At 42.6% G+C, this 235,092-nt stretch overlaps 3 protein-coding genes and 1 pseudogene across 3 annotated transcripts; 2 read left to right on the forward strand and 2 right to left on the reverse strand.

Annotated features, from left to right (window-relative positions):
- The first annotated feature begins 560 nt into the window (after positions 1-560).
- LOC132589645 (glycerol-3-phosphate dehydrogenase 1-like protein) lies at positions 561-56,408 on the forward strand. Its single transcript, XM_060262384.1, has 8 exons — positions 561-927; positions 8,747-8,924; positions 9,947-10,087; positions 22,679-22,817; positions 34,461-34,573; positions 43,962-44,195; positions 52,447-52,553; positions 56,229-56,408. Exons 1-8 carry the CDS (start codon positions 887-889, stop codon positions 56,323-56,325), a joined length of 1,050 nt encoding a protein of 349 aa, XP_060118367.1. The 5' UTR covers positions 561-886; the 3' UTR covers positions 56,326-56,408.
- Positions 56,409-86,389: 29,981 nt separating this feature from the next.
- Positions 86,390-143,979, reverse strand: LMLN (leishmanolysin like peptidase). The gene is made up of 17 exons (XM_060262514.1): positions 143,827-143,979; positions 129,811-129,908; positions 128,854-128,884; positions 128,142-128,224; positions 127,374-127,491; positions 123,492-123,670; positions 108,759-108,864; positions 108,493-108,587; positions 108,116-108,233; positions 104,207-104,314; positions 103,196-103,272; positions 98,212-98,322; positions 97,913-98,045; positions 97,196-97,355; positions 90,843-90,973; positions 88,454-88,667; positions 86,390-86,988 (listed from the first exon to the last, which is right to left on the reverse strand). Exons 1-17 carry the CDS (start codon positions 143,947-143,949, stop codon positions 86,888-86,890), a joined length of 1,986 nt encoding a protein of 661 aa, XP_060118497.1. The 5' UTR covers positions 143,950-143,979; the 3' UTR covers positions 86,390-86,887.
- On the reverse strand, positions 115,030-115,687 carry LOC132588894 (heterogeneous nuclear ribonucleoprotein A3-like; annotated as a pseudogene).
- A 7,009-nt stretch (positions 143,980-150,988) lies between the features above and the next one.
- PARP14 (poly(ADP-ribose) polymerase family member 14) lies at positions 150,989-223,348 on the forward strand. The gene is made up of 17 exons (XM_060261420.1): positions 150,989-151,358; positions 153,859-153,998; positions 154,820-154,853; positions 158,391-158,651; positions 165,175-165,411; positions 170,734-172,991; positions 182,415-182,654; positions 190,277-190,498; positions 190,846-190,921; positions 191,452-191,601; positions 193,307-193,369; positions 197,385-197,552; positions 206,050-206,256; positions 206,350-206,958; positions 209,348-209,493; positions 219,405-219,579; positions 221,479-223,348. Exons 1-17 carry the CDS (start codon positions 151,175-151,177, stop codon positions 221,763-221,765), a joined length of 5,457 nt encoding a protein of 1,818 aa, XP_060117403.1. The 5' UTR covers positions 150,989-151,174; the 3' UTR covers positions 221,766-223,348.
- The last annotated feature ends 11,744 nt before the right edge of the window (positions 223,349-235,092 follow it).

Here is a 235,092-nt window from a genome sequence, read left to right on the forward strand (position 1 = left end):
CTGTAGCAAAATTTTGTGTATTAGCTCTTAGAAAGCACAACTGTCTGACTAAGGAAAATGTTAAATCCTGAAATATGAATTTCCTTTTATCTGTGATCTTACATTTATATACCCATTTTAAAAACTGCCTTTTTATCTGTTTTTAACCTTGCTGATCTTTTGACCGTAATAAACCTGATTTTACTGTTTTACTGTTATATTTATGTTGTGACCTGCCCTCAGCCCACTTGCGTGGGGGTGGGTGGGATGGCAATAAAATTAACTAAACAATATTGTTAAAGCTCTCTAGATTCCTGGCCATCACTCCTTTTTTTGTGCAGACTCTAGTTTTAACCTCCCTCCCAATATCCTTGGTTTCTTCTTCTGCAGGCTGTGAGCCAATTCCATCTTACCTCCATATGACTGCTCCTGGACAAGAGCCCTGGCTGGTGTCCTAGCAACTGAACATTGCCTGTTCAAAGAGTTCACATCACAGAGCCCTGTGTGAATAGTAGATGTACAGTTTCAGTATAAACAAATGTTGACTTTGCACTGGACATTGGACACTTCTTGTTTCCTCTGCTTGTTTGCTTTTTCATCCCTGAATCCTAACCTAAGAGCACCTCTTCTTCATTTTTCTTTGCACAAATCTCCCCCCAGGGCAGGCAGAGTCCCCAGATCCTAAGCCACTTGGATCCCTTAACATGATTGCCTCTGCTTGGTCTTTAGGGACTTGAATGCTCCTACTGACGGGATCGGAGGCAGGCAGCGCTTGCAGATTGGGGTGTGTCAACCCTCTTCCCATAACGCACAAAATAAAGCAGCAAAGAACTTGCCAGCACCTGTGGCAGAGTTTGAAGGGAGCCGAGGAGCCGTCATTGCAGCTTCAGGGGGATCAGGAGCCACCATGCCACCTATGAAAGTCTGCATCATCGGATCTGGGAACTGGTGAGTCCAGGCTGGGAAGCCACAGAAGAGAGACCTATTGCCAGATTCTGGATTTCCTAGCACAGGAAAGTCTTGATCTGCAGCAAGTAGACAGAACCATTGGTGTGCCCAGAAAACTCTGCCTTTTCAGAAAAAAAAGGGCAAAGGAGAGAGCGCAGGCTTTTTAAAGGAGTGAGTCAGGATTTTTAAAGTGGGGGGTATGTATAATGGTTGGGAGCACTTGGTGACTCCCTTCCTCCCCCCCCCGCCACCACTGCAACTCAGGGAGTGCAACTCAGGGCCCCCGACCTTCCCTCCCACTGCCCCCTCTCTCCCCTGTGATTTAAAGCACAGGGGAGGGGCACCCAGGAGCAGCCGCTGCCTCTCCCACACCATTAAAGGGCTTGCCTATCAGCTGATTGGTGGGCCCTTTAAATTATGCAGGAGGTTGGTGGCTGCTCCTGCTGCCTCTCCCACATCTGGGAGAACCGGGTTTGATTCCCCACTCCTCCATTTGCACCTGCTGGAAAGGCCTTGGGTCAGCCATAGCTTTCGTAGGAGTTGTCCTTGAAAGTGCAGCTGCTGTAAGAGCTCTCTCAGCCCCACCTACCTCACAAGGTGTTTGTTGTGGAGGGGGGGGGGAGATAAAGGAGATTGTGACCACTCTGAGACGCTGAGATTCAGAGTATATGGTGGGATATAGATCCAGTATCTTCTTCTTCTTCTAAATTGTGGGTAGGGAGGTGGCAGCCCTGCCCTCTCAGCTTTCACCCCCATGGTGGCAGGGGGAGGGAGGGCTCTTTAAATATTGCAGGAGTGGCAGGAGCAACTGATCAGTGGGTCTTTTCAATGGCATGGGAGGGGGAGTGGCTGTCAAGTCGGCAGATTCAATAACGAGTCGTTGTTGATACAAAGAGACTACTTTATTGATACTGATACTTGTGGCTTGAGCCAGGGATTGAAAAGACTAAAGACCATACTATAGATACATTGCATATAAGGGTCACTTCAAAAGGATTCCTTAGGGAGGGGGGACTATGCAGGGAGCATTCACACATAGATGTTACAGAGCCGTTCTCATGTTGATTAGGCCTAGTGGCCTTGATCATTTCGACTCCTGACTGGGCTGAGAAGGCACAGATAAGACTTTCACATATTTCCATTTCAAAGCAATTCTACTCTCTACAGGAAAGGAGGGGGTTATGGAGAGGGTGAGCTAGCAGCATTTGGTTATTTATTTATTTATTTATTTATTTATTTATTATTACTTCGCATTTATATCCCGCCCTCTCCGCGAACGGACTCAGGGCGGCTCACAACATTATAAAAACAATCAATCCAATAAAACATATAAAACCATAATTTACATATAACAACTTTAAAACCATTCTATAGCGCTATTTTAGTCCAGTATAGGCGGAGTGACTTCTCGACACTTTGATTATACCCAGATTATACACTTTGATTATACCCAGAACGCTCAGGGGTTGAGCCAGAGTTATAGACAGACTTGACAGTGGCTGCCCCTGGAAACCCCTCCTGCATTATATTGTGTGAGAATAGTTTGTAGCCACTGAATTGCCTCAGCCATTCCTCACTGGAGGGAACACGCGGACAAAATCACTTGGTCCAGATTAATTACTTCTTCACCCCCTGTAAGCCACCCCATGCAAACCTGGGTAGGTAATGGGGTTTTTATCAAACACTGACATGAATACTGCAGGGCAAAATGAGAATTTTTGTGTCTGCTTGTAAGGCTGGATAATAGAATAATTATGTAAATATATTAAGTAGCCCGTAAACAAGGGTCTTGTGTAAGTGACTTAGAAGTTTGGTCAAGCTCATCTTTCTAAATGGGAGAGCCACTGTACAGCTTCCAGCAGGCCTCGGATTCAGTGGGAGCTCACAGGAGCACAGCTCCTGAACCTTTCTGAGACAGCAAAGACAGCTCCCAATGCAGACCACCTGCGACTGCTCCATGGGGAAATTGCGCGCCCACACGCCGAGGTGGCCTCACACCTACACTATAAAGTAGGCGAGCTCCAAAGGGTCCCCATCAAACCTTGCTTCACTGATCTGCCCGCCTGGCATCGGGACAGGTTCTTCTGGTCCAGGTTGGGACTGTGGTCTCAGATCACCCTCGGCAGGCAGTTCTCCTCCCTCTGGCGGCTATCCCCCCACTGGAAGTACTGGCTGGTCACCCCCCCATCTGGGCTTGAAGGGGGTGTGTGGCCACAGCCCACTCCACTACCGTCTGTAGTTGCCAGGCTAGGTTGCACATCTCTTGGATTAAGAATATGCGCATGGCTTGCATCTCCTTGCGCAGTTGGCTGCTCTGGCTGGCAAGGGCTTCTTGCACCCACTTGGTGGCACCGTTCCCTGTGCCGCTCACCTTGGGGTATTCTCCTCCACTCTTGTCACCCTGGAACCCCCATGGGTGGTAGGACCTCTGTAGCCCCAAGAGTCAGTGGTGCTGGAGGGGATCCTCTCTCAGATCTCCGATAATATTCTCCCAGAAATCCATGGAACCCCACTCTTTTCTCTGTCACTGTGGCAGGAGTGACCTTCGGCCCCTCAGGCTTGGGTTCTTCCTCAGTGGTTTTGGTTGTCCCCGTAGCCTGGTCCTGATTGCCAGCCATCATTAGTCTGGGTTTAGGCTAGTCAGGGGTGGGTAGGAGTTTCAACAAAATGTCAAACCCAGAGGCAAGGAAAAGACAAGTAATGTTCAAGATCTATATTCCAGCATCATAGACAGATACAGGCATTGTCGGAACTGGCTCTCTTGCCAGTCTCTTGCTCTTATAAACCCTTGCCCTGACTGTTATAATTCAACCAAGCATGCCAAGCTGAAGCAGGAATTTTGCGCGGGTTCACTATTAGTCTCTTATCACCCCAGATGCTCGTTATCACCCTTTTGGTTACATCTCCTCCAGCTCTCCTGACCTTGGTTGCATAGTAACTTGCAAGTTCCCAGACATGCCACCCTCCCTCCAGATAAGCAAGCTTCAAAGCAAGCATAGCAAAGCACGCGTTAGCATTGTATAATTGGCTGAAATCATATGGCAAGAGGAACAAGATGGAGTGACTTGTGACACCCGCCACACAAAATCACATAAGAAGTGGAGAAAGGGTGTCGTGGGCTACTCCAGGGGTTAATGAGGGCTGCTGGGAGCATGGCAAAGCTCCTGGTGGCTGGCTGGCTGCCTGCTCTCCTAATCCAGGGATTTTTATGCAGCTGCACCTACTATTCAATGGACAAGGTCAGTGGGGAGGAAGAGGCGGAACCCTCAGAAAGGTTCAGAAGCTGCACTTCTGTGAGCTCCTGCTGAATCTGAGGTCTGAAAATCTGTCTCAAAAAGTTGAAATCTTTCCTTTTCTATAAGACACTTGTTGCTAAATTCTGAAAGATCTGCCCTCCCACCCTGAGTGGTTCTTTAGTAGTGCATCTTGCGTTTTCTTGTAGGTGGATCAAACCAGTATATTTCAAGATAGCTTATTCTTGAACACAAATCTTGAATTTAATCTAAAATTTGGCCAATATTAGGAAAATCTTCTTCCTTCTTCTTCCTTGAAGTCAATCACAAAAGCTTTTTTTCTAAATTTGGCTTACCAAAATACTCTGAAATTCTTCTAAAATACAGATTATTGGATCAGCATTAAGATTCAAACCCTTTGTTCTGCCTTTTCAGTCCAAAGATCCTGCCTTTCTAAATGTGTGTCACTATCTTTTTGCTTCCCTTTGATTTTTATAATTTCGTCTTTGTTCTGGAATTTTAAATTAGTTTTTGATAGTCCAGTTGACTATAATAATAATAATAAATTTTAATTTATATCCTGCCCTCCCCGCCGAAGCAGGCCAGGGCGGCTTACAAGACATAGTACATCGTACAATGATACTGTCAAGCATTAGATTTCAAAATAACCAGTCCTTGGATTTTTGAAACAAAGTTTGGTTTATTGATAATCCATGTGGCTCAGCCGAGCTGGGTATTGGAACTGATACAGTGTAACAGTAAGATGCATACTTAAAGATGGCACATCAAAGGCTTCTATAAACAATTCTACATTCTCTAAACCATTCTACATTCAAGTGTGAAACTTCACACTGTAACTTTCTTATCTCTATTATGGCTGGCACTTCCTGGGTCCAAGCCTAGCTGGCCTGGGAATTGGTCCCAGGAGGTTTTATCTTCAAAGAGTACATTCCTGCATTTGTTAGTAAAAGGGAAAGAGTTCTCTACTTTGATGTGCCTGAGCTTTATTCATGGTTAGTAACATTTCTATATTTTGATAACTACCATCAGAAAGAAAGAAAGAAACAATGCTTGACAGATACAACAATAAAATTCAAAGCAATTAGCAATTAAAATCTTGACACACTTCTTGAATGTTCTTCTGGGTTCTTTCCTCTGTCTTGAATATTTCTCAGAATACTCTGAATATTCTTTAAGGTCATTTTTTCTGAATCTTGAATGGCCTTTTGAGTTCTTTCTTCAAATTGTTGCAATTTGAAGAAATCACAATAAATTTCTTCCATTCCTGATATGCTGATTTATCTAACATCTTCAGGGAAACTCCCTCCCAATGTTTTCTTGTTCTTCGTTTTGGGGGATTTCAAAGAAAGTGTCCAAGTAGAAAAATATATAAGAGAAGAAAATAAATCTTGGCTTTCTGAGAAGCAAACTGGCAAAATGAAGTTTTAAAAAAACCCACTGCATCGTATCACAAATGAAACACTACACTTCAAACAAATGTCTTTCATCAAAAATAGGGGAGAAATAAAAAAATAAAACAGTAAAAGTAAAAATGAAAATAACCAATTATATATTCCGCAGAGTAGATAATTTTTTTAAAAAAAGAGCTTCACTTCATGAAAAAAAGAACCAAGTGCTGTTCAGCCAAACTAAAGTTATTTAAACTGGTTACATAAATCTCTTGCTGAGTAGCTGTAGTTAAAGATCAAAGTTTATCAGAAGCCTTGCTCCAAAAGTAAGACTCTGAATAGCAAGGCTCTATTGCTTTGAATACATACCACTGATTACACAGGTAAAAATAGGACAAACAAGAGCAGGCAATGCATTCTCTCTGATATCAGTTATTTAAAGGATGTATGGAACAATGTGGGCACAAAAAGGGGACCAATAGCATGTGACTCCATGCTTTATATGTTGATCAGTCTAATGATTTGAAAGACCATAACCCCAGAGCATATTTCCTGTTCTCCTGTTAATAAGCTGATTTAATGATGGCAAAGCTGTCTGCCACGGTACTATGCTCAAGACAAACTTCACAAAGCTATGTGGAAATGATCTGATAAGGATCTTACCTCAGATGTAATCAAGAAAGTTAGAATAAGATATGTATGTCTAGTGAGCAAGTTCACTGTGGATTTCTCAAGATCGTTAATTGGAGCACGTCTCTCTCGGCTTGACTTCGCGAACTAAGATTTAAGAAGGATGCAGTAGTCCACGTCTGCTGCAGGCTCGCTGGTGGCTGACAAGACCAATGCGGGACAGGCAGATCCGGCCACAGTGGCTGCAGGGAAAAGTCTGATTTGGGGTTGGTGCTGTAGCAGTGCGATTCTTCCTCAATCTCCTTTTGTCCTCAAGACCAGCTATGCGTGCGTTCTCAAAGGAAGAGACAGCCTGGTGGATGGTGTGCCTCCATGCTTTGCGATCTGAGGCTAGGTCAGACCACTGGTGATGGTTGATGCGACAGGTGCCAAGGGATTTCTTCAAGGAGTCCTTGTACCTCTTCTTCGGTGCCCCTCTATTTCGAGGGCCGGTGGAAAGTTCGCCATACAGAGCAATCTTGGGAAGGCGGTGGTTTTCCATCCTAGAAATATACCCTGCCCAGCGCATCTGCGTCTTCAACAGCAGTGCCTCGATGCTGGTAACCTCCACCCGCTTGAGGACTTCAGTGTTGGTCACAAAGTCACTCCAGTGGATGTTGAGGATGGTGCGAAGGCAGCGCTGATGAAAGCGCTCAAGGAGTCGCAGGTGATGATGGTATAAAACCCACGATTTGGAGCCGCAGATGAGGGTTGTCATCACAACCGCTTTATAAACATTGATCTTTGTGCCTTTTTTCAGATGCTTGTTGCTCCACACTCTTTTGTGCAGTCGGCCAAATGCACAGTTTGCCTTTGCCAGCCTGTTGTCAATCTCCTTGTCAATCTTGGCATCTGAGGAGATGATGCACCCCAGGTAGCTGAACTGCTGGACTGTCTTCAGAACTGATTCACCCACAGTGATGCAGGGAGGGTGATAATCTTCCTGGGGTGCAGGCTGGTGGAGAACTTCTGTCTTCTTCAGACTAACTTCTAGGCCGAATAGCTTGGCAGCCTCTGCAAAGCAGGACGTCATATGCTGCAGAGCTGATACCGAGTGGGAGACGAGTGCAGCATCATCAGCAAGTAGTAGCTCTCGGATAAGTTTTTCCATTGTCTTAGAGTGAGCCTTTAGTCGCCTCAGGTTGAACAGGCTGCCATCGGTGCGATAGCGGATGTAGACATCATCATCATCATCTAGATCTACTGCGGCTCTTTGAAGCATCATGCTAAAGAAGATCGTAAAGAGAGTTGGCGCGAGAACGCAGCCTTGCTTTACACCTGTGCCTATTGGGAAGGGCTCTGAGAGGTCGTTGCAGTGTCTGACTTGGCCTCGCTGGTCTTCATGTAGCTGGATGATCATGCTGAGGAACCTTGGGGGACATCCTAAACGTTCCAAGATTTGCCACAGGCCTTTCCTGCTAACGGTATCGAAAGCTTTGGTAAGGTCGACAAAAGTCACATATAGACCCTTGTTCTGTTCCCTGCATTTCTCTTGGAGCTGCCTGAGAACAAATACCATGTCGGTGGTGCTCCTGTTAGCTCTGAAGCCGCACTGGCTCTCTAGGAGGAGTTCTTCTGCAATGGTGGGCACCAGTCTGTTCAGGAGTATTCTGGCAAGGATTTTGCCTGCGATGGAGAGCAGGGTTATCCCCCGGTAGTTGGAGCAGTCTGACTTTTCCCCTTTGTTCTTGTGTAGAGTGATGATGGTTGCATCGTGAAAGTCCTGTGGTAGTTTGCCTTGTTCCCAGCAGGTGACAAGTACTTTGTGAAGTGTGCTATGTAGTACTGTGCCCCCATGCTTCCAGATCTCTGGTGGGATTCCATCAACTCCCGCTGCCTTGCCACTTTTCAGTTGCTTGATGGCTTTAACAGTCTCTTCTAGGGTGGGGATCTCATCCAACTCTGTTTTCACTGGTTGAAGTGGGGTGAGGTGGATTGCTGAATCTTGAACTACGCGGTTGGCACTGAAGAGAACCTGAAAATACTTGGAGCACGTGCAGTGTTGTGAAAGGCATCTCTCAGTAAAATTAGTATATATTTGTTTTTGATCTCACCTTTGTTCCAAAGAGCTCAGGATAATGCAGATGGTTCATTCATTTTACCTAACAACAATCCTGGGATGTTGGTTGGGCAGAGAGATAGGGGACTCTTATACTGGTTCTACTAATGGCTGTGCCTTCCTTCAGCATAGAAAACCTTGCCCTGACACAAAAGCCTCTTCTGCTAGCAAGGAAGGTGCCGCTGCTAAGGAAACTAGTTGGTGTAATCCAGCCCAGAGACTGGCCCACATTTTCCTAATGAGTTTCATTGCAGAGTGTGGAGTTGAATCCATGTCTCCCCAGACATAGTCCAGCACCCTGACTACTTAACCAACATGTGACTACTACAGGTGATAAAGAATAGTAAATTTTATTACACTCAGGTAACTTGAATCCTACTTGTGTAATAGTTCCTGATTTATAGCACTTACACAAACAGGCACTCAAATTCTTTTGCATTTTTTAAAAGGGGAACTGCTATTGCAAAAATCATAGGCAAAAACACCCAGAACTCCAACAGATTTGAGCCAATCATAAAGATGTGGGTGTTTGAAGAATTAATCAATGGGAGAAAACTTACAGAGATAATTAACCAAGATCATGAAAATGTGAAGTATCTTCCAGGTCATAAGCTACCTCCTAACGTGGTAAGTTGAATAAAAGCACTTTAGTTTCAAGTTTTGGCTGTATTTCTTCCTTCAATGGAAGATTACATTCTTAGCCAAAAAGAAATGTTGCAACTACAAGAAATTTAGAAATTAGGCAGGTAACCCACAAAAAGAAGAGAAATTCCACTCACATGTATCAATGGATCAGCATAATGCAAAAGAAATTGTCAAAAATGAATACATTCGAACTGTACATTAATTGAACTAATTTAGCAATCACATGAAATCCTAGCTCCATTATAGGAACAAAGGAAAATGTAATTGTAGATTAGGGAAGCAGATTTTTCCACCTCATCGGCTATTGTGGTTATCCTGCTGTGATTTTGACGGCCCAAACTAGCCTGATCTCATCAGATCTTGGAAGCTGAGCAGGGTCAGCCCTAGTTAGTACATGGATGGGAGACCACTATGGAGGTCTAGGGTAGCTATGCAAAGGTTGGCAATGGCAAACCAGCTCTGTTTGTCTATTGCCTTGAAAACCCTATGGGATCACTATGAGCTGGCTTGAACTTGACAGCACTTTCCACCACCATTGTGCAATCCTAAGTACTCTTTCCTGGGAGGAAATTCCATTGAATATCCTCGAGTAGGATTCTGAATAGACCTGTTTTGTATTGCTTTCTGAAGTTGTCCATTTTTGCTCCTAAAACTTAAATCTAATTTTGCTTAAAGCAACTATGAGCTTTAACAGCAATAGTTCATTGATGCCTTTCATAACTAACATGCTTTCCACAAGAATTCAGTAATTTAAAGAGTGTTCCTTAATATTCTTGTGTATAATTTTTGTAAAGGCTTGATATAGGATAGCTTCATAGATTATTGCTGTTGAAAACCCTTGAGGTACACTTGTATCTGCCACAGCAAGTTCACACAGTTTACACATCTCTTTAAATACTTGTGTTCATGTGTTTGGAAAGTCTGATTTGGCCAAGGTTCCTAGATGCAACTCTCAGTTACCATGCTATGGATAAGTTTAGTAACTTTCTTCATTTTTGTCTTAGGTTGCTGTACCAGATCCAGTAGAAGCAGCAGTCGAGGCAAATATTCTAATATTTGTTATACCCCATCAATTCATTCGTAAAATATGTGACCAACTTGTTGGAAAAGTAAAAACAGGAACCATTGGGATCTCATTAATAAAGGTAATTCAAGCCCCTTTCCAAAGGCACAAAACCAAAACAGTTGCACGACAGACCATATGGCAAAGCTCATGCTTGCTTGTGGGGTTGCCAGCTCTTTTAATGGCCCTGCTCCTGTGCCTTTAACAAAGTCCAACACATAAAATTTAATAGGTGAAACTTCTATAAGGATAATGTGCAAAACCAGATTGGAAAGGAATAACAGTGTAGCTGGAGGAGGGTAAGATTGATCCGGCTTGTTTGACCAAAACCTGGTTGGGGGGAAATGGGATGTTTCTGTCTGAATTACACCAGCCTGGTTATAGTGTCCTTCATCAATCTCAAATGGAGACTGGAAGGCCATTTTATAAAGGGAATAGGATTGTAGTTAGTTACATAGTGTTGTCAGCCTCCAGGTACTGTTGTAAGAAAAGGGGGAAAGTGTATAGAAGTAACTATTGTTAATTCTGGAAGATCTCTAGCCAGCATCTAGAGCAGGGGTGGCCAAACTTGCTTACTGTAGAAGCCACATAAAATAAACATCAGATGTTTGAGAGCTGCAAGATGTGAACAAATACTACACACACACCTTTATTAAAACTCTTAATACTTTCTTTGCACAGAACAATAAAATACGTATATATGCACTTGACAACACAACCATGCTAGAAGAATTTTTAAAAAACAAAATGTGGGAAGAACAGTCCCCATAAGACTAGCATAGGGAAAGGTTAAGGAATTATTTTTTGGCACCACTGGGAGAAGGAAACACACATGTACCGTATACCATAGCAGACAGTCTCAGGAACAATATGGATATTACAATTAAAGAGGCAGACAAAGGGGGAGCTGTTGTCATCATGAACACATCAGACTACATCAAGGAGGCCCAAAGACAACTCTCAAATACTTCATTTTACAAACCACTGGACTCAGACCCCATACATGAATATAAAAAAGAACTAAACAAGATTACAAAGGAATTACCACTGAGCATTCGGGAACAGATCCTGTCAGACACATCACAGGAACCTCGACCAGGTACTTTTTATCTTCAAAATACACCAACCAAGATGTCCCCTTGTGTTGGGGATAGGCACTATCACTGAGGGGGAATCTGGATATACGGACTCTATTCTAAGACCTTATGCCACTAGTGTCCCCAGTTATGTTCGTGATACTACAGATTTTCTGGGGGAAATCTTTGAACAACCTTCCAGAGAATACCATCTTAGCCACCATGGATGTGGAATCTTTATATACCAGCCTCCAACACCAAGATGGATTACAAACTGTAAGTAATATAATCTCTGACAAGCTGTAAGTAATATAAAACACAGCTGACTTTGCCACCAAACTGTGCCATTTTGTTCTCACCCATAACTACTTCAGGTTTGACAATGAACTTTTCCTACAGATCAATGGTACAGCCATGGGCACCTGCATGGCCTCACAATATGCTAACATCTTTATGGCTGACTTGGAGCAACGCTTCCTAAACTCCCACCCACTCATACCTGTGTTATATTGATGACATCTTTATGGTCTGGACACATGGTAAAGAAGTCCTGGATGCATTCCACCAGGCATTCAATGACTTTCACCCTACCAGCAACCTGACAATGAACCAGTCTATGCAAGGAATACATTTTCTGGACACCACTGTAAAAATACACAATGGACACATAGACACTACCTTATACAGGAAACCTACTGACCGACAAACATACCTGCATGCCTCCAGCTACCATCCCAAACATACCAAACAATCCATTGTGTACAGCCAGGCTCTACGCTACAGCCACATTTGCTCCAATCCTACTGACAGAGATTCTCACCTGAGGAATCTACAACAAACCTTTTTGGAACTAAAGTACCCACCTGATGAAGTCAAGAAATATTAACAAAGCCAGATTGATACTCAGAGAAAACCTGTTACAAGACAAATCCCAAAGGGACAATAACAGAACACCACTAGTGGTCACACACAATTCTCAACTGAAAATAATTCAATGTATCATAAACATCTTACAACCTGTATTGGACAGTGACAACTCTCTTTCAAAAGTACTGGGGGATAAACCTTTTCTTGCACACAGACAGCCCCGCAATCTCAAACAACTCCTCACCCACAACAATACAACATCACATCTGAGCATGAACACCATAAAGATGCAATAAACCCAAGTGCCAACTTTGCTGCCACATACACCCAGATAACACAGTCACTGGACCCAACAACATTAACTACAGCATCTCAGGCTCATTCACTTGTTCATCTTCCAACACTATATATGCCATTAAATGCCAACAATGCCATATAGTTCTCTACATAGGGCAAACCCTCCGCCAAAGGATAAATGGACACAAATCTGACATCTGGAATTACAGAACTGAGAAACCTGTTGGAGAACACTTAACCTTCCTGAGCATTCCATGGGTGACCTCAAAGTAGCTGTTTTACTGCAAAGGAACTTCAAGAACAGAATGGAGAGAGAAATTGCTGAATTACAAATTATTATGCAATTTGGGACAAACACCTCCCCAGAACTGAACAGGGATATTGGTTTTTTAATCTCTGTGGTGGAACCGGCCCGATTCTGCCTTCAGACCCGGTCCCGTCAACTCCCTATTGAGTCGCCAACTCCTGGAGGGAGCTATTTCTCCTCCGGCCACTTGGGCTCGCTGCCACCACCTGCTCAGTCTAGGGGTTCAGATTGAGAGGAACAGGACTCCCAATCCCCCTCTCCAGCTATGAGGCCAGGCCTCAAGGTCCTCTGCCACCCTGTACTTGGGTATCACAGAGACCAAAGCACTTCTTCGGGGAACCCCTGGAGGATTGGCACCTTATCCAACTGCATGCCTTCCCCCTTCCCCAGGGCCCCCTTCATAAAGCAGCGTGGTCTAAGCGGTTGGGGATCTATGTGGTACAGAGTTTGACTGCCAGCATTCAAAACAGTAAAAATGTTTAATAAAAAGAGAAAGGAAAAAAAAAACAGTTACATGTAAAAGTTTAGCACAGCACCTGAACAGCAACAAGAAGGACAAATAAAAGGTGGATTTAAACGCATCCTCTCGTCCCTGGTGTAAACTAGCCCTACCTTGTGAATGACTGCCTGGGGGCCACTCCACCTCTCCCACGGGCAGGAGCCCACAGGCTGGCAACCTCTCTCCCTGAGCGCCAGCTGAGAACTGCCCTTTTCCTGCCTAACTCAAATAAAAAGAACAAAAGAACTTCCTGCCCCTCTAGGAGGCTTTCCCCCTAGAGTTGCTGGTTTAACTCCAGAAGGGAGGAGGGAATGAGGGGAAGGCTAAAGAACTTCCTGCCCCTCTAGGAGGCTTTCCCCCTAGAGGCGCTGGTTTAACTCTGGAAGGGAGGGGGCGGATGTAAGGAAGGCTAGGCCCCAAAACCTGCTTTAGTAGCTTCATGTTCCCCTCCAACCAAGCACCAACATTAACTCAGATGGCGTTTCTCCACAATCTCATTACAGATGCTAAACCAACTCTCACTGAGTATAGCTATACATCCACAGTATTCCAACGTATTTCACTTTTAGAGCGGTGTATCAGAACAATGTTGCTTTTTTTTTTTTTTGTATTGATATACCAAAATAAGGGATATGGGCTTTTTATCTCATTACACATACTAACCCATCTCTCCCTATATTTTAAGGTACCCTTTTTTTCTAATGGCAAACTAGAATATATTTCTCTTTTAGAACAGTGTATCAGAATATTTTGGTTTTTTGCACTCAAATAGGGATATAGGCTGCTTATCTTATTACATATACTAACCCATCTTCCACTATATTTGAATGTATTCTTTTTTCTAATGGCAAACTACAATGATGTTATAACCTCTTGAGATACTAATGCCCTCCATTTAAACCCAGAATTAACAAAGCCAGAATGACACCCAGATTTATGGCACTTCACACCTATGACATGTCTGCTTTTTATCACCCTCCTGCTGTTGTTACAGCCCAGTCAACAATACTAACAAACAAACACAGACCCCAATTTGCGACTCTTTTAATCTGCTAAAAACATTCCCATGACTCTACATACCAACTTACTGCCACTTTCTCTATATTTAAAGATGGCTTGCCATTCCAATTTTTTGCCCCCCAAGGTCGGAATAAAGAGTCAGACACAATGCATTGGAATAAAATTGGGCCACTTTATTAACTAACAGCATAAACAGCAAGGATACCCCACCAGCGGCCTGGTCAGGGCTAGGGGTCACCGCGACTGCTCCCCTGCCATTAACGGGTGAGAGACCCAGCCCCCTAGCCAGAGCTGAGCAACTCAGCTCCCTCCAGGCAGGCCCAGCAGGGAGGCACGCACCAGAGGGCCCCAAACCCAGACACACGTCTTGCAAGAAAGGCACCCTCTAGCCGAGCCTCCTGGACAGTCTGCAATCTCCAAACACGGGTCTCCAAACCCCAGGTTGTTCATGCCAGACCCCAAATTCCCCAAAAGGGGGATGCTTCACAGTCCTCCCCTAGCCGCATAGTGTCCTAAACCCCCAAAACTTGCCACTACTAAGGCCAAGTCTCTACTTAGGGCTTAGCGTCCACCGGGAGGCCCAAAGCCACCCGCAACCCTTGCTGCAAATCTCTCAGGAAAAGCATATTGCCCTTTTCCAAGAGATGGACCCCATCCCCTCTGTAGAGGCCAGGACATTTTATCAAAATATCTGGATGGGGCAAATAGTGGCCCAACCCCCCTTCCAGCACCTTTTTAATCTCCTTGTTAGCCTTATACCTGGCCCTTTCTATAACTGCGGGATCCAAAGCACAACGCCATACCAGGCGAGGCAGCATGGCTGACCACACTATGATGGTCCCCGGCCATCGCTCCCGAATGTGCTGGAAATTATCACAGGCTTGCCACACCAAGGCCTTGCCCTTCAACAACCCCAGATCATTACCTCCCAGGTGAACAATTAAGATCTGAGGAGGAGGACCTCAGCATGCTGGCTGAGTCCCAGCTGAGAGCCAACCGTAGTTCTCCGTGCCTGAAGAGCAGCCCAAAACACGTGTCTATGGCCGCAGATGAGAACTCGGCTCCGGCTCCTCTGACCAGGAACAGCAGCATCTAAAGAGAAAAGCAGTTAACACAAACAGAACCAATAACATTCCAACAACCCAGTGCCTTGCTGGCAAAAGCCAACGCAGACAGGCGTCCCCTAATGGATCGCACTGCCAACCCCTTACCTCTCAGCAAAACACAGTAATGGAGTAATTCCTCCACCGGAAGGGGCCACACCCTGCGGTACCCTACCTCAGCCCTAAAGTCTTCAAACTGCCGCACAGCCCGTTCGTAAGACTTCCGCATGCTAGGCGCAATGGCTAGACCTATCACTCTGCAGGCTTTGGCTCTCCAATCAGCCATAGCTCCTAGGGCATTGGCACCTGTCTGCCTCTGGGGCCAGCTGATGAAATCTCTCCATCTGTTCACAAGATAGAGCGTCAGCCACCCTATTACTTACCCCAGGAACATGTTTGGCTAAAAACAGAATATTAAGCCGCAAACAATGCAGAGTGAAGGCCCTCACCAATCTCATAACCCACCCAGATTTGGATGAGAGGAAATTAATGACGTGGACCACTGCCATATTATCACACCAAAAATGAACGGTGTGATTGGCCATATCCTTCCCCCACAGCCAAACTGCATCTAAGATGGGAAAGAACTCGAGAAACGTGAGATCCCTGTTCACCCCTACCCTTGCCCACGAATCAGGCCAGCTAGCCGCGCACCAGTGTCCACGGAAATAAACCCCAAAACCCAAGGAACCAGCAGCCTCAGACATGACTTGGAGCTCAGCCTCAATTCCTCCCCCCAAAAGGAGACTCCATTAAAAGACTCCAAAAATTCCTGCCAAACCCTCACATCATCCTTCATGCTGCAGGTAACCCTAGTTCTGTGCTGAGGCAGGCGCAACCCTGCCATAGCATCACACAGTCTCTTAAGAAAAGCCCTTCCAGGAGCGACAACTTTGCAGGCAAAGTTGAGGTGCCCCACAAGCTACTGCAATTCCAACAGAGTAACCTTCTTCTTAAGAAGAAAGGTACAAATCCTAACCCTCAACTCCGCTATCTTCTAAAGCGGCACACTAAACAACTGTGCTATAGTGTCGAACTCTATCCTCAAAAAGCTCATCTCAGGAGCTAAGGGAACCCCAAGCTCAGCTACCAGCTCAGCAAAACCAGCCAGCAGCTGCCCACTCAACCAGCTCCTTAGCAATCTTGTCCCTAATGACCTGCTCCAAACCTTGAACTGACTTAAGGTTTCCAGACATAAACTGAACTCGAAACCCCTGGAAAGGGATCCTAAAACCGAACTTAAAACCCTCCAACAAATACAAACTATCAACCCTCCAAGGATACCTTGCAAGCTGCCGCTCAAGAGGTCCCACCCTTATCGGGCTGGGGCCCTATCTTGGCCGGAAAGCTTCCTCCATTCCCCCCAGGCTTCTATGCATTCCGATGCTCCCGGGTTTTAGGGCAGTCATCAAAAGAGCGGGATCCCCCACATATGGGACACTCGTGCTTAAACTGGCACGCTTTCCTTTTGCATACCCCAAGGGCTCCGAATTCCCAGCAGAGCAAGTGGGGTTGAACTGCCTGCCCCACTGTACCGCGGGGAGAGTTTGATGCAGCAGAGACAGAGGTGGACGACCTATTTACCAAGTGACCGCTATCTGAGCGATCACCCAGATTAGGCCTAGCCGGGGGCATCACCTGCAGCCAAAGCTGCTGATGGATCCAATCCCACTGCAGAGATGGATACAGGGCGGCCCTCATTCTAAATTCCTGGTCATATTGCAACCAGGTTGGACCGCTAAAGGCCGTATAGCCTTTATAAATTATGTCCAGATACTGGAACAAGGCCGCTGCCCGCCACGGCTGGGCCCTGGCAATCACCCCAGCATAAATACAGAACCCAGGAAGCCAATTAGCCCAGGTCCTGTCTACCTTTCGCTTTTTAACTCCTCTTTCTCCTTTTCGTCTAAATCTTCCTTGTCCTTCTTTTCTAACTCACGATAGAGAAGAGAAAAAATGTCCACATATTCTCCCTTTAAAAATTTTTGCCTGGTGGCCGGTAGCAAATGATCCCCGAGCGGCAAAGCAACCTCCCCAAAGGGCAAAGCTGCAAAAGGCACCATCCCATACGGAGAAGGTGCCCCCATAACAGGACCCGCCAAGTTCATCTGCCCTGCAGCAGGACACGCCCAAGGTATACCCTGCCCACCTGGCCATGCCCAATTTTGCGGTAATCCCACCCCAGAAGAAGCAGGCACCCCTGAGTGCACCCCTGACGTACCCTGCCCGGCTGCCGAAGCAGGCCCCCATGTTCCCCATGGCCAAACCTGCCCGGACCCAAATTGCCAGGTATTGCCAAACCTACCTCCAAATCCAGCAGGCACCAATGGCAAACCGCCGCCACCACCGAACCCGCATCAGGACCACAGGGACCACCATCCCTGCCAGGCACAACTCCACCAGACCTGCCCTCAAGAATAGGCAGTCTGGTGAGAATATTAGCCTACCTCGCCTTTTTTGATTGCTTTCCGCTTCCCTCCCCACTTAGAGAAGGGACACCCGACGCCTGCTCCAGCGCCTTCAACCTGCTTAAAATATTAGAATCCACCGCTGCTTCACCCTCCTCACCCGAAGAAGATGACGGGGGAGGTGGCCTCCTAGCTAGGGTTGCCAAGTCCAATTCAAGAAATATCTGGGGACTTTGGGGGTGGTGCCAGGAGACATTAGGGGTGGAGCCAAGATCAAGGCTGTGACAAGCATAATTGAACTCCAAAGGGAACTCTGGCCATCACATTTAAAGGGGTGGCACACCTTTTCAATGCCTTCCTTCCATAGGAAATAATGAAGGATAGAGGCACCTTCTTTTAGGGCTCATAGAATTGGACCTCTTGGTCCAATCTTTTTGAAACTTGGGGGGTATTTTGGGGAGAGGCACTAGATGCTATACTGAAAATTTGGTGCCTCTACCCCAAAAAACAGCCCCCCCAGAGCCCCGGATACTCACAGATCAAGTCTCCATGATTTTCTATGGGAATAAATCTCCATAGGGAATAACAGAGTTCCCAGCAGACATTTCCCTCCCCTCCCCCCCCCCCGCTTTCTGATGACCCTGAAGCGGGGGGAGGGTCTCCAAATCGGGGGATCCCCTGCCCCCACCTGGGGATTGGCAACCCTACTCCTAGCAGGTACAGTAGATGGCCTAGGCGCAGGCTTCTTGCCTTTATGCTTACCTGAGCCCTTACCCCCAGCCATCTTTTACAGGATTAACTACACCAATGCCTAAAAACACTTCTAAAATGGGCGCCACCCTCCTGCAATCAGAAGGGACTTAAAATGTCTGCCCAACTGCCTCTCTCACTTATCCTTCCCCTTCCAGGGACCTAAAATGGCCACCACTCAAGCAGCAACTCCAACTACAAACTGTAATAAAAAGAAGACCCCACTGCAGCCTCCCAAAATGGCTGCTGCTCTTTCAGCAAGAAAGAGCCACAAGATGGCCGCCATCCAATGCCTTCAATGGCTCATTCACCTCAAAGCAGGGGCATAAAATGGATGCCACCCCCTTTCTCCCCAGAGACAAAATTACCAGGAAACAGCAATGGCCCCCTATCAGCCCACTAATACTGGCAGCAGCTCTTCAGAGTCTCAGGCTGATGCCTTCACACTACTCGCCTGAACCCTTTTCTAGCTGGAGATGCCAGGGACTGAACCTGAGACAATCTGCCTACCAAGCAGATGCTCTACAAGCAGATGCTCTACCACTGAGCCTGTCTCTCCCAGGCCGTCAGTTTCCTGATAAAATGGGGGGGGGGGGGAACAGACCACCCCCACTCCCAAGTAAAGCCCCCCCAGCCTTTCTTAGCTGGAGATGCCAGGGATTGAACCTGAGACAATCTGCCTACCAAGCAGATGCTCTACCACTGAGCCCCTGTCTCTCCCAGGCCGTCTGTTTCCTGATAAAATAGGGGGGGGGGGGGACAGACCACCCCCACTCCCAAGTAAAGCCCCCCCAGTCAAAACCCAGCACAGACACCTATCTAAAGGAAGGCCAGCACGTACAGAAGGCCAGAGCTGCAATAAAAGGGGGGGGGGACGCAAACGGAAAAAACAAACAAACAAACAAACTCCCTGGCTAAAACAATGCTGCCCAACGCTCCTCAGCATGACTGGGAAGCCCTCGACGCTGTGCCAAGCCCCAACCACGAGGACGCTCCAAAGATGAAGCCGATCAACGACGGAATGAACTGAGGGGAACGTGGAGCTAGCCATTAAAGCGGCTAGCCCCGCCCCTCACATTGCACGCCCAAATGGGCGACTTCTGACTCCCCCTCCCAGGAGGTGGTGGCGGCCACAAGTATAGCCACCTTCAAGAGGGGTTTAGATAAAAATATGGAGCACAGGTCCATCAGTGGCTATTAGCCACAGTGTGTGTGTATATATAAATTTTTTTGCCACTGTGTGACACAGAGTGTTGGACTGGATGGGCCGTTGGCCTGATCCAACATGGCTTCTCTTATGTTCTTATGAGGCAAACAGTGCAGAAGCAGCCTAGCAGCTACGCTGCAGGCTGCAAGCTTCCGAGTCTGATGAAGTCTGCTTAGAGCATACGAAAGCTTACATTTTGAATAAAACTTAGTTGGTCTTAAAGGTGCATCTTGTCTACTGCTTTTTTCATATAAATCACTGCTTGCATCATTATGCACCTCTCTTTGCCTTGACACCAAGGTTAGTAAATGCAGCTCCTACAAGAGCTATCAAACTAGGGGAGAACCCTGCACCTCCCTCTTTAATTCCATCCCTCCTTCCACTGGCTCCCTCAGCTCTTGCACTCTCTTTCCCCACTTTAGGTCTCCAGGTGACCTCTGTGGTGGGAAGAACTTGCAAGTCTGCCTATTTCCTCCTCCTCCTCTGCTTCACACACAATGAAAATAGTCACCTATCTATGGTCAGTGCTCAGAGGCTGACCAAGGTCCCAATTCTATCCACACTTACTTGAGAGTAAGCCTACATTAAGTTCCTCCATTACCTCTAGGAGCCACACAATATGTGTGAAAGAGCCACGTGTGGCTCCTGAGCCACAGTTTGGCCAACACTCACCTAGAGATTAAACAGAAAAAGATGGCTATACAGAAAAGTGACATTGTAACAGAAAAAAACAGTATAGAAATAGCAACTGTTAATAAAAGTCTGGGTTGCTACTCTATTTTTGAAACAAACAATTTAATATCAATATTATTAAAAAAAACACTAGATGCCAGAATTTAACAATTGGCAAAATTACAATAGAGGGGAGACTGTTTTTTTAGATAGAGGCAACAAATTTGCAGCATGGCATCCTGTGCCTCTCCCCCAAATACCCTCCAAGTTAAAAAAAAAAATTGGACTAGGGAGTCCAATCTATGAACCCCAAAAGAAGGTGCCCATATTCTTCATTATTTCCAATGGAGGGAAGGTATTTAAAAGGTGTGCTGTCCCTTTAAATGTTATGGCCAGAACTCCCTTTGGAGTTCAATTATGTTTGTCACAACCTTGCTCCCGGCTCCACCTCCAATGTCTCCCGGCTCCACCTCCAATGTCTCCCATCTCCACCTCCAAAGTCTCCTGGCTCCACCCTCAAAGTCCCTAGATGTTTCTTGAATTGGACCTGGCAACCCTACAGCAAACAAACAAAAGAAATGGTCAAGGAACCCAAGGGCTAAGCCAAGCCCCCCGGTTACTGAATCCATACCCCCCCCCCCAGCAAAACTCTTCAGCTTCGTTGCCCTCTCCCTCAAACTGCAAAGGGATGGTGTGAAATAATATGGGGGGAAAGGAAGGGATCAAGGGAACTGCTGGAAAATGAGGGGACAAACCTTTTCCCCTTTCACTGCAAATAAATGGACAACAACATCAAAAAAAGACAAATGGCCAAAGAACTCAGGGCAAAACAAAGCCCACTGAATGAGTGCAATGAATCCCCGCCCCAAGCAAAGCTCTTCATTCAACTTTGTCGCTAAAGCCCCTCTACACGAGGGCTTAAGTTGCAAGTGATGTTGTGAAATGAAATGGGGGGGAAAGGAAGGGAACCTCCATTAAAATTAGAGAACAATTCCTATTCTTTCCCACTTCACAACAAGCAAACAAACAAGAGATGAATGGTCAATGAACTCAGGAGAAAGTCAAGCCCCTTGGTGCTATTGAGTGCAATCCTTCCCCACTCTCAGCAAAGCTCTTTGTTCAATGCTCTCTCCCTCACTCTCCAATTAAAACCCAACACTGGACATGTGCACTTCTCTTGGAAATATAGCTCATTCACTGTAATGAATGGTAGCTGTGTTATGGGCAGGCAGCACTGCCCATCAAGCTTTGGAGAGGCCATGTTGGTGTTTCCAAGGCTTGTAAACACCACCTTCATAGTTGCCTTACATTTTCCTGCCAGTTGTCTTTGGATAGGTTTTGTTTTCCTGAGCTGCCCTAAGCTGCTCCCAAAAAATCAGACAATATGATTGCCGAATGTTGCATTCTGAGACCCAATCAAGCCTAAATTTGACCAGATTTTGGCTTGTGAACTGGTTCATGCCCATCCCTAATTATACTCTGCTGAGATCCCTTTAGGGTTGCCAAGTCCGTGTTGGAAAATATCTGGAGACTTTGGGGGTGGATACGAGAGAGGGCAGGATTTAGGGAGGGGAGGGGTCTCAGCATGGTGTGGTGCAATAGAGCCAAACAGCCATTTTTTCAAGGGGAGCTGATCTCTGCCATCTGGAGATTAGTTGTAAAAACGGGAGGCAGGGCCCACCTGGAGGCTGAAAACCCTAGATCCCTTCCCTCTCAAACCCCACATCCACCCCCAAAATCTTCAAGAATTTCCCAACTTTGAGCTGGCAACCATAAGTTAATATCTGTGAGATTTTAGGGTGTTTTAATTGTATTGTTCATTGTGTTTATTATTTTCTTCTTGTCACACTGTTCTCTAGTCTATGAGTTTTACATGCGTCATGGTATGTATTAGCCAGTTCTATTGCATTGTTGATTGTGTGTATTATGCTATTCCTAGTGCCTTTTTAAAAACTGTATCATCCATCCGTGAAAAAGGCAGACTATAAATGAAGCGAATAACTAAATTCTCATTGTTTTATCTCCATGCCTCAAAAAGCGTTGTCAGGTATTTTTCTGTGCTATCAGGCTGTTACTAACAACTTGGAGCAGGACCAATTAAAAAGTTGGAACCTCATATGCTATAATCTTTTTGTTATGTATGTACCATGCCTAGCATGTGATTTGGATCACTTGCAACATCCTGAGAAATTTAATTCCTTTTAAATAACAAGAGCTTGCTATTGTAGAGAGAATTTCTCCCTGTCCCCTGATGAAAATAATCCTCAATATGAGTAACTGAACTAAGCACAAATTCTTCCCTTGTTTATCCCAACTTCTACCTTCCTTCCCTCTTTTTATTGTCACTCTTGTGGCAACTTTTAGAATGTAAACTTCTTGGGGTAGGATGCCAACTGTTTCTTACCTACTAAATGGTATAAAACTATAAAAAAAACACAGCTTTCATCACTTTTTTCCTGTTAACTAGGGAGTAGATGAGGGTCCCGAAGGCTTGAAACTCATCTCAGACATCATTCGAGAAAAACTGAAAATTGAAGTCAGTGTGCTCATGGGAGCCAACATAGCTAATGAAGTGGCAGATGAAAAGTTCTGTGAAACTACCATTGGTAATTAATTATATTACAGTAGATTGTAATAGCTAATGACTCTTGGTGTATAAATAGCCTTTCATGGTGGGGAGAGAAAGTCTCCACCTGCAAGGAGACATAAAGTTACCTCCTTGTGCAAATCTGTTATTCATGTCTTGTATGATATCACAGAATTCCAACTTATGATTCTACAGCCAAGATTGTCAGCCCTCTTACAAGTTAGGTTGGTAGTTGCCAATCACCTAGAGAAAAAGAAATATCCTGTCTTTTTAATAAAGGCTTAGAAGGGTGTTATTTACCAGGTGATGTTGGCCCTTTACACTTGCACAACTTACTGCAGAGAATCAGAGCAGTCAAACCTTTAAGCTTGACTTCAGATTCTGTTCCTGCAGTACACACCATCCCTTTTTCCCTGGTGTATTTTTTCTGTAACCCAGCTGTGGATCAATTCCCCATTATTCCCTATGGGAATCATTCTTCATAGGGAATAATAGAGTGCCCTCCCCCCCTGCTTTCGAAAGCGGGGGGAGGGCCTCCAAACCGGGGAATCCCCTGCCTCCTCCCTCTCTCTCTGTCTCTCTCTCACACACACTTACTGGGTCTGGTTCCTCCACAACTTTACTTGCTTTGAAATGAAAACAAAACAAACAGAGGGTCTGTGCTCTGACGAAACTGCTGCTGACACTTCCCCATGAAGCGCTTCCTGTTTCCTGCTCAACTTTAAAGGCACACATTTTAAAAATTGACCTGTTTGCAGGTTTCTAAACCTGCCGGAGCTCTAGAGGTACATGGTGACTGTGGGGGCGGGGCTTCCCCCTGCTGGCCAGCTGGCGGGGGGCGGGGGGAAGCCTGTAAAACTGGGGGATCCCTCACTGAGGCCTGGAGATTGGGAAGCCCAGTCTGGAGACTGCAGCCAGCTAAGGGTTTGAAGGGAAAGGAAGCTTGTCTTTGAATCTACAGCAGGAAGCAGCAATTTGAGGGAGGGGTGTGTGTGTGTGTTTGAGAGAAAGAGAAAGACAGATGGGAGGCTTGGCTTTGAATCTCTGGCAGGAAGCAGTGATTTGAGGGAGGTTTGTTTGTGTGTTTAAGAAAGAGAGAGAGAGGGAGAGAGGGAGAGAGGGAGAGGGAGGAAGGGAGAGAGAGAGAGATTTAGTTTTGAATCTCTGGTGTGAAGCAGGAAGAGGGTTTAACCTCTCCTTTGCCCATAGGGCAACCATTGGACTCCATCTGAGTGTAAAGCATGTCAAGTCGGCAGATTCAATAACAAGTCTTTGTTGAAACAAAATAACTAGTTTATTGATATCGTTGTTCTCGACTACGTTGATATTGAAAGACTAAAGATCAGGCAGTAGAATACAATCATATAAGGTATACTTCAAAGGGATTCTTGAGGGAGGGGTACTATGCAGGGTACATTCACACATTGATGTTACTATTTCGTTCTCAGGCCCGTTTTGGCCTTGAGCATCTCTGGCTCCAACCTCCCCCGGTGCCAGGCCTGAGAAGGCTCAGATAAACCGTTCACATATTCCCATTTCAAAGCAGTACTACATAACAAAGAGAAGGAGGGGGGGTAGGGAGAGTTCAAGCTAGCAGCAACAGAATACAGTTTGGCTTTACTCAGGATGCTTCTCTCCTGAGCCAATGTTGGGTACAGACTTGACCAGAGTTTTAAGCAGACTTGACAAAGCATTCAGTACCTTGGAAGTTATGTTTCCTCTGACTGCTGCTCCCTCCCAATGGTTAATTTATAGGGGAAGGGAGCACCTGCAGGGTTTTCAAGCCAGGCAAAAGCCCCAGCCTGGATGTAAGTTCAGGCAAGGTACATTTGGCTCAGTCCCACCTCATCCTGGTTCACTTTAAGTGTAAAATATTTCCCTCTATGAACCTACAGGCTAGCTGTATACTTGATCTGAAGGTTAAAGAGAAAATTATGTATATTAAAGATACCTTTGAGATTATAGTAATTCTCTGAGCAGAGATACATCCCATAGCTCGCCTTCCATATGGATCATTCTCATGACTGCCATTCCCTCCCTCCCTCCCTCCCTCCCTCCCTCCCTCCCTCCCTCCCTCCCTCCCTTCCTTCCTTCCTTCCTTCCTTCCTTCCTTCCTTTCTTTCTTTCTTTCTTTCTTTCTTTCTTTCTTTCTTTCTTTCTTTCTTTCTTTCTTTCTTTCTTTCTTTCTTTCTTTCTTTCTTTCTTTCTGGAGTAACTTTCAGCTTGTAATTAAATTGGCCAAAGCCTGGTTAAAATTTAAATTAATTTTAATGCAAGTTATTAGCATACATAGAGGGGTAGTGTTCCCATTCTGAAAACTCAGAACAAACTGGATAATGCAACAATTACTTCTAAATGAACATGCATGTTTTGACAAGGTGGTGTCAGCTAAAGATATCAGTGATATGATCTGCAATACAAATAGTAGTTTATATTTCATGTTTGTATGTTTGTGAAATGAATTTTTATGTGTGTGTGTGTGCGCACATACACACACACAGTTTTAAGTAGGGTTGCCAAGTCCCCCATGTCTACCTGTGGGGGACTTTTTTTGTGAAAATGCAGTATATGCAGCGTGATGACATCCCCTGGCAGTGATGTATAGCGCCAGGCACATTGTGTGGGGATGCTCTAGCAATTTTGGGGAAAACGTTTGGTACCATATTATTTACTATATGGTAAATAATACCATAGAGTTTGGTACTATAGAGTTTTTTCTCCAAATTGCTAGAGTGTCCCTACACAAAACCATAGAGTTTCCCATGAATTCCTGGAGCATCCCTGGATGACATGCCTGGCATGATACGTCACTTCCAGGTGCCGCACACACAACGCGGCATGTGGACTCTTTGGAGGTGGGGATCTCTGCTAGCTGGTTGAGGCCTGCCAAACCTTCATGTTTTTTACATTTCCAACATCTATCTGGCAACGCCACTGAGGATGTTCTCCGCAGCTGAGAATGAAACGTCTGGAAGGAAAACTTTCTCCAGTAGAACACGGCACTTGATCCCGAAAGATTCTACAAACCCTAATGATGTTACCAGCCGTGAAAACCTGAATTCTTTGATAAATCCTTTTATTTTTAATCCTTCCATTTCTTTGTCTTCTTGAATCTCATCAGTAATATTTCAAGAGTCATTATAAACAACAATGCGGAAAGCGGACAACCTTGTCTTGTGCCTTTGCTAATTATCATATCTTCTGTAAGGTCTGCGTTTATACATAGCCTTGCACATTTTTCAGTGTATATTGCTTTTATCATTCTAATAAAGCTTTCTCCCAACTCCATCTTCTCCATTACTGCAAACATAAAGTCCCAGTTTAAATTGTCATATGCTTTCTCTGCATCTGCAAAGAATAATGCTACTTCCTTTTCTGGATGTCTTTCATAATATTCTACAATATTTACAACAGTTCTGATATTGTCTCTTATTTGCCTTTTGGGAAGAAACCCTGCTTGATCCTCTTTTATGAAATTTATCAAATGTTGTTTAAGCCGTTCTGCCAAGATTCTTGCATATATTTTATAGTCATTATTTAATAACGAAATTGGTCTATAATTTTTTACATTCGTGACATCTCTATCTTCCTTTGGTATCAACAAAATAACAGCTTCCTTCCATGTGTTTGGTATTTTCCCTTTTATTCTTACCCTGTTCATCAACTTCTGCAATTTCAGTGTTAACTCATCTTTAAAGGTTTTAAAAAATTTAGCTGTATATCCATCTGGCCCAGGTGCCTTTCCAATTTTCATTGCATTAATTGCAGCCTCGATTTCAATTTTTTCAATTGGATCATTCAAAACTTTTTGCATATTTTCTGTTAAGGGTTCTATTTTTATCTTTTGTAAATACTCATACATCTTTTCTTTATTTATTTTAACACCTTTAAACAACTTGGTATAATACTTAAAAATTCTCTTTTTATTCCCTCTTGACTAACCACCTCTCTTCCATCTACCACAATTTTATTAATAATTTTATTTTCTCTTTTTTTCTTCAGTTGCAAAGCCAAATACTTTCCAGGTTTATTTGCTCCCTCAAAAGATTTCTGCTGCAGTCTTTTCAAATTCCATTCCAATTCTTTATTTAACAAATGTCTCATTTGAGTTTGTAATATTGTAATTTCCCTTATAATTTTCTTTTTCCCTGGCCTTTTCCCCAACTCTCCTTCTTTTTTCTTTATTTCATTCTGAATGTCCAACAGCTGTTTTTCTTTTGCTCTTATCTTTATTATTCGAAGTAATCAATAATCCTCTCATTACTGCTTTATAGGCATCCCAGACTGTCTGAAATTCCATATCCTCTTTATCATTCACTTGAAAGAAAGCTTTAGTTTCATTTTCTAGGTATGTCACTATTTCTTTATTCTGTAGTAAATCTTCATTCAATCTCCATCTTCTCAACTTCTTGGACAATTTTGTAATCCACATTATTGGGTTATGATCAGCCCCAATTTTGGGTAAAATCTCTATTTTTCTTGTTATAAGACCTAAATCTTTAGTGCCCCACAACATGTCAATTCTGGAAAAAGTTTTATGTCTTGCTGAAAAAAAGGTATAATCCCGCACCTCAGGGTTAAATCTCCTCCATATATCCTCCAAATTTTCTTGTTTGACCAGTTCAAAAAAAGACTTTGGCAATTTTCCTTCTTTGTTATTATCCACCCTCCCCCCAGACCTATCCAGAGAGTTCTTAATTGTTCCATTAAAATCTCCCATTATCAAAACTTGGTCATACATCAGTTCATCAAATTGTTGTATAATGTCTTTGTAAAAAAGCATCCTTTGCACCATTAGGCGCATACAATCCCAATAACAACATTTTCTTTGCATTTAATATTATTTCTACTGCTACAAATCTTCCATCTTTATCTTTAAACACTAATTTTGGCTCCAGTTTCTGTTTGATATAAAAAATCACTCCCCTTTCATTCTGTTCAGCCAATGAAAAAAATTCTAACCCCAATTGTTTATTCCATAAAAATTTGTAATCCTTTTGTTTAATATGCACTTCTTGTAAACAAACTATGTTACAATTTTGTTTTTTAATCCAATGAAACGTTGCCCTTTTTTGTGGTGAATTTAGTCCATTTACATTCCAAGACAATAATTTGTAATCCATCATGGTGCAAATATGTTCGTCATAAAAACTACGCAGTTCCTGTGCATTTGTGATTGTGATTCTTTTCCCCTGAAGTTCAAAACTCAAACCTTCAGGTATTATCCACCTAAACCTCATTCCATTGTCCCGTAATTTTTCTGTCAGTTTTTTATATGTTCTTCTGTCATTTATCACTTGCCTTGGCAACTCCTTCATGATTCTTACTCTGCTGCCTCCCACTATCAATGTCTTTTCAAAGTTTTTACTAATGATCTTTCCCACCATTTCTTTTGTCATGTATCTTATAACAACATCTCTTGGTAGATTATTTTTCTTGACATAAAGTGAGTTCACTCTATACATATAGTCATACATGTTTTTAGTCTCTTCAGGATCTTCCTCTAAAAATTCTGCAATTATTTTTATTATATATTCTTTTAGGTCACCATCTTCCTTTTCAGGTACTCCTCTCAGACGTATCTGAGTCTCCATCCATTTGCAATCATGGATTGTCACTTTTTCTTGCATTTTCAACAAGGTGGAATCATATACTTTCATTCTGCCTTCTACCTCCTGCACTTTCTTAGATGTTTCCTCTGTTTCCTTTCTGAGATCTTCCATATCTTTTTTAATCTCTTCAATAATTTCTTTTTTGGATTCATTTGTCATCTCTCTCATACCTCTCATCATTCTGGCCTCCATTGCTTCTAACTGGTCCTGCATTTTTTCCAATGAAGTAGCCCTTGTATGGGGTTGCTTGTGTTCTGACATTTAAAAAACAGCGAAAATTTGGACCTCACCAATTTCAAATTCAACTATCAGATTCAAAAGAATAGGACTTGCCCTTTATAACAAGCCTAATTTCACCATCCTCAGAGCTCCCAAAGCCAAGATATTTATTTTTAAAGTTTTTAAAACTTTCAAAATGTGGTCGCGACTTTTTGCTGCTCCTTACATTTTTTTCCCTTTTAAAATGCCTAAAGTCCACACAAATAATATGTCCAATAGTACTTATCTTCTTGTCCTCTTCTCAATTAATTCCAACAATTTTTAATGTCCCAAACACTTTAAAAACTTTATTTTAATTTTGACCTCCAAGCAATGGCTGCCGCTGTTGGTATTATATTCCTAGAGTAGGTTTTCTCAATGGTGTTATATTCCTAGAGTAGGTTTTCCACCCGCTACTTCCTGCTTTACTTGCCACAAAGTCTCATTCACACTGGAAAGGAGATCTCACGATACTTGACGTGCTTCCTGTGTTGCTTGAATATGCTGCAGGTTTGTGACGATGGTGCTCTTTTTTCGATTATAAACAATTTTTATTAGTAACATATGGTAGCAAAACTATATCTATATCTTACAACTTAAAAAAGAAAAATTTATCTACCCATATCTTACTTTTCCCCCACCCCTCCCCCCGTTACTTGACACCCGGCAGTGTTATTTACTTAAGGAAAAACAAATATTAAAGGTACACATAACTATTAAAAAACCAAAAGTTATACTCTTATTTTAAAAACTTAATCATTATCAAAGATTGTCCAGTGTGTGTCCCTTTATTTTCCACTCTTTTTCTACGTATCTTCTGAACTTCTTCCACTCCAACTTAAAAAGCTCTAAATCATAGTCTCTTAATATTCTTGTTAATTTGTCCATTTCACTCCATGACATAACTTTTATAATCCAGTCCCATTTCTCTGATGTTTTTTCTTGCTTCCACAACTGCGCATACAATGTCCTAGCAGCTGAGAGCAAGTACCAAATTAAAGTTCTATCTTCTTTTGAAAATTTTTCCATTTGTAATCCCAACAGAAAAGTCTCTGCAACGTTGTTAAACTCATATCCCAAGATATTAGAAATCTCTTGTTGAATCATCTGCCAAAACGTTTTCGCTCTTTCACAAGTCCACCACATATGGTAGAAAGAACCTTCATGCTTTTTACATTTCCAACACCTGTCTGGCATCTTGTTATTCATCTCTGCTAATTTTTTAGGAGTCATATACCATCTATACATCATCTTAAAACAGTTTTCTTTAATACTTTGACATGTTGCGAGTTTCATAGAGTTCTTCCACAAATATTCCCAAGATTCCATCTTTATTTCTTTATTTACATTGATTGTCCATTTTATCATTTGAGATTTCACTACTTCATCTTCTGTAGACCATTGTAAAAGTAATTTGTATACTTTTGAAATTAGTTTCTCATTGTCTCCAAGCAGAACTTTTTTCATTTCTGTTTGTTCTTTCCTTATTCCTTCAGTTTTGATGTCATTCTCCACCAAGCTTTTTATTTGTTGCATTTGAAACCAATCATATTTATGATTCAATTCTTCAGCAGTCTTCAGTTCTATTTTCCCACTTTGTATTTTTAATAATTGATTATATGACAGCCACTTTTCTTCGCCTGTCTTATCCGTTATCTTTATCACTTCAGCTGGCACAATCCATAAAGGTCTTCTCTCATCTCCATATTTCTTATATTTTATCCATGTATTTAATAAATTGCTCCTTATATAATGGTGAAAGAAAAAACCATCCATCCTCTTTTTTCCATAATACAAATATGCATGCCAGCCAAATTTATTTTTGTGGCCTTCCAACACTAAAAGTTTTTTGTTTAACAGCGTTATTCATTCTTTCATCCATACTAAACAAACTGCTTCATGATATAATTTTAAATTTGGTAGTTGAAATCCGCCTCTCTCTTTTGCATCTGAAAGAATTTTCATTTTAATCCTTGGCTTCTTCCCGGCCCACACAAATTCTGAAATTTTCCTACACCATTTATCAAATTGTTTGGCATCCTTCACAATAGGAATAGTTTGAAACAAATACATTATCCTTGGTAGAATATTTATTTTTATTGCAGCTATTCTACCCAGCAATGACAAATTAAGCATGTTCTATTTTAGCATATCTTCATCCATTTTATGCCATAACTTCTCATAATTATTTTTAAACAGATCAATGTTTTTCATTGTTATCTCCACCCCCAGGTACTTTACCTTAGAGGTAACTTTACAGCTCGTTAATCTTTGTAATTCTTGTTGTCTATTCAACTGCATATTCTTACACAAAATTTTTGATTTTTCTCTATTTATAGAAAGTCCCGCCAACTCCCCATATTCTTGTATTTTCATTAACAACAAAGGTGTAACTTGTATGGGGTTTTCATTTATAAACATTATATCATCAGCCAATGCTCTATATTTGTAAGTACATCCTTTTATTCGGAAACCATCTATATCTTTTTCTTCTTGAATTTGCATCAATAAAATTTCAAGAGTCATTATAAACAACAATGGTGAAAGCGGACAACCTTGTCTAGTACCTTTGCTAATTTTCATTTCTTCTGTGAGGTCTACATTAACACACAATCTTGCCCTTTGTTCAGAGTATATTGCTTTTGTCATTCTTATAAAGCTTTCTCCCAACTCCATCTTTTCCATTACCGCAAACATAAAGTCCCAGCTTAAATTGTCAAATGCTTTCTCTGCATCTGCAAAGAATAATGCTACTTCTTTTTCTGGATGTCTTTCATAATATTCTACAATATTTACAACAGTCCTAATATTGTCTCTTATTTGTCTTTTGGGAAGAAACCCTGCTTGATCTTCCTTTACAAAATTTATCAAATGTTGTTTAAGCCGTTCTGCCAAGAGTCTTGTAAATATTTTATAATCATTATTTAATAACAGAATTAGTCTGTAGTTCTTTACATTCGTGGCATCTCTATCTTCTTTAGGTATCAAGAAAATAACAGCTTCTTTCCATGTATTTGGTACATTCCCTTTTATTCTTATATTCATCAGCTTGTGCAATTTTGATATTAATTCATCCTTAAGAGTTTTAAAATATTTAGCTGTATATCCATCTGGCCCAGGAGCTCTTTCATTTTTCATTGTGTTGATTGCTGCTTCAATTTCCATCTTTTCTATTGGATCATTCAAAACTTTTCTCATATTTTCAGTTAGAGGTTCTATTTTTAACTTTTGTAAATATTCATCCATCTTCTCTTTCTTTATTTTAACACCTTTAAACAATTTGGCATAGTACTTAAAAATTCTCTCTTTATTCCCCTCTTGAGTAACCACTTCTCTTCCATCTACCACAATTCTGTTAATAATTCTGTTTTCTCTCTTTTTCTTCAATTGCCAAGCCAAATATTTTCCTGGCTTGCTTGCTCCCTCAAAGGATTTCTGCTGAAGTCTTTTCAAATTCCATTCCACTTCTTTATTCAACAAATGTTTCAATTGAGATTTTCTTTTTCCTTGGTCTTTTTTTCAGCTCCCCTTCCTTTTTCTTTATTTCATTTTGAATGTCCATTAACTGTTTTTCTTTTCTTCTTTTGTCCTTATTATTCAAAGTAATCAGCACTCCTCTCATTACTGCTTTATAAGCATCCCAGACCGTCTGAAAATCAATATCTTCTTTATCATTCACTTGGGAAAAAGCTTTAGTTTCCTTTTCTAGGAATGTCACTGTTTCTTTATTCTGTAGCAAATCTTCATTCAATCTGCCGCCCTGAGCCACTTGTGGGAAGGGCGGGATATAAATCCCAAATAAATAAAATAAAATAAAAAAATCTCCATCTTCTCAATTACGACGGTGCTCTGTTTTCAAAACCACAAGTAGACCAAGCAATAAATTCCTTTCCACTTTTTAGCACTGTCTTTTGTATTTACAAAGTCCAAATTTCACCTCTTCCTCCCTTCTTCTTCCAAACTTTCTAAATTTTCATTTCCCACCTTTGAAATTTACTTCATTAAACTGTAAATAGTCCCGGAGTGAAAGATAGTAATCTGTACCTTCTCTTCCAATTATCCAAGTTCCCACCAGTCTTGTGTAGCTTTAGATGTTTAGCAATGTCCAAGAAGGTTAGGATTCTGTCAAGCTTATGTCAAATAAATGACTCTGAAAACTTCTGCAGATGATGAAAATGCAACTCTTCCCGGAGACCCCTCAAAGCCTCAAAGGAGCCCCCCTCCCCGGGACTCCCTTTTAGCCAAGGTAAATCTCCTCAAAGTTTCCTGTGCATATCTTGGACTAATCTCTGACTGAGAAAAGTAGGCAGTAGGCATTTATTTGCCTTCCACCACCCCGAACAGAAGTTCCAGTCTGCTCCCGTTATGAGAAGCAGCTCAGCTTGACATTTTCCTCCCCTAGAAGTCCAGGAGTCTTTTTTTTAAACAATGAATTGAGTCTAGCGTGAGTCTAGTGATAGTCTCATGCTGCTTGCAAAAAAATTAAATGTGGGTGGGGGAAGGGCTTAGGGTTGCCAAGTTCAATTCAAGAAATATTTGGGGACTTCGGGGGTGGAGCCAGGAGACTTTAAGGAGGGGCCAGGAGCAAGGTTGTGACAAGTACAATTGAAATTCAAAGGGAGTTCTGGCCATCACATTTTTGTAATCCACCTTGATTCTTCCATGAGAGAGGCAGACAATAAATAAAAGAATGTTTTTCCAACTGGAGGGGAAAATAGCTTGGACAGAAGAATTTGTTTAGAAAATGACAGTTAAAGGAAACAGATTAAGCAGCTACTATTCTTCTGTTCCATTTTGAGAAATTCCCATTCCATCAATCTTCTACTTCTATTTTGCTTCAGCTGATAGATCAGGGTTGAGGATCAGTGCTCAACAGCCCAGCTGCATTGAGTCAAGCTTTTGTAGGTATCCTTAGAATGCAATGAGAGCGTAAGTTGTGAGCCGCCCTGAGCCTGCCTCGGCGGGGAGGGCGGGATAGAAATAAAAATTATTATTATTATTATTATTATTATTATTATTATTATTATTATTATTATTATTATTATTATTATTATTATTATTATTATTATTATTATTATTATTATTGGCCATCTGTTATGTCTGTCACTTTTATAAATTTAGTCACATGTTGCTAAGCTACTTTTGAAAATCCATACTGTGCATTTTGACTTTATGTCACTATATGTCTCTGGAATGGGTGTGGATTAATACTGCCTACTTTCAGGTTGCCCTGCCATACATATCGAACATCACATCTTCACCATCGCTATACATTTAATAGCTCACTTCTCTAAAAACTGTTTCCGATCTTGTTTCTTATGTATGTATGTTGCAAGATGTATGCACATGCACATGTAATAGAGAATGGGTTACACGCTTCAGCATGTATCTTGTCTTGTCTTCCTCCTGCTGAAATCGCTGTTCTGTTGGAGGAAGAACCTCTTTAAGGCTCCTTGAGGTTAGGTGGTAGGCTTCAAACTTTGCTTAGTGTAGTGATAGGACACATGCCATCTAAGTGACAGAAAGACTTGCAGAGTTATACCTTTATCAGTCCATTGAAATCAGTAGCCTTAACAGGATGTGACTCTGCTTGGAAATGTATTGTAATGTTCAGATTGTTTGGGAATTTTGTTGAATGTACATTTCCATTGAGGAATAGCTATCTAAATAAACCATTCTACATGATAATTGCATAATGCTAACAACATAGGTGTGAGGGGGGGCGGTTTGTCTCCAAACAAACAAAATACTTTATTGGGTTCAATCCTAATCTATTTCACTTTTTCCCCAAGGTTGCAAAAACGCAGATCATGGGAAGATTTTTAAAGAATTAATGCAGACCCCAAATTTCAGAATTACTGTGGTGGATGACTGTGATACCGTGGAGATATGTGGAGCCTTAAAAGTTAGTAATCCCAAAAAATGTTAGACTATCTGTAGTTCTGTAGATTATTGCAGTTGGTTTAGCTACTAAAACATTACAAAGAACGTTTATGCTATAATGACTGACTTTATAATCTGACAACATTTGGAAATGAGAGACTCATAAATTTTCATAACATGTGATAAAAACCAAGTATTAAGAATGGCGTATCCTTGGACTTTGTAATTTTTAAAAAAAGGTGTCTTTCAAACAGATGTTCTGCTTGCATTTTGTCAGAATTCACTAGACCAGGTAATGAAGGCAGGTAGCTGCCACTGGAACATCCTCAAACCTTGATAACTTTAATCCGTTCTTGGGACTCAGTCCTTTCTTATAGCTGAAACAAAGAGTGTTTCAAAAATGTACAGAGCAATAGCCTGACTTAATCCAGTAATCTAATCACCATCATAGAAGCCTAGGAAAGCTGCATCAGTTGTCATAGCAGATCATACATAATTCAGGGGGGAGGATTAATGGTCCAGCATTTGGCCAGGAGATAGGGTGTCATTATGCATGACATATATGGAAGGAAAATGGAACCTTGCACACTTCCTTAGCCTAAATGCTGCTGGCAATGCACATGAACATATGAAGCTGCCTTATACTGAATCAGACCCTTGGTCCATCAAAGTCAGTATTGTCTTCTCAGACTGGCAGCGGCTCTCCAGGGTCTCAAGCTGAGGTTTTTCGCACCTATTTGCCTGGACCCTTTTTTTTGGGGGGGGGGGGAGATGCCAGGGATTGAACCTGGGACCTTCTGCTTCCCAAGCCGATGCTCTACCACTGAGCCACCATCCCTTCCAAAATCAAAATCAAAATCCCATGCATCAAAATCTCTTAATGCTCAGGAAAAAGCTTCCTTTTTTTTTTAGGAGGATGCTTATAATTTGTATGCAAATTATGCTACTTAAAATTATTTCTTTACAATATTTATAACTCATCTTTCTTTCCTCATAAGGGCCACCAAAGCAGCTTCGATTAAAAACATGCGTAATAAACACTTCTCAAAAACCATTAAGACCAAACAAGAACGCATCATAAATAGTAAGCTAAAATATATATACAAAAATATAAAAAAGCACAAAACACAGGGCAGGAAGGAGAGATCACTAATGGAACTCCAGATGAAATAAATGAGTCTTCATCTCCTGGCAGACAACAACAGAAGAGGACAGATGAGTCTCTCTGAGAAGAGAGCTTCAGTGCCACAACCGAGAAGGCCTCCTCCCCAGGTTGCCACTTGCCAAATCTCAGAAAGCAGGGCAGTTGGAGCAGGGCCTCAGAAACGGCTATGGCAGCTGGGTAGGTTTGTACAAAGATTGTTTTCTGATCATTTGACTGCTTTCTTCACAGTCAGCATTGGGTTCTGTGCACTTCTGGAAATTGCTGCAATTACAAACATCACTTATTTATATACCAGTGAAGCACATTACAGATCACAATTATATAAATTTGTTTGTCTGTTTATGGGCATCAAGGAGCAATTATGTGAAGAGATACAGCTGCTGGGATACATCTGTAAATAACTCTTTATGCTAAATATGTTTAGCCATATAGTCCCCAATCCCCATATATAAAAAGGGGAACACCAGTGCAAGAATGTATCAACATCCAAATATGTGACTTGAAAATTACAGAGCTTAGACATACAATTTTTTCAACTACTAAACCATTCAGTTTTCAAGTGTGTTAATGGCAGTGCACAAAAACGCAATGATATTCCTCCCAATGGATTTTATGACTACATAGTCCGTTTCGTGCCTTCATCAGGGGAATATGAATTCATATTTCTTTCGTCTTGTTGAGAATCTGGTGTCTTTGTAGGTTTTCTCTTTGCTGCCCCACTTTGTTCTCAGCCCTAGCCAGTTCCAATTAGAATGAATCAAGCTCTTTCAATAGTTATCCATTGAAATCATACAATATCAGTGGTTCATCCTGTATTATATAATTTCAATGGATAAATAAATGACTACAGGCTATGTAGTCATAAAGATCTGTTGGGAGGAATATAATTGGGGTTTTGTGCACTGCCATTAACACATTTGAAAACTGAATGGTTTAGTAGTTGAAAAAATTGTATGTCTAAGCTCTGTAATTTTCAAGTCACATATTTAGAAGTTGATACATTCTTGCACTGGTGTCTATGAATAAATACCTATGAATATGATATAAATTTGTATGAGATTTATATAAAGACAATATTGATAAATTTCTACATATTTGTAATAATATTCAAGATAGAGAGTTTTGCTATAAGCTAAAATTGGCCTAAAGTGTTCTATAAAAAATTTAGTGACCAATATGACATTGAACTTCTAACAATAAACTATTCAAAATCTTAAATTAGCGACTTCAGTAGACACTTCAAGAAAACTAACTTGGAAATGAATGGGAACATCAAGTTAAGAATTTTCAATATTTAGGCGTCATTTTCAAACACAATGCTAACTTCAAAGCTAATGCTATTTCCTCAGAAAATGTTGCAGAAGAGTGCTAATGCCATTCTTAGGTTTTTCAGGGGAAAAGGTGCAGGTTTTGTACCTGCGGCCTTGAAACTTTTCCAAATAAAATTTTTAATTTGCCTCTTAAATGGATCTCAAATGGGGCTGACCTCAAGATCCTTGAATTTGTTCAGTCCAGATGTACTTCTAATGTTATCCTCAGACAAGAAGCTGGTCTGCCCAAAGCTGCCTTAAAAATAAGGGAATGTGCAATACACACATTCTAAGAATTCATTCTGAACCAAAAGGTCTAATTCCCTTGTTGTTAGCTTCTGATCCTTATCCTAAATGGTCTTCAAAGATAATCAACAAAATTAAACTGATCAGCTTGGAACCAGAAGTCCTGTTTGATATGGGACCAAACAAAGTGAAAGTTCTAATTTCTCAAAGATTAACTGATATAGAGTTCCAAAATGACGAGGCAATATTTTCTTTACATTATAGGAGTTAGAAAAAAGGACCAAGTTATACAGTACCCTCATACCTTTCAGATATCACTTATGAGAGATATAGATGGGCTTTTTCAAGAGCACGCTTTGACACATTTCCTTCCACAGTTCTACATGGTAGATTTTCTCAGCTGCCTATGCAGCAGCACTGTTGTCCAAGTTCAAGTAATGTGGTTGAGTGTATCACACATATACTCTTACACTATGAATATTATCAAGAAGAAAGATTTGAGATACTTACCCCTTACTCTCCAGATTTAAGCCATTACAATATTATATTGACTTCAACCCTGAAATTCTTTGGATATTCCTTTTAGAAGACAGTCAAAAATTTGTTTCTTACACAGTAGCAAAATTTTGTATATTAGCCCTTAGAAAGCAAAACTGACTAAGGAAAATGCTGAAATATGAATTTCCTTTCATCTCTGATCCTACATTTTTGTATCAACTTTTTAAAAACTGCCTTTTTATCTGTTTTTAACTTTGCTGGTTTTTTGACCGTAATAAACCTGATTGATTGCTAAATACGTTAAAGCGATCTTATTGTTGATGATCTGTAATCTGCCTCATGTCCTTGCAACCAGCACAGGCAACCTAATACTTCAATAGAATCATAGAGTTGGAAAGGACTGCTAGGGTCATCTAGTTCAAACCCCTGCACAATGCAGGAAATTCAAAAATACACCCCCACACACGCGCAGAGAGAAAAGATGGCTGCAATTACTAAAAGCCAGCATGGGTTTCTCAAGAACAAGTCATGTCAGACTAATTTTATTGCTTTTTTTTTTTAAGTTACCACCTTGCTGAATCAGGGGAATGCTGTAGACATAGTTTATCTTGATTTCAGTAAGGCTTTTAGTAAGGTTCCACATTATATTCTTGTTGACAAGTTGGTAAAATGTAGTTTGGATCCTATTGCTGTTAGGTGGATCTGTAACTGGTTGACAGATCACACACAAAGAGGGCTTGTTAATGGTCTCTCATCCTCTTGGAGAAGAATGACAAGTAGAGTGCTTCAAGGATCTCTCCTGGGACCTGGCCAATATCTTTATAAATGATGTGAATGAATGAATGCTTATTAAATTTGCAGATGATACTAAATTGGAAGGGGTAGCAAATACAGTAGAAGACAGAGTCAGGATACAGAATGATCTTGACAGCTAGAAAACTGGGCTAAAACAAATAAAATTAATTTTAACGGGGATAAATGTAAAGGTCTGCATTTAGGTAGGGAAAAATCAAATATATCATTAAAGGACTTGTCTTGGCAGCAGTATGTGCAAAATGGGGGTCTTACTGGACCATACATTGAACATACATCAGCAGTGTAAAGCGGTACCTACAAATGCAAACCTGATTTTGGGTTATACAAACAGAAGTATATTGTGTAGGAGAGATAAGGGGGCCTTCCTGAAAGAACTATGCAAAGCAATAGAGGAAAATAATAGAATGGAAAGGACAAGAGATCTCTTCAAGAAAATTGGAGAAATCAAGGGAATGTTTCGTGCAAAGATGGCCATGATAAAGGACAAAAATGGTAGGGAACTAACAGAAGCAGAAGAGATTAGGAAGAGGTGGCAAGAATACACAGAAGAATTATACAAGAAGGATCTCAATGTCCTTGACAACCATGACAGTGAAATCGCTGACCTTGAGCCAGACATCCTGGAGTGTGAAGTCAAATGGGCCTAGAAAACATTACTAACAACAAAGCTAGCAGAGATGATGGTATCACAGTTGAACTATTCGAAGTCCTAAAAGATGATGCTGTTAAAGTGATGCACACATTATGTCTACAAATCTGGATAACGCAACAGTGGCCACAGGTTTGGAAAAGGTCAGCTTATATCCCATTCCCAAAGAAGGGTAATGGCAAAGAATGTTCAAACTATCGCACCATTGCACTCATTTCACATGCCAGCAAGGTCATGTTAAAGATCCTACAAGCGAGGCTTCAGCAGTACGTAGATCGGGAACTACCAGAAGTTCAAGCTGGGTTTTGGAGAGGTAGAGGAACTAGAGATCAAATTGCCAACATTTGCTGGATTATGGAGAAAGCACGGGAGAATCAGAAAAACGTCTATTTCTGTTTCATTGGCTATAATAAAGCTTTTGGTTATGTGGATCACAACAAACTGTGGCAAGTCCTTAAAGAGATGGGAGTACCAGACCACTTACATGTCTCCTGAGAAACCTGTATAAGGGTCAAGAAGCAACGGTCAGAATGGGATATGGAAAAAGTAGAGACATCACCCTGCCAACAAAAATCAAAGCAATGGTATTCCCAGTAGTAATGTATAGCTGTGAGAGCTGGACCATAAGGAAGGCTGAGTGCAGAAGAATAGAGGCTTTTGAGCTGTGGTGCTGGAGAAGAATCTTGAGAGTCCCTTGGACTGCAAGAAGATCAAATCAGTCAGTCCTAAGGGAAATCAACCCAGACTGTTCCTTCGAAGGTCAGATGCTGAAGCTGAAGCTCAAATACTTTGGCCACCAAATGAGAAGGGAACACTCATTGGAGAAGATCCTGATGCTGGGAAAGACAGAAGGCAAACGAAAAAGGGGACAGCGAAAGATGAGATGGCTGGACAGCATTACTGATGCAACAAACACGAATTTGAGCAGACTTCGGAGGATGGTGGAAGACAGGAGGGCCTGGCGTGACTTTGTCCATGGGGTCGCAAAGAGTCGGACTTGATTGTGCGACTGAACAACAACAAAATATTGTCTAGATTATGTGAGGTGATGGCATTAAGAACATAAGAGAAGCCATGTTGGATCAGGCCAACGGCCCATCCAGTCCAACACTCTGTATCACACAGTGGCCAATTTATATATATATATACACACACACACACACACTGTGGCTAATAGCCACTGATGGACCTCTGCTCCATATTTTTATCTAACCCCCTCTTGAAGCTGGCTATGCTTGTAGCCGCCACCACATCCTGTGGCAGTGAATTCCACATGTTAATCACCCTTTGGGTGAAGAAGTACCTCCTTTTATACGTTCTAACCCGACTGCTCAGGAATTTCATTGAATGCCCACGAGTTCTTGTATTGTGAGAAAGGGAGAAAAGTACTTCTTTCTCTATCTTCTCCATCCCATGCATAATCTTGTAAACCTCTATCATGTCACCCCGTAGTCGACGTTTCTCCAAGCTAAAGAGCCCCAAGCGTTTTAACCTTTCTTCACAGGGAAAGTGTTCCAAGCCTGTAATCATTCTAGTTGCCCTTTTCTGCACTTTTTCTAATGCTATAATATCCTTTTTGAGGTGCGGTGACCAGAATTGCACACAGTACTGCAAATGAGACCGCACCATCAATTTATACAGGGGCATTATGATTCTGGCTGATTTGTTTTCAATTCCCTTCCTAATAATACTCAGCATGGCGTTGGCCTTTTTTATTGCAATCGCACACTGACTTGACATTTTCAGTGAGTTATCTACCACGACCCCAAGATCTCTCTCTTGGTCAGTCTCTGCCAGTTCACACCCCATCAGCATTGCTTTACTCTGTTCTGGTTAGACCTCACCTAGAGTATTGTGTTCAGCCTTGGGCACTAGAATTTAAGAAGGATATAGACAAGCTGGAATGTGTTCAGAGGAGGGCAACGAATATGGTGAGGGGTCTGGAGACCAAGTTCTATGAGGAAAAACTGAAGGAGCCAGGTATGTTTAGCCTGGAGAGGAGACAACTGAGAGGTGATATCATCACCATCTTCAAGTACTTGAAGGGCTGTCATATAGAGGATGGTGCAGAGTTGTTTTCTGTTGTTCTAGAAGGTCAAGCCAGAACCAACGGGTTGAAATTAAATCAAAATACTTTTGGGCTAAATATTAGGAAGAATTTCCTGACAGTGAGAGCGGTTCCCCAGTGGAACATGCTTCCTTGGGAGGTGGTGGGCTCTCCTTCCTTTGAGGTCTTTAAACAGAGGCTAGATGGCCATCTGACAATGCTGATTCAACATAACTTTGTCAAAATATGCTTTCCTGAAGTCCCACCTATACATCTGACTTTTCTCTTTCCCAAGACTTTAAATTCCAAAATTACCTGGTCACTATTACTACTCAGGGTGCACACTACTTTCACCTCATCAAAGAGTTCTTCCCTGCTAATGAGAATCAAGTCCAAGATAGCAGATCCCCTTATTTCCCTCTCCATTTTTTGGAAAATGAAGTTTTCAGCAAGACAATTGTTGTGAAGATCAGGGTCTTTAAAATGATATTTATACAGAGTTAGCATAATGTAAAGCTACCAGTGTGATCTCTACCCACTAGGGTTGCCAACTTAGGGATGCCAGCCTCCAGGTGAGTGCTGGGGAGCCCCTGGAATTACAATTGACCTCCAGTCTATAGAGATCAGTTCCTCTGGAGAAAATGGATGCTTTCGAAGGTGGACTCTATGGCATTGTACCCCAATGAGGTCTCTGTCATCTTCAGGCTCTAACCCCAAATTTCCAGGAGTTTCCCAGCCTGAAGCTGGCAACCCTATTCCTCCACTCCCTGCTGTTGGCCAGGGGCGGGGCGGGGGGTGGGGTGGCAGTCTCATGCCAAGTTCAAGTTGGGAAATTGCTGGATATTCGGGGGTGGAGCTTGGGGAGGGCTGGGTTTGAGGAGGGGAAGGAACTCAGCAGAGTATAATGCCATAGACTTCAGCCCTTCAAGCATCAATTTTTTCTAGGGGAACTGATCCCTGTCTTGGCAACCCTAGGTCCCTAGCCCTCCACTTGACAGACTTAATAATAATAATAATAAAATTTTATTTATACCCCGCCCTCCCCGCCAAGGCAGGCTCAGGGTGGCTTACAGGTATGGCAAGGCCATTGAACAATAAAACAGATATACAATTCAATAAAATTACGCTTTACCGTTAAATTTTACATAATCTAAAACAATCTAAAAACAGTCTAAAATAATCTCTACACGCTGTTATCTCAGTTATTAGTATTAGTGATGGCATGATGTTTATTTCAAGCTCCATCTTGAAAGGCTAGCCGGAAGAGGGCGGTTTTGCATGCCCTACGGAGTTGGCTAAGGTCCCGTAGGGCCCGCACCTCTTCCGGCAGCTGGTTCCACCATTGGGGTACTTTTATAGAGAAGGCCTGTTCTCTAGTTGTTTTTAGTTTGGCCTCCCTTGGCCCAGGTACTTCTAGGAGATTTTGTGAGCTGGATCGTAGTGCTCTCTGGGGAACATATGGAGAGAGGCGGTCCCTAAGGTAGACAGGTCCTCGGCCATATAGGGCTTTAAAGGTAATAACCAGCACCTTGTAACGAACTCGGTAAACAATTGGCAGCCAATGCAGCTCCCGCAGCCTAGCCTGCACATGTTCCCACCGGGGTAGGCCCAATAGCAGTCTATTAATCTGAATGACTTCTGAATTTAGTAAGTACAGAGCCTTTGAAGGAAACAGAAAAAGAAAGTAACTTTTATTTACTTCCAAGGATAGGGGAATAAGGATTCATAAAAGAGGACAGAAACTATTTATGGGTGTTAACACAGTCGACAATTTAGGATCTGAGAGAACAGTTAGCAGCCAAATTTTTATTCTAGAGGTGAATGTTGACTTTCTCTCAACCTCAGGATTCCCTCAGTGTATATGTGAGCTTCTGTCGGTAAACACAAATCATTCACTAGTCTCCCTCAGAAACTGGGACTTCAAGACAGATGCAGTCTCTTCTTCAAGTTAGTCTGCTTTATCACCAAAGACAAGTTCTGAGAATTCCGAAGTGTGCTGAGACATGTTTTCTAAACTAAAACTGTGGAAACACAAACCCTGTTTCTGCACATTCACTAGTTTAGCCTGCTTATACAGAGAAGACAATTTTGGGTGGAATCAGACGAGGAATTTGCCTCTGCAGCCTCTCAGCTAAAAAAACAAACACTGATCCTAAAAGAGGCCTGCCATGGTGGTCACCATGTTCCCAGGATGACCAGGAACACATCATTGAAGTGTTCTGGAACCTTTGCCCCTGGGAAGTTCCTGGTGTTTCTTTAATGCCGCGGCAACTTGTCCTACAACAGGGTAAGGACAAGGCCACCGCAGAGGACACGTGCACACACATATTAAATCTGGGGGTGGGGATATCAAGGGTGAATCAAATCCATCATGTGATCAATTGCACCCTCTGAGACAGGATCCCTTCCAGTGTCTCTTTCTCTGATGATTTAGACCCTATCTGCCTGAACTGCCAGTATAACAGGTTTTTCTTGCTTCTCCCTCCCATTTGGCTCCTCCAGTCCTTCCAGGTATCCCAATTAGCTGCTACCTGCTCTGTTCTCACACCGAACAAGACTAAAGGGGATTAGGGATGTATTTCAGAAATGGGCAGCACAGGCTAGCTAATACCTTAATGGGCTGTCTTTCCTTGTTTTCATGAGTTTTCACTTTTTATCTCTCTTTTCTGCTGTATTCAGAATATCGTGGCAGTAGGTGCTGGATTTTGCGATGGACTTGGCTTTGGTGATAACACCAAAGCAGCTGTGATTCGTCTGGGCCTCATGGAAATGGTTGCCTTTGCAAAACTCTTCTGCAAAGGCTCTGTATCAGTAAATACATTTCTGGAAAGTTGTGGTGTTGCTGATCTGATCACCACATGTTACGGTGGACGCAACAGGAAGGTGGCAGAAGCCTTTGCACGAAGTGGAAAAGTAAGACTTGTTTTTTCGTTTTCAAAGACTTTGAGGCTGCTATTCGATGCACTGTTTTATGGGAGAAAGTTTAACTGAACTCCATGGAACCTACTATTGAAAAAAATGTTTCCAGCATTAGGCTATAATCCTTGCAAAAGGTCTTAATCCTGTAACTGGAGATTTTTACATCTATGATCTCTCTGTAAAAGCCCTCTGCATTTATTTATGATTACATGGCAAATCTATGTTTAATTTTGCATTAGTGAAACATTTGTGTAATATGGATAATGTTACGCCACTAGAAATGGAGATCACTTCTTGGTATTTGTTTATTAAAGATGCTTTCCCAACCAATTCAAAGTGGTTACCAAAAATGGTGAAGGGCTAGTGTGGCACAGAGGCTGCAATCTGTGGTTTAAGGTAGAGCAACTATACAAGACAAATGAACTGTGTTTGCTCTTCCACAGTTAATATGTTTACCATTTCCCCATTGTCAGAACTGGGAACTTCAAAAGAAACGCATCACTTTGTTTCAAAAGTTAATCCGTTTATTAGAGAACTCTGTCCATGGAAAAGGCAAGTTGACTCTGATGGCTTCCAAGGCCATCGGTACATTCTTATACATTGGTAACATAAAACAATAAACCCTTTCTCATACTCAGGGAGACATTATTGTTTTATGTTACCAATGTATAAGAATGTACCGATGGCCTTGGAAGCCATCAGAGTCAACTTGCCTTTTCCATGGACAGAGTTCTCTAATAAACGGATTAACTTTTGAAACAAAGTGATGCGTTTCTTTTGAAGTTCCCAGTTCTGACACCCATCTGCAGGGGGAGATGCCCATTGCAGAGAGTTGAGTGAAGGTTAAGCACCTTCTGAAACCCCACTGACCTTACCTTACAAATGCCTCCTGCCTGCCTCCCCATATCTATATGAGCATTTACTATGAAGCAAGTGTTTTGGGTGTAATAACATAGTTCTTTCCTGGATTTAGAAAAGCCAGGCCATTTCTTTGCCACTAACTTCAGAGAGTTCAAATCCTTGCTCAGCCTTCAAGCAAACTGAGTAAAACTGGACAAGACAATGGTTTGGATTCAGAGATGCCCATGGAAGGACTCCTCTGAGGAGTGGAAAGGCCCCTTTGGGTCCAACAACCCATCATCTCTCAGTGTGCCCTCAGGCAGAGGTTGCTTTGAGGAAATTAGTGAACAGAACAGCTTAAAATTGTACAATTATAAGAATGGCTACCTTCAGCTGTTTTAAAATTATGCTGTATGAAGTTGTATCATGTATAAGGGCTTATTAGTTGCCTTGGGACTGTTGGGCTTCTCTTTTAGATCTGTGCTTTACTGAACTGAAATTTAAAAGTATATAAACCAAATACACTTGATATTTTGACTGGAGATGCCTGACTAATAAAGAAATTCCAGTCCTATTTGTTGCAGTTAATCATAATTTTAAAATGTATGAAAATTATATTCTTTAATGTGTTCAAGCATATCTACACTGCACAGAAGTTGGTTCAGACGGGCATCTATGCATGCTGTGTCTTGGCATGAAGAAGGTCCCAGGTTAATTTCCTAACATGCAGACTTAAAGAATCTCAGCTATGTATCATGTAACCCATGGCGTGATGTGTCCCCCAACCCAAATAAGGAACATACGAGAAGTCCTGTGAGGAAGAGAAACGAAGAGGTTTATTAATAGACCTGGGAGAACAGGCCCCAAGAGATAAAGCCCTCAGGAAACCAGGAGTTCTCCAAAGAATACAGGCTTGACAAAGGATCTTATACCCTTGGTGATATTAGCAAATTATACAAAATATACATTATTGGATAAACAGGTAGCAAGTACATTTGACTTGGCGGGGTTTCATTGGACGATCTCAATTTTGGAACGGCCCACAAGAAATTAACAATTGTTTATGTTAAGAAAGAACAGATCCTTCTTGCTTGGCACTTCTAACCACAATTAAACACTTATTCACTGGAGATGTGCCCATCTCAAGGCCACTTTTTGTGTTTTACAGGCCTGCTATACATGCTTATCAAAACATTCCAAAATACCAAGTCCTATTGTAAATCTGTCTTTAGAATTGTATCGGAATTGGTCTTTCAAAGAGGTACTGTGTTCTCTTGGCCTATGAGCCCGGCCTTCCTCCTAACACGAAATTAAACCAAACCGCAGCCCACAGGCCTTTGAGGCCTAATAATGGCACTTTAGCAGAGCTATCGCAGCTATTAGCTAGAGAGGAATGCAACGCAACTCTCACCAGTTACTTTCAGTTTTCCAGGCAAACCAAGACTAATTTTACTGAATCAAACTAAGAATAAATGTGAATAAATGTTCCATTATGCTTCTAATCTTTAAATATAAGGATACTATATTGTTTGTTAAGGCTAATGTATTCTGCAACTAGCATGTACTAGGAACAGGGTTGCCAAGTCCAATTTAAGAAATATCCGGGGACTTTGGGGGTGGAACCAGGAGTCTTTGGGGGTGGAGCCAGGAGACATTGGGGCGGAGCCGAGAGCAAGGGTGTGACAAGCATAATTGAACTTCAAGGGAGTTCTGGCCATCACATTTAAAGGGACAGCACAATTTTTTAAATGCCTTCCTTCCATAGGAAATAATGAAGGATAGGGGCACCTTCTTTTGGGGCTCATAGAATTGGACCCCCTGGTCCAATCTTTTTGAAACTTGGGAGATATTTTGGGGAGAGGCACTAGATGCTATACTGAAAATTTGGTGCCTCTATCTCAAAAAACAGCCCCCCCAGAGCTCCCGATAGCCGCAGATCAATTCCCCATCATTCCCTATGGGAATCGTTCATAGAGGTGCATGATGGCTCTGGGGGCGGGGCCTCCCCCGCCGGCCAGCTGGCTGGGGGAGGGGGGAAGCCTGTAAAACCAGGGGATCCCCCTCTGGGACCTGGGGATTGGGAAGCCTAACTAGGAAAGGTCTTTCCCTGCACCAGCCCTTTTAAAACTACTGCCAGTCAAAGTCGGCATCAGCCCTGTTCAAAATTTACGGCGATGGCATGTGCATCCTTCATGTATGTGCATACAACTGTTTGTAAGAAAAAGGTGATGTGTGCACTTTAGAAATGAAATTGGTGAGCAGTACCTGGATAAATGTGTGGTTTAAATCACACATTGCGCTGTACATTCAGTGAAGAAAACTTTAGAATTACTCAACATGCATATAAAGAAGAATCAGGTGTACACTTTAAAAGACTGGGCATGAGTCACTGTAGGGATGAGCACAGACCTGAACCTGAGCAAAAGTATGGTCTGAACTTTGGCTGCTTCTCAACCCCCAGATGGATGTTTGTGGAAGGAGCCTTCCCTGAACGCTCAACAAGCTTCTGCTCAGTTTGGTTTGGGTGTCTGCTCTCCCCCACGCCCCAGGTGGTGTCAGGCACCACTCCAGTGCTCCTGCATCATATGGAAGTGACATGAGTGCATCACCCAACATGCTCGCCTCATTTCCAGGTAACACAAGCATGTCAGGGGCAGTGTTTGATGCAGCTCAGAAGTGATGTGTACGCGTCACCCGAGCCCCCCTGAACTGAACTGGTTTGCTCAGGTGTTCGTTTTGGGGGTTTGGTTCAGGACCCACGAACTGAACCAGTCTGTCCTAGTCTGTGCTCACTCCCAATTCACTGAAACTTGGAGTGCCCTAGGAAGTGAAAACGACCCTGACCACAGCCAGAACCACCGGACCACTCAGTTTGGTGGGACTTTACCCACTAGGGTTGCCAATCCCCAGGTGGGGGCAGGGGATCCCCCGGTTTGGACACCCTCCCCTCGCTTCAGGGTCATCAGAAAGCGGGGGGAGGGGAGGGAAATGTCTTCTGGGAACTCTATTATTCCCTATGGAGATTTATTCCCATAGAAAATCATGGAGAATTGATCCGCGGGTATCTGGGGCTCTGGGGGGCTGTTTTTTTGGGGTAGAGGCACCAAATTTTCAGTATAGCATCTAGAGACTCTCCCCAAAATATCCCCCAAGTTTCAAAAAGATTGGACCAGGGGGTCCAATTCTATGAGCCCCAAAAGGTGCCCCTATCCTACACTATGGAAGGAAGGAATTGAAAAGGTGTGCCGTCCCTTTCAATGTGATGGCCAGAACTCCCTTTGGAGTTCAATTATGCTTGTCACAGCCTTGCTTTTGGTTCCACCCCAATGTCTCCTGGCCCCACTCCCAAAGTCCCCAGATATTTCTTGAATTGGACTTGGCAACCCTATTACCCACTGCATCATCTCCCAGACTGGAAGCAGTGTAAGAAGAGATGGTTGGTGAGTTGACACCACCTGCCATTGCTAGATGAAGGCCTGAGCCAAGTGGCCCCTGAGGCATTGACAGAGTTACTGGGGCTTGGCTCTGCTTGCTGCAGGCAATCCAATGAGCACCTGGATAAAGGCTCATTTTGTCAAAAAACTTCCTCAGGGGTATTCCTATTTCCTTCGGGGTTATCAACCTCTTGTTGCAGTTCAGTATTAATGCTCTTAGTAACATCTTTATTTTCTTCAAAATCTGTCATCCTGGAATAAACCATGGTAATTACAATGAGATACAACACAACGCTGAATGGAAGTGGCTAATTCTTAAATATTTAAATTAATGCTTTCTAAAAATATCGTTAGTTAAGAACATAAGAACATAAGAGAAGCCATGTTAGATCAGGCCAATGGCCCATCCAGTCCAATATTCTGTGTCACACAGCGGCCAAATATATATATATTTATTTAATATAAATATATATTAAATATATATATCTTAACTAACGATTTTATCCGTTTTAACCTGTCTGCTCAGCGATTTTATCCGTTTTAACCTGTCTGCTCAGCAATTTCATCGAATGCCCACGAGTTCTCGTATTGTGAGAAAGGGAGAAAAGTACTTCTTTCTCTACTTTCTCCATCCCATGCATTATCTTGTAAACCTCTATCATGTCACCCCTCAGTCGACGTTTCTCCAAGCTAAAGAGCCCTAAGCGTTTCAACCTTTCTTCATAGGGAAGGTGTTCCAGCCCTTTAATCATTCTAGTTGCCCTTTTCTGAACTTTCTCCAATGCTATAATATCCTTTTTGAGGTGCGGCGACCAGAACTGCACACAGTACTCCAAATGAGACCGCACTATCGATTTATACAGGGGCATTATGATACTGGCTGATTTGTTTTCAATTCCCTTCCTAATAATTCCCAGCATGGCATTGGCCTTTTTTATTGCAAACGCACACTGTCTTGACATTTTCAGTGAATTATCTACCACGACCCCAAGATCTCTCTCTTGGTCAGTCTCTGCCAGTTCACACCCCATCAACTTGTATTTGTAGCTGGGATTCTTGGCCCCAATGTGCATTACTTTGCACTTGGCCACATTGAACTGCATCTGCCACGTTGACGCCCACTCACCCAGCCTCAACAGATCCCTTTGGAGTTCCTCACAATCCTCTCTGGTTCTCACCACCCTGAACAATTTAGTGTCATCCGCAAATTTGGCCACTTCACTGCTCACTCCCAACTCTAAATCATTTATGAACAAGTTAAAGAGCATGGGACCCAGTACCGAGCCCTGCGGCACCCCACTGTTTACCGTCCTCCACTGCGAAGACTGCCCATTTATACTCACTCTCTGCTTCCTATTACTCAGCCAGTTTTTGATCCACAAGAGGACCTGTCCTTTTACTCCATGACTCTCAAGCTTTCTAAGGAGTCTTTGATGAGTCTTTGAGTCTTTCTAAGGAGTCTTTGATGAGGAACTTTATCAAAAGCTTTCTGGAAGTCAAGGTAAACAACATCTATCGGGTCTCCTTTGTCCACAAGTTTGTCCACAATAGTTGTTATTAAGAACTTACCTCTCAGTATCACTTAAGTGTTTATATTTATATTAGCCGCTTGCAGAGAGCGTTTAGCCAGCAAAATCTAGAAGGCTTGCGCATCTGGTAAGAGAAGAGGTTCAGGACTGGCTCGCTCCTGTTAATATATGAATTGAGAGCATTTTGCCATCAAAAGGAACAGTTTGCTCCTAATATAAATATTGTAGAGAGCATTTTGCCAGCAAAATCCAGAAGGCTTTTGCATCTGGTTAGAGAAGACGTTTAGGACCAGCTTGCTCCTTATATAAATATAAACACTTTAGTCAGGGGTGTCAAACATATGGCCCGTGGGCTGGAGTTGTCCCCCAGAGGGCTCCAATCAGGTCCTTCAGCAGCTGGCTGTTGTCTGCTTCATTCTCCTTGCCTGCTTTCTTCAGTCACCATTTTGTGTTTCTCCCCTGATCCGCCAGCCAGGCAGCAAAGCAGCCTCTTCCTGCTCTTTCCCTCTTCCTCCTCCCTTTTTCCAATCACACTGCAGAGGTCCTGAGCCAAGCCTCTCTTCCTTGGTGGCTGAGGCTCCTCCCACTCCTTGTTCCCTGGGGAAGGAATGAAAGAGCTCCAGCTTCTTTTGCCCAGTCCCCACCATTAGGAGAAATACAAAGAAAATGCTTTTAATACTAGCAATGTTTCATTGAAGGTATAAGCTTTTTGCCTTGCTACGGGGAGGGGGAGAGAAAGAGAGAGAGAGAGTTTGGTTGGGCTTCTTATGGATGCAGCTGGTTTCTCCTCCTCTTTTTCCCAGGGCTTTTTTTGGAGCAGGAACTCCTTTGCATATCAGGCCATACACCCCTGATGTAGCCTGTAATAAGAGCCCTGCAAGCTCTTGGAGGATTGGCTACATCAGGGATGTGTGGCCTAATATGCAAATGACTTCCTGCTACAAAAAAAGCCCTACTTTTTCCTATATTCATGCTTTCTGTTCTTTCTCAATAGGAAAGCATGTGGGCTATTTAGAAGAGCAATAACAACAAGGCAGGGTTAGGCTGAGAGTGTGTGTCCAGCCCAGGTTTACCCAGCAAATTTCCATTGATTTTTCCTTCACATTTTCTTTGTATTGGTGATCTTGAACTTAGACTTCTGAGATAGTAGGCTGATAATGACCACTGTACGTCATACGTCCAGTCTCTCTGTTCTTGCACTGACACATAGGAGTTGCAGTTATTTTTCTGGGGAAGACTATAATTTTGTAGACAAGCACATAACCCTCAGTCCATGCCATGGTGCCTTCACATGTTTTTGACTAGCACATGAAGCAACTTCTGTAGAAAAGCTCACAGTGCCCAGCTGCTTCATGTTTCCCTCTGGGTCTTGAGCTCAAAGCATTGACCATGAGATCTCTTTAATGAATGTCAATAAATCAAACGTAGGTCTGCAGCTTACAGATGTGCACACCTGAACAGCACATATTCAAGCCTGGTACAGCACAGACATTGTCTGCAGGTGTTTTTGATGCAATAATTCATAGCAAGAGGTGACATTTATCAGAGACTGTAAAACAAAATATTGCAAGCGTGCTAATCTTTTAATCATGTTTTATTTGAAGTAAAAAAATTCTTTAATTGTGTTTGTGCCCTTTATAAAGTGTATATGTCTGCTACCTGGCATTGCGTTCTATGATACGCATGGCCCAGCCCGACAAGGTGTCATTTATGTCAAATCCGGCCCTCATAACAAATGAGTTCAACACCCCTGACTTAAGTGGTACTGAGAAGTAAGTTCCTAATAATAATTAACAATATCTTTAAAATCATTCATTTAAAAATTTAAGAATTAGCCACTTCCATTCAGCTTTGTGTTGTATCTCATTGTAATTGCCATGGTTTATTCCAGGATGAGAGATTGTGAAGAAAATAAAGATGTTACTGAGAGCATTAACACTTAATTGTAACAAGAAAACCCTGAAGGAAATAGAAATACTCCTGAGGAAGTTTTTTTGATTAAATGAACCAATATCCAGGTGCTCATTGGATGAACCTTTTTTGTAATATTGTAATGTTGTACTTCTTTATAACGTGTACAAAAGATTATATGACTCTTAGAAAGGTTTTACTAAACGTTATTAGCCAGTAGATCACAGTGTTTGGTTTTTGTTTTGCCTGTGATATGAACTGTGATCCCTGATGGTTGGTTCCTCCAGGGAAATGGCTCACTGGGAAATTTCCCCGTAAGTTATATTGTCAGTCCATCACTGACTAGTATTGAGATAAGTTGGCCAATGGTCTAACTCTATAAAAATTATTTTGAATAGTCAAGATCCTGAAGTTGCAGTTTAATCACTGACTGCAACACTTTTAAATTATTTTTCTAGCTTGAAATGGAGTACACTTGCATCATTTCCTTTAACTCTGAAGTCATTTGTCCCTACCTTTTGTTTATTCAAGACAATTGAGCAACTAGAGAAAGAGATGCTGAATGGACAGAAGCTTCAAGGACCTCAGACATCAGCTGAAGTTTTCAAGATCTTGACGCAGAAGAACTTAATTAACAAGTAATTTGACTTTCTTTAAAGCACACACCCTAGCACTTTATTGGCTTCTTTGGACATATATAATTCTGATTTTTCCTATCATGAGTTGTATTAATGCATTTCTAAATACTGAGTTTGCTATAATACGTGCAAAAGATAACTTGGGATCGGTTCAGATCATCACTTTCCTGAAAGCCGTGTATTGTACCTCAGGCTCAAACTACACATGCAGAAATTGTATATTATATAGTACTTTCAAATCTTCACCACTTCAGACTGTAGATGGGAGGCAGCCATGTTCAAACGCCTCCCCACATTAAAATCCTCTTTCCTGTGAAAGGCTATGAGGTCAGAAGTGAGCAGTTACTCAAGAAAACTCATATTGAAATAAATGTTTGAACAAAGTTTGAGTCCAGTGGCACTTTAAGACCAAAAAGTTTAATTCTGGGTATAAGCTTTACACAAAAGCTTATACCCAGAATTAAACTTTGTTTTGGTTTTAAAGCTACCACTGGACTCAAACTGTTCTGTTGCTTCAGACCAACATGGCTGCCCACCTGAAATAAATATTGTTAGCCTTCAAGAGAGCCAGTGCGGTTCAATGGTTGTGATGGACTCTAATCTGGAGAACCAGGTTGGATTCCCCATTCTTCCAGATGAAGCCTGCTGAGTGACCATGGCCAGTCAGTGTCCTCTCAGAATTCTCTCAGCCCCACCTACTTCACCAGGTGCCTGTTGTGAGGAGAGGAAGGGAAGGTAATTTGAGTAAGCCACTTTCACTCCTTTGGGTAGAGAAAAGCAGGGTATAAAAACCAACTCCTTTTCTTCTTCTAGCCTTCAGGGTGCCACAGAACTTTTGTTTTGTTTAGAAGAAATTGACCCAAGCCTTTACCCTGCTGCAGGCAGCTTTCTATATCCATAAAAATTTTGGAGAAAATATTCAGACATACAATACTGAGCAAGCACTTTGGAATGATACTGTGCCTGAAGGGCTCTTCCATTTCGGAAGTTTCACTCTCAGTTTCACATGATAGTTAAAAAATACCACAATGCAGTGTGGAGAACTGTCTAAATCCAGTCTTAAAAATAGCTGCCACTTGGGCCTAATAGCAGATGGTCTGCCAAATGCCTGGGGGTGGGGGGTGGGGACAAAGGCATCCCACTCAATATTTGTTTTTGGAAAGTAGTTGATCAACTGTCTCTTGAACACCTGATGGGACACAGACACAGCTCCCTTGGAAGGCTGAGACCAGACTAAGAACTTAGTAGTCATTGCATTAATGACACTGGAGATTAATTTGAGTTGACACCAGTACTGGAAGTTTTCACAATTGCAATACTGTCTGAATTAGGGTTGCCAAGTCCAATTCATGAAATATCTGGGGACTTTGGGGGCGAAGCCAGGAGACTTTGGGGGTGGAGTCAGGAGACACTGGGGTGGAGCCAGGAGCAAGGGCGTGACAAGCATAATTGAACTCCAAAGGGAGTTCTGGCCATCACATTTAAAGGGACAGCACACCTTTTAAATGCCTTCCTTCCATAGGAAATAATGAAGGATAGGGGCACCTTCTTTGGGGGCTCATAGAATTGGACCCCCTGGTCCAATCTTTTTGAAACTTAGGGAGTATATTGGAGAGAGCCACTGGATGCTGTACTGAAAATCTGGTGCCTCTACCTCAAAAAACAGCCCCCCCAGAGCCTCAGATACCCGCAGATCAATTCTCCATTATTTTCTATGGGAATAAGCCTCCATAGGGAATAATAGAGTTCCCAGCAGACATCCCCCCCCACACTTTCTGATTACCCTGAAGCAGGGGGAGGGCCTCCAAACCGGGGGATCCCCTGCCCCCACCTGGGGATTGGCAACCCTGGACTCTGAATCCAGTCTTAAAAGTAGCTGCCACTTGGCCCTGATGGCATCATTCCTTAGGGTTGCCAAATACCTGGGGAAAATCAGCCCAACCCATTCCAGTGCCTTTAAAAGAGGTATGATCTGCAGAAATCAGCTGGAGAAATGTTCATGGCAGGGAATAAAAGATTCTTTGTCAGCTGCTCTGTTCAAGATGTGAGCTGCATGGGCCAGTTCCAAAACTGGCAACAGTCATTATTCCTGTAACCAAATTACAAAACACAGTAATTGCGGGAACTTCCTCCAGTACTGTCAGTTCAGTAGCTGCTGATCTCTGCTTTTCATTCCTAATGAAATTGATACCAGCACTAACCAAACACAAAAGCCTTGTAATACCTTTTATTAAGTAGGGTTACCAAACTCCAAGTGGGAACTGGTATTACACAACTGACCTCCAGTCTCCAGACTAGAGCTTCATTCCCTTCCAGAAAACGTTGGAAGGTGGACTTTATGGTATCATATCCCGGCTAGAAAAGAGCCCCATGGCGCAGAGTGGTAAAGCTGCAGTACTGCAGTCGGAGCCCTCTGCTCACGACCTGAGTTCGATCTCAGTGGAAGCTGGTTCAAGTAGCCGGCTCCAGGTTGACTTAGCCTTCCATCCTTCTGAGGTCGGTAAAATGAGTATCCAGCTTGCTGGGGGGAAAGTGTAGATGACTGGGGAAAACAATGGCAAACCACCCCGTTAAAAGTCTGCCGTGAAAACATTGTGAAAGCAACGTCACCCCAGAGTCGAAAACGACTGGTGCTTGCACAGGGGACTACCTTTACCTTTTATCCTTTCTAGACTCCCTCCTTTTTCCAAATGCTGCCCTCCCCAGACCCAAATATCCAGGTGAAGTTGGCTACTCTCTTTATTAGGACAAACCCTCAATAACACAAAACAATGTGCAAGCTTTGAGTTCTCTATAACTCTTCATCAGGATAGATTATAAAACTAAAAGGAGGAGGAGGGAGAAGGAAAAAAGTCTCAGACCATTCTCCTGAAGCCTTGTCTTATAAACTTCCTTTGTGAAATGTGGTGTAGGTATGTGGATTTAAAGTGCTGTTTGTATTAGGTTGCACCCTTGGCCTTTTGTGCACTGAGCAGAAGAAACAAAAAACAGAGACATCCCACAATATTTTTTAAGCAGCTGATCAACTTCAAGAGAGCCTTCAAGACACACAGACACTTTAGAAGGCTGAGAATAGACTATTAGCCATTGCATTAACTAAAATGGAGATTAATTTGAGTTGATGCTAGTACTGGAAGTTTTCATAATTACTGTATGTACTAATGAAATAACCTCCGCAACGTATAAAATACAGGGCATAATGTCACAGGTTGAATTAGTAGGGGACTCAGATTCAATAGATAGGTTGGGTCCTGAGTTTTTAAAAAGCTGGATAGAAACAAGAGTTTCACCAGGTAAAGCTTCTCATGTCCCAGTACTGCAGAGATCAGGTGTTAATTTTGGTTCTCCTTTCCTGTGTGTCATTTTAAAGAGGATGTGGGATGAAATTTGGACTTTTACACCATAGTGCTGGATGATCAATATTAGAACTCTTCTTTGCCTGCTGCCAGAAGCTATTGCAAGTGGGGAGAAGTGTCTGTCTGATGTGGCCCATCCCCCTCCCCCAAGTTCTGAATTTCCCCAAAATCTAGCCTTCAGGGTGCCACAGGATCACATCCTGGAGACAGTATACAGCCTTAGTTAAGAATTATGGTTCCATGCATATTGGATGCGGGAACAATTTCACAAGGCTTTGGGTCCTTTGAACGTTTACTTCAGGAACTGCATTTCTCCTAGGTTTCCGTTATTTGTCAGTGTCTACCAGATCTGCTATGAGGGAAAATCTGTCAAAGAGTTCATCGCTCGTCTGCAGAATCATCCACAACACATGTAAGGCACTATAGCTCCTCATTCCAAGCATCTCCTCTACTCAAGGTTTCTGTCATCGTGAGCATGATGAATAAAAGCAAGCAAGGCGAGAGACTTCTAGTTAATGTTTATTGCCTTCATTCAAAAATTGTTTTTGTACCTGTCCCCCTTGGGCATGAAGCTCCTTGATGCCACAGTTCAGCATTAAGCTCAGGTGCAAGTCAGGTGGATGATGTAGCTTTATGTAAATTTGATGCAAGGTGTCATTTCAGAACCTCAGAATTCTCTCATAATGGATCAGCAGGAAGTCGACTTGGTAAAAAGCATTCTGAGATTCCTCTCTAGCCTTTTACTGTAAACCTACCCAGGAAATTCTACAGCTGTCTGAGACAGTGTATTTAATTAGATCCAAGTGGGCAGCTGTGTTGGTCTGAAGCAGTTGAACAAAGCAGGAGTCAAGTTTCACCTTTAAGACCAACCAAGTTTTATTCAGAATGTAAGCTTTTGTGTGCTCTCTAAGCACACTTCATCAGATGAGGGGATCAGGTATTGTGGGCTGAAATACTCAGCTGTTTTACTGCAAAGGAACTTGAAGAACAGAATGGAGAGAGAAATTCCTGAATTACAAATTATTACGCAACTTGGAACAAACACCTCCCCAGGACTGAACAGGGATATTGGTTTTTTATCTCATTACATATGCTAAACCCACTCTCATTTAGCTGTACATCCACAGTATTCCAATGTATTTATTTTATAATAGTGTATCAGAATAATGTTTTATATTGACATACTCAAATAAGGGATATTGGCTATTTATTACATATACTTAACCCATTTTCATCTTATGTATTCTTGTTTTCTAATGGCAGACTAGAATGATGTTTATAATGTATAGATCGATGTTGATAAGTAAATTAGGTGGACTACAACTAGGAAATACGTGTCCTTTTGTGATTTACCTAGATTTGCAGAAACACCAACTGGCAGGAAACTTTATTACCTTTTCTGGGTATCCAGACCAAATGGCCAAGCCACACTGTTTCACCATCTGATCACAGCCATTTTGCCCACTTAATCAACAAACTGCATGTATTTCAGCCCACAATACCTGATTCCCTCATCTAATGAAGTGTGCTTAGAGAGCACACAAAAGCTTACATTTTGAATAAAACTTGGTTGGTCTTAAAGGTACACTTGACTCCTGCTTTGTTCAGTATATTTAATTGTCAAAGTGCTCATGAAATCTACACATTTCCACTATGGTGACTGAAACTGGCAACCAAAAATGATTTGCTGGGTTAGTTCAAAGCAGTACGCAAAATTCAGTCTTCCCCTCTCTACTTCTTAGTCATCCCGTTGCCATTTCACAGTACTACATATGACTCTTCACATTACAGGAACCCAGCCAATAGAACAAAGCAGGAGTCCAGCAGCACCTCTAAGATCAACAAAGTTTTATTTGAGAATGGAAGCTTTCATGTGCTAAAAGCCCACTTCATCAGACAATAGCATGAGATGGAACTAGCAGTCTTACATATATAGAGAATAGGCAATGAATTGATATGCAAAATAGTAACAATGTTTTTAGCAGATTAAAAGAACAATAAATTGGGATTTAGTAATCATCAGTTTTGGTTAACTGGTCAGAAAAAATAGCAAAGGCAATTAACAACAGAATTGGAGATTGATATCTATGTCATTAGATTCTTAATTGTCAAGAGTGATAAATTAGCATCTGTTATAATGTTCCTTTGTTCTCCTCTAAAGTATGGGTTAAATAATGACATTTTTCTGTAGAATGAAGCTGGTGTCTACTCTGTTCAGATGCTAACACAAAAATGCATTAGAATATAGTGGGTGTATACTTCTCAAGTATAGGTTACAACATCCTTTTCTAAGAGTAGTTCTCTCAGAGAGATTTCCACTTTATTATATTGCATAATATCACATATATTATTCTGATGCGTTTGGAACTATAGGCAGGTGAGAGTACAAACTGTGGGGAAAAAAAGGGCTTCTGGTCAAGCATTGGAGGGAGGCAGACGTACAGCTCTAAGGCTCCGTAATGATAAGTCTATGATAAGCCTCTTTTAATTTTAAATTTTTGTTTTAACCCTGAGGATTTTACCTTTTCCATCTTAACTCTCTCAACTGTAAGCAGAGTTTTTGAGGAATGGAAACCTCCCCTGCTTAACTGGATAATTGGCTGGCGTCCTCACCATCTCTGACTCTGGAAGGCTACCAAGTGGGGGCTTTGCTTACTTAGGAACTTACTACTACTATTTCTCCACAGTTGCCCTGCAAGCTCTTCTTTTAATAACAGTGAATTTGAAGTCTTTTAAATGTGGGAGAGTTGCAGAGTTGTTTTTAATTACCCCATCCTTCTCTGGGCTTGCATCCAATACTCTGTCTACCAATTAACATGGGCGTTACCAAAAGACCAAGAGAAGCTGAAGATTCTCCATTACCAGCTAAACAACTGAAAATATATGACTTTTAATCAGCTCAAATGCTCACATCTAATTGTTTTGAGATTTTGGCTAATTTTGATAATGAGGATGTTATTGAGCAGCCCTCACTTACACAAAAGTCTACTGACCCTCACGACATGATTAATACAAATGCAAACTCTGAGGAAGCTGCAGACAAGATTAACTCTCTAAATTCTACTGACAGCAAAGTCTTGAAGTGGGTTGCAGAGAACTCTTTAATGTAACACATTTAATAGCTGTAACAATAGACTTCATCTGTAGCCAGTTGAAACTACTTCATAATAAAATGGACTACATTACTGAGCAGCTAACTTTTAAAAGAAGCACCTTGGAACAGGGCACCCCATCTCCCAATGAATTACAGCCAAAAGAATATGATAAGCCTTTTTCACCGAGTAAGAACTTAATAAAACCCTACAAATTGGTTCTCACCCCAAATAAAATTTGCCTAACTATTTGCAACTACAGAGGACGATGCCCTGCATGGAATATTATGCAACAAACTAGGAAACATTTGAAAACATTGTTTCCAAGGGAAATGAGCCAGATTGATCTACTAGAAGTGGATCTTGTGAGTGGCAATGCCCAGACTCAGAGGGTGATTTTAGCATTTAATTCAACACGTATACCTTAGCTTCTATTACGATCTAAAGGTTATCTGGCATCTAAGGGAGTCTTCCTATCCTGTGTTTTTAAGAATGAGATGATCTCTCCACTACTACCCACCAAGAAGTGTCCAGCTCAACAGAATTATCCCCTGACTACAAAGGTCGACAACAATAATTCAAATAGGGAAGAGCCAACTGATTCAACCAACTGCCCTTCCCTGCCTAATAATTTTGATGAAACTATGGACATAGTAGCAAGAAATAATATTCTGGAAGATAATATTACTTCCAGTTACTTCAAGCGCAAGAACAACAGGATATCCTAAAGAGACTGGATCTATTGAGGGAAAATCTCGTATTAAAACAGACTGAATTCCAAAAGAAAATCCAAGGGATTCCCAATAATCAAATAGAAATTTCACAGGACACCTTACCAACAAATTCAGATCAACAAGAAGAAGCCTGTACTCCTATAATCTCCAACCATTCTCTTCAGACCAACTTTAACTCTGACAATTTGGCCTCTGACTCTACACCATCCAGCTTTCTATCTACCAATGGGTGTATATATCAAGACTCTCAAAAACTACATGACCAAATTACACAGCTGGACTGACTGTCCGAAAAGTCTTCAACTAGAGATCTTCACCTCTTATCTTGGAATATTGCCAGCTGACTGAATAAATCATGTGACCCTGATTTTAACGATTACCCATTATGATTGTATTCTACTTCAAGAAACTTGGTCAGAATTAGAAATCAAAATCCCTGGATTTCTTCCATTCAACCTTGCTGCTCATAGAAATGCTTCCAGGGGCAGATTTAAAGCTGGATTAACAATTATGATTAAAGCAAATATATGTTCCGATGTAACTTTACTTGACTCTTCCCCTCCCCTAGCACAAGCTCTGTTAACTCACTTAACTAATTCTATGCTGATTCTGGTAAATGTTTGTCTTCCTCCACCTGATTTAATGCTTTTGAGCAATTGGAACAAACTATCTGATTTTATTATTTCTTTGCTTAAACGTTTCCCATGTACCCCACTCCTTATAATGGGTGATATGAATGCACGGATAGGACCAAGTAACCAAAATCTTATTTCCCCTTTAGGCTTTGAAGGATTTGACCAATTACCTCTACCCCTTGCCGACATACGAATTTCTAAAGATACATTATATAATAAGGCGGGTTTACAACTTATGGAATTTTGTATTACTTATGATCTTAATATCCTAAATGGGTCACCCAGGTTCCCAAATGCAAATGAATTTACCTACTCAACGAGAGGCAGTAGTGTTATCGATTATTGCCTTTGTTCCTCAGATCTATGCCCACTTGTTAGCTCTTTCTCCATCGGAATCCGCACTGAGAGTGACCATCTGCCCCTCCTGCTGACACTTCATGGCAACTCTCTTATACCTCATATGCCAGTATCTATGTCCCCTGATAGTGTTTCCCAGGGCTCTGTTAAAAGAAAAAAATGGACTACCCAAACTGACAAAGAGTTACTCTGCTTATTTCAATCAGACAGAATGTTGGAGTTTAGAACAATTATTGCCAAAACCTGTTCTATGGAGGAGGCCAATTTAGCCTATACTCAGATAATTGCTTCCTGTAATTCTGTAGCCAAACCAATTTGTCCTCCTAATCCCACCTGTAATCAATGGTTTGACTCAGAATGCAGGATTATGAAAAAACTTCTCAGGGACTCATTTAGAACTTTTAGGCAAGACAATAATTCCTGCAACCTAAAAATTTACTTTGCACACAAGGAGATATATCATAGCCTTATCGCCGGGGGGGGAAAACAGTTTTATAAACAAAAATGGGACCATTTGCTGAATACAATTAAAACCAAAGACTGTAAACTATTCTGGCAAACGGTCTCTGGTTACTTGAAAAATAATTCAGCTCCGGCTGTGGTTACACTTACTCTCCAAAAATGGGTTGATTATTATTTTGAAATATTTAATGACCAAGATATCGCAATAGAGTGCAGAGAAGAATTTACCTTTTCAACCAATCCAGAATGGCCTCCTGTGAGTCCCGAGGAAATAATTGATCTAATCTCTGAATTGAAGACTGGCAAGGCCCCTGGTTTAGATGGGATTCCAGCTGAACTCTTAAAGAAGTATGTGAACTGGTGGGCCATTCCACTGGCAAACTATTTACTCTTATCGATCAGAACAGAAACATCCCTGAGTCCTGGTTAAGATCGTTAATATGCCCAATATATAAAAAAGGTAATTTGGCTTCCCCTGGAAACTATTGCCCAATCAGTTTACTCTCCATCTCATGTAAGCTGTATTCTAAACATCTTGAACATCACCTCTTAAATTGGTTAACTAAAGAAAAGATCATGGCCCAGAACAAATTGGTTTCCTCAAAGGGAAATCTACAATTGATCATTGCTCCACCCTCGCCTTCTTGGCAGATAAATACATAAAGCCTAAAAAAGGGAAATTGTATACAGCCTTTATCGATTTAAAGGGCACTTTCGACTCAGTCACCAGAGATCTGCTATGGGAAAAACTTCAATTTTCAAAAGTTTTTATTAGTTTCAAAAAGTTGAGAATTAGGAAACTGAAAAGAAGGGAAGGGTAAAGACACCCTACATTCTGATATTATTTTACAAATACTTTCCAAAATCAAAGAGCTATTTCTACCATTTTTTCTTAACAGTATTTTCTCTCGTTATTATTTTAAACTAGACAATATATATCTATAAATTCCATTTAAAAACTGTATAATATACATCTTTAATTAAATTTGACAACTTCCCATTTTTCCCAGATTAGATTTAAAAGTTTGCTTATAGGTACATATTGTGTTATAAACACAGGAAAAAAGAGAGGGAAATAAATATCACACCAGAGAATTTTTAAAGTCTTGAGTGTCCAACCAGACATAAGATTTCATTCTAGCTACAGTGTTGAAGTGTGTCAACATGTGTCTCATTTCTTTAGAATAATCCTCAATTGCCCCTAATTGGATTTAAAGTTCGCTTATAATTGAATTTTATGTTATAAACACAGGACAAGAAAGAGAAATCAGATCACACCAGAGAATCTTATGAGTCTTGAGAATCCAACCAAACATAAAATTTCATCCAATTTTTTCTCGCATCTTCTTTAGATTTTCCAACTAACAATTGGGATAGAAAGTCGAGTTCTGCAGTCTCCATAATTTCCCCCACCAAGTCCATTTTCGAAGGAATTTCCTGACATTTCCATTTCTGCGCCAAAAGGATTCTAGCTGCTGTATTGAAGTGTGCCAGTATATGTCTCATTTCTACTATTTCTCTTTCCTCTGGAAATATGTTTAATTGGTTTGAAATGAATCTGTGTTTTCATAATCTTCTGCAACATTTTACGTACCATTTTCCAATACCCTTTCACCACTTCACACATCCACCACGTATGGTAAAAAGACCCAACTTGTTTGGTGCATTTCCAACATTTATTAGACATATTAGAATAAATCCTGCCCAGTTTCCATGGAGTCAAGTACCATCTGTAGAACATCTTATAAAGGTTTTCTTTGAAAGTCACCGACCTAGTTAGTTTTACATTACATTTCCACAGTCTTTCCCACTGTTCTAGTGTGATGTTATAACCAAAGTTTTTTGCCCATTGGACCATGCAATCCTTTACAACTTCATCTTGTGTCTTCATTTGGAGTAAATAGGTGTACAATTTAGAAAGATGGAAGAGAGATAGTAGATCAAGAAGGAATAAAAAGACATTTTTTTAAGTATTATGCTAATTTATTTAAGGGTGTGAAGATAAAAAAAGAAAAGATTGAAGCGTATTTGCAAAATATTAAAATAGCACCCTTAACTGAATAAATGAAGAAAAATTTGAATGATCCAATTGAAAAAATTGAAATTGAACCAGCAATTAATGCAATGAAAATGGGAAAGGCACCTGGGCCAGATGGATATACGGCTAAATTTTTCCAAAACCTTTAAAGAAGAATTAGTACCAAAACTGCAAAAATTGATGAATAAGAGTAAAAGGAAAAATACCAAACACTTGGAAAGAAGCTGTAATTTCGTTGATCCCCAAGGAAGATAGAGATGTTAGAAACGTACAGAACTACAGACCAATTTCATTATTAAATAATGATTATAAGATATACACAAGAATCTTGGTAGAATGACTTAAACAATATTTGATTAATTTCATAAAGGAAGATCAAGCAGGATTTCTCCCTAAAAGGCAAATAAGAGACAATATAAGAACAGTTGTAAATATTGTAGAATATTATGAAAAACATCCAGAAAAAGAAGTCGCATTATTTTTTGCGGATGCAGAGAAAGCCTTTGATAATTTGAACTGGGACTTTATGTTTGCAGTAATGGAAAAGATAGAACTTGGAGAACACTTCATAAGAATGATAAAAGCAATATATATGGAACAGCGAGCAAAGTTTTGTATAAATGCAGACCTCACAGAGGATATGATGATCAGTAAAGGTACAAGACAAGGTTGTCCGCTTTCACCATTGTTGTTTATAATGACTCTTGAAATTTTGCTGATGCAAATATTAGACGATAAAAAAATAGAAGGGCTGAAAATTAAAGGATTTACTTATAAATATAGAGCGTTTGCTGATGATATAATGTTTATAGCTGAAAATCCTATACAAGTAATACCTTTGCTGTTAGCCAAGATACAAGAATATGGAGAGTTGGCAAGACTTTATGTTAATAAAGAAAAATCAAAATTTTTATGTAAAAACATGCAAGTAAATAAGCAAAAGGAATTGCAGAGACTGACGGGATGTGAAGTTACTTCTAAAGTTAAGTATTTGGGCTTGGAGATAACAATGAGGAATATTGATTTGTTCAAAAATAACTATGAAAAGCTATGGCATAAGATGGATGAAGATATGGTGAAATGGAATAAACTTAATCTGTCATTGCTGGGCAGAATAGCTGCAATTAAGATGAATATTCTGCTGAGAATAATGTATTTGTTTCAAACCATTCCGATTGTGAAAGATAGCAAACAATTTAATAAATGGCAAAGGAAGATTTCAGAATTTGTATGGGCTGGGAAGAAACCAAGGATTAAAATGAAAATTTTAACAGATGCTAAAGAGAGAGGAGGATTCCAGCTGATGCAGTTTGCTTAGTATGGATAAAAGACTGGATGACGCTGTTGAATAAAAAACTTTTAATGTTGGAAGCTCATGGAAATAAATTTGGCTGGCATGCTTATATGTACTATGGGAAGAAAAAGATGGATGGGTTTTTTCTCACCATTATATCAGAAATAATTTGTTAAATACATGGATGAAGTACAAGAAATATGGTGATGAGAGAAAGCCATTATGGATAGTGCCAGCAGAAGTAATAAAAATAACAGCTGAAACCAGTGAAGAAAGAGGATTGTCATACAATCAATTACTAAAAATACAAAGTGGCAAAATAGAATTGAAAACTGCTGAGGAGTTGACTAAAAAATATGATTGGTTTCAAATGCAACAAATAAAAAGCCTGGTGGAGAATGATATTAAAACTGAAGGAATAAGATGTGAGCAAACAGAAATGGAAAAAGTTCTGCTTGGAGATAATGAAAAATTGATTTCAAAAATATATAAGTTACTGTTAAAATGGTCTACGGAAGATGAGATAGTAAAATCTCAAATGATTAAGTGGGCAATCAATGTAAATAAATACAGATGGATACATGGGAGTATCTTTGGAGGAACTCTATGAAATTATCAACATGCCAGAGTATAAAAGAAAATTGTTTTAAGTTGATGTATAGGTGGTATATGACTCCTAAAAAATTGGCAAAGATCAATAAAAAGATGCCAGACAGATGTTGGAAATGTAGAAGACATGAAGGCTCTTTTTACCATATGTGGTGGACTTGTGAAAGAGCAAAAAAGTATTGGCAGATGATTCAACAAGAAATTTCAAAGATTTTGGGATATGAATTCAAGAAAGTAGCAGAGACTTTTTTATGGGGATTACAAATGGAAAAATTTCCAAAAGAAGATAGAACTTCGATCTGGTACTTGCTTCCAGCGGCTAGGACATTGTATGAGCAGTTATGGAAGCAAGAAAAAATACCAGAAAAATGGGATTGGATTGTAAAAGTTATAACATGGAGTGAGATGGACAAACTAACAAGAATCTTAAGAGGCTATGATTTGGAAGTGTATGAAAAGGAGTGGAAAAAGTTTAGATGTTATGTAGAAGAAGAATGGAATATAAAAGGATATTGGACAATTTTTTGATAATGATAATACTAGAAAAAAGCAGAATATGAATATAGGTTCTTATGGTTTAAGGGTACCTTTAAATGTTAGTATTTTAAGTATATAACTTCGGCAGGAGTCAAGTAATGGGGGGGGGGACTAGAAAATAGCATATGGGATAGATAAAAAGAAGGTATTAATGGATATGGTTACCATATGTTATCAATAAACTGTGTTTGATGAATGCACTGTCCAAGTACTATTCCAAAATTGTCCTGGAGTGGATCACAATTTTGAAGAATTTCAAAGGAAAGGATGCTGCAGCCAAAACAAGAAGCTCAGAACCAGTTCAGTGCATACACCTTCTTCAACTTTTAGGCTCCACCTGCAGACATTACAGTCATGGAAGTCAGTACATTCTTCTACCAGGCACTACTGAATTGACAAAAGCCCCATGGCTCGGAGTGGTAAGCTGCAGTACTGCAGACCAAGCTCTGCTCACAATGAGTTCAATCCCAATAGAAGCTGAGTTCAGGTAGCTGGCTCAAGGTTGACTCAGCCTTCCATCCTTCTGAGGTTGGTAAAAAGAGGACCCAGCTTGCTGGGGTAAAGTGTAGATGACTGGGGAAGGCAAGGGCAAACCACCCCATAACAAAAAGTCTGTCAAGAGAATATCATGATGCGACATCACCCCATGGTTAGTCATGGGACTACCATTGCTTTTTTTTACTGGGTTGACAAGTTAGCCTCAGCAGAGGCAGCATTTGATAGAAGGGTTCTGCAGGGTGCCACTTAGGCTGGGAAGCTCCTGGTCCCACCCTGGGGGATTGCTTTGTTAAGTCCCAGTAGTCAGAACTGCCCCACTACCAGGACCACTGGAGAACGGAGGATTTGTATTCACTTACTGTAACACTTCCTTTTAAGTGGTCCTGGAGTGGAGCAGTCCCCCCCCCCCCCCTGAGCAGCAGTGGCTTCCCTGGTCTTCTTTGTGGGCGGGGTTACAGATCCTGATTGAATCTACATAAGGGGTAGACTGAGGGGGTTTTTCTCCCATCAGCTGTGTTGGGTTTTTTTGTTTTGTTTTGGCTTTTGTTAAAAAGAAAAAAGAAAAACTCACCAAAAGTTCACTAGAGGGAGTTTTTACTCCTTAGAGTTTGGAAAGGCTCTTGGTTTAAATGTTGATGTACCCAGTTGGGGGGGAAGCGCGTTTCTTATTTTTCAGCAGTTATGAAGAGGAGTTTATGGCTTGGCATGACTGGAGAAGCAGAGGACAAGCCCCTTTCCTCAGGGACTAAAAATAGTCAGCTGGCCCTATGTCCAGAGGAGCTGTGATCCCAATAGTCAGGACTGCCGCACTCCAGAACCACCGAAAAAGAAGCTTCATGGCAAGTGAATACTAATCTTCTGGGTTTTGCACCTGGATTGTTTAATAGCTTCTTTCAGTTTTTATACTGATCATTTATTTTGGTTTATGATTTTCCGGTATTGTTCTTTATTTGTAAGCCAACTCAAGAGGCCACATATAAATCCCTTAATTTCTTAAATAAATGAGAAGATAGGCTATTAAAGGAAACACATTTGTAGAATATCCTTAGCTTAAATCTTGCATTGGTACTGGGGAGTGCTGCATGGTACAGCCCCTTTCCTTGACGCTTAAGATTTATGTTGGGTTCCTGAATTAGTTTAGTCTGTCATCAATATATTGACGATACCCAATTTTAATATTTCATTAATGAAGCACTTATCTTTGTTTAGAGCACATACCTACCACACAGTCCTGAGTCCCAGCTGGAGTGATTCATCTGGATCTGCATCTAGTATTGTCACATATATATTTACTTAAGAGTGTCCAATATGATTTGCATAGGACAGTAGTCTCAAAACTCCGAAGACTCTGATTATCAAGTGAAGATGGAAGGCATTCTGCCTTACACAGAAAATGGTAAATTCTGCTCACAAGCACTGCAGTAAGGGCTGAGTTGATTTGTTGCGACGTAATTTTATCACTCAGGTGAACAAAAAACATCTGAATAAACCAACTCATGACCTATGTGAATGCCATGTCAGTTTGGCATCCCTCATATGAACTGCCGAGCATGGTGCAGTGGTTAAAGTTTCTGACTAGGATCTGGGAGACTCAGGTTTAAATTCTCACTCTGCCAGGGAAACTTGCTGGATAACCTTGGGCCAACCAGTCTCAGTCCATATCTCTCACCCATATAGACACACCCTAACCTATCTCAGTGTAGTTGTGAGGATAAAATGGAGGAGGGGGAAATATTGTAAGGTACTTTGGGACCCACCTTGCAAATGAAGCCAACAAAAACATAGCTTGTGCAAGCAGAGATAATTTGCTCTAGTATCTTTAGCACCTGTGGTGGCAGGGATGGGTAGCAGATCCATGTCTAAACATTGAAATAATATATAGCATATTGTTGCCATTTACAAGTAGTTTCTTTCTGAATTTTCAATACCCTTAAATTTCCAGCTTTAATATGCATACTGAAAACAGGTGCATGTACTTATGCATACTTCTGGCATATGAGAACTCAAGAACGCAATTCTATCATATGTTCATTGCAGAGCTTCTAGAGACTAAAATTTATGGAAGCTCTTTGCAGCTCCACATCCTGGTCACAGTGCTGATTTTACAAGTTCCATCAAGCTTTTAATTGTTCTTAAAACAAAATTTTCACATCCTGATAGTTAAAGCTTTGTAAATGACATCTGAACAAAAGGAAATGTTGCTTTTAAAAATGCAGCTCAGTTTTTTTTTTTTTTTAAATGCAGCTCAGAAATGTATTGTATCACCCACAAAACACCAAATCTACCATATTTGCATTTATGTTTTTTGAGTGTGCACACACTGTTTCAGCCAATCAAAGGGATGAGGATGATGTAAGCAGTTTCTGGCTCATGAACTTATAGTCCTCAATGAACACAGTGGTTAGACCATCAAGAAGACCCACATTCAAATCCCCACTCTGCCATGGAAGCCGGGTGACTTTTAGCCAGTCCCGAGTGCTTAATTCCACCTTAAAGAGTTGTTATGAGGATAAAATAGAGGGGAGAATGATGCTGGAAGCCACACTGGGTATCCATCTATCTATCCATCTATCTATGTCCTGACTGACTCTTCGATCCCAGCCCAAACCCCTGGACCTAGAAACCCAAAATTTGGGGAATGCTTTCCATCAAAGCACCCACTCTGAAGGGATTTTCAGAAATTTCACTCCTAATGGGGTGAAAAGTGTTTTTGCAAAGGGGTAAAGCTTTGCTGTATGCCTGGCAGGCTGCTGTCTGCTTGCACACCACCCGTCTGATTGGTCAGTCGTGAAACTCTGTGTTCTGAGGTTAAAATCAGATAATGGAGACTGCACAGTTGAACAGGTGTCCTGACTGATTCATCAATACCCAGCCCAAACCCCTGGACTTAGAAACCCAAATTTCAGGGAATTGGCTGTTTGGTAGTTGGCTGGACAGCAGATGGGGTTGCCAACTCCAGGGTGGGGGATTCCTGGATATTTGAGGAGTGGCGCATGGAAACGTTGTGGTTTGAGGAGGGGTGGGACCTCATACAGGTACAATGCCATAGACTCCATCCTCCAAACCAGCTACTTCTTCCTGGGGAACCGTTGTTGCCAATCTCAGTGTGAGGCCTGGAGATCATTCAGAATTATAACTGCTCTCCAGAACATTGTTACTGTTGATGGGAAGCAGATAGTGTTGCCAAGACTTGGGAAATTCCTGGAGATTTGAGAGGTGGAGCATGGAGAGGGTGGGCTTTTCCTAGGTAGAGGCTGTGGAGAGGGGGGAGATGAAAAGTGAAGTCAGATCAATTCCCCTACAGAAAACAGAAAATGCCTTGGGTGCGTGGGAAAATACCAAGGTTGGAGGGAGCGAATGCCTTCACTTGTGAGTGGGTGGGAAGACAGCAAGGGTAAGAAGGCAGGCAGCCAGGGCCTCTTTCTAGGGCTCATTGTATTTTCTCCCACATTGGGCCTTATTCCTACTGCTATTATGCTACTAAAACCAATCCTAAAAACAAAATAAAACACAGGGAAAGATTATATACCCAGAAGTATTATAACTGGATTAAAGGTAGTTAAACACCATAGTGTAGCATGGGTTTCATGCTAGTTAGGGTATAAGTACAAAAACCAAATACATTGATGTTGCAGAAGTAATAGCCTCACTGGACCAGCAGACAAGTGATTTAAGGGTAGAGGTATAACAGCATAAGTTTCAGGAGCTGCATTACCTTCTAAGAGTTGAACACACAAAGCTGCCTTATACTGAATCAGACCCTTGGTCCCTCACAGTAAATAGTGTGTACTTTGATTGGCAGTGGCTCTCCAGGATCTCAGGTAAGGGTCTTGCACATCACCTCACACTTGTTCCTTCCGACTGGAAGTAAGAGGGGTTGAATCTCGGACATTCTGCATGCAAAGCAGTTGCTGTACCTCTGAGCCATGGTCCCTCTCCCTTATGTTCATGTTGCTGACAAATACTCTTTCAAATATCTACACACCTAAATTGTAAATATATGAAGGGGAAAATATTATATAGGGTTAAAAAGAAGAACACATGGAAGCTTAAGTCAAATGAGACTGAGGCAATACTGATTAGCAAGGCTGGGGCCCTGAACTGTGTTGCCTAATGTTGTTTGACTCAGCGTACCTGGCTCTTCTGCTAAACAAATAGCAGACTGGGACAGTAGCAACAAGTGCCTTCCTTCAGTTCCATCCAGAAGTTGGCTCCATCCAGTTCAGAAGTTGGACATAGATATCGTAGCCCCACCAACAAATACAACAATAAACTCTCAACTCTGGATTATTGTACTAGACTGCAGTCTGAGCTCCCTGCTCACGACCTGAGTTCGATATCGATGGAGGCTGGTTTCAGGTAGCCGGCTCAGGTTGACTCAACCTTCCATCCTCCCGAGGTCGGTAAAATGAGTACCCAGCTTTCTGGGGGGAAAGTGTAGATGACTGGGGAAGGCAATGGCAAACCACCCCGTAAAAAGTCTGCCATGAAAACGTTGTGAAAGCAACGTCACCCCAGAGTCGGAAACAACTGGTGCTTGCACAGGGGACTACCTTTACGTTTACCTGAAGACAAATGCAGGATATGGTAGCCTGCCTGTGAGCTGGCTGTTATCCATATATAAGGTCCACTCACTTGAAAAAAATTACATTTGCTGCTGGTGTGTTTGAATTCAATTAGGTGAACTTTTAAAGCTATTTGTGATCATGTGCATGTATGTGCCATCAAGTCACACAATCACTTATGATGACCCTAGAAGCAGAGGTGGTTGGCCATTGCCTTCCTTCTCCAGAGTCCTCCCTTGTGGTCCCCTATCCAAATACTGATCTTGCTTAGCTTTAAGCTGTGGTCATATACCATTTGCAATTGCACATTCTGTCTGTAAACCTAGGGGTCACATATTGCAGGGCCAACTCTCCCACTTTCAACCTTTGTGACAATTTCATTCCTCAGACAAATGCTCCTTAGTTATCCCCTCACTGGTAGATCAGCTATAGCTAGAATGTTAGCATTCTCAGTGGCTTATAATTTGTGAAAGTCTTCCTGAGGATGTCAGGAAGACTTTGTCCATGCAGGCATTATTCAGGAGTGTTTTTGATACAGACACCTAAAGGTTCCCAAGATCTTGTATATCTATAATTAGCTGATACAGTTTCCAATTATTTGTTTTTGTTCATTGTTCTGCCTGCTCCCGGCTGGGACTGCTGCAGCATCGGCAATGCCCCCTGGACCGGCACGCCCCCCCGACGTGCCGACGCTTCCCCCAGGTCACTGCAGCCCCGGCCCGAGAAGCAGCAAACCAGGCGGGGTGTGACATTCATATTACCATTGTAACCTGCCTTGAGTTCAATTGTGGAAAAAGGTGGGCTAAGAATATCCTTATCAAATAAAATAAAAAAAATATGAAGTGCAGTATGAGAGACATAACTTTTTACAGTCAAGTCAAACTCTCTGAAAACCTCTAAAATGCTAACTATATATTTATACGATCGCATAATATTGTAGTACTGAATCTGCTTGTGGATCATAATTGCACAGGTATTTTACTCGAACATTTCAATTAAAAACACATTTCTACAGTTTTTAATACATAATTTTTTTATTGGGTAATTTGTTTTGTTTTAAGAGGAGTAAGATATGCTTCGAAATGATGGTTTTTAGTAGTCACAATAATGCTCCAGTAGTTTAGACTTGAAGAACTTCCTACATACTTAAAATATTTCCATTGTATATGTAGTCACTACATACATAACCTAGCCTCAGGTTCACTCACAAAAAGCAGTTCTGTATTTACATTCTGTAGGGATGGTATATTACATAATTAAACCTACTATGGGTAACAGGCTATTAATTTCTGGAAAGTAAAATTTACATATTAAAAAGTTGACATTTGTACTACAAAGGGACAGACAGAACATATACAGCAAATGTAATGCACCATCTAGTTCAAACAGAGTTCTAGCTCCCACATTATTTATGTATCTGCACACCCATTTTCCATGGCATATCTATGCAGGACCTTAAGCCATTTTTAGATACAATCTGCTTCATGTTTCAAGAGACTTGAGAGCACAATTCATTTTGTTAGAGTTTGTTCAGACAGCACAGCATTCAAATAAAATGGGCAAAGTCACCATCTTTGGCCCAGCTAAGCAAAAATGGAAGACAGAACAACATTTCCCCTACCCTTTAAACTGGCAACCTGTATCATATCAAGCTACATGAAATGAAGTACCAGATAAACCTTAATTAGGTATGTTCAGAGTTCTGCTCCAAGAGCTAAAAAAAGCAGAACACTTAAAGAACCAACCTGTGACTTACAAAAAGTGTCCAGTCAAGAATGATGAGCCCTCATTCTCATGACTCAGCTGGGCTGGGGGAAGGAGCTGGGACAGAACTGCTGGTGAGGTGAGTGTTAATGTTCATTTTCCTAAACTGCTGGGGAGCATTAACTGAGGTTGCTGTGTGAGAGAACTGTGTGAGAGTCCCTGTTGCTAAGAAATTGGTTCCAGGATCTCCCTGTAGGTATTGATTCTGGACCAAAGGAATAAGGGCAACTTCCCCAGCCTCCACAAAGATTGAAGGAAGTTCTCAGGCCCCCATGGATGAGAGGAATCAAGCTTCTGCTTCCCAATATACGTGAAGGCGTGTGCTGGTAATTGGGAATTCCCTACTCAGACTGGTAGAGGCTAAAGTGTGTCAATAGTTCTTGTCCTGGGAAAGGGAAAAGCTGTATATAGTCAGACATATAGGTTGGACTTCAGGAAAGCAAATTTTAACATATTTAAAGTAGAGTCCCATGGTCAGAAATACTTACGGAGATGGGAGTTCAAGAGGGGTGGGCATTTTCTTAAAAGCAAAAATATTGAAGGAACAATTAAAAATGACTCCTATTGGAAAGAAAGATAGGAGGAGCCTAAAGAAGTGGTCCATAAACAGCTTCCCAAAAACTTGAGAATAAAACAGACACATGTAGGCCTTATATCCACGGATGAATATAAACAATCAGTTCTCGTTGAGAGAAAGTTAGGAAAGGTGAAGCTCAATATGAGCCTAGGCTAGCAAGAGATGCTAAAAACAATGCAAAAAGTTTCTTATGTTCAAAGTAAAAAAAGAGCAAAAACATGCTAGGCACCTTAGGGGGACAGGAAAGTGAAATTGTAACAGGTGATGAAAAGAGGGCAAAACTGCTCAGTTCCTACTTTTCCTTAGTCTTCTCTTTTGAGGGAAAAGGTGCTCAGTGCTGCAAAAACAGAACATGATGAGGAAAGGGAGTTGCAGCCTAGAATCAACATGGGGGAGGAAGAAGAAGAAGATGATATTGGATTTATATCCTGTCCTATACTCTGAATTTCAGAGTCTCAGAGCGGTCACAATCTCCTTTACCTTCCCCCCGACACAACAGACACCCTGTGAGGTAGGTGGGGCTGAGAGAGCTCTTACAGCAGCTGCCCTTTCAAGGACAGCTCTGAAAGAGCTATGGCTGACTAAAGGTCATTCCAGCAGCTGCAAGTGGAGGAGTGGGGAATCAAACTCAGTTCTCCCAGATAAGAGTCCACGCACTTGACCACTACACCAAATCACTACACCAAGCACCTAGTTTCTTTAAATGAAAATAAGTCCTCGGAGCCAGAGAAACTGCATCCAAGGATACTAAAAATTTCTGCATATAATTTCCGAGTCTCTGACCATTATTTTTGAGAATTCTTGGACAAGTAAAGTGCCAGAATATTGGAGGGGGGGCAAATGTTGTCCACATCTTCAAGAAAGGGGAAAAAGAGGATCCGAGTAACTACCAACCCATCATCTTGACATCTATACTTGGAAATTTTTTAGAAAGTTTATTATATCGGAAGGATAGGGAGGGAAGGGTTGGAGGTAGAGTGCCTCTGTATGTCAGAGAGGGTATACAGTCCAGTAAGACTGAGAAGGTCAGAGAATTAGATTCCCTTCTAGAAACGCTTCGGGTCGAAATAGTGGGCCGAAGAGGAAGTTGGGAGTTTATCATTGCCCACCGGATCAAAAGACAGGATGATTATAATATGATGAAAGAATTAAAGATAGTGGCTAAATGTAAAAACTGTGTCATAATAGGTGATTTTAACTACCTGCAGATTGATTGGGTCAATATGTGTTCTGGTCGAGAGAAACATTGAGTTTCTAGACGCTCTTGGCTTGTGGCTCTTAGCCCAGGGGCTCTGTAAGGACCAGGAATGCAGATCCCTATTTTGCTTGTGTTTCTAATAAGGGAAGTAGACCCTCCAGAAGGAGAGCCACATAAACAAACAGGATTTAAAAGGGGACTGTATTTTTAAAAAAAGCTATCATGAAGGTAGAATGTCAGCAGGGGGGTGGGGGCTTTCCAGTGTTTTGCACTGAGTGTCACATTTATGACTATCTGCCTACAGGACAGAAGTCTTGGGTGTGTGCTCAATGCAAGGAGCTCCTGGTCCTCAGGGAACAAGTTCGTACCCTTGAGGCCAAGGTGACTGACCTGGAAAAGCAGAGACAGTCAGTTAGGCACTTGGAGAAGACTCTCGGGGACGTATTAGATGAGCCCCACTCTGAACGTCGCAGGTTGAGAGAAAGAGATTGAGTTTCTAGATGCTCTCAATGACTGTGCTATGGAGCAGATGGTCACAGAACCTACCAGGGGTGGGGCGATCCTGGATTTGGTCCTAAGTAATGCCCAAGACTTGGTGAGAGATGTAAAAGTGATCGCACTGCTTGGGATTGATTTCACCATTTGTATAAATAGGGAGTTGCCCCAAAAGACCTGCACAACCACGTTTAACTTTAAAAGGGGCAAATTCTCTGAGATGAGGAGGCATGTGAAGAGGAAACTGAAAGGAAAGGTAAATACAGTCAAAACCCTTGGGGAAGCTTGGAGGCTATTTAAAACTACAATCGTAGAAGCTCAGATAAAATATATACCGCAAGTTAGCAAAGGTACAAACAAGTATAAGAAAAGGCCTGCATGGTTAACAAACAAAGTAATGGAAGCTGTAAAAGGTAAGAAGGACTCCTTTAAGTGGTGGAAAGCTAGTCAAAGTGAGATTAATAAAAGGGAACACAGGCTGTGGCAAATCAAATGCAAGACTGTGATCAGGCAGGCAAAAAGGGACTATGAGGAGCATATTGCAAAAAAACATAAAGACCAACAATAAAAATTTCTTCAAATATATTAAAAGCAGGAAACCAGCCAGGGAGACAGGGGTAAAAGGATTACTGAAGGAAATGGCTGAGAAGCTGAATGCCTTTTTTGCCTCAGTCTTCACTGTGGAAGATGAGAAGTTTTTGCCCGCTCCAGAACCGCTAATTTTGGAAGGGCTGTTGAAGGACCTGAGTCAGATTGAGGTGACAAGAGAGGAGGTCCTACAACTGATTGATGAATTAAAAACTAATAAATCACCAGGTCTGGATGGCATACATCCAAGAGTTCTGAAAGAACTCAAAGTTGAACTTGTGGATCTCCTGACAAAAATATGTAATCTTTCATTGAAATCTGCCTCCGTTCCTGAGGACTGGAAGGTAGCAAATGTCACCCCCATCTTTAAAAAGGGTTCCAGAGGAGATCCGGGAAATTACAAGCCGGTCAGTCTGACTTCAATACCGGGAAAGTTGGTAGAAACCATTATCAAGGACAGAATGAGTAGGCACATTGATGAACACAAGTTATTGAGGAATATTCAGCATGGGTTTTGTAAGGGAAGATCTTGCCTCACTAACCTGTTACAGTTCTTTGAGGGGGTGAACAAACATGCGGACAAAGGGGACCCAGTATATGTTGTTTACCTTGACTTCCAGAAAGCTTTTGATAAAGTTCCTCATCAAAGGCTCCTTAGTAAGCTCGAGAGTCATGGAGTAAAAGGACAGGTCCTCTTGTGGTTTAAACCAATTTTATTATTCTGCAATATATTGTAATACTCATCATCTATTATTAAAAATACAAATACATTACATTTTTCTCCTCCCTCCCCCCTTTTCATGACCCCTGATGGTGTATTTTAATTAAATTGCTAAAAATAAAAGGTAATTTTATCAATTTAAGAATTTTCATTAAAAAAAATCTTAAAACCAGAAGAGAGAAAGAAAAGAAGAAACCATATGCTATAGTTATAATCCATCTTCATTATAATCCTTTAGTCCTTATCATAAAAAAGTTGAAAAAAATATGTTCATATAATCTCGCTTTTTGACTGCAGTCCATTTGTTATTCTTCTAAAATTCAACAACTGTCAAAAATCGCCAAGTATCCTTTTACCTTCCATTGTTTTTCAACATATTTTTGAAATTTCCCCCACTCATTTTTATACTTCTCTAGATCATATTCTTTTAAGATTCTTGTAAGCTTGTCCATTTCACTCCAATGCATAACTTTTAAAGTCCAGTCCCACTTTTCTGGTATTTTATCTTGCTTCCACATCTGCGCATATAATGTTCGTGCAGCTGAAAGCATGTACCAAATTATCGTTCTATCTTGTTTCAGAAATTTTTCCATTTGTAATCCCAACAAAAAGATGTCTGGTGCCTTCTTAATGTTATAACCCAAAAATTTTGAAATCTCTTGCTGAATCATTTGCCAAAATTGTTTTGCCTTTTCACAAGTCCACCACATATGGTAGAAAGATCCTTCATGTTTTTTACATTTCCAACATCTATCCGACACCTGATTGTTCATTTTTGCCAATATCTTAGATGTCATATACCACCTATATAGCATTTTGAAACAGTTTTCTTTGGTATTGTAACATGTCGATATCTTCATAGAGTTCTTCCATAAGTACTCCCATGACTCCATCTGTATTTCTTTATTTATATTTATTGCCCATTTTATCATTTGAGATTTAACTACTTCATCTTCCATAGACCATTTCAATAATAATTTATAAATTCTTGAAATCAGTTTTTCGTTATCGCCAAACAGCATTCTCTCCAATTCCGTTTGTTCTTGTCTTATTTCATCATTTTTGTCGTGTTCAAGCAAACTCTTAATTTGTTGCAATTGAAACCAGTTATATTTATATTGTAGTTCTTCGCCGATTTTAATTCCACCTTTCCTCCAAATATTTTTAACAATTGTTTATATGATAACCACTTCTCTTCATTAATATCTGAATATAACTTATTACTTCTGTTGGCACAATCCAGAGCGGTTTCCTCTCATCCCCATATCTTTTGTATTTTGACCAGGTATTTAACAAATTGCTTCTTATATAGTGATATAAGAAAAAACCATCCATCTTACTTTTCCGTAACACAAATAAGCATGCCAACCAAAAACATTTCCATGGCCTTCTAGTACTAGTAATTTTCTGTTTAGTAACGTCATCCATTCCTTGATCCACACCAGACATACTGCATCATGGTACAATTTTAAATCAGGCAGTTGGAAACCTCCCCTTTCTTTTGCATCAATCAAAATTTTCATTTTAATTCTTGTTTTTTTCCCGGCCCATACAAATTCTGAAATTTTCCTTTGCCATTTATTAAATTGTTTATTATCCTTCACTATTGGAATTGTTTGAGACAGGAACATAATTCTTGGTAAAACATTCATTCATAATTCTGCCCAGTATAGACGTTCAACTTGTTCCATTTTATCAGATCTCCATCAATCTTATGCCAAAGCTTCTTGTAATTATTTTTATACAAATTAATATTTTTTGTTGTGATTTCCACACCTAAATATTTTACTTTGGAGGTAACTTCACACACTGTTAAGCTTTGTAATTCTTTCTGTTTGCTCTTTGACATATTTTTGCACAAAATTTTCAATTTTTCTTTGTTTATATAAAAGCTTGACAGTTCTCCATATTCTTGTATCTTACGAAGCAACAATGGTGTTTCATGAGTGGGGTTTTCATTTATAAACATTACAACACTTGCAAACGCTCTGTATTTATAAGAAAAACCTCTCAATTTCAGTCCCTCTCTTTATCTTCTTGAATTTGCATAAGCAAAACCTCTAAAGTCATTATAAATATCAATGGAGATAGAGGGCAACCTTGTCTTGTTCCTCTATGAATTATCATTTTTTCCATCAAATTTGCATTTATACAGAGTCTTGCTTGTTGTCCAGTGTATATCACCTTCACCATTCTTATAGAATCTTCTCCCAATCTCAGTTTCTCCATCACTGCAAACATAAAATCCCAATGCACATTATCAAATGCTTTCTCTGTGTCTGCAAAAAATAATGCTACTTCTTTTTCAGGATGTTTCTCATAATATTCAATAATGTCTATAACTGTTCTGATATTATCTCTAATTTGCCTCCTGGGAAGAAATCCTGCTTGCTCTTCTTTAATAAAATTATTCAAATGCTGTTTAAGGCGCTCTGCTAAAATTCTAACACATATTTTATAGTCATTGTTAAGTAATTAAATTGGTCTGTAGTTTTTTACGTTCGTGACGTCTCTGTCTTCTTTCAGTATCAACAAAATTACTGCTTCTTTCCAAGTATTAGGTATTTCCCCATCTATTCTTATAATATTCATCAATTTCTGAAGTTTTGGTAGTAGCGCCTCCGCAAGGACTTTATAAAATTTTGCTGTAAAACCATCTAGACCGGGTGCCTTCCCTAATTTCATTGAATTAATTGCCTCCTCTATTTCTTCTTTTTCAATTGGTTCATTTAATATCTTCATATTTCCTGTTAAGGGGTTTACTTTAATTTTCTGTAAATATGCGTCAATTTTTCCCTTATCCACCTTTTGATATTTAAACAACTTGGCATAGTATTTATAAAATTCTCTTTTAATTCCTTCCTGGTCAACAATGTCCTTACCTCCCAATACAATTTTGTTAACTTTATTCTCCTCTTTTTTTTTTTCATTTGCCAGGCCAAGTATTTTCCAGGCTTATTCGTGCCTTCAAAAGATTTCTGTTGAAGTCTTTTAAAATTCCATTCCACTTCTTTAACAAATGTCTCAATTGACTTTGTAATTGTTTTTATTTCAAATAAGTCTTATTTTAGTCCCAGAGTTATAGATAAAGATCTTTTACCTTTAAAGCTGCTATCCTTTTGAACACCGTTCTCTTCAAAGATAGATGTTAATCAGTTCCAAAGAAGCTTTGAATCCTGGTGAATTTAAGTCAATTTAATGACTTGAGTCAATTTAATGATTTAAGTCAATTTAATGACGTTGGAATGCAATCCTTCTCCGGGGTCTTTTCAAAGCTAAAAAGGAACCCCATTGGGATTCCTCGTCAGCCAAAGTAAATCCCCTCAGAATTTAATATGCATGTCTTGGCCTTCTCCCTGCCTGGGAGAAGTAGGCAGCATGTGTTAAAATCACCTTCTCTGCCCAGAACAGAGGCTCTGGTCTGCTCCTCTACTGAGAAGCAGCTCAATCCTCCATGATCCAAACCCAGAAGTCAGGACAGGTCCTCTTGTGGATCAAAAACTGGCTAATTAATAGAAAGCAGAGAGTGAGTATAAATGGGCAGTCTTCATAGTGGAGGACGGTAAGCAGTGGGGTGCCATAGGCCTCAGTACTGGGTCCCATGCTCTTTAAATTGTTCATTAATGATCTGGAGTTGGGAGTAAGCAGTGAAGTGGCCAAGTTTGCGGATGACACTAAATTATTCAGGGTGGTGAGAACCAGAGAGGATTGTGAGGCACTCCAAAGGGATCTGTTGAGACTGGGTGAGTGGGCAGCAACATGGCAGATGAGGTTCAATATGGCCAAGTGCAAAGTAATGCACATTGGGGCCAACAATCCCAGTTACAAATACAAGTTGATGGGGTGTGAACTGGCAGAGACTGACCAAGAGAGAGATCTTGGGGTCGTGGTAGATAACTCACTGAAAATGTCAAGACAGTGTGCGATTGCAATAAAAAAGGCCAACACCATGCTGGGAATTATTAGGAAGGGAATTGAAAACAAATCAGCCAGTACCATAATGCCCCTGTATAAATCGATGGTGCGGTCTCATTTGGAGTACTGTGTGCAATTATGGTCACTGCATCTCAAAAAGGATATTATAGCATTAGAAAAAGTGCCAAAAATGGCAACTAGAATGATTAAAGGTTTGGAACGCTTTCCCTATGAAGAAAGGTTAAAACGCTTGGGGCTCTTTAGCTTGGAGAAACGCCGACTGAGGGGTGACATGATAGAGGTTTACAAGATTATGCATGGGATGGAGAAGGCAGAGAAAGAAGTACTTTTCTACCTTTCTCACAATACAAGAAGTTGTTGACATTCAATGAAATTGCTGAGTACTTGGATTAGAACAGATAAAAAGAAGTACTTCTTCACCCAAAGGGTGATTAACATATACAGCTTCAAGAGAGGATTGGATAAACATATGGAGCAGAGGTCCATCAGTGGCTATTAGTCACAGCAAGTTGTTGAAACTCTCTTTCTGGGGCAGTGATGCTCTGTATTCTTGGTGCTTGGGGGTGGGCCACAGTGGGAGGGCTTCTAGTGTCCTGGCTCCATTGATGGACCTCCTGATTGCACCTTGTATTTGGCCACTGTGTGACACAAAGTGTTGGACTGGATGAGCCATTGACCTGATCCAACATGGCTTCTCTTATGTTCTTATGTGGTGGTGGCTACAAGCATAGATAGCTTCAAGAGGGGATTAGATAAGCATATGGAGCAGAGATTCATCAGTGGCAATTAGCCACAGTTTATTGTTGGAACTCTCTGTCCAGGGCAGTGATGCTCTGTATTCTTGATGCTTGGGGGGTCATAGTGGGAGGACTTCCAGTGTTTTGGCCCCACTGGTGGACCTCCTGATGGCACTTCGTTTTTTGGCCACTGTATGACACAGAGTGCTGGACAGGATGGGCCATTGGCCTGATCCTACATGGCTTCTCTTATGTTCTTATATTCTTAGAACAAATAATCAGTCTGTCTTTGAGTATTTAGAAAAGATGGCTGTAAGAGCGAGCATGGGTCTCTGAAGAACAAATGTCAGACTAACTTTCTCTTTGAGAAAGTAACTCCCTTGCTGGATTAGGGGAATGCTGTAGACATAGTTTATTTTGATTTCAGTAAGGCTTTTGATAAGTTTCTACATGATATTCTTTTTACAAATTGTAACATGTGGTTTGGATTCTGTTACCATTAGGTGGATCTGTAACAGGTTGATATATCGCACCCAAAGAGTACTTGTGAATGGTTCCTCATCGTCTTGGAGTAGAGTGACAAGTGGAGTGTCTGAAGGATCTGTCCTCGGACCTGTTTTAATATCTTAATAAATGATTTAGGTCACGGAATAGAGGGATGCTTATTAAATTTGCAAATCATACTAAATTTGGAGGGGGAGCAAATACAGTAGAAGACAGACACAGGATATGCAATGACCTTGACTGGCTGGAAAACTGGGCTAAAATAAAATGAATTTTAACAGGGATAAATGTAAAGTTCTGCATTTAGGTGGGAAAAATCAAATGCATCATAGAATGGGGGAGACTTGTCTTGGCAATAGTATGTGGGAAATGGGGTCTTAGTGGACAGTACACTGAACCTGTGTCAGCAATGTAATGTAGTATTTACAAAGGAAAATGCAGTTTTGGGCTGTATTAAAAGTATATTGTCCAGATCATTTGAAGTGACAGTATTGTTTTACTCTGCTCTGGTTAGACCTCACCTAGAGTATTGAGTTCAGTTTTGGGCACCAGAATTTAAGAAGGATATAGACATGCTGGAGGAGGGCAATGAATATGGTGAGGGGTCTGGAGACCAAGTTCTATGAGGAAAGGCTAAAGGAGCTGGGTATGTTTAGCCTGGAGAGGAGATGACTGAGAGGTGATACAATCACCATCTTCAAGTACTTGAAAGGCTGTTATATAAAGGATAGTGCAAAATTATTTTGTTGCCCCAAAAGGTCAGACCAGAACCAATAGGTTGAAATTAAAAGAATTTTAATTTAGGTTGAAATTAAAAGAATTTTTGACTAAACATTAGAAAGAACTTCCTGACAGTAAGAGTGGTTCCTCAGTGGAACAGGCTTCCTCAGGAGGTGGTGGGCTCTCCTTCTTTGGAGGTTTCTAAACAGAGGCTCGATGGCCATCTGACAACAATGCTGATTCTGTGAACTTAGTTAGATCATGAGGAGGAGGGTGGGAAAAGTTGCATCAGTGTTTAGATCTGGTGGTGCTTTTTTACACACCCAGGGAAATACTGTTCACCACTTTGGGATCAGGGATCAAGTTTTCTCCAGGCTAGAAGGCCAGGGATCCTGGAATGCTTTGGAGTTGTTGTTGGGTTTTTTTTTTTTTTGCCATCTTCTGGGTATGGAGCAGGTGTCACTTGGGGGGGGGCATTGTGCAGGGGGGGTTGATGACTCTGAAGGTCCCTTCCAACTCTTATAATTCCATGATTCTTTCGCAGCAGCTTTTAATTTAAGGACATCTGTACTGTGAACTAGAATTCAACAGAATCTCTTGTATTCTGGAATTAAAAACAAGCAGCTTTATAGACTAATTTTTCAACATTTTTTCCCTCAAAAAGCAGCTTATAAAAATTCTAGAGCAGGGGTGTCGAACTCTTTTGTTATGAGGGCCGGATCTGACATACATGAGACCTTGCTGGGCCAAGCCATGTCGGGCTGGGCCGTATGTGTACCTATTTAGGATTAGGTAGCAGAGATGTAAACTTTATAAAGGACACAGACAAACACAATTAAAGATTTTTTTTAAAAAAAACCTTACAATAAAACATGCTTAAAACATTAGCCCTCGTTGGTCTTAAAGGAGCTTTCTTTGTCTCTCTCCCATGGGATCCAGGGAACTGGGCAAAGGAAGCTCTGGCTCTTTTCTTCCTTCCCTGGGGGCCAGGAGGGGGAGGAGCCTCAGCCAATAGAAGGAAAAGAGGCTTGGCTCAGTAGCTCTCCCGTGTGATTGACAGAGTCTGGCAAAGCAAGCTCTTCCTCCCCAAGGGAGGCCTCAGCCAATGAAGAAAATAGAGACTTTGCTCAGTAGCTCCTGTGCGATTGAGCAAGCCTTGCAAAGCAAGCTATTATGCAGAAGGAAGCAAGAGAGAGGGAGAAGGAAGCAAATGACAGCCAACTGCTCGGGGGCCTTATAGGAGCCCTCTGAGGGCCTGATTTGGCCCCTGAGCCACATGTTTGACACCCCTGTTCCAGAGGGTACACTCCAAAGCATAGGTTAGGTCTGCATCTGTCTCACCAAGGCTTTTCAGCAAGAGACACTCTTTTCCCTCTGCAAAATAACTGGTCTGCTGGCAAATTAGCAGTGCACCGTGAAATGAAAATGGCCCTGGAGCACTACCATTCAGCTCAGCAGCAACAATGGGTATTAGCCCATCCCTTGCTTATTCCCTCAACTAACGGTAGTCCAGGCAGAAATAACTGGTAAACTGACGCTAGTTACCATTGCTGATGAAGGGTTTGAGCCAAGTGGCCCCAGAGCTTGGCTTTGTGTTGGTCCTAGCCACCTATGGCCAGCCATATTGGGAAGTGGCCCATGGGGAAATTTCCCTGTAAGTTAAGTGGCCAGTCTACCCTGCAGTAAACTGACACATGATGTCAGTGAAGGACTGAGATGGCCTAAGAAAAAAACTTTTACAGGATAGATTCAATCATAGCAGGGATATGAATGTGTTTGTCAAGGAAGAAAAATAACTGGCAATGCTATCTATTCAGAGCAGTAGCAAATATAGTGAAACTAGTAAATATCATAACCAAAACAGCAGCCAGTAGACTATGAAAAAATCTTATATTTTTCATTAAAGATAAAGCTGTTGATGCCAGGGATTCATCAATAAATTCCATTTCCTGAAATAACTTCCTACTGTGCTGCTTTTTATTCCTCTAAGAAACCAGAGATGTGTTTATTCTTCAGGAAGTTTGAGATTTCAATATTAACAAAGACAATAACATTTCATCAAAGTGTACCTGAAACTGGGGTAGTCAGTTCTACTCAATTATTTGTTCCACTGTGGGAAGTGTTTATTCATTTGCACGGACAGACACGCAAGTCATGTAACTACTTACCTAATGTAGATCAAGAAAAAGCTGCCGCCCTTTGAATATATGCATATATATTCAACGGAAATAAAAATAATAATAATATTATCTTCTAAAATGGTCCTTTGACCAGCAGCCCCCAGAATTCAGACAGCCATTTTCAAAACTGTTGGGAGGAAGAGCAGGCAGACACCCCAACCCTGAGATAACATTGTTAGGCCCCATTTCTCACCACAACATGACCCTGAAATCATTCTGAAACTTTAAAAGGGGTGTTGTATGATCTTGGCTGGTCTTCCAGAACGTCTCATAATAATGAAGAAGAATGAGGGTGTAAATATAAACACAGGATTTCTTTATGCACAGAAGTCATATTCACTTCTCACTTTCCAGGCCCATCAACAGCTAGTATATTCCCAGGTGTAATTAGAATTTCAGAGTAACACAACTATATTTTCACTTAAAACATCTGAATACAAGGGCTCTGTAGGGTAAAACATACAAATGTCTTTGAATACAGTGCACTGCAGTCATGAACATAATAAAGCACAACTCACAAGAACATTTCAAGTTATTTCTCCCGTTCACTAACTTCTCAGACAGATTTCACTAACATCCAAAAGAAGAGAAGTTAATAGTTTAAATCAAGTTTTACAACACAAATACATAAACACAGATATGAATGCCTATACAAAAGTTAACCATAATATTACACAGTACAATCGTTTTACTTCAAGACAAATGACAAGAAAAGAATATTCAAGTATAAAAGCATATTGTAAGGATGCTAGTTAAATTTATTTATTTAATTAATTTAATTTATATCATGCCCTCCCCACCAAAGGCAGGCTCACCAAATTCCATTATTGCACAAATACTTCTTTCATTTGTAGTGCCTAACATTTTCAGATTTGATTTCACAGAATTGTTTCATGCCAATTATTATTGAGCTGTACATTTGTTCAAATTTCCAGTCAGTGTTTATGTTTAAAGCATTTCTTAACTCACATACTTTATTGCTATTTATATGTTGTCCACTCCCCCCACATTTAAGGCTAAGCAGGGCTTGTACAACAGAAGTAGGGCAATTATGCAGTGCACATTTATGTAATATACCCAGACAGGAGATCTGCTCAACACTATTACATTCATAGCCTTCTCATGCTGCAAACAGGCAACAGTTCACTGCCTTTGACTGATTTGCAGAAACTCTCATCCTAAAAACATAGATAACTGTAAGGGGGTAAAAAAATCTAATAGGCACAATTATAGGTTTTCCTTCAAAATAACTGGATTCCGCTGTCATGAAAAAAAGTTTCAGATTTCATTTAAAGGCTCTAACCCCAACATACTGACCAGCCTACTGTCATTGTACATGTTATGAAAGGGAGGACAAAATTAAAGCATTTATTTTTTTTAATTAAAAAAAAAGCTTTTTAAGAGCACTCGTGGTCCACAGATTCTTACAGTCACGATCAATTAATCAGAATGAGCAGTAGCACCAGCTGCCACCTTCTAGCCTAAGATTAGACTTGTACCAGATTTAAGAAAGTCCTGTCATCCCTATTAGAGTTCCTGAGGGTCTTGGGGAACAGATTATTTATTCTACAGGTTGATGACATGCTACAGTTTCTTGGTGATACAGCTATTAATCTATGCAGTTTAAAAAAAAAGTTTAAGTATGCCTATACCCAGCATCATCATTGAAGTTAGACCAAATGACCAAACTAGGTTACTTGGCAATAGTAGTCATCATTTTGGCTCAGCAGTGTCAATATGGTGTTCAAGATTTATTGTTCTGTCAACATGAAATGTTTCCCATCTCTCCATTATGTTGCCTCCAATCACAAGACTGCTTTAATTCTTTTTGGTCTATCTATCCAAGGCATAAAAAAAAATCATCTGGATCCTATAGCCTTACCAATAGTTGGGGATGGGCTGAATGAAAAGAATAAAAGTCCAGTATTGTGAAATGAATGTTCATTAACAAGGGCTCTCAATTTCTTCAAGGTATCCTGTAAGAAACATTTACAGCCCAATCTGAAACATGCTTACTCTGAAATAAATTCAGTGGAAGTTATGTCCTAGCAAGCATCCTTGGGGTTGCAGTTGCAGTAAATCAAAAGTTACAGCACACTAGTAAAAACTTAAGTGTTTTTTACTAAGTGATATGAGAAAAATATTTCCATTACTTAGAAATATCAAAAATGCATGGTGTTGAAAAGTTCACTGAAATTCTGAGCAGCAGAGATTCCAGAGGGAAAAAATAGCCTCAAACCACCATAGCATAATTACACTGTAGTGTAGTTATTTTTGGACAGAATTGCAAAATTCCATAAAATCTTATGAATCTTAGCAATCACTGCAACTGATTTTTACATGGCTTTTGACTAAAAGAAACTCTGAGGTATATCTGTGTCTAAGGATTCTATGAAGATCCAGCTGCAGTCTCGGGGGATTCTGTGTAAAGAATGTTCCAAAACCAGTGGCAGCAGAGAGGCAATTCACCTGGTAAACTTGTTTCCCCAAATTCGTTAGCAGTGAGAAAATAAAACAAGTTATGCCTGGCACCTGAGATAACACTTTAAAACTTTGCCTCTTTCTTAGCCTAGCGGTTGCTGACCAGCGCGCTCCAGCCTGTGTTCAGCTGCACTACTTGCCTTGAGGTAGACGGAGAGGAAATCTCTCTTCTAGACAGCAGCCGTTGCAATATGCTGCACTGTTGCAGTGCATTTTTGGAATGCAATGTGACTGTACAGCAACTTGGGAGCGCAGTTTAACTCCACACATGCAGAAGAAACCTTGCCAGGAGTGGAAGTAAGTTTGCCATCAATAGCCACAGGGTTACTACCAGGCTGGGAGAACAGGAACACAAATCTAAAATTTAAAAAATCATGAAAAAGTAAACACATTTTAGCATTTTTATAGATGTTGTTCACATAAGAACACAAGAACTTAACACAGCTATACTAGATAAGACCAATGACCCATGTAGTTGAACATCCTACTTCACAGAAGTCAACCATATGCCACCACGAGACCAACAAGCAGGGCATAGAGGCCCAAGTTTTCCCCTTTTGTCCCCTCCCCCACACTGGTATTTAGAGGGTTACTGCTTTAGGACTCGGTTTAAGTGTTCTTCAAAAAACACCAATTCACCACATTAGATAGGAGGGTAGAGTTGTTGGACTACATGATCAACCTAACTTTTTGGGCTCTCATTTTAACATTTCTGCTTTTGTGGCATGAATTAATTTTCGCATCTGTTTTTACAGGGACTACAGTATTTTTCGCTCCATAAGACGCACCTGAGCATAAGACGCACCTAGTTTTTAGAGCCATTTGTGTGAATTTAGAGGCATTTGTGTGAATTTTTTGCAGTATTCGCTCCTTAAGACGCACACACTTTTCCCTCCACTTTTTTGGGGGGGGAAAGTGAGTCTTATGGTGCAAAAAATACTGTATATATTTCATAGGGACAATTATTTTGCTAGTCCATACCATACCAAACCTTTAATGGCATAAATTATTTTGCTAGTCTTAAAACAATTACTGCCAATTCTCCTATGAGCTCAATTCAATGTGCAGGTTTTTTCCCCTTTAAACCCTAAATGGTCAAAGGCCAGCAAAAAGGAGATTGCCTGTTCATTAAGCAATTTACAGATTTCATTTAAAGGAGCTATGTTCCTTAATCTCTCAAATAAGGTATGCGGCTCCAAGAGGCAGGGCCAGTTATGACACCTCAGCTGCAGAACTTCCATGAAAAGTCTTCACGGTGTAAATAGTTGAATTTTCAATACTAGAAGAAGACATTTTTGCTTAACAAGGTAATTTGAATTATGTTTCTTTCACCCAATTTAACATCACTGGTCTGCTAATTTATTTATTTTTCTTATGATGCAAAGCTTTATTTGCTAATTTATTTTTTGTAGCTGCTACTGTCCTGCTTGTGACATTTTAATGTTAATTTTCATATGTGAATTTATACCTGATAATGTTTCTTGTCAGTTGGATCTGGTCATGGGCCATAATAAATTGAACTGAACTAGTATGTGAATACAGGTAATTTTTAATGTTTTGTTTTTAGTTTTTTTAATCACAGTAATGTGTTACTTGGAAGCCACTTGAATAGTTGATCGGACTGAGTATGGGGCATGTAAATATTTTAATTAATAAATGGTGAAAGAACATTTGAGCTACAGAAAGCCCAATTAGGTTCTGGGTCTAATTAACCAAAGTCCATGTAATTGCAGCTACATAAAAGCTAACTTCAGCCTGTAGAAGAATGGGAGCTTTCAATTTTGTTTAGCATTGTTTTAAAGGTTATTCTGATATTGCTTACCAATAGGTGTAATTCTTGATAAGTTAGCAACTGGAGGAGGGTCTATCTCAGGTGGACAGAAATCACAAATGTCTGTACAAGCTGGGCAAATTAGATTTCCAATATGTGCCCATCCATTCATCCGAATATTCACAGTCAGCACTTGACCTGAGGAACTGCATAAGTATGCTACATCCTTAACCCAAACTGTCAGCCCTTGGGGAGAACAAGAAACCTTAAAAAAAAAAATCAAATTAGACTCATCATGTTGATGTCAACGAACAACAAACAATCCCATATCTGTGACACTTGAGTTGTCCACATGTAGATATGGAATAGGACAAAAAGGAAATCAAGCAAGATGGAAGAGAATCTGATTGTAGAAATCCCTCATCTCTGCCAAAAAACTCATGGGGGATTATCTCCTTACTTCAACTACAAGGGTCATGGATATGTGCTGCCTTCGTGATGATGGGAAATAGCAATTTGGACAGCTAGTAAGCAGCCTCTTATGCACTTTTAAATAGGCACATGTGAGGCAAATCGCCCCAATTTTCCCAAGAGTTAATGCAAATAATAGTAGGTCTGCTTCAGCCTGCAGGTGTTTGTAATTGGCCTTTCTCTTAGACACTGTTTGTATCTCTTTCAAAGCTGGATTTCAGAATACAGTAACTGGCTAGGTGTAAAAACCTGCACTTAGTTCAATAACTGGATGTCAGGCTTCCCCCCTGTTCACTCAATAAACAGTCCATTTATTTCAAAAGATTCCATTTATTCAAGGCTTCAGGCAGGTAAACCAGCCCAGACTAGGTCCAAGTTATAACTGGCATGAATATGCATGAATGCGCTATTATGCATTAGATAAGAATTACAGTATGCTAACTTTTGATCCCATGGGACAAATGCATAAGCATCTTAGCCTGGATTCTGCAATTCTGAGTGGTTCACCAGTTAATGCCAAGTACTAAAGTGTTAGAGAAAAAAGTTAGCCTTTGTTGTTTTTTTGCTAATTAATTCTAGAGACTATATTGCATTAGTAGTATTTATTCCTAATGGCATTGCTCAATAAACCTATATGCGTATTTTTTTTAAGGTTTTGACTTTCTTCTGTGCATTTAACCTAAGGAACCCTGAATGTGAGCACTGCTTGCTAGTTTGTGAGGCAGTGGCTCAGAGGGACCCAGGCTCAGGTTCCTTGACAATATTCTCAGCATTTCAACATATATTTCACCAACAGATATGTATAGCTCTTTTGGGTTCAAATAACAAAAACAGCACAACAGAATTATACTGAGGTTGTTTTAAGTAATATATAGGAACCACAAGATTTCACAGCTATTCATGATCAATAAACCTATATGCGTATTTTTTTAAGGTTTTGACTTTCTTCTGTGCATTTAACCTAAGCATTGCATCTTTCCCAAATTGCTCTCCCCAACTTAAACAGAACATAAACAATTTTCTCTGCTATTTGTCAACCCTTTTGACTATCACACCAAATCACTCATAAGATGGTTACAAAATGGACTATCCAACTAGCTCCCAAGGGCAGCTTGGCAGCAAATTTCCACTACCAGTCTGCATAAACAGATTAGGAGAGAACATATCAACTCAATTTATCCGTTATTTAATAGTCTGCCCTTTCATATAGCAACATGGGTAGTGCAGTCCTAAGCACACTTCAATGGACTATGAAAAGTATAACTCTTTTTAGGATTACACCATAAAACTCCTAAATAGCAGACAATAAATATTAAAATTCAAACATACTAAAAGAATGTCAAAAGCAAATTTGATGAGGGCACTGCTTAAGTTATTATATTTTTTGAAAAGCATGCATCTTATGTGGAAATAGACACCTGCTGATTTTACACTTATGTATACAGTATCTCTGAAGAAACATGTATCTTGCAGCAACTTAGTACAACCTATCAGACTTTACAGAAATCAGTATATCCCATGCAAGTGAATAATAAGTGAATATCCCAAGCAAGTGAGTAATTCATAACACCTGAACTGAAAGCCGGAAGTAACAGCTTAATTATATTCAACAATAATTGGAATGATGACTTGCTTACCTTCTGTTGTCCAGAACTGCAAATTACTACTAGGCTCTCACAAGACTGAAAAGAAGTACAATGCAAATGGTGTCCTGAATTGGCATTTGGGGAAAGGAAAGCACAGAAAAGACTGGCATACATTGAATTTTGAAGGTAGCTCAATAAATGAGATCTGTTTCCAATTGCTTATTTGACAGTTCTACATTGCTTTTTCCACTACAGGAATGGAATTCTCTAGTCATGCCTTACCATGTAGTAATTACTACAGTCCACAAACATAAAAGAACACATTGGGTAGTTAATCGTGAGCAATTTTCATACAGTGCAAACTTAATATGTCCTGCAGTTACCTCGTAACATCCACTACCCCAGTCAGGGTAACTAAGTTTCTTCTTGCACTGTTCCATAATAAATGGTGACTTCTGAAGAAGACACACAGAATCTGGTCCATACTTCTCTGCACCATAGTTTTTGAAACGGTCTGCAAAACATATATACAAATGTCTTCTAAGTTTATTTTAACAGCGAATCCAGCAGAAGTTAAAGCAAATATTAATTTAAAATCACAACCAAAGTTAAAGGAAAATGGCTTTTAAAACTGCTTCGCTAATGGCATACTTTCTGGACAGGATCAATATGCAGGGAATAATTTATGATTACAGCATATATATATATATAGGCAAACCATAAATCCAGGACTACAAAGTTCATTGTGCTTGAGTCCTAGTGATGTAAAAAAACAACACAACTTTTAGAAACACTCTTCGGGACTGGGCTCACAAATCAGCTGAGCTAGCAAATGAGTAAGCAGCAAGCTAAAAAGGAATTATAATACATTTCTGGACAATGTTAGACCCCTCTGAGTCCCTTGACTTTGATGGACTTAGAAATGTTTAACTTCAGTTAATATTGTACTGTTCAGTTTTAATCTTATAGACAGCTCCATAAAGCATCTTGATTTCCAAAGAGCAACAATATGAAGAGAACATCTGTCAATAAGAGAGTGATTATGCTATTTATAGTTTGACAAACATTAATAAATTAACTATAAAACAAATCATAAAATGTATATACAGAAGATTAAATGGAAACTAATATCTGACAGTATCCTTGCCAGATTTAATTTTTTCATCTCATCCATGTCTAAACATTTCTTTCAGAAAATATATTGTTTTAACTTTACATACTTTTAAATCATTTTAGCTCACCTTTCGCCCCAATCAGGGTTCTCAAGATGGCAGGCAGTTAAAAATACATTACATTTTTTTTAAAAAATTAAATATATCATATTCTCCACATGGCCAAATACTTAAAACCAGAGATTAGGACCATAAACATATGAGAGTTCTTTCTACAAACTGAAATATGCCCAGGTTTGCAAAAAAAAACCCAAAACCCTGAAATCTATATATATATATATATATAAAAACATCACTTGAAGGTTTTATAAACAAACCCTCTCAGTGGCTGTTGCTTGGTGCCCATCAGGAAAAAGAGGCAGAGAGACAGGCTGTTTTGATATTTGAAGGAGGATTCAGGGGGCCAGGCCCACCATCTGTAGTCAGGTTGTATGCTCAGATGGAAGTATGTAAAGGAGAAGACTATTTCCCCCCTCAAATTTGATCTGTTAAAGAATTCTTATAGCCATGCATCCAGGCTTTATGGAAAGATAATGAAGTAAACCTACCATAGTGAATTAAGATATCATAAATTTTTGAAATCAAGTCTTTTGAGGAAGTTAACGGAGTACTAAGTAATTTTTCAAAGGGAGGAACAGTCTTTCTTAATCCCTGGCATATTATATAAATGCTGTAATTGGAGATATCCTGCTCAGGGGATTTTTTCCTGGATTTTAGATTCTAATTGCAATTTGCTGTGCATTATTCTATTTTTAACAATATTAATAAATCTTATATTATTCGGATTTTTCCAAAGCATATAAGGAGTTCTACCCTGAGCAAGAGGGAATCACAACTGATTGGCGAAGGAAGAGCAAGAAGACACCCTTGGTAAGTATCTTTTCCTGAAATTATCCTACACCTTTAGGGTGGTCCCCAAATACAAGTTTACATTAGTTGACACTGGCCGTGGATTATTTGGTACCCACAAAATTTATCTCAATTGCAAAGGAGCAGTATAAATTTCCTCAATGTATTTCCAATCAGTACATATCCCAACCTCATTATATTTGAGTATATTTGTGAGGATAGTGTCCTCATAGTAAGCTGTAATATCTGAAATTGACAACCCTCCTGATTCTGTTGGTTGTCTTAATGCCTCAAAAGTGATAATAGGAGCCATGGAATTCCACCTAAATTTTAGTAATAAGGCTTGCCATTTGGACAGCAATGATTTGGGAATATTAACAGGTAAAGCCCTTAAAATATATAGTAGCTTTGGAAATAAGAAAGATTTTATAGGAGAAACTCATTCAGGCCAAGATAATTGCATTATTTTCCAATTCTGTATTGTTGATTGAATAGACTTCACTATGGTCAAATGGCTATATTTAATGTATTCAGCCAGCCTTGATGGAATAATCACCCCAAGATACCTCCAATTATTACTGGCCCAAACAAAATTAAAATTAGCATTGAAATAAGCTTTATCTACTTCTGATAGAGTCATAGAACAAAGGGTTGCTTTGTTTGTATTAATTTTCAAACCAAGATGCCTTCAGGCTTTTATTGATGTCTTGTAATACAGAACCTGTAGTCAAATGGAATAATTCCATCTCATTGAATGGAAGGTCTTCAATGGTGCTCTTTGTATTGGGAGTGAGTGAGGCCGAACGGAGCCAAGAGTGCTTCCTGAGCACAATGGTTGATGTTAGTGTCTTGGCAAAGGTATCCAGGCTGTGTTTGGTTGAATTGACCTGTTGTTTGCCTTCTCATTGAATCTTCTTGAGTTTGCCCTTGGTGTCTTCAGGAAGAGTAGGAAAGAGATCAGAGATCTGCTCCCACAATGCATAACAGTATTTGCTGAAACAGGGTAGATAGCATTTTTTATTCCAAGGGCCACAGTGGAGCAAAACTTCCTCCCAAAGGCATCAAGTTTCTTACCCTCCTTGTCAATAGGGGTCAAGGAAGCATGGTTACCTTTAGATGATGATGTTACAGCCAAAGAGTTTTATTTATTTATTTATGTAAGATTTGTATCCCGTCCTTCCCACAAGTGGCTCAGGGCGGCTCCCAACAATTAGTCAAACATAAGATTAGACAATATTTAAATATGTAAACAGTTAAACATTTAAAACAATTAAAACCTTAGGCTTTGGATGGGAAAACAGGAATTTGGCACTGGATTCCTGGACCTTGTACATATGTTCCAGGCAGCATGAAGAAACAGCAGTGAATGCAGACTTCTCACATGTAGCCTTGGCCATTTGGAGAAGAGTGGTCATCACTGGCAAGGCTATAGCAGTGGAGGTGTCCTTTTGAACAATTTCAAAGACATGGTCAGTCACTTCCAGTTGAGGTTGGACAACTGTTATACCCAAGGTAACTGGCATCTGTTTGATCAAATCTTCATAGGATTTGAGGTATTCAAAGGGTGATATTGGGGCATCCTTGGTGATTGGAGTCAAGGGTGCAGGATCAGCTGGTAAAGGATCTGTTGGTTCCAAGTCTGAGTCTACATCTGAAGAGCTGGGTGTATCTTCTATATCCAGCTCTAACAGGGGTGAGCGCTGAGGCAATTGCTTTGGCTTCAGCACCAAAGGTTTGTCAATGCACTTCTGTTTCGGAGGGCAAGGTTTGGGAAATTGTAGATGAGTTGAGATCATCAAGTACTGGTCCCATTCCTGAGATCAAGGAGGGAGCGAAGGAAAGGCTGAAGGATAGGGTCCATATGCTATCATCTCTGATTTCAATGGGGCATCAGAGATGGGGGTTGTCACAGGCTGGGCCAGGCCAGGCAAAGTCCAGGGGCTGTCCAAGGTCTGTAGCTGGGTAGCAAGGAGGGTCCAAAGCACCAAAACCGAATCACCGTCCAGGTATCGTAGGTCAGAGGTTCAGAAGCCGAAGTCAGGGGGTCCAGAAGTCAATGCCAGTGTCAGGGGGTCCAGAAGCCGAAGTCAGAAGCCGAAGTGGATGCTAGAACGTCAGGTAAGTGACTAGTTGCTTCCACAAAGCCTTCTCTCAAAGCCCACAGCTATATAGCCCTCTGCTGTCTGTTGCCCATTTGGGCTAATTGCTGACTCAGAGGGCAGCCAGGATCCTGCTGAGACTCAAGCACCCTCACTCCTAGAAGGGCCAGAATCCTTTCAAAACTCAGGGCTCAGGGAGCGTCTTGCTCGTGAGTGTGCCGCCCTCCTCCGATCCCTGAGGTCCTGACGAAGGCGGTCACGCACACGAGCCACCCGAGAGGGCGAGGCAGGGGGGCTTGGATCTTCTCCAGCAGGAGGCAGGGGCACTGGTGCAGGTGGCAGGGGCACAGTTTCTTCTGCAGGCTCGGCTTCTTCTGCAGGGCCCCCACCACCCATGACAGGGGTAGCCAGCAATAGTCAGTTTGATTGTCTGGTATCAGTGGGTATGGCCAGTATGGATCTGGTCTAGGTGCTGTGGATAGTTCAGGCAGGCAGTGAGGAGGACAGGGATCAACTGGGACACGTTTTGGTGTACTTCCCTTGCTGGCCGATGTCGAATCGAAGTTGTCCCTACTGCACTGGGTAAGTTCAGTACATCCTGTATCAACAGCAGCAGTGTCTGTAGCATCCCCTGAATGTCTCTGCTCCAAGGAGGTCACCAGATGAGTAGGTGTTGATAAACTCTTGAGAGATACCAACGCCGAGAAAGTCCGGTCCAGAGGAGGGCTACTGGATGTCACTGTAAGAACTGCTGAGCCGCATACGGGGCTTTTGGTTTTTTTCTTGTGCGAGTGTGAGGATCTATTGCCATTCAACTTATGGTGCTTGTCTGTTTTTCTTTTTTTGGCAGGAGAAGCCAATGAGGTTTGAGAGGTGGATATTGGCTGTTTTGAGCTGGATGCACTGGTGTTGATGGCGGTTGATGTCGAAGCCAATAAGCAGGGTGTTGCTACCACTAGCTCCAAAGAACCATCTGCTGCAGAAGACATTCCTGGCATGGGCTGGGGAGTCAAGGCCAAGGTGAGAAGGGCCATTTGGAGTCTCACAGCATGCTTTTTATGTCTGCTCGCTGAACTACAGGCATTGCAGGCAAGTGTCTTTGTGGTGGGCTTCCCCCAGGTAAATAAGGCACAAAGAGTCTGTGTCCTAGGGGGTAAGCTTGCTCCTGCAGTTTGAACAATGCTTGAAGCAGCCTCACATAGGCCAAGGGTGGGGTGTGTGGCAGGGAACAGAACTTGGAGATTCTAACTATGTTAGCTATACAATAACCAGAACTAACTAAATAACTAAGAGCAAAAGAGAAAGGAGAAGAATTCACTGACTGGGGCATCAGAAAGACGTTCTGTTGTGCATGCAGTCAGAAAGAAGTTGGCAGGATCCTGGCACCCTCCTCTGGGCATGCACAGGGGAATTTCTGAACATGCCCAGTGGGAGGATGCAGAATTTTCAATCTGGAGCTTTCTACCACTGTTGGAGTTGGTGCAGGCGCTGTCTAATCCCAGGGGTGTGAAGCATGGAGACCATGACAAAGATAGCTGTGAATTGCTTTGTCCCCAGTGTGGAAAAAGATGAGGTATAAATTAAAAAAAACATACAGAGAATGATGGGAGGACAGATAAAAGGTTGGTTGGCGTGAACAAAAATACAGAGCAGGGAAAGGTAAAGATATGGGGATTTAAGAAGAAAAAGAGGAAATAATGCGGGGAGTGGGAAAAGTGAGGTACCCCTCCATTTCCTTGCAGGTTCTCTATTGTGCAACTGGACCTGGCCATGGGGAAGGAAGGAGGGAAAGCTGAGGACAGGGAGGCAGATAAATGTAGGTTGGTGGGGGAAACAAGGGAAGGAAGCAGGAAAAAGGAACAGGCTATGGGGGCTTCAGGGAAGGGGAAGATGAAATAGTGGAGGAGGGGGAAACGAGATGCCCCTCACATGTCCTTCAGGTCCTCCATTTGTACACACATATCATACAGCAATTAAAACATAAATGGCAAGGAGGTTGGTAAGGGAAGACCAAACAAAAAGGTCTTTATCTACTGGCAGAAGACAATAACAAAGGGGGACAAATCTCCCTAGAGAGGAATTCCACAGTATTCATGCCACAGCTGGGAAGGCCCTTTGTCAGGCTGTCCCCATAATGATTAGGAAGCTTCATATGAGAGTAGACAGTCCAGGCGTGAAGGTATGCAGGCCCAAGTTGTAAAGATCAATACCAGCACCTTGAACTGGGCCTGGAAGCAAACTGGGAGCCTCCAACCCACTCTAGTCAGCAATTCTCATCACAGCATTCTGTACCAATTGTAGTTTCTGGCTGAATATTACCCAGAAAATATCTTACAAAATTGCTAGCACTCAACAGAGAGACCTTTGCCATAACAAAAATACAGATTCCCAAATGTCATCTGCTGTTTTCTTGTTCATATCCCTTCCCCACATCTCTCTGAGAATAAATCTACCCTATATGGATAATATTCCTGGAAGAAGGACAGGTGAAGAAAAAATACTACCAAAAATAAAGCAAGCACAAAAGTGTTGTTTGTTGGTTTTTTTTACAAAAGTGGGTCTTCAGCACCTTTCCAGAACCCCTCAGAGGGAGATCCATACACAGAATCAACTGACCTGGTTGGTTTTCCAAGATTCTGCAATCTGAACTGCGCTGAAATTCACCACTTAAGTGCCAACTAAATTCTTGGCTGAAAGGACAGTAGTCAGCAATTTCTACTGATCCTCCATAGTAAGGCAATTCTTCAGGCATTACTCCATCGAGGCTGTCAAAGTACTGCAAAAAGGTTAAAAAGGGGGGGGGGGTGAGGAGAGAAAGAACAGGTGTCCACGGCAAGAGCATAGCTAGCCTATCATGACTGTTTTCCAGTATTAGTAGCAAAATATGACCATCAAGAATATACAGCTTCCTGGAATCAGTAATAACCAGTGATAACCAGATACCACCATTGTTGCAGCCATTTTAGCACCAGCAGAATTGCTGGTCATTTTGCTGTGTGGAAAATAGAAACAATATTGTATTTGTGCAAACAAGGTTATGTCGACATGACTTGAAACAGTATGCTGTGCTTGGCAAGTAAGTTGGATCCTCCCAATACTTGGGCCATCACTTTTAATTTCAAGTATCGTAAGAGTAGAGCTTAATCTATATATGGGAACCCTATATTGGGTAGGATGTCTTTATGATGCTGCACGCTACTGTTTTCAGTCTGCCTACACACAACGCTCCTTCTTTTCCCATTTCTGTGCAATGCAAAGGTGAAACTATCTGATAACAGCACTAGGGGAGAGGGTAAGCAGTGCGCTTTGTTTCATGAAGCTTATCCTTTATACCTGATACTCTTGAGGAAGCTGCTGTGGGAACTTCTGTAAATTGCACACTGCTACCGCCCTTTTGTCCTGCCTGCAGGTCAGCTGCAATGGATTACTCCGCAGTGTGTCACAATATGGGGCCACCTCTTCTTTCCTTTAAATGTTGTCAAACATATAACTGTTAAAAAAACTATACATCAAGAGCATTCCCTCCCACCCACCCTCCTACAAACACCACTAGCCATCCAAAAACTGCTTTGTGCAATTAAGTACCAGTAGCTAGAGATATAACCATGTAGCCTCAGGAACTGCATTCTTACTTTTTCCGCTTTTGGTCAATCCAAAACTTACAACTCTTCATCACGAAGTCACAGCCTTTACCTTGGCCCCAGTCTAGTTTTTCCGCCATGCTGTAGTTGGCTTTATACCAGCTGCAAAGGTACATTGAAATGGAAATATTGTTATTTGAACTTGCACTTCTGAATGGTAGGCAATAAATTCTCTCAAAGATCTTGAAGGCCTGCATTAAATGTCTTAAGCAAACAACATATTGTACATGTTGAACATCTTGTAAGTTGATACAGTTAAAACTACAGCATACACAAGTATTCCTACATAAGGCATATAAGATTCCAAGGCTCGGTTCCACGCCCCCCCCCCCCCCCCGCCAAAATGCTTCTTGATTATACTCTACTTATTTATTCTATTGTTGGCAACTTTAAAAAAAACTCCACCAACACAACTACTCCTTTCCTGAGAGTATTCAGAAATAGATGTGTATTGGACAGTAGCCTCCCTACCAAAATGGCTCAGGCCTACCCAAGGCCATGTTTGCAGCCCTGACTGTAGCTCTACTCCTAGTCTCTTGCATTCTGTATGATCATAGTAGCAGTGAAAAGCTTTGCTATTTGGAGCATCTATGTAGTGCCTGCCACTGCTTGTTATGGCAACTGTTGAGTGCTCAATTGTACAACACACAGAACATGCTGAGGTGAAAGGTAGGGAAAAAAGAAACATTAATTTCAGATGGCCGTGCTAGAAACCTCCCCCTGTCAGCGAAGGTTCATTGAAGCTCCCAAAATAAGCAGGCTTGGTTATTTTAAAGCAAAGTTGCATTTATTGTATACTCCAAAGTTACTTCAGCATGATAGACATTGGAACTGATAGCAAGCCGTTTGAGGCATTGGTATTTATTATTACACATCAAAGCAATCACACCTAAGTCTAATTCCCAAAACAAAGGCTGTCTTTGCATGTGAGACATTTCACATAGCTCTCCCTTATCTCTGGCCGTTGGTGGTTACATTTCCCTGCAGCGGTGTCCTTGCCGCCTCTAGGGAGGAGGTGAGAACCTTCCCGGACATTCCCTACTTCAAAGTCTCACTTGCACTCTTTGATATTCCTGGGAAAACACTCTTCTGCTAATCACTACATGCCCCCCCCCCTTTTCTACTATTTCTTAACAGCATGTGTTAGTAAGCAAGCATATATCTTTATTAATCAATATGGTTAGTAAGCAACATTCAGAAACAGTATCAATGAACAGAGCCTGACACCCCCCCCACACACACACACAATAAAGGCACAGGATGTAAGACCCAAATCAGATAAGCACATGAAGTTGCCTTATACTGAACCAGACCATTGGTACACCAAGGTCAGTACTGAACACTCAGACCGGCAGCAGCTCTCCAGGATCCAGAGCAGAGGTCTTTCACTTCATCCACTACCCGACCCTTTGAATTGGAGATATCAGGGATTGAACTTCAGAGTTTCTGCATGCCAAGATAAAATGCTTAGAACGTTGTGAATGTATGTTCCAGCAGTTTTCTTTAAAGGGCAGGCATGCATAGGTCTGATTCCGATAATATCCATGGAACAAAAGAAGTGAGAGTTAAGCTTTTTGCCCATTGTCATTTTCCTGCTCTATAAGTCATGTGGAACAGTGTTTGTCCTGATTGGGCAAACCTACAGGGACCCATATCTGTACCAGAAAACTTCTCTGTAATGGGGCAAGTAGCTGCTTTGCGGTATTGTTTGTTAACAGACTGGAAAAAACATCACAGGGAGGGAGAAGGTCATGAACCCTGCTACCCAAAGAGGTAGTCTCCTAATAGTGATAAAAATATTAGAGAAAAAAATCATAAAAGCCTTGGAAGATTTTATGGAGATAAAAGAAGATTTAGAATCAGAAATTGATAAAATTCATAAATGCCAGATTTGCTACATTTGCCGCATCCCCAGAGACATTTTGATACACTTTGTTAGAAAGAAAACAAGAGACCAAATTCTGCAACAGTATTTTAAAACAAAACTGAGAATGGAGAACAGAGACAATTGTGATGAAAGAATGACCTTTGAGGATTTTTCACAAGAGAAGAGACTATATGTTCTTAATTGAAAAGCTAAAACATAATGAAGTCCAATTTCAATGGGATATATTAGAGAGCATGTGTAGAAGATTTTGGTTCTTTCAGAACTCTGGTCAAGAAGGTCTGTGCAGAGAAATCTTGAATGCAGGCAAGAACTTTCTCACAGAGTTAACTGGCAATTGACTGCCTGCACCTGGATGAAGCCTGGTACTATCCCTAGTGAAAGCTTCTTAATTGACAAATTCCACACAGCCTTGGATGCGGGGAAGCAGGGTCACTATCTGCCGCACATGTTTTTTCCCTAGTAACGAGGAGGAGTTACAATACTCCCTGGATTGTGATTGGCTCTGGGGCCCAGAGGCAATCAGAATTCTTTTCTATAAGCTAGCTAGTCTTTTGTCTAGGTGCTAGCTGGGAAGTCACTTGTCAAGTCAATATGTCAGCGGCAGATCAGCTCAATTGCTGTTCCTACGGCTAAGTCCTGACCTTGCATCTGAGAAGCAGTGCTGGATGCTGAACCTAACACCTGCTTGGAACTTTGTGATAACTATGTTCTATTACGTTTACCTATGCCAGAAAAGTTTGTTTTATTGTTTTCTGTTCCCTTCACATGTCATGTCTTTTAAAATATCTTTAGAAGTTTAATAAAACAAGTATCTACTTTTTAACCTGGTGTCGATTTTTGTCCCTTACAGCCCCCCAAACTAAATCCAGATGTCTTGGACAGTTCACCCACAGTTAATGTTTTGGTTTGGAAACTCAGAACTGCAAGCCAACCTTGCAGAGATGACTTTCTGGAATAATTCTCTGGGAGCCCCAGAGGTTTGTCCCTTAACTCTGTAGCTGTCGGGACTGTAGTCAAAGGGACTAGTGACAGTTACTGTTTTAGCCAAGAGAGGAACCTAGCCACTCTTTAGGACTTTTGTAACTTGTTCTGTCTTGACCCTGAAATAGGATCTCTCTGATCTTCTTGGACTTCGTTGTTGTTGTTCTGTCGCACAGTCACGTCTGACTCTTTGCTACCCCATGGACAAAGTCATGCCAGGCCCTCCTGTCTTCCACCATCCTCTGAAGTCTGCTCAAATTCATGTTTGTTGCATCGGTAACGCTGTCCAACAATCTCATCTTTTGCTGTCCCCTTCTTTTGCCTTCTGTCTTTCCCAGCATCAGGGTCTTCTCCAGGGAGTGCTCCCTTCTCATTGGGTGGCCAAAGTATTTGAGCTTCAGCTTCAGCATCTGACCTTCCAGGGAACAGACTGGGTTGATTTCCCTTAGGACTGACTGATTTGATCTTCTTGCAGTCCAAGGGACTCTCAAGAGTCTTCTCCAGCACCACAGCTCAAAAGTCTCTATTCTTCTGCGCTCGGCCTTCCTTATAGTCCAGTTCTCACAGCCATACATTACTATTGGGAATACCATCGCTTTGACTATACCAGGGGTGGGGAACAGTGGCTCTCCAGATGTCACCATCTGCAATCTTGGACCCCAGAAATGCGAAGTCTGTCACTACTTCCATGTCTTCCCCTTCTATTTGCCAGAGTGTGATGGGGCCGGATGCCATGATCTTAGTTTTTTTGATGTTAAGTTTCAAGCCTACTTTTGTGCTCTCCTCTTTCACTCTCAACAAAAGGTTCTTTAGGTCCTCCTCACTTTCTGCCATTAGAGTGGTATCATCTGCATATCTGAAGTTGTTGATTGTTTTCCCGGCGATCTTAATTCCGGCTTCTGCTTCATCCAGGCCAGCATTCCGCATGATGTACTCTGCATATAAGTTAAATAAACAGGGTGACAATACACATCCTTGTCAAACTCCTTTTCCTATTCTAAACCAATCAGTTGTTCCATATCTCGTTCTGACCGTTGCTTCTTGACCCTTATACAGGTTTTTCAGGAGACATGTGAAGTGGTCTGGTACTCCCATTTCTTTAAGGACTTGCCACAGTTTGTTGTGATCCACACAATCAAAAATTTTAGTATAGCCAATGAAACAGAAATAGACTTTTTCTGATACTCCCGTGCTTTCTCCATAATCCAGCGAATGTTGGCAATTTGATCTCTAGTTCCTCTACCTCTCTGAAACTCAGCTTGAACTTCTGGTAGTTCCCGATCTACATACTGCTGAAGCCTAGCTTGTAGGCTCTTTAACATCACCTTGCTGGCATGTGAAATGAGTGCAATGGTGCGATAGTTTGAACATTCCTTGGCATTACCCTTCTTTGGGATTGCAATATAAACTGACCTTTTCCAATCCTGTGGCCACGGTTGCGTTTTCCAAATTTGTTGACATAATGTGTGCATCATTTTAACAGCATCATCTTTTAGGACTTTGAATAGTTCAACTGTGATACCGTCATCTCCACTCACTTTGTTGTTAGTAATGTTTTCTAAGGCCCATTTGACTTCTCACTCCAGGATGTCTGGCTCAAGGTCACCAATTTCACTATCATGGTTGTCAAGGACATTGAGATGCTTCTTGTATAATTATTCTGTTTATTCTTGCCACCTCTTCCAAAGGTTATTTCAGCAGTGGCCAAATTACAGCCTCCTTTAACATCTCTGGGAATGTCCCACTTGTCAAGGACAGGTTAACAATATCACCCAGAGAGTGGAGGAGTCTGATTACTAACAACTTAGTCAAAGCATATGGCTAGAAATTCCATTGATTAGAATTCATAGTGACATGTTTGACTTAGGGAAAAAAACTGATTAACAGAATTATAAAATGCCCTACAAATCCAAGAACAAAAAGATAATCCTGAGGTATAAAATACCTACAGAATAATGTGTATGTATAAACCAGCAAAATAATATGCAATAGAAATCACATTGTTTTCAAAGGGGATTTTTACAGCTCAAACAATGTCAACAGCACTACACTAAACTATATTTTAAAAGGTAACTAAGGCTTTCTTATCTGGCTACTGGTTCTTACCCGGTGTCTTCCATTAAAGCCAACGTGATTCGGGAAAACACCCTGTTCTGAGTGTGTGATCCAGTCATTGCTTCATTCTGTAAATTACCAATAATATGTCAATAAGTTCAATAACTTTTTTGAATCAAAGGATTCTAAGAGTGCCTCTGTGCAAAGCTATTAATTTCATGGATAAAATTTGTGCTTAAAAGATCTGTTCCCCCTAAAATTATGCACTGTTCAGGAAGGGACTGTGGAACTTTACATAATTCTGTATTCCCTAGGCCAGAGGTCCTCAGTACCGGTACACGGCCTGTTAGTATCTGGACCGTGGACCAAGGTAGAGGCTCCGCACTGCAGCCTGGGGTGGCAAAAACCCAGCACCTCCCCCCACTGGCCCATGAAAAAACGGTCTTCCACAAAACCAGTCCCTGGTGCCAAAAATGTTGGGAGCTATTGACCTAGGCTACCACATTTTTTAATACTGTCAGAGATAGAAGACAGGGGGGAAAGGAGCTTCAGTAATACATCCTTGGATATTTTATTTCTAGCTTCACATTATGTAACTGATGTCAAGTTAATCTCCCCCTCCCCCCCCCCTATATATGAACACATGGAACTATCTTATTTGGAAGGATGAAGGTTCTCCATAACCACAACCACTGGGATAGTTTGGAAGCCTAAGAATGATAGCCTTCACAGGCAAAAGTTAACATGGCAGGGCATCTTTTGAAAAAGGGGTCTAATCTAAGTCTGAACACAGTATCACTTTATACTGAATCAGACCATTGGTCCAGCAATGTTAGTATTATCTATTCTGACTGGCAGTGACCCTCTAGGGTCTCAAGAACAGCCCTTCAGATCACCTATCCCTTGATCCTTTTAAATGGAGATGCTGGGAACAGAACCTGTGATCATCCGCACACAAAGCTGACGTTTTACCACTGAGCCATTACCCCTCCTAAACCATCAACACTAACATTTCAACTATGGTGACCTAATAGTGCTCCCATCAGAATGACCTCCACTAACCTCCAATAATCGTTTCTCCCAATGATTGAGCTCGGTGCCCAAACCACCTTGATTTTCAAGTTCCATCCCCTCTAGAAAGGGGCAGGCAAAATGTTTTCGGGCTTCTTCCTTCAGAAAGAAATGTCAAAAGAAAAATCTCAAAATAAAGAACACCTTTATTTGAAAAACCAGAGTAAAAAAAAATATTTCTCCTACATAGCAAGTTTACATTAAAACCAGGACTGCCTTCGTCCAGCAAAAATCTCCTCACACACAGGAGAAGTCGCTATTATGTCCACTGCACTCAGCATGTGCATGTATATGAAACATACCTATCTCATATATGGATATATGGATATGAGATCAGGTAGATTAGTTTCGATAACATCCTGAGCCAGACTGTTGGTCCAGCAATGCCCCTCTCAGGAAGGGCTCATCAGATCACCATCACTAGATCCTTTTAAATGGAGATGCTGAGAACTGAACCAGTGATCTTCTGCATATAAGACTGATGCTCTACCACTGAGCCATTACCCAGCCTGTAAGCAGAAAATTTTGGGTGGAGGGCCCCAGAGATAATAATTTTTTTTGGGGGGGGGCAAGGCGCTTGGCTGATTCTTCCCTCCAGCTGCCAGCCCACCTGACTCCAGTACTGTCTTCCCCTCGCTCTCTTCCCCTCATGCACTCTCTCTCAATGAGATCCAGAGCTAACTAGAAGAGGGCATGAAGTCCGCTCCCACACACCACCAGGTCCCATCCCAGGCCTCTCCTCCAGGGGAGGAGGGCAGCTTGGGGCTTCTTTTTTTTAAGGGAAAGGAGTATAGGAAAGTGACCAACCAGGCGACGAAATTGCTCTCACAGTTGGGACTCAGTTTGACTTCAGGCTCTTGGAAGGGGGTCTGTTCTCCCTCTCTCCCCAGCCCCGAAATATAAGATAGACTGAGGCAAGCCGCAGGTTTCCAGTGCCAGAATTTGCCCAACCAGCCTGCTTCTCCCAGCTGTACAAAAACGCTCAGCGTAATTCCAGGAGGGACTGAAGACACTTTGGAGAGCTGCAGATCCATAAAGGAAGTGGCAGCATCGTGCACGATACGCGGAAAGCTTTTCTCGAAGATCAGGCTGTGAGCTGCCTAGGCAGCTTGGAGAGGATTTATATCCCCGGGGGGCCTAGTTTGTAGTGGAATTTTAAAAGAGATTTTTTCGGGGGTGGGGAGTAGTTGGATTATTTCTGGTTCTTGCACCATGGCCGGGTTGAGTTGCTCAGGAAAGTGCAGGGAAATTGAGGGGTGGGCATTTCCCAATTGCGACCTGATCCTTCCGATCCTCTTCCTTGGCCCCGTGGCTGCTCCCAAAGAATCGTGACTGAAGGGCCAGGCGGAAAAGCGCAACAGGTAAGTTAAATCGCTTCTTGGCTCAGCATGGGAACCATGGCAATCCATACGTTAAATAAATGCGTAGATAAATAAAATAATCAAGACCAAATATCGATCAGACTGGACCCTGCAGCCTTGAAGCAGACCAAACGGGGTATTGCTGAGACAAATGGGGTGAGGGTGAAAACCACAGTGCCGTGAGAAAGTCCCTTCCCAGCTTGTTTCTGGCTGGATTGGGCTACTGGGCTTCAAAGGTGAATGCACTCCGTCCTTCCCCGCGCTCTCTCCGTCTCTCTCCCTCCCAATAGAGGGGCCCTACAAAGGGAAGGGGGTTTCCAATAGAGCAGCCTGGCCCCCACCGCCCCCCCTCGGAGCTGCAGGCCTGGCCATTACCCCTCCTAAACAAACAAAAACATTTCAACTATGGTGACCTAACCGCCCTGAGCCGCCCTGAGCCTGCCTTGGCGGGGAGGGCGGGGTATACATAAAAATTTACTTACTTACTTACTAACAGTGCCCCCATTAGAACTATCTCTACTAACCTCCAATAATCCTTTAGTCATAAAATCGAAGCCGTGGTGGCAAATTCCAGCATCCTGATTCATTACAGTCACCGGGACTGTACTGCAACAACAATTGGCTGACACTCTTCTGTCACCACTTCCAACTACCATTGGGTAGCCTCTCTGTCACCCACCCATTGCAGTCTTCCCCACGTTCTTGCAGGATTGGCTCGCAATCCGTCTCTGCTGTGCCATTGGCTGATTCTGCTCTCCCCCACTCACCGCCGGCCCTGTCAGGCAAGAACACTTTCAGAAGGCCACTGACCTCTGAGGGAGACAGTTCTCTGCTGGGGGCTTACTGATCACTACTGCCTCTCCTCAGGACCCTGTTTATCTTCCTTCTTCTCTTACTCCTTTCACCTCCCCTTTTTCTATTTCCTCCTTCTATTCTTTCTCTCATTCTTTCTCTGTATCTCTGTCTTTCAGTCTTTTTATTTCATTCTGTCTGTCTACCTTCCTCCCTTTAATCCACACAAACAGTGGCAGTTACATCTCTTCAACTGACAAGGAACGTTCATTCACAGCAGGGAGGGGCCACCAACACTAGCAGATAAACAGAGAGAACTAAAGGGAGGCTTGCAATGGCTTTCATCACAGTGTCAGCTGCTTGATGCTACCAGCAATTTCCTCCCAGAGAACCATGGTTGCCAACCTCCAGGTGCTTGGTTCCCCCCCCCCCCACTGTGAAGAAAGACTATCCATTGGCCATGTAGAGGCTGCAGGGTTGCCAACTCCAGGTTAGGAAATTCCAGATGTCAGAGATCACTTCCCCTTGAGATGTGTGTGTGTGTGTGTGGGAGGAATTAATGCCTTCACTTGGGTGGGTGAGAAGACAGCAAGGCTGGGGAGCCACTCGCCCAGAGGCCTTTAGTGGTACCTTTCCTGGTTGGTGAGGAATTCCTAAGGTATTACTATAGGCCTCTAAGGGAGAGACCTTTCCTTCTGGGGAACCACTGTTGCCAATCTCCAGGTGAGGGCTGGAGATCACTCAAGGGTTACAACTGCTCTCCAGATGACAGATCAGTTCCCCTTGAGGTGTGTGTGTGGGGGGGTGAGTGAATACCTTCACTGGTGGGTAGGAAGACAGCAAGGCTGGGGAGGCACTCACCCAGAGGTCTTTAGTTGTACCTTTCCAGGTTGGTGGGAAATCCCTGCAGATTCTGTGGTGGAGTTTGAGGAGGGCATGCAAGTTAGGGCATAAGAGCAGGATCTGCCAGACCCAGGTTCTTGCTCTGGAAGCTGACTGGGTGATTTTGGAACAGTCACAGACTTCCAGCCTAACCTGCCTCACAAAGTTGTTGTTCAGAGAATGATGTAAACTGTTTTGGTCCCCAACACACACTGTGAAGAAAGACTGTCATTTTCCTATGTAGAGGCAGCAGGGAGGGGGAAGGCAGTGAAAGCTTGAAGGGACAGATAAAGGGAAGGAGATAGATTTCCAACTCCAGGTTAGGAAATTCCTGGAGATTTAAGGAGTGAGGCCTGGAGAGGGTGGGGTTTGAGGAGGGACAAGGACCTCAGAGAGGTACAATGCCATCTCCTCCTGGGGAACCACTGGAGATCACTCAGATTTACAATTGCTCTCTAGATGGCAGAGATCAGCTCCCCTTGAGGTGGGGGGGAGTCAATGTCTTCACTTGGGTGGGTGGAAAGACAGCAAGGATGGCGGGCACTCACCCAGAGCCTCCTTCTAGAGTTCGTTGTATTTTTCTTCACAATGGGCCTTACTCCTAGTAATATATATATAATTCACCATACAGAACTCTACCCTGAAGCTTTATGCTGTTCTTAATTGTTATTCAGTTAACTAGATCGGCCTAATTTAGCTATCCCACATTACTTGGATAATCTCAACCACAAGCTGTTTCTCTGAAACAGATACTAAGTAACACCCATTCCTCAAAATGTTAAGACAGCTTTCCCTAGTGAAGATATTGAACGTGTCATCTGAAGAATATAGCTAAATTTCTATAAAGAAGCCAAGTTATACTTACAACTACTTTAGGAGTTATCAGAAGAAATACATTATGCCGTAGAATCTTATTGCCCCGTACATCCCATAATCTTACTGTGTTACGCACAACTTTATTGCTCCACTGATACAATCCAAGGCTATAAAGAAGAGAGATTTAATATAACATGGCTGTCATGGAGGTTCCAAAAAAAATTGACTGCTGGCAAGGATTATGATTTTTTAAAAACTTCTATAAAGACTGTGTTGTTTGTAACACCCTGGCACTCAAAGCACACAGAAGAGAAGCATCAGCAAAGCGAACAAGTAATCTGAGTCATACAATATTAAAATTTTGTTAGAAGAAATATTTGTAAATATCCCCACATCAAGAAAGCTTACACAGATTTCAGTGCATACCTTTCATTGAAGGCGGGCACTCCCTCTGCATATCTGGCAGTCAAAGGATTTCCATCATTATCGTGATAAAAAGCAAATAGCCCAGCAGAAAAACCCTTTAAGGCAAGCCAAAATACATGCATATTACAAGGACTAATATTCAGAAGGCACAAAATGCAGGTGTATGGAGAAAACTACTTGAAAAGCAAAGTCGGCTAACCTGGACACACATATATTTCAAGATTTCACGAATAGTTTAAAATGATGCTTCAAGTATCAGTTCTTACCAATGCATGAATGATTTCATGTTTTACTGTAGACAGCATCCCAACAAACTCTTGTGGCTGGGTTGAAATCATATTTGGACAGAGATTGGCATAGCCTGCAATTGGTCTAGGAAAGGACAAAGAAAACCAAACACATGTCATATTGGTGCATTCAGTTCTCACAACGCTTAGATTTGTGCTTGACTAAAAAAGATTTATGCAGAAAACAAGGTTGTGCGTATGAACTGGTTGTCCCTACAGGCAACACAGGAGGGGCTTTATGGCGCGGCGGGGAGTACGAGGGGGGCTTCCACCCACCACGGGCTCACCAGCCTGCGCGAGATACAACGAATAAGCCCCAACCGCGAGACCTTTTTTGCACCCGGAGCCTGCAACTTCTCAGAACTATCTGGCGCATTTACATGACTGGGCACAACCACCGACATTTGGCCCTGGACCCTGCACTCCGCACTTTACTTTATTTTACTTTACTCTGTACTGACTGGCCGACTGTTGACTGTAATCTGCATACCCATCGGTGGCTGCTAATCCATAAGGAACGCCCAAACTGCACGCACGCCGCACTTTAAGAATTGCCAACCCACTCCGGAACTTAGTAGTTAAAATTAATTTATTACTAATTAACTCAGTGATTGATTATTATTATATATTTGAATTAGATTATATAAATATTATTAGCAAATTGATGGGAAATAGGGAGGGGTAAATTAATTGCTATTGGAATTAATTTTTATCAAATACATATAAGGAATTGGAGGGGGTTTTTGGGTTAATTGGAATTAGGGTTTAGTTAGACGGAGTGAGGAGGGTGTGTAATTAGACGCCAGCCTGATAGTAGTTTCATTGCAGCTGCTGCCAGCGAGGAATGGCTGGCTCAGGGATTCCGGTGCTCCTGGGGAGGGGGAGGTATGGCGGTGGGAGCAGATATTATAAGGGAGGAGGACAGAGACAAGTCGGTGCTCGGCCCCCCTCCAGTCTGCGGCCCATCCCAAGGGTGACAGGTAGCAGGACCAGGAGTAACCCGCCTCCGTCATTGGTGTTATGCAACGCCAGGTCCATCAATAATAAGACCTCAACTCTCCGAGAGTTCATGCTCGAGCAGAATATGGACCTGGCTTGCGTGACCGAGACCTGGATCCGGGAGGGTGATACAGTGGCCCTCTCGCAAACAGCTCCCCCAGGTTACTCGGTCTTCCACCAATCGCGGACTAGCGGGCGGGGGGGAGGAGTGGCATTATTTGCACGGGAGGCTTACTCCTTTAGGGCGCTCCCGGCCCCAAAGATTGAGGGCATTGAATGTGCCGGGCTGGCGTGGGGGGATGAAGAGGGGTTGGCGATTTGGCTGGTGTACCGTACGCCTAACGCACCGGCCAACGCCTTACCGTCCCTGCTTGAGGCGGCGACAGGCTGGGCGCTGGAGCACCCAAGGCTGATAATCCTGGGTGACTTCAACGTCCATGCCGATGACCCGTCCTCCAGTCAGGCGACGGACCTAGTGTCTTCCATGGCGACACTGGGACTCTCTCAATTCGTTGCGACCCCCACCCACCAGGCCGGACACATGTTAGACCTGATCTTTGCGGCCGGGATTGTAGTGAGCGATATAACCACAGAGGTTGTGCCATGGTCGGATCACTTCGCCCTCAAGGCCCGTGTGAATATGCCCCCCCGAACCTGTTTAGGCGAGGAGCCGATTATGGCTCGCCCGCAGAGTCAAATGGACCCAGAACGGTTCCAGATGGCTCTGCGGGACTCCTGGCCCTCTGGCGGCTCCCTTGATGGCCTGATTGAGACCTGGAATAGCCGGCTCTCTAGGGCCATCGAGGAGATCGCACCTCGGCGCCCTCTGCGACCTCGGATTAAGCTGGCTCCGTGGTATACCCCGGAATTACGCCAGCTGAAACAAGGCCTTAGACGGCTAGAGAGGCAATGGCGACGCACTCGTGACGAGGCGACTAGAACATCTTATAGGAAGTTTATGAAGTCCTATGAGATGGCAATCAAGGCCGCAAAGAAAACATACTTTGCGGCTAGGATTGCATCCGCAAATTCGCGCCCAGCCCAATTATTTAGAATAATTCGGAATCTGACTACATTGCCTCAGGGCAATTCTAAAGCTAAGGAATTGGAAATTGGCTGCGAGGCCTTTGCGAAATTCTTTGCGGATAAGGTCCAATCGCTCCGCCAGGACTGCCCCGCCAATTTGGAGGCAGTAAGTGGACTCGAAGCCCAATGCGTGTCTTCTGATTCAACTCTGGATTGCTTCGACCCGCTCAGCTTGGAGGAAGTCGACAGAATTCTTGCCACTGCACGTTCCACGACTTGCGATCTGGACCCTTGCCCCTCCTGGCTAATTAAGGCCTGCCAGGAGGAACTAAGATATCCTATATGGGATATTATAAATCGATCCCTTTCAGAAGGTGTTTTTCCAACACCTCTGAAAGAGGCACTGGTCCGCCCTCTCCTGAAAAAACCGTCATCAGACCCGGCCGAATTGGCACATTACCGGCCGGTCTCAAACTTGCCCTTTTTAGGCAAAATTATCGAGAGGGCCGTGGCGGTGCAGTTACAGGAATTTCTGGAGGACGCTTCCGTCCTAGACCCATGCCAGTCCGGCTTTCGCCCGGGCCATGGGACAGAAACAGTCCTGGTCGCCCTCATGGATGACCTCCGACGGCAACTGGATCGAGGCGGCTCGGCAGTACTGCTGTTGTTAGACCTATCGGCGGCGTTCGATATGGTTGACCACCGGCTGCTGACCCGCCGCCTCGCCGACGCAGGAATTCGGGGGCTAGCCTTACAGTGGCTCTCCTCCTTTCTTGAGGGTCGGGGACAAAGGGTGGCAATCGGGGGGGAACTGTCTCAGAGGTATCCACTCCATTGCGGAGTGCCTCAGGGGGCAGTCCTCTCCCCGATGCTGTTTAACATCTTTATGCGCCCCCTTGCCCAGATTGCACGGAGGTATGGGCTGGGTTGCCATCAATATGCAGATGACACCCAGCTCTATCTATTGATGGACGGCCGGGCTGGTGATGTCCCAGCAAATTTGGACCGGGCACTACAAGCCGTGGCTGACTGGCTCAGGCTGAGCGGGCTGAAGTTGAATCCGGCGAAGACTGAGGTCCTTTGCGTGGGCCGTGGCGGACCGGGAGGGGAGACTACTTTACCGGCCTTTGACGGTGTGCCACTGGTACCGGTGCGCAAAGTCAAGAGCCTGGGGGTGCTACTGGAGTCCTCCCTATCAATGGAGGCCCAAGTAGCTGCCACTGCTAGATCCGCCTTCTTCTATCTCAAGAGGGCGAGGCAGTTGGCCCCCTTCCTGGAACGCGCCGACCTGGCAACTGTGATCCACGCAACGGTCACTTCGAGGTTAGACTACTGCAATGCCCTCTACATGGGGCTGCCCTTGTACCGAACACGGAGACTCCAGGTAGTCCAGAACGCGGCGGCCAGGCTGCTGGAGGGACTACCACGGTGGGAGCCTGCACGGCCTGGGCTGCGCAATCTGCACTGGCTGCCGGTTGTCTACCGTGTTCGCTATAAGGTGCTGGTTATTACCTTTAAAGCCCTATATGGCCGAGGACCTGCCTACCTAAAGGACCGCCTCTCCCCATATGTACCCCGGAGAGCACTGAGGTCTGGTTCTCAGAACTTATTAACAATCCCTGGGCCAAGAGAAGTTAGGTTGAAGGCCACTAGGGAGCAGGCCTTCTCGGTGATAGCCCCTCGCTGGTGGAATGATCTCCCAGAGATGGTGCGAGCCCTGCGGGACCTGAACCAATTCCGCAGGGCTTGCAAAACATTTCTTTTTCAGTTAGCATTTGAGTCACCATGTGGTAACTAAGACAGAACCTGATTAATGAATGAATAGACACTTAGCCATCTTAAATACATCATTTTAGCACCTATTTTTATATCTTATATGTTTATATGTTTTTATGTATTTTAAATAATTTATTGTAATTAATGTTTAAATTGTTATGTTTTATGAATCACGGGACTCCCATGTCTATTATTGTTTAATGTGAATCATGGGACTCCCGTGTCTGTTAGCCGCCCTGAGCCCGCCTAGCGGGGAGGGCGGGATATAAAAATAAAATATTATTATTATTATTATTGTACTTACCTACAACAGTTGTTCATCTGTGTCTTCTGTGCAGACACACACTGAGACTGTGCCTGTACAGGCTGACCACAGAACATTTTTATGGTATAAAGCTCCTAACGGGGACACCCCAGCCCCTTCCAGAGTGATGTGCTTGGATAGCAGCAGGTGCTCCTTCCCTCAGTTCCTGAGAGGCTACCATGATCTCCCACACAACAGAAGGGATCATGTGAGAGCTCACAACATGGCGGAAGGAAAGGAATGTGTGTCTGCACAGTTACAGCTACAGCTACAGGTAAATGCCACCCTGTTTTCACCTTTTGCCTTTCGTGCAGCCCCACGCTGGGACCATTAGCCAGCTATTCACTAGAAGATGTGGGGTGAAGCTCTCACTGAAACAGTTTGAAGGACTGTTTTTCCCACATTACATCCCTTCTGCCATGTAGGTCCAGGGCGTAATGCTTCACAAATGTATCCTCTACAGACCAGGTCACAACCTTGCAGATGTCCACCAGGAGGACCCTTCTGTGGAATGCAGCCAAGGAGCCTTGTATCTGAGTGGCACATACGGTCACTTCCAGAGGAAAAGTTTTCCCAGTCCCCTCTTAGCTGGAGCATATAGTGGGAACTACCCACCAGAACAAAGACTGGGACAAGGCAGCCTTCCTCCACTTAGGGCCCCAGTAGCACACGAAAAGTGCCCTTTCCCTATGGAATGACTTTGTTCTATCAACACAGTATAGAAGAGCCCTCCTAATATCTAGCCTAAGTAGGGCTTTCTCAGCCTCAGACCCAGGAGATGGAAAGAAAACTGGTAGGACAATCTCCTGAACCAGGTGAAATCTGGAAACTACCTTAGGGAGGAAGTCCAAGCTGGGATGAGGTACCACCATTTCAATGAACACCTTCAAAAAAGGGGACATCTATCCTTAGGGCCACCAGCTTACTCACCCGCCCACCCTGGCAGAAGTGGCTGGCACCAAAAAGGCCACCTTTCTTGAGAGCAGTGCTGTCACACAGCCGGTCCTAGCGGCGCCTCTACTGGCTGCCACCACTTTGGTAAGGGCCTGCATGGGTGGGCCCAGACCACCCAACCACCCTTAATAAATAGCTTTTAATTGTGACCAAGGATATGTGAGGACCCAAGAAGTATAACAACAGTTTATTTACAGTGCTCAAATAATAAGTGAGTAAAAAAGGTGAAAGATATATACATATATGAAACCCCCTGGGGTTCTGAGATCAGCTGCACAACATCTTCTCATGATTCCTGGGCCTAAGGATGCCCTATTGGCTTCAACAAGGGCCAGGGTCTTTTCAGTCCAGGCCCCTACCTGGTGGAATGAGCTCTCACTAGAGAGCCGGGCCCTGCGGGACTTATCTAAGTTTCACAGGGCCTGTAAGACAGAGCTCTTCTGCCAGGCTTTTAATTGATCCAGCGGGTGTCCCCTGAAATCATTGCTCCCCACAGCACCTTAGGCTTATGTTATGCTGAACATTACCTGCCTATATGTGGTCTGTGACTTGTTGCCAATGACGTGGATCATGGTTTTTCTCAATTCTGTAATTATGAGGTTACCTAGTTTGGATGTAGTTTGTTTGATGTTTTGTAAGGTTTCTTAATATTGTAAGCCACCCAGAATCCACGTGGGATAGGGCAGGGTATAAATTGAAAAATTAAATTAAAAATTAAAGATTGGTGCAAATAAACAAAAGCCCTGACACGTTTAGCTATACGGTCCCTACTCTAATACCAACACTTACCCTCTTGGGTAAGGGATCTTTCCCCTGCTGCAAGCTCTCTAGCCTACAGCCTGCCTCCAGCTCAGCCTTCCAGGAAAAGAACACACCCTGCCTGGATTTGGCCCTTTTACGTTCTTCTCCTAGGTTCCACCCCTCTCTGGGCCAGTTTCCCTCTAAAACCTTGCCACCCAGTCAGGGGAACAGAAAGGATCCTGAAAAATGTAGGCTTTTCCCAGTAACTTCTAGGCAGGCTTCCCTGGGGCCTGCAGGCCTCACTAGGCCCAAGATTATGACGCCCCCCAGCTAGACTAAATCATGGGGTCTGACAATCTAGATCCCCATCGATGCAGTCTACATACCACAGGTACTGCAATCACACTTGGTTAACTGTCTTTTTTAACTATGAAGTGATGGACAGAAATATTACCATAAGCAGTAGAGCAGAACAGATACAATAAAGCATGTTCTGGTCACCAGCTCTACAGATTTTTCTGACCAGCAGCAACTTGCATTTTTTTGTCTAGAAAGCACAGGTTTCACTTCACAGTGGTGTCCATTTATGGTGTGGTACCTCTGAAAAGCAATCTTATTAAGTGTATCACAAGCATTAAACCCCACAAAAGGAAACCCTCTTTTCTTTCCACTCTGCCTATCTTCCATTACATTTATGAATGTAACCAGGCAAATTTTCCCAAAATAGTTCCTTAGATTACATCCTTCCAGATCTTCAGTTCCCCATACAAATATTTTTTCTCAGTTAAGTGGGCATCAGGTTTCACAGAATCTTCCCTAGGAACTTTCTTTAGTCCCACCACCCGACCGCTCATCTTATGTGGTACAGCTGCCAGTGCAGCATTTGCCTCTTCCTCTTTTGCCTCTTTGGGTTAGGTCACAAACCCAAACCCATGGGAATGTTTTGTCTGTGGATCTCTCACTACCACAAAGACAGTGAGTGTGCTCCAGGTTTCAAAGTGTTCCCTCAAACTGTCATCAGTAGTCTCAAACTCAAGCCACCAACAAACAGTTTTCTCATCTGTTCTGGTTCCTTAGAACCCTGTCCCTGTGAAGATCTTCTCTTCATCTTTTCCTTGCAGATGACTTTAGAAGAGTGTTCAGGCTCTGTTGCTCCTTTTGCTAGCTTGCCTGTCTCTCTTTCCTGCCATCAAAGCACCTGTTCAGCTAAATCCTCCCCTATAAATTTAGCCACTGGTGTATTTTCATACACAGTAACTTTCCATGTTCCAGTCCAGCCTTCATACTGGATGGGTATCCTGGCCATTGGGAGGGTAACTCCTTCAGCTTAATTGTTGTGCAGCACTTTCCTTTCTTCATCTGGGAGGAAATACTTTAGGTCCACAAGAGAACCATGGACAGAGGTCAAAAGGGAAGCAGTGTTGGGACTTCCGGGGGAGGAAAATGTTGAGCTGAGCTGCTTCTCATAACGGGAGCAGGCTGGAACTTCTGTTCAGGGTAGTGGAAGGCAAATAAATGCCTACTGCCTACTTTTCTCAGTCAGAGATTAGTCCAAGATATGCACAGGAAACTTTGAGGAGATTTACCTTGGCTAAAAGGGAGTCTCGGGGGGGGGGGGGGGGCTCCTTTGAGGAGTCTCCAGGAAGAGTTGCATTTTCATCATCTGCAGAAGTTTTCAGAGTCATTTATTTGACATAAGCTCGACAGAATCCTAATCTTCTTGGACATTGCTAAACATCTAAAGCTACACAAGACTGGTGGGAACTTGGATAATTGGAAGAGAAGGTACAGATTACTATCTTTCACTCCGGGACTATTTACAGTTTAATGGAGTAAATTTCAAAGGTGGGAAATGAAAATTTAGAAAGTTTGGAAGAAGAAGGGAGGAAGAGGTGAAATTTGGACTTTGTAAATATAAAGGACAATGCTAAAAAGTGGAAAGGAATTTATTGTTTGGTCTACTTGCAGTTTTGAAAAAAGAGCACCATTGTCACAGACCTGCAGTATATTCAAACAACACAGGAAGTACATCAAGTATCGTGAGATCTCCTTACCAATGTGAATGAGACTTCGTGGCAAGTAAAGCAGGAAGTAGCAGATGGAAAACCTACTCAAGGTTTTTAAAGTGTTCGGGACATTAAAAATTGTTGGAATTAATTGAGAAGAGGACAAGAAGATAAGTACTATTGGATATATTATTTGTGTGGACTTTAGGCGTTTTTTAAAAGGGAAAAAAATGTAAGGAGCAGCAAAAAGTCGTGACCACCATTTTGAAAGATTTAAAAACTTAAAAAAAATATCTTGGCTTTGTTAGCTCTGAGGACGGCAAAAATAGGCTTCTTATAAAGGGCAAGTCCTATTCTTTTGAATTTGATAGTTGAATTTGAAATTGGTGAGGTCCAAATTTTCGCTGTTTTTTAAATGTCAGAACACAAGCAACCCCATACAAGGGCTACTTCATTGGAAAAAATGCAGGACCAATTAGAAGCAATGGAGGCCAGAATGAAAGGTATGAGATATGATAAATGAATCCAAAAAAGAAATTATTGAAGAGATTAAAAAAGATATGGAAGATCTCAGAAAGGAAACAGAGGAAACATCTAAGAAAGTGCAGGAGGTAGAAGGCAGAATGAAAGTATATGATTCCATCTTGTTGAAAATGCAAGAAAAAGTGACAATCCATGATTGCAAATGGATGGAGACTCAGATACGTCTGAGAGGAGTACCTGAAAAGGAAGACAGTGACCTAAAAGAATATATAATAAAAATAATTGCAGATTTTTAGAGGAAGATCCTGAAGGGACTAAAAACATGTATTACTATATGTATAGAGTGAACTCACTTTATGCCAAGAAAAATAATCTACCAAGAGATGTTGTTATAAGATGCATGACAAAAGAAATGGTGGGAAAGATCATTAGTAAAAACTTTGAAAAGACATTGATAGTGGGCAGCAGCAGAGTAAGAATCATGAAGGAGTTGCCAAGGCAAGTGATAAATGACAGAAGAACATATAAAAAACTGACAGTAAATTACAGGACAATGGAATGAGGTTTAGGTGGATAATACCTGAAGGTTTGAGTTTTGAACTTCAGGGGAAAAGAATCACAATCACAAATGCACAGGAACGGCGTAGTTTTTATGAAGAACATAAAGAATTTGCACCATGATGGATTACAGATTATTGTTTTGGAATGTAAATGGACTAAATTCACCACAAAAAAGAAGGGCAATGTTTCATTGGATTAAAAAACAAAATTGTAACATAGTTTGTTTACAAGAAGTGCATATTAAACAAAAGGATTACAAATTTTAATGGAATAAACAATTGGGGTTAGAATTTTTTCATTGGCTGAACAGAAGAAAAGGGGAGTGATTTTTTTATATCAAACAAGAACTGGAGCCAAAATTAGTGTTTAAAGATAAAGATGGAAGATTTGTAGCAGTAGAAATAATATTAAATGCAAAGAAAACATTGTTATTGGGATTGTATGCACCTAATGGTGCAAAGGATGCTTTTAAAAAAGACATTACACAACAATTTGATGAACTGACATATGACCAAGTTTTGATAATGGGAGATTTTAATGGAACAAATAAGAACTCTCTGGATAGGTCTGGGGGGGGGGGAATAATACAAAGAAGAAAAATTGCCAAAGTCTTTTTTTGAACTGGTCAAACAAGAAAATTTGGAGGATATATGGAGGAAATTTAACCCTGAGGTGTGGGATTATACCTTTTTTTCAGCAAGACATAAAACTTTTTCCAGAATTGACATGTTGTGGGGCACTAAAGATTTAAGTCTTATAACAAGGAAAATAGAGATTTTACCCAAAATTGGGGCTGATCATAACCCAATAATGTGGATTACAAAATTGTCCAAGAAGTTGAGAAGATGGAGATTGAATGAAGATTTACTACAGAATAAAGAAATAGTGACATACCTAGAAAATGAAACTAAAGCTTTCTTTCAAGTGAATGATAAAGAGGATATGGAATTTCAGATGGTCTGGGACGGCTATAAAGCAGTAATGAGAGGATTATTGATTACTCTGAATAATAAAGATAAGAGAGCAAAAGAAAAACAGCTGTTGGACATTCAGAATGAAATAAAGAAAAAAGAAGGGGAGTTGAGAAAAAGGCCAGAGAAAAAGAAAATTATAAGGGAAATTACAATACTATAAACGCAAATGAGACATTTGTTAAATAAAGAATTGGAATGGAATTTGAAAAGACTGCAGCAGAAGTCTTTTGAGGGAGCAAATAAACCTGGAAAGTATTTGGCTTGGCGACTGAAGAAAAACAGAGAAAATAAAATTATTAATAAAATTGTGGTAGATGAAAGAGAGGTGGTTAGTCAAGAGAGAATAAAAAGAGAATTTTTAAGTATTATGCCAAGTTGTTTAAAGGTGTTAAAATAAAGAAAGAAAAGATAGATGAGTATTTACAAAAGATAAAAATAGAACCCTTAACAGAAAATATGCGAAAAGTTTTAAATGATCCAATTGAAAAAATTGAAATTGAGGCTGCAATTAATGCAATGAAAATTGGAAAGGCACCTGGGCCAGATGGATATACAGCTAAATATTTAAAAACCTTTAAAGGTGAGGTAACACCGAAATTGCAGAAGTTGATGAACATGGTAAGAATAAAAGGGAAAATTGAAGGAAGCTGTTATTTCGTTGATACCAAAGGAAGATAGAGATGTCACGAATGTAAAAAATTATAGACCAATTTCATTATTAAATAATGACTATGAAATATATACAAGAATCTTGGCAGAACGGTTTAAGCATTTGATAAATTTCATAAAGGAGGATCGAGCAGAGTTTCTTCCCAAAAGGCAAATAAGAGCCAATATCAGAACTGTTGTAAATATTGTAGAATATTATGAAAGACATCCAGAAAAGGAAATAGCATTATTCTTTGCGGATGCAGAGAAAGCATCTGACAATTTAAACTGGGACTTTATGTTTGCAGTAATGGAGAAGATGGAGTTGGGAGAAAGCTTTATTAGAATGATACAAGCAATATACACTGAACAACGTGCAAGGCTATGTATAAACGCAGACCTTACAGAAGATATGATAATTAGCAAAGGTACAAGACAAGGCTGTCCGCTTTCCCCATTGTTGTTTATAATGACTCTTGAAATATTATTGATGCAGATTCAAGAAGACAAAGAAATAGAAGGATTAAAAATAAATAAATTACAAATATAGAGCATTTGCAGATGATATAATATTTATAAATGAAAACCCCATACAAGTTTCACCTTTGTTGTTAGCTAAAATACAAGAATATGGGGAGTTGGCGGGACTTTGTATTAATAAAGAAAAATCAAAATTTCTATGCAAAAATATGCAATTAAACAAGCAACAAGAATTACAGAGACTAATGGGCTGTGAAGTTACCTCCAAAGTAAAATATTTGGGTGTGGAGATAACAATGAAGAATACTGATCTATTCAAAAACAATTATGAGAAGCTATGGCGTAAAATGGATGAAGATATGTTAAAATGGAACAAACTTAATTTGTCATTGCTGGGTAGAATTGCTGCAATTAAAGTGAATATTCTACCAAGAATAATGTATTTGTTTCAAACTATTTCCATTGTGAAAGAAAGTAAACAATTTGATAAATGGCGAAGGAAAATTTCAGAATTTGTGTGGGCTGGGAAGAAACCAAGGATTAAAATGAAAGTTTTGACAGATGCAAAAGAGAGAGGTGGATTTCAACTACCGAATTTAAAATTATATCAGGAAGCAGTTTGTTTGGTGTGGATAAAAGAATGGATAACGCTGTTAAACAAAAAACTCTTAGTGTTGTAAGGTAACGGAAATAAATTTGGCTGGCATGCGTATTTGTACTATGGAAAAAAGAAGATGGACGTTTTTTTCTCTCACCATTATATAAGAAATAATTTGTTAAATACTTGGATGAAGTACAAGAAATATGGGGATGAGAGAAAACCGTTATGGATAGTGCCGGCTGAAGTAATAAAAATAAAGGCTGAAATAGATGTAATGTGCTACCTGTTTTAATCTACTGTTTTAACAATTTTATCTATTATAAATTGCAGAGCCGGCACATAGGAATAGGCCAGGTGGGCAGCCAACCAGGGCACCACCTGGCCCACAGGGACACCACTGGGCATCCCCTCCCCCCAACCCACCACTCTCGGCTTCCTGGGTCTATGCAGACCCAGGAGGCTGAGAGTGGTGGGACAGCATGTTGGCAAGTGCTCTCCTCCAAGCCCATCTTCCCTTACAAGACCCAAGAAGCCAAGAGCATCAGGGCAGCATGTGCAATCTTTGGTGGACTCCAAGAAGTGCACAGGCTGCTGCCCTGTTCCTGGTGCACAGGCTGCTTTCCTGCATCTGGCGGGGGCAAGGGTGGGGCCTAAGGCACCAGGAACTCTGGCGCTGGCTGTAGACTCTGTTTGTGTAGTGATCCACCCTGAGCCTGCTTGTGGGGATGGCAGAATATGAACAAACATGTAATTAAATCTGAACAAATAAGCTGCTGTTGATAGTGGTGCATGCTGCTCAAAACGATGACTCTGTGCTAGAAGCAGATAGCAAACTGGCTGGATAAGCTGATAAAGTCATATTAATATTTCCAGTCATTAGACATTATTTACCAATACAGTGAACATCAAGACCATACACTGATAACGAGTCAGCAGTGTGATGTGGTAGCTACAAAGGCAAATGCAATTTTGGGCTGCATTAACAGAAGTATAGTGATCAGAACATATGAAGTAATTATATCACTTTGCTCTGGTTAGACCAGAGCTGTGAAACTCCTGGCCCACAGGCCACACACGACCTGCCCAGGACTTCGATCAGACCCACAGCAATTTTCTCCCCCTTTCCTCCTCTTCTTGTCCTCACCCTTTGACGTTCCAAGGCTGCCGACATTCCCATCTCCTTCTGCCTTGTCTTTGCCTGCTTCAGCTAGAATATCTTCTGGGCTTGCAAAGTTACAAAGAAAATGCAGAATGGATTTTCCATTAAATTTTCTGCACCCAGATAGACTGGACTATCTGAGCCCAGAGACCTTTATTTGAAAATCCATTCTGTGTGTTTCCTTGCAACTCTGTCTGTGCTGCAATGTATTTAAATGAAGTGCAGCTAAAGCAGTTTCATTTTTGCAGTATTTATGGCCAGTTGAAGTTTCTAGAAAATAAAGGCTTTAAACCAGGTTGAAGCTTTAAACCAGCTTGTCTCTGCTGAATGGACCTGAGAACTGGTCGGTCACTTCCGGGTTCCTGTCCTGCATCTCGACCTGTGTTATTAGTGACAGGCTGCTTCGGCGGGCCGCTGCGCCGGCCCCCTGGGTCCCACAACGATGGGACCGATGCCACAGGGACGGGCTCGAAACACTCTATAACCCCTCAAAAGAACAGCAGTCTAGCTCGCTTCCCCCGAGCCCTGCCGCCATAAGCCTCAAGGGGGCTCATTTTGCGGCATCTCCCGGCGGGAGGGTGGCACCCGCACGGGACACATATCAAATGAAAGAGGGGGCGCAGGGCTATCAGAAACAGCTGGCGGAGGGAGTCGGGAGACCACCCCACTGGGGGATCCACACCCCGAAAGTGATGAAGGTGGCGCAGATAGAGCCAACAGAGCAAACAGGACAAAATAAATAGGCTGCATTATGCAGCACAGTCTCGCTGGAATCTCACTGGAATCTGACTGGCTTCTCAGCGTGGAACCCGTTCTCTCTAGTCTTCTCACTTTGAAAAAAGTAAAAAAAGAGTTTTATTTAACTTTATTTCCCCCTTTCCCTCTCTATAAATAATCTTGGTGTTTCCGGCGGTGATATTTGGGGGATTTTTGGGGACGTCACAGGAAGTGCTGTGAAGTCACTTCCTGTTTCCGGCAGTGGCATTTGGGGGAAATGATGTCACAGGAAGTGATGTCACTTCCTGTTTCCGGCAGGTGGCGCGGGGGGGGATGATGTCACAGGAAGTGATGTCACTTCCGGTTTCCGGCAGGTGGCAGGGGGAATGATGTCACAGGAAGTGATGCCACTTCCTGTTTCCGGCGGTGGCATGATGTCACCGGAAGTGACGTCACTTCCTGTTCCTGGCGGTGCGCGCGCGGAGCGCGCGCGCACACACATTCCTTTCCCCCTCAAGGTGTCCCTGGCTGGCCTGCAGATATTATGGCCACCCTATCTGCTGTGATCCTTGTGCTTCATTTTAAAAAACTGCATTATCAAATCCTACTATTCCCCCACCTTTGCATTTTAAACAAAATAGCACAAGAGTTTTAAGCATGTTTCTATTTTAAAATAATGTCTTTAACTGTGTTTATAAAAATTCATTTTAATTATTATTTAATTGTGTTTATAAAATTTTTATCTCTGCTACCTGACATTACATTTTAAGAAACACATAGCAAAACCCCACAAAATTTCATTTGTGTCAAATCCAGCTCTCGTAACGAATGAGTTCGACATCCCTGGGTTAGACCCACTTGGAATACTGTGTTCAGTTTTGGGCACTGCAGTTTAAGAAGAACATTAACAAGCTGGAATGTGTCCAAAGGACGACAATGAAGATAGTGAGGGGTCTGGAGACTAAGTTCTATATGGAAAAGTTGGAAGAGTTGAGTATGTTTAGCCTGGAAAAGAGGCAACTGAGAGGTGGTATGATAGTCATTTTCATGTACTTGAAGGGCTGTCATATACAGGATGGAGCAAAGTTCTTTTCTGTTGCCCCAGAAGGGATCCTGGAGGGTTCTTTTTTGCCTTTCTCTGGGCATGGAGCAAGGGTCACTGGAGTTTGGGGGAAGAGGATGTTGTAAATTTCCTGCATTGTGGAAGGGGTTGGACTAGATGACCCTTGAAGGCCCTTCCAGCTCTACATTTCTAACTCACTTTAATTTCAAGTAAAAATTACCTGTCCATATTTGCTTCCAATTGGCAGTACGCTGCATAAGCAATAATATTTTCTTGGCCACATCTTTCAGTAGTCAGAGCACTAACATATAGTATGAAGTCAGCATCTCGAACCCCTTCTTGGTCTGGCAAACCAGTAGGACCACAAAGCCACTCATTTTCATGACATACCCTACATTGCTAAAGCATAAGCATTTAGGAGAGATGTATTAGTCAGAGCAAATCTGAAACAGAAACCATTTAGTAACTTAACTTTCAATGTGGAAATATATTATTCTTTAAAACTAACATCCTTTTTTAGATTGCAGAACTGTTTAGTACCAAGATCCGACATTAGCTCCACCAATAGCCAAAGTTTAAAAGTTTATGTGCACATGATTTTTTTTTTTTAATTTCAAAGACACACCCGCCAGAATCCATGAATAGCTCCTTAAACAGTTCAAACTGTATGGATTCGGTGGGAGAGACATTTAAACAGGAAATAACATAGTGCATGCCCAATATTCACCTCCCTTTCTTTAGAAAGGTTCTCCTATGCACTCCTATGAGTCTCAACTCATATATTAAAAGGTCTTCAAACTCTGAAAACATTTATCTAAGGTACAACTTTGAAAATTAGATACCTCAGAAGTAATGTTCCCTCTATCTAAGCTGTGAAGTGTTGTGTGCAAAAAAAAAATTCATGAGCCAACCTGTTAGTTGTGAGTTTACATCTTTAAAAAAACGTTTTCAGTTTACAAACTCACAGAGGCACTAGTGGACTCAAATCTAGCTACTTTCTCAGCCGAACATTCTTTACAGTAGGGGTGTCAAACATGTAGCCTGGGGGCCGAATCACGTCTCAGAAGAGCTCCTATCAGGCCCCCAAACAACTGGCTCTTGTCTTCTTCCTTCTCCTTCTCTCTTGCTTCCTTCTGCATCTCAGCTTGCTTTTAAAGACTTGCTCAATCGCACAGAAGCTACAGAGCAAAACCTCAATTTTCTCTATTGGTTGAGGCTCCTCCCCATCCTGGTACTCTGGAGAAGGAAGGAAAGAGCCAGAGCTTCCTTTGCCCAGTTTCCTGGATCCCATGGGAAACATACAAAGAAAGCACCTTTAAGACCAACAAGTGCTAACGTTTTAAGCATGTTTTTTAAAAAATATATCTTTAATCATATTTGTCTCCGTCCTTTAAAAAGTTTATATCTCCGCTACGTAATCTTAAATAGGTCCACACATGGCCCAGCCTGACAAGCTCTCATTTATGTCAGATCCGGCCCTCATAACAAATAAGTTTGACACCCCGATTTACAGTTTTATAAGGATAAAAATGGAGGAAAGAATCATGTAAACCATCTAAAACAGGGGTGTCAAACATGCAGCCCAGGGGTCAAATCAGGCCCCCAGAGGGCTCCTATCAGGCCCCCAAACAACTGGCTGTGAACCACTTCATTTTCCCTCCCTCTTGCTTCCTTCTGCATAACAGCTTGCTTTGCAAAGCTTGTTCAATCACACAGGAACTACTGAGCAAAACTTCTATTTTCTCCATTGGTTGAAGTTCCTTCCTTGGGGAGGAAGGGGGGGGGCAGAGCTTGCTTTGCCATGCTCTCTCAATTGCACAACAGAGCTACTGAGCCAAGCCTCTCTTCCTTCTACTGGCTGAGGCTCCTCCCTCTCTTGGTCACCTGGGGAAGGAAGGAAAGTGACAGAGCTCCTTTGCCCAGTTCCCTGGATCCCATGGGAGAAATACAAAGAAAGCACCTTTAACACCAATGAGTGCTAATATTTTAAGCATATTTTATTTTAAGAGTTTTTTTTAAAAAAAAATCTTTAATTGTGTTTGTGTCCTTTATAAAGTTTATACGTCTGCTACCTGATCTTAAATAGGTACACACATGGCCCAGCCCGACAAGGTCTCATTTTGTCAGATCCGTCCCTTGTAACAAATGAGTTCAACTCCCCTGATCTAAAGCTTCTTGGAGGAAAAGCAGAAAAAAAATGCAATTGATAAAAGTTCAGAAACAAAAAGATGTAAAGACATAAAGCACTTTTCATTTGTAAGGTTTTCACTCCATTATAGTAAATATTTCCTTTTTCACTGTGCAATTATACATTGCTACAGAGAGAGAGAGAGAGAGAGCACACACATCAGACAAGAATAAAAGCAGCCTTGAGATGCCTGCACAACATCTTATTTATTTCCTTTTTAATCTGATCTTTGATCATAATAAACTGAACTACTAGAGGTATTTGCTGAATTTTTTTCTTGGCAAGGTAGGGAAAAAGCATGAAAGAGGTAGAAAGAAAGAGCAAGAGAAAGACAAAGAAAGAGAGAAAGAAAATATATCGGGGGAAGAAGGGGGAGGGAGGGAGGAAGAGAGAGAGAGAAAGAAAGAGAGAAAGAGAGAAAGAGAGAGAGAAAGAGAGAAAGAAAGAAAGAGAAGAAAGAAAGAAAGAAAGAAAGAAAAGAAAGAGAGAGAGAGAGAGAAAGAAAGAAAGAAAGAAAGAAAGAAAGAAAGAAAGAAAGAAAGAAAGAAAGAAAGAAAGAAAGAAAGAAAGAAAGAGAGAGAGAGAGAGAGAGAGAGAGAAAGAGGAGAAGAGAGAGAAAGAAGGAGAAAGAGAGAAAGAGAGAAAGAGAGAGAGAGAAGAGAAAGAAAGAGAAAGAGAGAAAGAGAGAAAGAGAGAAAGAGAGAAAGAGAGAAAGAGAGAAAGAGAGAAAGAGAGAAAGAAAGAAAGAAAGAAAGAAAGAAAGAAAGAAAGAAAGAAAGAAAGAAAGAAAGAAAGAAAGAAAGAAAGAAAGAAAGAAAGAAAGAAAGAAAGAAAGAAAGAAAGAAAGAAAGAAAGAAAGATGGGGGGAGGGAAGGAGGAAGTGAAAGGTGGAAAGAAAGCAAATAGATGAGGAAGGGAAAGAAGGAAGGGGTAATGAGATGAGGAAGGGGGAAGGGAGAGAAGGAAGGAAGGTTGACAAGAGCCCTGAAATGGCTTCTCGCCTTTTAAGGTGAACAGAGCAGCAGGTCCACCTGTCAGTTGTTTGTCTTAAAGGGCAGGCAGCCATTAGAGCACTCCATTTCACTTCCCCTCACTGACAAGCAGGGAGAAGCAGCAAGGAGCCCTGAAGTGGCTTTCCACCATTTAAGGCAAGAAGTGAAGCGGGTATACCTGTTAGCTGCTCACTTTAAAGGGCAAGCAGCCATTAAAGTGCTCCTTTTGGCTCCTTCCATTTGGGAACAGAGGGAGGAAGTGAAAGGGAGCCCTGAAATGGCTTCCAGCCCTTTAAAGCAAACAGTGGATCAGCAGACCGACCAGTCAGCTGATCACTTTAAATGGCTGGCTGCTCTCTCTCCTGGTGGAGGAGACCTCGACCAGTGGGGGGGGGGAGGTTGGCTTTGTGTCTCTTGCATGATGGAGCTGGCAGGACAGGCTGCAGCAGCCTGGGAAGGGGGGGGGGGAGAGTTTCCGTACCGCTGTGCACTCAGTCTGTGGATCTGTGCGCGGGGTGGGGAATTTGTGCACCACCTCTGGCTGGCACAACTTTAAAGGAACACTACTCAAAAGTATATTATGCATCTTATTCATGCAGATAACATCTGAAGGATCTATCCTTGTTGAAACTGCACTACTGCCATACTAAAAATTTGGTGTAGGAGAGCTGACATAGTGATCTTCTTTCAACTCACCCCAGAAACTCAAGCAATCTGACGCTAAAGACCAGAAAAGTAATAGCGATTACTTTATACCAGCTAAGGCTCACCAGAAGAGGGCATGAATGTCACTAAACTGCCAAGTTTGAAGGCTCTGCACTTTCCTTTTCCATCCTTTTGATTCCTCACTCTCATAAGACACAGAGCTAGGAATGCTAATGCTGTTCTACTACTACAAATGAACAGTGGTTGACTGAAATACCTGCAGATGCTTTTCAGGAACTATGACTGGACCACACCTTGTAAATTCGGCACAGGCTCCACGGCAGTATCTGTATGGGTCATCTTTCTTCCTTATGTATTGATTTGTTACACACTGTCTTCAGGCAAATCAGAATGACAGTTATTTACCGAGGAAACACAGAATAATTCCATACAACAACAGAAGGCTAAATGATAACGAGTATTTCGGTAGTAGAGCAAATAAGCGAGGTGCTGAGGATTTCTCCCTAGTTTTCTGATATTCCTGCTGCAGCCATCCTTATGGGGCTCATGAAAACCATCCCCGCTCATCCGGGACCTCTGCTGCTAAACACCACGAATTATTATTGGCAAATTTACATTTCAGGATGGTGGAATGCTTATACTGAGATGTGCGGAAGACTGATCTGTCCGTGAACTACAATTGTAGAAGAGAAGAAGACGACGACATTGGATTTATATTCTGCTCTCCACTCAAGAGTCTCAGAGCCGCTCACAATCTCCTTTATCTCCCTCCCCCACAACAGACACCCTGTGAGGTGGGTGGGGCTGAGACGGCTCTCACAGCAGCTGCCCTTTCAAGGACAACTCCTGCGAGAGCTATGGCTGACCCAAGGCCATTCTAGCAGGTGCAAGTGGAGGAGTGGGGAATCAAACCCGGTTCTCCCAGATAAGAGTCTGCACACTTAACCACTACACCAAACTGGCTCTCTTCTAAAGATAGATCTAAAAAAAAACCTCATTATGAACCACCAAATAGCATTTATACCTGCTCAGTAAGATAATACCAGTAGGTTTCCGAACTTGAAATGTCTTCTCCAAATAAGAAACAGCTTGTGGAAAAAGCTTATGCTAGAAAAAGAAAAAATGTTTGCATCAAGCAAAATGATGCCAGATTCTGAACCAGGTAAATCACCAGATTTAGGACATTTGTGAAGAATGTTTTACAGCTTTGGACTGTGAGCGTTAAACCTGTTTGATTAAAGTGATTCATGCTACATCACATCATCAGAACATAAAACAGCACCGTGTGAACACCAAACATCTACACAAAATTGACCCAAATTAAGATAATCTCTTAGCAAGGATGTTTAAACTCACTTAAATGTTCAACTCTCACCAGGGCTAGTGTTAAAAATGTTCAGTGTTGGTGCAGATGTCAACATTGAACTCTGGATATGACTGACAGAAATTTGGCCTCAAAGGATGCAAAAAGGCAACAAAGGCCTGCAAACTTACAGTCTATTCCCAGCCTATTATATATTTTAAGTATAGTTTAGAGATTGCAGAATGTTACATTTGCAACACACCATCATGTTTCAAAAGAAGATCCTGATGAGCCAGGGAAGCCAATGCCTTGAATGCTGAAAGACCCGCCTGCAACAATGGACCTCATCACGTTTTTCTTTGGACTGCTGCAGTTCATCTAGAATTCAACTCAGCAATACTCAACACACATGCAAGAAGAAAGGCCAACATACCTTTATAAGGTGCCTTTTCCCAGGAAGAAGTCTATGAGAACAAAGAAAGCAGTTGTAGGCAAGAATGTTTTATCACCATCTCAATTTTTTACCACTCCCTTCTTTTACGCCAGCAACACAATGAAATTTCTTTGGACCTCTCCTTAACACCCTGGTCCATTTTTCTGGTGCTTCCCAGACTACCTGCTTATACGGTTGCCAGGACAAACTCAAAAAATATCTGGGAACTTTGGGAGTGGAGCCTAGAGCAAGGTTATAACAAGCACAATTAAACTCCAAACGGAGTGCTAGCCACCACATTTAAAGGGACCATGCACCTTTTACATGCTTTCCCTTTTTTTGGAAATATTAGGAGGATAGGGGCACTTTCTTTTGGGGCTCACAGAATTGGACCCCCACTCCAATCTTTTTGAAACTGGGGGGGGGGGGGGGTTGAGAAGCACCAGATGCTATGCTGAAAATCTGGTGCTGATACCTCAAAAAAACAGGGCCCCCCCCACCTCCAGATAGCCATGGATCAATTTTCTATTACACCCTATGGGAGCTGATCTCCACAGGGTATAATGGAATGCCCAGCAGACTCCCCCCCCTTCATTTCTGATAACCTTGAAGGCCTCCAAACTGGGGGATCCCCTACCCCCAACTAGGGATTGGCAACCCTACCTGGTTAGAGGAGAAGGTAGAAAGAAGAGAAGTGAGAGAAGTCTGCCCTGCCACTGGATATTAGAAAAAAACTTTTTTTTACATTAAGTTCAACAGTGGAATCAGCTCCCTCCCCCTGACAGCCTTTATGCAGCAGCTAGACAATACTTGTCGGAGTGCTCGGGTCTAGGTTGGCTGATCCTGCATTGAGTAGGGAGTTACCCTAGATGGCCCGTATGGCCCCTTCCAACTCTGTGACTCTATGGTTAACATCCACTCAGAACACGAATTTTGGAAGACTGCCATTATACTCACTCCTCAACACTTTCATCATATTCAGTCTTAATTCTCAGTTGTCCATCAGTACTTCTCTTCATAACATGATTTTGCTTGAGATAAACTTTGTAGATAACCTTGATAAAGAAAAAGTATATTTAATTCGACAAACTACTGATGTAGCGTATAGGATACCTTATTTCTCCATTTAACATGCTGAATTGCCTGCAGCCCTATCTTGTCTATCTGGCTAACTCCTATCGAGTTCAATGGGGTTTACATGCATGGAAAGGGCTATACAACTGCTGCCTGATTTGAAAGCAAAATCCACAAGTTTTCATGCAACTTGCCCCCAGGTAAACCTACCAAATTAAACATTTCAGTGCCTATCCTAAGCCTGTATACTCAGAAGTAAATGGGATTGCACCTATTAGGCCTGACTCTGCCTCCTATTTTAGTGTTAATATACAGTCTACATGCATACTAGCTGTACATGTGACAAGGGTGGTCATACAATATGCAATTTGTATACATGTTTGCTCTGTGCTAACATTAGGGTGATTGGCAGAGCCAATAGGTATGATACCGCTACCCCTCCCAGCCATGAATGTCCACAAATTGTATACATCATACTGAGAGCTCAGATCTTTATCTATACCAGCTGCACCACACCCCACGTTTTCTGCTGCCCATGAAAAGTAGACAGACAGATGGACAACAGAAGAAACTGTCCATTTACACATTTTCTGCTCCTGAAATGTTAGGTTTAATTGTTCTGTCTCATTTTGGCAGGCGTTGTTCCCATTAATTCCTGATTAAATGAAAAAGAAAATAGCTAAACTATGTTTTTATTTCAATGTTATCTGTTTACAAAGTAAAGTAAAGCAAGGCATGTAAATACTCTTTAACATCAGACAGGACAAAAGAATTCACCACCAACCCAAATACAACCCATACCTTATTACTAGCATTAGACACAAGTCTAGAATCCATACAATTCTGGGCTGTTTTAGAAACTGGCAACTATTACCACTTCCAGTGCTTTTGGTATATACAGCAGTGCAGTTCCCCTGAATAGTCTTCATATAATTTCATCACCCCACAGCAGCTAGCTAGCATCTCTCTGCCTTTCTCCCTCTCTCACACACACAGTCAAAATAGTGGAGCAATTTACTCACAGAGTTGTTGAATGCAACTATAATATAGTGGGTTCAACACAAGGAAGAGGCGAGGTGCATCATAGCTCTTTTATTCTGTACAGCATAGTACAGGGCTGCACTCTAAGACTGAGTAGCAGGGCCAATGGGGACAACTTATATTCACTTGAAGGTTCCCACGCTAGCACGCCATTGGATCATTCAAACCAGCGAGGGGCCCATGATTGGAGCAGGGCAAAAGGTATTTGGAGCCTGCTGCCTGTTATTCCTGAGTCCCCCAGCTCAGTCCTTAAGGCTCCAATGAGCCGGGAAGGAACACCCATAATAGTCTTCACTTTGGTCCGCATACACAACAGTAACCATCTGCTGTATATACCAAGTTCTCCAGATTAACACAAAGGTTTACGCTTTACTCTCTATTTTATTGTGCAAACGACTTTTGAAAGGAATGTAAAACAAGTCCTCTGTTGTGCTGGTTTCCCTTCCTTTCTAGCAGTTCCCTGGGAGCAGACATGTTGTTCGGCTGGCTTACCCCATCCCTATGCAGCCTGGCTCCTACAGATTTAAAGGCACACAAACCTTCTAAAAAGCAAACAGTTTCCAAGCTGCTTCTAGCCTTCCAAAGTGAAAAGGCACATGGTGGTTGTTGGGACAGGGCTTTCCCCTGCTGGCCAGCTGACATGGGGTGGGAAGGAGTCTGCAAAACTGGGGGATGTCAAGCATGCTATTTCTGAATGTTGCATTGCCTATATTTCTCGCATCTACCCTTCACCCCTTCTTTTCCTTTCTTTCAATAGTGAATTCCCTTGCATAATAAATCTCACAGACTTAGGATGTGTCAGTAACCTTGTAATAGCAATGTAAAAAGCCTCTCCCACAGGTTCTCACCAAAAGGTCTTATCAGCATGTTGAGAATGTATGAGAACAGGAGATGTTGCCATTCCGTAGTGACCAAAGAGATAGTTGCTTATAGCCTTTGAACCTTCAATGCAATTTACATCCTTATGTTATTCTTTTGAAGTTATCTATAACCCTGCCTTTGAAGTAACCGTTAAGATGCTACGCAAAGTAACAACCTGTATTACTTCCAAGGTTTCGGTCCTTGGAGCAAGTCAAAGAGTTCCAATAAAATGAGTCTTTGATCTAACACAAAAGCTTGATTATTTTGAAATATCGATGCTTGACAGGGGACCCCCCACTGGGACCTGGGGATTGGGAAACCTAAATTAAAATCACATCCTGTCAGGTAAGGAACTTCTTTTTAGGACAGCTGTTCGGAGCACTCTCTGAATGAACCATATATACACAACTAATTTTTACCTTTTCATCCAGCCTGATACTTGTAGTCAAAACATACATCAGCACAGCAGGCTAGCTTTACAAGCAATGCCATCATCAGCCTTCGTGTTACACGACACAACTGCAGGATTTTTTTTTAAGGGGCAAATATAATCCATGATGTACCAAATACGCAACTAAATTTTCCAAAAGCCTCTGTTACTCAACACATTATTAAAGCAAAGACAGACATATCCTACTCATTCATAAAACAATTAAAATAATTTTGCAACTTATTCACACATTTGGGGTCACAGAAGACAGGGCTCGAACTGACTAGATGAAGATCACATATCTGGCCCAGTCCATAATATGCAAGCTGCGGCTAATACATCCATCCCAACCACTGCACGCAGGGGATCCCATATGCATGGCAAGCAAATTAAATTGGCGTAAGATAATTCAATAACAATAATGTCTATTATTTGTACTCCTGTACCACTTGATTGATAATATTTTTCCATGGATAAGCTAAGCCATGATCAGAGAGCAACATACAGCCAAGGCTTGTACTTGTTATAAAGATAATTTCTGATTTTTTTTTAACACCATAGTCATATGCAGTTTTTATCTAAACAATCCATTTGGACTTCTGCCTAAGGTAACTTTAATATTTACACTGCAGAATCTGCTACACATCTTCAAGGTGCTCCAAAATAAGTGCAACACACAAACATCACTTTAATAAATTGGCCAGTCTCTGTGTGGACAATGGGAGCCATCCACTGACAAGGTCTGAATGTATTCAGGGTGACTTCTCAGCTACACAGGAAGAAAAAGATTTTACAAATTAAGCAAACTTCAGGAGGGTTTTGAGCCAGAACACACAGGAACACAGTTCTGGCTGGCTTGGTGTCGGGGGTGTAGCCTAATATGCAAATGAGTTCCTGCTGGGCTTTTTCCTTTTGCCATCCTGAACCTATTGCCCATCAGTTTCATCAGATGCCCCTTGTCAAGCATATGGTTTATACTCAGTATTAAATGCTAAGTTGATTTTTCTTGTAGAATACTTTCCCATGTGTGACGGTAATGAAGGGGTTAACAAGAAAACTAAGGACGCATAGAGCCTGCGTCAGGTGACCTGAGGGTGGGGGCCAGAGTGCTCGGAATTCTCAGAGGTGATTGACAGCTAACGGCTGAGAGCAGTTCGTGTCAGACAGAGTCTGAGGGAGACTGCTGAAGAGAGCAGTTGGTCTGAGAAGGAGCTGAGTCAGGAGCTGAGGAGAGTCTTCAAGAGAAGCAAAGCTCACTGTTCACTCTATAAAGACAGCCAAGGGGCTGTGTGTGACTAAAGGAGAGTCACAGTAAAAGACCTGAGAGGTCACAGACACAGAGACACTTCTCTTAAGAGCTAAAGAGGTGGCTGAGGGAAAGATGTGGGTCTAGAAGTCTGAAGGGCTGGGAGAAGAGACACCAGTCAACTTAAGGGACTTGGCACATTATACCCAAGAGGCCAACCCAGAATAGTGTTGGAGAGTGAAAGCTGTATGATCTGTGAAACCTGAGAGACCTAAGTGAACTTGATATTATAAAGCCTGATCTACGAAGAAACTGTTAACTGCTTGAGATACAATATAGCCCATGTATATATTTCCCATTCCCCAGTTGAAGACAGTGTATGCACGTTAATAAAATTCTGTGGTTTACTTTAAAGTTCTCTGGTGCCAGTATATTGGGAAAACTATCAAAGCTGCTGTGGTCCCCTACAAACTGAGTTTAGATCCATCTGAAAGCAAAAGAGACTAGTAGTGAGAAATCCACATTACACCCACCCCTTGAGTTCCATAGCCATGAGGTAAAATTTTAAAAGAAGAACTGAGGCGGAAGAGGGGCTGGGGTAGCCATAAGCCGCATATAGAAGCAATCCAGTGAGACCGCGAGGCGGCTGTTATACCATGTAATTGCATATCAAAGCCAAGGAGCCATCCAGCCCTTTACCCTCCCTTTTCTCTTTCCCATCTTTGATTAGCAAATGTAGAAATGTAATGCTTTGATAACAGGCGCCTCCTGGAAGGTTTCCACGCTATAGCCATCAACTGTATGCCTGAGATCTGGGAAGTTTTAACCACAAAGATAGCTATGTGTAGATATGTAGTAATTCACACGTCCTTGTTATGTCTTTGAACTACCATCCCCAAAGCGCTTTGATGTAACCCTTAAAGCTTAATGCCTTGCAATACTTTGTATCACTTTCAAGGTGCTCCACCGACGAGCAACAATGGATTATCAATAAACTAAGACTTTGTATTCAACAATTACCTGGTTATCTGAAATTTCCATGCTTGACACTCCTGAGGTTCTAGTATTTTGGGAGGGAGGTGCTCCAACCCCCGCTCCCCAGCCTCCTTGGTTGCCCTCTTCTGTACTTTTTCCAGCTCTGCAACATCCGTTTTGAGATTATGGTGACCAGAGGCTGCACCACAGATCTATACAGGAGCATTATAGTATCAGCTACTTTAAATTCAATCCCTTTCCTGACTGATCGCTCGGACAGAGAGAAAGATGGTGGTGACGGTGTAGTAGCATCCAAAGAGATGCTGCCTTGCCTCCTAGAATTCTTCTTCTATAAGAAGAACAAGAGCTTGTTTGAGTTATTGCACTTTCTTCAAAAGTCAGTGGACTTCCTTTACTCGCTGAACTCCCCTAGGCAGAAGAAAGGAAAAGAGAAAGTTGTTGGACAAAGCTGACAGGAATCCTCCTCCCTTCAGCTCCTGCACACCTGCAGATAAGGTCTTGAACTGCCGAGGATTAATGTCTCTTTTCACAATTTAGACCTGGAGTTTTGTACAAGGGATGCTTTAATTCAGTAAGTAAATACTCCTTTTTTTCGTTTGAACACTTAGTTGTAAACTAAGAGAGTACTCAGCTGTTCTTAAAGGAGTATTAGCAGCAGGGTCGTAGCCAGAGTTTTACAAGTCGGGGGCACCCTTTCCCATTCACAGCAGGGCTTGCCACTTCTCAGAAATTTTGTAGGGTAGGGGCAAAAGCTGGAGGCTCTGAATGTGGCCAAATTGAGACAGCCAGCCCTAAAACTTTGGAGTGAAGAAGGGACTGCACCTTGCGTGCTAGTGGGGGGGGGAGAGGGGGGTCCTTCCACTCCCTCTCTCCCACCTTGGCACTTTGCACCCAGCAGCTCTATCCATCCTCCCCTCCCCAGCCCATTCCACATGGCTTCCTCAGCCTCCCTCCTCTCTACCTGTTGCTTTTGCTGTCACAGTGAACTGTGCCCTGCTCAGCTCTCCTGGCTCTGGCTGCCACTGATGACGCTTTGCCTTCTCAGCCATGGCAAAAAGGAAATGAAAAAAAGCAGCCTGCATGCTGGAGGTCCCCTGGCAGTTGGGGGGCCCTGCCTGGACGTCAGGGGGCAATGCCCCCACAGGCCCCCCTGTGGCTACAGGCCTGATTAGCAGCCCTTGTGGGCAGCCATGGGAAAACATAAAAGGGAGAGAGGCAGAGGATGGCACTATAGCACTCCCGGCTTGTAAACAAACTAACCTGGTAGATTTTTTCCCCCTAAAAGAAAAAAAAGACAATGAAGACACTATACTGGGTCAGTTTCCAACCTCAACCAAATTTGCTCTGTTGGCTGAGAGAGAGGTCAATGGCTATAACAAAGAGCAAAACAGTGAAGAAGGCAATGAAGGGGAGGAGGCTAGTTTAACAAGGGTAACAGAGAGAGAAAATGGTCGTAAAGAGAAGGGAGTTGTGGGCGACATGGAGTTATCATATCTAACTGCTTATACAGTTGATAGCATTTTTGAGAAAATCAGCTCTCTGAATTCCAGGATAGAAAAACTGCTCCAACAACTTACGAACAACCATCATGGTTGCCCTAATGAGTGCACTAACTGCAATAATAACAATAAGGGCACCCACAGGAGTAAAAGGACTTTGGAGATCCACAGGCCAGTTATTTTACATAGACTTCTAGCAGTAAAAAAGGTTCAGCGTGCCAATTAAAACTACAGCCCAGTAAAGTATGCTTAGTTATAAGCAGTTCAGGGGACAAAACCCTGTTTGGAAGTTTAAACATCAGGTGATTAAACATCTAAGCTCTCTCTTAAAGATGAAAGCTTCCCTTCTAGATCTGATTCAGGTAGAGTCACTCCATAGCTTGAACCGAACACCGAGAATTATGCTGTTCTTTGGGAGCTCAAGGATACCTTCTATTCTACTCCATTGGAAGGTTGATTTGCACATCAAGGAATTTATCCAATTTGAGTTTTTAAAAACCTAATGCGTTCCTCACTGCTGGGAGATCAAAATAAAAATACTACTTTCCTAAAGGCAAAGACAGATCCCTGGAAGATGGATTAGTTGGCATGCTACATCAAGAACCAGTGAAGAGACCTAACTTGGTCATTTGCACAGAAGACTCATTTCTTGCCAATTCAGTAGAGGAGAATCTCCTGTACCCTTTCACAGAGCTACCTTATCCTGATCAGGAAAAGATCACTTCCAGATTAAAACATCTGCAATCCAAACTTCTTAGTGCTAGCAAGAATCTCCAGCAACAATACAGACTCGTCAAAGAAATGAGACTCCAAAGGTGACAAATGGCAGCAAATTCCCTCTCCATCTCCTACTCTAGCTTCAAACATTAAGGGGAAGCAAGGAGACAATTAAAAACTTCTCCTCAAGAGGATGTATTGCTTCAGCCCCTAATTGGCGAACAAGGTACTACTGGACACCCTCCCATTAATGGGTATGTAGTCTTTGACCCAAAAGGCGAGTTGGAGAAAATCATAACAGATGACTGACAACCGAAGAACATTGCCAACATCCTCTTCTGGAATGTAGCAGGCTTGTCTAGATGCCTATCCTATTCCTCAGACATTCCTTTTTTCCGCCAAAATGATGAGGTTCTATTGCTCCAGGAAACCTGGACCTCAGCAGCCTTAGAACTTGATGGTTGCTACACCTATGCGGTCAAAGCAGTCCCAGGCCAAGGACCAGGCAGACTCAAAGCTGGTTTCGATATTCTTGTATCTCCATCTCTGTAAGTGGACTGTGTGGAATTATGCTCTCTGAAACCCTTAGCAATGGCATTTCTACTCACTTGGCCCAAGGGTAGCCTTCTAGTTGTAAATTCCTATCTCCCACCAATAAGCCAAAAAGCAAAGATAGAAAATAATTGGCAGTGGTTGGAACAGTATGTATGGAACAGCACTGTGGACTATCCAAGGGCTAAAGTTCTGGTGGCAAGTGAACTAAATGCCCGAATGACGTCTGATAATCCCCCTCTGGCCTCTAAATATAAGATCTGTCTGGATGGCTTAGATGAGGCTCTAAAGCCCCCGTATCAAATATGCTGCTGTAAGGACCAGACCGCTAATTTTGCTGAAGCCTGTTTAGCAGAGTTTACACTTAGATTAGGAATGTTCATATTAAATGGTTCCACCAAGTGAGATAGACCGGGTGAGTTTACCTTCCTGGCTGGGACAAGAATCAGCACTGTTAACTACATGCTGGTGGATAAAGCACTGCTTTGGTCTCTGGAAAATGTTCAGATTCTCCTGTACCTAGAAGGAGATCATTTTCCACTCCATCTTCAAGTTCACCTAGTGTCAAGCATGCTATTTCTGGGCCTTGAACCATACAGTTATTAAAGTTAGTTTCCTTTCTTCTTACTGTAAACCATTCCCCTCTCCCTTAGTTACACTTCAAAGAGTACTGTTCCCTCACCCCCCTCTGTCTTTTCGCGCCTGGCTATACCTTCCGACCTTAGGGTAGAATTGTAGGGCTTGCAAGTAACTTTGATGATAGAAGAAAGGAGGCGCCTCCCCCCAACTAGTTCCCATTCATCCTGCTTATCAAGGAATGTCTGGGAACCAGAGAAGATTTAACCGCATGATAGCATTCTTTGCATATTTGTAGCAATTCACAGGCACATGCTATGGCCTATAACTGTTACCTTTGAAGTATCCTTTAAAACACTATGCTTTCTGACTCTTCGAATCACTCTCAAGGTGTCGTACCTTGAGACAGTACTGGATTATCAATAAAATGAGCAATTGTATCAACTTTGAATCGTTTGATTGAAATACCAATGCTTGACACCTAGATATGGAGGCACTTCATTCTACATATCCAATTAATATTACACTGCTGAAACACCAAGACTGCTGGGTGAAATGGTACCGCAAGCTAGACTTAGAGGTGAAGGCAGACCCAACAGATGAGAATTTCCAAATTTATTGCCACGTTTTTAACGCCCCCTTAAATTCAGAGTACGCATTGAAAATGTATGAGGAGCTAATTCAAATACTGAGGCCAATTCTAGTAAGTTTTCCAGAAGGAAGGCAAGTGATAACAAATATACCCTCTAAACCATGGGTGGCCTGGGGGGCCAAATCAGGCCCCCAGAGGGCTCCTATCAGGCCTCCGAGCAACTGGCTATCATCTGCTTCCTTTTCCCTCTCTCTTGCTTCCTTCTGCATCACAGCTTGCTTTGCCAGGCTTGCTCCATCACACAGGAGCTACAAAGCAAAACCTCTATTTTCTCCATTGGCTGAAGCTCCTCCCTTGGGGTGGAAGGGGGGAGAGATAGCTTGCTTTGCCAGGCTCTCTCAATCATACAGCAGAGCTACTGAGCCAAGCCTCTCTTCCTTCTATTGGCTGAGGCTCCTCTCCTCCTGGTCCCCTGGGGAATGAAGGAAAGAACCAGAGCTTCCTTACCCAGCCCCCTGGATCCCATGGGAGAGATACAAAGAAAGTACCTTTAAAACCAATGATGCAAGAGAGAAATCAGCAACTAGTATCCTATTGCATACAATGTTTAAAGCTAACCTATGGGACATTTCTGGGGCCCTCAGTCTCTTCTCTTTCCCTTCTTGAGAGAGTTCAATTCAAATTCTTCAGGACACTAATTCCAGTAACCAAATATGTATCAAACTCCTGGGTTCACTTGGAAACAGGAATGACTCAAGTAGAGGCTAGAATCCGTATTGTTTCTATATATAAATGGGTAACAGGCAGCATTAATCCTAAGGGGTTCTTCTCTCCTCTTTTGCATGACCAATTTCAGAGCAATTGGCTCCCAGTGGTCCAAATGTCCATTGAGAAGCTGGGTCTTTCCCCCCAAGCTCTTCGAAATCTTGGTGCAGACCTGGGGCCAGTGCTACGGGTTCTGCTGCCCCAGGCAAGAATCCCTGCCACCACCTCTCATGCAGCTGCGCGAACATTGCTCCACGCCACCCCTTTTCCCTGCCCAGGTCCTGTCTCTGCACCGCTGGAAGGCAGCCTCTGAGAGGAACACACGTTGCCACCATGCTGCCCCTTTTGCCTACCTTCAAGGGAAGGCAGCCTCCAAGCAGCGTAGAGCTGCTCCGAACACCTGCGCAGCATGAGCAGGGATGGAGAGGGGGCACCCCGCGGCCAGGTGGCACCTACCTGTCCTACTCCTATGAGCCAGCCATGTATAGATTAAGTAAAATTACTTATTAAGCAGAGAGTGTTAGATACAGAGAGACAAACAGATATCCCCAGTTCACCAGACTATCTTTCTCCAGCAAACAGTAGATACATAGTTACTCCTGCAGCCTACCTATATTTCCAAGAATCTTATAACATCGGAAGGGCATTTACCCTAGAGAGGAGTATATCCCTACCATCTACTATAATAGAGGGGCGGTATAAAGGGACCCCTTACGCGCTCAGGCACTCCTGTTCCCTGACAGAAATAGACTCCTTGGAGCATATATTCTTTTCATAGAGCAAGCTAAAGGGAAATTATCAGCCAGCTGTTGGAAAGGTTCCCTGGCAGATCAAATAAAATTAAATTAGAATACCTTCTGTCGGATAGGAACCGTCAGACAACAAGACAGGTGGCTAGGTTCTGTTCCCAGGTTTATAAGAAACGCTAAAAGTGAGGCAAATAGGCCAAACTTTTATCTTTTAACAAAGAATTTTTACCTTTTAACAAGGAAGTCACTTAAACATTTAAGTGACTTTTTAAATGGTTTAAAGGGTAATTTTATTTACTTTATATTGCAGTGATAACCTTGAAGCTATCGATTGTTATTATGGCCTCCTACTTGGGTCCTACAATGTAGGTTCTTGTCGGGACTTTCTACAATGTATTTCAAGCAGGACTGTTTTCTGTAATAGGAAACAGAGAGTATAGGAGGCCAATTTTTGCAGCAGAGGGCGGTAAGCAGTGGCGCACTCTCCAAACCAACCATCTCCTCCTAGGGAAGGACTATGGCTTATCTTCAGGTGAGGGCTCCTGATCACTCAGAATTGCAGCCGCTCTCCAGATGGCAGAGATCAGCTCCACCTGAGGTGGGGGGGGGGAGTGAATGCTTTCACTTGGGTGAATGAGAAGACAGCAAGAGTTGGGGGCATCTGCCCAGAGCCTCTTTCTACAGCCCGTTGTATTTTTCTCCACCACAGGCTATGTTCCTAGTTTATGAATAAATTCAATAGTATCAGCCCCAAAAACAATCTTTGTGAGACTTCACTGCTTACTCCACTGTGAGAGCTGCCCATTTATTCCTAACAGGGTGGATAAAAATCAATGATTTTTAAAAAAAAAATCAAAGAAATTCAATTTTTTAAATTTAAATTAGATTTTTTTGATTTAAATCCGATTTAAAAAAAAATTTAAATGCTTTTTGAGGAAAATATATTATCATCCAAAGGTTATTCCATCATGAAATAAGGATTAGTTTTTAATTCTGAAGCATACTCATTTTACCAACCTCGGAAGGATGGAAGGCTGAGTCAACCTGGAGCCGGCTACCTGAACCAGCTTCTGCTGGGATTGAACTCAGGTCGTGACTCGTGAGTAGACCTGGAGAGCCAGTTTGGTGTAGTGGTTAAGTGTGCGGACTCTTATCTGGGAGAACCGGGTTTGATTCCCCACTCCTCCACTTGCAGCTGCTGGAATGGCCTTGGGTTAGCCATAGCTCTGGCAGAGGTTGTCATAAGAACATAAGAGAAGCCATGTTGGATCAGGCCAATGGCCCATCTAGTCCAACACTCTGTGTCACACAGTGGCCAAAAATAAATAAATAAATAAAAGCTGTCCTTGAAAGGTGTCTGTTGTGGGGGGAGGAAGGTAAAGGAGATTGTGAGCTGCTCTGAGACTCTTCGGAGTGGAGGGCGGGATATAAATCCAATATCTTTATCTACCTTACAGGGTGTCTGTTGTGGGGGAGGAAGGTAAAGGAGATTGTGAGCTGTTCTGAGACTCTTTGGAGTGGAGGGCGGGATATAAATCCAGTATCTTCTTGCCAGAGCCATTCTCCATTTCAAAATCAGCATCAAGGGTTTGATCAGGTGAGTGATAATAATAATAATATTTTATTTATATCCCGCCCTCCCTGCCGTAGCAGGCTCACTCCCTGCTTTTAAGTAACCCATAAGGCGCAGTATTTTTACTCATATCCCTTCCAATGTAGAGTTAATTCCCCTGATGTTGATTCTATGTCCTTTTTAAAATGAACCTCTCTCAGCTCCCCCCTCTAGTCCTGCCTGTAGAGCTTATACCCAGGGATGACTGTATCCCATAGATTTTCCCCATTTCACTATGTCTCTGAGACACCTACTATAGCTAAATTGTCACAGAGGCACCAAGCATTCTCACTCCCCCAAAGATGCCTAGCATTGCTACAATGCAGGAAACTCACAAACACCTCCCCCTAAACTCTTAGAATGTGTTTCCACCCACACCAAACTTCACCTCCCTTGGCATCTCTCTCACCACACATGGCCCTCCTTCCTCATCCTACCTTCCCTCCCAAATTCTATCATGCTCCTATCAATATTACCTGGAGTGCTTATGCAATCATATGTTTGGATTGACATGTCCTGAACCAAAGCGGCACAGCTCCTGTCCTGCTGGTCAACTGATGTGATGCTATATAGTTAAAGTCATCATCCTATGCATACCAACGCTGAAATTCCAAAATCAATAGACCTTTCAAGTATATGTGGTCAGGCTGTTAACGACACTGCACCCCATATCTCCCACACACCCCATGCACACACACCCACAGCAGCAAAGAGTTTTTTCCTGTTTTTTTAAAAATGATTTGCTAGATTACTATAGCTCAATAAGTTCTTTTGCATTTCTGCTTTCTTTTAAAAAATGTCTTCAAGCCCTTTGGTGTAGTGACTAAGTGTGCAGACTCTTATCTGGGAGAACCGGGTTTGATTCCCCACTCCTCCACTTGCAGCTGCTAGCATGGCCTTGGGTCAGCCATAGCTCTGGCAGAGGTTGTCCTTGAAAGGGCAGCTGCTGCGAGAGTCCTCTCAGCTCCACCCACCTCACAGGGTGTCTGCTGTGGGGGAGGGAGATAAAGGCGACTGTGAGCCACTCTGAGTGGAGGGTGGAATATAAATCCAATGGCATCGTCTTCTTCCTTCTTGTGGAATTATAACCTTCCTGAAAAGGGCTAGAGAGTTGCTTTTAAAACATTATTGTACTGTAATGGCCTAGGAAGAGCCTATTTTTAAAAACCCTCATCCAGTGGCACATGGGGGAAATGGAAACTGTGGCACTCAAAATAGCACTAATGTGTGTGAAAATCTACAAAAATTCAGAACCTCCCTATCCTCATGGTCTGCAAAGATGCTTTGACTGTAATATATATATTTTTTAATTTCATTCGATTTATATCCCGCCCTACCCCACTGAAGCGGGCTCAGGGCGGCTCACAACACCAAAAGAATAGCTAAAGAAAGAAAAGAATTTTTCCAAAAAGAATACCACAGTTTAATATGTCCGATCTTTTACATGTGTGCAGCTACAGCAGGACAACTTTATGCACAGCAGCCAAGAAGGTCAGAGCGCCTGCTCCGGCTGCAACGCCACTGAGGATGTTCTCCGCAGCTGAGAACGAAACGTCTGGAAGGAAAACTTTCTCCAGTAGAACACGGCACTTGAGCCCGAAAGATCCTACAAACCCTAACTTTATTTTTCTCTGTTCTTGTCCACACTAAGTCCTGGAGTTGCCAGTCTAAAACACTGGCCTGGATTAAAAGAAGAGAACAGAGTTATCCAAAACATCACACCCAGGAACAAGCACGAGGAGTTCAATATTCTGTGTACTATACCACATTGACTTTCCACCAGCAGTGAGACATAACTGTCACATTGTAAGTAACCTACACTGAACTACAACGAAAATCTCAAAAACACACACACACACACAAAACCCTACTTCAGCAACCACATTTCTACTTGCAGAGGGAGTGCTAGCAGAATCATTTTTAACGTGCAGACCACAGTTTCAGTTTCTCGGATCCCAAGGAGTTTCCTACCGGTGAGTAAAACAAGACACAATGTAACATCAGATCGCCATCAACAAAGTAATTCTAAAAGGACGCTCCATTTTTGCAAAGGGCTTTGGGGGGGGGGGACCCCAAGCGCTCAACCAGTGCAGTCTCTAGCCTGCTTGTCCAGAAATGCTGCTCGCATATAGGAGTTCATGCAATGCCTCGATTATACGGAAAATGAGATGGATTTTAGGAAGCCGAATGCAACGACCCGCAGAGTGGGCAGGAGGGAAAGGGGCAGGGGAGGCCGACGCGCCCCAACCCCGGGAATCCTCACCTCCTCGGCGCTGGGGACGCGGTGGGGACAGAACGAGGACGCGCAGGCGGCGTCCGGGCAGCTGCTTAGCAGGAGCAACAGCACCAGGGCGGCGGGGAAAGCAGGCGCCGGCTCAGCAGACATCTTGACAGCCTCCCCCGCTAGCAGCGCCAGCCAGCCACGGCCTCGGGCAGAGAACCAGGCGTCTGCTTCGCCTCCCGTCCCTGCCAATAAGGACGCGCGCAGCTAGGAAGCAAAGTCCGATTGGGTGTTCCTCTCCAGACGCGAGGATTGGCGGCTGATGGAGGAACCGAAGGGCCTGGGCAACTCCTCGTGGCACGTCGCCTCTGCGAGGAGCCAATGGGCCAGGGCAGAGGAAGAGGAGTTGCAGAGGGATTCGGGAACGCTCAGCCAATTGGGATCTAATGAGGGAAGGGAGCGCGAGGGAAAGTAAGGGGGCTGTTAGTAACTGCTGGTAGTTCCAGACACGAAATAGGGCTGCCAAGTCCAATTTAAGAAATATCTGGGGACTTTGGGGGTGGAGCCAAGATCAAGGCTGTGACAAGCATCACTGAACTCCAAAGGGAGTTCTGGCCATCATATTTAAAGGGACTGCACACCTTTTCAATTCCTTCCTTCCATAGAAAGTAATGAAGGATAGGGGCACCTTCTTTTGGGGCTCATAGAATTGGACCCCCTGGTCCAATCGTTTTGAAACTTGGGGGGTATTTTGGGGAGAGGTACTAGATGCTATACTGAAAATTTGGTGCCTCTACCTAAAAAAACAGCCCCCCAGAGCCCCAGATACCCGCGGATCAATTCACCATTATTTTCTATGGGAATAAATCTCCATAGGGAATAGCAGAGTTCCCAGCAGACATTTCCCTCCCCTCCCCCCTCTTTCTGATGACACTGAAGCAGGGGGAGGGTCTCCAAACCGGGGGATCCCCTGCCCCCACCTGGGGATTGGCAACCCTAACACAAAATAAGGTCTGCAGTTCTTGCAGGTCTGCTAATTATGGCTTAAATCCTAGAACACTGGAGTTCAGTCTGCATCGGGTAGGATATAGTTTGTCAAAAAGCAAAATAAGAGCTAAATAAATTGCTTCTGGGTACGGCTGAGACGCTGACGCCAGCGCGGTCAACAATCTGAAGAAAAACTGACTTCTCCTTTTCACAGATGCTCCATGGAATATTATTTACCTGTTGTTGTTTTTTTATTTCTGTGCCAAAGAAAGCTTGAAGTCTCAGGAGGTAAGACTTTTCCCTCCAGGCTGTTAGGAGCCCAAGTTTAGATTTTGATTGAGTTATGCACAAGTAGACATAGCGCAGTTTTGAGCGCAAGCTCAGCAACACTCACTTCAGGTCTGGGTAAAAGTCGGATCTACACGGATCTTCATGAATTCATATGATTTTTACGTTGAAATGAAATAAAACCAGTGTTATTCTGTAGATCCTGTCTTAGACTATAGGCAGGACCACAAAAATCATGCCTCCACGAATTTGTGGCGCCTCAGCAATGCAAAAACAGGGTTCCAAAGCAAGGATCCTCATGAATTCATATGATTTTTATGGTGAAATGAAATCAAACCACCATCATGTTGTAGATCCTCTCTTAGACTATAGGCAGCACCAGAAAGATCATGCCTCCACGAATTTGTGGCGCCACAGCACTGAAAAAACATGTTTCCAAACCACGGATCCTCATGATTTTTGCTTTGGGCCAACCCAAGATCACCAGCCAATGACATATGTCCATGGACAGAGTTTGCACCACAGAAATCATGGATCCATGGCTTCGTGGCAGCACCAGAAACCAAAAACTTGGTTTTGGACCACGAATCCTCATGGATCCACATGATTTTTCCTTTGGATCCCTCCAAGCCCTCCATCCAGTCACATATCATGTCCATGGGCAGAGTTTGCACCACAGAAATCATGGATCCACGGCTTCATGGCAGCATGAGGGACCAAAAACTTGGTTTTGAACCACGGATCCTCATGAATCCACGTGATTTCTGCTTTGGATCCTCCCAAGACCTCCATCCAATCACATATCATGTCCATGGGCAGAGTTTGCACCTCAGAAATCATGGATCCACGGCTTCATGGCAGCGCCAGGGCCCAAAAACCTGGTTTCAGACCATGGATCCTCATTATTTTTGCTTCAGATCCCCTGAAGCTCACCATCCAATCACATATCATGTCCATGGGCAGAGTTTGCACCACAGAAATCGTGGATCCATGGCTTTGTGGCAGTGCCAGGGACCAAAAACCTGGTTTCAGACCACGGATCTTAATCGACCTTTCTGTTCTTGCTTCAGATCACCCCGAGCTCCCTCTGGAGTCATATATTATGTCAATGGCCACAATGTATATCCTAAAACCATGGATCCACAGTTTTTTGTGTCACCTTGGAGCAAAAACTGGTCCTGCACTATGGATCCTAACAGATTTTTCTGTTCTTGCTTCATATCATCCCAAGCTCCCCCTCAAGTAATGTATCATGTCAATGGCCACAACTTATATCCCATTACCATGGATCCACAGTTTTGTGGTGACACCATGGAGATTAATATGGTCCTGCACCATGGAACCACATGGATCCTCATGGTTTTTGCTCGGGGTCACCCGAACATCAACATCAAACCACGTATCATGTCCATGGGTAGAGTCTGCACCACAGAAGTTATGGGTTCGTGGAAACCCCATGGAGCAAGAACAGAGTTCCAGACCATAGATCCTCATGGATCCTCAGAATGTCAAAGAATTAATTTTCGAAACTTTGCATGAGAGCACCAGAAACTCAACATCTACTCGCTTATCACATCGCTGGCCACTGTTTATGGCACAGAAATTTACTCAATCCACACCACCATCGGATATCTAAGGTACAAATCTCTCATAGATTCATACATGATTGGACCTTCTGAAACGCAACATCAAATCACATTTCACAGCAGGGTCCACAAACTATGGCACAAAAAACACCATTTTGTGACACCAACTTTATAAAGAAACTTTGGTAGAAACATGGATCATCATGTAGCATGTCAGTGAGTGCTCAACCCACCCAGTTCTGCGAGTTCTGCTGGCTGTGGCTCTTTGGGCTCAAAAAAGGGGTAAGGGAGAAGGAGGAAGCTCATTCTCCCTTTTCATGGTGCTACCAATCCAAAGTTGGCCCCTATGGGGATTTCTCCACACGGAGCCCACAGCTCCCATCCTGCTGAAAATCTCTGCAGCAATCTTGTGTTTCATGGTCTTCTTTCACACTTTCTTTTGCGATGCTAAAATACAGGTTTTCCTTGGTCGTCTTATAACAGGATTAATTAGGGTTGCCAAATCGGATTCAAGAAACATCTGGGGACTTTGGGGGTGGAGTCAGAAGACATTGGGGGTGGAGCCAGGACCAAGGGTGTGACAAGCATGATTGAACTCCAAAGGGAGTTCTGGCCATCACATTTAAAGGGACTGCACGTTTCAAATGCCCTCCATTCATTAGAAATAGTGAAGGATCAGGGCACCTTCTTTTGACGCTCATAGAAGTGGACCCCCTAGTCTAATCCTTTTGAAACTTGGTGGGTATTTTGGGGAGAGGCACTGGATGTCTCTACCCCAAAACACAGCCCCCGCAGAGCCCCAGATAGCCGTGGATGAATTTTCCATTTTACCCTATGGGAATCGGTCTCCTTAGGGAATAATGCAGTGTCCAGCAGACTCTACCCTCCCCCCCACCCCGCTTTCTGATGACCCTGAAGTGGGGGAAGGACCTCCAAACGGGGATCCTCTGCCCCTACCTGGGGATTGGCTACCCTAGTTTCCAGGTTAAAGGGTAGGTCAGCGTAGAGTGAATTACAGTAATCTAGCCTGTAGGTGTCCACTGCATGGATTACCGTGGCTAGGTCTGAACGAGGCAGGAGGCGAACTAGTTGCCTGACTTGGTATAGGTGGAAGAATGCAGTTTTAGCAAGATGTATGATCTGGGCCTCCACTGGAAGAGAGGCATCCAAGGTCACTCCCAAGCTCTTGACTATTGGTGCCGGTGTTGAGGGTGCCCCATCAAGAGCAGGAAACCTACACTCCAGCTCCAACCCTGGTCCCCCCAGCCACAGAACCTCCACCTTTGAGTGGTTCAGTTTCAACCTACTCTGCTTCAGTGAGCCCACCACGGCCTCCAAACCCACAGCCAAGGGATTGAGGCCGATCGGTCACTGAACAGCAAATACAGCTGAGTGTCATCTGCATAGTGATGACACCCTAGCCCAAAACTCCATACCAGCTGGGCAAGGGGAGAGGAGTGCCCCTTGAGGAACCCAACAAACCAGGGGGTGTCATGAGGACACATCCTCTCCTTGCGCCACCCTTTGTCCTCATCTGTGGAGAAAAGAGGAAAGCCATTGTAAAGCCAAGCCACGTATTCCCATGTCATCAAGGCGGTGAGTCAACAGATCGTAGTTGGCTGTATCAAACGCTGCTGTGAGATCCAATGATAACAGCAATGCCAACCCGGCTTGATCCAGCTGCATTCAGAGGTCATCTGATTAGAGCAACCAGAACAAACTCAGTCCTGTGATCAGGGTGGAAACCCAACTGGAATGGATCTAGCACCGATGTGTCCTCCAGGAAGCCCTGGAGCTGCTCAGCTACTGCTCTCTCAATTACCTTTTCCAGAAACGATAGATTTGATACTGAGCAGTAACTGGCCAGATCCACAGGATCTAACGATGGCTTCTTTAAGAGTGGCATAACCACTGCTTCCTTTAGGCCCTCGGAAACATCCCAGTTTCTAGGGACAGGTTGATAATTTCCTTCATGGCCCCGGATCCTCACATCACCAGCCCTAACCAGCCACAAGGGACATGGGTCTAGTAAGCAAGTGATAGGTCTAACCGCTCCCAGGACCCTGTCAACATCGGCAGAAGAGAGCAAGTTGAAAGAGTCACAAACTGAACCCAAAGACGGCCAAGGGGCCTCCAGTTCATTCACTGTATCGAAATTGGCAGGTAGGTCATTGCGGAGCAACACGACTTTATCCGTGAAAAAGCTCATGAACACCTCAGAACTAATAGCCAAATTATTTCCTCTGTTTGAGCCTCTAGTTGTGAGAGATCTTAGTGACCAAATTATTTTAAACATTTGCGCTTGGTGTGAGTAGGTCTGCCAAGCTCCCATGGGGAGTGGGGGATCCCCCAGCCTGGAAGGCCCCAACTTGGCTGCAGGAAGCAGGTTGCTGGAGGGATCCCTGCACCCAAAGAGCCCTGTCATCATGTGCTGTCCCTGGCATGATGACATCACCCAGAAGTTATGTCATCACACCGGGGACATTTCCGCTCTTCCCTGTCTGGGTGAGCTGGTTTTTCCTGGATTTTCTCTGTATACCAGGAGGTTGATTTTGCACAGGAGCACAGAGAACATCGGGGTGCAATCTTTTCGATGGCTTCAGTGAGATGGGAATTCCAGTCCCCTACCAGCTCATTTAAGGAGATGCAGGAGGGCTTTGGATCCTGCAGAGTGTTCTGGAACCCAATAGGGTCCATAAGTCTCCACAGTCAAGCAAAAATCATGTGGATCCATGAGGATCCGTGGTCCAAAGCCAAGTTTTAGGTCCCTGGCGCTGCCACGAAGCCGTGAATCCAAGATTTCTGTGGTCCAGACTCTGCCCATGGACATGATATAAGAACAGATGGTGAGGCTGGGGGGATCCAAAGCAGAAATCACGTGGAGTCATGAGGATTTGTGGTTCAAAACCAAGTTTTTGGTTTCTGGTGCTGCCACGAAGCCGTGGATCCACGATTTCTGTGGTGCAAACTCTGCCCATGGACATGATATGTGACTGGATGGTGATCTTGGGGGAATGCAAGGCAAAAATTATGTGGATCCAAGAGGATCCATGGTTCAAAACCAAGTTTTTGGCCCCTGGTGCTTCCACGAAGCCGTGGATCCATGATTCCTGTGGTGCAAACTCTGCCCATGGACATGATATGTGATTGGATGGTGAACTTTGGGGGAATCAAAGCAAAAATCATGTGGATCCATGAGGATCCGTGGTCCAAAACCAGGTTCTTGGTCCCTGGCGCTGTCACGAAGCCATGGATCCATGATTTCTGTGGTGCAAACTCTGCCCATGGACATGATATGTGATTGGATGGTGAGCTTCGGGGGATCCGAAGCAAAAATTCACGAGGATCCATGAGGATCCATGGTTCAAAACCAAGTTTTTGGTCCTTGGCCCTGCCACGAAGCTGTGGATCCATGATTTCTGGGGTGCAAATTCTGCCGATGGACATGATATGCGACTGGATGGTGAGCTTGGGGGGATTCAAAGCAAAAATCATGGGATCTATGGGGATCCGTCGTCCAAAACCAAGTTTTTGGTACCTAGCGCTGCCATGAGGCCGTGGATCCATGATTTCTGTTGTGTAAATTCTGCCCATGGACATGATATGTGAATGGATGGTGAGGTTGGGGGGATCCAAGGCGAAAATTATGAGGATCCATGAGGATCTGTGGTTCAAAACCAAGTTTTGGGTCCCTGGCGCTGCCACGAAGCCGTGGATCCATGATGTCTGCGGTGCACACTCTGCCCATGGACATGATATAAGAACTGATGGTGAGTTTGGGGGGATCCAAACCAAAAATCATTAGGATCCATGAGGATCCTGGTTTGGAAACATGTTTTCCCACTGCTGTGGCGCCACAGATTCGCGGAGGCATGATTTTTCTGGTGCTGCGTATAGTCTAATACAGGATCTACAGTGTGATGGTGGTTTGATTTCATTTCACCGTCAAAATCATATGAATTCACGTGGATCCGTGCTTTGGAAGCCTGTTTTTGCACTGGTGAAGCGCCACGAATCCGTGGAAGCATGATTTTTGCGGTCCTGCCTATCGTCTGAGACAGGATCTATAGAATGCCAGTCGTTTGATTTCATTTCAGTGTAAAAATCATACGAATTCACATGAAGATCCGCGTAGATCCGACTTTTACCCTTTCCCTAAAAGGACAGGTTCCTTGGCAAAGTCAATAAGATGGGAAAGTGAAAGGAGGGGGGGGGCTGCTTGAAAGTAAAGAAATGAAACCAACCAGTGAAGATTCCAGAATCAGCGCTAAAGAAACGCGAAGTCCATTTGGGATTGTTGCAAGTGCAAGCCTCCCGCTGGCTGCTGCCCGTTCGGGCCCCACGAGAAATAGGAGGCGAACTTTTCTGGAGCAGGCGCTCGAGAACTTGCTCAGGCGCGGCAGCTTCTCTCTCTCTCTCTCTGGCCGCCGGGCAGCCCTCGGCCCAGCCGCTGCAGGGAAGCCCCGGGCGCCGCCCTCTCCGGGAAGCGAAAGCGAAAGCGGGGCCGGCTCCGGGCTCAGCCTCGCGCCATGGCAGGGGCGGCGTGGCCCTTCGCCGTGCGGGTCGAGGGGGCCTGGGGGGCCGCGGAGCCGGCCAAGAGCGTGCGGAACAAGCTCCTCTGCTACTTCCAGAGCCGCAAGAGGTCCGGCGGCGGCGAGTGCCAGCTGCAGCTGCGCTCCGGCCACGTCTTGCTTTGCTTCGCGCAGGAAGAAGGTAGGAGAAGCGCCGCGCCTGGCTCTGGGCCGCTGCAGCTGACTTGGGAGCGGCTAGGAAGCCTCCGGGCCGGGCCGGGGCGCAGGGAGAGGGGAGGCCCGCATCCTTCGGACAAGAGCCCGCTGTTCTTGGGGGCTGGGCTCGGCGTGGCCTGCAGAGGCTGGGGAGCAAAAGGGCGACTTTGGGAGCTGCTGCAGAAACTATTGTGCTCTGGGGCCCTTTTCCCCGAGCTCAGACAAAACTGTGTGCGCAGGAAGCGAAGACCCGGTGAGCCAGCTCACGCGGATAGAGCCAAATGGGCGGCCGGGTTGGGCTGAAGCAGTAGAGCAACATAGGAGTCAATGGCACCTTTAAGACCGGCGTCGTTTTATCCAGAAGGTAAGCTTTGGTGTGCATGCACACTTCTTCAGGCGAGGAATGAGGCATTCTCACACTCTGACATGTTACTGTGTTGTGGTTTCCCACGCTAATGCAACGCAGCTCAAAGTCTCTCTGAATTTGTTAATGTTACTGTTCTGCTCTTGGTTTTTAACTCTGCACCACTTGGCATTCCAAACCCCACCAGCTATCTGCTCACTGTACCTCATTCCTCATCTGAAGACGTGTGCATGCACACAAAAGCTTACCTTCTGAATAAAACCATGTTGGTCTTAAAGGTGCAATCGACTCCTATTTTGTTCTACTAGCTCACACTAACTCAGCTTAGAAGGAACACTGGCTGGGGTTATAAATTGTATTGCAAGCAGTACCTCCAAAAATGAGAGAGGAAGTATTCCCAGTATTACATTTCCGTGCTGGGAAAAACTGACTTTGCTGGAATTTTGCTCTTCATTACTTTAGGCCCCTCTTAGAGAACATGGTAAAAACTTTCCCTAGGAAGTAGCGAGTGCAGAGACCACACAGGAAGCTCCTAAGAAGGTATTTTCAGTAGTCACAGCACTTTTATCAGAGTAATCCATGTTACAGTATGCCCACAAGGTAGGTCAGTGTCTGTATGGGCTTTTAAGGGACTGAAGCTGAAAGTGAAAGGTTGCCTAAAGCCAGGTGTTATGAATTTGTGGCTGAGATGCGATCTGAACGAGAGATTTGATGACTTCCCACAAAAGTACCTGGCCATGTTCAGCGCTTTGAAGAAAAAGGTTTTTATTCCTGCTTCTCCATAGCATCATGGTGTATTCATGCAACTTCAGAGGTTCCTCTGGTTTTCTTCTGCATTTCTTTTAAAGCCTGCTTTGCTTCAGAGTTTTGATAACACCTCAGTGGTTGCAATGTGGTGGGGTGAACATGGTTTTCTCAGCCCACATGGCAGCCATTGTACCTGTCCCTACTTCAGCTGTTTCCTCCCCCCCAATGGTGTGTGAGGAGATTTAATTTTTTTTTTAAAAAAATCTCATCTTTAATTTTTTTTTAAAAAGTTGGTCTCTGTCTCCCTTATTTAGAGGAGATATAAGGGAAAAGGTTTTTATTTGGTTTTTTTGTAAGGGAAGGGACTAGAATCCTTTAAAAAAAAAATAAAACCAGGGAAATTGGAGAATGTGCTACGCCTATACTTAAAATGGTTTATTGATATAACAATATTGTAGTGCCAATTGAAAGCCTTGGTAGGATAAGGGAAGAGGGGATAGCCACTTCTGGGGGATTGTGGCTTGACAACCTGCCATCTGAAAGCCTTGTTGTTGTGCTTCATCTGTGGCTACACCACCAACAGGTATACCAAAGGGAAAAAAAATTCTTTCACCACACAAAGCACCACATACATCACAGTAATTCTTACAACAACTCTGTAATGTAGGCCATTATTACAGTCTGCATATTGCTATCGGGGACTGAGGCCGAGAGAAAGTGGGTAGCTTAAGGACACCTAGTAATTTTGTGACTGGGGTGAAATTTGAACCAAATACTTTCGTGGTTACAATTCTTTGTTGTTGTTGTTATTCTACTACATCAGCATAGTGTAAAGTTATGAGGACTGCAGGCACACCTGAACACCCCCATGGTCACTCTAGAGAGGCTTAGTATACCTCTATCCTGCATTTTTTTTATTCTGTCCTTCCCCCAGGTTCTTCTGAAATGTGCCCAAATGCAATGAAATACCATTTTGCTGACGAAGTAAGTGCGTACCTGGAAACCCATTGGCAGGCATCATGAAACCCACAAGGGTCATGTTGGGGATCACTGGTGTCCCTAATATATGCCAATGCCTAGCATCTCTATGTGGAGAATTGGAGTAGGCAGCAGCAGAGAATTTCCTTCCCAGATAGCTGGAGTGGTAGATATTCACATTTCTGAGCACTCTATTGTCCAAGCATCTCCCCCCCCCACCCCACCCCCCGTTTATAGCCTCCAAAATTGTAGTCTTCCTCTTCAGTATTTCTCTGCTCTAGTTGCTATGTCTGTAGAGTTCTACAGATTCCTGTTTAATTTAATTGCCATAGAACTCACATTGCTGTTTTTCTGGGCCTATAAATTAGAATTGCTTTTATCCACCCTTTTGTTTCAGTGAGGCAGAGAGTTCTATCCCAAAAGATCCATGAGCTTGACTTGACTGGAAAAGAAAAATTGGTATTGATGGTTGCGCTGCATGAAAGAGCTGATGCCTCTGAAATGGGTTTGTCCACAGAGAAGAATGTTCCAGAACAGGTAATACAGAGACTTACTTTAAAGAAGCTCTGAAACATTTGTTAGCTGTGTACATAAGAACATAAGAGAAGCCATGTTGGATCAGGCCAACGGCCCATCCAGTCCAACACTCTGGGTCACATAAGAACATAAGAGAAGCCATGTTGGATCAGGCCAACGGCCCCTCCAGTCCAACACTCTGAGTCACATAAGAACACAAGAGAAGCCATGTTAGATCAGGCCAATGGCCCATCCAGTCCAACACTCTGTGTCACATAAGAACATAAGAGAAGCCATGTTGGATCAGGCCAGTGGCCCCTCCAGTCCAACACTCTGGGTCACATAAGAACATAAGAGAAGCCATGTTAGATCAGGCCAATGGCCCATCCAGTCCAACACTCTGGGTCACATAAGAACATAAGAGAAGCCATGTTGGATCAGGCCAACGGCCCATCCAGTCCAACACTCTGTGTCACACAGTGGCAATTTTTTTTATATATACACACACACTGTGGCTAATAGCCACTGATGGACCTGTGCTCTATATTTTTATCTAAACCCCTCTTGAAGGTGGCTATACTTGTGGCCACCACCACCTCCTGTGGCAGTGAATTCCACATGTTAATCACCCTTTGGGTGAAGAAGTACTTCCTTTTATCCATTTTAACCTGGCTGCTCAGCAATTTCATCGAATGCCCACGAGTTCTTGTATTGTGAGAAAGGGAGAAAAGTACTTCTTTCTCTACTTTCTCCATCTTGTAAACCTCTATCATGTCACCTCGCAGTCGACGTTTCTCCAAGCTATGTAGTTTATTAACATGTTGCTATGGTTTTGATTCTAGGTTTCTGAAAAAGAAGATTGTCCGGAAGAGATAGGTATGATGGGTCACATAGAATTTTTAAGCATTGATACAGTGGATAATTTGGAGATACTTTTTTTACCCTTTCTTAGCTTTAGTGTGCCCTCCCACCAATTTCCCCGCCCCCCCCCCCCCCCCAAATGTATGTGTGAATCCAGTCAGCTCTCCCTTAAGGACTTTTCCAAGAAAGTAAAACTTTTATTGGCCTATCAGTGGCCTTCTTAATCTAGCACATACTGCTATAGCCTGCCCCCAGAATGTGTTGCAGAGAGAATGGCCTGTTGATTGGGGGCTGTCTCATTTTTGTTGTTGTCTAACACAAGAGATCCTCACACTTTAATACTGGGAAAGGGAAATACACAGTTCAATCCTAAATGGCTTTTATAGGCTGGGGGCGGGGGACAAGGAATGGGAAAGTACACGAGAAATGGCAGAAGAGGTTTCGTAGAAGGGAGACTGGTTTCTGTACTAATAAAGGCCATGTGAACATTTTAGCTGAACCGGGGAACTCTCAGCTACTAGCCAATCATCCATAGGTCAAAAGTAAGGTGTCTGAGTCTGAGAACTATCTAGATAGGAGAGCCAGTTTGGTGTAGTGGTTAAGTGTGCGGACTCTTATCTGGGAGAACCGGGTTTGATTCCCCACTCCTCCACTTGCACCTGCTAGCATGGCCTTGGGTTAGCCATAGCTCTGGCAGAGGTTGTCCTTGAAAGGGCAGCTGCTGTGAGATTGTGAGCCGCTCTGAGACTCTTCGGAGTGGAGGGCGGGATATAAATCCAATATCATCTTCTTCTTCTTCACCATCTGTGCATTTGCCAGTTAATCTCTTATCCAGTCATTGCTTACTATATGAAGTGCATATATGGTGTTGTGAGATTTTTTCTTCATGAGAGTAGAACACAAGCAAGGGTCGAATTGAACAGGAGTGCACTGGAGCGCAGCTTCTGAACCTCCAGCAGCCCCCCCGCCCCACTTCCTCCCCACTCAGCTAGGGATGTGCGTGCAGGGGTGAGGAGAAACCTCCCCGCTGTGCATAGATCCTGGGGCCGGCTTCTGTTCCCAGGCAATTTCAGCCACTTGGCAACAGAAACCTCCAGCCAGGGTTTGTGTGCAGCTGGGAGAGACCTCCCCGCTGTGCACAGATCCCAGGGCCGGCTTCTATTCCTGGGCAGTTTCAGCAACCCGGTAAGAGAAGCCTCCAACTGGAGTCTGCGTGCTGCAGAGAGACACCTCCCTGCTGCTTGGAGATCCTGCCCTCAGCTTCCCTTGCAGGGCGCTTCCTTCCTTCTCTCCCTTCCTCTCTCCCTTCCTCTTTCTTGCTCTCTTTCCCTCCCTTCTTTCCTTCTCTTTTCCTCTGTCCCCAGCTTCTTCTCTCTGTCCCTTCCTTCCTTCCTTCCTTCCTTCCATCCCTCTCTTCTCTCTTCCTCCATCCCTGTCTTCTTTTTCTCTCTCTTTCCTCTCCCTCCCTGTTTTCTTTTTTTCTTTCTCTCTGATTCTCTCGTTATCATAACATTACTTTCTCTTTGATTCTTTTGTTAGCATAACTCATTTATATATGCCACACTCCCTTAGTTCCTGCACCTTTCCCCCTACAAAACGACCCCTGAACACAAACATAACAAACAGAATTGCTACTTTTGCCAAAACGTCTGGAATCCTCTGCAACAGCTGGATGTTTTCAATGAAGTAAAATGATATATACAGAAACCCTAATAAACCAGTTTGGTGTAGTGGTTAGAAGTGCGGACTTTAACCTGGAAGAACTGGGGTTGATTCCTCACTCCTCCACATGCAGTTGCTTGGTGACCTCTCAGAGCTGTTCTCTCAAGAGCAGTTCTCTGAGAGCTCTCTCAGCCTCACCTACTTCACAGGGTGTCTTGGGGAATAGGAATGGAAGGAGATTGTAAGCTACTCAAGTGAAGGGCAGGGTATAAATGTAATCTCCTCCTCCTGCCTGCATTCAGACCACATTCAAAAGCTGTGCTTCGCCAGTTTCCTCAAAGACATCCCATGTTCTGCCACCAGCACACTTAAGAATTATTTATTTTTAATCCAGCAGAGAATCATACTGGAGGGTGAGTGGAAATTAATGCTAGGAAGGGAAATGGGGAGAGACTTGTGAGAATAGGAGTCAGGGGAGATGAATAAGTGTGCAGGATATAGATATGTGTACAGGATAGATAACAAAATTTTATTTAGTTATTTAATTTATACCCTGCACCCTCTCCCTGCAGGGGGCTTTGGGCAGCTTCCAACATTTAAAATATAATACCAATAAATGCTATAAGTATAAGACAATAAAACCAATTAAAACATAAATTGAACAAGCCAATTTGAAGGATCAAAACGACTGGCTAGCTCTCTGGTTGGAATGCTAACCAAAGTCCACACAAACCAAAGCAGCCTTGCGTGCCCCACAGAATGCTCAAAAGGTACTATAGGGCGGGGGTGGCCAGACTGTGGCTTGGGAGCTACATGCAACTCTTTCACACATATTGTGCTGCTCCCAGAGGTCAAGGAAGAACTTAATGCAAGCTTACTCTTAAGTAAGCATTGGGACTTCAGTCAGCCTCTGAGCACTGACCCATAGGTAGGCAGCTATTTCTGCCATGTGTGAAGCAGGGGGAAATAGGCAGGTCTGCCAGCTTTTCTCCACCACCAGAGAGGTTGTCCAGAAACCTAGAGCTGGGAAAGAAAGAACGAGTTGAGGGAGCCACTGAAAGGAGAGATGGAATTAAAGAGGACTGCACAGATTCCCCCTTTGTTTTATAGCTGTTGTAGGAGCTGTATTTACTAACCTTGGTGTCAAAGCAAAGACACCAACAATGTAAATATAACAATGCAAATAGTAGTCAGTGATATATATGGTACATGTGTGTTTCCATCTCCCGCTGGTACCAAAACATAACTCCCTAGCTTTTCCATGTGTTGCTCTTGTGATGACTTTTATTCCCAGCTTTTGCTTTTTAAAAAGTCTCCTCCTAGCATGGGCGTGTTGTAAAGTGTATTTTATCTTTCTGTGGAAAGAAAGTATTACGAAGTTTAACAAAGACATGTGTGCAATATTGGTTCATGTCTTGGCACTTTCAAGCATCTGACATTTGTTCTGTGTGGCTCTTACGTTAAACAAGTTTGGCTACCCCTGCTGTAGGGCATGAACTTCCCCAGAGAGCTGATTCCAAAGAGAGGGGTCAGTCACTGAAAATGCCCTGGCCCTTGCGGTTGACAGGCAGGCCGGCCGGCCGGCCACAGGTCAGTCTCCTGTAGAAGGCCCTTTGATGATGATCCAAGAATGTGAGGGAGATTATTATCTGAAGTTTCTGACCAGACTTTGCTTTCTATTAGTTGAGTTGTCCTGGTTTCCTTTGATGTTAACTCCTTGGTTACCAGTTGGAAACAGAGGCCAAATATCATTTTTATTGTTGACCTTCTTGCACAATAAACAAGAGAAAACAAATTAAATTTAAATATTTGAGAGAGGATATCTTGGCACATTGGCCTGTGTTTGGTGACTTGAACCCTCCCAAGTGAGTATATCTCCTTTATGCTTAGGTATTCAGGAGGGCTCACAAAAAGGGGACCTCGCAGCAGGAAATACTTCAACCGGAATAAATCCATGTAATGACAAGAAAATGTACGATGTCCTGCCAGCGTCCTCTCTTGTTGTTCTTGAAGATGTCAAAGAATTCATCACACATGACATGCTGACGCTACTGGTGGAAAATGTCATTTGGCCTTCAGGTGGAAATGACTTCCGAGTTGAATTGATAAGGGAGAAACAAGCTGCTGTGCTAACTTTTCAGCAAAATAATGGTATGAAATATAAAACTGATGTTGTTCAAATATTTCACTTCGAGAAGAGCATGTAATGCTTTAAGACAATCTCAGATGAAAACCTTTTATGCTATTCCTGTACTGTGAGGGAGATGTTTGTAACTTCTTAGCTGATGATTTGATTCTTCTTGTGTGAAACACTTGCATTGGACACGTTTGCTTTCCAGTTGGAATCCAAAATATACAAATATATATTGTGTGCTCCATTGCTTCTTAATCTAGATTTGATGCTTTAGTCTGTTGTTACTTGCTTCATTTAAAAATGACTTTGGCAATAATCTGACCTTCACTGTTCTTAAATATTTGTATACTGTTACCAATTCCTCACTAGCGTTTGCTCCACCCCCCCTGGGCTTCTGCTTTCCTTGGAGCAAGCAACCAATTTCCTACTAGTCGCTGTGCAGCTGCATTTTGATTCACGGCTTCCTCCAGTTTCCCTTGCAGCTTCTGGTTCTCCAAAAAATCAAGCCCAAGTCATCACAGGGGAAACTGGAGGGAGCCATGAGTCAAAATAGAGCCACACAGCAGCTAGTGGGGAATCAGTTGCTTGCTCTGAGGAAAGCAGAAGCCCGGGGGCAGAGCAACTGCTAATGAGGAACTGGTATGCGGGTCTCTTTAGTCCAGTTCATGCATTTGTAATTGGATGTGCTGTCTACATGCATATAAAAAAATCATTATCACACCTGCTTGGCCCTACTTTGGGACCATTTTAGCATATAAAGGTCTAAGTATTTCATTGTTGTAGCCACAGGCCATAACAACCCAGCAAACTCTCCCAAAGTATACCGTTTACTTCCTGCCATAAAAATTAAAACATAAAGAATACATAGCAAAATACAGTACTATGAACAAGATTTAAAGCATATATAATAAAACAATGTGACAAAATGAGACAATAACTTGGGCAGAATTTTTGTATGGTGGCTGTAGTTATCTTCATTATTTTTATTGCTAAAAAGATGAAAGTAGCCACCTTAAGAACATAAGAGAAGCCATGTTGGACCAGGCCAATGGCCCATCCAGTCCAACACTCTATGTCACACAGTGGCCAATATATGTGTGTGTGTAACACACACACACATATACATACATATACACATACACACACACACACACGTGTGTGTGTGTAAAAGTGATTGTGTGATATGTGTGTAAAAGAGATGTAAAAGTGATTGCGCTGCTTGGGAGCAGTGACCATAATGTTATTGATTTCACCGTTTGTATAAATAGGGAGTCGTCCAACAAGACCGCCACAACCACGTTTAACTTTAAAAGGGGTAAATACACTGAGATGAGGAGGCTAGTGAGGAGGAAACTGAAAGGAAAGGTACATACGGTCAAAACCCTTGGGGAAGCTTGGACACTATTTAAAACTATAATCCTAGAAGCTCAGATAAAATACATACCACAAGTTAGGAAAGGCACAAACAGGCATAAGAAAAGGCCTGCATGGTTAAGAAACAAAGTAATGGAAGCTGTAAAAGGTAAGAAGGACTCCTTTAAGCGGTGGAAAACCAGTCCAAGTGAGATTAGTAAAAGGGAACACAGGCTGTGGCAAATCAAATGCAAGACTGTGATCAGGCAGGCAAAAAGGGACTATGAGGAGCATATTGCAAAAAATATAAAGACCAACAATAAAAATTTCTTCAAATATATTAGAAGTAGGAAACCAGTCAGGGAGGCAGTGGGGCCCTTGGATGACCATGGGGTAAAAGGATTACTGAAGAAGGATAGGGAAATGGCTGAGAAGCTAAATGAATTTTTGCCTCCGTCTTCACTGTGGAAGACAAGAACTTTTTGCCCGCCCCAGAACCACTAATTTTGGAAGGGGTGTTGAAAGACCTGAGTCAGATTGAGGTGACAAGAGAGGAGGTCCTACAACTGATAGACAAATTAAAAACTAATAACTCACCGGGTCCGGATGGCATACATCCGAGAGTTCTGAAAGAACTCAAAGTTGAACTTGTGGATCTTCTAACAAAAATATGTAATCTTTCATTGAAATCTGCCTCCATTCCTGAGGACTGGAAGGTAGCAAATGTCACCCCCATCTTTAAAAAGGGTTCCAGAGGAGATCCGGGAAATTACAGGCAAGTCAGTCTGACTTCAATACCGGGAAAGTTGGTGGAAACCATTATCAAGGACAGAATGAGTAGGCACATTGATGAACACGGGTTATTGAGGAAGACTCAGCATGGGTTCTGCAAGGGAAGATCTTGCCTCACTAACCTGTTACATTTCTTTGAGGGGGTGAACAAACGTGGACAAAGGAGACCCGATAGATGTTGTTTACCTTGACTTCCAGAAAGCTTTTGGTAAAGTTCCTCATCAAAGGCTCCTTAGAAAGCTTGAGAGTAATGGAGTAAAAGGACAGGTCCTCTTGTGGATCAGAAACTGGCTGAGTAATAGGAAGCAGAGAGTGAGTATAAATGGGTAGTCTTTGCAGTGGATGACGGTAAGCAGTGGGGTGCCGCAGGGCTCGGTACTGGGTCCCATGCTCTTTAACTTGTTCATAAATGATTTAGAGTTGGGAGTGAGCAGTGAAGTGGCCAAGTTTGCGGATGACACTAAATTGTTCAGGGTGGTGAGAACCAGAGAGGATTGTGAGGAACTCCAAAGGGATCTTTTGAGGCTGGGTGAGTGGGCGTCAACGTGGCAGATGCGGTTCAATGTGGCCAAGTGCAAAGTAATGCACATTGGGGCCAAGAATCCCAGCTACAAATACAAGTTGATGGGGTGTGAACTGGCAGAGACTGACCAAGAGAGAGATCTTGGGGTCATGGTAGATAACTCACTGACAATGTCAAGACAGTGTGTGTTTGCAATAAAAAAGGCCAACGCCATGCTGGGAATTATTAGGAAGGGAACTGAAAACAAATCAGCCAGTATCATAATGCCCCTGTATAAATCGATGGTGCGGTCTCATTTGGAGTACTGTGTGCAGTTCTGGTCGCCGCACCTCAAAAAGGATATTATAGCATTGGAGAAAGTCCAGAGAAGGGCAACTAGAATGATTAAAGACTGGAGCACTTTCCCCATGAAGAAAGGTTGAAACGCTTGGGACTCTTTAGCTTGGAGAAACGTCGACTGCGGGGTGACATGATAGAGGTTTACAAGATAATGCATGGGGTGGAGAAAGTAGAGAAAGAAGTACTTTTCTCCCTTTCTCACAATACAAGAACTCGTGGGCATTTGATGAAATTGCTGAACAGACAGGTTAAAACGGATAAAAGGAAGTACTTCTTCACCCAAAGGGTGATTAACATGTGGAATTCACTGCCACAGGAGGTGGTGGCGGCCACAAGTATAGCCACCTTCAAGAGGGGTTTAGATAAAAATATGGAGCACAGGTCCATCAGTGGCTATTAGCCACAGTGTGAATGGATATATAAAAATTTTTGCCACTGTGTGACACAGAGTGTTGGACTGGATGAGCCGTTGGCCTGATCCAACATGGCTTCTCTTATGTTCTTATATACTGTTGCTAGTAGCCACTGATGGACCTCTGCTCCATATTTTTATCCATTCCCCTCTTAAAGCTGGCTATGCTTGTAGCCGCCACCACCTCCTGTGGCAGTGAATTCCACATGTTAATCACCCTTTGGGTGAAGAAGTACTTCCTTTTATCCGTTTTAACCTGGCTGCTCAGCAATTACATTGAATGCCCATGAGTTCTTGTATTGTGAGAAAGGGAGAAAAATACTTCTTTCTCTACTTTCTCCATCCCATGCATAATATTGTAAACCTCTATCATGTCACCCCACAGTCGACGTTTCTCCAAGCTAAAGAACCCCAAGCATTTTAACCTTTCTTCATAGGGAAAGTGTTCCAAACCTTTGATCATTCTAGTTGCCCTTTTCTGCACTTTTTCCAATGCTATAATATCCTTTTTGAGGTGCGGTGACCAGAACTGTACACAGTACTCCAAATGAGACCGCACCATTGATTTATACAGGGGCATTATGATACTGGCTGATTTGTTTTCAGTTCCCTCCCTAATAATTCCCAGCATGGCGTTGGTCTTTTTTTATTGCAATTGCACACTGTCTTGACATTTTCAGTGAGTTATCTACCACGACCCCAAGATCTCTCTCTTGGTCAGTCTCAGCCAGTTCACACCCCATCAACTTGTATTTGTAGCTGGGATTCTTGGCCCCAATGTGCATTACTTTGCACTTGGCCACATTGAACTGCATCTGCCACGTTGATGCCCACTCACCCAGCCTCAACAGATCCCTTTGGAGTGCCTCACAATCTTCTCTGGTTCTCACCACACTAAACAATTTAGTGTCATCTGCAAACTTGGCCACTTCACTGCTTACTCCCAACTCCAGAACAAGTTAAAGAGCATGGGACACAATACTGAGCCCTGTGGCACCCCACTGCTTACCGTCTTCCACTGTGCCATTTATACTCACTCTTCTTCATATTAATTCGCCAGTTTTTGATCCACAAGAGGACCTGTCCTTTTACTCCATGACTCTCAAGTTTTCTAAGGAGCCTTTGATGAGGAACTTTATCAAAAGCTTTCTGGAAGTCAAGGTAAACAACATCTATTGGGTCCCCTTTGTCCACATGTCTGTTCACCCCCTCAAAGAACAGTAACAGGTTAGTGAGGCAAGATCTTCCCTTACAGAACCTATACTGAGTATTCCTCAATAACTTGTTTTCATCAGTGTGCCTACTCATTCTGTCCTTGATAATGGTTTCTACCAACTTTCCCGGTATTGAAGTCAGACTGACTTGCCTGTAATTTCCCGGATCTCCTCTGGAACCCTTTTTAAAGATGGGGGTGACATTTGCTACCTTCCAGTCCTCAGGAACGGAGGCAGATTTCAATGAAAGATTATATATTTTTGTCAGGAGATCCACAAGTTCAACTTTGAGTTCCTTCAGAACTCTTGGATGTATGCCATCCGGACCTGGTGACATTAGTTTTTAATTCGTCAATCAGTTGTAGGACCTCCTCTCTTGTCACCTCAATTTGACTCGGGTCTTTCAACACCCCTTCCAAAATTAGTGGTTCTGGAGTGGGCAAACACTTCTCATCTTCCACAGTGAAGACGGCAAAAAATGCATTCAGCTTCTCAGCCATTTCCCTATCCTCCTTCAGTAATCCTTTGACCCCTTGGTCATCTAAGGGCCCCACTGCCTCCCTGACTGGTTTCCTGCTTCTAATATATTTGAAGAAATTTTTATTGTTGGTCTTTATGTTTTTTGCAATATGCTCCTCATAGTCCCTTTTTGCCTGCCTGATCACAGTCTTGCATTTGATTTGCCACAGCCTGTGTTCCCTTTTATTAATCTCACTTGGACTAGCTTTCCACTGCTTAAAGGAGTCCTTCTTACCTTTTACAGCTTCCATTACTTTGTTAACCATGCAGGCCTTTTCTTATACCTGTTTGTGCCTTTCCTAACTTGTGGTATATATTTTATCTGAGCTTCTAGGATTGTAGTTTTAAATAGCCTCCAAGCTTCCCCAAGGGTTTTGACTGTATTTACCTTTCCTTTCAGTTTCGTCTTCACATGCCTCCTCATCTCAGAGAATTTACCCCTTTTGAAGTTAAACGTGGTTGTGCTGGTCTTTTGGGGCAACTCCTTATTTATACAAATGGTAAAATCACTAACGTTAAAATCCCAAGCGGTGTGATCAATTTTACATCTCTCACCAAGTCTTGGGGATTACTTAGGACCAAATCCAGGATCGCCCCACCCTTGGTAGGTTCCGTGACCATCTGCTCCATAGCACAGTCATTGAGAGCATCTAGAAACTCAATCTCTTTCTCTCGACCTGAACACATATTGACCCAATCAATCTGCGGGTAGTTAAAATCACCTATGACGACACAGTTTTTACATTTAGCCGCTATCTTTAATCCTTCCATCATATTATAATCATCCTCTATCTTTTGATTTGGTGGGCAATAACAAACTCCCATAGTTAAATTTCCTTTTGGGTCCTCTATTTTGACCGAAAGCATTTCTAAGGGTAACGTGTTTTAGCATATAGCAACATCCGCAGTGAGTCCTTGTAAGAGTACAGGTGTATGCACATAAGAGTTCACCACAGTTTTTCAGCTGTATGCGTTATGTTTGAGGACAGGGCCAGGAGGCCCAATCCTGTTCTCCTTGACAACCATGTGCAATTTTGGACACCCAAGAAATGAGCACTGGTGTGGAAAAAAGTACAAAAAACACAACCCTGCAGCAACTGCTTAGGACAAAATTAACACTGTAATTAGCAGAAATTGTTATAGTAGACAAGATAAGAATAGCCTTGTTTGATCAAAGGTTGGTCTCATCCAGTATTCTGTTTCTAGGGATGCAGTTGAATGTCAGTGATTCTGTTAGCATTTCCTTGTTTGTCTTGTCTCTGCAGGTAGTTTGGTTCTTTTTCACTATATGTTATTGCTCTTTTAAAAAGAAGAACAATTGTGGGGTCTGTGAGATCTGTAGAGGTGGAAAAGTCCTGTTGATACCCATATTTGTTTATTGTTTTCAGATGCTGCAAACTTTATTCACAGATGTGCCCAGAATTCAAGGTTTAAATCTTTCAAAATTACTGCTAGGTCTCTTGAACTGACAAATATGATTAAAGTTGAAAACATGCCTCCTGGAACTTGCAAAGATTTTGTAGTTCTTTACTTTGAAAGCCCAAAGAATGGAGGAGGACAAGTGTCCAACACTGAAATGTGTTGTGAGGAGGATTCTGCCATCATTACTTTTTGTGACCAACAAGGTAATATCACCTATTTATGTCTGTGTCTTTTAAAAATTGTTAATTATTGGGGTGGCTTGAAGAGAGAAGGTCTTTTATAAGTGGAGTTTGTGATTATTGGTTGTGTAAAATAATTCTGCCTGATACTAGTAAGCATTAAGAAGAGCCCTGCCTAATCAGACCAGCGGTCCATCTAGTCCAGTATACTCTCTTACACGGGGATCACCCAGTTGCCCTGGAAATCCAACAAACAGGGCCTAGAAGCCAAGGCCTTCCCTTGATGTTGCCTCCTAGCACTGGGTTTCAGAAATTTACTGCCTCTGGACATGGAGGTGCCTTTAGTCTCTGTAGCTGATAGCTACTGATGGACTTCTCCATTGATCTGTCTTAAACCCCTTTCAAATCCATCTGCGCTCATGTCTGTAACAGCCTCCACTAGCAGTGACTTCCACAATGTAATTACTCAAGTAAAGCCATAAGACTGTGCTGATTACTGCAAATTCAAATGGATTGGCAGAATTTGCACGGGTTACAAAAAACGGTTTGCCATTTGTAGGAGCAGGATCTGTGACTTCAAGTTGGACATTGGGAGAGTCAGTGTGGTGTAGTGGTTGAAGTACGACCAGGAAGACCTGGGTTCAAATTCCACCCCTAACCATGGAGCTCATTGGGTAATCCTGAGCCAGTCCTCCTATCTCAGCCTGGACTACCTCAAGGGATTGTAGTTAGGAGAAAACGAGGAAGAGACAACCATGTACACCACTGTGAGTTCTTTGGAGGAGGGGAAGAATAAAATACTAGATAATTATGGCATGTCATATGCATAAAGATATTTGAATGTGCTTTCGAAGCATCGTACTCCGCTCTTTCCAGGAACGTTGATGCTGCCAAATGGCAACTGTATTTGGAATTCCCTAATCAGTCCCTTTAGTTTGGATTTGGCCTGATCAGTGAATTCATTAAACCAGATAATTCAGTTTATCTCACTCTCTTACTACACAAGCACATTCTTTTTTTCTCAATCTAAAAATACAAATAAATCCATGTGATTTCTTTCATCATCACAGGAGTGAATATTATAGCTTAGAAAATCAACTAACTGTCAGACAGTGGAACTTCAAATCAACCAGACCTTGAATTGATACAAAGTTTAGGCTTTATTCGAGAATCCATAGCATCTGAATGAAGAAAGATTGGAACTGATACAGTGTTGCATACTAGAGCATGTCTTAAGGAATTCTACATCAAAGGTTACTATGCAAAACCCCACATTTCTAAACACTGCTGGGTCGAGGTGCAAGGTTTCACACGGTCGTTCCTTCTTATCTCATTGTTGTTGCCGCTTCACAGGGATGGCTGAACTGCCATCCCTGGAGGCGCTTATCGTCAAAGGAAGGTAGTTTTTGTTAGTTTCAGGGAAAGGAATGTTCACACCAACTGTTAGTAACATTCTGGGCCTCTACTTTGATATGCAAGGGTTTTCTCAGGGTTAGTAGCATGGGTTAGAAAATGGAGTCGGTAGGGCTAAGCATTTCATCACAGTTACAGCCTCTCATCACAGTTATATTCCATTGTCTGACACTAACATGAGCAAGATATGGCACTTTTTTGTTTGACTGAGCAGTTCCCTTTCCACTAGTGACTAGAGGGCTGTGTTTTTCTAAACTACTTCCTGGTCATGTAATTTCATAGGCATGATTTCTACATCTGCAGGCTTTTCTCCTTAACTCGTTCTATGGCAGTGCCATTTGTCTGAAGGGATTTAGAACTTGCCACTAAGAACTTCTAGATTCCGCAGATAAAAGTTGTATTTTGCAGTTGAAATAAGTGGTTAAAGTTAAGCAAATTTTCCTCAGATTTTTAATTTAGTTGAACTGGACATTGTGAAGCATAACAGAGGGAATGGGCATGAGGTATACCAAACCAGAATGGATGCAGGGAAACACTTGGAGGCATAGGGAGCTGTAGGAAGATGAGTTGTGCACATTTCACCTGCTGCTGATGTCTATGAGCCCTTCCCAGATTATGGTGGTACTTATGCATTAAAGCATATACTGCATTTTCAAGCTTTATTCCTTACTCATGAAAGCTAAAAATGTGTGCCTTTTTCTTGTTACAAATAAAAGCAATTATTTCAGACTAGGAAGAAAAATACAACAGGCTCTAGAAAGAGGCTCTGGGTGAGTGCTCCCCCTTGTTGTTTTCCCAAACAACCAAGGTGGCCATTTTCTATAGCGGAATTGATCTGACTTCAGCTTTTCATCTCCTCCTCCCTCCCTGCAGCTTCTACCTAGGAAAAGTTATAGTCTTTCTCCAAGTGTGGACCAAAGCAGCTTACATCATTCTCTTCTCTCCCTTTTGATCTTAACAACAACCTTATGAAGTAGGTTAGTCTGAAAGTCTGTGACTGGTCTAAAATCACAGTGTGGAGCAAAGCAGGAGGGAAGCAACCTCAGCAGGGTATAATGACACAGAGTCCAGCCTGCAAAACAGCCATTTTCTCCATCTGGAGAGCAGCTGTATCTGAGTGATCTCCAGCCCTCACCAAAGATTGCCAGCAATGGTTCCCCAGAAGGAAATGGCTGGTTTGGATGGTGGGGTGTATGGGTAACTGGAAAAAAGCCCACAGAAAAAAACCACGGCCATAAATCCTCACAGGAAAAAAGCCCACATGGAAAAATACCATGTAAATTACCATAGATATTTATAATTGTGGATAACTATTCATCTCCATTTATGACAATGAACAGGTATCTATAATAATTCTGTCATGGTGGCAAATCTAACCATCCTGATTCGTTTGGGCTTGGTGGGATTGTACGGTACAAGACTTTGGCCTGTCAAACTATCAATCAAGACTGCTTGTGTGTCATTGGTTGAGTCTGGTCATCTCTCCTGCCCGAGTGGCTTTTGCTAGCCAGCAAGCTGATTATGTCAGTAAAATGCCTTAGATTTGGCAGTTACTGTGGGAACACACTATTGGCCCATCACATGTCAGTCACCATCTCTGGCCTCCCATTGGCTATCTCCCCTGCACATGCCTTCTGCTGGCCCAGGAATGTTGAACAAACTGCCAAAAGCAGTCTTACCTCAGAGGCAGCCACATCTCCAACTAACTGACCTCAGAAAGGGCTGCAGAGCTACTGTGGCCTCATGAAAGGACCTATCAACAACCCACACAGATGGCTTCCCAGCACATGCAGCCTCTGAAGGCCATTGCAATAACCAGGGAGCTTGGCACTGCCTCGGAGGGCATGGCTGTCCCACCTTTACAGTCTTTCCTGCCTCTTTTCTATCGCTCCCTCTCTCCCTCCTCCCCTCAACCTTGCCTGAGAAGGAGATAGGGAAGCCTCTCAGGTTTATTGTTCAGATCAAAGGGGGCAGAAGAATGAGGAGAACAATGTAAAATGCTTAGCTTCCCCTCACTGTGAAAAAAGACTGTCCTTTTCCTTACTCCTAGTTACCTATATTTTATATTTGTCAAGCTTCCCCCCGAGCACTCAATAACAGTCCATTTTATTTCAAAAGGTTCCATTTATTAAGAATTTTGGGTAAGATTTGCCTCAGACTGGCATAGAGATGTAAAATTTCTGGAAATTTTGACTGGTTTTTTTTTTTCCGGAAAAAAAATGGAAATTTTCAGAAAAATTGAAAAAAATTGCTACATTAGCTCTTTTTTTTTTCTTTCCCAGATTGAAAGTTATTCTGTTACTTTAGGAACATAAAATATGACTATGAACAATTTTACTTGTCATGAAATTATCACAACTAGCATATTAAAAATATAGTGTATCCAAACAATTATTACAAACAGAATTTACTTTTTAAATAATATTTATTTGTAATTGTAACAAATGGAGCAACAGTCTCCTGAACTGTTTAGTAGTTTATGTGGAACAGAAAAAAAAAAAAACCTCCACAAAACAATTTTTAAAAATCCAGAAGTAGCAATTATATTTCCTCTCCACAGAATTAAATAAAAATGAAAAAACTCATTCTCATAAAAAGAATTGAAGAGGGGGGAAGTGTATAGAAGGGAGTGTAGGACTAAGCTTCAATGAATGGGCATGACCTAGGACTTGCTTGTCCTCAGGGCACAGAAATTAGAATAATCTGATACCAGACATATTTTTTAGAAATGATTTGCAAAATATTTGAACACCTTGTCTTAAAATATTTTATTCATCGTGTTAAAATAAAACGTACCATGATCAATTTTTCTTTTCTTTTCTTTTCTTTCAATTTTTCCAATTTTTTTGGAAAAAAACAAAAAAGGCATCAGGAAAAAATGTTTTTTCCTAATTTTCCCGTTTTTGTTCTGGCCCTTCACATCTTTAGACCGGGGCCTGAATCAGAATTGCCATACAGTGTTAAATCAAGCAATAATATCGGTTCAGCAAAAGGCATAACCAGCAATAATAAACCACCCCTTAACTTTTCCCAAGCATTCCTTTGGAACTTTGGTTTTACTTCCCATAAGTACCAGGGTTGCGGTTTTGATACAAGATGTTACCAAGCAGTGGCCATCAGGGATAATAATAATAACTTTTATTTATACCCCGCCCTCCCCGCCTAGGCAGGCTCAGGGCGGCTAACAAGATAATATCCAGGCCCAGCTAGCAGGTGTGCAAAGCATGGGAAACAGTGAGAGAGAACAACGATGGGAATATGCAGAGGAAAGACAAGTGCAGAGACCAGTAACCCTTTCATGGCAAACCCTTGACAATATTGTTATTTTAGGATTAAAATATGTCATATTCACATGCAGCAATTTGTGTGGTGATTTTATCAATTATAATTAAATAATAATTTTGCTATGTTATTAGTCTATTAATTCATTACTATACAAAAGTGGCCTGTGGGAAGAGGGCTTTAATGCTCTTGAATATAAAGGTTTGGAAGGGAAACTGCAGGAAATAAAAGTGACCATTTTGTTTTCAGTGAACTTTATTAAGAAGGAAAAACAATAATAACAGAAATTAAACTCTATATAGAAATATTTTAAAATAAAATTACATGCTTTAAATTTATTTACTTACAATTTGTCAACCATTGTAACGTTGGTATGAAGTAATTTCTAAAGTAAAGACGGAAAGATGTTAAATTACCAACACTGGTATCTCCACGCCTGGTACCCCTCTGTATATCACACCTTGTCCAGTGAAACCTGCTATTGCCATTTGATACTTAAAATCGCCTTTATAAAGTTTATATCTCTGGTACCTCGTGTTACATTTTATGGCCTGGCTCAACATTTATGTAACAAATGAGTTTTGACACCTCTGGCGTATGTGGTTCTTTCTGCTTAAACTGCCTGAATATTTTTCTTTTTGTTTTTTTCAGCTGTGCAGACAGTACTGGAAAAGCAACATTATTTTGAAAATAACCCAGTTTCAGTTTATCCATACTATAGTTCTTTGAACACAGTTTTGTATGGAAAGGAGAGGCCACAAATCAAAATGCCAGAGCCTATCAGTGTCCCCATAGATCCTTATATCTGGCAGTTCATACAGACACAGTATAAACTACTGGAGGAGATAAATAAAGAAATGGCAAATTGTTTCTGTGAGCTAACGTGGCCTCAAGTGACTTGCCAGCATCCAGAGGTCACGATACATCTTTCAACTGCCTTATCTAAGCAATCAGGGTCTATGTTCAAATCATTCAAGAGTTGGAAAGACAAGGCTTTCATGGAATTTACATGCATCATGTCACAGTTCAAGACTGCTAAATGTAAAATAATCCCAGTGGCATGGGACACCATAAAAAATACATTGATAAAGGGTGATGTTTTGGCCATTCCAGATGTTCACAAAGAAACTGTTACTTTGGTGGGTTTCGTAGTCATTGTAGATGGCATGGAGAAGATGATACAAGAACACATAGAAAATGTTACCAAAGACGAGGAAAGAACAAAACAAACTATAAAAGAAACCGTGGCAATTGCTGCAGTCCACTATGCTGTTTTGCAGCATATGTTACTAGAAGAGAACATCTATAAAAAGAACCCAGATTTAAAATTCTCTTATGATTCTTCCACAAAAATTCTGCAGTTACATGGAATAAACACAGAAGTGTATAAAATGAAAAGCATCATCTTGGAAAGGTTGCACAAAATGGAAAAGAAACAAGTGAGCATTCACTCAAGTATTTTTCAGTTCTTACAGTATGCAGATAGCAAACAAGTGTCCATGAAAATATTTGGTGCGAATAAAATTAATGCTTCCTATGAGCTTGCACCTGATTGTTTTGTATTGGTAGGATGTTCTCATGAGGTTCTCCGGAAAGCGGAGGAACAGATGAAGAAAGACTTGGATCAGAAACAGATTGCTTTGGAGGACCAAGGAATCCTCAAGAAAAGGGAGTGGAAAGAACTTGTTAAAGAATTACTGAAGAAGTACAATTCTTCTGAAGCAGCTGTAATAATTAATGACTGTCTTGATTTAGGACAAGATGGAAAAATAACTGTAGTTGGCTACACAAAAATTGTATCAGAAGTTTATCATGCACTGTCTGAGTTTATTGGAAGAAACACTCACATGATAAAAGAAATCTCAGCCAGGTGTGTGGCTGTTGTGAAGTTTGTGGAGGAGGAAAAGAAGGAAGTTTGGCTCAACTTGAGGAAGAAAGGTGTGGAAATTGAGTTTGGCCCACAAGATAAACGTAAGAGCATTATGCTGAGTGGACCCAAAGCAGAGGTCCCTGCTGCGGCCGCTGAGGTTGAACAATTGCTGTCTTTGGTGTATTCTCTCAGTGTGGTGATTGATAAACCAGGAGCAAAATCGTTTTTCAAAACCCGAGAACATTCCTACACTAGTGAAGCCAAACAAACCTATGGCTGTTTGATAAGACTGCAGAAAGATGAAGAAATTGAGGGCTCTAAGGAAAAGATAGGGCACCCCCGCTCTGAAATAAAGTTAAAAGATGGTGTTGTGATAACAGTTAGTAAGGGTGATTTGACCCATTATCCAGTTGATGTTGTAGTGAATGCATCGAATGAAGACCTGAAGCATATTGGGGGCCTTGCTGAAGCTTTGTTAAAAGCAGCAGGCGATGACCTGCAAAGAGAATGTGATGAACATGTGAAAAAGTTTGGACGTTTGAAGCCTGGCTATGCAGTTATCACAGATGCTGGGAGGCTTCCATGTAAACAGGTAATTCACGCTGTTGGGCCAAGGTGGAAGGATGAAGAAAGAGCCAAATGTACACTACAGTTAAAGAAAGCTGTGAAGGAAAGTTTACGTCTGGCAGAAACATATAATCATCGCTCAATAGCCATCCCTGCCATTAGCTCTGGAATTTTTGGATTCCCACTCAAAGAATGTGCCCATTCCATTATGACAGCTATCAGAGAGAGCTTGGACGAATCTAGTGAGAGTGGATGTGTGAAGAAGATCTGCCTTGTGGATGTATCAGATAACACAATTCTGGCTTTCACTGATGCCATGAACGAAGTGTTCAGAGAGAGATTTCCCCAACCCAAATCACTTCCTCCTCAAAAGGACAAGCAGCCCAAAGCCATCAGAGAAGACCTTCCTGTGATGTTTTCGGCAGAAGGCTTGAAACTCATGCTTGTGAAAAAAGGCATTGAAGAGGCTATGGTGAGTATGCAAATGGTCACACAAGTCATTTTCAAGATAATGCTTGAAAACAAACTTGTTTGTTTTAAAATTAGAAACTCATCGGTCGGGGTCCCCAATTTTGTTGAGCTTGTAAACTGTTTCGAAGCTTGAGAATGTGTCACTACAAAATGGTTTCCTTGAGGGCTGGGGTCAGTAACTAAAATATTGTAGGTTCAAACCAAGTATCACTCCATGATGGAGATGGATGTTTCAAAATGGGTGCTCTCTTCAAAGGTGATTCTTCCTGATAGTTATAAACAATAATGTTGTGTAAGGTGATATATAAAGACTTTTTTGAATAGTTTTAAGATATTTTGAAGCTTACGGTTTAGTGAAGAGTCTTTAAGCAGCAGCTGAACAAATACTTGTCAGGGATGCTGTAGGCTGATTGAGCAGTGGGTTGAACTAGATGGCCTCTATGGCCACTTCCAACTCTGTGATTCTAAGTGAAGGTATCTAAAATATAAACCAGATGAAAACGGGTTTTGCACAAAGTGAGTGGATGCAAAACCCATGGTTTATTGTAATATTCAAATGCATCTGTGATGTTTCAACAAAGTTCACACATCAGTGTTTATTTTTAATCTGGTATTATAATATATCAAAAATACATGGATGATTGAATAATAGTCCATTCAAGTTTCTTCTGGGATGAAGGCAAATGGCCTGGCAGGATCAGACTAAAAGTATATCCAACACTTTGATTCCATTTCTGCCACTGGCAAGCCAAACCCTAGGAAATTCCCAAGCAAGGCATGAAAAAACCACTCATGCTCTGAAGCACCAGTGGCAGACGGGCCTGTCAGAAGAGCAGGCCTCATTCTAGACCATCTGGCATCCCAGGCAAAGCTAATTTCTGCCCACCCCACCCCGCACTGATAATCAACTGATAACACACAATATTCTAAGCATCCTATTTGCTGAGTTTTATTTCTCTAGGATTTTTCTTTGTGTGTGTGTGTGTGTGTGTGTGACTGGGTTTTTGGTGAAATAGTTGGCCTTATTTCCCCTAAACTAAATTATATACTCTTTATTAGGTCATTTTTATATATGCTGCCAATCCACTGATATTTTTTTTACTGTAGTAATGCTATTTATTGCTGCTGCTTGCTTCATTGGCTTTTAAGAGACCTTGATTCTATGCCTGGATTTGTGTTTTTAAATCTTTGTACAACACCTGAAGATAGGGTTGCCAACTCCAGGTTGGGAAATTTCTGGAGATTTGGGGGTGGATGCTGGGGTTTGGAAACAGGAGGTACCATAGTGGGATTTGTTGTTCAATCGCAAAATCGACTCTTTGCGACGCCATGGACGAAGTCACGCCAGGCCCTCCTGTCTTCCACCATCCTCCAAAGTCTGCTCAAATTCATGTTTGTTACATCAGTAACGCTGTCCGGCCATCTCATCTTTTGCCGTCCCCTTCTTCTTTTGCCTTCTGTCTTTCCCAGCATCAGGATCTTCTCCAGTGAGTGCTCCCTTCTCATTTGGTGCCCAAAGTATTTGAGCTTCAGCATTTGACCTTCCAGGGAACAATCTGGGTTGATTTCCCTTAGGACCAACTGATTTGATCTTCTTGCAGTCCAAGGGACTCTCACGAGTCTTCTCCAGCACCACATCTCAAAAGCATCTATTCTTCTGCGCTCGGCCTTCCTTATGGTCCAGCTCTCACAGCCATACTTTACTACTGGGAATACCATTGCTTTGACTATATGGACTTTTGTTGGCAGGGTGATGTCTCTATCTTTTATTATACTGCCAAGGTTCGCCATAACAGTCCTCCCAAGGAGCAAACGTCTTTTAATTTCATGACTACAGTCACCATCTGCAGTGATCTTGGATCCCAGAAATGTGAAGTCTGTCACTACTTCCATGTCTTTCCCTTCTATTTGCCACGGTGTGATGGGGCTGGATACCATGATCTTAGTTTTTTTGATGTTGAGTTTCAAGCCTACTTTTCTGCTCTCCTCTTTCACCCTCAACAAGAGGTTCTTTAGGTCCTCTTCACTTTCTGCCCTTAGAGTGGTATCATCTGCATATCTGAGGTTGTTGATGTTTTTCCCGGCAATCTTAATTCCGGCTTGTGCTTCATCCAGGCCAGCATTCCGCATGATGTACTCTGCATATAAATTAAAAAAGCAGGGTGACAATATACATCCTTGTCGAACTCCTTTTCCTATTCTAAACCAATCAGTTGTTCCATATCCCGTTCTGACCACTGCTTCTTGACCCTTATACAGGTTTCTCAGGAGACATGTGAGGTGGTCTGGTACTCCCATCTCTTTAAGGACTTGCCACAGTTTGTTGTGATCCACACAATCAAAGGCTTTAGTGTAGTCAATGAAACAGAAATAGACGTTTTTCTGATACTCGCGTGCTTTCTCCATAATCCAGCAAATGTTGGCAATTTGATCTCTAGTTCCTCTACCTCTCCGAAACCCAGCTTGAACTTCTGGTAGTTCCCGATCTACATACTGCTGAATAATGCCATAAATCCCACCTTCCAAAGCAGCCATCTTCTCTAAGGGAACTGATTTCTGTCTCCTGGAGATCAGTTGTCATTCCAGGAAATCTCCAGCCCCACTTGGAGATAGGCAGCCCTGCTTGGAGTTCTGGATGCAACTTATTAAACCAACAAAATGCCTCTCTGCCCAAACTGGTTTAATTGACTGAGAGTCGGATTCGGTGGTGCAAACGGCGATGCCCCAAGACCACCTTCAGCATTCTGAAAAGCCCCTCCCTCAGCTGTTCTGCAGGGGTTTCTGACATTTTGTCTGGGTCGTTGATGTGGCTTTGGTTTTTTAATTTTATTTTGGGACCAATGCAGCTACCTGCAGTTGGTTTCCGAAGTGTGCTAGAAGCTGTATTGAGCAGAACACTCATTCTGCCATCATTCAGCCTCGGGTCCTCCCTTTCACACTCACACAGCATCTCTCCAGGGCCAGCTTTTAAATACAGGTGGTAGATTGCCAGTTACACTCAGAAATACTATACGGTGCCAAAAGCATTAGGAGTGAGGATTGACTGCGGAAGATACCTCACTATGTTTCTGCTGTGGTGATTGGTTAAGATGTTCACAAGCTCTCGGCTGCCTTTATTACGGTTGGTTTTGTATTTTCCCTTCAAGCAAAGATGCTTGCTTGGAATTCGCGCACTCCATTCGCCAGGATGGACTCCTCTCCCACTGCAAGCTCCTGGGAAGGGTTTCCTTCAGTTTAGGCGCCACTGGAGCCAGTGAGTTGGGAAAATGCAGCCTGCCCAAGGAGTAGCGTCCCTGGCTGTCCTCAACCAGCAGAGTTTCCTACCCCCCCTTTTCTGCTTCCCCTGCATTGTTTCTTCTCCCAAAATATCTTGTTCTGTACCTGCAGAGGGAACGTTTTGCCCTGAAAACCCTCTGCTGAGCAAAAGCCTAGAGGAGAAGGGTTTTCAACATGAAACAAGAACCAAATCTGTACAGTGATGTAATCCAAAACACACTTTCCTGAGAGGAAGCCCCATAGAATAAACCCCAGTATGAGTTAAGGCTTGAGTCTACTCACAAGCAAAGTCCTGTTTTTATTCCACGGGGCTTACTTCCGGGGAAGTGTTTAGTGAGATGCATGCAAGGCTATGGTAGGACTTGTTGCCTGTCTCCTACCCAGACAATAGGTTAGCAGTCATCTCTCTGCTCCCACCCCCTGCTGGACTTTGGTTGCCTCCCCTTCCTCAGGGGACTTCCAGAGGCCGCTGGCTACATTCTTTTCAGACTGATTCCTGCTTGCTTGTTTCGCCTGCTTCAACCAGTCCTCTGAGGAATTTTACTCTTATTGTGGGGATCCCACAAATGGAGGAGGAAGAAGAAGAAGATATCGTTATTATTATTGATATTGGATTTATATTTATTTATTTATTATTTATTACTTTCCATTTATATCCCGCCCTCTCCGCAAGCGGACTCAGGGCGGCTTACAACATCATAAAAACAATCAATTCAATAAAACATATAAAACCATAATTTACTTATATCAATTTTAAAACCATTCTATAGCGCTGTTTCAGTCCAATATAGGCGGTATTGACTTCCCGACTATGATCGCCAGCATTCTGTAGGATGTCCAGTGGCAGCCCTTTTTCAATCAAACCGTAAAAGCCTGTTTAAACAATTCGGTCTTACAGGCCCTGCGGAACGCAGACAAATCCCGCAGGGCCCTTATAGCTTCTGGGAGGGTGTTCCAAAGTTCTGGTGCTGCCACCGAAAAAGCCTTGGATCTTGTTATACATAGCCTGGCTTCTTTTGGGCCAGGGGCAGACAACAGATTTTTTTGTCCCTGATCGCAGTGCTCTCTGGGGAAAGGCGGTCCCGTAGATAGGCAGGTCCCTGACCATAGAGGGCCTTAAAGGTTAATACCAACACCTTGAAGCGAACTCGGAACACAACAGGCAACCAGTGCAGCTCTCTCAGCACTGGCTGAATGTGCTCCCGTCGTGGCAGCCCCATTAACAGCCGTGCCGCAGCGTTCACTAGTTGTAGTCTCCGGGTTAGCGTCAAGGGTAGCCCCATGTAGAGAGCATTACAGTGATCTATTCTCAAGGTGACCGTAGCATGGATTACCGTCGCTAAGTCGTTGCGCTCCAGGTAAGGGGCCAGCTGCCACGCTTGCCGAAGATGAAAAAAGGCAGATCTAACAGTGGCTGCCACCTGAGCCTCCATTGTAAGGGAGGACTCAAGGAGCACGCCTAAGCTCTTGACCTTAGGGACTGGTATCAGTGGTACCCCGTCAAGGGCCGGCAGCTGGCCTAATATGCTAATGAGTGTGTGACCTAATATGCTAATATTAGGGGATGTGGTCTAATATGCTACTGAGTTCCTGCTGGGCTTTTTCTACAAAAAAGCCCTAGACCTATGCCTAGGGCTGCAGGCCGTGTGTGTGTGTGCCAGATTAGGCTCTCCCCACATGACTTCAAATAGAAAAGCAATTATTTGTATTAATTTTGCTGGCCTGAATCGCTCTCCCTTGGCGGAGCACTGGTTTTTTAAGTTGATAATTTTTATGGCCTGCGAATGATGTTATAAATATCCATATGGCCCTTGGCAGAAAAAAGGTTCCCTACCCCTGCTCTAGTGGATGCCCTGGTTACCAGTTCTGTTTCGGGGGTGATTTTCCCTGACTGGGACAACAACCATGGAGACTAAAGTGACAGAAAAACCCATGAGGCCCCAGCTGTCACCATTAGAGTATCAATCCTCTAGGCAAAGAAACTCTTCCAGGATCTAGCCTCTGACCCTGTTAAAATCAAGAGAACCTTGGAATTCTCTGCAGATGCTGAGCTGGACAACATGCAGTTCTGTGCTTGTTTCTTAGCCCCCAGCATTATTATTCACTGTAACCTATGGCTGAAATGCTGCAAGGTAGATCACCTTTCCAAGAAAAACCATCTCTATTATTCCTTATCAGCAAAAGAAACTCTTTGGGGACAGAGCACAGGATGAAGTCTTAGTGGGGGCTAAGGAAAAGAAGAAAGCTATGCCAAGTTCTTCTAGAAAAGATGAAAACAGATCCAACAGGTCAGGTCAAAGTTCCTTCTGTCATCTAGAGGTTCTTTATACCATAGAGACTCCAGATTCTGCAATCCCATGTTGAACAGATCCCAATTCGCCCTAAGGCCCGAAGGCTAACAAGTCAAGGCCCAAAGGCTAACAAGACCAGAAAGCCTTTCAATTTCTGATGCCACAGTTGGAGACTAACTTCAAGCCTTTGCCCAAACTTGATTTTATTCCACCCAGGACAAGTGGGTGGACCAAGGTATCAGTGAGGGGTATGTCATACATCTCTGCCACCCCCAAGAACAGGTTTCTGCCTTCCCCAAGTTTCAGCAAGCCACAATGACATCAGCTTATTCTCCACGCTATCTGTCACCTGCTAGTGATTCAAACTATAAAACTGGTACTGGTGTCCCTTATAGCTCCAGACAGTACTTTTGCTTCGCCTATGATCACCAGCCACTGTCATTCAGCCTGTCCTTTCCCCTCCCCACCTCCAGGTCTTTGCAAAGGTTATGGTTGCAGTTGTGTTCCATGTCAGGACACAGGGCATACACATCTAATGTACAACCTTCTATCAGGTCACTATCCAGATCAGAGGGTCTCTGGATCATTGAAACAACCTTATAGATATTCTGCCAACATACATTCCTAGTGTACCCCAAGAAGAGCACCCTCATGCTTTCACAGTCCATCATCCATCTAAGGATGTTGACCGACACTGCTCAGTCCAGCACTTTCTCCCCTCCTACACGTGACATTAGTCGATCTGATGGCCCTGACATGTCTGCTGTGTTCCCTGATCTTCTGTCTGGAAACTGTTCAATTCCATTTTCAGTGGAATTTAAATAGTTACTGTTGTCCTCTCAAAAGGACATTCTTTACTCTGGGGGATTACAGAACCACTGGGACATAAACGTTTAACCCTGCATACAGTGCGCTTTCCAAAGGAGTATGACTGACAGCAAACTGCTGCAGCATTATACTGGTATGAGAACCTTGACTGGCAGAGTGTTCAAATGTTGTTGACCTGAGGAAGTGGCAGTTGAGAGTGTCAGTTGAAGAAGTAAGGTGGGAGGAATAGAGGGATGGAGGGGAATGAAGGATTGGAGAGGATTCTGAAAGAGGGAAGTGGAACTAGTAGTCCCTCCCTGAAGACAGTAGGTCCTCAGAAAGGAGGGGTGGCCTCATTAGCTGTTAAAGACGGAAAATTGGAACCTGTGTGTTTATTCCTGCTTCAACATACTTTTGTGACCAGTAAACTTATCCCTGTTTATCTAAGAAGTGACAGTCAAGTGAACTCTCTCAACAATTAAACACTTCTCTATAGAACAAAACAGCTACATTTTTGTGATAAACTGTCTGTTGTATATAGTTATATGAAGTTTCCCTCATTCCGTTTGCCTTTTTACCTGAAAAGTTTAAAACTTCAACCTCCCTGACATTCCAGCTTGACCATTTCCCTGTAAAAGTGAACTAAAACAGTGTGTGTGTTGTGAATTGATATCAGCCCTCCTATATGCAGTAATCAGACGTATATTGTTAACTGCCTGCTTCCGTGGGTTGTTGTCTGGATAGTGTTGAGTTGGTCCATTGCTGTTTGTTCCTTCTCAAAGTCCTTCTTTGGCTCATTTTGCTTTATGTTTGCCTGAATTTCTCTTCATGGTTTCTCAAAATCTTCACCCCCTGAGCCTCAAAATAATTAATTTAAAGGAATTATAGAATTGGAAGGGACCATACAGGCCATCTAATCCAATTCTGTACTCAATGCAGGAGGGTTGTTCAGATTTTTGGCACACATGCTGATGTCCTCTGTCTCTTGATTTCTAGCTAGACAATGTCAGAGGCTTGCAGGACCTTGCCCAGTTCTGCAAGGCCTGCAAGACTGTGCTGTTCCAGCTGGCGTTTAACTGAGATTGATGACCTTCACTATGGTATTAGATCTGAATGCAGGCCCATAGCAAGAAAATTTCAGGTGGGAGGGCCCATGGAATAAAATTTTGGGTGGAGAGCCCCCCCCACTCTGGCGGCCTTCACTCTCTCAGCTGCTGTTGCTCTGGTGGGCCCCAACCTCCCTGCCACTGTGGTGGTCCCCACCCCCTTCTTGGCTCCTCCCCCTCCCTCTCTCCAACTCACCCTGTGAAGCTCCGGCTCCTGGGGCTCTTTCAAGGCAGCCCCCCCGATCAGCTGATTGGCAGGAAAGCCACGCCGAGGCCGGCAGCTCCACTGCCACCTTTCCCGAAGGGGGGGTTGGGTGGAGAGCCCGGCCCCACGCCCCCCCCCCCAGTGGCTATGGGCCTGTCTGAATGGATGTTTAAGACTACTAAATGCCATCTTTAAATTATACTGAAATTAGCACCAAATTGTTTTAATTTAATGTTTTTATTGTTGTTTTATTATGAATTGTGGGCCGCACTGAGCCTGCTTTGGCGGGGAGGGCAGGATATAAATCCAATAAACCTAAACCTAAAAATTCGAGTAAATCACTATGCTATTATAATTCCTAAAATATAATGGAAAATATGTGGGCGGTATCTTGTTCATCCAGAAGCAAGCTTATTCCCCCTTTTCCTTGTTCAAGCCAATAAAGAAAGGCATTGTGGCAATATATGAGGAAACTGAAAGGACTGATTATTGAGAAAAGGAAATAGTTTCTGTCCTTTTCTATAACATTATTGGCAGAAGAATAGTGAAAAAAAAGTTCCTTGGAATTCATGGTAAAGCAGCAATTTATATAATATGTCTGATCACTGTACATAATTCTCAGTCTATATTTCTCAAAGAATGGGATTGTTTAGATCTGACATTCTGTTTCTCACATTCCAAAATTATATTTAATTTGCAGTCTCCAATTGTGGGTTGCTACACTCCAAAGGTGGTTCTTGTAGGAGGAGGAACATGGTAGATAGGATTCAATTGCAAATGCTGGTTTGCCTCTGTATAAAGGTCCATGAAATACAGCCTTTTGTGCAGTGAGGCTCTATAACCACAAAAAGTAAAATATAAACTTGTCCAGTAGTGTCTAGTGGTTCTTGTCTTTTATGTTTGGGGGGGGGGGTAGAAAGCAGTGCAACTTTGCAAGTGGGTCCTGCAAAGCAGAGTTAGTTGAGAAATTGTCTCCAAAAAGTACAGGAAATTTGAAAGTTCCTTTCCCCTTTTAACTGGAGCTTAACTTGAATACCTGTATACCAGATAGGGTTGCCAATCCCCAGGTGGGGGCAGGGGATCCCCCGGATTGGAGGCCCTCCCCCCGCTTCAGGGTCGTCAGAGAGCGGGGGGAGGGGAGGGAAATGTCTGCTGGGAACTCTGTTATTCCCTATGGAGATTTATTCCCATAGAAAATAATGGAGAATTGATCCGCTGGTATCCGGGGCTCTGGGGGGGCTGTTTTTTGGGGTAGAGGCACCAAATTTTCAGTATAGCATCTAGTGCCTCTCCCCAAAATACCCCCCAAATTTCAAAAAGATTGGACGAGGGGGTCCAATTCTATGAGCCCCAAAAGAAGGTGCCCCTATCCTTCATTATTTCCTATGGAAGGAAGGCATTGAAAAGGTGTGCCGTCCCTTTAAATGTGATGGCCAGAACTCCCTTGGAGTTCATTCATGCTTGTCACACCCTTGATCTTGGCTCCACCCCTAATGTCTCCTGGCTCCCCCCCCCCAAAGTCTCCTGGCTCCACCCCCAAAGTCCCCAGATATTTCTTGAATTGGACTTGGCAGCCCTAATACCAGATAATGTTTTTGTAGGTTGGATCTGATTGTTGACTGTAATAATAAAACTGAACTGAAGGTCCCTGCTTCAAAAAGTTTGAGAGCCGCTGTTCTAATTGTGTGTTGCTGGCATATAATCTTATTACAAGTATTTAAAGACTGTTTTTGTTTCAGACGGATGTTGTTGTAGGCACCGTTGGCAGAGATCTAAAGCTTGGTGTGGGTCCACTTTCCAAAGCTCTGCTGAAAAAGGCTGGTCCTGAGTTACAAGCTGAGTTTGACCAAGTGGTCCAGGAAGGACAACAGGCTCAGGCTGGCTGCGTGTTCCAAACCGGTGGATACAATCTGCCCTGTAAATATGTGCTGCATGCTGTGGTTCCTTCATGGAATGCAGGGAAAGGAAATGGAATTAAGGTAACTGTTTAATTTCTTTGACAGTGCTAATTATACTGACATTCAAACTTTAAGGGTAGTCATGCAAAAAGATTTGTTTGTACTGCAGATTAATAGTTGATTCATTGTGATTTCATCGGCCCCTGTACCGAACTCGGAAACTGCAGCTGGTGCAGAATGCGGTGGCCAGGCTGCTAGTGAGACTACCTCGGTGGGAGCACATGTAGCCCAGGTTGTGGGAGCTGCATTGGCTGCCAATTGTGTTCCGAGTTCGTTACAAGGTGCTGGTTATTACCTTTAAAGCCCTATATGGCCGAGGACCTGTCTACCTTAGGGACCGCCTCTCCCCATATATCCCCCAGAGAGCACTGAGATCTAGCTCCCAAAATCTCTTAAAAATCCCTGGACCAAGGGAGGGCAAACTGAAAACAACTCGAGAGCAGGCCTTCTCAGTAACGGCTCCCCATTGGTGGAATCAACTACCAGCCGAGGTCCGAGCCCTGCGGGACTATAATCAGTTCCGCAGGGCATGTAAAACTATCCTTTTTCAAATGGCCTACAAGATTGAATCCTGAAATGACATCCAGCCATCTGATATACATCGTTTTGTATTATAGCATCTTATCTGTTGTGATTTTAATTAATTAAGCTATTTATTTAATGTATTTTATTGTATATTGTATTTATTGTAATTCATGGTACTTTCCATGTCTGTGAGCCACCCTGAGCCTGCCTTGGTGGGGAGGGCGGGATATAAATAAAAATTATTATTATTATTATTATTGATGCACATTGACCAGATCTGGGGCACATGCTTCTGATGCTTCTGTCTTGAACTTGGGCCAGATCAGACCAGTGGGCCATCCAATCTTAACAACTCTTTAAGGTCTGTAGCAGGACTACAGCAGCCAAAGCCTCCCCCTGCTTCTGCCCCTCAGCAACTGGCATCCGGAAGTGTATGGCCTGGGAACACTGAAGACTTTGTTCTGTAATCATAGCAAGTAGCCACCCCCTTTTAAAGTCCTCCAAGCTAGTAGACACCGCTATATCCTGAGGCAATAAATTTCACAAGTGCGTAGATAAGTTCTTTGCTTTTCATTACCTTACTTGCCATCCATTTCTGTGGGTGCATCTGATTTCTCCTCATTTTGCAAAAGAGAGAGAGAAAGTCTCCTCACCATTCATCATTTGTATAATAAAAGAAGATGATGATGATATTGGATTTATATACTTAGAGCGGTCACAATCTCCTTTACCTTCCGCCCCCCCCCCCCCACAACAGGCACCCTATGAGATAGGTGGGGCTGAGAGCTTTTTACAGCAGCTGCCCTTTTAAGGACAACTCCTGTGAAAGCTATGGCTGACCCAAGGCCATTTCAGCAGGTGCAAGTGGAGGAGTGGAGAATCAAACTCGGTTCTCCCAGATAAGGGTCCGTGCACTTAACCACTCTACCAAACTGACTCTCCAGGTCTCCCATTGACTTAAGGGATGCACTCCATAAACCATTGGCCCATCATGTGTCAGTTGCCGCCACTGGACTCCCATTTTCTGACTCCCCTCTCCTCTGCCTACTGCTGGACCCAGGACAAATGAAGATTGGACCACTGAAGTAGCTACTAGCCAGTAGCTATTGCTAGGCAACCAACAGCTGTTGCTTCTGTTGGTAAAACGCAACCAAGGTTGGTTCTCTCAGTAAAAGGAAAGGGGGAGGAGGCCCTTCCCAGAAGTATTTTGGCCATTGAGGGAGAGCTCATTGGGCCCAGTCCTGACTACAGTTGCCAGCTCCAGGTTGGTGGGAAATTCCTGAAGATTTTGTGGTGGAGTCTAAGGAAGCCAGAGTTTGGGGAGGGGAGAGAGGCTTTGGGTGAATATAATGCTATAGAGTCCACCCTCCAAAGCAGTTATTTTCTCCAGAGGGAGAGAGATCTGTTCTCTGGAGTTCAGTTGTGATACCTGGAGATTTTCAAGCTCCACCTGGAGGTTGGCTACTATAGGCCTGCCAGCGCCCCTGGGTGACTTGATGCCACCTGACTGGCATGAATTAACTAGGCCTGACTGCTTGTTCCTGTTCAGAAGCAGCCCCCGATGACAGCCAGTGTGACTTAGCAGTTGCCAACCTTAGCAGTTGCCAATCCTACCTTAACATTCATACATTCAAAACATGACAAGGAAGTCTTGCAACAGTGAAAAGATTGGTAGGAACTTAAAAGCACAAGTGTCACCCATCAATTAACATCCTAAAGCATTCTTAAAGATACAAAGTCTCCAATTTGTCTACAGCAGATAATACATGCATTTAAATAAAATAAGATAAATCCCATTCATTGTTCAGTCCCTAAGGTACCAAAGATGGTAGTTTGTGAATCCATTCCATTTCCTGTTATAGTAGTCACCTACTGACATCACAAGCATTATACATTCTAGAAGAGAATTTGGAAATCACCAAATTGAACTGAAATTGAACTGGAAGAGCAAAATCCTCAATTAGCTTCCACTCCACCTGATAAGCACCTTGGTATTGTTTAATAATATTCCACAAAATTATGGCATCATAATATCACCCTAAAACTGGGACAGCTAAATCCCCATCTTCTACTGGCGCTGTTAATGTGTCTTTTGTAATCCCAAATAAAGATGTATAGCTCCTGCTGCCATGCTCTTAGCCACCCCTCATGAAGACAGATCTTTCTCTGAGTGATGTGGTTAAGCATATGACAAATTCTGACTTTCATCCTCCAAATCTTGGCTTGTGTCACATATCAATTTTACTGTATGCACACAATGCACTTCTTTTAGAAAGGATGCTGTTAGGACTCCATAAAGCTCTTGACAGCATTGCCACATATTGTGACAAAGAACATCCTACCATCAATTATGATAAGACTAAAGTTGTGGTATTTGGTAGGCATCCCTTGCCCCCTCCCCCCCAAAAAGTATGGTCAATAAAGGAAAATAAAATCAATCAGGTCAATAAATAATCTATATTGGGGTAGTATTGCAGGAGAACAGATCTACTGCTGCACATTGTAAACTGAGAGCAGAGACTGCTGAGAGAACTATGTATGTGATATTAAGATTTTTTTTTTTTTTTGCTTTAAGGGGGACCTTTATGTACCTGCTGCATTGAAATTCTTTTAGGCTAAAGTAATAGCTCAACTTCTGAATGGCTCTTCTGAATGGCTCTCTTACTGGTGTTTCGGCCACAAGCTTGAATTTATTTGAAAAGATACAATCTGAATTCATTTGTGCCATTTTACAGGTCCCCCCAGCTGTTCCTAACTTCTCCTTCTAGAAATGGGTCAAATGAAGATTGAGCTAAGGATTCTGTTGGCATCCACTTCCCATACTAATCCATACATATTCTTCCCCTGGTAATGCAAGATACTTACCAACTGAGCTGGCCTCACAAGGTTGAGGGAAGCTTTGAAAGAATCAGTCTTTCACCTAGTGCTCATTTGTCACAAATCAGGCCAAATTCACAATTAGAAAAGCCAACAACCTAGGATCACAATTCATATCATAGGCAATACAAAAAACAAACACTGTTATATACTGGCTAACAACATTTAGTAAAACCTTTTAAAAAGTCATATAATCCTTTGTACAGATTATAAAGAAGTACAACATACAATATTGCAAGAAAGGTCCATCCAGTGAGCACCCGGATATAGGCTAATTTTGTCAAAAAGCCTCCTCAGGAGTATTCCTATTTCCTTAAGGGTTATCAACTTCTTGTTACAATTCTGTGTTAATGCTCGCTTTGTTGTTGTTCAGTCATACAATTGAGTCCGACTCTTTGCGACCCCATGGATGAAGTCATGCCAGGCCCTCCTGTCTTCCACCATCCTCCAAAGTCTGCTCAAATTCGTGTTTTTTACATCAGTAATGCTGTCCAGCCATCTCATCTTTTGCTGTCCCCTTCTTCTTTTGCCTTCTGTCTTTCCCAGCATCAGGATCTTCTCCAGTGAGTGCTCCCTTCTCATTTGGTGCCCAAAGTATTTGAGCTTCAGCATTTGACCTTCCAGGAAACAGTCAGGGTTGATTTTCCTTAGGACTGACTGATTTGATTTTCTTGCAGTCCAAGGGACTCTCAAGAGTCTTCTCCAGCACCACATAAGCATCTATTCTTCTGTGCTCGGCCTTCCTTATGGTCCAGCTCTCACAGCCATACATTACTATGGGAATACCATTGCTTTGACTATATGGATTTTTGTTGGCAGGGTGATGTCTCTACCTTTTATTATGCTGCCCAGGTTCGCCATAGCTGTCCTCCCAAGGAGAAAACGTCTTTTAATTTCATGGCTACAGTCACCATCTGCAGTGATCTTGGATCCCAGAAATGTGAAGTCTGTCACGACTTCCATGTCTTCCCCTTCTATTTGCCACGGTGTGATGGGGCCGGATGTCATGATTTTAGGTTTTTTGATGTTAAGTTTCAAGCCTACTTTTGTGCTCTCTTTCACCCTCAACAAGAGGTTCTTTAGGTCCTCTTCACTTTCTACCATTAGAGTGGTATCATCTGCATATCTGAGGTTGTTGATGTTTTTCCTGGCAATCTTAATTCCGGCTTCTGATTCATCCAGGCCAGCATTCCACATGATGTACTCTGCATATAAATTAAATAAGCAGGGTGACAATACACATCCTTGTCAAACTTCTTTTCCTATTCTAAACCAATCCGTTGTTCCATATCCCGTTCTGACCACTGCTTCTGGACCCTTATACAGGTTTCTCAGGAGACATGTGAGGTGGTCTGGTACTCCCATCTCTTTAAGGACTTGCCACAGTTTGTTGTGATCCACACAATCAAAAGCTTTAGCGTAGTGAATGAAACAGAAATAGACGTTTTTCTGATACTCGCGTGCTTTCTCCATAAGCGAATGTTGGCAATTTGATCTCTAGTTCCTTTACCCTCTCCGAAACCCAGCTTGAACTTCTGGTAGTTCCCAATCGACATACTGCTGAAGCCTAGCTTGTAGGCTCTTTAACATGACCTTGCTGGCATGTAAAATGAGTGCAATGGTGCGATAGTTTGAACATTCCTTGGCATTACCCTTCTTTGGGAATGGAATATAAACTGACCTTTTCCAATCCTGTGGCCACTGTTGCGTTTTCCAAATTTGTTGACATAATGTGTGCATCACTTTAACAGCATTGTCTTATATTACTTTGAATAGTTCAACTGGGATACTGTCATCTCCACTTGTTTTGTTGTTAGTAATGCTTTCTAAGGCCCATTTGACTTCACACTCCAGAATGTCTGGCTCTAGGTCAGCGATTTCGCCGTCATGGTTGTCAAAGACATTAATATCCTTCTTGTATAATTCTTCTGTGTATTCTTGCCACCTCTTCTTGATCTCTTCTGCTTCTGTTAGGTTCCTACCGTTTTTCTCCTTTATCATGACTATCTTTGCACGAAATGTTCCCTTCAAGAAAATCTTTCCAGTTTTCTTGAGGAGATCTCTTGTCGTTCCCATTCTGTTATTTTCTTCTATTGCTTTGCATTGTTCCTTCAGGAAGGCCTCCTTATCTCTCCTTGCTGTTCTCTGAAAATGTGCATTCAGTTGGGTGAATTTTTCCTTTTCACCTTTGCCTTTCGCTTTCTGCTTTAGCTCGCTGCAACATCTTTATTTTCTTCAAAATCTCTCATCCTGGAATAGGCCATGGTGATTGAAATGAGTTACAACACAAAACTGAATGGAAGTAGATAATTCTTAAATTTTTAAATGAATGATTTTTAAAAATATGAACATATGAAGCTCACGCCTATTTGCCTGGAGATTGGAGATGCTGGGGATTGAACCTGGGACCTTCTGCCTGCCAAGCAGATGCTCTACCACTGAGCCACAGTCCCTCCCCTTTCGTTAATTATTACTGTTAATTGTTATTAAGAACTTACCTCTCAGTACCATTTGAGTGTTTATATTTATATTAGGAGCAAGCCAGTCCTGAACTTCTTCTCTAACCAGATGCGAATGCCTTCTGGACTTTGCTGGCAAAATATATTTATATTAGGAGCTAGCCGTTCCTTTTGATGGCAAAATGCTCTCAATTCATATATTAATTTAGGAGCAAGCAAGTCCTGAACCTCTTCTCTTACCAGACGCACAAACCTTCTGGATTTTGCTGACTAAGTACTCTCTGCAGTTTTTATTTGGAGCAAGCCATTTCTGATTGACAGCAAAATGCACTCAAAATTCACAATTAGGCAAAGGATTTGTGACATGGAACACCAGCAAGTCTTAATGAAGTCTCCTGGCTTCAGGGCCCTTGAGAAGATTAAATACATCATGGCAATGGCCCAATATCTTAAAACCTTTTTGGAAGGGAGATATAAGAAGATCACATACTCTCAGTGGGTTTGCCCCTGTCCTCTAGTGGAAGTGGAAACAACGGGACATGTCTTTTTCTACTGCCCCCTTTATAGACAAATTCAAGATAAAACAATTATTTCCCTTTTAGACAGTCCTGTGTTAGGGGCAGACCAGATATGCTTAGATAAATTATTAACTGATGAAGCTCAGTTATTATCAAGCTACCTGCTAGATTCTGTGCGCGGGTGATCAAAGTGTACAATAAATTTCAGTTCTGCCCTTTTGATCTTTGACTTCATCATAATGTCTACTATATGGTTCTTGATTTTTATATTCCAGGTTCAGATTTTAAATATGATTATTTAAGATATTATTGTATGTATTTTATATTTCTACTATGTAATTTTATATAGGTTTTTTTTCTATTTTTATTTTAACTGGAGTTTAAATTGAATATCTGTATACCCGATAATGTTTTTGTCAGTTGGATCTGGTCACTGACTGTAATAATAAAACTGAACTGAACTGCTGTGGAAAGTAGTGTGTTCATAATGAAAGTGCAAACTGTTGGAGAAGAGACAGCCTTCTGAGTCTAGTTACTGTAAAACTGCTGCAAAGGTGGTTTAATCCACTTGTACTCTAGGAGGAGCTGTGATGCATTCTCTAGAGTTTAGGGTTTATTGAATGTTTTCTCTTGCAGTTCAGCCTACCTCTTGTTGTTTCTCTTTCTGCTGTGTTAGTTGGTGTTAGTGCTTGTACTCTGAAAGTCTCTCCGTTGCATTAATGGCCTGCAGTTAGTTATTGTCTTTTTGCAAAATCCTGTTGCAGTAAATTCATTGAAAGCAAACCCAAAGGAATGATTGATTTCCTGAACTGTGCCAACACAAACAGTACTGTGCAACAACACAAACTGTGCCAACGCAATCCAGTTGTCTGTGAACTAGTCTCTGTGTTTAGAATAAATAATTGGTACATTTTTCTGTGGCTGCACTCATTTGTGTAGGGAAAAATTCAAATGTTGTACCTATACACCAACCCCATACATACAGGAATTAAGCATGTGAGGAAGAAAAATTCCAGTCTAACCTGCTCCTTGATGTGTGTGCTCATTATGCTGAAGATCTTTTTACATATGATTTTCCCCACCTTTATTTTGAGGTGATAAGGCTTCTTCTGGCCATGCATACCATCTAAGTTAAGGTTGTATGGACAATGCCCTTAACATTATGTCAGGAAGATTTTATTAATGTGGAAAGGAGGATAAAAAGAAAGAGCATATTATTCTACCTTTAATCATATTGGTTTGAAATCTGCTCTACACTGTGTAGGTTCTTCAAGATATCATGAAAGAATGCCTGGAGAAAACTGAAACACTGTCTTTAAGTTCTGTCTCATTCCCAGCAATTGGGACTGGAGGGTTTGGCTTTCCTAAATCAGAAGTTGCAAAATTAATGTTTGAGGAGGTGCTTCAGTTCAGTGGCAGGAAGAATCGGAGGTCTCTTCAGGAAGTTCATTTTCTTTTGAATCCAAGTGATGAAAATAACATAAAGGTAATGTTGCTACTTTCCTTTTACAAGTTGTTTTAAATGCTAATTAGCAAGATGTTTTACACCATTGCCTTAGAATGTTTACCTAGTGGTTTGTATCCTGCCACTCCATTCAGCAATGTCCGAAGCCTTCCTATGGCAGAGTTGGTTCTTCCACTGGAGGAAGATGACAGAAAGTTCATTAAAGAAGGAATTGAAGGAAGTCTTCAGACTTTGCTGAGTGGGGGAATCAAACCAGTTTATCTGTCATATTTTTTCCTTGCCCATCTTTCAAGGAATTCAAGGAATCATGCAGTTTTATTATTCTTCTTTTCTGAAAATCCTGTAAGTGATTTTGGTTTTCTTTCTAGGCATTTTATGAGGTGTTTGAATCCAAGTTTGGGGAAAATCCTAAGTTTGTGCCCCCAAAGGATGGACAAAGTGCAGGCAAGTGAATTTGTTCAGTTGGAGTCTGATTTTTACCCTTCTTGATTGTCATAGGGCTGATCTATTAATCCGTCATAGCAAACAAAGAATGTGTGAATTTTTATGGAGTTGAGGTTTGCTTCATCAAATGCATGAAGTGGTATTTTTGTTGGCAGATGAGTGTACATGTAGAGAAAAAAGTTTGGAAACAGTGAAATGTAAAAAGTAAAAGGTCTTTTACATTTCCCCACAAAATCAAATCAAAAATCTCATCATTTTATCTGTTCTGATCTTGAAGGCAGCTCTTGATTAAGTATATAGAAGGGTTGCTTAGTAAAATCAAAGCATACATCATTTGCTATGTCTGTTCAACAACTGCCATGAGTCAGCCAAATACAAGAGCTGAAAATTTAAATAACAAACCTGTAGAATTATAATAAGAATGCTTATACCTGAAGGTTTCAAAAATATGGATAACTTCATATATTTGTAGGTTTGGTCAAAAACTCAGTGCTTTTGCTAGATCACACCATTTCTTGTTTCCTTTACAGGTTTCTTTGGACCCATTTCAACCCCAGTTTTGGGAATTTATGAAATGCAGATTGGAAACATTAAATTCCAGGTTGCCACGGGAGATATAACAAAGGAGAATACAGATGTTATTGTAAATATATCAAATACAAATTTTAATGCCAAATCAGGTATTTTTAATATTAAAAAACCTTCTCTATTGTCTTGAATGTACATTGAGGATTCTCATTTCGTTATGCAAAATGTTTGGTCATGTTTGTGGATGTTAGAGAGAGATGTCTACACTGGAGGAATTTGAAATTGCCTATTGGTGCTTTCACCACCATGCAGAGTAAAGTACAAAGATCAGGGGAGTAGTTTGATGTGGATGTTCATATGCAGATCTCCACAGATTAAGATTCCATTCCTTGCTGCATGTACTGATGAAGTTTAAAAAAATGTTACTCTGTGCTGCTTCTTTGTTTTACATCATGATTATTGCTAGGGATGGATCTAAATTTTGAAGCTGAGAAATCTCAGATGACAAAAGGTGGGGAGCTCTCTAAAGGAGACTGATGTGGGTATATCTTTGGGTGTGAGGGAAGCCTGCAGTTCCTGAGAATTTTTTGAAAAGAAGGACTTGGTCCATTCTGAGTTGAGATGGGGAGTTTGTCCACTGTTAGTCCTCATGGTTTGCAGTTCTTAAAGAAACAAACTTGCTGTCTAGTCAGTTTCACTTATAAAAGGAAAAAGGGTGACGGTTGCTTTTTACCTTAATAATTAAATCTGTTTAATCTGATTCTGCTTGCGAGGATTAAAAAAGGTAAAGGTGCAAGCACCAGTCCTTTCCAACTCTGGGGTGACGCTGCTTTCACAAAGTTATCATGGCAGACTTTTTATGGGGTGGTTTGCCATTGCCTTCCCCAGTCATCTACACTTTCCCCCCAGCAAGCTCGGTACTCATTTTACTGACCTCGGTAGGATGGAAGGCTGAGTCATCCTGGAGCCAGCTACTTGAACCCAGCTTCCGCTGGGATCTAACTCAGGTTGTGAGCAGGAAGCTCAGACTGCAGTACTGCCTGGAATTCTTTCTCATGAGTAGTCAACTTGCAGTCATTGCATCTGCATTCTAGTGAGCTTTCCACTTCATTATGACAACTGGAGAGCAAACTTTTCAGGCCACAATCCTACAGCAGTGTCTGTCTTGTTTCTTTAATGAAGCTCCTGGATCTGATCAACAGAACTTAGATGAACCTAGGGCTTCTCTAAATATGCCTTATGTGTTGGGTAGTCCGCATGGTATAGTGACTGAGGCCAGGTTTGATTCCCCAGTCCTGTTGAAGCCTGGTGGGTGACTTTAGGCCAGTCACAATTTTCTCAGAAGTCTCTCAGCCGCACCTACCTCACAAGGTGCCTGTTGTGGGGAGAAGAGACGGCCATTATAAGATGCTTTAAATTGAGACTCCTTTGGGTAAAGAAAAGCGGGATGTAAAAGCAATTCTTCTAATCCTATATTTATTTTGTGAGATTTGCATCCCTCATTCTCCTGCAAGCGGGCTCCTATAATTAATTTTTTTTATTCAGTCATTCTTTGGAACAGTACTTTATTGTTTTACAAACAACCATCCTGAGAGATAGATTGGACTATGAGGTAGTGATTTGTCTGAGGCCATTCTGTCATAGCTGAGCTGGAATTCGACTTGTCCAAGGCCTACACTGAGTACCACAGCAGCTCAAAATCATCTGAACATATATCATAATATCTGATATATTATCTCTTGCATTTTGGCAAAGTAGCCCTGCAATTTTAAACATCTCATCAATAATATTTCCACAAGGGATATGAGGTTTGAATAGCTTAACATGAAATACTTTTGTCCCCTAATTTATTTGAAGGTGTCTCCAAAGCCATTTTGGAAGGTGCTGGACCTCAAGTAGAAACAGAATGTGCGTTACTTGGTATGTAATTATATTATTTCATTAGCATATTTATGCCATACTTCTGCGAATATCTGCTTGAAGTGCTTCATGGAAAGAAGAATTTAAAGCAATAATACAAATATAAAACAATGGCTCAATAAATCTGCTAAGAACAATTCAGTAAAACTGATTTTCCTGCAGTAAATCCACCTCTATGTGAAAACCATAAGTCAATAAAGACCAGTTTATGGGACACCTACAAGAATCTGCTACCTAATAATATTTCCATATCATTTGACTCTGCCTCCAAAACCAGTAATGGTCATATAACAATGTTTGAATATTGACAGTTGAAAAGTTTCCTGTCTAAAAATATATATATAACAGGATAGTATTAAGTAGACTTATAGAATTTGAGGAATCAAAAGCTCAAGGACAAAAACATTTTTTTGAAAAATATATGATATACTATTAAGTAGCAGTGTTAACACCAGACCTAAATTTCAGCTTCAATGGAATAAAGGTAGTTCTGAGGTTCTGGGTTTGTGAATCCTCCTGTTGACCCAGTGAGATAGACAAAAAGAAGCATAGGATCTGGCAAAATAAGTGTAAATTAATAAGTATGCAAACCAAAGATAATTTGAGGATTAGATTGCTAAAAGGGCTTTTTTCTTGGGGGAACACGCTGGTAAAGAGTTCTGGAACCTCTTTCTGGAAACAGAATTCTAAAAAATTTCTAAATGTTCATGAGGGGCACCAGAGGAACATGACATTCTTTGATCCAGTGTGTTAAAACATGACTGCTTCAAGGTCATCATTTGGCATCAGGCACAAAAAGCAAGGCCCAAAAAAAGAAATGAGGAAGTTGCTGATATATCCAATGTTTGGAAACTGCTTAGTGGTAAGCCCCTAGCTCATGAAAATAATAATGTTTCTAAGAATCCCATGTGTTTCTCCTTCATTTACCTCTTGAGAGATCCAGCACCTCTTTTTCCAGAAAAAAGCCCAAAATATCATGATGAATAATAAGCATTTATTTAAATATATCCAGAGGAGAAAACTAGCCAGAGAGGCAGTTGGGTCTTTGGATGGCAAATGAATAAATAGATTGCTAAAGTCAGATGCAGGGGTTGCAGAGAATCTAAACGAATTCTTTTTGTCTGTGTTCACTGTGGAAATCATGGGGCATGCAGCCTCATTTAGAATACTATGTACAGTTCTAGTTAGGGAGGGATGGTGGCTCAGTGGTAGAGCATCTGCTTGGGAAGCAGAAGGTCCCAGGTTCAATCCCCGGCATCTCCAAAAAAAGGGTTCAGGCAAATAGGTGTGAAAAACCTCAGCTTGAGACCCTGGAGAGCCGTTGCCCGTCTGAGAAGACAATACTGACTTTGATGGACCAAGTGTCTGATTCAGTATAAGGCAGCTTCATATGATCATATGTACTGTATCTCACAAAAGACATCCCAGAGCTGGAAGAATACAGAAGAAGGCAATTGAGTTGATTAGGGTGTTGGAGCACCTTCCCTATGAAGAAGGGGTGAAGAGACTAGGAGTTTTCAGTTTAGAAATGAGATCACTAAGGTGGGACATGATAGAGCTTTATAAAACTATGCATGGGGTGGGGGGGAAAGCTGCCAAATAATAGATTCAGGATGGACAAAAGGAAATACAGAGAATAATTAAAATGTAGAATTCACTGTCAGACAATGTAGAGATGGCTACAGGAATAAACAGCTTTAAAAAGGGATTAGATAGTTTCATGGGTGATAGGTCTATCAGGAAAAATGTCTACTAGCCATGGTGACTGAGTGGTACCTCCACACTAAAACCTATGAATCCCTGAACCAGGAAGCAACATCAGGGGGGAGGACTTGGCTTCTGTGCTGTGTTGTTGGCCCTTCAGAGGAACTGGTTGGCCACTGTATGAGTCAGAATACCGGATTATATGACTCTGTTTTATCCAGTAGAGCTTGTTCTCCTAACACAGGTTTAAATATATTTTGATTTTCATGGCTAGGTTTCCTTCTTTTCCTAAATTAATTTAAATTAGGGTTTGCTTCTGGTTTTATGCAATTTTAAATTGAGATTGGTCATATAATACAGAATCTTTTCATATTTTAAAAAAGATGGGCCTAAAGCTCTAAAGTTGGGTCTCTTACTCTGTATATGTTTTTTTAAAAATATACACAGAGTAAGAGACCAAACTTTTATTCAGGGCTCACTTTGTAGCAGGAGCTCCTTTGCATATTAGGCTGAACACCCCTGATGTAGCCAATCCAAGAGTTTACAGTAAGCCCTGTAAGAAGAGCCCTGTGTCTGGCCTAATATGCTACAAAGTGAGCCCTGCCTTTATAATCAACCACTAGAAACTTGGAAAATAAGTTTTAAGAATGAGATGCAAAAAAGTCAAAAACTACTAGATCAAGGATAAGCAGAGCTAGATTGTTGCAAGTTATAAAGTGCTAGTGACCCAAAAAGTAAAAATCAGAAAGAATTCTATTTTACAGTAGATGTGGTTGCTAATTTTCTGTTTAAATTAAGGAATGTATTGCATTTTAAATATGTGCTATTTTATTTCAAAAAATAATTTTATAGACCAGAATAAGAGCATTAATTTCAATCTGCAAGAATTCCCAAACTTATTATGCTTCTTTATTGTACTGTATAAAGTTCAAAGGGGAATAAACCTCTATATGTTTTGTGCTTTTTTAAATAGAAGAGTTTGTGGTATGGGAATTTCATAAAGCATGGACTTCCCTAGTTTATGAACCAGTTTGTGGTTCATGAGGTCTGTAATACGGCACAACCCAGAAGTAGGCTCAAAAGGCATTTAAATGCTTCCTGAGCTCACTCGCGGTGTGCTGTGTTGGGGGCATGGCTTTAAAGGGTTCCCTGGGAACCAGCAGGTTTGGCCCACAGACCACTTTCACAGACCAAATGGACTGCCTAAAAAAAATCATAGTCTGTGGATGGTCCGTCTAAACCATGAATGCATGGACCAGGTGAATGGGCCACAAACCAGCCCCTGGTCTGTGATGAAATCAGGTCAATAGAGAAATATAAGTAATATATGTAAAAATCTATACAAATTTTGGCTGGCCTTGGTATTTGATCATGATTTGTGATTGTCTCAGACCCCTCCTCAAGGCTTCTGGTACATGTAGAAGTTTCAAGGAAAGGGGAAGTCTCTTACTGGCACCTTTGGTTTTGAGCTGCTTAGAAGCAACAAGAATCTTGCTGCTAATAAGTATTTCAAAAGTCTGGCATTAAGCGAGAGGGAGAGAAATCAGACCATTCTGCCCCTATTTTTGAGACTTATTTTGGGGTGCTGGTGGGGTAGAGGCTGGTTGGTCTTTGTCTTGCTGCTCTTCTCTTTCCCCAGTATCTATCACAGAGAGAAGGAACAAGGTGCAAAACAAATGTGGATCCCTCTTTGATATGTTAGAGGACTTTTGGCAAGGGAAGGATCTACCTCTCCCACATGACAGGAAGTGAGGAAATGTTCTGTAAACCTGGTAAAGGGGGAAAGTTTCTTCTTTTGTACTGGGCATTTGAGGCATCCACGTGTTTGAAATCCTGATAGTCTATGATGCAATATCTGCCAAGGCCAACTTCACACTTTTTCTGTTGTTGACAAGTCACAGATGACTTATGGTGACCTTGCGGGGTTTTAGAGACAAGAGAACTTCAGAGGTGGTTTGCCATTGTGACATCATGACCATGGTATTCCTTGGTGGGCTCACAGTTTTTTAGCCTCTTGCTCACACATTTTTGTCTTAGCTCAGGAAAAATGGTCCAAGAGCCAACTAATTTATGTGGTAGCTCACAACTTTCATGCCAGTAGCTCACAAAATAGAATTTTTTGCTCACAAGACTCCACAGCTTAGACCAGGGCTGACTCTGCATAGCTGACCAGGGCTGACTCTGCATAGCTTCCAAGATCTGATGATATTGTGGTCATAGTAATTTCGCACTGACATGCCCACCAGCTGAGAATTTAGGTTCGGATTGGTACACAGTGGATTTACAGCATGTTATCTCTCTTATTTTCTAGCTTTGCAGCCTAACAATGGATTTATAACCACTCAAGGTGGCAATCTGATCTGTAAGAACATTATTCACCTTATCCCTCACTCTGACATCAAAGCTCAGGTCTCCAAAGTGCTCCAGGAGTGTGAACTGAAGAAGTACACATCTGTTGCCTTTCCTGCAATTGGAACAGGTTCGTATTTTCTCCTGAGATTACTGCAGCTGTCCTTATGTTCTTTACGGAATGATGCCCTAGCTCCTAGGAAAAGCTGATGTTGTTAAGAGGGTATAAATATAGTTATTTATGTTATTTATAGCCCTCCTTTCTCACAGGTACTCAGAAGTGGATTGCACATTTAAGGGAGCTTGGTGTGCTTATGTGGGAAGACAACCAAAACTGTATTTCTCTAAAGTGAAGTTTGAGTCTAGTGACACCTTTAAGATCAACAAAGTTTTCTGGGTATAAGCTTTCATGTACACTCACACTTCTTTAGATAAATTGAAGCAGACTTTTGTTTCACGGTACCCTAAGAAGTGTACATGCACATGAAAGCTTATATCTAGAATAAAATATTGTTGGTCTTAAAGGTCCTACTGGACTCTTAACTTTGTTCTGCTGCTTCCCGCCAGCATGCTGCTCACCTGAATGTATTTCTGTGAGGGAAACTGAATTTTTAAAATTTTTGAGTTACAAATCCTAAAACTCTTATGCAATATCAGTTATCGATATTCTGAAATTCTCCTTGATGAAAGACAACCAGAAGAATAATACAAGGCATAATGGAACTGTGGAGTAGTAACTGAGTGGAATGGAATAAATCTACGCATCACTGGGGAAGAAGGGCTGAGATTTTCAGGTTTTGGCATAAGACTAACAGGACCATTGGTCTGATATTGTATAAAGCTGCTAAATTTGCATATATTCTATTTATTTTATTTTACTTCATGTATCCCTGCCTTTCACCCCAGCAGGCACCCAGAATTGCTTGCATCATTCTCCTCTCTTCCATTTATCAATAGCCCTGTATGAGAGGTTAGTTTGAAAGTCTATAACTGGCCCAAGGCCATGCTTTGATGGCAGAGTCAGTATTCAGTAAGAAAAACCCAAAAGCTGAGAAAACAGAAGAACAATAAAAATTGCATTATACGGACAGTGACCAAGATAATTAAATCAATAACAATTCAAGAATAGAATGCAAACATCCACAGGCAGTGAGACAAAACAAAGTGCCATATGCTTTGTGGGAATCAACCATCAGAAGCTCACACTATAATTATCACAGTTATATCCCATTCACACAGTGAAAAATAGAAATAACCTGCAAAGCAGTTGGATGACCAGATTGAAAACCATGAATATATTATGAACACCTGATAACAAAACAACAGACTTCTGCACCATCGTTCACATCTGGATATCCCTGGTCAGAATAGCAACACATGTATGAATGTAGCACCTAACTCACACCCACTATCTGAGTGGGATGCGACTATATTCTTCAACTTATTAAATTATTTGTGTAATACTTTGTGCATACAACTGAAGTGGTCATTATTTGGATATTGCAATATTTATTGTCCTGTTTTCTCAACTCTTGGGTTTACCCTTTCTTTCTTGATTGACTATTTCCTCCCTCCTCCTTTTTTGCAGTAGAGTAGGGATTCAAATCTGGAGTCTCCTAGATCCTAGTCTGGGGCTTTAACCACTCCATTGTGCTGGTTTCTCACATATGTGGCCTTACTAATATAAAAAAGTGAAATAAGATTATCCATTCAAATAACTCAAAATATTATAATTCTAAATGTATTAGCAACACTGATTGATCAACTGCTTTATGACAGAGCACATATAAATAGGTCTACAGAAGTCAGGAATTAACTTTGGGAGCCAGAGAGAGAAAAAGACACAACAAATCTAGAAGATGGTAATAAATAGGGATCCCACTCAGTATTTAAACTCTGGACACCTGGGCCCAGGGAACAAGATCGATCTGTTGACCACACAAGTCAGTTTCTAAATGCTGCTGTCCTTTGAAGTGCTGTTCTTACAGATAGATGCTGTCTCAGCTGTTGGTAGTCTCTGGGACCAAGACTTCAACTGAAAACAGCAGGTTGTCACACTTCCTATCCTGAGTACGGTACCAGGGGCTTCCAGGTTTGCTGTGGTCAAACAGGAAAATTTTGTGAGTAGTGTTGGGGGTTCACTGTATCCATGCCTCTCATAAGGAATAGGACTTAGCCACTGGTTGGCCAGCCAGTCACTCAGAGTAGGTAAGCAGTCCACTGTGCAGGGTGTTGGATTGGTGGAAAAGAGGCCAAACATAAAACCTGACAAATCCAGGTTTTACATCAGAGCTTTCTCTAATTATTCTAGTCCTGCTGCAGATAGCATTCACCCAGCATGCACTTTGTATTTGTGTGTGTGTCCTGCATTTCTTTATAAATTTTTAACTACATGTTCATTGTCTGTCTTGTAGTGCAGCCCTACATTGGAACGGCACATGCACAGGCCAGCTACAAACAAAACTTTTGTAGCTAAAACTCCAGAAGGGGGTGCACCACTCTGTCTTGGTGCATGCATGGGTTTTCCTGTCCTACACATCACAAGATCTGGGGCAGGTGCCTCCCTTTCCTTTAGCTTGCAGTCTAGACAAAAACTAGGACAGCACAAGCCCTGTGAGGAAAGGCTGAGGGACTTGGTAGTGTTCAGTCTGGAGAAGAGGAGGTTGCAGGGAAACATGATTACTCTATAATAAGTATTTGAAGGGTGGGAGCTGTTCCCTTTGGCAGCGGAGGATCGGATTCTCAATAATGGGTTTAAATTGAGGGTGGGAAGATACCAGCTGGATATAAGGAAGAACTTCAGCGGTGGAATCAGCTACCTAGGGAGGTGGCAAACTTCCTCTTCCTGGCAGTCTTTAAGCAGTGGCTGGATGAACACTTGTCGGGGATGCTGTCTAGGACCGGTTGATCCTGCATTGAGCAGGGCGTTGGACTAGATGGCCTGTATGGCCCCTTCCAATTCTGTGACTTCCAGGTGCACACACGCATATTACAAAAATAAAACACAAAAACATTTATCAGGGGGATTCTACTAAAATGGCCCTTCATCTCAGCAGAAGGTAATACATTGCATCTAAGTAGTAAGAAAGAGTGGGAATATTTTGGAACTGTTAAATGAGGGGTCTCTAACTCTTTACTGTGAGGGTTGGATCTGACTTAAATGGCACTTTGCTTGGCCATGTGTGTTGTAAAATGTAATGCCAGATAGTAGAGATATTAACTTCATGAAGGACATAGACAAACACAAAGAACAACCAGCAAATTCCACAGAACAATCAGCACAGTCAACAACCATCTTCCTTATCTTCAAAACCCTTCCATCCCTCCCAGCAATTAACACGGAACAATGGTCACATTCAACAGCCAGTTTCCTTATCACTACCCTTCCAGGAAGCCCCACCAAACAATGGGCACATCCACAAACCAATTGCCCTTTCATCACACCCCCTCCAGCCTAGAAATAGCAGCTCTCCAGCAGCCCTGGCCCCACTCAATGCACAGCAGCCAAGAAGGTCTGAGCGCCTGCTCCGGCTGCAACGCCACTGAGGATGTTCTCCGCAGCTGAGAACGAAACGTCTGGAAGGAAAACTTTCTCCAGTAGAACACGGCACTTGAGCCCGAAAGATCCTACAAACCCTAAAGCTATTTTTAGTTAAAATACAAAGTTTTTTAGTTAAAAAGCATTAACACTCTTGCAATATTTTATATAACAGTCTTTTATAATTGACATCTCTTGCTCTGAATTATTGCATCAAAATTTGCTTTTATTTTTAAAATATAAACAGAAAAGTAACATTAAATAAAAACCATATCGCAGTTATAATTACATGAAAAGAAAAAGTAAAGAAAGAATAAACAGAAATTAGTTTCTCACAGAAATATGTTTTCCCAAACATAGATAGGATTTTAGAAGCAAAGGACTATTCCAAGAAGCAGCACAACTTTTAAAATAGCCCTCTGAATGACACGGGGCTCCTTCTTTTTCCAAGCTGTTTGGTGGGGAGTGGAGGAGGTTACGGGTGGCTGTTCTACCCCCACAAGCAGTGCAATTTAAGTAGCCCTCTGAATGACACGGGGCTCCTTCCTTTTCCAAGCTGTTTGGTGGGGAGTGGAGGAGGCTACAGGTGGCTGTTCTACCCCCACAAGCAGTGCAATTTAAGTAGCCCTCTGAATGACACGGGGCTCCTTCCTTTTCCAAGCTGTTTGGTGGGGAGTGGAGAAGGCTACGGGTGGCTGTTCTACCCCCACAAGCAGTGCAATTTAAGTAGCCCTCTGAATGACACGGGGCTCCTTCCTTTTCCAAGCTGTTTGGTGGGGAGTGGAGGAGGCTACAGGTGGCTGTTCTACCCCCACAAGCAGTGCAATTTAAGTAGCCCTCTGAATGACACGGGGCTCCTTCCTTTTCCAAGCTGTTTGGTGGGGAGTGGAGAAGGCTACGGGTGGCTGTTCTACCCCCACAAGCAGTGCAATTTAAGTAGCCCTCTGAATGACACGGGGCTCCTTCCTTTTCCAAGCTGTTTGGTGGGGAGTGGAGGAGGCTACGGGTGGCTGTTCTACCCCCACAAGCAGTGCAATTTAAGTAGCCCTCTGAATGACACGGGGCTCCTTCCTTTTCCAAGCTGTTTGGTGGGGAGTGGAGGAGGCTACGGGTGGCTGTTCTACCCCCACAAGCAGTGCAATTTAAGTAGCCCTCTGAATGACACGGGGCTCCTTTTCCCAAGCTGTTTTTTCTGGAGGGTAGAAGGCGGTAAGGCGGCCATTCTGCTGTGTTACTGCCATGTGCGTGTGGGCTGAATTTAAAGCCCTGGATCGGCCTTTTCCATCCCATGTGCCATATGTTTGACTCCCCTGTGTTAAATAAAAGAGATGAGCCACACATGGCTCTTTCACACACATTGAGCAACTCCTGGAGGTTGAGGAGGAACAATGCAGGAGTAAGCATGCATAGCATCAGAACCTCAGTCAGACTCCGAGTGTTGACCCATAGGGAGTTGGCTATTTCCACTGTATGTGAAGTGGGAAATGAAGGGGAAATAGGCTTGCAAGCTCTTTTCCACCACCACAGACATTGCCTGGACACCTAAAGCAGGGAAAGAGAACACAAGAACTCTGGGAGAAAAGCAAGCATGTAAAAGAGGAAAGCCACCAGCCACACCACTGAGTCTAGATGGACATGCACTCGAGATTCCCCCTACTCCCTGCTGGATGGATGGGGCTACCCGAATGCAGTCACTGCCAAGAAAAGCAATGTGTGTGTTTCCTTCTTCCAGTGGTAGGGGAAAAATAATTTCCTAATCTTTCTCTATGCTGGTTTTATGTGGACAGTTATTCCCAGCTATTGTTTTTTTAGAAGTCTCCTTTTAGCATGCATATATATTTTATCTTTCTGTGCAAAGAAAGTATTAAGAGTTTTAACAAAAATGTGTAATATTTGTTCATGTCTTCTGGCTTTCAAATATCTGACATTTATTCTATGTGACTCCTATGTTAAGCAAGTTTGGCCACCCCTGGTGTAGACAGTTCAAGCATTTTCTGATAAGTGGAACTAAATAGGGGATGATTTTTAATCAGCTTTGAATTTTAGCATAGCCCAATTTTGTTTAATGAAAAAAATGTTTTCATACAGTTAGAGGTTTTTTTCAGTGAATACCAAGGATTTAGGCTTAGGTTTAATCATAGAATCATAGAGTTGGAAAGGTCCTCCAGGGTCATCTAGTCCAACCCCCTGCACAATGCAGGAAACTCACAAATACCGCCCCCCGCCCAAATTCACAGGATCTGCATTGCTGTCAGATGGCCATCCAGCCTGTGTTTAAAAACCTCCAAAAAAGGAGAGCCCACCACCTCCCGAGGAAGCCTGTTCCACTGAGGAACTGCTCTGTCAGGAAGTTCTTCCTGATGTTGAGCCGGAAACTCTTTTGATTTAATTTCAACCCGTTGGTTCTGGTCCTACCTTCCGGGGCCACAGAAAACAATTCTGCAGCATCCTCTATAGGACAGCCCTTCAAGTACTTGATGATGGTGATCATATCACCTCTCAGCCTCCTCCTCTCCAGGCTATACTGTACAATTGAATCGATTGGACTAAGCCAATTTCTCAGCCAGGAATCAGATGTTACTGCGTTGTAGTAAGGATGGTGGAGCGTTATATTCATTGAGTGACAGTCTGAACTTAATATCTTGGTTCATGCTATTTTTGATATTAGAGGGAGTCTGAGTTCTAGCTGCATCATGGCCAAGGGTACACAGGGAGGAAGAGAGAGGATCTTACGAAAGAAAGCTTGCTGGAGCTTATCAAGAGGATCTAGTGGTCCATTGACCCAAATTGGGGCAGCATAGAGCATTGGGAAAGAATGATGGCTTTGTATAACTTCAACGAAAGCAGAATAAATTGGCCACCTTTCATATAGAAGAATTTCTTGAGCATGGCTAGTGTTATCTGAGTCTTTCTTATAAGAGAATTTATATGGGAGTTCCAGGATAAATTACAATTAAACATAACATCTAGATCAGGGGTGGGGAACCTTTTTTCTGCCAAGGGCCATACAGATATTTATAACATAATTCGCGGACCATACAAAATTATCAACTTAAAAACAGTGCTCCGTCAAGGAAGAATGATTCAGGCCAGCAAAATTAATGCAAATAATTGTTTTTCTATTTGAAGTCATGTGGGGAGAGCCTAATCTATCGCAGACACACACACACACGGCCTGCCGCCGTAGGCAAATGCATAGGTCTAGGGCTTTTTTGTAGAAAAAGCCCAGCAGGAACTCAGTAGCATATTAGACCACATCCTCTAATATTAGCATATTAGGTCACACCATCTGGGATAATCAAGTGCAAACTGAACTGGTAGCTGACTTCCACACCCCATCCCTGCCACCCCTCCCTCTCTCCTTTCATGCAGAAACTGCAGCTGCTCCCAGCAGACCTTTAAAGGCATCCACATACCCCAGCAGCAGTCCTTTACAATACCCACCACACAGGCTCCGCAGAGAGACAGAGAGAAAGGAAGGGAGAAAAGGGGTGGAAAGAGAAAGAAAGAAATGGGGGGAAGAAAGGGAAATGAAATGCAGGGAAGAAAGGGTAATAAAGGTAAAAAAGGGGAGGAAGAAATGGAAAGAAAGGAAAATAAAGAAATGGGGGAAGAAATGAAAAGAAGGAAATAAAGGGAAACAAAGAAATGGGGGGAAGAAATGGAAAGAAGGAATAAAAGGGAGAAGAAAGGGAAATAAAGAAATGTGTGGGGAAGAAATGAAAAGAAGGAAATAAATGGGAATAAAGGGAAACCAAGAAATGGGGGGAAGAAATGGAAAGAAAGGGAAATAAAGAAATGAGGGGGAAACTTACCTGAACTATAACAGTAACTTTTCCAGGCCTTGCAGCAATTCTGGCTGGCCAGCCAGACTCCGGGAGGCTGCTGCACAGTACATCTGGGCCCTGGGATCCCTGCTGGGCCCTGGGGAGGCTGCTTCACAGCACGACTGGGCCCCACGATCCTCGCTGGCCAGCCAAGCCCTAAGAACGCTGCCACATGGCTCAGTTCAGCCCAGCAATCACTGAGGGCCACGCCAAGTGATCTCGAGAGCTGTATACAGCCCTCGGGACAGAGGTTCCCCACCCCTGATCTAGATAATGTCAAGCATGCAGTTTTCAACAGAACCAGTCCTTGAGTTGAAACAAAGTATGGTTTATTGATAATCCATGTGGCTCTATTGAGCTAGGTATTGGAACTGATACAAAGTAACAGTAGAACGCATACTTAAAGATGGCACATCAAAGGTTCTCTAAACTTCGCTACACATTCTAAACAAGCCTGCATTCAAGTGTGAAAGTTCACACAGTAACTTCCTTATCTCCCCTGTGGTTATTCTTCCCGGGTCCAGGACTAGCCTGGGAAACTGTCCCTGGAGGCCTTATCTTCAAAGAGCAGTGAAGGCGTAGTGCTTCGCCCAGATGTCACCTTCCTTCCCAAGGTGATCTCTTCCTTTCATTTGAACTCTGAAATCTCCCTGCCGGTGTTTTTTCCTAATCCGGCCAATGATGCTGAAAGGAGACTTCACGCTTTGGATGTGAAACGAGCATTATCGTTCTATCTCCATCGTGTAAATCCTTTGTGTAAAGGGGATGCCTGCCCTGGATCTTACGATGTGAGCAACAGGAAAACCCATGCATGCACTGAGATGGGATGGTGTACTCCCATCTGGAGGTTTAGCTACAAAAGTTTTGTCTGGCTGGCCTATGCAAGCACAGTCCCAGTGTGTGCACTGAAGTTGTCAACAAACAACAGTTACAGGTAAGTGCCACCCTGAGGTTTTTTTGTATTGTTTTACTCGAGTCTTTCTATTTCTGTCAAAATAGGTCAGAATTTGATAAATGCTGGCTGTTAACCATAGTTTCATCTTTTAAAAAACCCTTGTATTTACATTTTTGCAGTTCAGTTCTGAATGCCAACTAGAACTGAAACTTCAAGAATGATTCATTTTAAATCTCAGTCTGGAGGATTCTGATAACAGCAGTGTGTGTGTATGTGTCCGTCTGTGTCTTTAAGGAAGCAGCATATTATTCTAAATGGCATCCATTGTATATTTAATGTATTTCATTCATTTATTTTCTTGTTGCAGGCCAGGGTGGTAAGAGTGTAGAGAATGCAGCTGATGAAATGATTGGTGGAATGGCTGACTTTCTAGGCAAGAAATCACCTCAACACTTAAAAGCTATTAAAATAGTCATTTTTCAGCCACATATGCAAGATGCCTTTTATGCCTGTATGAAAAACAAAGAAGGTTCTGCATTGCCCTCCTCAGAATCCCTGTTTTCTAGATTGAAAAGTAAGTTCAGAGTATTATTTCTTCATATTCCTAGCAACACATTTCTTTAAATTTATTCAGTACTATATTTACAGACTTCTTTTTTTTTTGCAGCATATATTATTGGTAAGAAACAGCCTGCCTCAAGGAAACGTGTGTTGGTTCTGGAAAAGAAATCAGAGGTTGCAGTGTTTGAAATTTGTGGAGAATGCAAAAAAAACATAGAAGACACTGAGGCCTGGTTAAAACAACTGATCCTGCAAGAGCAAACAGAAAAGCATATCCCTGACATGTTAATTGAAATGTTTAATGAAGCAGAAATAAAGCAACTGAATGACCTGCAGAGAAGATTACACATTTCCATTCATCTGAATAGAAAGCAGTCTCCTCCTTCCATTATAGTGTCTGGCATCCCTCGAGATGTCCTGGAGGCCTTCACGGAAATTCAGAAACTGATCCAAAGAATGAAAGATGATCGGGAAAAGCACTCCAAGGCAAAACTTGCTCAACATCTGGTTGAATGGCAGTATTCACCAAAAGGAGATCTATTCCTACCTTTTGATTTGCTAGACAATCTCCATTTAGAAGATGCTAAAATTAATAATACTGAGTGGGTGAAGATCAACATTGAAGGAAAGAGCTGCATGGCAGATGTAAAGAACATGACTGCTACAGACAACAAGGGGAAAAACATAAGCATTCGCCGCATCGCAAAGGAGGAAGGTAATGAAGAGTGTCAGCATTGATTAATATCTGCATGCCTTTTACTTAGAATCATAGAGTTGGAAGGGACCTCCAGGGTCATCTAGTCCAACCCTCTGCACAATGCAGGAAACTTACAAATACCTTCCCCTAAATGCACAGGATCTTCATTGCTGTCAGATGGCCATCTAGCCTCTGTTTAAAAACCTCCAAGGAAGGAGAGCCCACCACGTCCCGAGGAAGCCTCTTCCACTGAGGAATCACTGTAACTGTCTGGAAGTTCTTCCTAATGTTGAGCCAGAAACTCTCTTGATTTAATTTCAACCCATTGGTTCTGGTCTTACCTTCTGGGGCCACAGAAAACAATTCCACACCATTCTCTATATGACAGCCTTTCAAGTACTTAAAGATGGTGATCATATCACCTCTCAGCTGCTTCCTTTCCAGGCTAAACATGTCCGGCTCCTTCAACCTTTCTTCATAGGATTCGGTCTGCAGACCCCTCACCATCTTCGTCACCCTGCTCTGGATCCGTTCCATCTTGTCTATATCCTGCTTAAAATGCGATACCCAAAACTGAACACAATACTCCAGGTGAAGTCTTACCAGAGCAGAGCAAAGCGATAGCATCACTTCATGTGATCTGGACATTATACTTCTGTTGATACAGCCCAAAATTGCATTTGCCTTTTTAGCCACCGCATCACACTGTTGACTCAAGTTCAGCATATGATTCACTAAGACCCCTAGATCCTTTTCACCCATACTACTGCTAAGACAAATCTCCCCCATCCTATAACCATGCATTGGATTTTTCCTACCTAAATGCAGAACTTTACATTTATCCCTGTTAAAATTCATTTTATTGATTTTAGCCCAGTTTTCCAGCCTGTCAAAGTCATCCTGTATCCTGTTTCTGTCTTCTTTTGTGTTTGCAACCCCTCCCAATTTAGTATCATCAGCAAATTTAATAAGCATTCCCTCTATTCTTTCATCCAAATCATTGATAAAGATGTTGAACAAGACAGGTCCCAGGACAGATCCCTGAGGCACTCCACTTGTCACTCCTCTCTGAGAGGATGAGGAACCATTTACAAGCACTCTTTGGTTGCCATCTGTCAACCAGTTAGAGATCCACCTAACGGTAACAGGATCCAAACCACATTTTACCAACTTGTCAACAAGGATACTATGTAGAACCTTATCAAAAGCCTTACTGAAATCAAGATAAACGATGTCTACAGCATCCCCCCGATCCAGCAAGGTAGTCACTTTCTCAAAGAAAAGAGATCAGGTTAGTCTGACATGACTTGTTCTTGAGAAAACCATGCTGGCTCTTAGTAATCACAGCTATCCTTTCTAAATGTTCCAGGACTGAGTGTTTGATGATTTGTTCTAAAACTTTTCCAGGTATGGAAGTCAAGCTGACGGGTCGGTAGATACCCGGATCCTCTTTTTTCCCCCTTCTTGAAGATGGGGACAACATTCACCTGCCTCCAACCTTCTAGCTCCTCTCCTGTTCTCCAAGAATTCTCAAAATAATAGCCAGAGGCTCAGAAATTACATCTGCAAGCTCTTTTAGAACCCTTGGATGCAGTTCATCTGTCCCTGAGGACTTGCTGGCTGCAACATCACAAAATAGCTTCTTAGTTCCCAGGGCAGTTCTGCTTATGTTCAAAAACAATGTAAGGTAGGGATTGTGAGAATTTTAGTTTTCCTTAAAAAAAGAAAAAGTGTTGATACTCAGGTCAGCTTGCAAGTTCCTATCAATTACCCCAAAGCTCATTCTAATTAATCCCAAAATCCTTTGTTGGAGTCTTTTCATAGTGAAGACGTATTAAGAAAATTCACTGGGATGTATTTTTACAGAACCCCATTTGAAATGAATGGGTGCTTCCAAAGATCTTGTAACCCTGCCCAAATCTTCTTAGTTGCATTGACTATTTTTATTAGCTCTATATTCGTATTATCAACATCCTTTTTGCAGGATCCTTACATATTTTAACAGTGACAATTCAAACAACAAAATAGGAGGGTGGGAATGCTTATTAAATGGATGCTACCATCATCGCCCTTCAAGATATTTTCAGTGGTGCTGTAAATGGAAGTGAGTTGCTTTGTACCTCTGGCTCCTGTTGTGTTGTTTGCACTGCCATTTTCATCCATGCCTTTGTCACTGTAAAATGTTGGTGCCAAACTCAGGGGTCTAGATTACTCAAAAGAGGCTTGTAAGATCTCAGTGGAAAGCTGGAGGCACCAACTGCAACAGGAAAGGAGGAGATGTAGGTATAGGAAATGAGGCAGAAAATGTCCCCATTGCCTTAATCTTTGCACTCCAGGCATCTAAAACCCAACTCTTGTAATGTTGGTGGTTTATGTAAACAGTACTAAAAATATATTTATTTTGCAGGTAAACTATTTCTAGGACTTCCTAAAAATTGGGAGGATATGAATGGAGCCTTGGTGAAAAGTGTTTCATTGCAGCTTTCAACAACAGAATATCAAGATGTTGAAAAAAAATTTCGGGCCACCTGTCATACGCAGAAAATAGAAAAGGTGAGCTTTGATGGAGCAAATGAGCTTTGCGGGATGAAGATGCAGTCCATAAAATTCTATGGGGCAGCTGGGAACTTCTGTTATGAATTCCTACATAGACTCATAGAGTTGGACAGAACCTCCAGGGTCATCTAGTGCAACCCTCTGTGCAATCTGAGGGAGGGGGGAATTCATTTGTATTTGAGGTATCACCAAAACCTGAACATTTGGACATGCATAAAGAGGGAGGGGCATTGGTGTGAGGAACAAGATAGGCCAACTTTCTGCCCTGAGTTCTTTCCTTTTATAGATACCTTTAGCAGTACTTGTGGTTAAGCACCACTGTGGAGCATGAAGATAGTCTGAGGCTAGCTGTGTTAGTCTACTATAGAAGAGCTATGTTCTCTCAGATCTTTCTGCAGACCTCCCTAAAGTTTCTGATGTTGTACATGACCTTGTCCAAGCTGACCTCCCAGTGGGATTGCACTTAGCCATGCTGCCAGTCCATTTGGAAGCTCTTCAGGAATCCTGGGACAAACCAGCCTCCGTACCTCCTGTCTCCAAACGCATTGAATCTCTCTATAGGATCCATGCTCCTGGCTCCAAGTTTCTTTTCAACCACCCTGCACCTAACTCTGTTATCGTCCATTCAGCTTCAAAGTCGAAACAAACTAGACACCCTGCTCCTCCAGACAGAGAGGGAAAAAAGTTGGACACTTTGGGCAGGAAGGTTTACTCTTTAGCCACTGCAGCCTCCAAAATCCATAACTATTCAGGTTATTTTTCAGCGTATACCTTTAATTTAACCACTCAGCTAAACGCTGTTGTCCCTTCTATGCCAGAGCCTTCGCAGAAAACAGCCTCTCAGCTCCTTGTGGAACTGTCTCGGGTGAGCAAACAACAAATCGACACTGTGTGCCACGCAGTGTCTTGTTCTTCCCACTCCATGGCTATGGCAGTAGCTCTCCGCTGTCACGTCTGGCTTCATAGTACTTCCCTACAACCGGACATAAAGTTCAAAATAGAGGATTTACCATTCGATGATCAAGGCCTTTTCAACTCTACAACTGATGATATCTTAACTTTGGTGGATGACAGTAGAAAGAGGGCCAAGCATCTGAAAGTAGTCCAACAGCCTCCTCAACAACAATTCTGCTCTCGGTCTTGGAAATCTTCTTACAGTAACCTCGATCACCTAGACAGTCTGATTATTGGAAACTCAAAGGTCCTTCTGCAAAGCAGCAATATCAAAACAAGCCAAGATCTCAGTCTGCCAAAAAACCTGGCCAGGCCTCTAAACAGTCCCTTTGACTCCGACACAAGGTTATCTCCTCACCTCCATGCAGGGGAGTCCATAACATCCGACAAATGGGTGCTGACTATCATAAACCACATAAACCACAACCACATTTAACTTTAAAAGGGGTAAATTCTCTGAGATGAGGAGGCATGTGAGGAGGAAACTGAAAGGAAAGGTAAATACAATCAAAACCCTTGGGGAAGCTTGGAGACTATTTAAAACTATAATCCTAGAAGCTCAGATAAAATACATACCACAAGTTAGGAAAGGCACAAACAGGTATAAGAAGAGGCCAGCATGGTTAACAAACAAAGTAATGGAAGCTGTAAAAGGTAAGAAGGACTCCTTTAAGCGGTGGAAAACCAGTCCAAGTGAGATTAATAAAAGGGAACACAGGCAGTGGCAAATCAAATGCAAGACTGTGATCAGGCAGGCAAAAAGGGACTATGAGGAGCATATTGCAAAAAACATAAAGACCAACAATAAAAATTTCTTCAAATATATTAGAAGTAGGAAACCAGCCAGGGAAGCAGTGGGGCCCTTGGATGACCATGGGGTAAAAGGATTACTGAAGGAGGATGGGGAAATGGCTGAGAAGCTGAATGCATTTTTTGCCTCCGTCTTCACCGTGGAAGATGAGAAGTGTTTGCCCGCCCCAGAACCACTAATATTGGAAGGGGTGTTGAAAGACCTGAGTCAGATTGAGGTGACAAAAGAGGAGGTCCTACAACTAATAGACAAATTAAAAACTAATAAGTCACCGGGTCCGGATGGCATACATCCGAGAGTTCTGAAAGAACTCAAAGTTGAACTTGTGGATCTTCTAACAAAAATCTGTAATCTTTCATTGAAATCTGCCTCCGTTCCTGAGGACTGGAAGGTAGCAAATGTCACCCCCATCTTTAAAAAGGGTTCCAGAGGAGATCCGGGAAATTACAGGCCAGTCAGTCTGACTTCAATACCGGGAAAGTTGGTAGAAACCATTATCAAGGACAGAATGAGTAGGCACATTGATGAACACGGGTTATTGAGGAAGACTCAGCATGGGTTCTGCAAGGGAAGATCTTGCCTCACTAACCTGTTACATTTCTTTGAGGGGGTGAACAAACATGTGGACAAAGGAGACCCGATAGATGTTGTTTACCTAGACTTCCAGAAAGCTTTTGATAAAGTTCCTCATCAAAGGCTCCTTAGAAAGCTTGAGAGTCATGGAGTAAAAGGACAGGTCCTCTTGTGGATCAAAAACTGGCTGAGTAATAGGAAGCAGAGAGTGAGTATAAATGGGCAGTCTTCGCAGTGGAGGACGGTAAGCAGTGGGGTGCCGCAGGGCTCGGTACTGGGTCCCATCCTCTTTAACTTGTTCATAAATGATTTAGAGTTGGGAGTGAGCAGTGAAGTGGCCAAATTTGCGGATGACACTAAATTGTTCAGGGTGGTGAGAACCAGAGAGGATTGGGAGGAACTCCAAAGGGATCTGTTGAGGCTGGGTGAGTGGGCGTCAATGTGGCAGATGCGGTTCAATGTGGCCAAGTGCAAAGTAATGCACATTGGGGCTAAGAATCCCAGCTACAAATACAAGTTGATGGGGTGTGAACTGGCAGAGACAGACCAAGAGAGAGATCTTGGGGTCATGGTAGATAATTCACTGAAAATGTCAAGACAGTGTGCGTTTGCAATAAAAAAGGCCAACGCCATGCTGGGAATTATTAGGAAGGGAATTGAAAACAAATCAGCCAGTATCATAATGCCTCTGTATAAATCGATGGTGCGGTCTCATTTGGAGTACTGTGTGCAGTTCTGGTCGCCGCACCTCAAAAAGGATATTATAGCATTGGAGAAAGTTCAGAAAAGGGCAACTAAAATGATTAAAGGGCTGGAACACCTTCCCTATGAAGAAAGGTTGAAACGCTTAGGGCTCTTTAGCTTGGAGAAACGTCGACTGAGGGGTGACATGATAGAAGTTTACAAGATAATGCATGGGATGGAGAAAGTAGAGAAAGAAGTACTTTTCTCCCTTTCTCACAATACAAGAACTCGTGGGCATTCGATGAAATTGCTGAGCAGACAGGTTAAAACGGATAAAAGGAAGTACTTCTTCACCCAAAGGATGATTAACATGTGGAATTCACTGCCACAGGAGGTGGTGGCGTCCACAAGCATAGCCACCTTCAAGAAGGGGTTAGATAAAAATATGGAGCAGAGGTCCATCAGTGGCTATTAGCCACAGTGTGTGTGTGTGTGTATATATATATATATATATATATTTGGCCGCTGTGTGACACAGAATGTTGGACTGGATGGGCCATTGGCCTGATCTAACATGGCTTCTCTTATGTTCTTATGTTCTTAAAGCACATCTACATGATAGAATTCCATTCACCTCCATATTTCCACCATTTTGTTCGCACTCCTCCCTCTCCCATGCTAGATGTGGAGGTTCACCTAGACAAAGAAGCCATTGAACCTGTACCTCTTCCAGACCATCACAGAGGCTTCTACTCCAGGTACTTCCTTGTCCCCAGGATGGACGGGGGACTGTGCTTGATAATGGATTTACGCAAGCTAAACTTCCATATATCTCACAAAAAGTTTTGCATGATCACCCTCCGGTCAATTCTTCCATTGATTCCTCCAGGGTCCTGGCTCGCATCCTGTCAAGCCCGTTATTTTATTGGGATGGCTGGCCAAATGTCAGGTTAATACTCTGGTCTTTCCTCATTATTTACAACCTAGAGAACACAGAGGCTTCACCATCTGGCAGAAGAATGTTTATGATACTGGAAAAGGCCTGCTGTGTTTCAAGGATGCACTCCCTAAATTCACAGGCTCCCTTATGAGTTCGGAGTGTGAGAAAGCTTTTGTAGTGAAATGATAGTTGCTGCTGTAACCTTTGAACCTTAGATTGGAATGAAGCGCCTTTTTGTAATGGTTTATGATACCGTACTCTATATAGTAAGCATGTAATCTCTGGTATCTCAGTATTTCCAAGGACCAAGTTCCTTGGAGCACCTTTGAATTCCTAAATAAACTAGTCTATTTGAAAGAAAACAGAGGATTTCATTATTGGGAATCTTGAGGCTTGACACATCCCTGGACCTTCAGGATGCATATTTTCACCTAACCATCCACCAGAGACACAGGAGATTTCTTCAGTTCTGCATAGGCCACGAGCATTACCAGTTTCATCCTCTTCCCTTTGGCCTTTCCACTGCCCCGAGGGTATTCATGAAATGTATGGCACCTGTGACCACCACCCTTTGCCAACAGGGAATATCCATCTTCCCGTATATCGACGATTGGCTCCTGGTGTCCCAGTCCAAACATTTCTCTCACCATGGACCTTCTTCAGTCCCCTGGCCTCTGTGTGAACCTAGCAAAATGGCAGAACTGGCAGAACAAAGTCCAGCTTAGTCCCATCTCAGAAGTTGCAGTTCATCGGGGCACGTCTTTGCACAGTCATGCATTTGGCTTTCCTCCCTGTTGACCACAGTTCGCACATACAGTCTCTAGCTGCGACCATAATTTCTTTTTCGATACAAACAGCCTTTATAATTCAACACATGCTAGGCTTCCTGGCAGCAACCACATCAGTTCTGCGTTTTGCCAACTTCAGTTATGGTTTCTGAAATCCTTTTATCCACACAGCCAACATCAGCTGACCCGTCTCAAAGTTCCACCCCATGTCCTGGAATCCCTGAGACGGTGGACTCTGGACACCAACTTGCTGCAATAATAATAATAATAATAATAAATTTTTATTTATACCCCGCCCTCCCCGCCAGGGCAGGCTCAGGGTGGCTAACAAGACATGGTAAAACCATGATACAAATAAAACAGAATACAATAATTAATAATTTAAACAGTAAAACCAATAAAACAGTATAACTTTATAGTACAATCAAAATATGTGCAAGCAAAATGTGTGCAAGATGGCTCGGTGTTATTGATATTATCAGGAGTTCCATCTTTAAAAGCTAATTGGAAGAGGGCCATTTTGCAGGCCCTACGGAACTGGTTAAAATCCTGTAGGGCAAAGGCAAGGCAAACCGTTCACACCGCCATCCCCCACAGTGATCGTGACAACAGATGCTTCAAAACAAGGATGGGGAGCCCATTTTGGAGACCTGGCCGTGCAGGGATCGTGGACAGATCAAGAGAGGCTTCTCCACGTCAGCTGTGCTTGGAGTTAATGCTGTAGCTCATGCCCTTCATTCGTTCCTCCCATCACTCAAGCACCAGCATGTGCAAATATCATCAGACAACATAGCGACTGTTTTTTATGTGAACAAGCATGGAGGAACAGCATTTGCCATCGCTCTGTGGACCTGGTGTATCGAGAACGACATCTTTCTCACAGCAGTACATCTCCCAGGAGTAGAAAATGTCTGGGCAGACTTTCTCAGTTGCTCACAGAAGAGCAATTACGAATGGTCCCTGGCTCACAAGTACTTGATGCTCATCTTTCACCAATTCGGCAACCCAGAGGTGGATGTCTTTGCCTCTCCAGCGAACACTAAATGTCCACTGTACTACTCCAGGGGACCTCAGACTATGTCTTCACAAGGAGATGCCTTCCTCCACAAATGGAACGGTCGCCTCCACTGCATGTTCCCTCCAATTCCCCTAATTACCAGAAGATAGTCCACGACCAAACAAACTGTATTCTAGTACACCATGGTGGCCACAGCAACCTTGGTTCACAAAGCTTCCGCTCCTATCAAACAATGTCTATTACCATTTCCTAGTTGCCCAGGACCTGCTCTCTCAACAGGACGGCAGAATTCACCACCACAACCCTGTAATGCTGCGTCTCACAGTGTGGAGAATCCTGTTTTAGTCATGCCTTTATCTGTTCAGAATGTTATACTTAATGCAAGAAAGCCAACTACTCATCGCTCCTACTCCCACAAGTGGAACTCATTCTACTCGGACTGTATCGACTTCGACAGCCTTCCTCCGGGGCGTGTCATTAGAAAACATCTGCACTGCTGCTGTGTGGTCCTCTCCTTCGATCTTCTTAATGCCTTATGCCTTGGGCGTCTGGGCCAGACAAGATGCCTTCTTTGGCCAGGCAGTTCTTCATTCTGTTTTTTGGTGATGTTTCCACAGGTACGTCCCTACAGGTAAAGTAGATATATCACTTACCTTGCCAGCACCTTCTATCCTGATTCTTAGCTTGCAAATTACCCATTTGTGGGACTGCACTGAAACCACGAAGAAGATAAACTGGTTGCTTACCTGTAACTGATGATCTTCAAGTGGTCATCTGTGCAGTCACACATGACCCACTCAGCCTTCCCCACTGCTGGCATCATTTTTCTCTACCATTACTTCAGTAGCGGCTGGAGGAAACTGAGTGGAATGGCACCCCTCCCCCACATCAGGCATGCGCAGTTGATGACTGCTTCCTGGAGTGACAGGAGAAGCACGCCAAAACACCTGAGGTGAGCTTTTGTATTCTCCAAGCTAGGGGTTGTGACTCAGCACAAAACCCATGTGTGGGACTGCACAGATGACCACTCGAAGATCATCAGTTACAGGTAAGCCACCTGTTTTTATCTGTTTTGATGAAGCTTTGAATAAGGTGGTTCAAAAGGGACGGATGAATTTAATGGTTCGTATTTGGGGTGATTACTGTCATAAAGTTTCCACACGGTATCTAATGACTGTTTTTCTTCAGACTGCTACTGCTGAAAACCTTCTTCAGAAGTTTCAAGAAGGCATGTCTTCTTTATCAGTTGCAAAATTATTACAAGTATCTATGGATAGGCCAAATGTAAATCACCTTTTCCTGAGAAAACCAGAAGAAATTAAAACCAGCCTTGACTATAACGAAGGAAAAGAATGGATTGACTTTGGAACTTGTAGCCTGCATGTTGTACATGGGTCTTTTAAAACAGGATTGAAAGCAGTGAAATGGGATCTGAATTCAGTCTTGCGCAACATGTATTATTTGTTCAAAGATTCCCCAGCCAGAAGGGCATCATACACTGCTATGACTGGAAGCACACTATTTCCCCTGAAGTTTTGCTCCACTAGGGGTTGGAGAATGTTAAGTGCCTTTATAGAGCTATGACTGTTTTTGACAATATCAAGTATGTGGAAGAAGCAAAACTCTCCCAAAGTAAACCTGCAATTTGTATAAAAGCTGCAATGCAAGATCCACTCATGAAGTGCAAAATGGCTTTCATGAAAATGATTGCTGGAGATTGTGAGCCATTTCTACAAAGGTATCAAAACCAAAACCATTGGCACCTTTTTTTGTATGAAGAACTTTGTAAGCCCACATCACTCCACGCAAATACTTTGAATTCATTTGGCTCAAAAAATCAGCTAAACCTCTCTGGCAGATTACCAACCCTTTCATTAAACCAATCTTAACAACATGGGACCAACTGCGATACTGCTTAGCACCAGATATATCTCCCATTTCATCCTTCATAGGACAACCATGGTTCAGGTCAGCACAACCCCGTAACTCCTTTCCAAAATATAGACAAGCTTCACTAATATACCTCTCAGATGTTATATTCAAAACTGAAATTCTTCCTAAAACCAAGCTTGGGAATCTGAAATCTGAAATTCTTCCTAAAACCAATCTAACATCCCACTACCCTGATTTGAATACCTCCAGGTCGTGCACCTACTGGACAGTTCAGAAGTTGAGTCAGGACTGAAATGCCCTCATACAACGTTTGAAGTCTTGATTATGCAACCCACATTCCAGAAAAAGGGAGTCATCTCCAAAATCTACCAAATCCTAATCTCCCTATTTTTTGCCAAGCTACCTCCATACACCAACTCATGGCACAAGGACCGTAAAACAATGTTATCCTCTGCCCAGCTTTCAGCAAAATTTCAAGACGCTGTCTAGATGGTATTATACACCAGCATACATTGTGCCCAATTATTCTCCCCATTGTTGGAGAGGATGTGGCGAGGTTGCACACTATCTCCACTGTTGGTGGGACTGCTCAATAATCAAGTCATTTTGGAGAAAAATCCTGCATCTCATATTTGACTTAACTAGAAGCACTCTCCTTATGGACCCCTTGCTAATCCTACTCAATCATTGGCAAAATGCTAAAATACCTACCCATAAACGTTCTCTATTGACCACCCTCCTAACCTCCACTAAAGCAGTAATATCCCACAGCTGGAAAAGCCCTGAACGCCTTACCACTGAGCTTTGGTTTTCTAAAATCTGGGATCACCTGATCATGGATAAGATTACATCTAGTTTGGAACAATCTGGTTTCACAGGGATAGAACCGTATTTGTTTGTTTTACTGGCCCAAAGATAGATAGGAGAGTGTCATTTCAGACTCTGGCCGTTTTCCCACTCACGTTTTACTGGCGCCACGACCATCCTGACGCCGGCGAATCTGCCTGGATTTCGCATCAGAAGCTCCGGCGCTCCCAGAAGCGCCGGCGCTTTCCGTTGCTAAGCCAGCGCAAACGGAAATCGCAAAGATGCAGGAAAACGTTTGCGCTGGCTTAGCGACGGAAAGCGCCGGCGCTTCTGGGAGCGCCGGCGCTTCTGTTGCGAAATCCAGGCAGATTCGCCGGCGTCAGGATGGTCGTGGCGCCAGTAAAACGTGAGTGGGAAAACGGCCTCTGTCTCAATGGATTGTCAGGACCAATAGGGATTGTTATGATTAGGTCAGATTTCCATATCCGTTGAACATTCCCACCCATACCACTAGGGCAGGGGTAGCCAAATTGCAATTCAAGAGTTACATGTGGTTCTTTCACACATATTGTGTGGCTCTTGAAGCCCCCACCACCCCATTGGCCAGCTTGGAGAAGGCATTTGTCTCTTTAAACCACTTCTCCAAGCCAGCTAGCGTCTTGGAAAATGCATTTAAAGTTGCTTTCTTTTCACCTTTCCCTCCCCCATCTATTTGTCTTCCATCCATCCTCCCTCCCTCATATATGTGATGTTTATTTAATGTGGCTCTTACATTAAGAAGGTTTGACCACCTCTGCATTCAGGCAGTGGCTTCTTCAGCAGCTTTTTGGATGGAGTGTTTTTGACAGAGATTTGCAGAGCTGCCACCTAGTTGTTGGCAGACACGTTTATATGTCACTAAGCTTTGGATCTGCAGGTGAGATGAGAAACTCAAGTGAGTGAGGGTATTCCATTCACTATTCAAGTGAGGAGAGCATGCTCCACTGCCTGGTGAGTAGTTTGCTAGAATCTCAATATAGGACTGCACAAAAGAACAATGATAAAAACAAAGTTGCACTTACCTGTAACTATTGTCCATCAAGTATCTTCTGTGCAGGCATGCATACCCTACATCCTGTCCCAGGCAAGCTTTGGTGGTGCTGAGGGTGAGGGTACTGTTGAGCAGGAGCATGTGGTCCCTGGGTGGGAATAAACTTCTGGCTCTAGTCCATAGCACCCCCTAGAGGCTTCTAGCTGTAAAGACCTATCTGATGGCAAGCCTGCTCCATGTACAGTTCCCATGTGGCTTGCACAAAAGGGATTCAATGAATAATAGTTGCAGGTAAATGCATCTTTATTTTCACACTCATAAATGTTCTATAAATCTTAATTGTGTTTTGTTTTTGGAGGAGATTAAAAAAAAAGTCGTCAGTATTGGTCTTCTGTTCACATCTTTTGTAGATTGAAAGGATTCAAAATCCTTACCTTTGGCAATCCTATAAAGTCAAAAAGGAAGCGATGGATAATAAGAACAGCCACAGAAACAATGAAAAGCTTCTGTTCCATGGGACTCCCAGTTCAACAGTAACCCCAATTAACCAGACTGGATTTAATCGCAGCTATGCTGGAAAGAATGGTAAGGTATCTGAAACCAGGTGATTTATTCTAGGAGGCATTATGTTTAGCATTGGACACAATATGTCCTCTGAACCCTCCACCCACCCAAGCCTTGTTTATTTTATTGGCTGTGTGGCAAATAATGTCAATATTTGCTCAGATTACAGTGATTAATATTAGGCATTATCCTAATATATAGACCTGATCCTAATTATAACATTTTCTAAACAAGAAAGGCCAAATTGCTGAACATGATGGAGGTGGACAAATGTACTGATGGATCATAGCGTTAATGCTGCAGGTCTAGTGATAGAGAAATGGGCTTTGCTTATAATTTTATGGGAATGGAAAATGCAAAAAACTTTTGTTTTGATTGGGATTTTTTTTTTTTGCAATATATATAAAATTAATGTTAAAATTGTGTTGGGAAATTAGAAACTTTTTCAGTAACTGGAATATTGCTGTAAGAGGGTGGGTAACTTTACTTATAAAAGGGCTGTGTAAGTACTTGTACACTTATGCCCTTCTTTACAAATTACAAGGATAATTTTTAAAAAAAAAAAAACCTTACAAGTACTTTCAAAACTGCTTCAGGTCTTTTTGAACTGGTTAATGAGTGATCTGTTTGGGGCATGATCCATTTAGGTGTCCATAGCATTCACATTAAATATATGTCTCTTTTACCAAGGCATGCTTCCTTCCTGAGGGATTCTTTTGACCTTCTCAGAGTCCATCTTGAAGCATGGAGGAGTCCTGCAAAACTGGCTTGATAAGGGATCATAACGCACCTAAAGAATGCACACTGCTTGGATTGTGAGCCATGTGTGGGTGCGAAGCCTCTGGATTTTGGTTGTGTTTCCCCCCCATACATGGGAGCATTAACAGCTCTTTAATAACACTACCAATCATGGACAATTCCCTGGGTTCCCATTCTTTTTTTCAGATCAGAGGGCAGGGGTAATTGTACCCTATTTTTTTCTATTTCAAAACCATGCACCAAGAATAAGAGATGCTTAAACCTAAGCAATTGTAGACTCTTGGTTGTTTAATCCCAAAAGAATGGCTGCTTGCATCCTGTGCCTCCTTGGATTTCATTATCCCACTTACAGTGTGTGTGAATTCATAATGAATGCATAAAATGCTTTTTAGGTTCTGTGTATTCCCTCAGCAGTTGAGGTTGCTGGAGTAATTACTTGTTTAAAACACTTATATTTTACATTTCCAAAGAAAGCTTAAGATGGTTAACAACAAAAAAAGTGAAAAGCATGTAAGATTGTCATAACACAGTATACTGGCAGGCCTCTAAATGGGCAGGCTCAGTCACCTCAAACCAAAAATACAGTTTAATAAATTACAACAGTTTGGGTCCCTCAAAGGATTTTTACCAATCCCCACCCCCCCTGCTGCTGCAGACCTTGGACTACCCTCTCATGTTTTCCTGCAGGGGTCTCCTGTCCCCCAAAAGCAGCCTATTGGGAGGCATTTGAGGATGCAGCTGGAAGGGGAAGATCAGAAACTCATATTCCATGAATGAATATCCCTTCCATCTGTGGAAATCTTTGGTAGATCGAACCTCTGAAGGATAATGAGAGTGAAGCACTTTGAAGCGCCACTCAATGCGATTACTATTGGTTGCCTTGTAGCCTTCTACTTTGATGTCTTCTCTAACCTAAGGAGGTTTTCTGCCAGAGGGAGAGCAGTTTAATTTTTAAGAAGGCTTCCTGGGCTGCAGGATGACTTCAAACTTTGCTGAGCAAAGTGATAGGATATTATTAACATTATTAGCTAATCATATATCCACTCAAATAGCCCATAATTCATATTTCTTGTGTCATGTGATGGCTCTTTTTCCAGATTCCAGTGATGGGATTAGTGTTCCTCTAAGATAATGCATCTTTTTTCCCCCCTCTTGTTCCAGCTGCAATGATTGGAAAGGGCACCTATTTTGCTGTGCATGCCAACTATTCTGCGAATGATACGTATTCAACACCAGATGCCAGTGGTAGAAAATTTATGTATCTTGCTCGGGTCCTCACTGGAGAGTTCAGCACTGGGCGACAGAACTACGTTACTCCACCTTCGAAAAGTCTTGGTGGGGTTGACCTGTATGACAGTGTAACTGACAATTTGAGCAATCCATCCATGTTTGTCATATTTCATGATGCTCAGGCTTATCCGGAATATCTTATTACTTTCAGAAACTGAGCTCCCTTTCACTAGAAGAGCTTCCTTACCCTTTCCTAGAAACTTTTGAAGTTGCAATTGGAATGCAAGTATCTCCGTAAAAATTATTTTTAATAGAAAAGTCCAAATAATTTTGACTGAGATCCTACAGAAATCTGGTATGAGATTTGAGGAAGGAGTTCCGTTGTGCCCATTTTAGCTGTTAGCGTAAAGTTCTGCCATGCTTCAGGGCAGTTTGCACAGGGTGGGGTAGTGTGCACTGCTAATATTCATCAATTGCACCAAGGGAGTGCATAGGGAAACAGCTTGTCATATGTGCCCAGTGACAAGGAAAGGGTTAAATACTTACACACACCCTGAAGATCAGAGTTAGGTATAATACATAGTTCTGCATCCCTTGCTTGTGCTGTTTGTCTTACTTGGCTGAGAGAGGCTGAGGAAATGTTAAAGCCATCATGTGCCTGCCATTTGCATCCATTAGACTGTCATGTCTGTTTCTGGCCAGTTATCTTGTACTCTCTTTTTTCTTTCTTTTGGAGCATATTGGCATAATAGCCATTTGTTTTTTGTGAGGCACTTTTTAATGAGAAAAAGTATTATCTTTCTGGAGGAACTTCAGCGCTGAGGCCTTGTTCTTAAAATATACCAGTTTTCAAAAGTGAAACCTTGCTACGTTTCCTCCTGCATCTCTCTCAGGACTTACGAAGCAGTGGGAAGCTTGTGGGGGTGGAGGGAAGTGCCCACCATTCAACAGCAACAGTTCAGTTGACCAGAGAAAGACACAAAAGCAGGCTTAGCTGAATAACAGCAGTTGTAGAGAAATCAGTAGGTGAAGTAAATAAAGATGGGTATCCATGTTAATCTGTAGCAGTAGAAAAGGAGTCCAGTGGCACCTTAAAGACTAACAAATTTTTGGCAGGGTATATGATTTTGTGGGCCGCAGCTCACTTCTTGTGGCTCTTGAAAGCTCATGATCTGCTGCAAATGTTGTTAGTCTTTAAGGTACTACTAGATTCTGGTTCTTTTCTGCTCGAGTAGGTGAAGCATTTCTGAGGGCTGAAATAAATATTAACTGCCTAAGAGCCGAAATAAATATTAACTGTCTGTTGAGAAGTAGGTGTTTTAGAAAGCCGAGCTTTTTAAGGGGGAAATTAGTAAGAACATGCATTTGTGCTCAGGTCTCTAAAACCTCAAGAGGCGCAGCTCTGCTCTGCTCTCTAAGGATTTTGAAAATCCCAAGAATGCTGAAGGGGACTGCAGCAAAACACACAGGGGAAGTGTGGGCTAGCTTTTCTCCATGCACTGCTTTTCTCCATTGATTTATTTTTTTTTTTTGCTCCTGTTTCTTGCAATTGCTTCTGGACATAAGTTTGTCAGGGAGGTCGGTTGGAGAAAAGTAGCCATCAGTTCATTCTGCCATCTTGTGTGTAAAGAAAGAAATATCAAGTCTTTGATCTTCAAATGTTCTCAGAGCTCTCAGAGTTTAAGTGATGTTCTTTCCTTGACAGTTCATCATAATGCCATTTAACTGACATTTCCCCCATTTCTTATGTGACATTGCCATGTTTCAAATACCTGACAAAATCAATAAATTCTTTCAATGAGTCTAGCGTCAAAGTCATTTATGTCACGGGAGTTCAACTTCGAAAGGGTACTTTTTGTCTTCATTTTTATTAATGCTTATAAGTAAGATATAGGAAGATTATGAAAGGAACAAAGTACATGACCGTTTTCGCACACAGCTAACCTCGCAGTCACAATCCTGTTCCCTCCGCAGCGTCCGGTCGGATTTCGCACCATCTGCGCCGGAGTTACAGGAAGTGCCGCAGCTTTTGGGTAGCAAACGTAAACTGCTAAACCACAGTTTACGTTTGCTATGCAGAAGCTGCGGCACTTCCTGTAACTCCAGCGCAGATGGTGGGAAATCCAACCGGACGCTGCGGAGGGAACAGGATTGTGACTTCAAGGTAAGCTGTGTGTGAAAACGGTATATGTTTTCCTAGCAAGTATGACAAGAGGAAATGATGTAAAGACATGCTGGATATAGCATTGTTCAGACCGCAGCACAGGTTGAAATTGTTTGTGCGTAGAGCAAACAGATACCTCAGTCCATCTACAAAATGTAAATTGTGGCCACAGTGCAGCCTCATTTTGGCTCTGGGTCATTCCAATGAATGGGGAGAGAGCAGTTAAAGTTCTTCTCAGTTTTGCTGTTGAAAACTAGCTCCACTGCTTTGCTATTACCGCTTTAAATGGTGATGTCTTAAAAAAAACATTGGTAACATTTTAAAGAAAAAAAATAAACTAGGAGCCCCATTGTGAATAGCAAATCTGAATGAAGCCTGAAGGGTTAAACTTCTTAGTTACTTCCAGGGCTCATAAAGCCTCAGCGCCAACACAGTGGTGGCATTTGGGATCACAAAGCTGACACCAAAAGGTTTCCTTATCATATCACTATCTCACTTCCTAGGAATACCAGTCCTGAAAGTGCATCGTTTTTGTCTCTCTCAGCTACAGTGTCTCTTCCTTGGGGCTCTGTAAACTTATAGTTCAGCCTTACAGTTCAATATTTGTAGTGATTAATTATCCTACACAGGGGTGGCCCCAAAGTGCACAATGCCCTGAGCAAAGCCCCGCTGCCCTCCATGGCACCCACCCTTCCACCTGTGGTCTCTCTGCAGCGTTCTCTGAGACTGCGCATTGGCTGGGGGCCCTCATGCCCTCTAACTTTGCCTTTGGCCTGTGGGGGAGTGGAAGGGTGTGGGCAGTGGGGGCTCTGCAGAGGAGGGCAGCAGAGTAGGGGGGCATTTGCCTATGGCGCCAGGCAGGGGGGGAGGCCCAATTCAGCGCCCCCTCCCCCCCCCAGGTGTTAGGGTTAGAAGATCCCCTGTGGGGGACAACTGGTCTGAAGAAAAGATAAGAAAAAGGCCTCTTCTGACAAAAGAGCAAGGATGCAGCTAGCTGAAATGTTTCTATTCCCATGGCAGCAAAAAAGGAACGGCAGAAAGTGCTTGCCTCTGGAGCACATGATGGCCATGTTGGCTCCAGAAGGGGAGGGGTGCCCCCACAGTAGCTTTAAGTATTTTTGAGAATTCTTGGCGAACAGGAAAGATGCCGGAAGATTGGAGGCAGGCGAATGTTGTCTCCATCTTCAAGAAGGGGAAAAAAAACGCTCTGGTTAACTATTGACCCGTCAGCTTAACGTCTATACCTGGAAAAGTTTTAGAACAAATCATCAACCAGTCAGTCCTGGAACATTTAGAAAGGATGGATGTGATTACTAAGAGCCAGCACGGGTTTCTCAAGAACAAGTTATGTCAGACTAACCTGATCTCTTTTTTTGAGAAAGTGACTACCTTGCTGGATCAGGGGAATGCTGTAAACATCATTTATCTTGATTTCAGTAAGGCTTTTGATGAGGTTCCACATACTATGCTTGTTGACAAGTTGGTAAAATGTGGTTGGGATCTTGTTACTATTAGGTGGATCTATAACTGGTTGACAGATCGCACCCAAAGAGTGCTTGTGAATGGTTCCTCATCCTCTTGGAGAGGAGTGACAAGTGGGGTGCCTCAAGGATCTGCCTGGGACCTGTCTTGTTCAACATCTTTATCAATGATTTGGATGAAGGAATAGAGGGAATGCTTATTAAATTTGCCGATGATACTAAATTGGGAGGGGTTGCAAATACAGTAGAAGACAGAAACAGGATGACCTTCACAGGCTGGGAAACTGGCTAAAATCAATAAAATGAATTTTAACAGGGATAAATGTAAAGTTCTACATTTAGGTAGGAAAAATCCAATGCATGGTTATAGGATGGGGGAGATTTGTCTTAGCAGTAGTATGTGCAAAAAGGATCTAGGGGTCTTAGTGGATCATACGCTGAACATGAGTCAACAATGTGATGTGGTGGCTAAAAAGGCAAATGCAATTTTGGGCTGTATCAACAGAAGTATAGTGTCCAGATAATGTAATGTGATGGTATCGCTTGGCTCTGGTAAGACCTCACCTGGAGTATTGTGTTCAGTTTTGGGCACCACTTTTTAAAAAGGATATAGACAAGCTGGAATGGGTCCAGAGGAGGGCAACAAAGATGATGAGGAGTCTGGAGACCAAGTCCTATGCGGAAAGGTTGAAGAAGCTGGGGATGTTTAGTTTGGAGAGGAGGCGGCTGAGAGGTGATATGATCACCATCTTCAAGTGCTTGAAGGGCTGTCATATAGAGAATGGTGTGGAATTGTTTTCAGTGGCCCCGGAAGGAAGGACCAGAACCAGTGAGTTGAAATTAAATCAATAGAGTTTCCGACAACATTAGGAAGAACTTCCTGACCATTAGAGCGATTCCTCAGTGGAACAGGCTTCCTCGGGAGGTGGTGGGCTCTCCTTCCTTGGAGGTTTTTAAACAGAGGCTAGATGGCCATCTGACAGCAATGAAGATCCTGTGAATTTGGGAGGAGGTGTTTGTGAGTTTCCTGCATTGTGCAGGGGGTTGGACTAAATGACCCTTGAGGTCCTTTCCAACTCTATGGTTCTATGCTGGAAAAGTTTGTTTTGCAGCCTGCTTGTGCAGGTGCAGTCCCAATGTAGAGCTGCACCCAAAGACAGAAGATGAATAAATGAATAGTTCATTCAGTAGTGGAATCAACGTCCTAGGAAGGTGGTGATTGTCAAACACCCCCTCACTGTCAGTCTCCAAGCAGCTGCTGGACGAACACTTGTCGGGGATGCCTTAGGCTGATCCTGCATTAAGCAGGGGGCTGAACTAGATGGCCTGTATGGCCCCTTCCAATTCTATGATTCTATGAAATGCTTACAAGCTAACTGGCAGATATGGAAACTGTCGTTCTCTTTAGCCTTGCCACAACTTCTAGAGTTTTCATGAAGTGCATGGTAGTGATTGTGTTCCGTTTAAGAATCAAGGGCTGTACCACTTCCCCTTAGTTTGATGACTGGCTTAGTGCCATCCCAAGGACTCTTGAAGGCACATATAAGAGTAGTTCTCGCTATCTGTACCCAATTAGGATTAGTAGTTAATTCGGAGAAATCTCCATTAGAACCTTATCATCAAGTTCAGCTCACTGGGTCCTCTCTCTACTCTTCAAGAGCAGATAGGGGCAAGGCCTTAAGGACCATGAAACATGCCTGCTTGAGAAAGAGATGGCAATCAGTCAAATCAATACAGTGTTTACTGAGCCTCATGGCATCTTAGGCTTCCCAATCCTCAGGTCCCAGCGGGGGATCCCCCGGTTTTACAGGCTTCCCCCCGCCCCCAGACAGCTGGCCGGGAGGGGGGGAGCCCCTCCCCCACAGCCACCATGTACCTCTAGATCTCCAGCAGGACCTGAAAACAGGTCCAGTTTAAAAATGTGTGTGTGTGTGTGCCTTTAAATTGGAGCAGGAAGTACTTCATGGGGAAGGGTCAGCAACAGCAGACCTCGTCAGAGCGCAGCCCTTCCGTTTGCTTTGCTTTCGTTTCAGAGCAAATGAGTGTGTGTGTAAAAGAGAGCAGCGTAGCCCCCTTGTTGTGGAGGCACCAGAGACAGTTAAGTGTGTGTGTGAGTGAGTGAGAGAAAGCGTGGGGAGGGGAAGGAATTCTATTATTCCCTGTGGAGACTTATTCTCATAGGAAATAATGGAGAATTGATCCTCAGGTATCTGGGGCTCGGGGGGGGCTGTTTTTGGAGGTAGAGGCACCAAATTTGCAGCATAGCATCCAGTGCCTCTCTCCAAAATATCCCCCAAGTTTCAAAACAATTGGACCAGGGGGTACAATTCATTGAGCCCCAAAAGAAGGTGCCCTTATCCTTCATTATTTCCTATGGAAGGAAGGCATTTAAAAAGGTGTGCTGTTCCTTTAAATGTGATGGCCAGAACTCCCTTGAAGTTCTTTATTATGCTTGTCACACCCTTGCTCCTGGCTCCGCCCCATGTCTCCTGGCTCCATCCCAAAGTCTCCTGGCTCCACCCCCAAAGTCCCCAGATATTTCTTGAATTGGACTTGGCAACCCTACGGTATCTACTATGACTGTCATTCCCGTAGCCAGGCTGCACATCCAGGGTTTGCAGCTTAGGTTTTCTGAGAAGTATGATCCTGTTAGATACACTCCTGGGTACTGTTTTTGGATCCCTAGGGTGATTTTGAGGTCTCTTGCATAGTGGGCAGAAGATGCCAACCTTTTTATTGGGGTCCAGTTTGGTTTTGGGGATCCTCACCACTGACACTTCACTTTTGGGTTGAGGAGCTCATTGTGAGAGCTTCCTTGTACAGATTAGGTCAGGGGTGTCAAACATCTGGCCTGGGGGCCGAATCAGGCTCCTATTAGGCCCCCAAGCAACTGGCTGTCATCTGCTTCCTTCTCCCTACTTCTGTGTAACAGCTTGTTTTGCAAGGCTTGCTCAATCACACAAATAGAGCAAAACCTCTATTTTCTCCATTGGCTGAGGCTCCTTATTTGGGGAGGAAGGGGGGGAGAAAGAGCTTGCTTTTAGCCAGGCTACCACAATCACACAGCACAGCTACTGAGCCAAACCTCCCTTCTATTGGCTGAGTCTCCTCCCCCTCCTGGTCCCCTGGGGAAGGCAGGAAAGAGCAAGAGTTTCCTTTGCCCAGTTCCCTGGATCCCATGGGAGAAATACCAAGTAAGAATAATGAGTGCTAATGTTTTAAGCATGTTTAAAGTTTTTAAACTCCAGACAACAGATCTCTCTCCCCCTGGAGTAAATAACAGCTCTGTGGCATTATATTCAGCTGAGGCTTCTTCCTTTACTGACAGAACCAAGCTTGGTTGCCTAGCAACAGATACTGCCTAGGCCAGTGATGGCTAACCTTTTCAGCTTGGTGTGTCGAAAATCAGGAAAAAGTGTAGTCTTCCTCGGGTCGCGTGTCACAGTGCGCGGTCTGCGGCCTAGGTCAGACTAGGGTTGCCAAGTCCAATTCAAGAAATATCTGGGGGCTTTGGGGGCGGAGCCAGGAGACTTTGGGGGTGGAGCCAGGAACAAGGGTGTGACAAGCATAATTGAACTCCAAGGGAGTTCTGGCCATCACATTTAAAGGGACAGCACACCTTTTAAAATGCCTTTCTTCCATAGGAAATAATGAAGGATAGGGGCACCATCTTTTGGGGCTCATAGAATTGGACCCCCTGGTCCAATCGTTTTGAAACTTGGGGGGGGGTATTTTGGGGAGAGGGGGATCCCCTGCCCCCACCTGGGGATTGGTAACCCTGCGGGAAAGGGTGTATCTTTTTTTCTTCCCGCCTTTTCTCCTCCAGCGCTTGCCAAGGGAAGCCAAGGGGGGCAACCCAATGCTCCCCTCCCTTTGCTCTTTTGCAACCCACACACAGCGCCCATCGCCCACCCCCTTCCTCCTCTTCCAAGCTGAAAAGGGCAGCTTGTCCTTTAAATCTGAAACCCCACCTCCGGCAGGCGGCCATGAGAAAGAGCGAGAGAGCAAAGTGAGAAAGATCATGTTGGTTGCAAAAAAAAAAAAAACCAGGACCGGGTGGAGGAGGAGGAGAAGGGGGGGGGCAGCCCCACAACAGGCCCAAGAGCGACGCCCCCTCGGGCATTGCACCCCACACACACTGCTGCAATGCCATCTCTGCCTCCCCCCCCCCCAGCCGCTCCATGCAAACAAACGGAAAAAAAACACGCCTGCCTTGCTCCTGCATTTGCAAAGCCCCAGCATTGCAAAGGCGCGACCCGCCGAAGGAGGGCACTTCTTTCCCCCCCTGCCTCTTTTTTTGCAATGCTCTTTTTTTCTTTCTTGCTGTACCCACCTATTTCCTCAGGCCCTGGGGAGGGCGGGAAAAGGGGGTTGCAAAGCTCGGCCCTGTTGCGAGGAGGAGGAGGCGCGTTTGGCTGCCTCTGCTTTGGGTGGGGGACGGGTTGCGCCAGGAGGCTGTCTCCTCCCACCCCCAGGTCAAGGCGAGGCGCTGGCAGCGTCGGCCAACCTTCCCTCCCACCCCCAACCTTCCCTCCCACCCCCACCCCCGGCCTGGAGCCGGGGAAAGAGGCTGTGACAAATCAAATGCAAGACTGTGATCAGGCAGGCAAAAAGGGACTATGAGGAGCATATTGCAAAAACATAAAGACCAACAATAAAAATTTCTTCAAATACATTAGAAGCCGGAAACCAGCCAGAGAGGCAGTGGGGCCCTTGGATGACCAAGGGGTAAAAGGATTACTGAAGGAGGATAGGGAAATGGCTGAGAAGCTGAATGCTTTTTTTGCCTCCGTCTTCACTGTGGAAGATGAGAAGTGTTTGCCTGCTCCAGAACCACTTATTTTGGAAGGGGTGTTGAAAGACCTGAGTCAGATTGAGTTGACAAGAGAGGAGGTCCTACAACGGATTGATGAATTAAAAACTAATAAGTCACCAGGTCCGGATGGCATACATCCTCTGCTTAGTCAATTCAGGTCCCCACTTTTCCCTCATGCTGACCAACATTTGGCCCAGGGGACTCTCAAGATGCACTTTCCGTTTGAAGGTCTTTCCTTCCATTGTACCTTTCCTTCCAAGTTACAGTATCTCACAAAAAAACTTCTCTCTTCAACAGAACCCCCCCAACACACACACCTTCCTTCTAAACTTACAGTATCCCACTATTCACTGGCTTCTTTCCAAAACAGAATCACTCCATGTTTCTAACCTTTTCAATAAAACAGTATCCAGCCCCAAACCAATCCAGAGCTCTTTTATTTCATAGAAGAAAATGGTACATATTCATAAACATACATATGCACTCCCTCTTTCTCACAGTGCAAACGCAGTTCCAAATGCCTTCACTCGAGTCTTTCCCTCTGGAGGAAAAACTGCCTTTTGAGGTGGGCAGCTTACTTTGGCTCAGTAAACTGAAAAGTGCCCCAGTTTGTGTTGCACAGTTTCAGATGGATGGCAGATATACATCCTGTGCTGCACCAGCATTCAAGGTTTTGGTATTGACCTATAAGGCCTTGAGCAGTCAAGGACCAATGTAGTTACAGGACCATCTCCTCCATTATGTCTCTGGGAAAGTGTTGCACTCCTTAACAACTTGTTCGTGTTCCCTGGCCCTAAAAGCATCTGGCTGTCCTCAACCAGGGATAGGGCCTTTTCAGTTCTGGCTGCCAAATAGCATCCGGGCCTTTTGGGATGTGATGCAATTCCACAGAGCCTGCAAAGCAGAGATGTTCTGCCAGGCTTTTGGTTGAGGACAGCGACGGTTTCCATCTGGCTTGCGCCCTCCTCTACTAATTACATCTATTTTGCCATCTTCTCCCATGCCCATGAACATAGCCTGACAGTCAGGATTGGAACTATTCATTACCATTGGAATTTAAATAGTCTATACATTGACTTTAATTGGTTCTTTAATTCGTTAATTGGTTCTATGTGAGGAGGAAACTGAAAGGAAAGGTACATACGGTCAAAACCCTTGGGGAAGCTTGGACACTATTTAAAACTATAAACCTAGAAGCTCAGATAAAATACATACCACAAGTTAGAAAAGGCACAAACAGGCATAAGAAAAGGCCTGCATGGTTAACAAACAAAGTAATGGAATCTGTAAAAGGTAAGAAGGACTACTTTAAGTGGTGGAAAACCAGTCCAAGTGACATTAGTAAAAGGGAACACAGGCTGTGGCAAATCAAATGCAAGACTGTGATCAGGCAGGCAAAAAGGGACTATGAGGAGCATATTGCAAAAAACATAAAGACCAACAATAAAAATTTCTTCAAATATATTAGAAGTAGGAAACCAGCCAGGGAGGCAGTGGGGCCCTCAGATGACCAGGGGGTAAAAGGATTACTGAAGGAGGATAGGGAAATGGCTGAGAAGCTAAATGAATTTTTTGCCTCCGTCTTCACTGTGAAAGATGAGAAGTGTTATGCCCGCCCCAGAACCACTAATTTTGGAAGGGGTGTTGAAAGACCTGAGTCAGATTGAGGTGACAAAAGAGGAGGTCCTACAACTGATAGACAAATTAAAAACTAATAAGTCACCGGGTCCGGATGGCATACATCCGAGAGTTCTGAAAGAACTCAAAGTTGGACTTGTGGATCTTCTAACAAAAATCTGTAATCTTTCATTGAAATCTGCCTCCGTTCCTGAGGACTGGAAGGTAGCAAATGTCACCCCCATCTTTAAAAAGGGTTCCAGAGGAGATCCAGGAAATTACACGCCAGTCAGTCTGACTTCAATACCGGGAAAGTTGGTAGAAACCATTATCAAGGACAGAATGAGTAGGCACATTGATGAACACGGGTTATTGAGGAAGACTCAGCATGGGTTCTGCAAGGGAAGATCTTGCCTCACTAACCTGTTACATTTCTTTGAGGGGGTGAACAAACATGTGGACAAAGGAGACCCGATAGATGTTGTTTACCTTGACTTCCAGAAAGCTTTTGATAAAGTTCCTCATCAAAGGCTCCCTAGAAAGCTTGAGAGTCATGGAGTAAAAGGACAGGTCCTCTTGTGGATCAAAAACTGGCTGAGTAATAGGAAGCAGAGAGTGAGTATAAATGGGCAGTCTTCGCAGTGGAGGACGGTAAGCAGTGGGGTGCCGCAGGGCTCTGTACTGAGTCCCATGCTCTTTAACTTGCTCATAAATGATTTAGAATTGGGAGTGAGCAGTGAAGTGGCCAAGTTTGCGGATGACACTAAATTGTTCAGGGTGGTGAGAACCAGAGAGGATTGTAAGCCACTCCAAAGGGATCTGTTGAGGCTGGGTGAGTGGGCGTCAACGTGGCAGATGCGGTTCAATGTGGCCAAGTGCAAAGTAATGCACATTGGGGCCAAGAATCCCAGCTACAAATACAAGTTGATGGGGTGTGAACTGGCAGAGACTGACCAAGAGAGAGATCTTGGGGTCGTGGTAGATAACCCACTGAAAATGTCAAGACAGTGTGCGTTTGCAATAAAAAAGGCCAACGCCATGCTGGGAATTATTAGGAAGGGAATTGAAAACAAATCAGCCAGTATCATAATGCCCCTGTATAAATCGATGGTGTGGTCTCATTTGGAGTACTGTGTGCAGTTCTGGTCGCCGCACCTCAAAAAGGATATTATAGCATTGGAGAAAGTCCAGAGAAGGGCAACTATAATGATTAAAGGGCTGGAGCACTTTCCCTATGAAGAAAGGTTGAAACGCTTGGGACTCTTCAGGGTGGTGAGAACCAGAGGGAATTGTGAGGCACTCCAAAGGGATCTGTTGAGGCTGGGTGAGTGGGCATCAACGTGGCAGATGAGGTTCAGTGTGGCCAAGTACAAAGTAATGCACATTGGGGCCAAAAATCCCAGCTACAAATACAAGTCGATGGGGTGTGAACTGGCAGAGATTGACCAAGAGAGAGATCTTGGGGTTGCGGTAGATAACTCACTGAAAATGTCAAGACAGTGTGCGACTGCAATAAAAAAGGCCAACACCATGCTGGGAATTATTAGGAAGGGAATTGAAAACAAATCAGCCAGTATCATAATGCCCCTGTATAAATCGATGGTGCGGTCTCATTTGGAATACTGTGTACAATTCTGGTCGCCGCACCTCTAATAGGATATTATAGCATTGGAAGAAGTCCAGAAAAGGGCAACTAGAATGATTAAAGGGCTGGAACACTTTCCCTATGAAGAAAAATTGAAACGCTTGGGGCTCTTTAGCTTGGAGAAACGTCGACTGCGGGGTGACACGATAGAGGTTTACAAGATTATGCATGGGATGGAGAAAGTAGAGAAATAAGTACTTTTCTCCCTTTCTCACAATACAAGAACTCGTGGGCATTCGATGAAATTGCTGAGCAGTCGGATTAAAACGGATAAAAGGAAGTACTTCTTCACCCAAAGGGTGATTAACATGTGGAATTCACTGCCACAGGAGGTGGTGGTGGCTACAAGCATAGCCAGCTTCAAGAGGGGGTTAGATAAAAATATGGAGCAGAGGTCCATCAGTGGCTATTAGCCACAGTGTGTATGTGTGTGTGTGTTTGTATACACACACACACACATATACACTGTGGCTAATAGCCATTGATGGACCTCCTCTCCATATTTTATATATATAATTTTTTTGGCCACTGTGTGACACACAGTGTTGGACTGGATGGGCCATTGGCCTAATCCAACGAGTTCTCTTATGTTCTTATCTGTCAGCATCCAGGGGAGGGAGCACACTGTCCTTCAACATCTCTGCCTTCTCAACCAGCATTACCTGTTTTTTCAGGGTTTTCGTTTAATTTGTTCATTCTTAGCCAGTTTACCACAGCAGCCAGGGCTATTAATCAGGACCTCTACCACACCGCTACCAGAGTTGCTTAAGGATATAGAGCTAGGTATCATCAGTGTAATAATGACAACCAACTCCAGTAGTATGAATGAATTGTCTTATGGGCTTTACATGGGGATTTTAAAGTCTGGGACAGGATTGTGCCCTGTGAAATTCCACAGGCTAGGGCCCACACCGATAACTGGTTTCCAACAGCAACCCTTTCAGTCCAATCTGTGAGGTATAATTTGAACCAGTTTAGTGACCATCCCTTGATATCTACTTCTGCCTCCAAGTGACTCAACCAGATGGTATGATCTACTGTGCCAAAGGATGGAGTCCAATAAGCAACAAAGAGGCATGGCCTTTGTCTGCACTCAGACAGAGGCCATCAACTAAGGCTAGGAGAGCCGTCTCCATCCCATAGCCCAGCCTGAAAAGGATATAGAGCAGATATTCAAAATCTACAGTTGGTTTGCTACAGTTCTCTCAATCACTTTGCCCAGAAAGGGCAGATTAGAGACTGGATGATAACTGGTCACAGCATTTTTCTGAAAAGATGATTTTTAAGTAGCAGACAGATAACCACCTTTTTGATTGGCTGAGGAGAAGTTCCCTGGGTTACTGACTGATTTATAATAGATCCTAAGTGTTTGTTGCATGATGTAGCCCTCAATGGAACCAACCATCTTGTCTGCCCTCTATCCTCTGCTGGTTCTAAACCAGATGCAATCACACTGCAACACACACACTATCCATACTGTCAAGCAACAGACTAAATTTATTACTCTTTACAATTAAGAAACCCAATAAAAGACTCTCACAATCGAGGACAAATCGGTCTCCAGTTCTAACATATTTATGTCCTTGTGATGTTGCCCCCCCAATTGAACCCTAACAAGTAATAGCCATATAACTAAGCATATTATTCTTTTAATCTGTTAAAAATAGCATTATTCTGTATGCTAATTTACTATCCACCTTCTATACGTAAGATAGTTATTTCTGTTTCTGTTTCATTCTGTCTGAGGAAGTGTGCATACATATGAAAGCTCACACCTTGAATCAAACTTTGCTGGTCTTAAAGGTGCCACTGGACTCTAGCT

This window comes from Heteronotia binoei, chromosome 21, assembly GCF_032191835.1.
Source record: "Heteronotia binoei isolate CCM8104 ecotype False Entrance Well chromosome 21, APGP_CSIRO_Hbin_v1, whole genome shotgun sequence".
Classification (NCBI taxonomy): domain Eukaryota; kingdom Metazoa; phylum Chordata; class Lepidosauria; order Squamata; family Gekkonidae; genus Heteronotia; species Heteronotia binoei.

What these genes read in the sequence shown, in the direction of transcription:
- LOC132589645 (XM_060262384.1), top strand. Translation starts at nt 887, where the DNA reads ATGCCACCTATGAAAGTCTGCATCATCGGATCTGGGAACTG. An exon ending in ATCATCGGATCTGGGAACTG is followed by an intron (nt 928 to 8,746) that starts GTGAGTCCAGGC and finishes ATTTTTTAAAAG; the next exon opens with GGGAACTGCTATTGCAAAAA. An exon ending in CCTTTGCACGAAGTGGAAAA is followed by an intron (nt 44,196 to 52,446) that starts GTAAGACTTGTT and finishes TGTTTATTCAAG; the next exon opens with ACAATTGAGCAACTAGAGAA.
- LMLN (XM_060262514.1), bottom strand. Translation starts at nt 143,949, where the DNA reads ATGTCTGCTGAGCCGGCGCCTGCTTTCCCCGCCGCCCTGGTGCTGTTG. An exon ending in ATGAAATCATTCATGCATTG is followed by an intron (nt 108,588 to 108,758) that starts GTAAGAACTGAT and finishes CTTGCCTTAAAG; the next exon opens with GGTTTTTCTGCTGGGCTATT. An exon ending in ATTGACCAAAAGCGGAAAAA is followed by an intron (nt 98,046 to 98,211) that starts GTAAGAATGCAG and finishes CAACATTTAAAG; the next exon opens with GAAAGAAGAGGTGGCCCCAT.
- PARP14 (XM_060261420.1), top strand. Translation starts at nt 151,175, where the DNA reads ATGGCAGGGGCGGCGTGGCCCTTCGCCGTGCGGGTCGAGGGGGCCTGG. An exon ending in AAGGCATTGAAGAGGCTATG is followed by an intron (nt 172,992 to 182,414) that starts GTGAGTATGCAA and finishes TTTTTGTTTCAG; the next exon opens with ACGGATGTTGTTGTAGGCAC. An exon ending in AAATTTTAATGCCAAATCAG is followed by an intron (nt 191,602 to 193,306) that starts GTATTTTTAATA and finishes ATTTATTTGAAG; the next exon opens with GTGTCTCCAAAGCCATTTTG.